This window comes from Cheilinus undulatus, linkage group 20 (assembly GCF_018320785.1).
Source record: "Cheilinus undulatus linkage group 20, ASM1832078v1, whole genome shotgun sequence".
Lineage (NCBI taxonomy): Eukaryota > Metazoa > Chordata > Actinopteri > Labriformes > Labridae > Cheilinus > Cheilinus undulatus.
The window spans coordinates 13,373,810-13,643,296 of NC_054884.1; the positions used below are offsets into that span (position 1 = coordinate 13,373,810).

Consider the following 269,487-nt stretch of genomic DNA (forward strand, 5'->3'; position numbering starts at 1 on the left):
TTGAAAAAGGAACCCAACAGCAAAATATGAGCTCCAAAGGAAAGACAGTGACAAGGCACAGAGCAGCTGGGACTGAACTGGCAAAGGAACAAAGGATCCAGTCAGTAGCTCATGTGGGCAGATGATCCAGGAATGAGGAAGTCTGAAGAGAAAGTTTAAGGGCACTTGGTGTGTGAAGGATGGCAGGTCAGGGAGTAGGACGAAAGTAAACAGCCTGGGAGAAGAGAGTAGGATACAGAGAGCAAAATCAAGAGGAGTGGGGATGAAAATGAAACACTGCAGGCAGGAAAACCTAAAGATGCAGGTGTGAAGAAGTCTATAAAATTGACTAAAGTCAAGTTGTTGTTGTGAGGAGATTCCATAAACGGGGATGCATAAAAAAGGCAGCCATTGTCTCTGTTTCCACTCATACCTCTCTCTTCTTTTCTTTCCCGATTTTGTGCAGATTGCATTACCCTTTTGACTAAACAGTTATGAAATCCCTTCATCAATCCTACTTTTGTTGCGTGGGTTTACAACCAGGTGCAGCTGCAGAAGTGATTTTGTTTAATTACACCCTCATCTTACATTTGTCATCCCTTTAGAGGAGGAAATTTGCCACTTGACAGATAAACTTATCATTAAACTAGACTGTCAATTTAGCAGAAAGGTGATTAAAATATCTAAATTGGTACCACATAGTTAGAGAAATACCAGAAAAGAAAAGGCAAGACTAAAGCACTGCAACAGAATTAGACATGTTTGACTTTATCCTGACCCCAAGACAAGAGAGAGATTACCTTTAGTAGTATAGATCAAGTTCTTGACCACCTTACCACAATAGACTGGATTGCCCCTGTTCGATCAAAACCCTTATGATTATTAATGACTTGGGAGATTCATCTGTGACTTCAAATTCACAAGGATATTAAGTGTAAAGCCAGAATGAGGCACAGAGACATTCACTGCAGCAGAAGGACTCCTTTTTTGATTTCACCGGTGCACAATAACCACAGAGGCACCACCAGCTGTCTCTGGCTTGACCCAGCTCTTCCTGTCTCTCCTCACCTGCTGGTGTTGCTTCACCCTTCGTTTTAAGCTGCCTCTAGCTTCTGTGCACACTGTTATCCCTACTCATTTTGCTCTGGGAGTCCAACATTGCAGTATTAAAATAATTTCCCTGCTTTCTGCTTCTTCAATGTGTGTCCTTACCCGCTGATCTCAGACAAAGATGTCCAGAGGCGTTTCTCTGTGGGTAGGCACAGAAAAAAATGCCAAAGTACAGGTTGTGCATCTCAAAATCTCCTGTGGTTTTCTGGTACATGAGCACGGAGCATCTCTTACAGTCCTTGTGAAGCAGAAGCGGAAATTTGTCTCTAAACACACTAGATATTTTGGAATAAAGCAGCTGTTAACATTAAAGACTGAAACTACACCTACACATCCAGGTGTAGCTGTCTTGAGCAGGGTTAAATATGGGCCACGGTGATGTACTTGGGCCACAAGTGCATTTTACTGCTAAAGCTATATCAGCCATAGATACTAGAGCTTTGTAGCTAACGAAACAACGTAGCTAACTTAACAAATGTAGCCAAAGATAAGCTCACAAAGCTGCTAAGTATCTACATGTAGCTAATTTAGCTTTAGCTATATTGCTTAAGCTAACTTAGCTATAGATTAAGTAGTTTCGTAGCTAACATAACTACATAGCTAAAGTAACTTACTTAGCCAAAGCTAAGCTCACAAATAGCTATGAACGATAAGATAGGTTATTGATGTAGCAACATTAGCTCTTACTATATGTAGCTGCCAGACTTTATTTTTGAATCAACTTGAATAAAATAATAATAATAATGGAAGTATGTTGTACTGTCAAATTACAGCACTTCCTTTCTGAGATACTACAGCGTCTCAGATGATCGGTCTGTGAGAGCGGCTTTTGCAGCCAGACCCCTCTTGGTTATTTTTCCTTATTTTGGTGTTGATTTGCCATTCATTTTGACATGATTTCATGATTTCACTGCTTCTGCCATGGGTAAGTACATTATGAGTTTTAAAGGTTTATGTTTGCTGCAAAGGTTGTGTGGTTTCACAGAAAATTTGAATGTTTTCCACCTCAAAAGTCAACTTTTCCTCGTCGCTGGCGCTGTCGTAGCACTGTGATCCGCTGATCTCCTGATTACAATTTACTGCTGGATGAGACATAACGCTGATATACTGATGATTTGTGATCAGGAGTCTGTGCATTGTGCTGTAAGACAGTCAGGCTGTGTAACATTCATCTCTGACGGCCACTCTCACAGACTGCCCATCTGAGACGCTTTATATCTCAGAATAGAAATACAGACCAAAACCCTCAAAATAAAATCAGGTAAAACTTCCATGTAGAGTTAGGGTCAGAGTCAAAGGTAACGTTAAGGCTACCAAAAGTTAAAAGCTAAATATGAGCTAAAACAAAAGCTAAAATATGATCTGCAAAAACCTAATTACAAAAAGTATAATAAGCCAAGCAAACAGTCTGCGTACAGAAAAGAAGCTCATCCTCCATGAAAGCACTCTAACTAGCCAGCATAGCTATGTAGATAACCTAGCTAAAGCTAAGCTCACAAAACTGCTATGTAAGCTACGTAGATTCGTTATCTACATAGCTATATTAGCTTTTGCCACATTTGCTAAAGTTCACATTGCTATGGCTAACTTAATGGCTTATGAAGTTAAGTTTATTAATACTACCTATTTTAGCTTGAGCTTAAGCTAACCAAGCAATGGCAAGCCCCCATTTGTGTAACTACTTCTAAAACAGGTCAATACATAATTCAATCCTGAATTATACCTCAGATCTTTTTCTCTATTTTATTTGAAATGTTGCTTAGTCCATAATGTTTGCAATGTGGGTTGATTTGCCGTCCATTACACATGATTCTATGATTTAATTGCTTCTGCCAGGGGTGAAAACATTATGAAGTTAAGAGGTTTATGTTTGATACAAAGGATGTTTGGTTTCATGTAAAATTAAGTGGTTTTTAACCTCAAAGGTGACCTTTTCCTCATCAGATTGGCAGCACATCTCCAACAAAGTTGAGCAGAGTGGCGCTCCTGGGGCACGCCGGACCAATGCATGGGTGAGTTATTTGCTCTGCAATGCGTTTTGCAGGCAGATCACTGCACAGCAGTTATATGTGGAAAATGGAGGTCAGTACTCAGCCCTTAAAGGGGCAACTCAGACTGTGACAAATATATAATATATAATTATTATTACCAGGTGTCTTTACACACTTAAATACCCCTTTAACAATTTATATATAATATTAGAATAGAGTGATTTACAGCTGGCTAAAAATAAATGGTCTTTTGAAGGCTCAGTCTGCTTCCATCCTTACACCACGCTTTCTAACGGCTCTTTTTCTAAAGTATTTTTCACCCATTCAAACCCGAGATGAGTGTTTCTTATTGTATAATATCAATGGTACCACTGTGTCCATAATTAAGTTGCAGAGTTAAAACTCTTAGTCTGCTCCTTCGGTGAACCAACCAGCTCTTGGTCAATGTCTGAAAAGCATGACTCACTGAAAGCCTTTTAGCAGTCACGAATTTAGAAAACTGTGAGCAGCGGTGTGTTCCAATGGATAAAAAGTTCTCCGGCGGCACTGGAGGATGACTTCTGCCGGCTCAACAAGTATAGCATTTCAGGTTGTCATGACCCTCGTTACTTGGGCACCTTGGCAGAATGTGAATAAAGATTACAGTGTTGGGGAAAATAGCAGAGTGGTGCTGCTGCATGTTCACAAATTGACATTATTACAGAACACCCCTGTTGCACTGATGATGTAGATGAGGAAGTGCAGCATTTTGGCACATAGTGCTGGGTCAAGCAGAACCAGTCAAGCAGCCTCGGTGAACTCTAGGATAATAAGACACGAAAAGTTAATTCTTTGTTTATGTTAAGTGGGAGCTGAAAGCAAAGAGACCTGTTTTTTCCAGGGTTGTAATTTGCATTTATTATCAGCGACAAAGCAAGAGAGCAGACATTAATGTCACGAAGTTGTGGTCAAACACAGCATGAAGAAAATTCTACTGAAGCAAATGTATGGCTTTTATAAGAGGCATGAACGAGGCTCGCTGCCCGTCACATCCACTTTAGCAAATCACAGTGACAGCAGATGCCAATAAAGAGGAGGAAGACTTGGCATTTGTGAGGAAAGATGAGAAAGGAACAAAGTCGGGGAGCTGACGGAGACGAGAGGGACAATAACAGGAAGTGAAGGAGTGAGACACAGAGAGAAAAGTAAACAAATTTTTCTTGCCTGTAATGTTTGGCGAAGCAGCACGACGGCGGGCTTTTGTCAAATGGGCATATTAGATGAATAATTCAAGGTGGCTGGCAGGCTGGGGGTTTGGGAGGATGGTGTCAGGAGGTGACAGGGGAGACACGTTGCGGGCTGGAGTGGATGTCAGTCGAGCATTTGTGTTTGTTTTTGTGTGACACTGGAGAAAAAAAAATCCAGAGCCAAGAAGGGAGAGAGCATTTGAGCAGGGAAATACCTACACTGCAGAGGGACTCACATACAGAGTTTTCAGGAGTTATTTGCATATCTCACTCTTCGAAACGAGCAATCTTCAGAGAACCACTTCTCTTTTCGTGTCCCCCCACCCACTGCAAATCATCGTAGCATCAAGGCTTCTGCTTCGTTTGATGTCGCGGACACACATTTCCTCCCTCCATAAACCAATAAACCCTAAATCCTGACAGATCCCAGGCCCATTATCGACTGGCAGACCCTCAAATCCACAATGCAGCACTTCCTGGACCAGTGCTAGAGAGGAGAGGAGGAACAAGAGTGGACCAAAGCAGAGAGGCAGAGATCAAGGCAGCTCAAAGGCCGATTTGATCTCTACCAGAGATGTCCTGGAGAGGAGAAACCCCCGCTCTCTCTGCAGGGGGAGAGGAGGAGGTGTGTGAGAGGTGTGGAGGTTGAGAGAGAACCTGTGCTGAATTTAAATCCTTGCTATAGGCGTTCATGTTTTCCCATTACCAGCATCTTGACACTGAGGGAATTGAAGGATACAATATTGAACTTCTTACCTGGAAGCAAGGAGCTGTAGTTCGACAAGTTTGAAGAAAAATACATTATTTACCTACAAATATTAACTTTAGATTAAGGGTGGAAATAAACTACCGTGAATATAATTTGTGTGATAAATGCTAAACAAAAAAAGCAATATGATGGCCTAGAAGCAAATATCTGTGCATCAAAAGAATCCCAAATGAGAAGGGAAATACAGATGCCCTTAGAGTACACACAACCTTACATTTATGTTACTCTTTTAATCTTTGATAACAAGTTTTTGTTTTCTCCAGATCTCTACTTATCCATATCTTGTTTTTGAGATAAAATTGTTGAGTTAGTGTCAGAAACCGGGGAATAAATACATTGGGGTTTTTTGGGAAGTACTGTTGGCTATTATTGACTGCCAATTTTATCTTTGTCAGTCACAGCTGTTGATTCAATTGTGAGCTGTTTTCAACTCCTGTTGTAGAAATAAAGCTGATGTGGAATTGCAAAACACTGCTCAAGAGTCCACTTCAAGCACCATTGGTCACTTACACACCCCATCTCAAAGGGGTATTTTTAAATTGGCTGTACAAAGTACTTAACAACGGTAGTGGCATTAGCCTCCAGTGATTTGAGTAATGTTGCCCCTTAAAATATTAGGTTGTTTCCACCAAGTAGTCCAGTTTAGTTTGGTATAGCACAGCATGTGCTTTTTTTTTTTTTTTTTTTTTTTTGCGTTCTACATAGCAAAAGCTGAAAAGAGTGCCAAAGACCGACCTGTACCATCCCAACTTTTTGGTACCCTTTTACCTATCCAGCCCAAAAAGGTGGAGCTACACACACATCAGCGTGCAACACAACTGCTCGGCTCTGTAGAGATGTGACGTTCATGAACGACCTGAATCTTTTGAACAGCTCTTTAACACGAATGACGCGAACTGAGTCACAGTTGTGAGACTTTTTAAAAAATTTTTATTATTTTATCCCTATGTTTCACACAGATGCACACACGTTCCACCTTTGCTACTCCACAGAGTGAGAAAACTATTGTGGTGTTTTAATTTGTATTCATTGTCTTATTTTGGTTGACTTCTGGGTTCCGGAGTCTCGTGCTGGCTGCTAACTGTACTCTGCTCTCCCTGAGGCATCCACCCCTCCCCCCCGGTGCTGTGGAGAGTCCACACCTGCAGCGTATCACTCATTTGACGGGCACTACTTAAGATCGGCTGCAGCTCTCTACAGCGCCTGAGTCTTGCAGACCTTACCTCACGGTAACTTCAGCTCCAGGCTAACTCTCAAGATCTTCAGAGAAGTTTCCAGTGCTCTTTGATGATTATTATCAGTGATTTCCAGTGCTTGAATATTTGTGAACTTACCTCTACCGTGCCTCTCCTCTTCTTCCAGTGCCTCCAGCCCAGATCACCGCAGCCAGCACCAGCGCACTCTCTCACTCACCTGGACTCTTGGAATCCCCCCTCCCTTGTTCACTTACCTGCACAATAAAACTGTTTAAACCTGCTCCTCCGTTTCTGCATTCTGGGTCCAACTACACTACCGAACATAACAACTATACACCCAAGGACAGTTCAGGAGTCCTCTGCAGGGTTTAACTTTTTTTTTTTTTACAAAGCAGCTATATGCAATCCAACAGGTCACCAGTCCACTGTAGTGTTAATACTAGTAGAATTAGTAGGCTATATGTACATCTTCTTTCATTTATTATATTTGTATCTATTGTTCTAATACTTGAAATATTTTTTTTTTTTATCAAAATAGTCTTGTGTGAAATGTTTTCTCTAAAGTTTGCATTAAAATCACTCATGTGTACTACATACATGTATGCAATACTACCAGTGCAGAACTACTGTAGTATGTGGTATCTGTATTTTTCTCTTGTATACTAAATTTTTTAAAGACACTTTCAGTGATTTTATCACCAATAGAATATATTTGTGGGATGTCTGTTTGAATGATTCTGACCCAAATTGTCCCCTATCATTCCTTCCGGTGATTGTTTCCCAGATAAAATGAGTTACCCCTTGGCTAGTCTCTTAAAAAATAAAATATGAAATGAGCCAATTTTTTTTAACGGCTCTTTGAAAGGAATGGATCCACAAGATCTGGCTCCCTTCAAAGAGCCATAAATCCCATCTCAACGGCTCTGGGCTACAAAACGAAACATGGAAGTCTGCTCTATGAGAAGCAGACGAAAAAGGGAGAAAAGCAGACTAATATCTGTTAAACTCTAGGATATTAGGACTCAACCGAGATCCATACTGTTTCCTAGTCTGTGGATATTTATATGTGGGCACAAATTGAGTTTCCTGAAGCTTATCTGGACCTTATTTTAAATACGTGAAGCAGAGCCTGAAGGCTTACACCAGCCTGGTTTATCTGCAATGGATGTGAAACTGCACTCAGGCACTCAAACAGGACGACCTGATGGAAACCAGGCTTATGATACACTCGGAAAAGCTAGGCTGTACAGCTCCACAGATAGGTATCCCCTCGTATCCACTGTAAATGGCACGACATCGTCACTCAAGTCAAAATCGCTCATCTAGTGTTGATTTAGCTTCGACACTTGTGTTTTCTTCTGACAAAGCCTGCAGACCTGCTCAGAGACACTGACCTAAAGACTGGTTCTCACTCACCACTTGTAGCATCCACCATTTTTGCCCTGTTAGATCAAGCCAGCGAGTGGCATGAAAAGGATGATGGGTATGCAAGGGCCGATGTAGTAGTTCCATAGTAGATCCAATTTCCCTTCACTCTGCTCCAATAAAAAACTGCCCTGAAGACCTATCATTTGAAACCATCACATGTCCGAGACAATACCAAGATGCTTCTGTCAACGTGGTTCCACGGTATTAACAATACTGTTACACAAACATTTTTGTCATAGCATACAAGTGAGGCAACATTATTTTTTGGCTCATTTTTAACTTAAACTTGCTAAATTAAGCAAAGCAACTGCACCCTTCTATAGCACTGTAAAGTTACATATTTCCTGTTTAATTTTGAAGTTACTTACCTTTGTCTCTGTCTTCCAGATCCCGCTCCTCATGTTTCCCGCCTCGTGTCTGCTCCTCCCCTGATTACCTACACCTGTGTCTCATCAGCCCCTGAATGTCTGTGTATTTAATCCCAGTGTGTGCTCCCTCATGTCACCGGTTGTAGCAGTTTCCCCCATGTGACCTTGTTCCAGCCTTTATTTTTAGGGATTGTTTCCCAGTGTATGACCTGCTGGTGTTTTTTGACTCTGTCTTTAGCCTGCTCCTCTGAATTTGTTTGCCTTGATTACTCTGCCTTTTAGTGTTCCGAACTTGGACTCCATTAAACGACCTGCCTTTTTGAACACCCCCCTGAAGCGTGCGCTTGAATCCTTTTCTTGTGCCAATCATTGTGTCATTGTCCGTTTTTTTAGGGTCTACTTTGCAATCACAGCCCTGAGTCTGTGTGGACAGGTCCCAGTCAGGCTTGCAGATCTGGACACTGCAATTTACTCCATTCTTCTTTGCAAAACTACTCAAGCTCTGTCAGGTTGCACAGGTATCAGGCATGAACAGCCATTTTCAAATCCAGCCAAAAATTCTCTATTGGTTTCAGGTCTGGGCTTTGTCTCGGCCAGAACATTCACCTTGTTGTGATTAAAACATTTCTGTGTAGCTTTTGCTATATGTGTCAGTCATTGTCTTGCTGGAAAATGAATCCTAGCCATAGTTCTCTTGCAGACTGAAAAAGATTGCCCTCCCTTCATTTTACCCTCTACCTTTAAGAGCTTTCCAGAGCTACCAGATAAGAAGCATCCCTAAGGCATGATGCTGCGACCACCGTGCTTCACAGTGGAGATGACGTGTTTGTGGTGATGTCCAGTGTTTGGTGTCTGTCAAATATAACGTCTTATTTGATGGCCAAAATGCACAGTTTTGGTCTCCTCAGACCAAAGAACTTTCTTCCACTTGACTATGGAGTCTCCCACATGCCTTTTGGTGAACTCTAGTTGAGATTTAATCAAGTTTTCTTCAACAGTGCTTTCTCTTTGCCATTCTCTCATAAAGCTTTGACTGGTGAAGAACCCGGCAACAGTTGTTGTATGCAGAGTCTCTCCTATCTCAGCTGCTGAAGCCTGTAACTCCTTCAGAGTAGTAGTCTTGGTGGCCTCTCTCTCTAGTCTCCTTCTTGCATGGCCACTCAGTTTTTAAGGACGGCCTGGCCTAAGCAGATTTACACATGTGCCATATTCTTTCCATTCCTTGATGATGGATCTAACTGAATGCTGGAGGATTTTCAGTGCCCTGGAAGTTCTTTTTTATCCATCCCCTGACTTATACTTTTATAAAAACCTTTTCTCTCAGTTGCTTGGAGTGTTCTTTTGTCTTGATGGTGTAATGGTAGCCAGGAATACTGATCAACCAGTGACTGGACCTTCCAGACACAGGTGTCTTTATACTTCAGTCACTTGAGACACATTCACTGCACTCAGGTGATCCCCATTTCACTAATTTTGAGAATACTAGCACCAAATGGCTGGACCTCTGTTGAATCAGGTCAGTCATTTTAAAGGGGGTAGATTTTTATGCAGTCACTTATTTCACATATATATTTTCATTTAATTGGCAACACTTTGTAGAAATCTTTTTTTTCCACTTTGACATTACAGAGGTTTTTTTATTTTTTATTTTTGTCAAAAAAGCCAAAAATATTTTGACATGAAATCATGTTTGATTAATAAATTGCTAAAAGGGTGAACATCCAAGGAGGTGAATACTTTTTATGGGCGCTGTAGCTGGAAATGTAATTGTCTTTTTAAATGAAAAAGAGTGATACCCAACGTATTAGTTTCAAAGCTAATTTACTGAATAATGTGCAACCCTTGTCCCTATTCAACATGGTAGATTCTCTGTACAAGAAAAGTTCAATTTTATCGCCCACACAAACATAGAGCACCTTTCAATAAGATAAAGTTAGTATCTAATAGACGTAAAGATCAAAAGTTTATTTATGTAGGGAACTAATTATTTAGTGACATGAACCCATAGTTTTATGCAGTTCCTGTTTTTGTAGGAGTAAGGGGACTTTATTCCAAAGCTCATTTAAGCCTCCATCTTAAGGAAGTGGCTTTATTCTGGTGCTGGTGTGACTGTGAGTGATGAAATGTGAGTAAGGAGAGATCGGTTTGAGTGAGGCCCAGAGATTTTACAGCTTTTGCCAGATCTTTCTAACTTTAACCTTTGATTAAATCACTTTACCTTTGATTCAGTACGGTATTTTTCTCATAAAACACCACGGCACATTACAGCTCTAAGGCCAGGGCAGAATAGCCAGGGCTTAGGTGTTTGTCTGTGCAGTATGGCTGCTTTGTGTCCCCTGTGTTCGGCATCTGCTGTGAAAATCATCCACAACAGATGTGAATATTATGTGTGTGCAAGGCTGCCCACAGAATTGGCTGGCCCCCTGAAAAACCCAGGGAAAGGGCCTTCCCCATATTTGATTCACCGACAACAATGCATGTTTGTTGAATGCAGTCAGCATTGGTTCTAGCGTCCTGGCTACCTCAGTTTGGACCTGAAAAGTGTGTCAAACTATTATTGGGTTTCAGTATTTGAAATGATTTATTTGTGCAACTTTTTAACCCCTTTTTAACACAACTCTGACTGTTTGAGCTATGGTACTTATCTTTGCCACTTTTAACCAAATTTTGACACTCTTTTAACCAGTTTTTACTGTTTTTTGTCCTTTTTGCTACATTTAGCACATTTTGGTTGTTTCATGCCCACACTTTTTTCTACTTTTCACCCATCGTTGCTACTGTTTTGCCACCTTATGGTCATTTATTAACAAATAATCCACTTAATGAGAGGCTGAATGAGGTCCCTGTATTCTGGTGTTTTTACAGATCTGGTCTGGGATCAGTTTCAAGATATTCTGTGCAAACTAACAAATAATCCACTGAATGACAGGGTGAATGAGGTCTCTCTTTTCTTGTGTTTTTACAGATCTGATCTAGGATCAAATTTTTTCACTAACTTTCCTATTATTGCCACTCTTATGCAATTTTAACCCTGTCTTTGCTGCCTTTTCCCCCCATTTTGCCCCTTTTTCACTTCTTAAGCAATTTTTGCTTTCCCCCTACTTCTAGCCTCTTTTCACAATTATATAATTATTCTCTTCTTAAGTTGTTGCAATTTTCCTGCTTTATATCCTGGCATCCTGACATTTCTGCACATCATGGCTTTGCTATGAAGTCTGACATTACTTTCTAAAAGGTTTAGTTCACAATGGAAAGGTTAGTTCGCACATTTATTTCTCAGGACAGGTGCGTCGGAGAGCAGAGTATCTAGCGAACATTTAAAAGACAAACACCCGCACACTGTCCAACTTGCAAAGAAAAGGAGTATTTATTTGCAACGTTTCGGTACTAGACCTTCATCAAGCAAACAGTTAGTTCAAAAGGCCGGGAGATGCTAAATAGGAGGTGGCCTCACACCTGCAGCCACCTTCTCATCATGACAGGCTGAAAATAAATACTCCTTTTCTTTGCAAGTTGGACAGTGTGCGGGTGTTTGTCTTTTAAAAGGTTTAGTTCAGAATGGCCATCGATATTGTTATGGCAACCAGTTAAAAGGTACTTCTTTTTTGCTTTGATTAGAGTGTTTATTATCCAGGTTAAATATAAAATATGGTTATTGCAGCTTAACTTTAAGGTTGACTATGATTTTACTGACTTCCGTGGGCCCATCAGTTTGGCTGGGCCACAGAAAGTGCTCCCCTTATGGGCGGCCTTTATAATAACATTGACATTATTCATTGTTATATTAATTCTGGTTTCAGAATTCACATCTTAGTGACCTTCTTGATTGTTGCCATTTCTATAGTTTAAACCCCACACATCAGAGTGTTGAATATGGGCTGGACAATATGATAGTTTTTTGCAATATAGACAAGTAAGCAATCAGTTAAATTAGTGACTGTGTACACAGATGCAAGGCTAAGCTGCAGGCACACCTCCTTCCAAGAAGCCCAAATAATGACTGCGATCAAGCTTTAAAAAAGTCATTACATGCAACAGATTTAAGTTGACCTTTTTGGTTACATAGACATTTCCCTGTGATGACTTTTACAGTTCCTTAAAAATGTATGTCAGCATTAGAGGCACGGTTTCTGTTCCATGCTGGCTCTTATGTTTCACTGCCAGACCAGAATAGCATGAAGCCATCATTAATGTCATCAGCTACACTCTTGCTTGCTTTAACATGTCAAAATGTCTGCCATGAAAAAGATCTACTCCAGGACGACTTATTCTTAATATTACATGGAGATTGGTGACTTCACATAATACCCAGAATAACTGAACAAATCATCCAAAGGAACTGAAAAGACCTGTGTGGGAGTGTACCTGGTTGATTTTCCTCTCCATCTATGTGTACAGTAATCAACACTGTAGAGCCTGCAGCAGCCAAATACAGGGACCAGCAGAATAATGAGGGAGAATTTAATGAGCTGATTTGACAAAGGATTTTTCATCCATGTATCAACATGTAATCTGAAGAGTTTGTCATTTATATTATTATCACTGCTGTCACATATTCAAATTTTAAAATCACAATCAAACTCTCATCTTTGTTAGGTAATCTGAATTAGTCACAGTTTTGTTTGCATGTTTAAAATTAAATTATTTTGCATTTCATAACAGTTTTCTCAAGTCTGTTTCGATAATTCTAATCAGTTCTAAACAGCTTCTTGATTTTGGAAACAAATTAAAACACATTTTAACTCAACTTTTACATTTATTAATGAAATGAGTACTGCACTGATACCCAGTGTGGTCTGTGACTTAGAGCAGGGGTTTCCAAACATTTTCACTGGAAGCCACATGCAGAAAAATATGGAAGTTAGCTTAGTTATGCTTAAAGAATGAAACAGCCTACAACAGCTTTCCATTAGTGACTATCAAGGCAAGCAGCCAATCATTAGCAGGGATTTTGGGGTGGTCAATCAGATTTCAGGGAGACCCTGGTCTGCCCTGGCTGCTGCTGCACTGTAAAACTGAACAAGTTAAACATACTTAAAATATTTGTGAAAAGTAGTCATGTCAAAGTTTTATAAGTAACAGTTTTTGAGTAGACTTAAGTTAAAACGTGTAATTAACACTGCATCCCCAATGAGTTAATAGAACTCAAAACATTAGAGGTTACTGATTACATTTATAGTTTAAGTAACTGAAAAGCTGTATATTCCTTAGTAGCAGGTACTTAGCCATTTTAAGTTAAATCAACTCAGTTTTACTCGTGCATTTATGTTGGGTTAACGTAACTTTATAATTTTTTTTGTTTTGTTGAAAGATTTATTTTTGGGCCTTTTCATGCCCCCATTTGATAGAGCAAGGACAGTGGATAGACCCGGAAACAGGGAGGAGAGTGGAGAGAGACATGCTGTAAAGGGCCACAGGCCGGACTTGAACCCAGGCCGCCCGCGTACATGGGTGGCGCCCCAAACCACCCGACCACCTGCGCTCCACCTTAACTTCAAATATTAAACTACACCATGGTAACTTTCTTCCTAGCTTTGGTCTCAAAGGACGGAGAGACTCAAAGGTCTCGCTTTGACCCATCTAAGATCCACAGTGAGAAAGGCAAGGCATCTAGCAATAGGGCAAGGTCTTTACAATGCTAATGATTTTATTAAGATTCAGTGCTAGCTTGTAGCTAAGTTTAGCAAACACGTATGTACAATATAAACACTAGCTCAAACACACAAAGAAATACACACAAGGCAGGATAGCTGTCAAGCGTCTTGATGCACTAAGTCAAAGGCAAAGGAGGATTTCAAACATTAGCATTCCTCCATAATTCCTCTTAATCCAAACACTAACATAACAGTAGGAAGTTCAATCTAATTTAGGAGGGGATGAAAGCCAAGGATATCCAGTGTGGGAAAGATATCTGGATTAATTAGCATTGTCGAGGCAGCATGTGTGATTGGATGTATAGCTGTTTCACGTGTGTACCAAAATGTGCCTATGTATGTGTATTTGACAGTATGTGATGTGGTTATTGTTACTGTATAATATCTTACAAGTGAAGCCGCAACCTCATCATTGGATGTTCGCCGTCATAAGAAGCATGTTTGATTGGATTTTCCTGTTTTAATCACCCTGCCTCTATTTTTGCTTATAGTGCCAGGGCTTGGTTAATTACAAGGGCGGATTAAAATTGAATGTCAACATGTTAAAGGCATGCAATCACGGCCATAAACACTCATGGGAGAATCCAAAGGCATCATTTAAAATGAATCAACCTCATGGTGAGTGTTTGTGTTGACTTGCTTGAAGCCTTGTGAGAACCATGTTCTTGTGTGCTCATACGTAGAAACATAAAAACATGTGCTTTAGTATGCTCTGTGTGAAATTTAAACATAGAAACGGTCTCTAAAGTGACATAACTTTGTTACAAGATTACATAAGTTTGCTAAACTGGTTGAATTCAACATAATATGGTTAAAATCTATTACAATGTGCTGCAATGACTTAATTTAATAACTGATTACAGAACTACATATTATGCAGCTTTGGATGAAGTTAGATACTAACTTAAGAAAAGTAGTGATACTACACTGAAGGATAATTTTGTCACAGATTCACATTTAAATATGTAGAGGGGTGGGCCTTGATCAAACATGTGAAATTTAAAGCTAATATGATGTTTTGAATTAAATTTAGACCAACTTCCTGTCTCACTTTAACCTGACACGCCAGATGGATTTGTTTCACACATCCATCTGGGAAAGCTTCAACAGGAGACGTTTGAGAAAAGGCAGAGGCTTTAAAAAAAACTCGAAGTATGATTGGGTGAACGTTCTGTCTGTCACATCTCTATGGGTCAATCAGAGCAACAAAACACGTGACGTAGCTGCGCGTGCACAACTACTGACAATTAACGCGAAACATGGCGACTACAGACATGTAAGTACTCAACTTTTGTCGTTTTTGAAAAGAAAACAACTCACTGCTGTTCTTTGTTCTTCTTTTAACGAAGAAATGTCGTCAAGTTCTGATAAAACTGGCGCTTTAGCAGCATCCACGCTAATCTCTTCCTCCATAACTGCACCAGCTCTTGCTGCTGCTTGTTAACGTCACGACTCTGCTGCGCCTGAAATTACTGCCCCTCGTCGCAGATTGGTCCTGTCACTTTCTAACCGGGCCCAAACGGTTCAGATGGGAGCTTTGCAAGATGGATTTGCCAGTGAAAAACAAGGAAACGGGCGTATCCATCTGCTTTGCAAGGTTAGTCTCACTTGACGAGATATCAAAAAGTTTGTCAGTGGCAGTCAGACATGTCAGTGTTGTGGACAAATATTGAGGCCTTTCAAGTAAAGTCTGAGCATGAAAGGTTCAGCTCAGTAATAAAGAAATAGCACAATTGCTTCAATTCTTGTTGCCAGTTGAGGAAGCTACAGCAAAATCCTAAAATCAACCTTTGAATTTGTAGAGCTGATTGTTTTTGGGGCAAAAAAAAAAAAAAAAAATCAGTGAAGAAAATATTCAACTAGCAGAAGGAGGTGCTGTGACAAAGTAATGATATTGATGTATGAATTTATTCAGGATGACTCCATGATTCATTGAACTGGTGATGATTGACATAAGAACTAAGAAATTATATAGCAATATCGGTGTATTTTTACTGCAAAATGTACAAAAATTTAAGTTTGGGCTACGGTCACAGCCCCACCCTATGGTAAAAACTCACAGTTTGCAAAACTTAAGATCTCCAGGTTGTCTAGTATGAGCAAAAAAAAAAAAAAAAAAAAAAAAAGAAATCCAGAGTCAATCAGATGAAATCTGTGGGACTAGTTCGTTTAAATTTGACACTTGTGAATCGCCCGAAAACGCCAAAATTTGACACTTAGCTGTTGGTACATTTTTGAGGATGGTCCCAAGAGACTTTTTTGTTCGTCTAATCATAAAACATATATGTACCGATTTTCATGCACGTAGGTGTTACCCAGTCCCCTACCTCTTGTTTGGGGCCCTTGTGGAGCATCTGCTTGATGGACTTTCACAATTCCACCAAAATACCCAATTTCCCCCGGGGGACAATTTTCATTGAAGTTTATTGAGTTTTTGAGCATGTTAAATCACCAAACTAGCGATTATTCAGACAGAAAAATAACACCTTCATATACAATAGGGCTGAGGTCGATGCTCAGGCCCTAATTAGATTGTCTTTGCAGTTCAAAAAGTGACCGCACAAAGAGGTAACTTTCAGTTAAAAGTAGCCGTGGCAGTTTGTGTTACATTAGTTTTTTGTTAAATACAAACCTACTGTAACTTGGCACGCCAGATTTGTTTCACACATCCTTCTGGAAAACCTCCCATAGACGGTGTTTGGGAAAGGGCAGAGCTTTTGAAAAAAGACTCGTAGGGCGATTGGATGGGCGTTCTGTCTGGCCAATCAGAGCAACAAAACGTGACGATTAGACTTTTGCTGAATCCAGTCAGGAGAAGGGTAGAATCATTGTATACGTGAAGAAAAGAACTTCATGCTGTTCTTTGTTCTTCTTTTAACAAAGAAATGTTGTCAAGTTCTGACAAAACTGATGCTATAGCAGCATTCATGCTAATCTCTTCCGCCACAATTTGCACCGGTCTCTTGTCGCTGCTTGTTTATGTCACTGAAGTAAGGCCTCTTACTCCTGACTGGTCCTGTCACAGATGGAAGCTTTGGAAGATGGATTCGCCAGTGAGAAACACAGAAACAGGTGAATCCGTCTGCTTTGCAAGGTTAAAACCTACTGAGTATATTGTGACATTATAATAAAAAACTTAGAAAGGGTTACTGTGTTGGTTGTAATGATCACATCTACAAATGCAGTCAGCTGAAAGTCGCCCATTAACATGGTCACTTATTAAACTGAATCACCGGGAGCATTTTGATCGCGTCAGAAAATGTTGGCAAAAAAAGTGCAGGAGGTAACCTTGCCTGATCTGATGGTACTATTTACTACTGATGTGACTATAAAGTTAGTTCTGGTCTTGTCTAGTTCTGGGGCACAGGCCAGGTCAAGCTGGGCTTAGGCAGCTGACCCCAGCAGGTTTGGGTACAGTATAATGTTATCAATGTGAAAGCAGACCAGTGACGGAGAGGGAGGAAGAGCTGTTGTGCTCAGGTGGAAGGATGCTATAATAAGTGTCCACCTGATCATCATTACTAACATTCACTGACTGATTCCACAGCTTTCAAGAGCTACTTGTGGTCAACTGTCTTGAGTAATAACACTTCGGCATGTAGGCTGCAGAATCTGGGATTGAAACCCACTGTCCACCAAGGTTATAATAGTTTTGGATTTTTCATTAGTCTTTATTCTATTTCATTTTCACTGTGTGTGTTCAATTTCAGTTTAGTTTTTATTAGTTTTGACTGCTGGTTTGTTAGTTCAGTTTAGTTTTTATTGTGCAAAAATGCTTCATTTTTGTTTAGTTTTATCAGTTTTAGTGTCAGTTTTAGTTTTATACAGATAGATGTCGGGGCTGAGTGAACATCATACATTTTTAATAACATACTAAAACAGGCGACTCTTCTCTTATCATTTTATTTATTTAAAGATGATGTTTGAATACAACTCCAACCATTAAACTACCACTCTGTGAAGTCTTAACCAATCAGATCAGGCAATTTTACACTCCCCAGACTTGGGTTTAGCTGCCAGTCAGTATGGCTGTGTCAAAGACTTAAACTAAGGATAGTTTGTCTCCATTTTTATTTTATTTTAGTTAGTTTTGTAAGCGCACTATACAGTTTTAGTTAGTTTTCTTTTTTTGGTAAAGCTTAGTTTTTATTTAGTTTCAGTTAACTAAAATGATTTTTAGTTTTAGTTATTTAGTTAGTTTCAGTAACTATAATAACCTTGCTGCCTACTTTACCACTGATCCACATCTACTCCTATTATTGAGCCTTGCAAGAAGCTCAAAGCTAGTCGGAGAAGTCTTTTGATGGTAAAGTACAATATTTGCTTCCTATATGAACAATTGATTTGATTTATACTACATTTTTTCACCTTTAAAGCAGATTTAACAAGTATTTGCTTGCTCTTCATAAATTATTAAACATGTGTGAGTGCATGCCTGTATATGCACATGTGTCTGTTTTATCTTGTGTTCTTCTCCTGTTTTTTTTCCCTCTATAGTTCCTGTTGAGTGAGGCTTCTCTCCACTACAAGGGATGAGCATGATCAACTGTGTTATACTGTACATTAAGCCTTGGCTTTCTTTTTTATTCTTTGCATCCCTCTCTGAGAAACGAAAGAATATTAATATTTAGAGTGATTGTTGCCTCGCCTCACATTGCCTCGCCCCGGAGGCGCTTTCAGCGAGGCGCAGCACGCCGGCACCCGTCAGTTTAGAGTGTTGTTAGCCTGCATCTCAGGCTCTAATGTTCCCCACATCTTATTGCTTCGTGAAATGGCTCCATTAGTGTCGAAACCCACAGTAATGGTATGCAGATGGGCCTTCATGTGTAGAGACTTGTGAGAGGAATTTTGACTGACAGGCAGGAGGGATGATGAATGTCCACCTGCATAAATATACATATAGGCAGATGTATTCTGATTGAAGAAAATAGACAAACAGCATGCACTTTTTACCTATGTGTGAGTAATTTGTCTTTGTGCCGTCAGAGTTGTGTTTTAATATGCTCGCTCTGAGTGTGTTTTAGAGAGAAAATCAGTGTGTTGATAAGTGTTGTCTCCTCTCAGGGGATAGCAGACGGTTTAGAGACGTGCTCGCTCCTATTCAGCCGTTACACTCTGCTGCTCCTCGGGGGTCTTATTGAAGCGACGCAGCAGAGAGTGTTGTGATGACAGAAGAAAATGGCTGCTGCACCTCACTACAAATTGCTCTGCTGCCTCAAAGAAACTTTGAGTTAGTTAGAGTGGCCCGAAGGAACTGTGAACTTTAAGACTTGGTGGGTATCTTCCAACTAACATGATGTGAAATACACCTTATACCACTGTGCAAACTCTGCTTTCACAAAGTGGCAAACACCCACACTATAAACAGCAGAAGTGGACAGAAAGGAAAGTTTTACCATCAAGAAGAAGTAAACAAATCCAGGCTGCTGTTCTTAAGGCCTGCAGAGAAAAGCAGGACATGTACAGGGCTTTCTACAGATGTATGGAGTTGTCAGTGGGGTAAAGTAACCAGCTAGGGGATCAGACAGCTCCCTGGAATATAACAAAACCTCAATATAACAAAAAATCAGCTACTCAATGCATGAAGCTCATATTATTGTAAGATTTCCAAGGCGATTTGAAGACATTGCCAGCTCTCTCCTGTGCTCTCTGTCTGTCTGCACTGATCGATGGAGACGGACACGAGAAAGGAGGGAGCAGCGGCATTGGCAGGAAGTCAATCCAATGTACACACAAGGCCACACATGAGGGGGGAACAAGGGGGGAGCTTTCTGGGGCCCAGCCAAACCGGGGTCTCATGGAGGTCAGCTAAATTAAGGTCCACTGTAAAGTTAAGATGTGATTACCAAATTCTGTTTTTAACTTGAACAATAATCACTCTTATCAAAGCATTAAAAAAACTGATAATGAATTTGATTTATGTACACCCCTTTTCTTCAAAGAAAAATATCTTTTCAATGGTAATGTTGACTATGTGGATGGGCTGATATAAATGATAAGGAAAGTAATGTCAGTGCTCAGAACTAAGCCATGATGTGCACAAATGTCAGCAGGTTAGAAATTAAAGAAGAAACACAGGCAACTTCAATGGAAAAGAATTGAATAATCGTGAAAAGAGACAAAGTGGTTCAAAGTGGCAAAAGTGGTTTAAAAGGGTAGATAAAATAAGCAAGAAGTAGTAAAAAAAGGTTAAAAGTGCCATACAATTCCAAAAAGCATAACATTTTTGTTAAACGTTGCAAAAAATGTGGTAAAGATGGGCAAAAAGTGGTTAAAGTGGCCAAAATGGCTAAAAAGCAGCAAAACAGGTTGAAGTAGCATAAGAAAGTGGCAGAAATGGGCAAAAAATGGGAAGAAAATGGGGGAAAAGTGGCAAAAAAGCAGCAAAAAGTGGCAAAATGTGTGAAAACCAGCAAATATAGGTTAAAGGAAGTGGCAGAAATGAGCAAAAAGTGGCTAAATTAGGTTAATTGGGAAAAAGAAGCAGAAATAAGTTAAAGTAGCAAAACAAAGTGGCAGAAATAGGCAGAAAAGTAGCAAAAAAGGGTGAAAGTGAAAAAAAAGGGTGAAAAGCTGCACGAATAGATTAACATTGGCAAAAAGTCATGGTAATAGTGACAGAAATGGGATTTAAGTGGCAAAAATGGGGTTAAAATAGTAAAAGGAAGTGGTAAAAAATGGACAAAAAGGCAGAAAAATGTGGCAAAAATTGGCTGAAAGTGGCAAAAATGGGTGAAAAGCAGCAAAAATGCGTTAAAACTTCCAAAAGGAAATGGCAAATGTGACAAAACCTGGCAAAAATGGGCAAAAAGCAACAACAATTGGTTAGAGATGGTAAACATATGTAAAAAAAAGTGTTTAAATGCGTTATAAAGTAGCATGAATAAATAATTTTAACACCAGAACCCAATAATAGCGTCACATAGCACTAATGCTATCGGTCCAACACACATCTGTTTCTCTCTCCTCCTCTTGGCTGTTTTTGAGCTGTAAATATAACCGTCTCAATGTTTTTCTTTTCAGCACATTTTAACAACACTGTAACAACACTTATAACCCCAGTTACAAAAATTGTGATTTGAAGTTTTAATTTGATGCATCACTGGTAAAAACATGCTCAGCTTTGAGTCAAATATCCCACAGCCACAGGTGTGTATTTATGCGTGCCTCCTGGCCCGGTTTAATAAAGATGGGAAGTTCTAAAAAAAAGTCAGACTCTCATGGTTCTTACATGAAGAAATGAGCTGTTTTGTTGATGTGATGGAGAGTCCTTTGCTTTTGAAGCCTGCCTTTGAAACACTCCAGAACCTGCCCTTTTTTACATTTCTGCATGTCTTCCTTTTTTCAACCCTGAAGGCCCATAATAAGCTAATTATTGGCATTTACTCTTTTAAAGATTAAACTGAGCAGATTTTGCCACAGCCCTCATCATTATTCATCCTGCTGCTGTCAAACTTTCATGTGTTTTCCTCTCTGCTTCTGTCAGTTTGTCATTTCAGTGTAGATGGTTGCATCCCCTCTCCACCCAGTCACCTCCACTCCGTCTCATCAGTGTCTGGGTTGAGTTTTTATGTCCACCCCTCATCACATAATGCAGCCTTTTTTTGGCTACCACCATCACCAGTGTCTGGACTCCAACAGAGGGGGTCTTGTCCTGCTGTTGGCCTCAAAACCCCTTTAAAGTCATAAATACCAAAGGCTTGACACATTTATGACTCTTTTTCTAAACTTGTAAAATCAGTATTTTTCACTCAAAAAGGAAGTCTCTCCTGTGGAAGTATGTCTGTTCATTCAGATTCAAATTCTTCTGGCTTTGATTTCAACTTTTCTTTTTCACTTTTCTTTTTCAAATTTTTGCTGCATTCAGATGCCAAAATACAAGGTGCAAAATTAAGATTAAACATAAGAAAATTGAAGAAATATCAATCAAATATCAATCAAGTTAAACCGGCTGTACGCTGCAGTTGTCAACAGAAAATTATATACATTGAATACAAAAAAGGGATTTTTTTTCCCATAGCTTAACTGAATTACCTGGTGTGGAGGTGATCAGTCCTGTAGCCCCTCTGGTGTCTAGTATCATCTAGCTAGATGAAGGGAGACGTGAGTCATGAGCAGGCTTGGACCGAATATAAAAACATGTCAGATGTTGGTACATCTTACATTTTATATTTCATGAAAATACTACCTAAGTTTGAATTTGATGGCATCTTAAAGGTCACATATTTTAGCCTTTGAAGACAAGTTTATATTGGTCTCAGAGGTCCTCTAAACATGCCTGTGAAGTCTGTTGCTGAACACTCCAGTACTGGATTTTTGCATGTCTAAAAAAACGCTCTGTTTCCGCCCTGCTCAGAATGGGCTGTTTCTGTGTCTGCGGCTTTAAATGTTACTGAGCTGTCTGACTCCGCCCCTCTCAGGAAATGGATGTGGCTCTCCTGATCCTCCTCTCCACTGAGAGGAGGATCAGGAGAGAAGGGTGGAACTTTCTTTCAAGCGGGGAGGGCCAACCGAACCTGGGAGCAGTGCTAACTCCACACATGACATCATGAGGGGAAACTCTGAGAACAGCTTGTTTCAGCACATATTTTCTGAAAGGTGGAGAGAGAGCGGGGGGAAGGAATGGATTTTTTCTGATTCTTGAGGAAATTGTGGGCAGGCCAGGGGCACATATTTTTGCAAGAAAAGCCTGAAAAAGTGTATTTTGCATATTTTTTTTTACCTGTAATCCACATTTTAAAAAGCCAAACTGGGACTAAATGTAGCACTGTTTTGGAGCCAAACAACAAGCTCTACTGAGCTGAGCCAAATGATTTGGATCTTTTAAAAAAGATGGATTTCCTGTCACGAGTGAGACTGGATGAGGAAATAAATACAGGTAAGACAAGAGTTAAATGTGCCAAACCCTAACAAAACTGTACTGAACTAAACCAGACCACTTTGTGGGAATGGTCCTTACATTGTGTTGTGACACCACTTGTCCAGATTTTACATGAAGTCTTTTTACATTTCTTCCCTTTTTGCCTGAATTTTTCTCTACTTTTGAGACACAAAAGTAACTTAAGAATTAAGAATGTTTTTATTGTCGCTCTTGAACACTTTGTATAGTCATACACAGTTCAAAACATGGCTTATTTTGGTATTGTTTCTCTATGCAGAAATCACTCTTGCCCTCCACTGGGAGTTCCCTGTAGAAGAACCTATAAGATAAAGCAATTTTTGGTTATGAAAACAAAAGTTCAGACACATCGAATGACAATGCTTTGAACAAGGTATGGCTCCTACAGTACAAGGTCACTCAGGCTCATAGTAAGTAAGGCATGACCATTGACCCTCCTAACTCTAATCACTTGCTGCTTAAGTCAATGCATTCTTGAAATGTTGTGCACGCAAGGTATGAGTTCACACTGATCTTGAACTTTGACCTCTGAAATGTCTGCTCATCTTAAGTCAGAATGAACATTTGTGCAAAGTTTGAAGAAAATCTCTCAAGTGCTCTTGAGGTATATTCAGAAGAGACAAAAAAAATGGGCTAGTGACTTTGACCTTGTAGAAGTAATCTGTTCATCCCTGAGTAGGAGTGGACATTTGTGCAAAGTTTGAAGAAAATCCCTTGAGTGTACTTGAGGTATCATGTTGACAAGAATGGCCCAGACTGACATACGAAAAACCTGAAAACCTAATGCTTCCAGCATTTGCTAGCAGCTGTGATGAATCATAGTAATACTGTTAAAATACAGTCATTATAAATTATTAATTGGCTGAACACATTTTCGTGAGGGTAAGTCAATCACTTATGATATTATTTGGCTGGGGCTGGTTACTAAAGTACTTCTATCTCTCTCTCTAACAATGCAGGTTAGCTGAGTGTGTGCAAGAAACACAATATGAAAAAATATGAAAGATGATCAAGATGAAACCTGAAACAGGATGACATTAAAACAAGGCAGAAACACAAACAGATATTATTTTCATGATATCTTCAAAATAACCTCTCGCCTACCTACACCTGCTATCCTGGGACACAGCTGTGGCTTATACAGAAATGCAAATGAATGTCTGTACCAAATTTTGTGGTAATCCATCCAATATTTGCAACACATTCTCTCATTAACCAAAGTGTCAACTTCATGGTGGAAAAGCTAGGAGCCATATCCATAGTCAGTCAGCTTTGAAAAAGTAATGCGTCACATGGCATGGTATAAATATCCTCCATACCAAAGTGATGCACCAAACACCAGGCCTCCTTTGGCAGCTCTAAGGCTGTGCACCCAGTGTGGCTGAAATCAGGGGATAAGCAGAAATACAATTTGTTAATGAAGTGTTTCTGGGTGAAGATCATTCATCTTAATCATTTTGTAATTAGGTCCTAATATACTAATAATGGAGCCATGCAATTAGCTGTGTAAAATGTGCAAAAAGGCAGGCCTGGTTGTGCTTTTCTGTGATACAAACTGTTGTTTTATAATTTATTTTATGCAGAATGGAAATCAGAGTGAGTCCCCCCTCTATATGGTGGTCACCATATAGGAAAATATCCCAACTTCATCTGACACCCTGGTCATGAGTAAACAAGACACTGTCCTGAATTATTGTTGATCAGTTCTAGTTATCACTTCAGCCCCCTCAATATTATAAATTTGTTTATTTTCTTTTATTTAGATGGGCTGTGTCTAAACTGGAGAAATCCCCCTGCTCAAGCCTGAAGTACCTGCAGGCTAGTAACGCTCAGTAGCTGTATGTAGTTAATGTGTTAGTTACCACAAGCTACCACCTCCGTGGTTGAAAAACCTCGCCACTGCAGAAGTGCAAAAAAGCTGCAGGTCTTTAAGTGTCCAGATGAGGCAGAAGCACTGGAAGTCATATACATCCCATCAAATGTCCACATTACAGGCTGGTTTAAAGAACTAAAGGCTGTTTTTGCCTTATTATTATGCTCACCTCTGTTTTAGTGAGCCTATGCCCTAATGCCAACACAGTTAATGTGGAGTTGGTGCTGAATTGAGAAGAAAGGGCTCTCACCAACACTATCCAGTACCTATTGCTTCACATAGAGGCCCTGCTGAGGTGCAGCGCTGGATGTTGTTGTCAGACAATGGGATTACATTCAGCTTCTCCCATCATTACAGAGCACATATCTTTAGCAGCAGGGTGGAGTAAAATGGGATTTTTCCTGTCTTCCTATGCGTAATGGTACTCGATATGAGCATTGGTGGCCTTCTTACAGAGCTGAGTGTTTCAAGTGCTCCTTCATCTGTCTGTCAAAATACTCCCGTGATTTGGCCACAAAACTTGTGTTCTGTCTTAAGTATGACCTGAAGTTTACACTCATTATTGAGCAGCTCATCTAAAAATTATGGCACAATTGTGCCTCAACAGAAAATTGAGAAGACTTTGAATATCCCACCATCTACATAGAATTAAAGGATCTGCCTATGATCTTCAGTACCCTAAGGTGGCACTGCATTAAAAGCAGGCATGATTCTGTCCTGGAAATTACTGTATGAGCTCAGGAACTCTTTGAGAAATCATTGTCTGTCCACTCAGTTCACTGGGCCATCCACAAATGCAGGTTAGAGCTGTATCATGCAAAGAAGAAGCCATACAGAAACATGCCACTTTCTCTGGGCCAAAGCTCATTTAAAATGGACTGAGGCAAAATGGAAAACTGTTCTGTGTGTTCTTGTCCTGCTGACTAAAGAGTAGAGGGGCTATCCAGCTTATTATCAAACAGTTAAAAAGCCTGCATCTCTGATGGTATGGGGTTACATTAGTATGTATGGCGTGGGTAGTTTACATGCCTGTAAAGACACTGTTAATGCGGAAAAGTATATATAGAGGTTTTAGTGCAACATATCCTCCCCTCCAGACATTTACTTCAGGGAAGGGTTTTTATATTTCAGCAAGATAATGCAAACAACATACATCCATCATAACAACATGGCTTTGTAGTAGAAGAGTCTAGGTCAGAGGTCATCAACTACATTTGTACAAAGGCCAGGTTTTTCCCTGATAAATGCTTTGGGAGCTGGACTTTAAACTAAACTTAAATTAAGAGACATTTTGGTGTCATTAACAAACTTTAAAAAATATTTGGTTTTATTTCAACTTTTTGTCATTTTTAGCCTCGAAACATAAGATCAGTCCCTATACTATAGCCTGCCACAAGGGGGCGGTTGAGGTATTTTAGCTGGATATCTCCAGGACTGTGATGTCCTCCATCACTGAGTTTGATGCTATAAAGGTGTGCCCTGACTGAAGAAAAATCTGTGTTAGAAAAAGTATATTGAGTGTTGATTCTCAAGTAGGAAAACATTTGAGGTCAAAAGAACACCATACAGTAGTTATAATCCAGAATGAACGATAAATATGACCTTATTATGGGTCATATTTGCTAATGGGTGACAGGTGGATTTCTGTGAAATGAATCATTTTAACCAATCTGGACATTTTTTTTTTTATCAATCTTAATTGTTAGGGATTTTTTTATAATAGCTGTATGAGATTTACCTTATATAATTCAAACATTTTCAAATTTTATTTATTTATTACAAGGGACAATACACATTAATGAACATGGACTTGTAAATGTGCCAGGTTGTAGCCATAGGCTAATTTCCATCTGTAGTCCCCGGCAGGTTGATGGTATATAAAAATCAGACAACACCAAGAGACCAGACAACATAGACGTACAATAACACACAAAGACCCAAATATAATGATACAGTAGGTTGCTGCATGACCTTAGCTTAAGACAGACCAGGAATAAAGTGACTATTGCAATTACAGTGCATAAAGCAGATGGTAAAGTGCTGTAGTGCTAAAGTGCAAGTGTGCTGATATATTGCACAAGATCATGGGTGTGCTTAAGTGATTGCCATTCACCCTTGGCCTGGTTAGTCAAAGAGCTAATATTATAGCACATATAGCCTCTGCATAGTTCTGAATTTAATAATGTTCTGGGGGCCGGATGTGGCCCTCGAGCCGCCAGTTGATGATCACAGGTCTAGGTGCTACAGCGGCCTGCCTGCAGTCCACACCTTTTACCAACGGAAAACATTTGGCGCATCATAAAACGGAAAATCCGGCAAAGAAGACCCAGGACTGTTGAGCGACAAAAATTCTACATCAGACAAGAATGGGACAACATCCCTCTCCCAAAACTCCAGCAACCGGTCCCCTCACTTCCCAGATGTCTACAGACTGTTGTTATAAGCAGAGGGGATGCTACACAAGGGTAAACATTGTCCCATCCAAACTTTATTCTTTATTTATTGAGGCCATTGAATTCAAAATAAGCTAATAAATTTGAATGAAATAGTAAAATGTGTCAGTTTCAACATCTAGCTTGTTTTTTATGTTCTATTGTGAATAATAATAGATTTCCTATGCAGAAATCACGTCTTGCACCCCAAAGGGAGTTCTCCATTGCTGTGTAATGTCAGCTGCAAACAACCTGTTGACATGATCACATTATGCAATTGTTGCATAATCTCCTACTCCACTAAATCCCAAAGGTGCTCTAAGGTGTTTAGATCTATTGACTGTGGAGGCTAATAATCATCTGAGTCGTAATGAGTGGTTAGTAGCATTATTGTTGTTATTGCTGATCACCTCTGACCTCTGGCATCAACAGTGAAATGCCACTCGCTCGATAATATCTCTTTTTCAGACCATTCCCTGTAAAACCCAGAGACGGTTGGGCATGAAAATCCAAGTAAACCAGACCAGCTTGTGTGGCACCAATAACCAAATTTAAATCATCATTCTTCTCTATTCTGATCCTTGGTTTGAACTTTGGTTGCTGTCATGTGGTTGAACATTTGCAGGTGTACCTAATAAAGTGGTCATGAGTAGATATAACACCTATAGGTCTTTGCCGTTTATATTAATCCAAATTCATCCCTGTGTGAAAACACTGGAGCCTTCTGTGGCACTTTGGTGAGAAATGAGGTAACTTTAAAATCTAACTGTGCTTCTGTGATCACAGGAATTGCAGGGGACCATGTCAGGTTTACACATCAGATGGACGCAAATTACACAAAACTGTTGTATACTGGCACATTGTTCGTTTTACAGAGCCATAATATTTCTGGTTCTAATCCTTCATCAAACTTATCATTGCACACTGCAGCCCTTAATATGAGGCAGGTATGGTCTCAGTTTAACACTTTCCATCGTAGGCACACTTTCTGGTTCCTCACAAACTTTGTTTCCACACACACACACAGTGATACACAGACTCACGCTGTGTTGTGTAGCCAGGTGGGCGCAGGTGCTCCTTGTTGTTCTGATGAACCACTCCTGTCTCTCTCCGCCTCTCAGCCACTACATCCACATCCTGTGTGAGGATTAAAAAACAGCATTTGGCCATTTTTAGTCAGCAGGTGGCTCGTTGTTGAGGAGGGTTGTGTTCGACGTCCAAACGAACTGTTGAAACAATCTTCCCTGTGAGAGAGTGGGTGTCCAGTTGGTGGTGGTGGTGTGAAGAACAGTATTGTGGGTAAATGTCACATGGAGCCTTCTGTTCCATATCTGACTAAGTGAGCGGGGGGTAGGGGGACCTCAGGCACATCCAACAGTTTGTCTGCTCCGATGACAGACAACAACACTCAAAAACAGAGGCAGAATTCTGCAGTAATGACTGAGGACTATCATCATGCAGATAATGGCAACTTCTCCAACATTTGTCAAAATTTTCATAAATAAACATAAACAGAAAATTAACTTTGGATCATTGCCTTAAAGCTTCTGTGAGGAGTTTTTAATTGGTTATGAAACAGACTGAATGTTATACTGATGAGTCTATAACATCTACAAAAGCAAACTTGATCATAATTAAAAGACAGATTATGTATCTAATATTAAAGGCCACATATAATGCAAAATATACTTTTTTAGGCTTTCTAACAAAAATATCCAAATATCCAGAGCCACATCCATTAAGCCACATCCATTTTCTGAGAAGGGTGGACTCAGAGGCGGAGTCAGACAGCTCATTAACATTTAACATTTACATTAATTTGGGAGTGATCCGGATCACCGTCTGGATCCAGGAATTTTTTAAAGGATTCTGTATTATTGGGAGATAGGGCTAATGGCGGAGGTCTGCGCTGTTACCACTTTACACCAGGAGATGGCGGACATGAGTAACTTCAATCCCAGCAGCAGTTTTTGGGTGTGTTTCTATTCAAAGTTTTGGAGCTGATAGAGTTTGAAAGATGCACGTCCGGTCGAGGAGTCAGAACGTAACAGAGAGAGACAGTGAATTGTAAAGAGAATATAATGCTGGGAGGAACAGAGGAATATTCACCCTCTGCCATGACTTCCAGTCGTCCGATGAGACCATGGGTGTATCTGATGGCACACGTAGCAAAGCCAATGCTTTGCCTCGCCATGTTTCCACCCCACCAGGGAGGGAGTAATCGACGAATTCTGTGGTAGGGGGCACATGGGGACAGATCCAAGAATTTTTTAAAGGATTCTTCACTATTGGGAGATAGGGCTAATAGCGGAGGTCTGAGCCTTCTGAGTACTTTTCTAGTTCTAACAGCAATTTAGATCAAACCATGTATTTTAATAGTGTATCACATCCTCAATATTCTTCACTTTATACACATTGCAACAATTCCAGCAATCTAAAACGAACACTTTTATTTACAAAGAAAATTCAACAATTAGAGTACAAATCACTAAAATATATAAAATTGCATCATTTCATAAGTGTTTCTCACACTTTATCAGGTATGTCAACATAAGCACTCAAACAGCTCTTTCAACCAACAATCTCTGGAGTCTACAAAACCTTTATCTTTTTTCTAAAATCATTTTGTGATTTTTTTTTAACACTTATGGACAAAAGTATTTGGCCACTCCTGCCAATTATTGAATTCTGGTGTTTCAATTAGACCCAGTTGCCACCAGTGTAATAAAATCAAGCACCTAAACTGACATTCTCCTTTTGCAAACATTTGTGGTACAAGATGGGTCATTCTGAAGAGCTCAGTGACTTCAAGCATGACACTGTGATGGATGCCACCTTTGCAATAAGACAGTTTGTGAAATTTCATCCCTGTTGGATATTATTTGAAAGTGGAAGAGTTTAGGAAAAAACAGCAACTCATCTCAGCTCTGCTGATCCATAGTTGAAGAGTACTGAACTACCAATGGCATTACAAAAACTGCAGCAGGAGTCTTATGGAATGGCTTACCATGACTGAGCTGCTGCCCATAAGCCTAACATCACCAAGCCCAATGCCAAGCGTCAGATGGAGTGGTGTAGAGCACACCAACACCAGACTGTGGAGCAGTGGAAACAGGTTCTGAGGAGTGATGAATCACACTTCTATGTTTGGTGGTAAAATTGGAGACTCTAGATTTGGTGGATGCTGGGAGAATTTTACCTTCCTGACTGCATTGTGCCAACTGTGAAGTTTAGTGGAGGTTATGGGTATGGGGCTGTATATCAGGGTTTGGGCTTAGCCACTTATTGGTGAAGGGCAATCTTAATGCTTCAGCATACCGAGACTTTTTTGACAATGCTTTGCTTCAAACGTTGTGGCAACAGTTTGGGGAAGTCTCTTTTCAATTCCAACATGACTTGACTAAGTGCAGAAAGCGAGGACTATAAAGACGTGGTTTGATGAGGTTGGTGTGGAAGAACGTTAAAGTACACTATATTGCCAAAAGTATTCGCTCACCTGCCTTGACTCGCATATGAACTTAAGTGACATCCCATTCTTAATCCATAGGGTTTCATATGATGTCAGTCCTCCCTTTGCAGCTATAACTGTTTCAACTCTTCTGGGAAGGCTTTCCACAAGGTTTAGGAGTGTGTTTATGGGAATTTTTGACCATTTTTCCAGAAGCAAATTTGTGAGGTCAAACACTGATGTTGGAGGAGAAGGCCTGGCTCTCAGTCTCCGCTCTAATTCATCCCAAAGGTGTTCTATCGGGTTGAGGTCAGGACTCTGTGCAGGCCAGTCAAGTTCATCCACACTAAACTCTCTCATCCATGTCTTTATGGACCTTGCTTTGTGCACTGGTGCACAGTCATGTTGGAACAGGAAGGGGCCATCCCCAAACTGTTCCCTCAAAGTTGGGAGCATGGAATTGTCTAAAATCCCTTGGTATGCTGAAGCATTCAGAGTTCCTTTCACTGGAACCAAGGGGTCAAGCCCAGCTCCTGAAAAACAAGCCCACACCATAATCCCCCCTCCACCAAACTTTACACTTAGCATAATGCAGCCAGACGAGTAGCGTTCTCCTGGCAACCGCCAAACCCAGACTCGTCCATCAGATTGCCAGATGGAGAAGCGCGATTCGTCACTCCTACAAACCCATCTACACTGCTCTAGAGTCCAGTGGCGGCATGCTTTACACCACCGCATCCCACGCTTTGCATTGCACTCGGTGATGTATGGCTTGGATGCAGCTGCTCGGCCATGGAAACCCATTCCATGCAGCTCTCTATGCACTGTTCTTGAGCTAATCTGAAGGCCAGATGAAGTTTGGAGCGATTAGCAATCAACTCTGCAGAAAGTTGGCGACCTCTGTGCCTCAGCATCCGCTGACCCCGCTCCGTCATTTTACATGGCCTTCCACTTCGTGGCTGAGTTGCTGTCATTTCCAATCGCTTCCACTTTGTTATGATACCACTGACAGTTGACTGTGGAATATTTAGGAGTGAGGAAATTTCACGACTGGACTTGTTGTACAGGTGGCATCCTATCACAGTACATGCTGGAGTTCACTGAGCTCCTGAGAGTGACCCATTCTTTCACAAATGTTTGTAGAAACAGTCTGCATGCCTAGGTGCTTGATTTTATACACGTGTGACCACGGAAGTGATTGGAACATGTGATTTCAATTATTTGGATGGATGAGTGAATACTTTTGACAACATATTGTAAGTAAAAAGTTCTGCTCACTCTCATTGGTTGTTGTAGGGATTCTGCCAACGGCAGTAAGACAAAGAATTGTTAAAATCAATATGTTTGTTATTTATAGTTTAAGGTCGGGAGTCTAGGTTTTGGATTTGGAGAAGTAAAATAATCATTTCGACATGCCCCATGTTCGTTGGAGGAGAAAAATCTGGCCTAAAATCAGGCTTAAAATCATGCAGTATGTGGCCAGCGTAGACATAGTTTTCTTCTGAAGTGAGACTCTGCACAGGTGTTTAGTGTGCACCAGGGGTCATCAGACCGGGTTGATCAGCTGTGCTCTGTTTCTCCACCAGCTCACAAGCGAATGGTTTGGTAGTCATGGTGTCTGCTGCCCTGCGTCTATGTAGCTTATTGATCACATGAGGAATGTTGTGATGTTTCAATCTCATTGACAAGATCTCGTCACCCCTACTTCCTACCTCAGCCGCTGCACTGAAAGTAAGGAATGCATTACTCACTTGAGAGTCTTCCAGCATTTTTAAATTGGCACAAAATGAATCTCAGGATAAGTTTAGCCTCAAGGGATGTCCCGGATGGATTCTGGCTGCAGCCCTTGAAATGGGGCATGAAAAACTAGCACTGACATGAGTTGGACAGGTGAAACAGTTTAAAGGTCAGTGACTACATCTCTGATTTTGTAGCACACTTTTTCTAGTTAATATTGCGTCAGTCTTCTCTTCCCCTTGAAGCCAGCGTTGTGCCAAAGATCAGCACCTTTGTATGTAGAACATGTCAGCATGCTGCTCAAAGACACAGCGGGGCTGATGTCATGAATGCTTAAACACATCTGCTCTCTGGGCTGCTTCAAGTGTGACAACCTGGCTAAAAACTTTCCTCTGAAATTCAAATGTAGGAAAAAAGAGAAGCTTTTAGTTCAAGCAGGAAGACAATTACCATTTTAATTTTCTCATCACACCCGGTCTCCACCTCCCAATTATTATCCAGTGAACTCAATAAGTTATGTGCACATACTTTCTGTCAGCCATGGTTATTCTAGCTGAAAGATATTTAAAGTCTCTCACATATTGTGTGCCTTTGCAGCTATTGATGTCTTATCTCTCCACCAGCAGTGTCTCTCATTTTGGTGCTGAGGCTGTGAATTTGGGGCATAACTGCATTAAACCTCTAACACACAACAAACCTTTTATGCAGAACATGAGGGAAAAATACCTGCTTCATTTTCAAGATTATTCAATAAATAGGTGAGATTTCTTTGAATTAGACTTGAAAGTAGGAGAAACTTTTCTGAAGGTATGTGCACAACAAATCGCTATGATATGAAAACACAGACATACAGCAGATGGCCCATAATGCACAGGATCCATACAAAACCAAACACCACCAAGACCATGACACCATCCACGGCCTACATTGCAACAGTTGGGATAAATCTGTTACCAGTTAGACTACATGTGTGAAACTGACCCTTTGCATTAAATCATGTTAATCATTTACATCTATAACTCCACTGAATGCTTGAATCATCTAAACATGCTCCAGGTTGGCGTGTGAGTGTTGCTGATCCCTGCCAGCTCTCCCAGCCTGTGTCGCTGGCTGAGGGCCCAGAGGGCAGGGCACAGGGATGGATGGGCATGTCATCAGGCTCTTTGCCGCCCAGATGGCTTGCTCTTGTCAGCGGGCTCGCTACCAGAAGGGGAGGCACCCTGACGTCAGGCCATGACTGGAAAGGCCAAGTTTTATTTGCAACACCTGTGGACTGTGTGGAAAAATGACGGGGTGGTGGTGCCAGAGCTGGCCGAGTGTCAACGCATGTTCTTGGCTTTCTTAGTGAGTCAATCTAGACCGAAGACTTGCTAACTGTGGTTATTTATGGGAAGTTCTGGTTTCTCTTGACTGATTGAACCTTTGTCAAGGTGAAAAAGAACAACCCTATTTTCAAAAACATTAGAACGTTGAGTAAAATGTGAATAAAACTAACCTGGTTTGAATGGTAAAATATTCAAAGACATTGTCTAAAATACACCTGCCCATTCTTCAATTATTTCCCCCCTGCTGCAACTCAAAATCCACTTTCAAATAAAACAATCCAGACAACTTGTTTCAAATTAAGAGGCACTCACTCATCGAAACCTCCTGTAGTTAGGTGAAATCACTGAGTAGGGCATGTTGTAAAAATTGCAGTTGTCCCCCAGTATTTCCCAAATGCTGTTTAACAGAATAAGGATTTTTTTTAACACAGCTTTTCCAATTATCGTAGGTTTATTTTGGATACTTAGATAACCTTACTTTCAATAAAGAGTTACAAATTTTTAACAAAAACCCAAAACTAACAGGGTCAAAATCATTAGCCCCCTGAAGAACTGACCTATGCACCATAGCACAAACCACTGTTGTGCAATGATGTGGTTTAAGTTTGTAATGCTTAAATCTTGTAAAATCAGGTTAAACTGAGGGCTATCTTCCAGTTTACACACAGTATAAAAACTTAAGTAGCAACCCTCCTCTACCCCAGCCACCTCCATTCAGTTCATCAGCATCTGTTCCAGATCGTTACTGGTCTTCTGCTCATCTCATCGTGCATACCTCAGGTTCCTCCACCTAGCCACATCATTGGTTCCTGGTCCAGCTTCTCAGGAGTCTACTTCTTATCTAATCTTTCATCCCTCATCACCACCACCACCAATGTCTAGACTACATAGGGGGGTATCCTATTCCTGCTGGTTGCCTCACTATCCCTTCATGTACACAAAGTCATCATGATGGAGTCTAGTTGCAAAAGATTTTGCACATCTCTCTTTCATTATAATGTCTAATGCTCCAAAAGCAGAAGGGTATACAAAGTTATCACAGCATTTCAAGTACCATCAAGAAATTCAAAGCGAGCCACCAAGCAGAACAAGCCTGGCAGAAGTAGGACGTGAAAGATTCCAAAGAATCTGGAAAGAAAACTAGTGAGAGATGTGTCTAAAGACCCCATTAAAACTGCCAAAGCACAAGTGACTGACTTAGCCAACTCAGGAAAGAAGACTATCACTAGAGCCCTGCATTCGAATGGACTGCAAGGTTGCAGGCCAAGAAAAAGGAAAAACATTTCTGCAGAAGAGACACCTTCAAGCCAGACTAAAGTATGCTAAGGACAACCTGGAGAGAGATTATGTCACGAGAAGCATGTCCTTTGGCACACCCTTATTACAGTAATAAGGGGAAAATTATAACAATTTTACAAGTAAATAAATCCACTGAAGATGTTAGCCTCTTCTTTGTTATTTTCTCTCTTTTTTTCAGTATTATCTCATAGTTTTGATAGTTTTATTTTGAGAATCATCTTAGGGTTTTGTCTGTTTGGGGAACTGGACATCATATATCTGAAGCTCTGTTTGTTTTTCCAAAACTGTAAATCTGGAGCATCCGACCAGGTTGAATGTAGGTTCTCAGATGGCACTGAGTAACAGGCTGAGATCCCGGTTAGCTGCCTGGTCTCGAGTTGGCTAACTAAGCACCATAGCAGGTCAAACCTTTCTCCATTGAAACGTTATCTAAGATTAATTGTTGCTTATCGGTTCTTGTGAAGAAAATATAGTCCCTCTGTAGAATCCAGACTAAAAGTGTACATGCCGCCAAAGCCTTATGCTACAATTTGATGTTGTTGCGATTTTAAATATTTTGCAATACACAGAGTTCTGCGATACCATACATTGCGATATATTGCCATCGACACCATGTTTTCAGCTGTTTAGATGATTTAGCATTAGCCTTGCCTTCATTTTTATCCTGTCACCACAGTATTTTATTTTCATGCAGCAATCTTTGCAAACCCCATGTGTCATGTCCATGTAGTTCGTGCCATGCTTGCATTCCTCATGTCCTTTCCCTGGTGCTGCCATACTAGCTGTACTAACTTTCTCCTGCTGTATGACCATAACCTCTGCCAACCTCACCGGATAAAGGGTGCAACTGCATCATCAAGTGGACAGAAAAGCAGCTGGTGCTATTTATCCAGTATCATAGACTTCAGTTTATATTAGCAATTAATTTGAAAAAAATCAATACTTGTCGGAAGATACGATACGATACATTGCTGTGGAAAATGTCACAATACCATGCTGTATTAATTTTTTTTTGTTTTCTTCACCCCTACTTGCTAACCTTGCAAAGCAGATAGAAATGCCTGTTTTCCTTGTTCCTCACTGGCGAATCCCTCTTGCAAAGCTCCAGTTTTGCCCCGAATAGAAAGTGACAGGACCAATCAGTGACGAGGGTCAGTACTTTCAGGCGTGACGGAGTCGTGACGTAAGCAAGCAGCAACAAGAGGCCTGCACAATTAAGGCGGAAGAGATTAGCGTGGATACTGCTAAAGCGCCAGTTTTATCAGAACTTGACAACATTACTTTGTTAAAAAAAGAACAAAGAACAGCAGTGAGTGGTTTTCATTTCAAAAAAGTCGTGAACTGACATGTCTATAGTCGCCATGGTTCGTGTTATTCCTCGGTAGCTGTGCACGCGCACCTTGGTCGCGGCTACGTCACGTGTTTTGTTGTTCTGATTGGCCCATAAAGATGTGACAGACAGAATTTTCATCCAATCACACTCTGATTATTTTTTAAATCCTCTGCCCTATCCCAAACAGTGGAGTGTCAGGTTACCTACTTGCTAGGTATGTGTAAAAATGAAACTGTCTGCCAATGATGTGGATAGTGGAAACACATTTGAATTTAGTGAAATTAATTGTATCAGAAGCATAAATATAGTAATTGGCCTCAATTCACCCCCTCACCGTGTGTAGCCAATCTCCGTCTGCCTCCAAAACATTTGTACGCATGGGTCAGGGTTGGCTTGTAGGCGTGCGCATTTTACCATCATGTCTGTTTTTTATAGATCACGTGCTTTGCATGTGCACGCCGACTTCAGGCCTGCATTTTGTTTATAGGCACGTTAATGAATGAGATCTCTGGGTGCAAGAACAGGTGGACAAGATGGAATCTTCCATTAGATGTGAATGGTGGGGGAGATACCACATAGACAAATATAGGTAATTAATTGTATTTGCCTTTGCAAAAAGACTAATTGCATAAACCAGAAACTAACATTAATTTTCTTCAAACTAGGGTGTGGCATAAAAATAAGTGAGCTATAACTTAAAACCTAGGCAAATTCTCGAGGCCCTGCTCATGGACTAGACCCCAGGCAAGTGCCTACGTGCCCTTAATTCCAGTTAAATTTGAAGTAAAACAAAAATGTATCTGTTCACATTCACACATGCAGGTCACCCTCAAATTTCTGGAGTTTGTGTCCGTGTGAAAATCTCCATCTGGAGGGAGCTGGCATAAAAAAGTCAGAGCTGACATAGTTCATATTTTACATTCACATGTGCATCCTTTCAGGACAGTATCAGGGACATTTGGGCATTTTCAGGAGTGCAGTTCACATTTGTAAAATGTACAGTCAAAAGACAGCTACACTTCTTCAGAACTGTTGCTAGAGTCCTTGACTGAAAGCTGTTTCATATCATCTCATCCTTTGGGATATGTCTGCTTTCTGTCCCCTGAGTCTAAAAAGAGAAAAATACACAGACAAACAGCACTCACTTTTCATGCTCCACATGTCTCAAATATACTCCCAGGAATGAAATTTTCTGTTTGCCACAGTGTTTTGTGGAGTTGGATTTAATTTGTCCCAATTCTTTTATCCAGCTGTTGTCTCTGTGTCATTTTCTTTTATTTTAACTTCTTGTTGTGCATTTGGATCGCCACATTACCATAGGGAATCAACCAAAACTTGCTTTGGTGCCCATCCAGCATGGTGTTATTTCAAAGAGTACAAAAGTGGATTTAAATCCTCGGGCATTTTACCAAAGAAGATTTAGACTTTCTTTTCCCACTACCAGGAATGAGACTCCCACTTTATGAAGCATGTAATTTCACTGCCATGTCTATCTTTACTTTGAAAACTTTGATGAGCCTTGGATGAAAATGTGTGTGTTCATAGCGTAAGACACTTCTCTTTGCAAGTTTCTTGCTCACCCAGCCAACAGCACAAGGCCAAAAATATCTGAGGGCCAAATTGATCTTGCCACCGTGTAATGATCACTTCTTGGATTCCATTAGGAACCAAAACATTGCGGCAAACATCAAATAATCTCCTTGTTGTGTCTCTGGTGATTTAGCAGGCTTTCTTGTGAAATGTTAACATCCTCCTCCTGCTAGCTGGCTGTATATTGGCCTCTCATGTACATTGAAAGCAAGTGATCTTTTGACCTCAGTCCTCTTCAGCTGCACTTGAAGTGCACAGTGGTATGATAAAAACATCAGCTCTGTTGATTTTACACCATGGCAGCTGATGAAAGTGTTTCACAGAGATCCATTTGTGTGGGTTGTGTACATTTGTCTGCATATATGTCTGCATTTTTACACATGAAAGCACCAGAAAACAGCGGCAGTGCTTTGGATCAATGAACATGAACTAGCTTTCATCTGTCACAGTAGAATAAATCTTCTACAGGAATGAAACAGAGGCAAAGGTTAAGCCACTGACCTCAAGACTGCCTAGATAGCTGCCATATCGCAAGGATTGTTTTTTCTCCATTTCTTTCTTTTGTCCTCTGAAAACAACCAAGGATGTGTGTAATTACCTGACTAAATGATCAAACACTCTTGCAAACCAGAATCCTGGCTCAGTAGTTTGTTAAATCTACCATTAATATTTTTTTTGTTCACGTAAGCCCACAATGGCAGTAAAATGTTGTGTCTAGGCTGTAATATAGCAACCTACCACTAGATGGGGCTGTAGCTGTGGTTAACTTGCTCTACAAGTACTACAGCCCAGATGTAAACTAGCCCAGTGGATGGGTGGGTGAGCCTGCCTGCTTTGCCATAGTAGTGGCAAAAGCCTCCAGATTTCATTGTGCGTTGCCTTTTTCAAGAAGGACCCACTGGGGGCGCGGGCAAGGAAGCTAGACTATACAGCACTACAGGTGGGTACAATTGCTCTGTGAATTTTAGCGAGTTTTATGTAAAAATTGGCCATAAAACAACACTGGCTTGCCCAGAAAGCCTCTGTGTTAGGCACTATTTTGCGATGCATCCTTTTGCTAAGTGTTCTTCCGCCTCAGCATATCACTCTCTCCGGATCAGTTGCTTGTGTTTGCCTTATCAGATAAAACAACAAACTAAACAAAAAATTAGCGATTTTGACTTGAGTGACGACGCAGCCTTTTTAAAATTAAAATAATTTTAAAAAACTTAAGCAACAGCTTCCCCAGATGGAGACTCAGTGGGAAGAGAGAGAAGAGAAACTTCAATGGAAACTGGTGAGCAGGAGAGGTCCCATGTGAGTCCATGCCCACAAACTTGGAAGACTACTATTTTATATGAGTGGGACTTCACAATCTACTCCTGCAGCCTGCATCACTCCCCATCCAGAGTTCCCTACCTTACTGAATGCTGGTGTTTTATGGACCTTCTTCAACTTTCTTAAGATACAATGGAAAAAATGACCCCTACCAGACAAGCTGAATGGAAGTTTTCAGCTGTTACTTCTAATGGCTTATAATTAGACAAGCTACAGTTGGCACAGTATGTTTAAATTATGAAACCACTGTATCATCCTGGCAAACCTGAGGAAGCTACAGGTGAAATGCATTGTTTTTCACAGTAAAGTCATTGTCAGTAGGTGGTGGATTAGTTCTCATTTGCTCCTGCAACCTACTGGTACCTGAGAACTTAGGCTGTGCAAGGGGATCTCAGTGTAATAATGTGCCTGTTTTTTAACTAAGCTGAAATCACTAATTTAATTTAGTTTGTGGCCGAAGGTTGCCTCCCTTTCAGGGTGAAAAATAAAATGCCTAATTATTTTTCATCTTAGCATACATTGAGGCTAACATTGTTCTTTTTTTCCCATTTTAACCTTAAACTCTGTTTGGAATGAATGGGAATGGAGGAAAATTGGTACTTAAACACTCTAAATGGACCTGTTTGCTGCAAAAATCACCTGAAAATTTCTACATTACAACACTTTACAAAAAAGGAAATTTTTCCACAGATTTACCTGGCAGGGAGGATATCAATATCACAAATTACTCAGTCCTGCAGGCCTCCAAGCGTCTAGCATCGTCTAGACAGATGAACAGAGTCAAGAGTCTTGAGGAGCCTTGTACTGAACTAAGAGGGTAGCCGATCTCCTTTAATATAAAAAACTCCTCATTTTGTCACAAAAATACTTTGATGTGCTATTAACCAAGTAAACCTTGTGAGGTAGGAGACCAGGTAAAGATGTGTCATTCATGAACGAGCCTGTTGTACGAAACAGCACTTATAGAACTTAGTTTCCTTTCTTCCGTCCTTTGTTGTTATCTAACCTCCTAAGACCCTGCATGTACACATAAGGACATTACACTTTGGCTTTCCTACAACATAGTAATAATTTCTACCATTAGAATTTTTGAGATAGTTGCCCAGAATGTCCATCAAAGTTTAAGTAATTTCTTTAAAATGTTGTGAGAATTTTGCTGTTTGGATATTTCAAGGAATATGCTTGGAATTTCTTGGGCATTTCAGGAATTTTTTTAAGATGTTTGGGGAAATGTTGAGCCTTTCATGGAAATTCTGAATATTTATTTGTTAATTTGGGGTATTTAATTGTGACTTTGAGGGTGGGATATAGTAATCTTGAATTTTCCAGAATTTACAAGGACATTTCAGCATTTTTTTTTTTTTTTTTTTTGATGTTTCTGTCTTTGCTAAGGAATTTGGGGGAATGTATTTGTACCTTTTTGAAAATTTGCTGGTGAATTTTTAGGGATTTTTTTTGCAAAAACATTTTAGGAATTTACCTGGAATTTTGGGAGTCCATCCATCCATCCATCCATCTTCTTCCGCTTATCCGAGATCAGGTCGCAGGGGCAGCAGCCTAAGCAGGGAAGCCCAGACTTCCCTCTCCCCGGCCACTTCATCCAGCTCTTCCCAGGGGATCCCAAGGCGTTCCCAGGCCAGCCGAGCGACATAGTCTCTCCAGCGTGTCCTGGGTCTTCCCGTCTTCCCTGGGGCCTCCTCCCAGTGGGACTTGCCCGGAACACCTCACCAGGGAGGCGTCCAGGAGGCATCTGGACTAGATGCCTGAGCCACCTCATCTGGCTCCTCTCAATGTGGAGGAGCAGCGGCTCTACTCCGAGTCTCTCCCGGATGACTGAGCTTCTCACCCTATCTCTAAGGGAGAGCCCAGACACCCTGCGGAGGAAACTCATTTCAGCTGCCTGTATCCGTGATCTTGTTCTTTCGGTCACTACCCACCGCTCGTGACCATAGGTGAGGGTGGGAACATAGATCGACCGGTAAATCGAGAGCTTCGCCTTTCGACTCAGCTCTTTCTTCACCATGACAGACCGATGCAGAGACCGCATCGCTGCTGACGCTGCACCGATCCGCCTGTTGATCTCCCGCTCCATTCTTCCCTCACTCGGGAATTTTTTAGTTTGCCCAACCAGTCTACATGTGTTTTGTGGATCTGGAGAAGGCATTCGACCGTGTCCCACGGGGAATCCTGTGGAGGGTGCTCTGGGAGTATGGGGTGCCGGACCCCCTGATAAGGGCAGTTCAGTCCCTGTACGGCCGGTGCCAGAGTTTGGTCCGCATTGCCGGAAGTAAGTCGGACTCGTTCCCAGTGCGTGTTGGACTCCGCCAGGGCTGCCCTTTGTCACCGGTTCTGTTCATAACTTTTATGGACAGAATTTCTAGGCGCAGCCAAGGTGTTGAGGGCGTCTGGTTTGGTGGCCTCAGGATTAGGTCTCTGCTTTTTGCGGATGATGTGGTTCTGTTGGCTTCATCAGGCCGTGACCTTCAGCTCTCACTGGAACGGTTCGCAACAGAGTTTGAAGCGGCTGGGATGAGAATCAGCACCTCCAAATCTGAGACCATGGTCCTCAGTCGGATAAGGGTGGAATGCCCTCTCCAGGTTGGGAATGAGATCCTGCCCCAAGTGGAGGAGTTCAAGTATCTCGGAATTTTGGGAGTCCATTTTTTATTGGAATGCTTCACCTTTGTAATAGAGTTTCACTGAAACATTTGGAGACTTTTTACAGAAATTTTGGGGTACTTTTTGAGTAATACTTCAAATTTATCATTAATAACTTTCATTGAATTTGTAGGTAATTTCTTTAACATTTTAACAAATTTGTGTGGATTTTTTAAAGAAAAGTTTCCCAGATAATCCTGCTCAAAGACAATGGGGATGTTTTTACTTAAGCATTAGGAATGATTTTTTTTTGCACTTCGAAATCTTGGCATAGTCATAAACAGCTCAAAACAAGGCCTTTTGGTAGCGTTTTTCAATCAGCACTAGCCACAGGTCACAACACCATGGATTAAAAGAAGGGGATTTTGGAGGTAAAAAACCCACAAGATTTATCTGACACCACATATCCTTCTAGAAAACATGCGCCTTTTAATTTCCTGTCGTATTCACCCGTGGTACAACACAAGTTGTACCACAGTCACAACATTCACGGAAAATAATTAAAGTCAGCGTCAGATTGACATAATCTGTTGTACGCTATTCTTACTTTGGACTTGGTTGTTACTGTGGGATTCTGCAATTTCATTGTGAACTCGCATTCTCCTGATCTTTTGGTCTTGTCAAGCTGCTCAGGGCTGTGCTGCACTCTACTCCGCATGACCCAGTGGGCAAAGGCACGTAATGTCAGTAAAAGCAAAACCACACTGAACACTGCAAACATGGACTAAGTGGAATTGAAACAAGTTGTCTACAAACAGCAATGTCTTACTCAACATCCAAATCTGAAAACCTCCAGACCATGCGTAGAATTGCATACAAAATGAGCTCAAAGTACAGACAGGAATGCTCTGTCACTATCAGTATTTGTATCCAAAGCAGAGCACACAAAAGCCTTAAATTTCAATACCAGAGCAGAAGAGCTCAAACTGTGTTTTTATCCTGATGTGAGAAGCTTTGTGGATGAATTTGTCCTCCTAAGCAGCCGGTCCCACATTCATGCTGGCTTGTTGTGTCCAATCACAGTTATTTGTTATTGGCAGTCTTGGAATAAGCAGTCCCCACCTGCTCACTGCCCTGCAGCTCCAGTGGAGTCAGCTAATCTCCAATTTCAAACTGGAGGAAGAAAAAATATTAGTGCGATGGGTTGGATTTAGTCCAGGATCAAGGTAATATTTGTATGTGGAGATATCAAATCTAATCAGAAGCCTCGCTGGTTTGGTTTCTCTGTTTTTATCTGTTTGTTTGCAAAGTCAGTGACATATCTCCTCCAGACTGGTGCCTGTTTAATACGCAGAATGTTTAGAGTGACTAAATTTAAAGTGATGGAGAAATGTCAGAGTGATCATCATCCATTTAGCAAACAGAATTGAGTGGGCGTTTTTTGGAGTCAGACATGTTTCTGCTGTCTGATGAGGCCACACACAAACTGTGTCACATGAATACTTAAACAAACAGAGACAGACAGGAAACAGACACTCTCTAGTTAAAATTTGATGACTGCATATCCAAAACAACACGCACTAATTGACTCATCCTGGAGGGTGTTTTCTTAATGTGGCTCAGCAAACCAGGGCACAAATATTCATCCAGATAAAAGTAAACTAGATTCGTTAGTCCACTTTATTTTTCTAACAAGGATCACATATTCCAGATTGTTTTAATCCCAGTTGTTGGGATATGATCCTGTATCAACTAAATCATAAGTCATAAATCAACTAAACAAAATGGAGGCTAGTGAGAGAGGCCACCAAGACTATGACTACTCTGAAGGAGTTACAAGCTTCAGCAGCTGAGATGGGAGAGACTCTGCATACAACAACTGTTACCTCTGTTCTTCACCAGTCAAAGCTTTATGGGAGAGTGGCAAAGAGAAAGCCAGTGTTAAGGAAGAGTCATATTAAACATGGACTAGAGTTTGCCAAAAGGTATGTGAGAGACTCCATGGTCAAGTGGAAGAAAGTTCTTTGGTCTGATGAGACCAAAATGGTGCTTTTTAGCCATTAGGCATGATACCAAACACTACACATTCCCACAAACAAACCATCCCCACTTTGAAGCACAGTGGTAGCAGCATCATGCTGTGGGGATGCTTCTCTCACCCCGCGAGGCCTGTAAAGGTAGAAAAATAAAATAAATGTGGCAAACAGTAGGAAAATCCCCAGAGGGCAATCTTATTCAGTCTGCAAGAGAACCACGGCTTCAGAGAAGATTTATTTTCCAGCAAAACAATGACTTGAAGAATACAGTGAAAGCTACACAGAAATGGTTTAAAGACAAGAATTTAAATGTTCTGGAGTGGCCGAGTCAAAGCCCAGACCTGAATCCAATAGAGAATTAGTGGCTGGACTTTAAAAGGGCTGTTCACACCAAATTCCAATATTTATGCAATCACTTATTTTACATGACTTATTTTTATTTAGTTGGCATTACTTTATCGAAATCTTTGTTCACCTTGACATTAAAGAGTTTTTATTCATGTACGTTTTTTTGTACTAAAGCCAAAATGTATTGACCATGATTGACTTATAAAAATTAATAAAAGGGTAAAACATTCAAGGGGGTGGAAACTTTTTATTGGCACAGTATCTCTCACTTATCATGCCTCTTATCAGAAGATGGAGATTTGTATTTTCAATATTTATGGAGCTCTTTTGCTAAAACCTGCCTCCTTATTTCCCCTCTGCTTCCACAGTACACATAATTTCAGGTTACAGGGCTCTTTAACAACAGCCGTACCCCTTATTCACACCATTCACAATAATAGAACAATGGAAACACAATAGAGAGAATGAGAGAGGCGGTTTCAAACACAAAAAGCCTAGCTTGAGCTGGATGATGAAATCATTAAGATAAAAGCCAAAAAACGGATGTGTCATAAAATAGTATTTAGTGAACTGAATGCATCTTATGATTTTGAAATTTGTTGGAAGGGATGAAAACATGCTGTAAGGATCTGATATAAAACATTTTAAAATATCTCAGTAATTAGATCCTGTTGTTGCAGTCACAGACCATGTCTTCTGAAAAGTTTTTCTTTTGGTGTTCTTAAATGTCAGTGTCAATACTAAAACATCAGAGATCAGGGGAAATAAATCATTATCTCTCCCTGGATCCTTCTAAGGGCGTTTTCACTTCAGGCAAGATTGTATTGTATTGTACCCAAGCATGGTTGCTCCTTCCTCCCCCAGTTATCTACTCTAATATTAATGACACTGTTCTGTGCCCAAGCATGGTTGCTTCTTCCTCCCCCACTTATCTAGTCTTACATTAATGACAATGTTCTGTGCCGGGGCATGGTTGTTCCTCCCTCCCCCACTTATCTACTCTAACATTAATGACACTGTTCTGTGCCGTAGCATGGTTGCTCCTTCCTTCCCCACTTTTCTACTCTAACAATAATGTCACCATTCTGCGCCTGAGCATGATTGGTCCGTTCTTCCCCCCTTATATACTTCAACATTAATGACACTGTTCTGTGCCGGAGCATGGTTGTTCCTCCCTCCCCCACTAATCTACTCTAACATTAATGACACTGTTCTGTGCCTGAGCTTCATTTCTCCTTCCTCCCCGACTTATCTAGTCTTACATTAATGACACTGTTCTATGCCTGAGCATCATTTCTCCTTCCTCCCCCAATTATCTAGTCTTACAATAATGACACTGTTCTATGCCCAAGCATGATTGCTCCTTCCTTCCCCACTTTTCTACTCTAACAATAATGTCACCGTTCTGCGCCTGAGCATGATTGGTCTGTTCTTCCCCCCTTATATACTTCAACATTAATGACACTGTTCTGTGCCCGAGCATGGGTGCTCCTTCCTCCCCCACTTTTCTACTTTAGTATTAATGACACTGTTCTGTGCCTGAGCATCGTTGCTCCTACCTCCCCCACTTTTCTACTTTTACATTAATGACACTGTTCTGTGCCCGAGCATAGTTGCTCCTTCCTCCCCCACTTATCTATTCTTACATAAATGACACCGTTCTGTGCCTGAGCATGATTGCTCCCTTCTTCCCCACTTACATACTTCAACATTAATGACACTGTTCTGTGCCCGGGCATGGGTGCTCCTTCCTCCTCCACTTTTCTACTTTAGTTTTAGTGACACTGTTCTGTGCCTGAGCATGGTTGCTCCTTCCTCCCCCACTCATCTACTGTTACATTAATGACACTGTTCTGTGCCTGAGTATCGTTGCTCCTTCCTCCCCCACTTTTATACTTTTACATTAATGACACTGTTCTGTGCCTGAGCATGGTTGCTCCTTCCTCCCCCACTCATCTGCTTTTACATTAATGACACTGTTCTATGCCCAAGCATGATTGCTCCCTCCTCCCCCACTTTTCTACTCTGACATTAATGAAACTGTTCTGTGCGCGAGCATTGTTACATATGTGCACAGTCTGATACAGTGTGTGGTAATGTGCATTGAGTTGTTTTGCAAATCTGCCAAGAAGAAAATGAAGCAGCAATGGTACAATATTACCAGGATGGCATTAGCTTATGCTCCATGTAGAAATCTGAGTCAATCCTGCAGGCTACTATAGATATTTTTTATTATTTTTGAGATACCAACATTGACCTTCGTCCTTGTTCCACTTGTACTGTGAAACTTAGTCGATGAAATGGGTCCTTGCTGTGCAGTAACAAGAGTTTTGAAGAGATGAGAGACATTGAGAATGCCTTGTCACAGCACTGTCTCATTTCATCTGCTGAGCTGTATGGTAAATGTGGAAGTAAGAACAGGGTCATTGTTGGTGTTATTTTTTGTGCTGCCTAATGTGGGCGACTGGTTTTCAAAGTCATTCAATGGTCATACAAGTGTGACGCAAATCTTTCTTTTGAATTGTACTCTTGATTGCTGGATAGGTCAGCTACATATTTTTTAGTTTTACATGCCTTACTGTGTCCTCCTTAGCTTAGAGGTTGATGAGGCGTTCTGTCTGCATGGTGCAGACCAGCCAAATCAGGGTGCCAGGCACTTACTAGTCCTCCCACATACTTAGGGAAATGATTTATTCTCAGGCCTCAGCAGGGGTGTCCCAGACTGGAATACTACATGCAGAATTACTGCCTGAAAAAAACACTGGGAGCACAATCATGAGTAGGGAGAGACTGACATACACCTGATTTTTCAATGATTGTGCATTAACAGAAAGTAATAATTGCCCTTGTCTCAAATAATCCATCAACAGAGACTGACAACCCCTGAAGGCTTGTAGTTGTGTTGTCATGTCAGATGAGTACAGATTCTTAATGGGATGTCAGATTCTGTGATGTAAGGGCCAGATTTTATAGTACAGGCCCCAGCATTATAGATTTCTCGGTAATGTATTGAAAACACATTTAATCCTAAAAAAACAACGCCAATTCCAAAGAAACTGGGATGCAGAATGACATGTACATGAAACAGAGTGCAGTGATTTTCAAATGTCATAAGCACATTTTATTCACAATAGAACATAACATGTCAGATGTTGAAATTGACATTTTACCATGCCGTGAAAATATGTGCTCATTTTGAGTTTGATGCTAGCAACACGTCAAAAAAGCTGGGACAGGGCCATGTTTACCGTTGTGTAGCATCCCTTCTTCTTTTAACAATGGTCTGTAAATGTCTGAGAGGTAAGGAGACTAGTTGCTGGAGTTTTGAGACAGGAATGTTGTCTTATTCTTGTCTGATGTACAATTCTAGCAGCTCAACACTCCTGGGTTTTCTTTGCTGGATTCTTTCGTTTTGAGATAGGGGAAAAGCTTTCTATTGGTGAAAGGTTTGGACTGCAGGCAGGCCAGTTCAGCAGCTGGACTCCTTTACTGCAAAGCCATTCTAGTGTGATGCTGTGTTATGTGGTTTTTGCATTGTCTTGCTAAAAATATGCAAGACCTTCCTTGAAAGAGATGGATAGATGGAAGCATGCCTGTATGTTGCTCTAAAATCTCTATTCTGCATTGATAGGTTTTGGACTGTGGCTTCTGTCGTCTTTGCAATCCGAAGTGCGAATAGGCAGTAGTGACCTGCAGTGTAAAAGTACTTTGAGTATTCAGATGAAGCGCTATACAGGCTCAAGTCCATTTACCATGGTGCCTTTCCAGATGTGTAAGCTGCCCACACCATAGGCATCAATGCAAGCCTGTACCACAGGCTTTTGATAGCAAGCTGGATGGCCCCTTTCCTCTTTAGTCTACAGGACACAGCATCCATGGTTTCCACAAAGAATTTCAAGTTATGATTCATCTGACCACAGAACAGTTTTCCATTGTGTCTCTTCCATTTTAAATGAGCTATGGCCCTGAGAAGACGGCAACATTTCTGGACCCTGTTCACATATGGCTTCTTCTTTGCATGATACAGCATTTGTGGATGGCACAGCATATTGTGTTGACAGACAATGATTTCTGGAAATGTTTCTGAGCCCATGCGATGATTTCCAGTACAGAACTGTGTCTGTTATCAATGCAATGCTGTCTGAGGGCTCAAAGATTATGGGCATCCAATACTGACCTTTGGGCCCCCTTGTGTGCAGAGATCTCTCCAGAAATGGCCTAATATTACGTACTGTACGACAGTAGCTCCCAAAGTGGGGGTTGGGACACTGAAGGGGTTGCAAGATACCGTTCCAAGAAACAGAGTATTTTTAAACGGTCAAAAATTGTATATTTCACCAATTTTTTTTAAAGATATATGGCATGAAATTGGTCCAATAAAAAAAACGGTCATTTGGGAGATTTATACTGAGGAATTACTAAGGAATTGTTTAAAAAAATCGACTTTTCTTGAATGTGCACGGCTGTGTTCAACCATGCCACGACCATCCTTAGTGCAAGTGGGGGTCCCTGGCCTCCATCACCATTGTTTTGTGGCTGAAAAGTTTGGGAACCACAGCTGCAGGTGGCGGGATAATCAGAGAGCTCACATTTTCACAGTGAGGACCATATTTCTGAAAATTTTCTGCAATTTTTACATTTTCCCCAGACTGGCGACCCTCTGCACACCTTTACTTCTGGAAGACTGTGCCCCTCTAAAATCCTCCTTTTATACCAGGTCATGTTATTGATCTGTTGTCAGTTGATGAAATTAGTTTTAAATGCTCTTCTGGCTGTTTTCATTCATAGTAACACTTACTTTTCCAGCCTTTTGTTGCCCCATCCTTATTTTTTTGAGATGTGTTGTTGCCATCAAATTTAAAATGAGCTAGTATTTTTTCTGAAATGATAAAATCTTTCTGTTGTAACATCTGACATGTTCTGCATGTTTCTATGTGAATAGAATATGGCTTTATGAGATTTGCAAAGCACTGCATTCTGTTTTTTATTGACATCTTACAGCATCCCAACTTTTTTTTGAATGGGTGTTTAAGTTTCTTTTAAACGATCACAGTATTAGAAACACAATAACATGCCACAAACATTAGATGAAATCACTGTTTATTAAAAAAAAATCCACCCATTCATGTCACAGTCATAGTGTTCAGTACGGTCATTCATTAGAATTCAACACAGCAACAAGTCCAAGTGTGTGATGTTCCCCAATTCATCGAGCAAATGTGCTCTAAAACACAAAAAAGAGATAAGCAACAATGTGAGTGAGCTCAGCTACCATGAGGATATAAAAATAGATAAGGACATAAGGTTCCTTCTCAAACAGGAAATGAAGGAGATGGACTGAGACGTCTTTCACACATCACACTCATTACCCATTCCTCTCAGACGCCCCCTCCTCCTCCCGCCATCACATGCTGAATTTTGGGAAAGAGTCTGAATCTGGCAGTGTGAAATGAGGTCAGCGATGGCGTCGCCCTGCTGAAATCACCTACAGAGCCCTCTAGACCACCGACACGCACACATTCACACACAAGGAGTGGGTTCACTCTCTCTCCCGACACTCAGTCTCTCTCTGAGACACAAATGTGTTGCTAACGGGTTGCCATGACGACTTTCTTAAATTCAGACGGTGCTCGTGTGTGTGTGGAAAGTGTAATCGAGTAGAGTCATTTAGGGCTCACAGGAAAAGTCATTTTCTTGCAGTAATGTCCATTTTAAAGACAATTTCAGGACTGGGAGCTTCCAAATCAGCCTGCAGCTAGTCGAAGCTACGCTAACATAGTGAAGATGTCTCAGTGATGACTAAACACTCAGGAAATACTGTTCACCTCCCGCCATTAATCACACACAGATCACTGTGTTTTACCAGCCTGACAACAGTCCTTTAGCTCCTCATTTAACAACAGATCACACTTTATTCGTCTTCCTCACTGCAGGCAGCTCTGAGCAGAGTTCACGCTGAGGATCCCGAGCAGATTAAAGCCATTACATGTGATTGATATAGCGAGTGTTGCATCATAAATTTAGACCTAAAACTCAGATCAGATGATGAAATATTTCGATCACATAATCGTCACAGTGAAGGAACACCAGTCAGTTTGATCTACACTTTCGTAAACAAGTAGCATGAAAAAGAAGCCTTTCAACACCATAATTTATTTGAATTATAGTGATGTTGCTGGAACTGATTTGGACATACTGTAAATAAGCAACACAGTGGAGCATATAAAAAGTTAAAATCCTTGAGATCTCCCCTGTTTTTGAGGTAATTTAAGGTCCCGTCATTCTTTAGCGTACATTCTATGTTTCTTTTTTCTCTAATTAACTGTTTTTGTAAAAGTTAAACTTTATAAAGGCCCTACCTTCTGTGCTTTAATTCACATACACAGGGAATTTGACAAAAAAACTGTTTTCGTTCAGGAATGCTCCCGTCATACATTTAACCATTTTATTTCAAAATGGCTACACAGTTTTACTTGGCAGAGAAGGCTCTGCTCAAAAGTCATGCTTCAACAATCCAGGCAGCGCCTGGCTAGAGACCCCCATTTGGATGAATACATCTATGACAATGCAAATTGAACACAACAGAATTAGTTCAAAAGCAATTAATCCATAGCAGCATGAATCTGAAAATGAGGGTGCAACAAGCTTTATACTATAAAGGAGGAGGCTGGGGTGGAGGAGGTTAAGCTTTGTAGCAGCATGGAGCTGCGAGGTTCATCAGCATTAATGCAAGCTGGGGTTAGTGAGAAGTGCGTCACATTTAAATACACCGCTGTGTTGAGAGGAAGAGCTGTGATTGGCTGTGGGAGCTGGGATTAGCTGGCCGTCAGCTGATCATGGCTGGGCGTATGACTACCGTGTCTTGCATAAACTAACAATGAGCTTCATTTGGCTGAAAATGGTAACATTTAGTGTTTTGTTTTGGCCAAAGACTGTATATAAACATGGACAACGTCTCAAGGATGTTTCCCACTATTCAGTCTGTACCAGGCCTAAGGACACTTGAGCCCCAAAGTCCAGTTTTCTTTGACAAGTTTGAGTCCTCCACACAGCACTGAAGCGTAGCACAGTTCCTTGGTCCTGGTGGATAGAAGTGGTAGGCTTTGACATGGTACGATTGCTCATACATGAGCTTGCAGTGCGTAAAATGACATATAATTGATACTAGAGATGTAACAGTATTGATAAGATTGCGGTATGGCGGTGGCAGAAGCATCTCAATACCATTGTGGTGTGATCGTTTCAAAAGTTAAGTCTTCAGGGCAAAAAGTAAATTTTTTAAGTGGAGCTGCGTGAAGGGAAGTGAGAATTACAGTTACCATCGGCCCTCGCAAACCCATCATCCTTTGTGCTCTACTTGCTGGCTTGACCTTACAGCACGAAAATGGTGGATGCTAAGAGTGGCGATAAAAACCAAGCAACAAACTTTTTGAGATCATGGAGGCTCCAGCAACTTCTAAATGTCATGCAGAAGCATTTTGGTTTCTCAGTGTCAAGATAGGAGAAAGGAGAAAAGGTGACGAATAAAAAAAACAAAGAAAAAAAAAAAACCATGCAGACACTGTCAGGCTGTGGTGACACATCTGGTGGGGAATGCAAATAAAATAAGGTGCCACTTCATCATCACCCTGAAAAGATTTGCAGAGATGTGAGGAGCAGAATCCATCCAGGCTTTAGTGAGTTAATGTTGTCCATGTATATGTCCAATATACTGTCGAATACAGCAGTCTTGCAAAGGTCATGTCATATTATGATGTGATGATGTATCCATGCCCTGCTTAGGCTTGGAGCATTATGAATGCAACCCAGACAGGCCTGGTGAAGAGGATAAGCATGCTACAGCAAGAGCAAATGGGCTTAGTGAGGGATGCACGATAGAGGATTTTTGCTGACATCTGAAATGCTGATATTTACAAAATAATTTCAGCCGATACAGATATTTAAATGTAGCTCAGACCTAAAACATCAGTCCTTAAATTAAAAGTTTGAAGATGAACAAATAATTAAAATTCAGTCCATAAAACTGAGTTTTAAGTGTAAGGAATGATGATGAAAAAGGAAAAAGACTTTGGCTGACGGTCCAGCCTAAAACTCTACAAGCTTATTTGTTTGTACGGCCAATATTAAAGGCAGATTTTGATAGCCAAAATATCAGTTGTGAAATTCTTATATCTGCTGATGCCAGTTATTCACTGTTGAAGCAAAAACATGCGGATACCAACATCATATCGTGCATTCCTTAGCTTAGTGTGAATGTGCCATCAGTGATGTACTCCATTTGGTCACTGGAGAAGATTTTAGAAGCCTGTGCATTGACATCTCATATTGGATATGCTGTCTCAACTTCGACTTTTTTTTAAACCTACCACCAAATAAAGAGTTGGATCTGTGGCAGGTGTTAAACCTCCCATGACAGCTAAACTGTGCTGTGTATAAAATCCAAATTGTTGATTTATTAGTTGGAGAAAAAAAAAAAAATCAAGTATTCACCTGTGTATGCCGTTAAAGACACAAGCTATTCAGGCAAAAGTTATTTTTCTGAACCAGGCAGTAAAGGCTGATTTCTTTTATGCCATTTTTGAATTGATGTGAATGTGATCTCTCTTAAATCCTTGCATATGATGTTGGATCGCTGTGATCTCTGTGCATGTCACGAAACTACTTCATTATGTTCTGTGCTTTCCAGTTTGATGTTTTCTGCTCATTTATTAATACTGTAAATATGCTGGAATACACAATGACCTGAAACAAAGGCAAAAACAATCATCATGACGTCGCTTCATCCACAATTTCTATGTCCTTTATACATAATGCTTTACACCCTGATATCTGAACTTTCTGCACGACAATAAAAGATTTCAGCTATGAGGTACATGTGGAAAGAAAGCTTCTCAGAAAGATTTGGGGGGGAAGCCTGAAATTTTCCTGAATTTTTCAGGAGTGTTTATGTGAAAACAGCTTTAACCCTCTGAGCCCTAAGCTATTTTTAACCATTTTGTCTCACATGGAGTTTTTGTCTTGAAGCTTACAAAACATCAACCCTGTGGAGCAGTCAAGCTCTACACATCCTTTTCATCAGGACATCCTGGGCTTTAAGAATATGTGTGCTACAGCAATATCACTTGAATTAAAAAAAAAAAAAAATGGGACTATAAAGACAAAAGAAATGAACTGAACATTAAAGTTAAACGATTTTCTTGCATTAAACACAGTGAATATTAATGAAAAAGGTTTTTCTTTTTGCACTAATCTACAATCTAGGACTAAAAAGGTTAAAAAATATATCATTCTATGACAAAAAGTCTTCACTTTCTTACGAAAAAAGTCCTTGTGCTTTTGTGAATTTTAGTCATTATTTCAAGCAGTTCCTGTCTGCAGTGACACAGAGGCCCACATCACAGCCTCTCTGTGTCTCTTTCTCTCCATTATGAGTCATTCAGGCTCTCTCCTCCAGTTTCTAAGTCTGTGCACATGCGCTGTTTGGCAAAGCTTGATGTGACGACAGAACAGCCTGCCATTAGTTGTCACAGCCCAGTCAAGATGCATTCTGGGATACAAACAGACAGATACAAAGTGTCAACAGTATTAGCCGCTTGCTGCAGGAATGATTTGAAAACTGATTATGAATGAATGATATCGGAGTTACTGGTGTAGATTTAATCTTTAAAGACCCCGAAACATCACCAAAGTTTCAGGCTCACTAGAAAATGTTCTGGAAGAGCTACGAAGGCGTGGATGGTGCCATTAGAATGGCAAAACAAAGGGCTTTCAGAGGAAAAAAGCAAGTGGCCATGATTTAAAGTTCAATAAAAATAACGTGTCTCTTCTTGTCGAATATGAAAGAAATGCCAGTCTCAGAGGGCTAAAGATTGTAGAGAGGTTTTCTTTGGCCACAAAAATCATGTAAGTTGTAATTAAAGGTGTTTACTGAAACATTCTGACACCCAAATCAGTGTCTCTTTGCACATTGTCTTTTTATTCATATGAATGTTTTATTTGTGTCCTTTTAAGCTGATTTTCCCCTCTTCTTGAAATCCTATTTGTTTTTCTTCTTATCTTCTCATTCAAAAACTCTTGAGGAGAAACTGATAGATGATTGACATCACTGTTGGTTTTACTAAATTGTCGATATAACTGCCAGTAAGTCTGTGTTACCAAAGTCAACAGAAACAAAATTCATTGTTTTACCTCATGAAGATTAACAATCTCTCACGTCAACATAGTAAACCAAAAAACTTTTAACACTGCAAAAAATGAAAATAAGCTGTTCCTTTAAACATTCATGTTTTGCCTGCATGGCAGTGTGAGGTGTTTTAAGTCGGCTCAACATCTTCAGGGCAGTAAAACAATTCACCACACTCAACATAACAAAATCACGATTACAATACATGGAATAGTTTGCATAGGATGGCTACCAAGGCATCACTGTGGACTGCGGCAACAGAAAATATAGTACAAGTAGCTGTGACAGCGGGATGCTAGGATGATTAGAGGATCTGTAAATATACCAACAAGATTAGACAACAATGGAGAATGAGGATGACATTTTTTACATTTTGCATATTTTGTTTCTTCAGAAGAGCCTTAAAAGGAACATTACAGTAGAATATTTTGTCCAGAAATGTCTAAACTAATAAAAAAATAACTACTCCTATGTTATGTATTTGTCTGAGTCTTGTCATGGCAGCTGTTAAGACAATACCTGACATGTTTATTGTTGGATGTTATGTCAAACACAGCTAAGGAAGCGGAAGTGCTACAGGAAGCTACATCTCAGCCATGTTTTGTGCTGCTTACTTGTGATGGACCACGATTATTCTTTTTCATCAGCTGCACGTTCTGTTGGCCAAGATTATTGTCATTATTATTGCCAAATCAAATACAGAGGGCTACCCAAGGCAATGATGGTAAGGTGATACCTAGATAGTCACATATTTGAACCAAGCTGCATATCAGAAGATTTTTTTATATGTGAAAACATGAGAAATTTTGAAGATTAAACCAGATTCCAAATAACTGATGAGACTCTGTTGCTGGTAAACTTTTGCTTCTGAAGTTTGTATCTTCTGCTACAGGTTTCCAAGAATTCTTTAACCATTTTGTTACTTCTAAGAGCAGGGGATTGAGACTTTATGACAAAACAAAGCAGTAAACACAAACCGACATAAAGCAAAGTGTTCCTGATGTTCCCTGGTTCCGCCTTCAGGCCTGCAGGAGTTTCCTGAGGTCTTCGTCCATGCCTCGCTCCTTCAGCTGCTCCAGGCTGTGGTATCGATGGATGACTTTGTCCGCGGTCACCACCACCACCCTGACTCCATGTGCGTCCTCTCCCAGCTGGCAGCCAATGGCCGAGCTCACCACCATGTCCAGGCCACCGTAGCAACCTCCAGCGTTTCGGTGATAATGGCCGGAGAAGACCGCCTTCACCCCTGCAGAAGTGTTCGAGGTGTTAGTGCGGAGATTACATCAATGTAGCGACTACACAATACCATAGTGGAAGAAAAAGAAATGATCTTAACAAGGAAGGTACGAAAGGTATCATGCTTTTTTTCCACTGTCATGTTAATTTACACCAAACGTGACTGCTCAGCTCCTCATTTATCCTGAATTAAAATGCATTGGCTATGATTATTAACACATCCTTTAACCTTGTCTATGCTGATTTTGTCAAATTTAGATGTAAATACATTTTAAAAAAAAAAAAAAAAACATGATAACAAGCATGATGCATGAAAAGGTATTAGGGTCACTGTAACAGACAAAGAAATAAAGAGTATCCATTAATTCTTTGAGCAAGAAAGTGTGTGTGTGTGTGTGTGTGATTATTAAGTCCATATTTACAACAAAAAAACTTAGAATTATAGAGTTGAGAAAATGTACATTTACATGAAAAAAATTAAAATATCAGAGTTAAAAATTGCTCAAATTTGGACATTAAAATCTCAAAAGCCATTTTTTAAAAATTCACAACATCTTAAAGTAAAAAATTATAAGAAACAAACTGAAAACAGTCGATTAGATTTTTTACTTTTTAATCACAAAAATTCAAAGTTTTGGCTTACATACTTTTCTGACTTTTAAAGTAAAACAAAACATTCATTTTTGTGTAAATTACTGACTTTTTGAGCTTTGGAATTTTGAGTTTTTCCTTGAAAATTAAACAATCTTCTTTGTTTCTAATTTTTTTGGGAGTAGCCCTAACACACTGTCATAATTATAATAATTAGGGATGCACGATATTGGATTTTTGCCAATATCTGATATGCTGATATTTATGGATTCATTTTAGCCGATGCCGATATCGATACTGATATCTAAATATATGTGAAATAACTAAAAATTCAGTCCTTTGAACACAATTTTAGGTTTGAGGATGAAAAAAGAAACAAACGTTTTGTTCTTAAAACACACTTTAAAGTTTAAAGAATAAGAATGAATAGAGACAAAGATCTCAACTTACATAGGTCTGTTCAGCCTAAAACTCCACTAATTTATTACTATATTTGGCCAAATATTACAGTTGATATATGCTGATATGCACGGCCAAAATATCAGATGTAAAAATCAGCAAAAATTTTGATATCTGCTGATACCGATATCTGGCCGATAATATCGGTGATCCCTAATAATAATAATGGATAGTTTATACATAGATCTTTGTCAATAACAAGTGTAAGCAGGACTACTTTTGTCAGCTTAAATTCCACTTGATGTGTACTCATTCGAAGTGGGTCCTGGGGCTTTGCTTTTTCTGAAATGTGACTGGAGGGACTTGGGAAAAAAGGCTGGGAACCACTGGTCTAAAGAAATTTGAGAACAGATAAGAAACAAAGTCACTGACATCTACCAGTTACAAAAGGTTTACAAAGCCATTTCTAAGGCTTTGGAACTCAAACAAACCATGCTGAGAGCCATTATCCACAAAGAGGGAAACCTTGGAACAGTGGTGAACCTCACCAGACTACTAAAATTACTCCAAGAGTGCATCAGAGACTCATCCAGGAGGTCACAAAAGAACCGAGAACAACATCTAAAGCCCTGCAGGCCTCACTTGACTCAGTTAAGGTCAGTGTTCATGATTCAACAATAAGAAAGACAAAATGGCATCCATGCTAGAGTACCAAAGCAGAACCACTGCTGATCAAAAAGAACACAAAGACTTGTCTCACACTTGCCAAAAACATCTCTATGATTCCCAAAACTTTTGGGAAAACATTCTGTGGACTTACGAGACAAAAGTTGAACTTTTTGGAAGGTGTGCATCCCTTAACAACTGGTGTAAAACTAACACAGCATTTCACAGAAAGAACATCATGCCAACAGTCAAACATGGTGGTGCTAGTGTGATGGTCTGGGGCTGCTTTGCTGCCTCAGGACCTGGATGATTCGCCATAATTAATGGAACATGAATTCTCCTCTCTACCAGAAAATCCAGTTCATGACCTCAAGCTGAAGAGCACTTGGAGGACAAACATCTTGTGTTTACTTCAAATACACTCCTAATTGAGAGGTATCTTTACATCCCTTTTGTCTACACCTTAATACAGAAACAAATAATCGTTAATACCCTGCGTGTGTTTTCTGTGTTGTCTTCCCTCCCTGCTGACAGACACAAGTGTTTTTATTCTTCCTGTGAGGGTTTACACAGCTCGTCTACAATTACTCAGACTGAAAATGAAAAAACAAAGCCAAGCAGCAGCAGAAGTGTGAAGCAGGGAAAATGTTTGATGGGATCACCTGATGACTCATTTAGCTACGCTGATTGTGGAAACATTGGATTTGTTACATTATCCACATGAGGGCTGTGACTCCTCCGTCACCTCAGAGAAATGAGGCAGTGGGAGGGAGACACAGAGACAGTAATAGTAAGGAGGTGATAGACAGGAATTAATACTGTAATAGTAATGACAAACAAGTCAGCAGGAAAACAGACAACCTTCTGTGAGCTCAAATCTTTTTCCAAACCGCCTCTTTAACTCCAAAGCTGCCCTGATTAATCATGCTGCCAAATAAAGCATGTGGGAGTGTAACTGTGCATGTGAATATATACGTCTCAATGGGTCTGAGTTCATCGCCATGTGTCTCATGAACCACATCCCACATACACACCACATGACACCATCATGCACCAGCAGAGAGCTGCCCCATATGTATGTGGCATATATGTGATGCAGAGGAGCCTGGTACTGGTTGTTTGTTGGTCATGGCTTTAAATAGACAAAAAACAATGTCCCAAACGGTACAGTAGGAGTAGACTCAATAAGAAGTGCTGTGGCTGCTGGGATGTAACCCACTGGGTTTTGTACAATTAACCTGAAATATGAAGTCTGGCATTTGGGATGTTGCCATTCTGGCTTTTTAACATGGCTCTTAGGCATGAATGTACCCATTTGTTCCTGAAGCAGTTTTTCAGCCCATGCATGGCGGTCACCCTGTTAGAAATGCTGTCTGAAACTCACTTTCATCACTCACTTTTTAAGCTGAGACTGGCTTAAACACACCCGGCATATGGCCACAATCCTGTGTCTGCCAGATCTGGTCTAAATGATGTGGCTGCACATAGGTTCAATCCTTATTTCAGTTTAACATGACAGCCAAAATAAGGAGGGAAAGAGAGAGGCAAAGAGGGGAAATAAGAGGGGAATAGGGGAATAATTCAAAGAGAATCAGAGGTAAATAAGTTGGGAGTAAGAGGCGAATGAGCAGGTGATAAGAGGTAAAATAGTAATAATAATCATTCTAATAATAATAGCGATTTTCAGAGAAAATAGAGAAATTAGTAGGAAATAAGATGGAAATGTAATATAAAGGGGAATGAGGAGATTCTACAAAGGGAAAAAGAGGAAAATGGGGGGAATAGATGGGTTATAAGTAGGGATGTACTCGTTAAATGTTTAAATTCGTTTATCAAATTAGCCGGAGCAAGATTTAAGCATCAGTTAAACTAATTTCCCTGTCATTTTTTATAAAGACAGTCTTGAAATCCCGGTCAATAATGCTACATCTGCCACTAGAAGCAGATGTAGCTTCAGTTAATGGCCGCACCTTCCTGTCAGAGCTTTGCCCAATGTAAACATGAAAAGCTTAGCAGCTAGCGGGTAGTAGGAACAGTGCGGTATGAATATTTTTTTAAAATTAGAAAAAGGAAATGAAGAGGCTGAGGGTGGTGCTCATGTACAACTACTCAACCGAAGTTAAAAGAAGCCGCATATCAAAGCACAATATTAATCTGCAAAGACTTACTAGTCTATTTTAACCACAGCTAACAAAATGACCATTCTGTATTCAAAACAACTTGACACTTGGGTTTGAGACTATTAACAAATAAATCATAAATAACGCAGAAAAAGATCAGGGTTATTTTGTTAGACTTCTACTCAAGTGGGCTACTTTTCCTGTAGGTAAAGGAGCTGATTCTCTCAAAACAAGTAAAAAGGTAAAAAACAAGACATCCTGGGTAAATTTGAGACCTTCAGAAGTGTTTGTAGGCTTATAGACCTGTCACCAACATGACCATACAGTAGTATCAATCTCTTTCTCAGCACAAAAGCGAGTAAGAATTTCCCAATTTTTTTCTCTTTACTACATATTGCCAAAAGTATTTACTCACCTGCCTTGACTCGCATATGAACTTAAGTGACATCCCATTCTTAATCCATAGGGTTTGATATGACGCTGGTCCACCCTTTGCAGCTATAACAGCTTCAACTCTTTGAGAAGGACGAGAGGACGAGAAGGCCTGGCTCTCAGTCTCCGCTCTAATTCATCCCAAAGGTGTTCTACCGGGTTGAGGTCAGGACTCTGTACAGGCCAATCAAGTTCATCCATATCGAACTCTCTCATCCATGTCTTTATGGACCTTGCTTTGTGCAATGGTGCACAGTCATGTTGGAACAGGAAGGGGCCATCCCCAAACTGTTCCCACAAAGCTGGGATGGAATTGTCCAAAATCTCTTGGTATGCTGAAGCATTCAGAGTTCCTCTCACTGGAACTAAGGGGCCAAACCCAATTCCTGAAAAACAACCCCACACCATAATCCCCCCTCCACCAAACTTTACACTTGGCACAATGCAGTCAGACAAGTACTGTTCTCCGGCAACCGCCAAACCCAGACTCGTCCATCAGATTGCCAGATGGAGAAGTGCGATTCGTCACTCCAGAGAATGTGTCTCCAATGCTCTAGAGTCCAGTGGTGGCGTGCTTTACACCACTGCATCCCACGCTTTGCATTGCACTCGGTGATGTATGGCTTGGATGCAGCTGCTCGGCCATGGAAACCCATTCCATGAAGCTCTCTACGCACTGCTCTTGAGCTAATCTGAAGGCCACATGGAGTGTGGAGTGTTAGCGATTGACTCTGCAGAAAGTTGGCGACCTCTGTGCCTCAACATCCGCTGACCCCGCTCCGTCATTTTACGTGGCCTACCACTTCATGGCTGAATCACTGTCGTTCCCAATCACTTCCACTCTGTTATAATACCACTGACAGTTGACTGTGGAATATTTAGGAGCGAGGAAATTTCACGACTGGACTTGTTGCACAGCTGGTATCCTATCACAGTACCACGCTGGAATTCACTGAGCTCCTGAGAGCGACCCATTCTTTCACAAATGTTTGTAGAAACAGTCTGCATGCCTAGGTGCTTGATTTTATACACCTGTGGCCACGGAAGTGATTGGAACACCTGATTTCAATTATGTGGATGGGTGAGTGAATACTTTTGGCAGTAGAGTGTACACTTAAAAAGTAATAAGAAATACTTGTCATCTAAAACATGCATAAACGACTACTGAATACCCTGGGAGACATTTTTTTGAAAGTGATGAGATTTGGATATTTCAGTGTGCTCAAATCTGTGCTTGATTAGTATATTATGCCTGTGAAAATCACTCAGCTCACTGGAATTATTTTTTTTTAATGCCACTATTTAAATACCCTAAGAACTGTTTCTTTTCTGTGCCTAATTTCCTTCTGCAAGGCTCAGGGTCCCAGGGAGAGTTGCGCTTGGCTAACCTGTCTAATGTCTATCAGGCTAAATTGGATCTTCTTCACAACACTAAATGCTTTCTTTCAAAGTCTTTAGTATGGCTGAGATTTGAAGTGGACTGAACCAATGAACATTTTTTCTGTGATGAAAATGAATCTGCTTGCTCTGCTGGCCTGTCCCAATGGCTCTTTATGAAGCAAAAAACTATTTCTTAGAAACAATTTAGTCAAGGCCCAGAGATAACACCCTGACATGAATTCATTTGAGCATGTCCCTTTCAGAGTGGCGTCAATACTCCGGCTTTAGAAGTGAAACCTCCTCACTGGGTCTTTCTGCAAAGAAATACTGAAACAACGGGCTGTCTCAGAAAGAAAAGCATTTACCATCTCCAAAACTGCCTGCATGAATAACAGAATAACACCTAATAAAAAATATATGAGAAAATAAAAAGAAAGTTGTCCTCTTTGCGATGTGGTCAGTAAATAAAGCTGACCTCTGAAATTGTCTGTCAGAAAACTGAATGCGGGGAAGCACTTTTTCAGAGTGAGTTGTGGAGACTGAGATTGCCTGCATGGGAATAAAAAGATACACAACATCAAAAAACAACACACACACAAAGAATCCAAACCCCTTAATACCTGAGCATTGTCTTAAAGCCCGTGGACTATACTGAAAGTATCGATTTACCTGGGTAAAACATCAGCCAAGCCCTACTGAGGTAGAAGGAATACCTTTTTAAATCCCTTAAGCTGATATGCACATCAAAGCAGGTGACTAAGACTGCCAAGATTCTTGCAATGGTTAGACATAACCAGTGAAAGAAGGGAGATCAGCAACCCTATGGGTAACGGCCAAAAACTGGAAGCAGTGATTTCTGTGACATACTAATGCCACTATGGTCAATTTTACATGCTGTATTTGGCATACACAAGCAGCACCCTCTAAGGTTGAGAAATGAAGCCAGTGCAAAAGAACAAAATGCTGCAATTCCTTGAGTGTCCACTTAAGGCTGGCTACAGAAGTAAGGTATGGCTGATATGATTGCAAGCCAACTGGTTTTAGCTGTTTGTTAGGAGGCGAAACACCTGTCTGTCTCCACCTGTTTGCCTGTTTTTAGATTACTAAGTCGGTTTGAGGCAGAGTGTTCGATATGGTGGCCACCAAGGAATGGCTTCAGTAACAAAATGGGTAATGTATCTCAGATTTTGTCCAATACTTTCTACTGTCTTTACCCAGACATCCTGGGTAAATTTGAGACCTTCAGAAGTGTTTGTAGGCTTATAGACCTGTCACCAACATGACCATACAGTAGTATCAATCTCTTTCTCAGCACAAAAGCGAGTAAGAATTTCCCAATTTTTTTCTCTTTACTACATATTGCCAAAAGTATTTACTCACCTGCCTTGACTCGCATATGAACTTAAGTGACATCCCATTCTTAATCCATAGGGTTTGATATGACGCTGGTCCACCCTTTGCAGCTATAACAGCTTCAACTCTTTGAGAAGGACGAGAGGACGAGAAGGCCTGGCTCTCAGTCTCCGCTCTAATTCATCCCAAAGGTGTTCTATCGGGTTGAGGTCAGGACTCTGTACAGGCCAATCAAGTTCATCCATATCGAACTCTCTCATCCATGTCTTTATGGACCTTGCTTTGTGCAATGGTGCACAGTCATGTTGGAACAGGAAGGGGCCATCCCCAAACTGTTCCCACAAAGCTGGGATGGAATTGTCCAAAATCTCTTGGTATGCTGAAGCATTCAGAGTTCCTCTCACTGGAACTAAGGGGCCAAACCCAATTCCTGAAAAACAACCCCACACCATAATCCCCCCTCCACCAAACTTTACACTTGGCACAATGCAGTCAGACAAGTACTGTTCTCCGGCAACCGCCAAACCCAGACTCGTCCATCAGATTGCCAGATGGAGAAGTGCGATTCGTCACTCCAGAGAATGTGTCTCCAATGCTCTAGAGTCCAGTGGTGGCGTGCTTTACACCACTGCATCCCACGCTTTGCATTGCACTCGGTGATGTATGGCTTGGATGCAGCTGCTCGGCCATGGAAACCCATTCCATGAAGCTCTCTACGCACTGCTCTTGAGCTAATCTGAAGGCCACATGGAGTGTGGAGTGGGGTAGAAGGGCTGGGTATTTCCCACAGCCTCACGATACAAGACATATCACAATACAGAGGCCTAGGTATGATATGAATCAGGATACATGTTGATTTGGCCCAATAAAAGTGATAATAAACATATCTTACACAGAATTCTTCAAAGTAGCTGATCTTTACTTCAAGGGACAACTGAAAAGGTATAGTTTTAAGGTTCCTACACTGTAAAACATGACAATTCAGATCCTCAGCAATCCAAGTTCATTAAAACAGTCTATTCTTAGCCATTAATACATGCAATTCAAGTAATATTTAACTTTTTAACTTAAAATGCTGTCTCCCTTGGTGCTGTTTTCATAGTTTTCATTCATTATCAGCGCTGCTGTTCAGCTTGTCTTCACAAATAAAGAATAAAGGGCAGCTCATGATCTTCAGATCCCATTTAGAAGTTCAGGGAAATATTGACTTTACATAGGTAATCAATGCTGGCTAGGACAACAGGCTTGCCCAGAGAGCCTTGCTGTGGGGAAATTTTATTTAAACTCCATTATTCAACCAGAGGGTAACGCTACAGCACAAGCTAATGAACCACAAAAGACAGAATGTTTAATCTTCTTGAAATCAGGATTGTTTATAATAATTTTCTATGCAAATCATCCTGAAGCTGAGTATTTATTTCAGTCCACATCATAAATGGTGGACCAACTGTTGGCCTAATTTGACATCCACTTAGCTGTGCCACTTATTCTGCCTGAAAAGCAACTTTACAAAGTGCTTGAAACTAGGGCTGAAATGATTCCTCAAATTATTCGGGTGATTCGATTAAAAGAATTCCTCGAGGCAAATCATCTGCCTCGAGGCTTCGCTTAAATCAGTCTTATATCCATTTACGCCCATGCTGTAAGCTTAGACATTGCCATGTGTCGCACGGTGAGCTGTGTTTTGCACAGACAGTTATTTATGGGGCACAATGCACTTGTTTTTGCTGTTACTATAACGTAACATGCATTATTTTAGGTGTGAAAGCCACAAGAGAAGAGAAGTTGATGCAGTGATGTTTACAGGCACGCGTTCTGTGTTACGCATCCACTGCCTGTGGCTTCATGGAAAATATGGCACTACGCCCGCACCAGTGAACCTACGCTGATCTCCGAGTTTACGCGCTGCCGACATGACTCGCTGGTGTGAGACAGTGCTTAGTTTGTGTCTGCAGACTTCAAGGCATCTCATAAACTTCTCTGATCGACCTAATTTACAGTTTTACCGAAACCCTCTCTTCCACGTGCACACGTTATACATGTAATTATAAATTATTTAAATTCAACTCATTGACGTCTTGATTCCAGCACATTTTTTCAAAAAGTTTCAGCATCCCGGATAATTTGATAAGACATATTGATAATGAACTGACACCAATCAAATAGAAAAACGCTATTGCCACAGACAGACTGAGACTAAATAGGTCAAAGTTCATCATCTTAGAGTCAGGATTCAACAGGTCACAGAAGCAGCTTTATCCCTTAAAATGTGTTCTCCATGTCAGTGGATGGTCTTAAAGATCAGATTATTATGATGGATGAACTCACAAACAAGAATGTGCAAATATTAACAGTGAACACCCTTTAAAAATAGGCCATATTTCTGTAATCTAAAGGTTCACCTTTCACCCATCATCAGACCACTGTGTGAATGATGGAGCTTTATTGTTGCTTTAATGTGAAATATTACATTCATACATAAAGTAGAGGATGTTAAAATGACTAAATGTCCCTTTACTTTAATGACAAATTGGACAATAGAAAGAAACTACAATAGAAGAAATAAAGTGTTAGCAGCAAAAGTTTCCTGGGAAAAGATCCCGAAAACTCCAAATATGGCATAATCTAATGTAATTATTTCACTTCCTTTCCTTGTAACTTTAAGAAATGTAAATTGCCATCAGAACTTCATTGCACTTTGTAAAATATATTTTCTTTAGAGAATCTGTTAATACCATTTTCTAATATAGAAGTAGTAGAAGTAGTTTGTTTTAGGGGCCCAGCTTCTTTTCTCATTCGTCTAGTGCTGCTTCTCTTAAAAAGCAAAAGTGATTGGTAAAAAAAAAAAAGAAGCAATATTTCTCATTTGAGTACCCGATTAATCGCCAGAAGAATCGATAGAATTCTTGATTACAAAATGAATCGAGCCTTACTTACTGCAGCCCTACTTGAAACCTACTTGTGTCCATTTGACCTAGGTTGGAAACCTCATATTGACTTGATTATGTACTGGCAAGTTTTGCTGAAGACAGAATGTTCACATGCATAGTTTATATGAGCTACAGTTACAGTTTGATTAAGCCATAAAACTGGACAACTGGCTTTATCAAGCAGAAAACAAGTCTAGCTGGAAAAGGCAGACTAAAAAAAAAAAGCTGAAATGTCGCTGTGACACTTTAGGATTGTGGGTAATGTAGTGCTGGATCCTGAGCTTGTAATTACACTTATAACTACACTTTTCTTCAAAAATAAGGTAGATAATAACTGAGCTTATGCCCTCTACATGACTATTCATCATTGTTATACTCTCAGGTAACTCATGGTAAGTTTATCTGGGATGGTAACAACATTATGGCTAATAACTAAATCAAAAAATCAGCACAGAAGAAGTGAGTGGACATGTGTTATTCCTGTTCTCTCCCAGCGCCTGTGAACTGGAATCAGAATTAATTTGTCAGATACTGAAAGGTACCTACATAAAGGTACTAACTGAAATCTTACTGCAAATTCTTAAAATGCTATTGAGATGTGAAACAGAGGATCCTTTTCCTTTTTCTTACTGAGGCATTGTCTGATTTTAGCAGGAAGCTTTTTGCTCCTTTAAAGGTCTGCATCACTTCAGGGACAAGAATCCACAAATACAGCCGCTGATTTAACCTCATGTGCCTTCCTTCAACCAGAAAAGAAAGCTGCAGTACTTTTTAAAAAAGAAACTTGTGGGCTTAGATGATCTGCACTAGGCTACCACTGCCTCAAAGATGATGATGGCTGGCACCCTTCAGAGAAAATAGCCTTGATTTGACAATGAAGAAATACGATAAGTAGCCCATTTTCAACGTTTCACTCCAATCAAAGCACCCTGCTTCTCTGCATTGTTCTCCAGTGTGCTTCTCAGAACAATCAGAGCTGTTTGCCTGCTGGGACTTAAAAGCAAAACTTTTGCAATGTGTCTGAGCTCTAGCCTTCGGAAAGTATGAAGCATAAAATTCATCCTATAGGAATGCCATGCTAAAACCATCAGACCCATCAGGGGATTTAAGTGACTTTGAACGTGGCATGGTTGAGTTGAGTTCATTGTACTCCAATGGCCTCCACAGTCACCAGATCTCAGTCCAATAGAGCCCCTACTGGATGTGGTGGAACGGGAGATTTGCATCCCTGATGTGCAGTTGACAATTCTGCAGGAACTATGTGATGCTATTAGGTCAGCGTGGACCAAAACCTCTGAGGAATGCTTACAACACCTTGTTGAGAGTATTCCACTGAGATTCAAGGTAGTTCTGAAGTCAAAAGGTGATCTAACCTGGTGCAAGCAAGGTGTACCTAATAAAGTGGCCAGTGAGTGTATGTGTAAGTGCGGGGGACAGTGCACTTTCAGAAGGAGTTTGTAAGCAGTGTCACATTCTGCAAAAGGTTATTTAGTCCAATTTCCTCTCCTTTTTGTCTTTTTTTGCCACGCTTTAGTTCATCCTCCTGTTTCCCTTTTCTTGCTGAGTGTGTGCTCTCGCTGAAACTCTCTCTCTCTCTCTCTCTCTCTCTCTCTCGCTGAGCTGATAATTCCACGTCTTGTCTCAGAGGAAATCCCATTTACCTGTCAGCCTTGAAACAGTGCTGGTTCTTTTGTGCTTTTCTTTGTGATAAAGACTCCCTTCTGGGAAACTGGCCTTTGCTTTGACAGACAGAGGTAAGAGGGGGATGGGGAGGAGGTGGGGATTGTGGGAAAGAGTGCTCAGGAAATACACAGAGTAAGCAGTCAGAGTGATGAAAACATACTGAATGCTAGCGGAGGGAAATTACCCACAGTCAAATTGAATTTGGAATGGAAATGAAGAAATGTGGAGAAAGGAAAGGGGGGGGGTCCCTGACAATATGCAACTGTATTTTCTTTGTAGTGTAAAATTTATACACTGTGGTTGCCATATTTGTCTTTTGGTGACTGCTTTTGAATTTTCTACAATATCTTTATGATTTTCAGGCTGCAAAATAAAGGATTAAAGAGAGTAAAGAAACCTCCGGCAACATCTAAGCTTTTCGTCAGTCTGCCCTCTCCTTCTTTACCTTCCCACCCTCCGTCATCTTCCTTTCATCTTTTGGTCACTGATTGGATTTGCTAATTGTCAGCTAAGTTCCTATCTAGCTAAACCTCCTATCACTGATCCCCTCTAGAAAAAACAGTCATTTCCATTCTGATCATTCCTCTTTCTTCCTCTCTCATTCACTGACCAGAAGTCTTTATTTCAGAACAAAGCTGTCATCTACACATCTGTGAAATGGGGCTGCGTAGGAGTGAACACGCAACGTGTGTGCTTGTATTGAAGGGCGGTTGTCATTAAAGTGCAGGTCTGGGTAATAATTTATCATGAAAGGACGGCTGTTGATAATTTGCATGACAGAGGGATACAAAATGATGCGGCGTGGTGAGGCATCGTACAGCCACGGCTACCCATAAATCACTCTCAGCCATCAGTCCCAGCGCAGCATCCCCTTTCTGTGTCCTCCAGTCACACACATCAAACACACGTACAGTTTATGCACACACTCACAAAGGAGCTGGGAATGAAAGTAGTCGGCGTGTCATCTATTCCTCAGAGAGCATACATGCCTTTTGGGTGTTGGGACCATACATGGTCCCTAATCTCTGTGCGTTCACCAAGCTGTGATCTCTTCAAAGTAAAACTGGCCTTGAAACTGTGAGAATCAAACAGACATACAGGAGTTTACTAGTGAGGGGTGAAACACAGTACCCCAACCTGAGAGACACTAAGAAAGCTTCGTGCACAAATATGCCTTTATTTTTCATTTTTTTAAATATATAATTTGAGATTTCAAAGATAGAAAAGGTTTGAGGATGATATCCTGTAATGTTATGAAATGCAGGTGTTGCCGAGGACAAACAGTGCAAAGCCTCTGTAACTTCAATAAAAGAAATATGCAGCAAAAAAGAGAATGCAAATATGAATGAAGGACAAGTAAAATACAAAAATGAAGATGTGCTACAAACAAAAAAAGGCCTGTGTCTACAAAATTTGGGTGCTTTTCATTTGTGCTTGCTTGGGTTGGGGACAAGTACTCTAGTTCTCAAAAGTGGAGCATGATATAGGATTTACTTTCATCCGATACCTATATCGATTCTGATATCTAAGTGTAGTTCAGAACTGTGGCTGAACGATTTACAAAAATAATCTAATTGCAATTTTTTTCACCAATATTGCAATTGCAATTAAAAATGCAATTATTCTTAGGTTTTGTCTTATGTATTTTTCAAGAAATTCAAGCAATAAATCATTCCATATTATGGCCTACATTCAGCCAGGACACTCATCATACATTTAACCATTTTATTGCAAAATGGATCTACTACAGTTTTACTTGCCAGAAAAGGTTCTGCTCGAAAGAAGCTCCCTGGGTCACTCAAGCAGCTGCTTTGACTTTGCAGAGAAGACGTGGCAAGAAATCCCCATATAGATACACATACTTATGTACTGAAAAACAATGAAATTATTCAGAAACAATGAATCCATAGTAGCATGAATCTGAATATAAGGAGGCAACAAGCTTTATGCTATAACAGTGGCAGCTGGGGTGGAGGTGAAGCTGGCTATCAGCTGATTGCAACTTGGAGTACAACTTTGTGAACTAACACTAAGCTTTCCCAAATTTAGATAGAATGAACTAATTATTTTTGCTCATATTGCAAATTTAATGTCATTTGCTTTATCGAATGGCATTTTTATGTCCCTCATTTTGATTAAGGAAAACATACATAAAACACAAAAAGAGGATTTTTGTAAACCTTTATAAAAAATTTGACACTTGAATGTTTGCATAATGTGCATAAAATCTCTGCCGCTGCAAAAATTTGATTTATTAAACTGGTATTTTGACACATTTCAAGTAAAAGAAATATTGCAACTTGTAAATTGCAGCAGGCCATATTGCGATTTAATCTGATTTGTGATTAATTGCCCAGCCCTATTTGGAACTAAAACTTCATCCCAGGAGAAAAATGTGTACATTTGAAGTTAGATACATCAAAATAGTGCATTTTGAGAGCAAAAATAAGATGCCAAATCTTAAAAAAAATATTTTTAAACAATGGTATTTCCTTGGAGCTACTTAAACCAGAGATACACTGATTTAGTTCAATTGACCAATTCTAATTTCTACTGTTTCATGGTCTGTAATATTTGATTAAGATTTTGGATGATACCAGTTTTTGTCCTTTAAAAGACTTTAATAAAAGGAGAAAGCTTTTTTACTCTTTGGGTGTTCAGTTTTTGGTTCAAAATAAATGACCTTGATAATAAAACACTGAAACCAATCAATTTAGAGAAAATCATTACTTTAAAAAAATTATTCACATTAACTCTATCTTCACTTTTTTCTTGGTTTGCTTCTTTATCATGACTTTGAAATTAATCTAACATATATCATGGTGAGCGATTACACACTCCATTATTCCTCATCCAGTGTTCAACAGTTTCCAAGCAGGAGTTGCAGCGTGAGCAGCATGTAACTGAGCAGCAGCTGCTTCGGTCCTTTGACACAGTCTACACAGTTGGTTTTAAGGCACAGGTCTAAGTGTAGGTCACCCTTGTTTTGGGGATGCTGACAGCCCATAACACAAGCACTGTAGAGTAGATACAGTATATAGAAGTAAAACAGCTCTAAGCGCTGCTTCAACTGCAGCAGGGGGAGAGAGAACAAGGTGAGTGGAGGTGAGCTGTGGAATGAACAACAGCACTGTAAACAACAGTGAGGTCTTTGGAAGGAGCCTGGGAACTTAAATCAGCTCAGGAGTCAAAACTCAAAGTAACTTCTGACCACAGTTGGACAGACTGATGCATTACAATGTCAAAACAATTTGCAGCTGAAGGAATGTTTTAATCATATTTCAATTGTTTTAAGTCCTGGATGATTAACAAAGTGGCTGTGGCTTTGTCTCTCTCAAAGCAGTAACATTTTAATGCCTCCAGTCTGTTAGCATCTCAATGCCTAAGTTCAGTATCCAATGATAGACAATAAAAGCCTCCAATGCTGATCCTCAGTGAAGACTTTAATTTTGAAGAGCAACATGAGGAATTTTTTTTTTTTTTTTTTTTTTTTAGCAGCAACTTAACAAAGGCTTCTCATATACGGAAGACAGAGACAGCTTAATGAGAACATAGAGACTTTCAGCACATTCAGCTGACATGCCCACACTATCCTAAAGCAGATATTACTGCCTCATTTTTTATGATTTTAAGCTTAATTTTGAAAACTTAAGAGATGTTTTTCATGACTGAAATTTGACCTGGTGGTTCATAACACTGTGTCCTGTCATATAACAAACTTAAAATAAAGATTATTTTATCACTTTACACGTAGTTCAAGTGAATTACTCTTGTTCTTTTACTTGTGTAGTTTTGGAGACCAGTAATTTTACCTGCACTTAATTAAATTCTAATCACAATTACTTTATTCCTTAATTGGATTTTCCTTCCTCTTTTAACCTTGACTGACTGTAGTGATGGAGGAAAAGTTTTTTTTCTTTTTTAACTGATACTGATAACTGATAATTTCCTACTCCTGATGGTTGATAACCGATAAGAATCGATAAATTTTTTTCTTTTTGAAATCTGACATTTCAATCAGCTAAACAAGAATTCAGTTGAATCATGTCAAATCAGACATAAAACTAAATGATAACAGGCTGCCATGCAACAAACATCTACGTGATATGTCTATGAAAGTAGCGGTGGTTCAGGAAACTGTCAGACTGACTTTGTCATTTTAGTGTTGCCTTTTGGCTCTGGCAAACTTTCTGCAGTTTCCAATGCCTGCTGAATCCACACTCTGCCTGGTATTAGCCTTTGGCTTGGTCCTAATGCCCGCAGCTGAGGCTAACGGCAACTGCCGCTTCATTTTAACGTCGTTAGGATGAAGACTTTTAAACCGCTTATAAGATCTGTTGTGTTAAAACTCAAGGACTTTTCTCCGCTCGTCGGGATCTTTGCAGGGCAAATTTCACAAACACTGTTGTGTTATCCTCCCTGTAAATATATTTCCACCAGTACCATTGTGTTATTAGCCCTTAGTAGTATGCTTCCTCTTCTTCTCTGGTGCTTAACAGCGGGTCACGTACCATGTCGCCACCTACTGTTTCAGAATGTGTAGTCTTGTGAAAGAGAAAACAAATGCCTTTACTATTGATGGATTTTATCAGTTAATATTTCATTTATTATTGGGAAAATAAAATATGTAAAATATATGCAATATATGCCACTATGTCTTTGAAAAAAAAGATCAATATCACTCAATCCAGCCATGCAATACAGTTCAAATAATAATAAAGGCATAACACTGACTAATGAAGTACCTCAAATACACATTACTAGTAAACAGTTTGGTTAGGTTACTTTAACCAGGTAGTTCTACCTGGTGATTACTGAAGCAGTGAATATGATACTGTCACAGTGATAACCTTCCAGAGTTTAGAAATCCATCCTTATAATACATTATAAAGCGCTGTGCACAAACGCCTGATAAGCCTTGAAACTCATGAATCTATTACTGAAACCAGTCTATGGTATCGTATCATCTCATCCATACCTGAAATCCTACATCCTAATCATCCTGGCTCCTGTTTTATTCCTAAATGCTCGGTAACCCTCACCTTTCACTAGAGCCGAGAGAAACAAAGAAAAAGAGGGAAGAGTGAAAGAATTATTCAGCTTCATCATTTAAACAATGGGGTGAAAGGCTTAACCGTGGCCTCTTATCAAATCCCCAGTGGGTGATAAATGTGTCTTCCCATCTGAACAGAGAAGGACCCTTGCTGATAAAGACAACCAGCGGCAGAAAGAGAGACAGAGGAGGAAAGACAGGGCAGCTATGCAGAGCTTATCTTTGCCTCTAATTAGCTACTGTATGTACAACTCTACAGCCGCTAGTGATGTTGGGAATTCCAATAAATTTCTCAGCTGCACTTGCTGTTTTGTTTTTTCTGATACATAAACAGGGGTTGGAGGCAGCTCTGAAGTATGTGTCTGTCTATATCTGGGTGTGCTTTCATTTGTCCTTGTTTGTACGTGAAGGTAAGCTGAATGCAAGATATAAACCTGGGTGGAAGAGGAGGAAGAGGAGACTGAAGAAATCTAATTACCTAACATCCATGTATGAGCACAAGAGAGGCAGAGATCACTGCTGGGATTTCTGCCACTCCTCCTGCTTCTGGGAAAGGAGACACTGGTTCCCAGTGAAGGGATTCAGTGTGCTCTAAAGAGATTCTGGATGTGCGTGGAACCTGTTCCCTCTGAATTCAACATCCTCATCGAGCATTCAGCGGACTATTCCTGCATGTTTGTTCTTCTTACTCCGTAAATGTGGCTTGAACTGCATGCATACATTCAGTGAAAAATTGGTATATAAGAGCAACAGAGAGCATTATTTAGTTTGATTACAGATATGACAGTGACGAGGTAGCACAAAGGTTCTCATAATAAGAGGAAAGTACTTCCTCTGGGGCCTTTAGGGCTGAGTGTTTGCTTCAAACAAAGCAACTGTAAAAAGTGAAAAGGCTCTACAAAGAAATATATTGGCTTTGTTTGCTGATTTTCATAAAATGTTGAAAAGCAATAGATCCTTTATGCATTCAAATACTATAAAATATAGGATATACAGGCATACAGAACATTCCTGCAGTAAAATCTGTAATATACAGAACGCATCTTACATACCAATTTGTTTTGCTGTGATTTCATTTAAAGTGAAACTTTCAGGGGCGAACAGCTCATAAAAAAAATCTGATGAGTTAATTTATGCACTCAGTATTTGGTCAGGGATCCTCTTAGTTACGGCATCATTTTGACATGGCATGGAGCCAATCAGTCCGTGGCACTGCTGGGGTGTTTTGATGCCCAGGTTGCTCTTATAGCAGCCTTATGAGTCTGGTGTCTCTCATCTTCCTCTTCAAATTTCCCCAGAGATTCTCCATGGGGTTCAGACCAGTTGGCTGGCCAATCAAGCACAGTAATGCCATGGTCAGCAAACCAGTCTCTGGTAGTTCTGGCTTCACTGTGGGCAGGTGCCAAGTCCTGCTGGAAAAGGAAACCTCCATAAAGCTTCTCAGCAGAGGAAAGTGTGAAGTGTACTAAAATCTCCTGGTAGATGCTGACGGCACTGACTCCAGACTTGATTAAGAACAGTGGACCAACACCAGCAGGTGACATGGCATCGCCTACCTTCACTGACTGTGGACAATGATACGCTGGATTCCAAGCCCCATGGATTCTGCGCCTCTCTGATCTTCTTCCAGACTCTGGGACCTTGGTTTTCAAATGAAATTCAAATTTACTTTCATCTGAAAACAGGACTTTGTACCACTGAGCAACAGTGCGGTTCTTTTTCTTCTTAGCCCTGGGTGAGACGCTAATGACATCTTTGATTCAGCATTGGTTTGGCACAAGGAACACAGCACTAGCCCATTGTTACGGCTTCTTGGATAATTAATAAACAAACAAAATAAGGCTCAAACAGAAAGAGACCAGTAACGTATAAAAACGGACAAATAAATGAATTGAGTGTCAAAATAAATTCCCTTCCGGTAAATTAATAAAGGCAATCAGTTTAAATTAAATCACTGAAACAAAAAGGGCTGTAGGTGCCGGCCAAAAAGAACAGAAGAGGGATGGCAGATGTGGCTGATCTGCAATGGGCCACTGGACCAGCCACCACTCCAACTAAAACTGCCTAACCAAAAGTAAACTAAGATTGAGAAGAAAACAAGAAAACAGGACTACCAGGAACTTCAGCCCAAACCAAAACAACAAAACCCAGCAATCTAAACATGCATGGGGGATCAATAAACTGAAGCAAAGGAAAACACTCAGAAGTAATAACAAATTGATCAACTAAAAAATGAAGGAACGGTAACTTAAACAAGCCTCCTTGTGTGTTGTCCAGGAGTGTGTGCCAGGCTCTCTCTCTGCATGCTCCTCTCCCCTGCCTCTCTAAATGATGACATCACTCAGGTGTACTGCAGCCCACAGGTAGAGGGAGAAGGGAGACCAGACAGTCAGGGAGAGAGAGAGTATGCAGCACTCCAGGCTGCACGTAGCACCCATCTTTTGGACAAGATCGTTTGTCGTTGCTCTTGATCCACTGACTCCAGTCTCTGTCCACTCCTTGTGAAACTCCCCTGAGCTCTTGATTCTGCTTTGTTTGACAATCCTCTGGAGGCTGAGCTCATCCCTGTTGCTTGTGCTTTTCTCACTTCTTTTTTTTTCCTTTCCAGTCAACTTTCCATGACTGTGCTTTGATACAGCCACTGAGAACAGACATGACCTTCTGTGGCGTACCCTCCTTGTGGAGGGTGTCAATGATTGTCTACTAGACAACAAGTCTACAGTCTGGTAAATAAGATTGGGGGTCTCCCAGGGGATGAAAAAAATATAACTGTATAAAAGAAAACAGCATAGTTCTGCAGATGTAGGGGCAGAAGCTGAAGAGCAAGGATGGAAGGTAAAGGTCTGTCTGTTGGAAGTGGAATGTAGGGGGTTAATAGCAAGGTCAGCTGTTTCATTATAGAAAGCTAGGAGTGCAGGGACACAGTTTGTAGAAGACAGTTATGGAGATATCAGAAGATACTGTTAGAAAAATCAGTTGGTTTAGAGGAGGATGAATAATGCAAGTTAGGGACCAAAATATAGGTGGACAAAAAAATAACTCAACTCCTCTGTTTATCTCTTTTCTTTTCCTTTGCCCCACAAAGAAAACATGGGCGTAAGGGGAGGTAGAGCACTGTCTCTGCTCCCCCTGTCTCTTCTTTAAATAGAAATCCACCTGTCAGCTATTATAACTAAATATGTTGCATGATAAACATGTATTTATTAGTCTAGTCCTGATTAAATCTGCTAGCTTGTGTTCTAACTTTTCACTTCCGGCTCTTGGGGAATGTTCCCTGCCTGAGAATCAAAACAAAAGACCTGTTTCCTCCTTCCTCCAGCATATTAGCATCAAGTCTAGTGATGGACAACATGACAGTCCTAGAAATCTGTAGCTAAAGTATTCTGATTGCCCATGGGCCATGGGGACTAATCTCACTGTTAATGCCTAAAACTTTTTTAAAGATATTTTTGGGGCTTTTTATTCCATTTTTGGAGAGGAGGACTGTAGAAAGAGTCAAATTATAATCACTACATCTCTGAATTAATTACTACAAGAGCACAAAATTGTTTAAAGAGAATAACATTTTCATGTTAAGCCCCTTATTTGCTCTCAAAGATCGCAAAAGATTGTTGCATTTAACTTAAAAATATTTAAAATGTTCTCCCAATAGATTGGATGCCCCTAGACAGTTCAGAGTCCCCCCACTAAAGTCTCCTGACATCCTGTGAGGAACACTGGGAAATGTACAGAGCCGTAAAGTTGGTCCGTTTTCATCTCTCTACATGAGACTAAGGCCCCGTCCACATGGAGACGAATTCAGGAGTATATGCAAAAGATTTTTGTCGTGTCGGAGTATCATCCATACAGAAACGGCGTTTTGAGTGGCTGTAAACGATACTTTTTGAAAACGGGTACCAGAGTGCACAAATCCATGAACGACTATCGTTTCGTCTCCGTGTGGACGGCTATCCGCATCTTTCTTGAAACGATTATGTCACAAATAGCATAGCTCTCTGAAGACGCCGCGCGGGTCCGACCAAAACATCAATGGTGGAATACAGGGTTGTGTCCGTGCTGCAGAAGCTACTGAGCTTGTTATGGCTTTTACAGCAAAATCTGATGCTCCTTTACCACCACTGTGTAACACATACACCAGATGTTCTTAAATCCAATGCGGAGAACAACCAGAAGGGCATCTAGAAGAAAGTTTGTGTCAATTTTCTGTGATCTTATCTCTCTTTTGGGGCATTTCCATGGCAGCAATACAGCACTACGTACAGGCTTGGCGGATATTTCCTGAAACGATCCCATCTTTACAGAAAACTTTTTAAAAACGAAACAGCAATATCGTTTTCGTCTCCGTGTGGATGGGGCCTAATTCACTGATTCCTACCTTGTTAGGGATGTGAGCAGCAGGAAGGTCATTTCAGTTGTTGAACGACCAACTCCCCTAACAGATCCACAAAAAAATCAGTTCTGCTGCTGTACATGTAAACTGTTCAAGAAGGGTAGTCAGGTTAAACTGCCTCATTAAGCTATAAATGTTGCTGAGGAATTAAAGAATAAATGTGCAAATACCAGGGGCCCATTTGTAACATGTTTATAACACAGGGTGTTTTCCTTAGCATGGTGGGGATCAAGAGTACACCCTCTTCTCCAGGCATCACTACACCAACTGGGTTTAGTGACAAATGTTGCTCAACACAGAGAGCAAGTGCACAATTAACGTTGAACCTTCAAATCAAATCAAATCAATGTCAAATTAAAAAACTGTTCTAATTGCTTTTGCAATTAAAAAGGGATTGCCTGATAGTTTTCTGGACCTAAAGGGGGTCATCATACAAGAACAGAGGATCAGTAATATGAGCTGGAAAGCAGTCAACAGTTCCCAGAAGGTGGAGCTGCACGCTCTGATGAGCCACAGGAAGACTAATTGGTGTCACACCTTCTCCATGTGCAGCTGTGCGCCTGAGATAACATATAGATATTTACTGTAGAATATATCAAGCGTAGAGAAATGCACTACTGCAAAGTGATTTATATGCAAAGGCAAAAAAAACACACAGGCACAGAAAAACACGTACAAAATAAACAGTCACGCACACACAATTACTCAAACATCTCCATACTCTATGAGAAGAAGGAGAAGGAGGGGGAGAAATGAAAAATACCTCAGTGAGGAAAAATCAATTACATGTATTTCTTTGTCTGCAGGGGCTATATTTTCTATTTCCATCATACATCCCTGGAGGAGGGGGGGCTTTACAAACCAAGCAGCTGCAGTTGTAACACTCACAAATGTTGAGCTAAACCCCAGGCTGCTGTAAGTCAACTGACACCACACAAAGACACCTTTAGAGTGGACGGAGAACTCGGCAGCATGTTACAAGGTTTGATGTGAGGCCAAAGACACGTTTGTGAAACATCCAGCGAGTCCATTTCAAGGCAGCTTTCTGTAGAATAAGAATTATGAGACAGAGAATGAGGAAAGCCATCCAATTTTACCTCTTTGTTCCTGCCAGACTGCAGCTTCGCTTTGCTGAAAGACCAACATACAAGAACTCTGAGGCAGCTTACTAAGAAGAATATCCTTGAAAAGTATTTTGAATAATGTCTGTGTGCTATTGATAACAAGAAATACTGTTAGAGAGCTGAATTAAGTGCTCCAATAAGGAATCCTGAAGCTACATTCCTTTTTTACTATAAATCATGTAATTTTCCAGCTCTGGGTAAAGCTGCATTTGTCTCCAGGAGAAATTACAGACTATCTGGCCGCACAGACAGAGATAGAGACTTATCCTTGTCAACTGTGGACTTTAATGAAAATCTCACTAGAAAAATGGCATGAATGCTCCATCCGTTCCAGCGCTTTACTATTCCTCTGCTGAGAATGTGTGTGTGTGAGGCTAATGATGCTGCCCTTTACTGTAATGACAGTAATGATCACTAGAGTACAAGAGCACATCTGGAGGCTTCGGATCACAGGGTGCAGCGGTGAGCACAGACCAACATGGGAGGCACATGATGCATGAATAACTCAACGCAAAGAAGAGGAAAATATGTATCACAGCCAATCTAGTCAATGTCCAGAGGAGACATAATTTAATACGCATGAGAGGAAGCGCAGACGCTCAATGCACAGACACAGCAACCAGTGTTTTTTGGTCTTTTTTTCCTTCAATATGCTGTAAAAACAACATTTTAGCTGCAATTCCTCACTAGTTTCTATTAGTTTTCTCTAAAAAAGCCTGCAGTGTCTCTGTTTTAATGTTTTTTGTCTACCTGGCAGGAAATTTCTACATCTAGAGATGCGCCAGCTGTGAAAATTGGGCTCAACACTGATACCAGTGTTAAAAATGGCAATGTATCCGATTGCCAGAACAGATCCGAGTTTGTCCAACAGGTGGCTTCAGCCAAGGAGAAAATCTCTTATTTGATTCAAAAGTTAGGTATCCCAGACGCCAGTGTTAAATTCATTTGACACAACAGATAAACACTGGCTGCTAATACCTGCTCATGCCATATTATTTGCCAATGGCTGCTGTTTGTCAACATGACTGATAAAGATTTTTAACCAATGCATCAGGTATCTCTACCTTCATCATGCAAACTCTTGTTAGATCTAAGATATTTTTGATAAAATGTTAATGCAGAGTTAAACACACAAGCCTGAGAAATTTGCAGATCAGTGATGGTATCCGACACGTGTCCAAACCTCCGACCCCATTATTCTCTATATACAAACCCACATTGGCGGCAGCCAGACGTGCTTGGATATGACACGCCACAGCAATTTAAGCCATTGCTCTATTTCAGTGCAGCTGATGGCAGCCAGCAAAGTTTTCTTCCTCATAGAACAGCTGTTTTACACATCCAGGCTGCTGTAGTAGCAGCTCTGTTTGAGAGCAGAGAAGATATTTAGTGTCATTTTCCAGTCACATCTTTCTGTTTCCATAAAAATGGATGAGGAAGATCAACTGTCAAGATAGAAAATATCCAGATCTTGCCTCTCCATCTTTCTCTGTTCTGGTTGGGGACTAGTGAGGGTGCCATCACCTTGCAGACTGTTTTGGGAAAGAAAATCCCAGGTTCATGCGCTGCTGCCAATATGTCTTGGGTTGGCACTTCATGCAACGCATCAAGTCATGAGGTTCTTTTTATCAAATGCTGTTATTTTTACGCCACATGTAACGGGCCGCACACCTTCCAAAATAGCCCATTTTTTTCTCGTCAGGCCCTGGAATATTTCACCAAAAGTCTTAGGGATCATCAAGATGTTTCTTGGTAAATGTGAAACGAGCGTTTGTGTTCCTTTTTGTCAGCAGTGGTTTTGGCCTTTGAACTCTCCCATGATGCCATTTTTGCCCAGTGTCTTTCTTATGGTTGAGTCATGAACTCTGACCTTAACTGATGCCAGTGAAGCCTGCAGTTTTTTTAGCTGTCATTCTGGGTTCTTTCGTGACCTCCTGGATGAGTCGTTGTTGCACTCTTGGAGTTACTTTGGTTGGCCGACCACTAATGGGAAGGTTTACCACTGTTCTCAGTTTTCTCCATTTGTGGATAATGGCTCTGACTGTGGTTCGCTGAAGTCCCAAAGGCTTCCCAAAGAATTTCTTTGGATCATGGCATGATGCATTTCTTTTTGAGATCTTGTGGCCTACTTCACTTTGTCTGACAGCTTCTATTTAAGTGATTTCTTGAAAAAAATCTGGTCGTAGTCAGGCCTGGGTGTGGCCAATGAAACTGAACTCCGCTTTCCAAGAACTGTGGATAGTCACAGTTAACTCATGATTTAACAAGGGGGGGGCAATTACTTTTCACATAGGGCCAGATAGGTTTGGATTTTTTCCCCTAATAAATAAAATTATTATTTAGAAACTGCATTTTGTATTTACTTGGGTTGTCTTTGTAAGATATTGAAATTGGTTTGATGATCCGAAACATTTAAATATGATAAATATGCAAAACATCAGGAATCAGAAAGGGGGCAAATACTTTTTCACGGCACAGTAGTTTCTCCTTTATTTTAAAGAATTACTAGGCCTATATATTGTAGAAAAAAATAAATGGATCACAATGTCAGTGATATCCAATATGCTTGAAAGTCAGCCTAAACTATGAGTAGGTGGAGTGTGGGACACAAAGATGTTTATGTAAGTCCTCAACACGTAAACTTTCATCCAAGTAATGCCTTTCCATCACTTGCAATAATTTTTTACAAAGTTTAGAGCAGTGGCTCTCAACTAGTGGGTCAGAACCCAAAATGAGTTGTGAATGTGTGCCTAGAAAAAAAAAAATAATACGGAGGCCCTAAGCTGACTTCCTCCATATATTATATTTTACTCAGTTTTTCTGTGATAACAAAATCATTTTAGTTGTTTTCTCAAGGCACATCATATTCATATCTATGCAAAAAACAACCTCTTTTACACATATTACACTTCCTTTCTTGATTTATAGTTGTTTTATTAACGTGTGGTTGTACAAACTCTCACAGCACACCAAGCCTTGTGTCAAGGCACACCGGTTTGCTGCACCACACCATTTAGAAACAACTGGCCTCTGGACAGGAAGTTACCTTGAGCTGCATCAGATATCTAAAGCTGAGAATCATAGTTTTTGGATAATCATAGTTTTGGGATAGTTTTTGTTTTTCTAATGTAGGCTTCCATAAGGTGCTTGTCAATAGAAAGTGGATTATCCACAGGAGATGCTGGTCAGCTTGGCCCTTTATCAACCATTTCTGAATTTTACAGTGATGCTGCATTTTGCCTGTGCAGCCAAACTGGTGGTAGAAATATAGCTAACAGTAACTTGTGGTTATTTCACATCAGAAAGTTATGAGCCATCTGGATGTATACTCCAATTTTTGTATGGCAGCAGAGGACAAGTTTTCCTAACCCTTTCTGCAACAATTCTTTGTCGGTAAAAGCAAGACTGCAGTCAGGTCATTGTAATTAAGACCATCTCTTCCATCTCCCATTAAAAGATCAACTCTGCTAACACTGCTAAAATCAAATCAAAATTTAAACATCTGGTATAGATTTACAGTAGCATCTCTTTCATAAACACAGAGCACAGTGCTAATCACAGCTCTTTATTCAACAATCATGCCTCAAGGACAAGCTGTAGTAGACTGAGGGTACAGACGTTACAGCATCAGTCACCAAGAAACTGCTGAAGGAGATGAAGAGCATGAAAGAGCAGCCTGAGGATCAGAGGAGTGCAGAAAGAAATGAGAGACAAAGGCTGGATTATTCAACAATAACTGGAAGGATTCCTTTTGTGCAAGTACTGCCTTTCTGTCACATCATGGGATTGTAGTTTTAGGTTTTATACACTGAGCTGACTTTTCAAGAACTGCTAACAATGACAAAGCTGTTTTGATTTTTTTTTTTCCACTTCTGTAACTTTTATATAGAATTCACACTTTTCTCAACTTCTTCTAGGTTTTTCACAGTCGATCTGAATCACTTTAAATTGTATAAAGATACCAAAGTGACAAAAATAAGTTCTTGTTACATTGACATTCTCCATCGGGGCTGCAGGGAGACAGACATGTGCCAATAACTTCGACAGACAGAGCTTGACATTTTCCCGGTGCCCATTGTTATGTATGGGACAGAGCTGGACAGAGAGGCTGCATGAGTAAAATATGACTGCTTGTAGATAAATCACAGCGCAAAATCTCAGCTCCTCTCTAGCAGGAATCTAAAGTGACATTTAGTGTACATCCCTACATGACTGTATGTGCAAACCGACATGAGAAAGCCATGTGAACACAGCTCTACATGAGTAAGAGTGTTCCCATCATCAGATATTAATAACTGTATGCATATAGTCATACTGGGCATACACTGTATGTGGTCTGAATTTATAATTGCAGACAGAAGAAGTGTGAACAAGAGTGTGGATGAAAAAAGAGCATGTTCTACATACACTGTTCCTGCATATAAAAGCTTGTACGGGTCGCCCTTTAAATCTTTAACCAGCATTCCCTTAGAGGAGCATTCAATTATGAGAGAGGAGGGCCATCAGACCAAAACAGGCCACCATGGTTAAATACACGTCAGATAATCACTTGATAATGAAATTAAAACCACGCCCTGGCAGTCACCTTGATGCATGATAGAAAGGATGCGTGTCTGTTTGAGCTGTCCTGTCAATCAGCCGTGCAGAACTGTCTGGATGGAGCGATGTGCACAGGATTTTCATGCAGACTAACGCCCTTATGAGAGACTCCCTATCCAATACCCTTGTATCGGACTCCTATAAGCAGACAACAATGGATTCTGATTATGTAATTGTTCTTCTTATAGGGAGTGAAAGCATTAATTAATTCAATTACGCCTGTGTTGTCTGCCAGTGCCAGCAGTTCCTCTCGTGGTCCAGGCTAATGGCATATTAATCCCCTTGGCTGGGATCTAAACTGTGCTTTAGAAAGAAATGCTACAAGTGAACAGGTTTAAAAAGAATAATGGCTAAGAAGAATTAAGATAAGAAATTTAACACCATGTTAGAGTGGAATAAATCCATCCATAGAACAAAAACTGCTGATGTCAGGGGTTTAAAGTGTCTGGCTTTAAAACTATAAAACTAACATCTTTGGTAGCGTCTTGATAAAGTTTTATCCAAACAAATATATAAAATATTTTACAGAAATTTAAATTTTGATGAGATACAGGTCAAATTTAATTGATACTGAAACATGAAATGACCTCACAAGGCACCCAAAACAGGTTCATTTTGTTATGTTGATTTCCATCCAGAGCAGTAGCAAGGGTCACTGATCACACAGTATAAAAAATAAGGCATACTGTCATGCAAGGCAGAATAAATACGATTTTCTTACAACAGCCTGTATTTCTCTTTTTTCATTCAGGGCCTTTTGTGAGCATCAGTGTTTGTGAAGTGTTTTGAAATTCTCAACAGGTCAGGACTGAAACATTAGGACGAAAGGTGATGTTGCTGTCTGTCTTTCTGGTCTCTATTTACAACAGACACTGATGTACAGCTGTGTTCAAAATAAGAGCCAACATCACTAATCACTATTTTTGGAAGAAATTATTTTTCTAAATGGTAAATAATTCACTAGTAGGTGTAGTAGAATAATAGAAAACCAACAAACCCAACAGTCATGGCATGCATGTTGCTGATTCTCTGTAATTAAATCATTAATTGTTCAAAATAATAGCAGTGTGGAATTCTATTAGAGAGGTCATTCATTCTGTGAAAAAACAGGTGTCAAACAGGTGTCCCATATTTAAGGATGAAGGCAGCAAATGTTGTACATGCTGGTTCTAGTGCAGTTCTCTATGAAAATTAGAGAAAATGGGTCCTTCCAGACATTGTTCAGTAGATCAGCATACTTTGATTAAAAAGATGATTGGAGAGAGGAAAACACATAAAGAAGTGCAAAAAATGACATGCTGCTTGGCTAAAATAATCTCAAATGCTTTAAAATGGCAACCAAAACCAGAAAGATGGGGAAGAAGGGCAAAACTACCATTTGAATAGATCGAAGAACTGCCAAAAAGGGAAAGACTGAGACAATGATCAGCCCCAGGATGATCAAAGAAGGTCTAAAGTTACCTGTGAGTACTGTAACAATTAGAAGACGCCTACGCGAGGCCAAGCTATCAGCAAAAAGACCCCACAAAGTCCCAAAAACATACTTGCTGAAGGGTTTACAATTTTCCAAAGAACAGTGACTGGCCTACAAACATTTTGTGCACATTATAAAAATTAATATCCTGGCAGTCCCAATGTGGGTCTGTTGTTGAAATGATGTATTTCTTAAATCTTGCAAAGATTAATCTGGACTTCAAGGATTTAATCATTTAGAGATGTTCTATCTTCTGTAGTGCTGAAGTGCCTTTAAGAAAAATACCAACCAAAAACTTGCTAACAAAAATCCCTTGAGGGGAAAGTAATTAAAAGATGTTGATTTTTCTCCTACCTGCCTTCTTGAACCTGTCCAGCAGGTTTTGTCTGACTTCCCTCTGCAGGTTGAAGTAGTCGTCTTCCTCATCTGGTCTCTTCAGGTACAGAGGAATATGCTGGAACACCAGGACGTGTTTGGGTTTGGGTTCCTAAACAGAGACAGATGTGAGGCGCCTTAACCAGAAAACAAAATTCAATTTTTTTGTTGAATGGCGGCGGAAAGAATCCAAAGGTCCAGACACAGCAAAGAAAGACATTATCTAGCTGAATGTCTTCATAAATCAGAGGAGAATAAAATTAAGTCATTGATGCAATTTACCGTTGAGGAGGAGGCTTTGCTCAGCTGCTCCTCCAGCCACGTCTCCTGGGCCTCCTTCAGCTGAGGGCAGCCTGAAGCGTCGTAGAAGAGCTGGGAATTCAGAACAAGACAGAGGACTCCTCCCACCTGAGACAAGAGAAGAAAGAAGAGACAGCCATGTAACAGTATTTGTATACATTCCTGTTTAAGCTTCAAGCAAGAGAGGAACAGAGAGACAGGGAGACATGTGGTAGGCAATCAAAGTTGAGTTTAAGATGATTGAGGGAGCTTTCGTGAGTGACCACTGGTGGAGTTAGAGGGGGTGATTGCCCCCCTTGGTTCCCCAATCTTTGAAAAGTTGCTGCTGTATTGCCTTGTATGCAACAGTTGTAGATAAGCACAATAAAGTGCTCAATTTGGTGTGAACAAAATTTGCCAAAGTGCCCAAATCGGTGTCTTCTAAGTGAAGAAAATTTGGATTCGTGCTCTCTAAGAGAACAAAATGTGGCTAAGTACTCTCTAAGTGGCCAAAAATTGACTGATTGTCCTCTTTGGTGCCCTCTAAGTGGTCAAAAATTTTGATATTTGCTCTCTAAGTGGTCACAGTTTGTCCTATTTTGTCCTCTCTTATTTGCTTTAAGTGTACATAATGTGACAAATTTCCCTCTTTGGTGCCCTCAAAGTGGACATTATTTGACAAATTGACATTTTTGGTGCCCTTAAGTCAACAAAACCTTGGCTTAGTGCTCTCTAAGTGGACAAAAATTGACTAATTGCCCGCTTTGGTGCCCTCTAAGTGGTCAAAATTTGGATATTTGCTCTGTAAGTGGTCAAAATTGGTCTAATTTTGTCCTCTTTGACACCCTTAAAGTGGACAAAATGTGATGAATTTTCCTCTTTGGTGCCCTCAAAGTGGACATTATTTGTCAAGTACCATCTTTTCTGCATTTAAGTCACTCAAAACTTGGCTTTGTGCTCTCTAAGTCAGAAGTGGACAAAAATTGGACAATCTGTCCTCTTTGATGTCCTTAAATAGGACATTATTTGACTAACTGCCATCTTTTGTGCCTTTAAGTCAACAAAAACTTGGCTTGGTGCTCTCTTAGACAGAAGTGGACAAAAATTGGACAATCTGTCCTCTCTGATGCCATTACAATGGACATAACTTGACAAATTGTACTCTTTGGTGCCCTTGAAGTGGACAAAATTTGGATTTGTGCTCTCTAAATGGACATAAATGTTTAAAAAAGTATAATAATAATTGATTACCATGCATTTCTTTAGCCCATATGCATGCTGCTGAACGCATCTCCTCTCTTCTTCATTGTGAGCAGCAAACAAGTACGAGTGTGGCATGTTGCATACTTTACAACTCCATGAATTAACATTTTCCCAATGCTTTTATAAACAAAAATCAAAATTACATTCGAATAAAACACGGTTGGTAGGCTACTCAACTGCATAACCACATATTTCAGAAATTAATTATAGTCCGGGTTATGTTGACATTTATTTATTTTGTAGACTGTACACAAGGGTGAAATAACTGTCATGAAAATGCATATGAGCAGTCTACTTATGCAAAGCTATACCTGTAGGAATTCTGTTTATTGTCGACATGCTTTAAAAACAAAAATCACAGCTTTAAAGTTTACCTAATGTACAATTAAATAGATTTTAAAACATACAAGAAGAGTTCTGGTATCACAACAACCCTTCTTCTGATAAAGCTTACAACACTACTGCTACTAAATGTCTAGTGTGTCAGCTTACCCAGAAACTAAAATAATCATCTCCCCATGCACTGCAGTACTGCTCCACTGTCCTGGGGGTGGGGGCGTTTCCTAGGTCATGGTTCCCACTGACAAACACCAGTGGGATGGAAGGATCCGTCCCCTTCAAGGCCGCCTTCAGGTCCCGTTCCTGACCTTCTCTGAACGGGGTGTCTGGGGAGGAAAAAAGGGGAACTCATGGTCACATGAAAAGCTGAGTATCAGTGATAAATGAGATTGTAGCTAGAGCCATCCAAAATAGATCAGAAAATCCTTGCTTTATTATTAGTATTGATAATAACATCTGAATAAAATAAGCGAGAGAGTGAAATTTATACCAATGTTGATGAAAAGTGTCAGAGTGTGAAGGGTACTACAGGCGAGAGTCGCCTAAGGGAAGGGGAATTATTTGGACGATAATGATGACAGCTCAGGGAATGATCAATGCTCTGTACAGCTCGACTTTATATCACCATGGTTACGGGCATGATGAGTAGCGATCTGGTGGAAGCTTCCTCTGTCCACATGGCGAACTCCACAAGCTCCTCATCTTTATCAGATTCAGTAGTCCAAGAAACATGAGGCTATTGGTTTTACACGCTCTTTACACTGTATGCTGCGTTAAAACAGGAGTGTTATGATACTGAACCTGGAGTTCACTGAGAGGAGACGTGTGCTGAGAGGAGGGAAATGTTTTAAGTAAAATTAATTCAGTCTCAGCGTAGGTAAAGGGGCTGAGAATGGCTGAGACTCAGATCTATTCATAATTTAGAATGTATATCAAACAAAGCTAGCAGCCCCTGTTCTTAAATTATTCCTTCCTTTCCCTCCTCGCTTATTTCTTTTCCCTTTTTATTCATCTGAGTAATTATTTTACTGGCCCACTTTTGGAGCAAACGTTTCCTTGGATGTTTGGATTTGGCTCATTACATAAGAGTCTTTACCGACAGAACATCTCGTTCATGACAGAGCGAGTGAGTGAAGGGCTTAAAACGTAGCCAGATAAAAGGTGAAGCGCTGTTCTCACCTGTCACTCATCTATAATTAAGCCAACCTGTCAGAATTCAAGGTGACAATACAACACACAGACAGACAGTTAAATTACAAAGAGAAACATGAAGGCCAGTTTGTTATCTAATATACAAGTAGACTTCTAATTCTACCCCCGTTCAGGTTTAAAGACTAGAGAAGAGCTAGCTAGGCGCATCTTTTTACCATTTAAAGTAATGCTCTGTCATGAAACACAGATGTGGGTGTAGAAATCATCTTACCACAAGGTCCACATATAATTTAAAAAACCATGTGTATCTTGCAAGTTACAGCGTACCACAGAGCAGGTGTTGTGAAATACAGCATGTGAAAACAACCATCATTTAAACCAGTGTTTCTCAACTGGTGGGTCGGGAGCCAAAAGGAGGTCGCGGAGCTGTTTTCAGTGGGTCACGAAGGTGTTTGTGGAGAAAAACTGCATCTAAAAGTTCATGACCTATGGAAGGCCAAAGCCAAAATACATTCATGCATTTTATTTTTCTCTGTTTTTCCATGATAACGAATATGTTTTAATCATTTTCTTGAGATGTAACCCTGCTTAACTCCTTTTCTGGGGGACATAACACTCGCTTTCTTGCTTAAATGTTTCAGTCTGGAAAGCATCCAAAATTTACACCTTATAATAGAAAATGGAATAAAAACAATCTGTGCATGCATATCAGTAAAGAGTTTCTATAAGGACGTTCTTATCCTGTCTCTTTCTCTTACAGTATATTCCAAATGAGATACAAACGCCTACACTCATTGCTAAATAACATTGATTTGTTGAAAATTTTAGGATATTCGGGTCGTGTTTGATGGATCAGGAGTTGGTGGTGGGTCCTGAGTCCAGATCAGTTGAGAACCACTGATTTAAACCAGTGTTAATTTTGTCAACTAAAACTATGACTCAAAATGTTTGTCGACAGCCTTGCTTTCCATGACAAAAACTAGACTAACAAAAATAGATCTGTGATGACTAAAACTGACAAAAAGTCAGTTAAGTTTTTATCAAGATGACCAAAACTAGACTAAAATGTAATGTAGTCTTCGTTGAACCATTCAAAATCTCTTCTATTTCTCCACTGTGGGCAAATCTGTCAAAAAACAATTCATCTCTATCTTTTCTGCCTCTGAGCTGTAGAAAGCAAGGACCCCAGGTTTGGCAGAGTGCATGTAGCACACTACCATGACTTGGTACAAAATTTAGGCAAGAAAATAAGTGCCAAGACTAAAAGTAAAGACTAAAATGTAAGGACTTTCTATGGACTAAAACTAGTCTAAAATATTTGGAGTTTTTGTCGACTAAAACTAAACTAAAACTAAAAAGGATAGAAATGACTAAAATGTGACTAAAACTAAAATGCATTTTATTTAAAGACTTAAACTAAGACTAAAATTAAAAATTGCTGCCAAAATTTATACTGATTTGAACAACCCACCTCTGTATATTCACGATTCAGCCGGCTTCACTCCCAGAGTTTACAATGTGAAAATACATAATACAGCAAAAATACCTGCTTCATTTTTAAGCCTAAAAAGTAGCATGAAAAAGAATCAGAAACGCTGCATGTGGAAGGAAATCACTGCTGTGGTTAACAGTGTTGTTGCAGTCAATCGAACTCCAGCTGATATTAGAATATTTAATTTATAGAGCCATGATTTCTGACTTATATATGATATTACCATAATTCTTTATATTCAGAATACAATAAATATTCTTTACATCTGTGTTTTACAAATGTGGTCGGCTCTTAAGATGGGGGTATAAAGGTGTGTTTTGATTCTTAAAGAAGCAGCAAGAAAGCACTGCAGACTGAGAGGAGAGTGCCTGCAATACCTCATTTTCAGGTGTTATTGTTAATGCAGGCTGATTTGAAGTGCTAGACAGTGATATGCCTGTTTACAGCAAGGATTAACTGCTTTTCTTTGACTGTTCTGACTTAAAAGAGATTAAAGAAAGCCTGAGATTCCCAGAAGCCTGTAAAACAAATGAAATGTTTTTTATAATTTCTTTTTCTTATCTGAATAGATTTCTCGTCAACATATAGGTCGTGATTCTGACATTTTAGATCTCTGGATGAGATCCTGTCTACATCAACTAGCATTACCTGCTAATTATGTGAGGCAAAGTTATAATGCTAACTTGAAATTCAATGAGGAAAGAGAAACATTTCTGTTCTGTGGACAATTGACCACAACTACAAATTCAGAGTATCTTTACTGTGATTTTTAGTTCTGATTCAGGGCTGACAGCTTCCATTCTGTTGGTCGATTTCTTGGTCAAAAAGCTCTTTCCGATCAAGATCACCCTGTTTGGAGCCAGAAACGGCGCAAGCGTGCAGCGGACTGATAAAGAGAGGCACTGCAGGAGACAGAGAGGAGTAATGCTGCTCTGGGGAATACAGGTAGAGAGAAGCATGCAAAGTGTGGCAGAATGAGTTATATCTGGATTATTTTACAGCAGTTATGCTCAGAATAACTTAGAAACAAAACAACAAATCTTCAACTCAACACAAAGATGCAGGCTGTTTTTATTGAAATGCAGCTAAATGTCTCTGCTCTGCCATCCCTCACAGCATCAACTCCTGCCCCCAGTTTAATTCAGCCATGCGGCATCATCTCCCTTTCTCATTTCACTGAAGTGTTCAAGTTAGTGTTAGTGTCTCTTACAGACAGATGGAAAGCAGAGAAGATAAAAGACCAAACTTCCTGGTCATTAAGTCCCGACCTGAAACCTTTTTTTCCCTTCACCTCAGTAAAGAAACAGTGCATGCTTAGTTATCATTACTAATTAATACAAAAACAATCATCTGAGGTTATTCTAAAGACTACATGAGTTTAAAGAGTTATCGTTCCGAGATCATGGAGATCATATGATCAAAAGCAGGGGCACACTGCTGGTCCTTGAAGTAAATTTCTTTTAGTACAATGTGATGAGGCTAAAGAAAAATAAAATGCTTCAAAAAGCTTGTTATTTCAATCTTTTAGACTACCAAAAGGGTGCAGGAAGGAAACAACCAATCAATTAGTTGGTGTTTGGGTGTAAATCCTGTCCACCAAGTTTTCTTTGGTAGACTACACGCTTTCAATCATTATTAAGGTTTTACAAATAATCCAATCAATGTTTGAGTGGATGATGTCTGATGCAGTTTGTCAAAAGACTGCAAGAGGTCACAGAGAAGCTCAAAGTCTGAAGTAAAGTCTTGATGAAAAATCAAAACAGCTGAGCTCACAGCAATGTGGACTCATTTCTGCACTATCACAATATTTGACCACAGCCATTATAGAAGACAAACAAAGGCAGCTGCTCTGACTAAGAAGACTGGAGGGCACAAAAGTTTGAATTTGGTTGGAATGGCACAGCAGCGACTAAAGCCTGAAAGATTTTAGAAATCTGAACAGGTGAGGAAAATATGAGAAAACTCACACGCAAGGACAAATAATACAAGATTTTTCTCTAGTGTGAAGAGAGCAATGACTTGACCAAAACAACACACTGCACATGAACCAATACTGTTCACCAACAGAGTTCTGACTCGAAAACTTGAAATCTCGCATAAGTCAAATGGGAATTTAGAGTAAGGAAATGAAGCAGAAAGTTGTGAGTTGTTAAATAGTGGCTGATTTGGTCAATGTGGCAAATGAGTGTTGGAAAGAAAAAAATTGCAAAAATGGGTGAAAAGTGGATAAAAATGTGCTAAAAGTGGTAAAAAATAGATGGTAAAAAGGGTGAAAAGCAGTTGAAAAGTGGTAAAAATGGTTTATAAATGGCAAAATGGGCAGCTAAAGAAGTGAGAAGGGTTAAAAGTAGCAAAATTAGCTAAAAATGGCAAAAATTGGTCTATGTGGAAACTAAAGTGGCAAAATGGGTAGAGACAGTGATGAAGGGGGGGGGGGTGGTATGAATAAATTATTTGAACATCAAAGCCCAATATTAGATTGCTCCAAATAGTAATTTTTAGCTGCGACATTAACACCATTGCTACTGATCCCACACACCTGTATTGATATCCAGGAGCGTAGCTAGGGTTGCCTAGCCGAGCAACAAATGTTGCGTCAATTTTTACAAATATCTATGCATTTAAATGTATTTCTGAACCATAATTTCCCAATGTATGAGCAATATTTTTACTATAGTTAAATTATATTTAGTTGCATTATTTTGCAGTGCTGGACTATACCATTTGGACATTTTTAAGGGCGGAGCAGGTAGTTTATTCCACTCTATTTGATACAGATTTCAGTTTGTTGACCAACTTTTGATTCACTTTTGCTTCAGTAATGACACTAATTACTAAGAAAAAATAAATAAAAATGCACTTTTCATTGCAGGCTTCCCAAGGGCCACTCTCTACTGTGGGCCTGGGTAGTCAGTACCCTTTTCCCCCCTGTGCTATGCCCATGTTGATATTATCAACAAATCACAACTGGGAAGGGCCCATTCACAAGGTTTTTTTGGAGGGGCCCAGCCAATCACGTGGGCAGGCCTGGTTGTATGAACAAGTTGGACATTCTTCTTTGTCTTCATGTAGACAAAAACACGGGCACATTCTTAGCTACAAGGCGATTCTTGGTCTTCTTCCTTCCTACCTTCTGACCTACCTCCGTCAAAAGAACTCTGGAACTCAAAATCCCTGATATCAGGATCTTTTCTTGCTGTCTGTCCCCAGGTCTGATCTAAACTAGAAAAAAAAGGTGCTCCCTCTGCCTGGAATGATTTGCAGTGCCAATGGTCTCACTGGAAGCTTTAAAGAGGAGGTTGGTTGGCTTGGAAGCAGATTCATCTGGCAGCAGATGTTTTGAATGATATATTTAGATTGTAGCTGATCTTAACAAAAACTTGCTATTTCTCTTACAATGTATTAAGATGTTCGACATTTTATCCATATAATTTGTCACTGTTTGTCTGTAAATTTGTAATTTGACTGCTGCTGCCTGTCTTGGCCAGGAAACTCTTAAAAAGATAGCAACAATAGTATCTCATAGGAACAGCCCATTAAGTACTTTTTCCACAGGCAATTTAGCAAGATAATCTTCTGAACCATCAAAAGATCAGTTGCTCATTCTTTTTGGGATAGGGGACTTGGAGTACAAAATCACTCATGCTGTTAAAATTTTACTTAAATCATTAATTCACAAGTGGAGATCTGTTCCTGATTTATTTCTTTAAGGTCATCCAAGGAGTTTTCCAAAGTATTTACCTATATAATCAAAACTATCAGGGGAAGTGAACGAGAAAGGCGTTGCCCTCGCTTAAACACATCAGCGTGCCCTTTACTAAGAATCCTGACCTTGTCAGCTGCTCCACTGGAGCCGGTCGGGATCTGAAAACAGAAAAAAATGGCTTAGGTTTGACACTGCTAGAGTGTGAATTTGTGTAATGGAGTGAGTGTGAAGCAGGGTGGGGCACTCTGTGGATAAATGGATGTGAAAAAATAGCACTTGTAGCCAGACACAGTGGGGCAGGGACACTGTGATGCCTTCTGCTTCCTCACACCTCCAGCTGCCTTCCCACAACCATAGCCATCCACCATCACGGCAATACCCATGAATTATCCAACTGTGTCACAAAGTGCAAACCAATCCTAAACCATACAGCACCCCATCAATCTACATTTGACCCCCCTTGCTTAAGATGAATAGGGAGTGGTAATGGCCATGACACCATTACAGCAGCAGTAGTTTAACATTTGTAGGTTGTTTATGTATGTTATTACCCCTTCAATACAGGAAAAAGCACCAATATGCAAAGTGAGAAGAGGACGTGCGATAAGAAGCCATTAATGTAAAGTATAAGGCTTTGAAAAAAAATAAATAGAAGTACGCAAGACGGAGGAATAAAATGCTGGCAATAATTTAATTTCTTTAATAAGCAGGATTCCATATGCAGAGTATATAATGGAGCCTCATTAAACATTTTATAACCGATGAATTTTTATGCATACATTTAGCACCGAGGCTTTGCTCTCCTCTGAATAAGCAATATACTGTATGCACAGAGTGGTATATATGGAAATAAAAACACAATGCAGCCCTCGTCTCTCTCTGGAGCTCTGACTGAAAGGCCTTGTTCGTTTAATGAGATTGCCACACTGTGATTCTCAAACCCTGACAGGAGACTTTGGCAGGTTCTCGTTGAGCCTGTCCAACACTGTAAGCACTCCTCTCAATTTTGCTCTAAAGACTGTGGAGACTGCACACAGGCCTCAGTGTGCGGGGTCCCCGCTGTCGCATACATTTTCCACACTTTAACAATTTCCGCTGTGTGGGGACCTTTATATTTGTGACTAACTGCAGTTTGTACTGGCACTGACAGGTTGTGCTGATGTGGAAGTGGACTGCAGTTTGTGACGAGGTGCTGGCTAGGATGAAGTTGTTATAAATGCATAAGTACCATTCACAAAAACTCACAACTTAGTTTCATTACAGTACACAGTAAAATCCTTCCAATTTTTCTACATTTTCACAGTGTTTAGGTAAATGACCTTTGGTGTGGCTTGGCTCAGACATAAAGGTATAGTTAGGTACTTTTCAAGAGAAGTTAACCGGCTGCCTGACAATTACACCAACAGCTGTAATGACACTGTATTTAAATACATGTATTTTAACATGGAACTTCCCCCATATTGCAGCTGTAACAGCTTCCACACATCTTGAAAGGCTTTCCACAAGATTTTGGACTGTTTCTGTGGGAATTTGCGCCCATTGATTCTCCAAAGCATTTATGGGCCCTGGCACTGATGCTGAATCTCTGTTCCAGTTCATCCCAAAGGTGCTGGATGGGGTTTAAGTCAGGGCTAGTAAAGTTCTTCCATACCCAACTCATCAAACCTTGCCCTTATAGTCCTTGCTTTGTGCACTGAGCCATAGTCATGTAAAAAATTTAAAAGGGCCTTGCCCAAACTGTTGTCACAAAGTTGGAAGCATGGCATTGTCCAAAATGTCTTGGTATGCTGATGCATTAATACTGCCCTTCAGTGGGGATAAGGGGCCTAGCCAAATCCTGAAAAAACCAGCCCCATACAATTATCTCCCTCCAACTAAGGTAACATTCTCAGAGCATCTACAAAAACCAGACTTGCAAATCTGACCGCCAAACAAAGAAGCACATTGTGTCACTCCACAGAACACGTGTGGCCTGCTCCATAGTCCAATGCTGTGCACAGTCAGGTACTAATGCAGCTGAAAGGGGTTTGGTGTCCCTTGCCTCCAGAGCCTCGGGGCACGGGGTACAAACTCCGGACTACACGCACAAACACCTACAAAGAAAAAGATCCATGCAGGGGTAGACTCCTGACGCTACAGCCATTAGACGAGCTGCGGGAAATCCCTGCATGACAAGTGTCAGTTAGGAAGGTCAAGCGTTGCTGGTGGTGCTGAGGTGTCGTAGACCAGTTCTCACCAGTTTCAGCTCAGTTTGGGACAGTCTTTCCAAGTTGGCACCTGGAACGTCACTTGCATACTTGCAATCTCAAGGGAGCTGGCTAGGATTGGGATTGCTGTTGCTGCCTTGTCTGGGGTGGAGCATCCTGGCACTGGCAAGATTAGTGTGAGTGGATACACCTACGATTGAACCAGCCATGCTGGATGGGCGCCACACTTAGGGGATGGTGCTGGTGGTTGCAACCAGCTGGCCCCTTTGATATCAGAGGATGGGCAAGTCCTGTATCAGGAGATCCTGGGGGAACATTACCTGCCTGACTGCACTGTGCCAACTGTGAAGTTTGGTGGTGAAGCAATAATGGTATAGGACTTATTTTCAGGGTTAGGGCAAGTCCCCTTATCGCCAGTGAAGGGTAGTATTAATGCTTCAGACATTCAAGACATTTTGGACAATGCTATACTTCAAACTTTTGGCAACAGTTTGGGGAAGGCCCTTTTACATTCCAAAATGACTGTGCCTCAGTGCACAAAGCAAGGACTATAAAGACATGGTTTAATGAGTTTGTTGTGGAAGAATTTGACTGGCCTGCACAGAGCCCTGACCTTAACCCCATCCAGGTCTTTTGGAATGAACTGGAACAGAGCTTGCAATCCAACATCAGTGCCTTTTCCATAAACGCTCTATTGAATGAATGAGCCCAAATTCTCACAAAATAGCAAAATAATGCCATTACACACAAAACCAACCATCACCGCAGACATTTTTACATTTAGTCAACTAGGGATTTACAGCTGTAAGGAGAACAGTTAACCCAAAAAAACTGCTTCAACTTTACACACTTGCCCAACACAATAAATGCCCTATGAATGCACGATATGTGTTTCAGGAGCTTACAAAACTAGTAAGGATGTAATCCTCCACTTCCAGTGCTGGAAAGCTTGGGAATCTTTCAATCATTCAACCACATGTCAAGAATTCTGATGGAGTATATTGGCACCTAAGAATTCCACTTGTATGTCTTCCTATAGAGGTTTTCTAGGCATGTATCTCACCAAGCAGACCCTAGGGCAAAGCCAGAGCATAGTTGATGAAAATAGTATGGAAATATGGTGAAATATGGTGGGGAAGAGTTAATACAGAAATATTTCCAAACTTCTGCACTCCTGAAAGACCTATTTCTGCCCACATACCAGTGGGGAATCTCATTAGATAAACACACACCATCCTCAAACTAACCCCTTCCAAAAAAAAAAAAAAAAACAAGAAAAAAAAATTTAAATACTTCCATGTGTCCCAAAAACTCCTCCACAGGCAGTATTCATACTCCTCTCTTTTATACCAACAGCCCCACATTATCTGCCGTCAACCTACAATTAAACAGGTTTCCACAGTTCCAGAGAAGGACAGGGACTTCTCAAGGCAACCTTTACTTCACCTTTGTGAATTTTACACACATGAAGATGCACACACATACTGAAGACCCTCTCTGTATCATGAATAACATCCCTCATGAAGCCCCAGAGACTCGGCTTGAATCCTTTGTAGTGCTCATTAGGAGAGCGTTAAGTCCAGCATGTTTCTCTAATCTAATCAGCTCTGTATCTTGCTCCCCCCCCCCCCTCTGCTGCCGCCCCTCTTTCCGCTGCTCTTTATCCTCTTCATTTGTCAGCTTTGGAAAATAAGTAAGAGAAAGATGGAGTGAGTGAGTGAGAAGCTGCGATAGGGAAAGGAAGAGAGATTGAAGGAAGTCCTTGAGATGAGAAAGTGTCTCTTGAGGGCTGGCTTAGATTGGAGTGGAGACAGGGGAATTGGGATCAAGAAACATCGTATCAGGAAAGGTCTGGATGACAAAAACAAAGGCAAACATCTCCACAGTAAGCAGGACATAGACTTTGCTGTTTTTGGAACATGATTGTACTCTGTAGATGGCTGCAATGGGACGCAAAGGAAAGCCAGGTTCTCTCTTTATCTTGCATGAATGAGGTCCTCTAATTAGCACTTCAACAGAGGCAGCCATGGCTCAGAGGTAGAGCTGGTTGGCTTTTAATCAGCAGACTGGCAGTTCAATCTCAGACTCCTGCAGTCAACATGTTAAAGGGTCCTCAGGCAAGACATTGAGCCACAAGTTGCTCCCGAGTGACCACCATTCCTTTGGAGCTTAAAAAATAAATTAAGGCAATGCAGAAGAAGAAAAAGGTGCAGTTCCCCCAGAGGCCACTGTGGGCTGGCAGCAAAAGTCCCTTTAATTCCACCAACGTTCATTTAGAAATGCCTATTTAGGCAGCAAATATAAATATGGTTACAGCCTTGTTCAAAATCAGTTGGGTGTGAATAGCCACAGTCTTTATTGGTCCACACTGAATGGGGGTTGTATTTATTAAAACTGAACTATTAATAAGACAATGAGTTGTAATAATTAGAGGTGTGGCTAAGGTGATCACCAAGCTGGCATGTGCTCGGAAACTAGAGGCCCCTCTCAGCTCCAAATCTACGTTGACCTAAAGACAGCCTTTCCAATATGGCAACCACCACTACTGGGCTTCAAAACACTGCATTAGGAACCAACCAGCACCTTCACTAAGACCATACCCATGCTTTATACAGTCTTCAGATGATTTTCAGGTATAGCCATGTGGGACAATGTATGTGAATGAAGTTAGATGGGACCAGATATAAGTACAGACCACTGACCTTGACAATGATCAGGAAATAAATTTTTGTTTTTTACTTGAACATCTGCTTTGAATTTTTTTTTGGCATCAGTAGATGTATTAATGTATTATAAGCTCACATTAGAAAACAGGCCAGAATTATATTTGTAATATTTACTTTACAGTCCTAAGGAAATAAAAATCAAATTTTCCTTGAAGATTGGAACCAACCTAAAAATCAATATTTCCTCTGAATCACGATGAATTATCCAGAGGAAGTGCATACAGTAATTCTTCTCTCTGTAATTTCTATTTTATTCCCTATTTAGATCATTTTATACACCCCCAAAATATGTACCCCCATAGATGTTTCACCCTTTAATTGATTTTAAATATCAATCATGGTCAATATAATTTGGCTTTTTTGACAAAAAAAATTACAATTCTTACACAGTCAAAGTTAAAACAGATTTCTACAAATGAATAATAATAATAATAATAAAAATAACAATAATAATAATATATATGAAACATATAAAATAAGTGACAGCATAAATATAGATATTCACCCAGTCAGCATTTAGTAGATGTACCTTTGGCTGCAATCACAGCACTGAGTCCGTGTGAATAGTTCTCAGTCAGGCTTGCACATCCTGACACTGCAATTTTACTCCATCCTTCTTTGTAAAACTGCTCAAGCTCTGTCAGGCTGCATGGGCATGGGGTGTGATTAGCCCTTTTCAAATTGAGCCACAAATTTTCTGCTGGATTGAGGTCTGCGCTTTGACTCGAACATTCACCTTAATGTCTTTTAACCTTTTCTGTGTAGCTTTCTCTGTATGCTTAGTTATTGTCATACTGGAAAATAAATATTATCTCAAGCTGCAGTTCTCTTGCAGACTGAATAAGATTGTCCTCCAGGATTTTCCATATTTTGTTGCATTTACACTCTGCCTTCACAAGCCTTCTAAGGCCAGCTGCTGAGAAGCATCCCTGCAGCACGGTGCTGCCACCACTGTGCTTCATAGTCAGGATGGTGTGTTTATGGTGATGTGCAGTGTTTGGCGTCTGCCAAAACTAATTGCTTGTCCTTTAAGGAAAACAAAAAATATTCCTCCATGTCTGTGCAGGGGTACTGGTGTGTTTTTAATTTCTTTTGAGTGTAGCGGCATTGAAAAATCAGCGAACAGCATCTCTCTATCCCCGCTCTGTTTTCACAACAGTACACCAGCACTTGCTCTCATTTGACAACACAATCTGTCTCTCTCTCCACTTACAGCATCTTTGGCTTAAAATATGAATGATTATTTGCTTATTCTTCGAAATATCAATATTTTCAGTACTATCAGATATAAAAATGGATATTGTATTGTTTAAAGTATGTGGTATCAAAAAATATCAAAGCATTAAAAGTTTTGACAATCTCAGTGTATTCGTTTCTCACCAGTCTATGCTATCTTTTTCTTGATAACAAACAATGTTATACGATAGCACTTAAGGCTCAAGAGGCAGTGCCTACATTCAAACACATTTAATTTATCAGATTTAGAAAAGTTGACTGATCTTCATCCCTTAGACACATATTTTGCCACTGGTATCAAATAATAATGAGAGTACCAGAATCAGATTGGAAGTTTCAATGGCAAAAATGGAATCAGGACATCTCTACTGACAAGGAAGCATTAACTGGAACTACCCCAGCAAGTAAGCCGTCAATTTCCGACTTCATATCAAGGTCCAAAGCACAAACCAATCCCAACAAACGTGACAGCCCCGTTGTTTTTCTATTATTGTAACAGAACAATTACAAGATCAAACAGAACTTCCCATTCTTCAGCAGATTTATTTCAAATGGATGCTTCAAATACATTCATCAGAGGCAGGAATAAATCAGCATGTTTGTGTACTGTCACACTTGCAAATGAAGGTTGTCAAAATAAGGTATGAGGCATGAGACCACAGCTGTTTACTAAAGGGAACAGACAGATGAGAACGAAAGAGACAGACAGGGATAGAGAATGTGAGAGCGAGCAAGAGGAGGGGAGATGAAGAGAGAAATCCATGGGAGCAGAAAATACAGTTGCCAATTTCCTGTCGCCGGCAGCCAGCAGTGTTGACAATGGCGCTTGACAGCCAGCTTCCTCTGGCCGCCACCCATTCATTCTGTATTGTAAATAAACAGTTTAAGGGGAAATGTCAGACGAGAGATGGAGGGAGCAGTTTCGGCTAAAATATCTCCTCCCTGCATCCTACCGACGCTCCACCCTGGTTGCCAGGCAAGTGACGGACATGGAGAGTAATGAGGATGGCACACACAACCTGCTCTGTTGGGGCTGACAGTAACGAGAGCTGACGCTACGGCGTTTAAAGGTCCCCGAGGCCTCGCGGTTTAAACCCCATGCTAACACAATCTACTATCCTACTGTGCATCTGAAATAGATCTTGCTGTGACCTATAAATGCGACTGATTGGAGGGAGATGAGGGGGAGATGTGGGATATGGACGACGGCCATGTTTCGGTATAAATGCTGCAGTCATGGAGATGATAGGGATACTTGGACGCCAACAGCAAGAATCAAAGATGATAGGGGGAGACAGCTTCAGTCGTGCTCATGTGCAGCTAAAATTGGTGACCATAATGACCCAGAAAAAGAGAAGAGGAGGGCAAGAGTTGTTCTGTGACTAAGCCAAGCAAAATCTGTGCTGCATATAAATAGTTTGCCTTGAGTCAAACTCTAAAAACAGGGGCCAAGGACGTTTCACAGTTGACATACTGCACCACATACAACAAAACATCCTCCTCCTGCTCAGTACCTTATGTAATATTTAAGTAGGTATCAAGGCCACACTTTCACCATTATGCAACAGGGATGTAGTGATACCTCACTGAAGAATATTAGACTTATTTGTTTGATTGGAATACCATCCACTAATTTCTGAAGTAAACACTGAAAGTAGAGTAAACAAAGCAAAACTCTGTGAATGCTACTAACTCTTTCAGGCCAAAATGGGAATGGTGAGGGATCCACATAAAAGGTCCAGCCAATCGGTGCTTGTAGTCCCACAATTAGTGAAATGGAATGCAGTGAATGTGGCTCAAGTGATTACAGTATAAAAACACCTGTGTCTGGAAGGTCCAGTCACTGGGGAATCACTACTCTTGGCTACCATTACACCATGAAGACAAAAAGAACACTCCAAGCAACTCAGAGAAAAGTTTATTGAAAAGTATAAGTCAGGGGATAGATACAAAAACCTCTTCAAGGCACTGAACATCCCATCAAGAAATGAAAGGCATATGGCATATGTGTAAATCTGCCTAGATCAGGCTGTCCTCACAAACTGAGACACTGTGCAAGAAGGTGACCAGCGAGGCCACCAAGACACCTTTGACTACTCTGAAGGAGTTACAAGCTTCAACAACTATTGCCTGGATTCTTCACCCGTCAAAGCTCTATAGGACAGTAGCAAGATAAAGAAAACTCAGATTAAATCATGACTTGAGTTCAGCAAAGGCATGTGGGAAACTCCATGGTCAAGTGGGAAAAAGACCGTTGGTCTGATGAGACTAAAAATGTGCTTTTTGGCCATCAGAAACAAGACACCATCCCTACTATGAAGCTTGGTGGTGGCAGCATCATGCTGTGGGGATGCTTCTTGGCAGCTGAAAGGCTTGTATAGGCAGAGGGTAAAATGAAAATACATATAAGAAAATCCTGGAGGAGAATGTTATTCAGTGTAAAACTGAACTATGGCTTGGAAGAAGATTTTTTTTTCCAGCATGGCAATGACCTGAAGCATACAGCTCAAGCTACACAGAAAAGGTTTAAACCCACCAACAAGGTGAATGACATATTTTTAATTGATCAACATTACTTTGTAGAAATCTGGTTTCACTTTCACATTAAAGAATCAAAAAAGCCAAGTAATATTGATGTATAAAGTCAATAAAAGGGTAAATTATCCAAGAGGGTGAATACTTTTTATAAGCACAGTACATCCAGGGCCATCTCTGAGAATCTTCGACTTTTCTTGTGACTTTCAAATATTAATTTTCTTTGAAATGTACATCAATAACAGCTATGTGCAGCGATCTATCAGTAAACATAAGAAATGATTAGATCTGCTGATACAAATACTTGAGTTTTTAAGCTACTATCTGTTGTTACTAAGGATTTTCCTAAGCATCTTTGTCCCTATTCCACTAAACACTCATTTAAATTGTGTTTAATTTACTAGTCTAAAGAGGAGAAAATACATAGAAAACAGTCAAATTCCTCACAGGGTCACTGAGTCAGCAGGTGTGAAGTTAGCCTGATACTTTCTCCAGCGTGGCTAACATTAAAAGCTAGCACCGATAGGCCTTCGTTCCTCTTTGCAGATTAATACTGTGCTTTGATATTTCGCCTCTTTTCACTTGGGGTGAGTAGTTATAAGTGATTTCAAACACAGACATCCTAAAAAACACTTTATTTTCATTTACTATGTTAAAAAGCTGTCATACCACACTGTTCCTACTATATGCTAACCGCTAAGTCTCAATTGTATTCTTTCTACAACCGATGAAGTGCCAGACAGGAAGGCAGCAGCCATTAACTGAATATACATTGACCTCTAGTGGCGGGAGGTCCATTACAGTTTAAAAGGGCATAACAGACCGGTGTTTCAAGCCCGTGTTTATAAAAAATGATACGTAATTAGTTTAACCTACTCATAAATGCAGCGCCAGCTAATTTGAACAGAAAATTGACATATATTAGTAACATTTATCCATACGGTGACTTGAATTTTATCTTTATAGAAATTATTACTTTCTAAAAAATGAACCAAGTTGTGTGATATATATCCCACCAAGAGTGAATGTATTGTTACATCCATACCATGAACCCAAACGTGATTTCAGACTGACAGAGAGAGGAAATGCAGAAGAGAAGGGGATGCTGATTTCAATTTAATGCCCATTTCTGCAGGCAGTTCATGCTAATTGTTATACAAAGGTAGTTAGCATTTGTTGGGTTCTTGTGGCTCTTTTTGCTGAACATTAACTCTGCGGTGGGTTTGTGCCAGCTTGCTCATCTTTCCCTGTTAACAAACAGCCAGTTGGACATTGAGAAATACACAACCCTCCTGATGGCAACTCATTTCATAACAGTCACTTCAAGGTTTCCATTTGCTGCTCCTCTTCTGAGACACAAGAGTCTACAGCTTTAACAAGTGTTCCATTATGAGTGGGATTGTTTGGTTTCTGTTTACAAGTCAGGATTATTCATCATAAATCTGCCACTATTTTACAGAGATACAGACGAACACAGCGTGAGTCAAACCCAACGTGACAGTTCCATACAAGGTGAGAAATGAGCTCAAAAATGATTATTTTGTTCTAGTCCAGACATTTCTGGAGGTAACTGAAATGTTTTCTAAGCCAGTCCTTTTCTAAAAAATCTATTTGTCTGGCTCGACAGCGGGAGCATCTGGTGAATTGGGGAAACCAGCTGCCACTGAGGCGAATTAAGTCGGCTCGCTGTCCTGGTTCCAAGACATCTAACACATCTAACTCCCAGGATAAGACCGATGGAGAGAAACCAATGCACAGCTCTGTTCAACATTATTTACTTAGTAAATGATCTGCAACCAGTTCTCACCTGCTGATCCATTACATGGAAGCAAGCTCTTGTATCATATAAAAAAGATTAAAAAGACTAGATAAGCTCTACAGATAGATAAAGGATGCTCTCGTTAGAGATCTTTTGTGAGCAAACAAACTTCTTTACCTCCCAGCTAAGCTCCGCAGCACCTGAAACAACCTCTACCAAAAGCTTACAGGGATTTCAAGAAGTGAAAATGAATTTAAAATGAGTCTTGTTTATTCAACAGCTGAAATATTCATCTGCACAGAAGCAAAACTTGTATTGGAGCAGCCAGAAGGCCAGTACTATTTCATAGATAAATATCAGCTGCTGTCATAGGGGAGAGTGTTGTTTACAGACTCTAATGGGAAACAGAGAAGGCTAATGCTGGAACATAACTCAAACAAGAATATTCTGTAGAGAAGCATCCAAATGCTGATGTTTTCCACAGAATGCATTCATTTGATTTGGACTATCTCCAAGGGCATCTGAAAATACATCAATCAATAAACATATTGTATAAATGAGACATGATCCAGTCTCTGTTTAGAAAGCTTCATCAGTAAACAAGACCATCAGCAACAAAACTGATCATTTCTTTATGGTTATTTTCAATGCCTAAAACCCCGCTGTGAGCCAAGTGTCACATCAGGTAAAGGACAGTATGCTGCCTAAAAACCTTTGTTTGAATTTTGATTCCAAAGATCCACAGTGAGTGACACAACTGATAGCTAGGCTGAGGGAAAAAAAATGTACAGGACAAGATCAGCAAAGAAATAAGAGGAACTACTTTCTCGCAGGGCGGCACACAGTGGCTTCAAATTCAACTGAGTACGAAAACTCTGATGCGATCCGAGAATCTGCATAGAGTCTCAGTGAAAAGAAGGCAGAAGTCTGCTGCATGAAAAATTGAAGCACAAAACAATTCAGACTTTAAAAGTTCATTTCGACATGTTTTCATAAACCTTGAAACAGAAAAAGGCCTTTAAGTTTAAATACTTCATTGTGCTCTGTCACTTGTCTCAAAAACCACTTTGACCTTCCTCTACTTCATTTCCTCTCATGCAGAGTGGTCCGAATAACATGAATCAGAAAATTAATGTTAGTAATGCTGTACTTGGTCCCAACATTGAAGATACCATCCCCATCCATGTGACTGACACAGCAGGTATAGCCAGTGAAAAAGATACACAAAAGACACTAGTCAAATCAGTGACTTCACCTATGAATCATGAGTTTTATAATCAGTAAGAGAGTTTTTATTTGATTTGATTTTATCTGCCTTCTCATACTTCTGGAGCTGCATAAAGGTACTGGAATGGTGGCAGCAGGCGAAGGTTTTGAGGTGGATGATGCATCACTAGTGTTTCCCACACACAGACGGTACCTGGGTGGCCCACTACAGTAAATTTGCCAACCATCCTACTGTTTTTTCATTTTCATCCATGCAGCATTACTCTTTTCTATCACAAACTAGTTCATGCTCTCTCTCTCTCTGTTTGGACTTCATGTATATACTGTATGTTAGTAGCAGAGTGGCTACACCTGCTCTGCAGTTAACAGAGAATGTGAGATATAACAGGTTGTTGTTACGACAAGGAATACCTTAAACATTTTTACTGGCAGTATTCTGTTGGTTGGCTTCATTTGCTACTCTAAAAACAGGGGTGCAAAGAAACTAATTACATTCACTCAGATTACTGTAACTGAGTATTTTTTGGGTACTTGTACTTTTTTGAGAACGTTTTGAAATCAGTACTTGTACCTCTACCTAAGTAACCAGAGTAACTGTACTTTTACTTGAGTACTATATTCTTTCACGTTTTCTACCTCTGTTGACTTTACAGCAGCAAGAGAATGATTCCTGCTGAGTTGTTGTTTTTGTTGTTGGACACATTTGCATCATAAGTGAAGTTATCCACTGAGTTAGCACCAGTCTTTAGGGCCAATCCCATGTCTTCCCCTCAGCCTATCCCTTCCGTCTACCCCCTCCCCTTGAAACAGAGTGGTAAGGGGAGGGTTGAAAACATTCCCCTAAGCAACAAGACCGCGTGACTGTTGTTCTGTCATCACACATTTCCAATAAACAGCTGCGTCATCAGAGAGTTCACATAAACAAGATGCTCCTCATCAAATATGGTACAACCAATAAAGTTTGGACCATCTTGTTCATACTACAGATCTCTGTGCTAAACTTCTCCATGTATTTATACAGTTAATAGCCCTTGTTTAATGTGTACATACAGATAACACTTTTAACTTCAATCCCTTGTAGTGAAAGATTGAATATATGAGAAAATGCAACCATAGTATTTTCTATAATCCACTTGATGGCCAATCCATCTTGCAATGCTCCCGTCTGAACCGTTTGGGCCCTGTTAGAAAGTGACAGGACCAATCAGTGACGAGGGGCAGTACTTTCAGGTGCGGCGGAGTTGTGATGTAAGCAAGCAGCAACAAGAGGCCGGTGCAATCATGGCGGAAGAGATTAGCGTGGATGCTGCTAAAGCGCCAGTTTTATCAGAACTTGACAACATTTCTTCGTTAAAAGAAGAACAAAGAACAGCAGTGAGTTGTTTTCTTTTCTAAAACGACAAAAGTTGTGTACTTACATGTCTATAGTCGCCATGGCTTGCGTTATTCCTCGGTAGCACGCGCACCTCGGTCGTGGCTACGTCACGTGTTTTGTTGCACTGATTGGCCCGTAATGATGTGACAGACAGAACGTTCATCCAATCAAATCCTCTGCCCTTTCCCCAACGCTTAGTATTGAAGGTTTTCTAGATGGTTGTGTGAAACAATTCCATCTGGCGTGTCAGGTTACTTATTACTGCCAATAAGGAAAGATCATATTTTACTGTACAGCTCCTCTGTAGCTACTCAGTACTTAAAGTAAACTTTGATTTGAAAAATGTTTACTTTTACTTTGGTAGTTTTTTAGACCAGAATTTCTACTTTTACTTAAGTCCATTTTAATCAGAGTAAGTGTGCTTTTGCTTGTGTACAAAAGTTGTGTACCTTTTCCCTCTCTGACTTGAAGTACATTTTGTGGCCCTTCTAAGTGAAAACTCGTTATCAAAAGGACATTAAGAAATAAAGGTTATAAGGCAAGAAGCAGTGAACGGTGGTGAGCTTTAGAAACATAGCTGATGAGCTCTATTCTGTATGCACACTGTTTAGTCTGCTTTATTAAACATTTAGTAAATGGATTTTGGCAGTCAGGTTGATCACTTTTGATATAATATAAAATAAACTTGGATTTTGTAATAAAACTGTTATGTTTTGGGGACCAGTTTAACTCTGTTAATGCAGGACCGTGAATCAATCGGACCATGAGGAATTGCTTGGTCTTGGCAATGTCTGGGGCATGTCTTCCCCCATTCTCTCTCCACATATTGCCGGTCTCCCTTCAGCTGCCCTATCAGAATAAAACCAAAAAGGCCAAAAAAACAAAACAAAAAAATCTTTTAAAATATGTTAAGTTCTACTGTTGTTCATGCTGTTACCAACCCACCCTACTGTAACCCTAACTGGGAGTGTAATCATATTTTATTATCAAAAGAAATTTCCAAAAAATTGTTTGCATTTTCATCCTGTCAGTGGTGGTGTCTAACAGCGGTGGTCTGCAGCTAGACTGTGTTGGAAAAAAAGAATAAATAAAAGCATAAACTAACCGTTTCATGAGGTAACCTTTCAAAGCTTGAGCAGGAAGTGGTTTACTTGCAACCTACAAAAACCATATCATGAAACCAGCATCACGAAAGATATTGGATTACAAGTCACCTTTACATTCCAAGCAGCTCGGCATACTCAGGTCAGTGTTCAATGAACTGGTTGAAAATGTGTTCTAATGTTTGGTATTATTTAATAAAGTAAAACAGAAGCCTTTCTGCAAAGTCAATCCACAAAGAGAAGGCTTTTTTCCCTCATTCTAGCTCAATACTTACTGACTGGGCACATTATTAATAAGTTTTCCCAGTAAAATCCTTATTAGTTTCAAAGCTATATCAGTGGGGTCTAGCCATTTGAGATTATGATACATACTCTGGTTGAAGCTATTTGGTATTGCCATGCATGTATTGATTTACAGGTCAACACATACCCTCCTGCCTGCTGCAATGGGGTCAAAGTACACAGCTCTGCCTGTGGCACAATTATGACAACCCCCTTTCACGATGAGACTCCAGTTCCTTTAGAAAAATACATGACAGAAATAGCATGAAATTTTTAATGATTCCAGTCACAGACTTTCTTGTCACATTGTACAATGATGACAAATATATTTGACATCAGTATAATAGCTCCTTTCAGAGGAGCTCTCCTGCCTAATCAGAAATCGATCTCCAGCTGGGCAGGGCAAAAAATGAAACTCACAGTGGAAAAGGAGTGAAGGGAGCAGCTGCTTTTGTTGCTCTACAACCTGCATATTAAACTAATACTGCACATGGTGTGAAATGTCAATTTGTGTATGTATATTTAATTTAGATTTTATTGTATTCATTCTTCTAGAGCAACTTTTACCCTTTCATGTATTTAAATACTAATCATATTTTTTCTATTTTATTTAACCCTTACATACTGTTCATATCCTGTACCTTCACAGTATATTCTGGGTCAATTTTGACCCGGAACAAGAATTCCCTTGTAGCAAGCATTTCCACTAATTTTTTAAATACAGACCTATTCAGAATGTTTAAATAGCCTATGCCACTTAAAAAAATGAATGATTAATCCTTCATAAATGTTTCAAAGAGCAGGGAAAGTGTATTTTTTAAGTTTTACACCACTCGTTTTTGGTGAAAAATACATATTACACAGTGTAATGTCATGTAATATATGTAAGAAATACAAAATATAAAAGCCATAATGATTTGAATATATATTATTGACCTTGAAAATTAAATTAACATGCTGGAACTTTTGGACTTCATAATACAACCACTGAACACTGTCCTCACTGTTATATCATACGATATAAAGTGCTCATTGTGAACTAGTCTCTGCATTCAAAGTAGAGGTGGGACATTTTCTGTGTGTGGATCTTGCATGTTTCCCACATTTGCAGCAGGTTGTCCCTGTTTTACAGTCTTTTTTGCAGGGCAGAAGCTGCGTCTCCTTCTCTTCTGTTCCCTCATGTTTGCTTTTTGATCAGGGCCAGACTCAGATTGCTGCGCTGCCCTTACCAATGCCTGTTGGACATCCAGTCTTGCTGCCATGATGTCTGTCACTGAAATGGCAGCTCATAAATACCTTTATAATGTTGTGACCCCACCACCTCCCTCCCAACCCAAACAGATTCCAATTTGTTACTTTGCACATTATTTTATTACATTGCAGGTGCAGGTGCTTGCAGGTGTACATCTTGTGTCTATGAAGGCACCGTCTGACCTCTGGATGACTTCTGTTCCCTTTATGCACCCTATATGATCACTCCTATGTTGTTACTATTCTATTACTATTACTATTCTTTACTGTTTCAATATTTGGGATTCCATAAAACTACAATTTTCCTTTATTTGACCCATACTGATAGATTTAAAATCCATCTGAATAGATACGGGTCAAATTTGACCTGTAACAGCCTCAGTGTGCAAAAATGTGTAGCACCTAAACAAAAATATGAATTAATAAAATATTTTTATTTGTATGTATTTTGGGTCACTTCAGGGAAAGTCATCAAATTTCAGGCTAAAAGAATGGCATTTAGGGTATTTTTACTGCTGTCAAATGTCAAAACGGGTCAAATTTGACCCGAACAGTATGTAAGGGTTAAATTCAAATATTACCATTACTGTAGAAGTCTATTTCTCTTTTATTCCTGTGTGGCATAATGGGCATAATGATAAACTTTGAAATTCTCAATTTTGAATAAACAAAAGGTGAAAGAGTTACTGGCAGCATGCAGAGAGGTTTTAGGTGCGCGCAAAGATGTTTACCAGATCTGCACAGAAAAATCCAATTAAAGGCACCCAAACATGCAGGAAGTCAATTGGGCAACAGAGGCTTCATTGGTCTTTTAACTAGTCTCTACTTGATACATCCATCATGCACTGTGGTGGGGCTTAATTGTGAAAAATGCACAACAGCACTTTAATTCAAACAGCGGCAACCTTGCAACTGGTTCACGTAAAAACCAGGGCTAGAGGATATGTTGTTTGTTGCAATTAATGTGCAATTAATGAGCAAACTTGTATTAAAATGATCTTAATGTGATACCATTACAAAAACACAGATTTTGCCATTATTAAACGACAGACAGAAGATAATATTTAACAGAATAAATTCAAAACAACCAGTTATTTTGCAAGAGGGGTGGAATCAACATGGTCCACAGCACCGTGTGTGTGTATATCCATCAAAGTGTTTCTGTCACAGCAGGTCAGCAAGTGCAGAGTGTTAGTTTATTAATTGATTACATCTGATATTTATTCAAATGCAAACCAATAAATGTATAAACAAGGTAAAGTTTATGTGTTGGAAATGATTGATGTCCATTACCTTTGTAATAGTAGGTGAGTGTTTTCCTATCAACAGCACTTAGGCCTGTTTGTTAATACTGTTGCCAGCATTAATGGAACAGACATGCTGCAGTGTGTGAAAATCACAACAGCTCAGCTTTTAGTTAAACACTGGGGCCGATCATGTTGACTTAATGTAACTTTTAACATTGTTAGAAGTGACTGATGACATTTAAGAAACACATAATAAGCAAGAAAATTGTTTTATGTTTGCAAAGAAATGTGTAGCTCCACTGTGAGAGAGAGAGAGGTGCACCTTTACTCTCTCTCTACAACATCTCTTCCTCTGAATGTGTGTCAGGGGGTTGTGTGCGATCATAGGAGGAGAGGATCAAGATCGTAATCTGAAAATGGTTTGAAGACGCCCAAAAAGACCAAAAAAATATTGTTCAATTCAAAATGTGATCAATATACTTAAAAAGGACTGCATATATAAGGAAAAATCTTTGTATTTATTTAAAAAAACTGCAATACATAATACAAAAAACTGTCATTGTCAGTTTTTCTCCAATATTGTTCAGTCCTAGCATAAAGCATGCTTCAACATCAGCAAAAGCACTGAGATGTAGGAAGCTAGTGGTTAAATCCATCATTAGATAAGTAAGTGAGGTGACTGATATGCTTAGGCCATCTAATGCTCAGTTAATCTTTCTAGCATTGACAACTCATTGTTTCTAGCTGTTTTTAGGCTGTTATTGCCTGATCTGAACTGTAAGTTTAACATATATTAATTCTAACTCAGATCTGAAATTTTAAAGAAAATGAATAAGATGCCAGTCATACAAAGCTGTGATGTAAGTAGGAAAGCAATACAGAGCCTCATGACTCAAGAAGAAATTTTTCATGCTCACTACAAACGCCAAAGTTAAGTAGATTTTCTTTTCCTAAGAATACAAAGATATGGTTTGATTTGACTCCTGATAAAATGATCAAACATTAAACTGTGTTACATTGCATGGGCGGTGATTTGTTAATCATTTCCAACTTCACCCACAACCTTCGTTTGATCTCTCTGATGTGAAAACCAGCTCACAGATTTTGGGTGAGGAAAAAAAAAACTGCCACGCTGCATATAAAATAGCCCCTCCCCAAACTACAGCTCATCAGTAAAACGGTGAGAAGTACTGAAAACCGAGCATGTGTTCCTAAATAGTTCGATGTTATCTTTAATTTGGGTGCACTTTCAGACACTTTAAAGTGAGAGGAGCATTAGCATGTCATGTACCAGATGCTATGAGATGATGCTCATGGAGCAAACTGCTGTGATGTTTCGGTCTGACGAGGAGAGTTAGAGCAGAGTTAGAGCTCATGAATCTGACATCTGTGCGTTCACATTATGTCTTCAAACAGGAGGAGGATAATTGGCAGCTACAGTTGAGGCCAGTATCTTGGTTTCATTTTTTAGTCTTTGCATATTTAAGCCACTGTGTTGTCATTCAAATACATTGGATGTTGAAGTTTCTTGGCGGTCTTGGAGCTCGGCATGGTTGAGGAAAACAACTTTTAAATTGCATAGTTTTTGAATGGGATTTTGTTTGATCCTTTCTGATGTGTTTCATGCTGTTATCTAACCACTGATTGACTTTACACACAATGTCTAACAGATTTCTGGCTCAAGTTTAGGATCTTCTTACAGAACGCTTTATCTGTATATTATATCTTTATTATGTGTGATTGGTTAATACTGCTCAGACAACAAATGTACTACCAACAGAAGGGCTCAACATGGTAAAAGTTTAAGCCCCCTGTGTGCAAATTGGGTGGTGAAATTTGAACTCAGTCCAAAATTCACACCACCCACCTCCACTGGTCCCTTGTTGTCTTAATCAAAACTCTTCTTAATCAAACCAGTGCTCCACATGGTTTACAGTATTTACTTCACAGTATTCCACAGTTTTCTTTAAATGCAGGTTTTTAGGGAGAAAAGCTGTTTAAAAGTAGAGCTGTGTTATGTAGCACAGCAAAATTAAGCAAAAAGATGGGCGCTTATAATACACAAAAAATAGAGATACATTTTCAATGGTAGGGCTGGGTATTGCCACTGATTGCCTGAATCAGTTCAGTTCTGATTCAAAGGTTCAAAAGTTTCCTTCATCCAGCTCGCCTCTGTCTCTATAGTTTTAAATCCAAAATGCCACCTGATATCCTCTTTTAAATTTGGAGGTTGCTCAGTGGAGCAGGCTCCATCATGTTTATTTAAAGGTAAATATAAGTCAATTATAGCATGTCCATAGTGTTTAATTACACTGAAGCTTATAGCTAATGTTTACAGTGTGATAGTAATAGTAATTGTCACACTAGGCATTTTCAGATATAGTTTATGCAGTATGGTGCTTGAATGAGTACCTGTTGTAAACTGTGACAGTTTCTACTTGATTTCCCCCTCCATCATAAACTCCTGCCTGTCAGTTTGCTGTCTGGAATGCGTGTGCTATAGGCAGACACCTTTGCTCATTAATTAAAAGACAGAACCCACAGAAAAAAATGTGCATCATGTTATGTACATTGTATGTGGTTGTGAATGTCATATTATGCTAACTTTATATAAAAAGCGAGTTTATTACTCATCTCTTTGTAAATAAGAAGAGTTCCTCTTCTTTCTGAGCGCTCTGTTATTCCCCCACTGTAAACAGCGACAGTCCATGTGTAATAAGTGCGGCTGTGAAACAGAGGAATACGGGTAGTAAAATAAAGCACACTTTACAGAGCGTTGTACACAGGGTTTGAGGCCGCACAACTCTGGTACGCAGCACCCTAGATGATCATCTGTATTATGTGTGTGAGTCAGCCCAGTCTGTAGTAGCAGCAGCTTAAGCTCACTCCATCCAGTCACCTGTAGAAGCTCGTGCTGCACAGGCTGAGCTCTACATGTGAGGAAGAGCTATGCAGCTTGTATCGATAACGTGACAAGATATTCAAAATAAAATGACTGGAAAAACCATGAATTAGAGCCTAAAAGCTTTTGGAGGCGTGTGTAGGTGAAGTTTCAAGCTGCATGAGTGGAGCAAGTCTGAGACTTACAGGAGCCACCAGGACAAGGAGAAGGCCAATGTTTAAATATCGATCTCTTCATAATTTGAATTGATGCTGTAATTTTTAAAAATCTGAATTGGAGAATGTTTTTTTTTTTAACCTAGTCCTATTTAACGGGGTCAGATTGTATGCATTATGTTATGGTGGTGGCTGCACTTGCAATAAAGAAAACATATGCCTCTGCATTTTATACTGGTAGGTCACACCAGTACACAGGAGGAAGCCAACCATTTAGATGGAAAAAAGATAATACAATTGCATCTTATACACCAGATCTTAGGGTAGGTAGTGCAGTGACAAATCTAGCTACTGACTGTTACATGGATGGACATTCAGTTGGGTGCTTTACTCTTTAAGACAGCATAGTTGTTGTAGACTTCTGATATGTTAGTTTTACCTGACAAACACTACACCTCTTTTTTAAGAGTTCCACACAAAAATAAGTTGAAACAAAATTATCTAATGGCTGCAGAAGTCTGTGATTGTTTCCATTTTAGAATCTTTTAGAACCATGTTTCACCAGGACTCTGAACTGGCCATAGGTGTAACTGTGAGCCTGGTTGTTTGTCTCTGTGTGACAGCCCTGCAATTGACAGGCAAGCAGTCCAGGGTGTACCCTGCCTCCCCCAGTGACTGCTGGGACAGGCTCCAGCCCCCCACTGTGACCCCGAATGGAAAAGCAGTGTGGAAAATGGATAGGTGGATGGATGTTTCACCAGCACTTGGCAATGGTTTCTTCTTCTTTTGTTATTTCATGTTGGTTAACAGCTTTCAGATACACTTTGGTAGTATTAGGGATGCATTGATACCAATACCAGTATCAGGTATTGGTGCCGATACCTAGCCTACATACTCGCACTCTTATAGCAGATACAGTACTTGGTATAATTTTAAAGCATGATGTTAGCCTCTCATTATGTAAGTAAGCAGTCAAAGTTGGAGCCATGTCTCCAGTTTTGTGATATTTTAGCATAAATGAAGATGACAATAGTAGAAGAGAGTGAAAACTAGGCTCTGAAAAATAGCCAGTAAGGGGGATTAAGAACATCTGATGAAAATAAACCTTTCAAAAGCACTTAAAGAACAGTTATGGTATTATTAAGTACTCATGTTTGTACTCTGTACCAGTGAGTACTCAAATATAAGTACTTGTACTCCTACAACCTCTGGACAATATTTTTAGGAAGCTATCCTGATAACATGATCCAGTTGTTGTGAACGACCCATCTCAAATTCTTACCTGGCATGGCATGGACCAGGTCTCCACACAGCACCATGAACTTTGGCCTGGGTATGAGTTTGTTCATGGCCTCTACTGCCTCCTTGGTAAGCTCCACCTCTTCCTGCCACTCATCTCCTCCACCGTCACAGTCGCCCATCCTCCAGGCTTTCATCAGGCCGAGCTGGGGGTCTGCAGCCTGGATGAAGTAAAATGGTCCGGTCCACTCACGCTCTGCATCTGGAACAAGATGAGACCAGAATAAACTTTGTTAACAAGAATGAAAAGATGACATGACAGGCTATCATGGATGTTGGGAGAAACAACAGCACAGATCAGGCTGGTTGCACCACTTTTGCCAGCTGTGCTCCTTCGTTGAGCTGTAATCATATTTAAAGAAAACTGTATTGTACTGTTAAGTAAATTAAATCTAAGGAAAGCTGGTTTGAAGTGACTCCTTAATAAAATAAAAATGACCAATGGAGGTGAAATCTAAACAAACTTCTCATAGTCTCTGTGTATGTACTTCACTATTATCGAGATTGTGGGCAGAAAGTTAAACAGTCTGGCTGTAGACTGGAGGGTAAAGGGTAAGAGTTAAGGTAAAGTTTAGGATACCAAAATTTAAAACCCTGACCTGCAAAACCTGATTACAAAATGTTTAATAAAGCAGAGTAAGCAGTCTGCTTACAAGAAAAAAGCTTGTCCTCAATGAAAACATCCAAATTCAGCAAACATACAACTTATGGAGCTAACAGATGATGAATGATGAAAACAGAGCTACATAGCCAATGTAGCTAAAACTAAGCTCACAAAGCAGCTACATAAGCTACATATCTACACTATCTGCATAGCTAAGGTAGCTTAAGCTATGTTTGCTAAAGCTCACGTTGTTAAAGCTAAGAGCTAAAGATAGCGGAGCTACATAGCTAAAGATAGGTTCACAAAGCATCTATATATATGCTACATAGGTATCTAATCTACGTAGCTAAGCTAGTTTAAGCTTGGTTGCTAAAGCTCATATTTCTAAGCTAAGTTAGCTATATTGACTTATGTAGTAACATCAATTGTGTCGCTAGCATAGCTAAGTAATCTTTAGCTTAAGCTAAAAAAGCTAAAGCAAGCCACCATTTGTGTTACAACTTCTGAAACACATCTACTAGTATACATAATATAATTCTAGATTATACCTTCTGTTTATCTGAGGATCTTTTTCTGTTTATTTATGACATGTTTCTTAGCCTTCTATGTTTGCAATGTAGTTGATTGATGACTGTAACTACCAGACTTTGATTATGAATAAAGTTGAATTAAAAAAAAAAATTGACATATGTTGTACAGGCAAACTGCAGCACTTCCTTTCTGAGATGTACGGTGTCCCAGATGACCACGAGTGGCAATCAGAAACAAATGGTCTGCAGCCAGACCCCTCTTATGGCGAAAACAAATACTAGTACAAGAGCTGCACAGCTGCACAGAACCTGCACATTGTGGACGTAGCTGAGCCCAGTAAAGGCTGTCACACAGAGAAGACAAAAATGAGTGTTTCAGCTTTTTTACGGTAATTAATAATAATCTAATTTGGCTTGATTTTAAACTTGCTGTATACATTTGTTTTAAGAAACACAGCCTATATTGGCAGCTGACCTTTCTTTTTATCTTCCGGGTATTACTGTCACATTCAGGCAGCATCTGAACATTTTCATTACAATATGTTAAGGTCACACAGGATGCTTGCACAAAACATAGCAAAGAGCAGTACACAGAAATATAAAAGCTCTAGGGATTACGCGTCATTACAGCCTTACTCATTCAGGTAGTGTGAGGCCTGCTGTGAAAGCTTCATGTAGAAGTCTTGCATTCATTCTTGGAATAACACTCGATACGTAGAAAAGGCTCAGGATTCAGGACTGGTAACTGAAGTTCCCGGAAATGCAGTGCACATCCTTTTGTTAAAGTTGTACATGCTCACTTTTTAAGTAACCAATGCCAAATAATTAACAAACAACCACATGTTGAGGCAAAGAACAAGTGTTTTGCATAATCCTGACATTACATAACACGACGGCCCTGCAATCTAATCACTCTCAATATTCATTAACAAGGCAAAAGGACGGAAGCAGGCACTCAGCACAGCCTGGCTGATGGTAATGACAAGGTTTGATATGAAGGGCACAAGAGGAAGTGTTCCCGCAAAGTAAATGGAAATTCTGTCCCCTTGTTGCCTGCAAATGAACATATGCTAAGTGCAGGCGTAAACATCAGCTTTCTACTCCACATTTTTAATTTACCAGTGGATAAAAACCTTGTTTCTGTCTTTTTGCATTGCTATGGCTGTGAAAACTGAATTGATATTCTGCACCAGTCTCCTCCCTCACACAAAGCAGAGGCTACTGGCTGTTCAGAGTTCTCTGTGTTTAACATGCTATCCATTTTATCTCACTCCCAAATGAATTCACAATAATTCTTTCCTCCAGAGAAGCCTATGCAGAGATGAGGAGAAAAAAAAGAGCAACAAAGAGACTCAGCCCTCCTGGGAACCATATGAGTCAAAGCTCAACAATCATCTCATTGCTTTAATTGACATTTATGAAACCATGCAAGGAAAGACAATTTACTTTAATGATTATCATCATCATTTCTCCAATCGAATTACTTAAGAACGCCTGTAGTCCAAGCTAGGCTTGCTGGGATCTTAATTTACAACTGCAGAGTTGGAACTGTTGATAATTTTTTCAACTGAAACAGCTGCTCTGACCACTGCACTCAGAAGTTACATTTCTTAATGGGGCATACATGTGTCTAAGTCAGGGGTTCTCAACCTTTTCACCCCACAACCCCCAAAAGAAAGGTGACAGTGACCAGGGACCCCCACTGCACCTGACGGTGGTTGAACACAGCCATGCACATTCAAGAATAGTCATGTGCAGACAAGGCCGCCCATTGGGGGCCATCTGTGTAGTAAGTAGCACTCTTAAAAATGTAAATCCTTTTGTTATATATAGAATTAGAATATGTTAAAAAATAGCTAAAATGGGTTAATAATGGCAAAAAATGGTGGGAAAGGTGTTGAAAGTGGATTTTAAAAGTAGCAGAAATGGGTTAGAAATGCCAAACATTAGATAAAAGTGGCAAAATAACCAAAAAGAAAAAAAAAATGGCAAAAATGGGTTAATGTGACAAAAATGGGCATATGAAGTGGTAAAAGGAGATTCAAAGTGGCTGAAATGGCGCTTAAGTGGCAAAAATAGGTGGAAATTTGGCGAAATGGGATGAAAATTGATATAAACTTGCTAAAAAAGGTTAGCTGAGGCAGAAATAGTGAGAAACTGGCAAAAATTGGCATATCAAATGGTGAAATGTGGCTTAAAAAAATGGTAAAAGGAGTTAATAGTGGCAATAATGTGTCAACAGAGCCAACAGTTGGCAGAGAGTGGCAAGATTTGGTTTAGAATGGGCAAAAACAGACAGAAAGAAAGTAATGAAAAGGGTTTAAAATTGACAAAAAATGGGTTTTAAGTTGCAAAAATGTGTTAAAATGGGCAAAATAGGTGGGAAAAGGTGATAAAAATGGGTTAAAATTAGGTAAAATTTGTGTAAAGAGGCAACAGTGTAATTCAAAATGTTGTTAGTTTTTTTAAGGCATCTGGAGACCCTCTCTCAGTGTCTCGCGCCCCCCCAATGGGGGAATTATAAATGTTGTAAAATTGTATTAATTTTTTTAGAGGTTGAGGGCTGCAAAGCCAGTTAGGACATATTCAAACTAGTCAATCTTTACTGTGCCCCAGCAGAGGTCCAGTTTGTGAGACTATAGTAATTGCTCAAAACTGCACTCTGGCATGTTAAACTTACCTGGCAATGGCATGGATGGAGGGGGTGGGCTGCAGCACAGTGCATTGGTTCATGTACACATACAAGCAGGGACACACAATATGGACATGACAAATAAGAAAGGCACTATCAATAATAATTGCAAACAATGGTGGAATGTTAGAGGTCCATATCTGATAACGATTCAAATAATCATAAAGCAAGTAAAGTTTTAGTCATGTTACAAGAGCCAACCGTGCTTGGGCCTGGAGCAACGTGAGAGCAAACCAGCCTAGGACTGGGGAGGTTGGGCCGTCCTGTTTCGGCATGATACAGAGCAACCTGGCCTGGTGTAAGAGGGCCCTATAAGTCTGCCAGTCACTAGCAATTGCTATAGCTCCGGTCATTGGCTACAGCCATAACAAGATAATGCTCTAAAACCCAGATGTGAAGCAAGCTGCATCAGCTAAAGCTAACATGTAGGGTAAATTTCTAACAGCGAGGTGCACCAAAGGCTGGTGGTGCAGCAGCATGGCACTGTTTAAAGATATTAGCTGCATAAAATTGTGCTTATCTTACAGCATTGCCTTTCTCTTACTTTAGGACAAGTCTGGAATTCAAATTTCCATCCAATCAGCATTTAAAACAGTTGCTCGGGAACATTTCTACTGATGCTGTTTCATGGTAAAAAAGAACCGTTTTAAGTCAGCTCTCCTGTGACAATAGCAAGCAAAAAAGAGCAAAGCCAGCAGATTGCTATGTTCCTCAAAACTAACAAATTGGCAGAAAAAGGAAGTTCCTAACACTTTTTAAAGGCTGTTATTATAAAAGACAAAGTCAGTTTATCAAAACTAATAAAACAGATAATAGTTTCACCAAGTGTTTTACAATCGTCTCTTGCAGACAAAGATTACCTTCTCAAGTCAACCGGGCCAACTGACGGGCAGCAAGAAGCCGACACTTCACCAGGGTTGCCAAGTGGGAACCCCCCTTCATCTGTGTACCATTCAGTTAGTCCCATCGCACCTCCAGAGGGCTGAACAGTGATCTCGAGCATCTCAGAGCCACCCCCTCCATGCTAGCTCTCACTGCCCATCATGCATACAGGGAGACATTCTTTCTCTTGCCTACCCTACAACATGACCAACAGTAATGCCACCTTTAAAGACCCAAGCTTAGCAAGAGGGTTTGGGAGGCAGAGCTAGGGTGAGGTGCCCTGACTGGGGCTAGCGCTCACCCCCTCCAGACTAGGCTGACGCTCTACCCCCCCCCCCAGCCTACCACAACTCCAACTACAACAAGATGACAATTCCTATCACCAACATGACATATGAAACTGCAAAAGACAAGAAGAGAGAGAGAGAGGTTAGCAAGAAGGTGGGGGAGGCAGAGCTAGGGTGACGGGCCCTGGCTGGGGCCAGTACTCAGCCCTGCCGAACTAGGCTGAAACTCTACCTCCCCCTTCTACCTACCCTAGCATGACTTAGGCCCCGTCCACATGGAGATGAATTCAGGTGTATACACAAAACTTTTTTTGTGGTATCTGCGTTTCAACTAACCTAACATGTCAGATGGATGTGTGGGAAAGCTTCAATAGAAAACGTTTGAGAAAAGGCAGAGGCTTTGAAAAATCCTCGGAGTATGATTGGGTGAACGTTCTGTCTGTCACATCTCTACGGGCCAATCAGAGCAACAAAGCATGAGATGTAGCCGCTAGCAAGCTGCGCGTGCGCGGCTGCTGAGGAATAACGTGAAACATGGGCGACTATAGACATGTAAGTACTCAACTTTTGTCGTTTTTGAAAAGAAAACAACTCACTGCTGTTCTTTGTCCTTCTCTTAACGAAGACGTGTCATCAAGCTCTGATAAATCTGGCACTTTAGCAGCATCCACGCTAATCTCTTCCTCCATAACTGCACCAGCTCTTGCTGCTGCTTGTTTACGTCACGACTCTGCTGCGGCTGAAAGTACTGCCCCTCGTAACTGATTGGTCCTGTCACTTTCTAACCAGGCCCAAACGGTTCAGATGGGAGCTTTGCAAGATGGATTCACCAGTGAAAAACAAGGAAACGGGCGAATCCGTCTGCTTTGCAAGGTTAGTCCCAGAGTGTACAGATCCATAAACGACCACCGTTTTATCTCCGTGTGGATGGCGAACCACATCTTTCTTGAAACAATTACGTCACACATAGCGTAGCTCTCTTAAGATGTCTGCACGGGTCCGGCCAAATCAACAATGGCAGGTTACAGGGTTGTTTTCATGTTGTAGAAGCTACTGAGCTTGTTATGGCTTTTACAGCAAAATCTGATGCTCCTATACCACCACTGCAAAAAGCATACACCATATGTTCTTAAAGCCTACGCAGAGAACAACCAGAAGGGCAACTAGAGGAAAGTTCGTGTCAGTTCTCCATGATCTTCTTCTCTCTTTTGTTGCATTTTCGTGGCAGCATTACAGCACCACATACAGGCTTAGTATATGCACTACAGCATTTTCAGTGGTTCCATGCTTACACGGATATTTCCTGAAATGATCCCGTCTTTACGAAAAACTTTTTCTAAACGAAACGCAAATAAAATGTTTTCGTCTCTGCGTGGACGGGGCCTTATACTTACACCTTCTACAGATCCAGGTATAGCAAGAGGGTGGAGGAGGCAGAGCTGGGGTTAGGTGTCCTGACTGGGGCTAGTGCTCAGCCCCGATGGGCTAGGCTGACGCTCTACCTCCCCCTTCTACCAACCCCTAACACGACTCCAAATTGCAGTCGTCACCAGGTTGGTAACATACAGCTGCTTTTCTTTTTGGTGCCAGAATCAGTATCAGAAAAGCCCAAAATGCACCAAAGGATCTTTAAAACTACAATCCGTAGCTTTAACTGAGATACTGTGAACTTGTGCAGCATTTGCATTTGCATAAAAATGATCTTTTAGTAAGCAGGTAATGTCTGTTAGAGGTGTGCAGACCTCCTCTTGTTGGCATAGGTGTGTTTTCTGATTGCAAGGCATACGTGTGTAACATAGAATGTGCCCCCATGTATGTCGTTCCTATATACCTGCGTTAATAACCATTGCCATTGTGAGCACCCCTGACAAAAGACACAATCAGCAAAGATTTCATAAATCTTCAAGATGCATTTGAATAAGTTCTACATTTCTTTTGTTACACTGAACATACGTTATGGCAGAATGTCTCTCTGTGGAGCCAGATGTGTGAACTATTTTTCTAACGAATGAAAAAGAGATTTTAAAAAAAACACAAGGGCTTGCAGCGCTCCCCAGACAGGAGATAAGAAGCAGCAGCTTTGTGTGGCTGCTGAGGTCCAAACCAACTTCAAACATTCCTCCTTGCAGAGATTTCTCAGGTGGCGTATTGTGAGCTCTAAATAAAACTAATCATCGTCTGAGATGAAAGCACGAGGGGGATAGCTTCTGCTGCAAATAATAAAATACAGCACACTTAAATTCCTTCCCTTAGGTGTTCTCAAAAGTTGTTTCTTTCCTAGAGAAAGGCTGAACAGACATGAAAACTGGAAAACTGAAGGCAAAACTGAGCATTTTGGTATGATTACTGCATGTTGAGTATCTCGTGTTGGAGCTTAACTACTGCTTTAGTAAACAGTAGAATGTAAACTGAGTTAATCAAGGCCTACAAAACGTGACAAAGGGAATACTTAAAGTTGTGCTTACACATGCAGATGTGCATAAATGTCCCGCCAAGCTTGCTCCAGCCTCTAGTTTAAGATTGGGAACAAGAAACAATTTCATATTTAAAGTGAACTTTTATTAGTCTATGGCTGTCACTTACCATGAACTGTACTCTCATAGTTTTAGGTTAAAACGCTTCTACACTGCAACACTAACAGACAACGGGAGCCTTGTTTACAGCACTAATTTGATTAATTAGCCTGGTAAACACGGTGTTATGGTTTAAAGAGTTACCATGTTAACTGGAGCCTTTCAGCCGAACGTATCAGTGGTTGTTGGAGTTACAGCCGGTGTAATGTAATTTCATTAACGATTTATCTAACATTACAGTAAAAAATAAACAAAGTTACATTCATGTGGACACGTTCGGTCCTCAACATCTGCTGTAACTAGGACAACAGCAGACGCTTTCGGCTGAAAGTCACCAGATAGCACGGTCACTCTTTGAACCGTAACAAGGGCATAACATTAACATAATATTTACTTCGCAAACACACGCCCCAGCAAGCTATGCAACGGTTGACAGTAGCGACATGACTATCAAACAAAACTACGTCATAGCTGTCAATGAACTGTGCTGTCAGACTGTTAACCTGTAGCAGGCTACAACTTGAGTAAGGCTGAGTTACAGACACAGTTAGCTAACAAGCTAGCATGTGAGCAAGCTAACGGGCGGGTCTAAAAAAACCGCCGTCAGTCTGCTACCTTCAGTCAGTCCGCTGAATGTCCGATGTTTAGCTCTGAGAAAGATATCCTCACTCTCAGCCATAAGCTCCAACGGTGAGCGCGTGTCCAAGGGGAAACCGTTTCGTGACTTGTGAGCCTGTCAGGAAACCTCGGGGCAGGTTTGTTGTGGAGCTGTGAGGTGGGTGTCCCCAGCTGTCCCTCTGACGCTGGTCACTATCGGCTGTCGACTGCACCGCCCGTCTGTGACTGTGTGGGACTTTCTCTGCAGCGGCTCTCAGCGTGGCTACAGAAGACAGGCTGTCCCAAAATGATGTATTAACTCTGACAATGCAGGGTATAAAAGGAATATAAACCCTCAAGAATTCTCCCTTGTGAGAAGATTTTAGCTGAAATAGAGTGAAATCAATACTGACGACTATGTCCAGGGGCGTTGCCAAGATTTCTGGGGCCTATGAAAAGGTATTAAACTGGGCCCTTCCACCAGAGCTTCAGTCGACCCAGTAAAGCAGTGTAGGCTTTTTGGAGTCATGTCACCCACAGGCAGGAAGTGATTTCTGCATAGAAGCACGCCTAGAGCTGTGCCAACTGGTCAAACTGGAATAAAGCTCACAAAGAAACAGAGAAATGATGACAGACATTGATAAAGACTTCTGTCTAGTCTGCAGTAGTAGAGTCAGACAGACCTTGTGCAGGCTGTGACTACTTCATGAAAAGTAAGGCTACAATCAGCTACCTAACATATTGCTGTAACCCCCCAAAAAAAGATATACACATGTATATATATATATATATATATATATATATATATATATTTTTTTTTTTTTTTTTTTTTTATTCACAATAGAACATCTAAGTTTGAACTTGATGGCATTAACTTACCTTAAAGGTCACATATTTTAGCCATTTAAGACAAGTTTATTTTGGTCCTGGAGGTCCCCAAAACATGCCTGTGAAGTTTGTTGCTGGTAAAACACACCAGTATTGGGTTTTTGCATGTCTAAAAAACCCTCTGTTTTAGCCCTGCTCAGAAAAAGCTGTTTCTGTGTCTGTACCTTTAAATGTTAATGAGCTGTATGACTCCACCCCTGGCTCCGCCCCTCTCAGGAAATGGATGTGGCTTAATGAATGTGGCTCTCCTGATCCAGAGATCCAGAGAGAAGGATCAGGAGAGCACGGAAGAATCTTCGTCCAGGCAGGGAGGGCCAACCAAACCTGGGGGCGGGGCTAATTCCCCACATGACATCATGAGGGGAAAATCTGAGAACAGCTTGTTTCAGCACACATTTTCTGAAAGGTTGGGGGGGGGGGCTCTGATTCTTGGGGGGATTGTGGACAGGCCAGGGGCACATATTTTTGATAGAAAAGCCTGAAAAAGAGAATTTTGCATAAAATGTGACCTTTAAAAAAGTAGGGACGGGGCAACAAAAGTCAGGAAATTAATTTAAGTGTTAATAATTTTAAACAGCTAGAGGAGCATTTTGCTATTAATCAGGTTAATTGGCAACAGGTCAGTAACATGAATGGGTACAAAAGGATTATTTTAGAGAAGCAGAGTCTCTCAGAAGTAAAGATGGTTTGAGGTTCACTAATTTGAACAAAAAAAACTGCATCTAAAAATTTAGAAATTTCAGAAAAAAGTTCCTCAACATATAATTGTGAAGACTTTGAATACCCACCATCGACAGGACAAGGCTGAAGGTCAATACCGGATGCTTGTGAGCCCTCAGGTGGCACATTGCACTTGGTGCTGTCTTCTCTGGGCCAGAGCTCATTTATCATTGACTGAGGCAAAATGGAAACTGTTAAGAAAACTATTAAGATTTGAAATTCTTCTCTGAAACCACAAATGTTGTGTCTTACAGACTACAGAGGAAAGAGATGGTCCAGCTTGTTATCAGCGCACGGTTCAAAGCCTGCTTTTCTTATCGTATGGGTATCGTAGGGTAAATTTGTACCTATGGGCAGCTTACATGGCAGGAAAGGTACTATCAATGCTGAAAAGTATATACAGTTGAAACCAGAAGTTTACATACACTATATAAAAAGGCACATAAACTTTTTTTTCTCACCGTCTAACATTAAATCAGATTAAACTTTTCCTGTTTTTGGTCAATTAGGATTACCAAAATTATTTCTATTTGCTAAATGCCAGAATAATGAGAAAATGATTTTTTTAGACAATTTTTTATTACTTTCTTGAGAGTCAGAAGTTTACATACACTAAGATTACTATGCCTTTAAACAATTTGGGAAAGCCCAGATGATGATGTCGTATCATTGGAAGCCTCTGATAGGTTTATTGACAACATTTGAGTTAATTAGAGGCACACCTGTGGATGTATTTTAAGGCACACCTGAAACACACTGCTTCTTTGTGTAACATCATGGGAAAATCAAAACAAATCAGCCAAGATATCAGGAAGAGAATTGTGGACTTGCACAAGTCTGGTTCATCCTTGGGTGCAATTTCCAGATGCCTGAAGGTGCCACGTTCATCTGTTCAAACAATTATACGCAAATATAAACACCATTGGAATGTCCAGCCATCATACCGCTCAGGAAGGAGACGGGTTCTGTGTCCCAGAGATGAACGTGCTTTGGTCCGATAAGTGATCTCAACCCAAGAACAAAAGCAAAAGACCTTGTGAAGATGCTGGCTGAAGCTGGTAAGAGTGTTTTGGAGACATGTTCTGTGGTCTGACGAATCTAAAATTGAACTTTTTGGCCATAATGACCATCGTTACATTTGGAGAAAAAAGGGGGAAGCTTGCAAGCCTGAGAACACCATCCCAACTGTGAAACATGGGGATGGCAGCATCATGTTGTGGGGTTGTTTTGCTGCAGGAGGGACTGGTGCACTTCACACAATAGATGGCATCATGAGGAAAGAACATTATGTGGAAATACTGAAGCAACATCTCAAGACATCAGCCAGGAAGTTAAAGCTTGGGCGCAAATTGGTTTTCCAAATGGGCAATGACCCTAAGCATACTGCCAAACTGGTTACAAAGTGGCTTAAGGATAACAAAGTCAATGTTTTGGAGTGGCCATCACAAAGCCGTGATCTCAATCCCATTTAAAATTTATGGGCAGAGCTGAAAAGGCATGTGCGAGCAAGGCGGCCTACAAACTTGGCTCAGTTACACCAGTTCTGCCAGGAGGAATGGGCCAAAATTCCTGCAAACTATTGTGAGAAGCTTGTGGAAGCATATCTAAGACGTTTGACCCAAGTCGTACAGTTTAAAGGCAATGCTACCAAATACTAATGAAATGTATGTAGACTTCTGACTCTCAGGAAAATAATAAAAAATTGTCTAAAAAATTATCTCTCTCATTATTCTGGCATTTAGCAAATAGAAATAATTTTGGTAATCCTAATTGACCAAAAACAGGAAAAGTTTAATTTGATTTAATGATAGACGGTGAGAAAAAAACGTTTATGTGCCTTTTTATGTAGTGTATGTAAACTTCTGGTTTCAACTGTAGCGGTTTTAGATCCACTTTTACTCTCATCTAGAACATCTCTTTCAGGGAAGGCCTTGCATATTTTAGCAAGACAATGCCAAATCAGATAGCACATCCATTGCAACAGCATGGCTTCACAGTAAAGGAGTCTGGAAGCTGAAATGGCCTACGGTCCAGAGCTTTCACTGATAGAAAACATTTTTAGTTCTGGGACTTTTTAGAAAAAGAAACAGGTAATGATCATGATCATTTGAAATGTGATTTCCATTTCAAAAGTTACTGCAAATGACCTTTTACCAGCCCAAACTTTAGGAAGCACCGATCAAACCAAATTTGTGTCTAAGGTTCGTACTTAAAAAAAGGGAGGTTTCTAGCTATGCACTCCCTGGAAGGTAAAGCATGTTGCCTGACGAACCCAGGGAGCATCTTTTCAGCAGACTCTTCTAAATGTACATCCATTTTCCTGTAAAATGGTTAAGTGTATGACCAGAGCGTTCCTGAGTTAAATCAAGTTGATTTTATTTCTTTGTTATAAAGAATACAGTTTGTTGTGACATTAAAACAGAGAAATTACAATCACAGATCAACCAAATCCTGAGTCACAGAGCAGAAATCCATCAGTCAATCATCTACAACCATTAAGAATCATTAAGAACTGATTTGTTTTACTTGATTTTCCTCAGACCACTTGGAAATTGGGTCATTCCTCAAGGAATTTCTTCATTTCCTTGGGGAAACATTTTTTATCATGGGTGTAAAGAATATTATGCTGGTGTCAGGCCAAAAACAGATCTCTAAAATAAGGGAATTAAAAAAAAACAAATACTTTTTTCAATGAATTTAACATTGAATGGTCATAGTAGACATCTTTTTACACTTTTTATTGCTTTAAAGTTGGTTAAAACCCACTGACAGACGTAAAGGATGACCAGTAGCACTGATTTATGAAAAAAAGAAAAAAACAAACACAAAAATGGAGATACAAGGTTTTGGCCCGATTCCATAGATAAATTTACTTGTTATCACTGAAAAAAAGGATGTACCACACACTTTTAAAGACTTTGCCACATTTTTTTCCTGTCAGCCATTTATAACCCACTGGAAAGAGCTTCACGATCCACTTTTGGGTCCTGACCCACCATTTGAGAACCACTGGTTCAGCCAGGTCTCACCACCACCTCTTTGTTGACCAATTGTGACCCAGATTTGTGAAATTATTCAATCATAACCAAATGTTTCTGATAAAGATTGTTGCAGTTTGGACCCAAAATTGTAGAAATCCTAGAGAAAGGACAAAACAAACATGATTGAAAGGTGCATCATTATAGGCACACTTTTTATTTTACTGGATTTTCCTTAGTCAGCATGGAAATTTGGTCATTTGTCAGGGAATTTCTTCATTATCTTGTTGAAATCAGTTACATTGTGGAGGGAAAGCATATTACACTGGCATTGGGCCAAAACCTTGTATCTCCAAACCCATCCCTTTTAAGTGCTTGAAAAAAACAGTATTTTTTTAATTAATTTATCACTGAATGATCATAGCCAGCATCTTTTTGACACATTTTATTGCTTTAAAATTGGTTAAAACCATAGACTGTAGAAAGAACTGGACAAACCCTGTGTGACGTCAGTCGTCTGCCAGACTAACCCAGACTCAAACAGCTCTTGAAGCCAATCTGCGGGGGCTTCCATATTGAAATTGTGGTCTCAACCGAACTTTGGATCAACCTAATGGCCCGCCCACCAAGCGTGACTTCCTGTCAGCTAGCTAGCATTCTGGTTGACAGAAATGGAGCCTCTGTCTGCCGAGCTATCTGTCAATCAAATGAGAAGCACCAATCACCGTGAAGTGAGGTTTGTCCTAAATATAATCCAAACGGGCGGCACGGCGGCGCAGGGGTTAGCTGTTGCCTCACAGCGAGAAGGTTGCTGGTTCGCTTCCCGGTCAGGGTCAGGGCCTTTCTGTGCAGGGTTTGCATGTTCTCCCCGTGCACGCATGGGTTCCCTCCGGGTACTCCAGCTTCCTCCCACCACCAAAAACATGCTCGTTAGGTTAACTGGTGACTCTAAATTGCCCGTAGGTGTGAATGTGAGTGTGCCTGGTTGTCTGTCTCTATATGTCAGCCCTGTGATTGACTGGTGGCCAGTCCAGGGTGTACCCCGCCTCTTGCCCGATGATAGGCGGGTGGAACAAAGAAAAACCCCGTACAGTGAAAGCACAATAAGACACTAGCTAATGAGACACGTTTGGTTTTTTTGGACAGGGCTGTAAACCAGTTTATTTCTAGTGTAAAAACCAGTTGTTTAACATGTGTCCAGACGGGACTTCCGGTGTTCCTGCAGCCAGCCTCAAGTGAACACTCGTGGTATTACAATTTTTTGCACTTCCGCATTGGCTTCATTTTTCAGGACTGAAGGTTGCCGCTTGGTTAAAACTCACAGATGTAAAGAGAGACCAACAAGACAGATTAAAAAGAAAAATCATGAAAAATGGAGATACAAGGTTTTGGCCCGACACCAGCACAGTTCGTTGGATCGTTTAGAAAAAATACCTAAATCTTCTTGTCATCACTGGAAAAGCTAATAAAAATTTAAGGATGTACTCTGCCACATTTTTCTCTGACACACATTCACGACCCAATGGAAACAGCTTTGGGACCCACTTTTGGGTCCTAACCCACCAGTTAAGAACCACTGGTTTAGACCAGTTGGAGACTGTATTATGGTGGAAAAGGCGTATGATATGTCACCTTTAAACATTTGGACCACAGAATAAGATCAGCAAAGAGAAAAGAGCTTTCACGTGCCCACAGGTGGTGACAAAATCAACTCAAACCAACAAACCCACAGAGGAGCTTTACAACACCTTAGAGCAGAAAAATCTCTCAAACATTGTAAAGGTTGTCCTTCGGATTAAAAAGTCAGTTTAGCTCTTGGGATGTAGCGGTCATTGTGTCACAAAGCCATGTATTTAGTGATTTGGCCCCCTTTTAGAAAAACATTCCCCTCTAGAAGCTCTGCCAGCGTCTGTCAATTGCAGCACATTAAGCTGCTTGTGATTTTTTTCTAAAACAATGTCAACCCACGACTGGAAAAATATAAACTGAAAAAAAATAGGGGAAAAGGGCTCCCACGCCTTTCCTCGACGGCATAACAAGTAGTGATGTGCGTATTCTGGTGCTTTTATCGTAATATTTCACAACAAAGGCTCCCCCTATTCCTCCTTCTCTTCTCTCGCTCTCTTCAGCCCTCACAGTCTCTCTCCCTCCCCATGTTTTCCTCCTCCTCCTCCTCCTCCTCTCCCTTTTGCGCACCAGGCTCTCCCACCCTCGGCTCTTCTATTCGCTCACTGCGCTCTCATCCTCTGTGCGGCATGTGTCTCTGCCTACTCCTGTGCGTAAGAGCGCACCGGTGGATAAGTGATGCACTCCTGAAAACGCGAAATCCGAGCCTTTCTGAGGAGACGTGTGCGCAGCACAGAGCGCGCTAGGGACCAGTCAGTGACATTAAGTAAATAAACCACGGATGTTTTAATTTCTGCGCGGGAATTTTTGGATGATGACATGTCCATAAAGATGTTCATCTGCGCGGATGAAGGTGCGCCGCAATTTGGACGCGTGTTTGTGGACTTTTCAGCATACCATGACCGCGCGCCTTTCCCTCTCTTTTCAAGTCGTTTCTTGTCTGCGTGAAGTTAAACGGAGGAGGAAGCACCATGAGAGGAAAATACTTTCTCCTCGGCTTCTTGTTGCTCAAACTTATGGCTCTCGTCTGCAAGGCTGACGGGGAGCCAGGGCTGCTCGGTGGATTCGTAATGATCGCCACCTCCAACGGCTCCAGGGAGGAGGAGAGCGTGTCCGAGGAGACCCCGCACACGGAAGACAAATGTCGGGGTTACTTCGACGTGATGGGCCAGTGGGACCCGCCGTTCACCTGCAAAACGGGGAATTATCTGTACTGCTGCGGCACCTGTGGCTTCCGCTTCTGCTGCTCCTACAAGCACTCGCGTCTGGACCAGAGCACCTGCAAGAATTATGACACCCCTTTATGGATGAAGACTGGACAGACTCCCTACAAAAAGATGAACAAGATGCACGACAGCACCAAAGACAAGACGAACTTAATTGTTTACATCATTTGTGGAGTAGTGGCCATTGTGGCTCTCGTGGGAATTTTCACCAAACTGGGGCTGGAAAAGGCGCACCGGCCCCAGAGAGAGAACATGTCCAGGTGGGTGTCTGTCTCTCTCTCTCTCTCCTGCTCTTCTTCCTCTCTCACTCTCCTCCTCTCTCTCTCTCTCCCTGCTTCACTCAGTGCGCTTGTTTACAAAGAGACTTGCAGTAGTAGCCTACGCACACAGTGATCTAGAGCGCGCAATGTGTGCTTCTGTTCCTCATCTGCTTCGCTAAAATCAAAAATGCACGTTTAAAAAAAATGCAGATTTGCTTTTAAACTTGCTTGGCACATCCTATATGGCAGAGATACTGGTGTTTCTTGGCAACCAGATCAAATTATGTCATCGAGACTTAAGGAAAAAGTGCATGCATGCTCCCTGCACCTCTGTCTATCTTTCCATTGAGGTGTAGTGCTTCTCTTTATACATGGGGGCGGTTTCTTTCACCTCAGTAAGGTGGCATTGCATTGTGCATTTGTAAAAATGCTTCTTTGTGTGAGATAATAAAGTGTTTGTACACTGATTGCTGCAAAAGCAGCAGAAATGCAAACAAACATTCCCCATTCTTCAGGGAATCTCATTTCTTCCACTTAGCTGCACCTCAGTGTTTCATGCTGTACAGCGGTGCAGCCCGACTGAATAATTAAATTAACCATGTTATGCACAGTTCCTCTTGTCTGCACCCCCTAATCCTTCACCGCCTCCTTGTCTCTCTCTTCATCTCCTTCTTTTTGTCTAACAGGGCCGTAGCCAGCGTGCTGCAGGGCGGGTGTCCAGGTGAGCAGTTTCGGGGGGAAGAGGCCCTTGGGATGCATTCGCAGCACTTTGTTTCCAGGGCCACAAACCTCCGTAAGTTTTTATTCTTTTGGCGGCTTCATTACTGGCTGTTGTGAGGGTTGTGTCGAACTTTTTGGAGGTGTGGGTGAGGCTTGCGTAAGCAAGAAAAGATGCTTATTTACAGGAATATGAACGTTGGTGTCAGAGGGCCCTCAGGAGTCATTCAGAGTGATGTAAGGAGGAGAAAGTCGCTCGTCTCAGCTGGACTTCTCGTGGTGCACGTAGTGAGAAAATCCAGCAGAGGCAGAAGCAGAGAGAGAGCACACAAAGCCCTGCAGGCAGTTTGGTTTCAAATGACAGCATTGGTTTTTTGTTTCATCCTCCACCGGCCAGATATCCATCCATTTCATAACACGCTGGATGGAGAAGATCTGCCTGCTCTCGCTGCAGCTTTTCAAATCCGACCATTATTCACCGATTTATTTTGGTTCATGCCTACATGATATAATGAGAGAGAGCGAGAGGAGAGAGAAAAAGAAAAGTGGGAGTGTGTGAGTCGGTGAGGAAGTCGTGGTAGCGGTGGTGCTGATGGTGTCGGTGTAGGGTGTGGGGGAATTGGGGGGGAGAGGGGGGGTTTGAAGGGTAGTGGCGGTAGAATACGGCGAGTATGTATGCCGTCTATTTCTGTAGCGTCCCGTGGGCTGCTACAGTAGCGGGCTTCTTTGTGTTTTTTAACACCAAAGATCAAACAGATGCACGCTCAGACCAGAGCTTACAGTCCGCACACATGGAGACAGACAGATTTAGATTCCCCTCAAAGAAGTGCCAAAGCAAAAAAGCAGATCAAGGCTGAATTTCACAATAAAAGACACATTTAGTCCAGTAAATGTCTGTCTTTCCTCATCTCTTATGTTACTGTGAAGCTTTAAGTAAATGACACCCGGTTAAATTTCATCTGACGGCATATGAAAGGAAAATAAAGGCTCAATCTTCACAGACATAAGAGGAGGAATAAATCCGTTTCTCTGAGTTGTTTAAAGCTCCTGAGTGGAACTTTCTGCTTGTGTGAATTTGGGGACCCCTGTGGTTGTCACTGAGTTTGTCCTCTGCATGCTGTAACAGTTTTAGTCCTTGTTTCTTGGTGTTTTTAAGAGGGTTGTCGGCACTGAAGGTGCACAATCACATGTGTCTAGGGTTTCTAAAATGCCCATCTTTTGTTGCAAACTTCACATCAGCCTTACAAAGCCTGGCAGTGCTGCTGAGTTCAGAGGCAAGAAGGAAAACAGGAGTTTAGTCACAGGCATGCATCTATAAGAGTGCTGCTCAAACTGACTTCAAGGAGAACCAAAGCGCCCCCTAGTGAAATGTGCCCACACAATATCACAGTATTTCTTGTAGGTACCTTACACAATTTCAGCTGTTACAACGCGTAATGCTGAGGTCAGACTGCACGACCTTTTGTCTGTTATGATTGTCACTTTGTCACATAAGAGCTATGAGTCATGCCATGGCTCAACCCGCAAACATGACAGACCACGAAATCATACTTGGCCAATCATCACAACCACTGTGAGGAGAAACAGGGGCGGGGCTTAAGGGTATGTTGTTGCCAAAGCTCGACAAACTTTTGCTCTGCCATTTGGTTTCTTTAAGCTTGTAACTTCTGCATGTGCAGAGTTCTCTGTGCTCCTATTGGTCAATACCACTGACATGAAAAAACATGACCATGATAGATTGATACTTTATGAATCCAGAGGGAAATTCAATTGGCAGAAATGACAGGCAAAAAGTAATCACCCCCTCGGATGCTTGAAAATCTCTTTTGGATTGAGGTCTGCATTTTGACTTGGCCACTTCGGGTCATTGTCCTAGTTCTCTTGCAGACTGAGTAAGATGGTCCTCCAGGATTTTCCTGTATTTTGCTGCATTCATCTCACCTTTACAAGCCTTCCAGTGCCAGCTGTCGGGAAGCATACCCACAGCATGATGCTGCCGCCATCATGCTTCACATTGGGGATGGTGTGTTTGTGGTGATGTGCAGTGCTTGGCGTCTTGTCTGATAGCCAAAGAATTTTCCTCCACTTAACCATGGAGTTTGGCTTTCACTTTCCTTTGACTGGTGATGAACCTGTGCATCAATTGTTGTAAACAGAGTCTCTCCAATCTCAGCTGCTGAAACTTGTAACTCCTTTAGAGTAGTCATAGCTGTCTTGGTGGCCTCTCTCACTAGATAAAAAAAAAGCAGCCATTATAAACACCGGTTTACTGTACAACTAGATCCATCTGGAACTATCACAATCTTATGCCGAGGCACGTTGGGAGTAGAGTGATCATTTTTTCTGTCATGAAAAGCTTTCGGTGTGGCTCTATGCTCTTAAGGTTGGGTATTGTTTGGATTTTTTTTTGACACCGTTGCTAAATCAATACTTTCTATACAGTGCCGGTGCCTAAATGGGGCCTGAATTAATACATTGGAGGGGGAAAAATATATGTTGAAAGTAAGTGGTTCGGTAGGTAATGGATGTTTTGGTTTTTGATACTTATCTCTAGTGCTCTTGTTTTAATAAAGAGTGTGGTCCAGTTCTGATTAAACTGCCATTATACTATAGCTACATCCAAGCTAATCACTACACCATTGAATATAGTAAAACAAAGTACAACAACCACCCTTGTGACTCATGCAAACTCATGCTGAAGCACGCTAGGAGAAAAGCTTTCAGTGCTGTCTTTTGCTTTTTATTTAATAAAGAAAATAAAGAAATATGGGCCAGTTCTGATGAAACTACCGCTACTTGATAGCTACATTTTAGCTAGCTTAATGCTACACTGGTGGAAGACTTTGCGCACGGCTTCCAGTACAATTAAACCCCACCTGTAGATAACTGTAGCTCTCCTCAAATGATGCTGAATAGTTAGAACAGGTTTCCATTTGGCATGAATGATGTAGATTGGAGTTTTTAAAATGCATACAGTGAGTGCGAACCGCCGGCGAATCATACTGCGGAGCGCATTGCTCCCTCTCTAGTCTATCAGAGCATTTCCACAGTCAGCTTTCCAGACAGGCGGTGGCGCGAGCCTTGACTGACAATTTGCTCCGCTTCGTTCGAGATATGCTGCAGGTCTATTTTCAGCACCGTCGATCGGAAAGCTCCAGAAGAGGAAGTCACAAGCATAGAATATCCGGTTCTTTCAAAATACAACACAATGCACGGACTCCCGATCGTAAGTCATCACTGCATCAACATTGCGTCTCATCCTGCAGTGAGAGTAAAGGGTTACGAGAGGTCAGTGTGTCAGACTGATGAGGAAAGGTTAACTTTTGGAGATATTTAGCCAAATAATTTTGCATAAATCCACAGATCCTTTAGCAAAAATTAACCTTTTAACTTCCTAATGTACTAACTCAATGGTGGAGGCAATAATATCATGGACTTATACCGGAAAGGATGATAAATTGAGCCCTAAAGGTAAAATAGTCCACTGTTGACATACTGTTCCTGCGTGAACTCACAGTTCTCCGGTGATCTCTTCCTGCTAATCAGGGCTTTGTGCCGCAGCGCTCTGGACTCACTTCTAGTGGGTGTGGTCACTCATCTTTGGTCGGACCAAACCCACGGCATTTCGGTGCGCAGCGCAGTTACATTGCTGGTTGCTGGTCTGGTCCCATTCTCTGCCAGTATGTATGGGGGAAACCATGGCAAACTAAAATGTGTTATGTTAAAGCTGATAAATTGAGCAGCTATTTGCTTAGAAGAGAGGAGACGTTGAGAGGAGGCGATGCAGACAGAGGATGGGGGAAGTTTTGCACTTGTTTAGTCACTGAAAGACATGAATGACGAAATGCATCAGCCATATTTTTAGACATTGACATGTAGGCTTTAAGAATTTGTAGCTCTCTGCAGCTATGTGACTGGCAGTCACCTCTGCTACCCTGCCGACTGGACTTGCAGTTTGAGTCATTTTGAGGCTTAGTTACATTTTTCAGGCTGCATGTGTAGACCTCTGCATAGGCTAAGGGCTATGTAAATTTAGAGCGTATATGCTCAGGCAAGTGTTGGATGCAACAGGCTTAATGAGGCATTGAATAATCTGCTTTGTGCATAAGAAGATTTTTTTGAATTAAAGAGAAAAACACAACTGCAAATAAACTCATTGTTCTTTGCCATAGGAAATGCATAAAAAGCTGTTTTTGCATTATGTTGTTTACCTGACACCTACTCATGGAGGAAGTTTCAGCTTTAAAATGGTCTTGTTAGCTTTTTTAGGAGTCACTTGGAATTCTGTTTCAGAATCAGTTAAAAACTTCTCAAGATGAGCTTTAATATCCTAGTTTTAGGTGAAGTGAACCGTTCTTATCAGTTGGATGACAGTAATCTGCACATTTCAGATGCAAAATGAGTTGTATGATTTTTTTCACATTGGCAGCTTGCTTTGGCTCCAATTCAGAAAAGAACAATCAATATCATCCTGAAACATGCAATTTTTCATTGCAGCTTCCAGATTATATTTGGAACGAGTGTGCAGAGTTCACTGTCGAGTTTGAACTATCAACAGTGAGCTGGCAGGAAGTGTTTGCACATGACAGAGAGGAAGTGTACATGTAAGGAAGTGGTGGTAGTGTTGGAAGTGCTGCTGTGTGGGGTGGGGGGAGTTGTGAGTAACTACTTCTATTTGTGAGAATAAAATAAGTATATAATCCTACAACTCCCCTGGCTAACGACAAGGTGACATAACCCTACTCAGCGTGAAGCATGACGCCCACAGACGCCATCAACATCATGTTGAGAGCACATCTCGTGGAAAGGGGGACAGAAAGGTTACATTCATTAAAATGGTTTGCTTTCAGAAGGGAGGTGGGGGGGCTCAGTCTCAAAAAAAGTGCTTCCATTACATGGTGGAAAGAGATAATTGACACTTTCAGTCAGTGATGGGGTCCGCTCCAGTCCTTTTTTTCCTTCCTCGTAGTGGAAGAGATGAGATGGTGAGGTGGTCTATCACCTGAGCGGTCACTGTGAAATAGCGTTTATCATTTGCAATGTGTAACCTGCTCCCCTGAACCTCCTAATCCCTCTGGCTTGTGGGTGATGATGTGCAATGTTATTAACCTCTGTGATCTGGCGGGATTCGCCAAGAGCCACCTGATTACAGGTCCCTCCGCCAGCGCGGGACACGATTCATCACAGGGAGAGGAGGAGGGGTAGTAGGGGGGAGGAATTAGATACGGATTCTCTGGGAATGGACGTGTTATTCTTGTTTTAAGTGAAGATAAACAGACTGAAAAGGGCAAGACGATTTCTCATTTAGTGCATTAGTAAAAGCTAAGAGCAGACAAGGAGAGCAAAGAGAGCACAAGTGCAATGTAAAGATAAGTGCTTGGGTTGAAAGGCCTAATGCACAATGGCATGAGTGGAAATTTGTTGACATTTCTGGGAGGATTGTTGTGGGAAATCTATTTTTAGTGCAAGCCACATATTGATTATAGCTTATGGCAAGATTGCCCAATTGCTGGCATCAGTGAATGTCGTCTGGCAGGCCTAATAGGAGGAGAAAAGTCCTTTGGGTGTTGTGCAACCGTCCATCAAAGACTGCTCCTTGTTTATAAAGAAATTACCAATGACCATAAGGGTCTGTATAATCTCCCAGAATGCATTTCAAATAAGTTATTGTTGAAACACACAGGTGAGAAACACACAGCATTAATCAGTAATACAAAAGCCTGAGGTTCATGTTTGTTGTGTCTCGGGCCCCTCAACACATCCAGCCAGGGCCCCTTTAGCGAACCTCCTGCATATTAAAAATGGACGCCTTGGTTGCTTTGTGAACCAGAAACCAGTCGGCCCACTGATCCCCAGGTGGGCTGCCAGGCAGACTTTCATGTCATCTCCAAACCCGGAGACTTTGTTTGAATCCTTAAAAGGCAGAAAATCCCGCGTTGCTTCACTCTCGGCTTCAAAGAGCTGAAGAGACAAAGAAGAGAGGGATGAAGGGAGAGAGGAGGACGGAGGAAGAACGGGGAGGAAACAGTCGGGAGATGTGAGTGGCAGCAGTCTGACTGATGGCAGCATTTAGTTTGAGGCTTGGAAGACAACGTCTGGATTGAATCAACCAATCAACTTTTGACTGTATGGCCCCAAATAATTACATCATGATACCTTGATAAGGGCTGTACAATTGTAATATGACGCAGAGATGCAGCATAAAGGGCCTCTGTCCACTGTGAGCATTTCTTGTTTTGGCAGTGTCCACAACACCAATTTCAGAGCACTTCTCATTGGTGCTCTCTGTTGCTAGGTTCAGAAAGTTATCTCACTGCACTTTCACTTCCCTTGGTGGTGAACCATGCTCTATGTATTTGCAAGGATTGTTTTCTTGTTATGTGGTATTAGAAGCAGCTCCAGACATGGAAATGTGACCCTGTTAAAAAAAATAAATAAATAAATGAAAATAAACGTAAACAGTAATAGAAAAGGATTACCGTAATATCTGCGATAGAAGTTGCATTGGTAGATAAAGACACTGTTTTGGGGTCTCCCAGAGAGAATTAAAGGTTCAAAGCGTCTTACTGCAAGAGATTTTCCATGGCATTCAGCAAAGCCCATGAGTTTACAATCCTGCTGGCTTGTGTTACGATAGTTGAGCTCCAAGCCAACTGTAACATAGAAATTATATACATTGATGCTACATTGACTGTGTTTGCCTGCAACTGCAATATGTCATTGTGTCTACCATATTGGTAGTGGCAGGTCCACTGTAGGTAACACACAAGTGGAGGTGGAAAACAATTTTTTTTTCTCCTATCACTGGCATCCGCTTGATTTGGCAGATTATTCAAACGGTAGGATTTCCAGATCTCCGCCTCCCTTGCCCTTGCTGCCTTTGCCAGTGCTGCTCTTATAAATCCCCCTCCACCCCAGCCACCTCCTGAATTATATGTTAATATCATGACATCTTTAGATTCTGCACTTTAATATGCCAGGAGTGATTAAGCTGGAGCCTAGATGCCAAACTTATATTGTTTTGCATTTAAGAAAATAAATTTGGTCAGGAACACTCTCATTATACATTTAACCATTTTATTGCAAAGTATATACATAGTTTAACTTGGTGGAGAAGGCTCTGCTCAAAAGATGCTCCCTTGGGTTAGTCAAGCACCATGATTTGACTTTCCAGGAAGTGCATGACTAGAAACCCCCATATGGTTAGATACATTTGAAAATTTGTATTGATTACAGTAAATTAGTTAAAAAGCAATGAATCCATAGTAGCATGAATCTCAATATAAGGGTGCAATAAGCTTTATGCTGAAAAGGAGGAGGCTGGGGTGGAGGAGGTGAAGCTTTGCCAGCAGCATCAGAGTGGTGCATCAGCATTAATGCAAGCAGGGATTAGTGAGAAGCACGTCATATTTAAATACATTGCTGGGATGAGAGAGAGAGAGAGAGCTGTTATTGGATGTGGGAGCTGGGAGGCGATAATTCGGATCAGCTGGTTGTCAGCTGATCACAGCTAGGTGTATGACTACTGTGTCCTGCAAGAACTAACGCTAGGCTTTATTTTAAAATATCATATATCAACATGAGTTGTCTGACTGAAAAATCACTGGAAACACTGCAACTGGCATATTGCAGAACTCAACAATATTGTAGTGCCATTGATGCACAACCCAGCAAGTCAGTGCAACATCTACATATGCAATGTCTATGAGAGTAAGGGTAATAGTTATAAAGTATGGACCAATAACTTGTGACCAATTGCCTTGGTCATGTGTTATCTTCAATCAAACCAGTGCTCCACAAGCTGTACTCTTGTAACAGAATACCACTGTTTTCCTTAAATGCAGATGAGTGATCTAACAAGAGAGAAAAGCTTTTAAAAAGTACCAGTCTGTCCATGTTACTACATATCCCAGCAGAAGGAAACTGCTTGCAATACACAGAAAATGAGACCAAATGTTTAATTGCATTAGGACATTCAAAATTGATGATGCACTTGTAATCATGGCAGCATACTTCCCAGCCTCTTTTACTGGTGTACTGGGCACACTAGTACTATAATGTGATTCTGTACATTAAAAAAAAAGTTTTCAAGTGTGTATTTGACCACATTTTACATTAGTTTTTTGACATTGTGGTAGACAAAATCTGTATTAAAAGTATCAATAGATGACACCAAGAGTGCTGAAAATACTGAAACATGTTGGTTTTGTAAAGAAAAAAGAGCCCTACCAATGCAGTGGACACAGACCTAATCAATCATCAATAACTTTGAATCAAAACGACAGTAAGTGCTGATCTATATTTAGTGCAGTTATTCAGTAAAGACAAGGATGTGTGCTGTAAGTACACTACTTGAACAAAAGTATTTGGTCACTCCTGCTAATGACTGAATTCAGCAATCAGACCCGTTGCTGTAGGTGTACATAATCAAGCACCTAGCCATGCAGTCTCCGTGAGTTCAAGCGTGGTGCTGTGATGGATGCCATCTTTGCAAAAACACGATTCGTGCAATTTTATCCCTGCTTGATATCCCACAGTAGGTGATAGTATTAGAAAGTGGAAGCGTTTAGGAGCAACAGCATCTTAGCCACGAAGCAGAAGACCATGTAAAATCACAGGTCGGGGTCAACGACTGCTTACACATGATGTGTAAACTTCATGGAAAGATTTTCCAAGGCTGAGCAGCAGCAAGAAGCCTCAAGCCACCAAGTTCAATACCAAGCGTGCAATGAAGTGGTGTAAAGCACACCGACACTGAACTGTGGAGCAGTGGAATTGTGTTCTATGGAACATTTCTCTGTTTGGCAGTCAGATGGGTGAGTCTGGGTTTGGCAGATGCTGGGAGAACATTACCTACCTGACTGTAATGTGTCAATTGTGAAGTTTTATGGAGGAGGGATATGATATGGGGCTTTTTTCAGGATTAGGGCTAGTCCCCTTATCTCCAGTGAGAGCAGTCTTCATACTTCAGCATACCAGAACATTTTGGATAATGCTACACTTCCAACTGTGTGGCAACAGTTTGGGGTAGGCTCTTTTCTTGTCCAACATGACCGTGCCCCAGTGCACAAAGAAAGGACTATAAAGACATGGTTTGAGTGGTTGGAGTGGAAGAACTTGACTGGCCCGCATGGAGCCCTGACTCCAACCCCATTGCGCACTTTTGGGATGACCTGGAATGGAGATTAGGAGTCTGGTCTTCTTGTGCAACATCAGAGCCTGACCTCAGAAATGCTCTACAGAATGAATGCACACAAATACTTCAAAACCTTGTGGAAATCCTTCCAAGAAGAGTGAATACTTTTGTCCATATAGTGAATTTAGTTACAGTAACAATGCCAATATTAATAGAAGATACAACTATAAGCAATAAAATATGCAATAATGATGATAGAAATGTGACTTTGAATACTGGTTGTAGCTGGAATTAAATCAAAGTAGGACCAAAGCTACAATCCTGTTAAGATTAGTAGAAAAAGTGTAAAACATTGTGAGTTTAATCTAGCTGACGTTCCCTCGGTATTTGCTCTAAAACTACAAATTCAGTTTCACAAGTGTAACCGACAAGCAGTAGCAGCTAATCTCATTGTCACTACACTTACTGTATAATCTAATGAAGGCATAAGTCATGAGAATAAATAGGAAAATAGCCTTTATCCTTGAGAACTATTAGACTGAACACTTCTCTCTGACGACTACTGTGCTTCTTAATTCAGTAATTGTCATTTGGGGTATCACACTGAGGAGCTTTAGGTGGGCAGTGCTATTAGTTTTATTAAGACAAAAACACACACAGAATAATGCACATTCACACACATAAGCAGCACTCTGTATTCACAACTCAGTTCACCATTTGCAGGCTTAATTACCTCCTCAGCAGTTATAATCTTTTCCTAAACATTCTGAGATGGGAAGGATGAAATTTAATAGGTAATTGCTTCGGAGATTGCACAGGCACGAGAAAAGGCCCTGTCTGCAAAACACTCCTGCTCCGCCTTGTGACTGCATAGGTGCGTGTGTGCGAAGATGTGTGCGGCGCGCAGGCCTGTCAAAAGGAGCGGTGCATATCCTCCGTTAGAAGTAGGTGACTGTGTGACCTTGTCTTTCCAGCTGTCATCCGAGCCTTCAGTGTGTCACATCTGATTGCGGAGTGTCAGAGCGGAAAGTGGAGCTCCATGCGAGTGAACCTACACACCGCCGAGCGGGCCATAGAAACAAGCAAAGAGACGCTGTGAAAGAGAAAATGACAGAGCTGGAGGTAGTTATCTGTGAGGCGTCACTCCAGCTCCAGCTCCGTTTGAAGCTCAGCTTCTGTCCTCGTGTTCAAACAGGCAAGAAAAGCAGGTGAAGTTGTGGTGTCATCCCTGAGTTTGTCTTTCAGGCTCACAGCTCCACGCTGTGACAGTCAGGCTTCTGCTATGTATACAGACAGGTTTTGTGTGAGAAAAATTCTTTATATGCTTCCATTTTTTTTTTACTTATTTTATCATCCTAGATATTTATAAGAAAAAAGTTTGTTCAAAGTCACGCAGACACTCCACAAAAAAAGTATTTTGCTTTCATAACTACACTCAAAGGAAATGTTTGGAATTTGGAAACTATTCACTTAGTGTTTTAACACAAGATCCATATCTCTAGGCTTAGTAAGATGGTTAGCTTAGCTTAGCAGAGAGCCAGAAGAACACAGAAACAGCAGGGCTGGATTTGTATGAGGTGACATAAGTGTCAAACATATTTATGGATCAACAAATAACACCTCATTTGCTAAATCCGTTAATCCGTTAATTATGTTTTTTGTCCGAGACTCTTGTCAGTCAGAACAAATATGCCCCAAAAGATGTTTTGCTTTAAGTGTCATATGTTTTAATATTATTATATTTAACATTGCTTAACGCATAGGAAAAGATCAAAGTTGTGGTGAAATCCCTAAGGGTATTATTTAAGCTGAATGTTGATTTTACTCCAAATATTGTAGTTTTAGCTAGAAGAAACACACTTTTGTGCCCTCATCAGACAGATTAACATGTTCTGCAAGCTGTTAAACATCAATGTCTGTCTTATACAGACACTTTATATTAAAGACTTTCAGAGCAGATTTTAAGACCAAAACAAAAGCTCTGTTCAGACGCATCTGTCTCCACATATACTCACCAGCAAGTTTCTGTGAGACTTACAGTGGCAGATGAGTGTTGCTGATTATCTGCAATTTGTTCAGATAAATTTACTTTTGCTACTACTTTTGCTCTTACACACTGGTGGGGCAGTCTATCTTTAAACTCTGGGTGGTGGTGACAACAAACCTAGATAGAGTTTTATGTAATTAATATATTCCATCATACTTTATAAGGGTCATGAAGCGCAAGGGCCATCTTTCAACTTGAAAGATGCTGTAGGGGTGAGACTTCATATAAACTGCAATGTAATGCCCTATCTCTTTCTATGGACCTCAAGAAGAATCGTTGTTACTGTGGTAACAACTAGTGGGGATCAAATATAAATAAAATAAATAAACACATTAATATACTTTGGTGCCTAATTAACATTTTAAAACCAGACAATAAAACAACCAGGCACACTCAAACCTACGGGCAATTTAGAGCAGTGGGTCTCAAATGGTCAAGCATCAGGACCCACCCTGTAAAAATAAAAAATACCAATAAAAAAATCAATTGCTTCAATTTATTTATGAAAAATGTTGCATTTTAGACCTTAAATGGAACAAAACATGACTAAACGAGAAAAGCAGACCTCTGCCATTAGCCCTAACTCCCAACTGTACAGAATCCTTAAAAAACATTCCTGGATCCAGATGGTGATCCGGATCACTCCCAAAATCTAATCAGTTCTTCCATATGCCATTACTGACATTTCCCAAAAATTCATCAAAATCCGTCCACAACTTTTTTGAGTTATTTTGCTACCAAACAAACAAACTAACAAAAAAACTAACAAACGAACAAACCCACCCGATCACATAACTTCCTTGGCGGAGGTAACAAAGACACAGGACAACTTAAACAGAAGAAAGAAAAAGAAAAGTAGAAAAGTGCATAGATACAACAAGTCTGCGTGCATGTATTTTATTTTTACTCCCCTTTTCCTGGACAGCATGCAGTTTTTGTAAATTACTGAGGAATTGTCTTGTTATCTTTGGAAAACCAGCTTTGTTATCCCATGAAAATTATATAACTAAGGCCACGTCCACACCGAAACAAATTCAGGTATATATGCAAAGGTTTTTTGTCGTATCGGCGTTTCATCCACACGGAAACGACGTTTCAACAATACTTTTTGAAAACAGGTCCCAGAGTGCATAAATCCATAAACGACTACTGTTTTGTTTTTGTTATAACTGGCCCACTAGTATGAGGTCTGCACATCTCTTCCAGTATAAAAATGTAAACTTAGCCTTGATGATTAAAAATTTCCTTTTTAAGTCATATGATTAGTAAGCATAAAAGATTTAAAATAATTTGATAAGCAGTCAGGAATGTGGGAAAAGAAATTTGTATTATGACATTTTCAAATCATAAATTTGACTTTTTATCTCATATTTTCTACCATTTGATTTCTAAACCATATTTTGACATTTTCAACTCCTAACTCCGACTTTAAATCACAAATATTGACCTTTTTGATTCAAAATCTAAAGTTTCATCTCATCTCTTGACCTTTAAAACTCATAATTTTAAATTGTATCTCATAATTTGACATTTAAATTTCACAATTTAGAGTTTTGTCTTATATTTTAACCTTTAAAAATGTTGAACTCTATCTCATATTTTCACCTTTTAAACTCAAAATTCAAAATTCTACATTTTTATCTTATCTTTTGACTTTTTAAACTCATGATTTTGAATATTATCTCATATTTTGACATTTAGAGCTCATGACTTTTGAATTTTATCCAGCATTTTCACTGTTAAAAGTCACAATCTTTTTTTTTTTTTTTTTTTTTTTCCTTTTTTAGTCTCAAAATCATTTATCATCAATGTTTATTTTTTTCCCTATAATTTGTTAGAGGTGAAAATGAGGTTGACAGTTTATGGGAAATTTTGACCCTGTTAGGCCCTCAGGTCAGACCCAAATTCAGAATCCAACCCCTGATGTGATTGAGTCTGACATCCCTGCATTATCACAATAAAACCGAGTAAAAAAAATGGTGTGGTTGCATGTTCTTCATGGACTTTTGCCACCATTTTTTCCAGACACACATCAGCGACCATCTGAAAACTGCTCGACCCACTTTTGGGTCCCGACCCACCAGTTGAGAACCACTGACATAGAGCAAACAACCTTTTTGTGAGAGCATAACCGATGACCAGTTGCTCCCAGACAGCAACCTCTGCGTTAGAAAAACATGAAGCCAATGTGGAAGTGAAAAAAACTGCAGTTTCTGAAGTGTCCACTTGAGGCTGACTCCAAAAGCATCAGAAGTCACAACACAAGCCATGTTAAAATCCTGATTTAGACAGCACAAGTTAACATGATAACAGTAATAGAAGGGATTTTCATAACTCTTGTTTTAGTTTTAAGACAGATATTACATTGTGCATAATAAAGGGTGTGGCTGATGTGACTGCAAGTCAGTGTAGCCTTTATCAGGAGGCTAAAGGCCTCTTTTTCTTGTTTGAGACCATTTTTCAGTGATAAATTGGCTTCAAAAGCCTCCTTCTGTAACCAAATTTCTGATGTAGCTCAGATTTTTTCCACTCCTTTATATAAGGTCCAAACTGACCAGCATCTTCTGCTGCTTATATACTCATAAATACTAACAAGTGCCTCCTACAGCCACACTTTAAAACAACTGTCATTTCTGTTGCCAGTCGTTCTGGTGGGAAAATACAGAATATTGCATGCCACAGACGCTCTTACACTTTCCCTACTAGGGCCTAAAAGCGGCTAAATTCAAAGGCTCAAATTCTCAGAAAGTGCAAAAGTGTCTCCTCCTCTTCCTCCCCAGGGTCTCATTCCTGCACCCTCTCTTCACCTAATTATCTTAATGTAAGGCCCCTCAGCAGCCTGGGGACGCCATTAGACTCCTGTTTTATCAGAGCTGTGGGGCAGCGCAGCCTGCAAGCATCGACCAGTGGCTGACATCCTCTCACTTTACACAGAGGGAGGTCGACTAGGGACGTGACGACACAAAACTTAGAAGAGAAGACACAAAAAAAATAAACAAGAAGAGGAACTCAAAATTAAAGTCTGTTTTTTCCTCTTAAGTAGCAGGTGACCCCTATCTGCGTCACTCTCCTGCTACTGAGCATTAGCTCCTTAATTTAAGCTACTATAAACTGGAACAAGCACGCACGTTCTTTGGGTATTTTAAGAAATCAAATAGTATTCTGACGTGCGAAGAGAGTGGTCTAATCCATTCAGCCTGTCCTTTGCTGCCCTTAATATTTGCATCACCTGGTGTGTAATTTCCCATCTTGTCAAAGTGGTGTGGTAATAAAAGAAGCGATAGGGACAGTGAATATCTTAACTTCTAATCAGCTGACTCCCCCTACCCTCCTGACGAATATTAATCAGTTCATTTACTCCCAGGAAGTCACATCTTGCATTTGACAGGTAATTATGTGTGTGACTGTGTGCATGCTTTAATACATGTGTGTTACAGTCCATGCTCACGAACCTGCAGCTGTGCACGTGTGTGCATGTGTATGTCAAGCACATAACCTGTACCATTCTTCAATCAAACCCCAAGAAGCAATATTTGATCCATCCATCTTCATCCATTTCAGCCACATTTACATTCTGCTATCTGTAATGATACAGCCCTCGCAGGCAGTCATGGGATAAGCAGACAGACTTTCCATCTGTATGTTTGAACAGGTGGTTATCACCACTGCTTTCTAATTAACTGCTACAATGGCGCTCCTTAATCGACTATTGAAATTAATGAGTCAAGCCCCCTGCAAATATTAGGATTATTTTCCATCATAGGAATTTATTCAAAACTGTAATTATTAAAGCAGATGAATGTAAACAGGGTTTTGAAGTCAAGGGTTTTGTTTGCAATTTAGGCCGTGTTTGTCATGAGAGGCACTTGTCTCAATGCATAAATCCTCGTACTTGTTACCACAGAAGAGAAGCTACTGAGAAAGCAGCGAGTTAGACATACAGCCAGTTCCTATAGTGGAATTATAAGTCTATTCAGACCCCCAACATAGCTGTGTTACAGCTGTGAAATCCTATGTAATCTGCAGCTTCTCACAGTTTTTCCTTTTTATACAGTTTGGGAAAATAGGGCTTTAATCTGCTGTATGAATGACAATAACAGTATGCATTTTCCTGCCACTTCCCAACAGTGTTCAAGTGTTGTACTACTGTAAGCATTCAACGTGGAAGCTCTCCACTTGAGGTGTACATCAGGGATTTCCAACGCTAAGTATGGGAATCTCTGGGGATGCTTATGCAGTTTAAAGGGGAGTATGTGGAAAGACTGTGGTACAAGGACAAAGCAAAAAGAGGGCCTTTGATACTGTGGATCATAGTATCTTGTTTTGGACCGTCTTGAAGCTACTGGGTTTTCAGAGCATGCTGTCAGTTGGTTTGCTAACTTTCTGACTGGTAAGACCTGGACTGTTCAATTATAGGGCGTTATCTCTAAGGTACTAAAAATTTAGAAGGGGGTTCCACAAGGTTCAGTACTGGGCCTGCTTACCATCTATATAAGTTGCCATAGACAAAATATCCTCATCATGCTGATGACATGGTTATGTACTGCAGTGGACCTACACCATAAGCTTCTGCAAATCTTTAGCATGCTTTGATTAAGTCCAACATCAGGTTTCTCAGCTTCAACTTGTACTAAATGCAGATAAAACTAAATTTACTTTCTTTACAGTGTCAAGATAAGTGAAAGGGGCACTGTCTAGATAATATTATAAAGGACAGTCAGAAGTTTGAATTGTTTTTGGTACAGAAAATAGCAAAAAAATGAAGGCGTTTGACACCACTGTTCATACTATCTTTTTGGACTTTCTTGAAGCTACTGGGATTTCAGAGCATGCTGTCAGTTGGTTTCTTAACTTTCTGCCTGGTAGAACCCATGCTGTTCAATTATAGGATGTTACCTCTGAGGTCTTTGTTCTCAACTGGTGGGTTGGTAACCCAAAAGTGGGTTGCGAGACCTTTTTCAGTGGGTCACAGATGTGTGCCTGAAAAAACATGAAGCATTAAGTGTATGATGCGCTTTTATTTTGAAGGATGCATCACCATCTCTTGTTACGTCACATCTTTTGTTTCTTCTCAAGTTCAAATTGTCCAATTTTTCATTAAAATGTCTGGTTATTATTATTATTATTGAAATTTTTCATAAATTTAGGTCACAATTGGTCCTGACACAAGGCCAGTTGCTCTTGGGCACTATGAATGGAAAAGGGGGTGCCACAAGATTCGGTACTGGGCCCGCTGTTATTAACAATCCATATAAATTGCCTTGGACAGAATATTCCCAACTCCTCATCTCATATTTATGCTGATGATATGGTTATTTACAGTGGTGCATCTACACCTTTACTTGCCAAGAACAGCAATAATGAACACAAACAATTAAGTTGATGAAATAGCTGAATTTAAACATAATTAACCAAAGTAACAGTCAAACTCTCAGCATAAAGTAATGACTCCAAAGTGAGCTCAAAGTATCAGATCAACTTTTAAATAGCAAGATAAAAAAATGAATATATGATTAAATTTTCAAACAGTATGAATATTTAGTGTATAAATAATTGATAGGCTAAGAGTTTAAATATTTAGCGAAGAAGGTCCATTAAATAAGTGGTTTAAATGTTCAGCTTATCTAAGTGAATGCAACCTTGACAAAGTAAATACTTTAACATTGTTAAATGAAAAAATACAGTTTAGAACAACTCCACCTGATCTTGTGACAGGTTGTGTTGATGATACATCACCCTACGTTTACCGGGGCTAACAGAAGAAAAGCCATTCATTTTACACATAAAGCATTCTGATCTGAGCCTGGTGTTGGTCAGTCACTTCTCTCTGTGTGCATTTTGAAAGTCTTGGCTTTGAAAGAGAACAGTCTGTTTTGGATGAACTAGCCAAAGAAACATATCAGTTCCCATGTCCCCAAGGTGCAAAAGGCTCTTTTTTTTTCGTCTCTCATTCTCACACACATATACATATGGACACCGAATAACTCCCACACATGTACAGCCATCCACATACACTCATATCCTCTCCCAGGCCTGCTTTTCCCTTGGCCTTGGGGCAGGCAGCAGATTTGCTTGGCTGGCTGACGGATGCCACCAGCGATGTTAAGTCACAGGCAGCTCATGCTGGTGGCACATTTATGAACACAATCCATCCTCATGCACCACCCTTGTAACCCCTCACGCACACACCCATCACCAAACTTCGGGTGGCGTTCTGGCTGCAAGCTCCCCCTGGTGCTCTCTTTTGCCTAGGGGTGTCAGTATGGCCTGGCGCTCTCCCCACCCCTGCCCCAAGGAGGGACGGATACATTGGCAGGCTTCCTGTTGCTCACCCTGCCATCCTCGTTCTTACATATGGACATGCACAAACACTGACACACAAACTCATGGATAGGCTCACAGCCCCCGCCCCCACCGCCCCCCATCCTGCTGGGCGCTGGCCCATGGATAGGGGACATGTGGCTGGGAGAAATGCGTCACGAAGCTGGGCTTTCGCTCCGACAGATCTTGTGCCTGACTGCCTGCCTGCAAAATTACCGGCCTGGAACAACTCACAAAAACAGAGAAGGAGTTTTGTTTTCTGCCCTTCTGATTGCAGCAATCGCCCCACTCTCAGCTCTCTTCAGCTTCTGGCAACTGTTGCCTTTTCTCTTGGCATTTCATATTTCTGTCTTTAATGGCTGTAGTTGGTTACAGAATTTGTTTCTTCTTCCTACTCTTGGTGTTGCTCTTGTAGTAGTTCCTCTACAACATTCCCACGGTTTTCCCCAGAGAGAAGCCAAAGTGATTCTGTCTGTTGCAATTTATATTATGTTTGCAACAAGCTAAGAGGATGCAGATAAACATGTTGTAAGCGTAACATTGCTTAATAGTTTGTGCTGTGAGATGGTAAATGAGCAAAGTCTGCAACTGAGCAACAAATCTCATTCCTTATGGGTTTTGAAAGAGAGATACATCAGTGTTGTTTTGTTTGTGATCAGGAGATTTTCCTTTGGTAAAGGTCAAATGTCAACTTCATTTCTTTTGCCTGCATAAACCTGACTCCTGCAGGGGAGGAGACTACACCAGCTGAATGCATAATATAATCCATGATCTCTGCAGTTGTTCTTGCTTTGACATCTTATACAGGTCTGACTGAATACAAGTCTTTTGTTGAGCATTCTCCCCCGGCCATTTTTGCCTTTAATTGATAGTGAATGCACAGATAGGGGCAATGCATGGAAGAGAGAGGAGGAAAGGAAAGGGCCAAAGGGCAGATATGAGCAGGGGGCACATGATGAACATATGCATTTTGAGTCATTACGCAATTCATGACAATAGGTTGTTTACAATCACATGATCCTGAATGTCCATCAGGAGTCAGGAAGTGGGTGCCAATAAATTTGATTAAAAACAGCCAATCAGAAATGAATTAGAAGGAGGAAAGTTAGTACTTTACAGCTCTAAATGGACCTGTATGCTTCAGTTTTCATCAGAAAACAAAATGCACTTCATAAAAAACTAGAGTCGTATGCAGGAATCTTCTTAATCTTCTTAATTGACGCTCGTCCACGTACCGCATGCCATCCATTCCCTCCTGCACTCCCAAGAAGTATTTCAATCCCACCCAGCACCCTGCATGGATTCTTACTATCCATGTTAAAGATTCAGAATAACAGACAATGCATTGAATTTAAGGCAATATTGGTATGTTCACTTGAGCACCATCTTGACAAAGCGTTCTCTCTGAATGAAGGAAACCCGAAGAAAACAACCACATCTTTGTCTTTTGTAACTGTGCCTCACATGGATTAAAAAAAGCAGCTGGGAGTCTCAGGCTGATTTAACTCAGGGTTATGGCCTCATAATAGTAATGTTACATATCATTTATTTCTGGGTCATACAGAGAAGAAACTGTTTCCTGATCTCTGGAAAATTTGTGCATCATTAAAACTGCAGCGAACCTCCATCAGCTCTCACAGACAGTAGGCCAATCTTTATAAATGCAATGATATTGCCATTTTAATCATTAGGTGCTCAATTCAATAAGGCCAATTTATATGGAAAGGGGTGTTTTTTTTCCCCAAATAGCTGCATAATGGTTCAGCATCTCTGCGTGCTAGGCATAGGTCAACAACACTAAAAGGGGAGCATTAAGGCTGTGCCATGTGACTTATTTACAAAGTTTTAGTGGCTCTTTAACAAGGCATCACACAAACCACCTGCTGGCAAAACCATATTCACTGGCAACTACAGCTGACAAAACAGCAATTTCTCAGTGAATGATTGTGACAGCATCTCCTGTGTTATGATATTGTGCACGGAGAAGTGCTTTAAAGCATTTGACCCCAACCTGGGGTCTGGGACCCCCCGAGGGGGGGTGCAAAAGGTCTTAAGGGGGCACATGGCTTTGTCTGCTCTGAGGTTACAAAATTAGTTTGCAAATATTGACTAAAACCATGATAGTTATTAAGTAGTTTATACAAAGGTCTTTTGATTAGAAAAGCATACATAGACCTTTTTCAGGGTTTTATCAGTGAAACAGTTTAAATCTATGTTGACTTTTGGTGGCAGTTTGCCACTTTTTCTTCTCCCTTGGGTCCTGGGGGGGCTTTGCTTCTCTTAAGTACATATAGGGTGGCTCAGAGGAAAATGGTTAGGAAACATTCCTTTAAAGGATGCCTACTTTACTCAGGGATTGTGGAGCAGGTGCATCATCTCACCCAATTATGTTTCCTTGTGGGCATGTTTCAACAAAGTCCAATTGTTTTCCGGCTCTGCCACTTACTTTCACGAGTTCGTAGCAAATGGAACTCTTTTAACTTGGGTGTGACGTCATTCCCAGTTCGGACATCCCACTTCTGAGGTAAATGGGATGCTGCAGGATTCCCCACATGATGACTTCAGGGAATTCACTAGAAAGTGAGTTGGTTGACTCCTTTGATGTGCCTGAAAGTGTCAAAATGAAATCAAAATATGTGGAGTTCCTAATTGCCTATTTACTGCTGTGGTATAAAAAGAAGAACTGTGCCTTCCAGTGTAAAATCATTTTCATGTAAGAGAACACACATCCCATGCAGCAAAAAATTCCACTGAGGCCTTGGCTGCTATGGGTATTGAAGGGGAAAAATCATGGTGGTGGCCACCATCATCCCCTGGCCTCAACCCTATTGGGAACCTGTGGAGAATCCACAGCTCTTTGAGGGTGGACGGCAGTTTATCTAAAAACGGCAGTTCTGGGAGGCAATTCTGGGCTCCTCAAAGGAAACACAGGCACAAGATATACATGGAATTACAAGTTCAATGGGTGTGAGAGATGTTATGGTGATATCAAAGAAGGGCTCCTGTATCAATATGACACTTAACCTGTGAAGATGTTTTGATTCAAATAGCTTTAATTTGAGAAAAATCACCTACTAATGCAAAAAATTACAACAGATTTCTGTTTTCAATCCTTTAGAAATTATTGAAGTTTTGAAACTCTGTTTTGCATAATAATTAAGAACACTGTATTTTAAGTTATTTTGAAAAAAAAAAAGCCATTGTCATCATCGGTAATTTTGTGGAATGAAATCCAGATTACTTTATAAATGTTGAGGAATGAAATATCCTATCGACTGCCAATTTTACAGACTATTTAGAAAAAAACAAAAATGTAGAATCATTTGGAACACAATGTTCTCTGCCAAATGCAAAATATTGACCTTGATCCTGACCCATGCTGATAGTCAGCTGACTCCTAAGTTTTTTATTGAAAAAGTACACAACATGACTGCAAGAGCAGTGTGAAAGTCTGAAAAACAGTTTTTATATCAAAGTGTAAAAAGTCTGTGAGCGGAGGGTGAATGTGGAAAGCCTTCGCTTATCAATAATTCTGATTGATGTGTGCTCAAACAAGATTATAAATACATAGCACATTCAGCAGTTCCAGGTCTGGCAAGGGCTCAATAGTCTGTTTCCAAGCACAAGGTTGTTAGCGAATGCGAGACACATCAGTCCTGTCTAAACAAAGATGCATGTGCAATTGCAATTTGCAAAAAAGTGGATGCCTTTCCTGCCTAAAGCTTACCCTCTATGCTTTGGTGAACCTGTTGTCTCAGTATTGAGATTCATTTGTTTTCCATTGGCCACTGACGCTTGTATGCAAATGCACCATTTGAGTATCTCCTTATCAGATTACAGGCAGCTGCATGACGCCATGTATGCACAAAGGAACTTAATGAGCTTCATAATCCAGACAGGTCCTACTTTATTGGAAAATCAGAGAGCATGATAACTTAGATGGCTGCCTTGTGATATATGATACACAGTGCAATGCTTTTGATGAGGCATTCAAATTCTATTTAACTCAGTTATTATGTATAAGGCTACTGCATTCAGAATTCATACCTCCCTTAAGTGTCTATGCAGTCTATAATCATACACCACAGTAGACATCTCTGCACATATGATAACAATCTCCAATCACACCAAAAAAGAGAGTTTTTCACTACAGAGAGATGGAAATTGCACCTTGTCCTGCAGTGAGCAGAGAGTAGGAATTCTGGAGAATCATACGAGACAGACATCCAGAGGGAGCGCTACCTTCAGATGTCACTGTCAACCTCAACCAGCAGGCAGCGATTGAATCAGTCCCTCTCAGGAATCTGGGGAAATGGAAGCAGAGGGGATCTGAAAGCGCCTCTTTTTTTTTTCCTCACTACTATTCTGATATTCGGAGTCTGGCGGAGAGTAGTGGTACACGCCAAGTCTGAAAGATGGAGACAGCAGGAGAAATAAAGTGAGGGAAGAAAAAAAATGAGATGAGAGCGAGTGAAGGAGGAGAGATGAGAAAAGAAAGAATGGAGCCCACAGAGGGGAGGCCAAGAGTGTTTGCAGAAAGATGGAGTGAGGAAATCTATACCGAGACCATCGATCTTTCAGGCCTCTCCTGATATGAAAGTGGGAAACTGAGCAGATAGGATTCAGACAAAGCTCCCACTAGGGTTTCGTCTTCAAGCACACAATGGCGAAATTCTACCGTTGTGACAATGTGGCGTCTGAGCTTTGACATTCATTTAGTGCTGAATTGGTCTTAAGCTCCTCTGTGTACAAAGCCCCCGTTTGTTGGAGCATCAGCGAGTCTGTTACATGTCAGATGTGAACAAACAGTATTGATGTGAAGGTGGCAGGTGCATCAGTCTTGCATAGTTCAGGTGGAAGATGAGAGATATTGATTTGTTTTTGTCGGTAGGCAATTAAGTGAGAGTGGACTGAAGGGGCAGAAGGGAGTGAAGTTTGGAGAACGTATAATTTGTGTTTGCTGGAATGTGAATGAACAAAACTGAATGAACTGACAACTGGTAAAAACATACGTGTCTCTGCTTGTTTCAATGGCAGCTGTGGGAAGGGAAACAAAAAGGAAAACTTGGACTGCCACCTGGGAAATATTCTTCTGTGAGCTGTCCATGTGGGCCCCATATGGGTCACACGTGGGCTGCAAATATGGGAACCAAGAGGGTTTGTCTGGGGTTCCATAGTGGGTCCACATGAGCAATCAAGGGCGGGGCCACCATGGAACCAACAGTCAAACCCACTAGGCCTCATAAGCATATAACCTATATAGGGCCCACATGGACATGCTGGCAGGGATCCCTGAGTCAGAGTGGTCATTTAACCAAACCGCAACCTTTGCCATTGCCATTATCTCTGTTTGGTGGTGTGCCTGTTCTGGGATTCTCCTGTCCTTCCACAAGCCTATGTAGAAAGCATCAAGCAGGAACAGCACATGTTCATGCCCCTCCTGTGCCGATAAGGAAAGCCTGAGGCAGGGAAAGAAGCAGCAAAAAGCCCGGAGCAGAGCAAGCATCAACGGCAACTGAATGACATTGATTAAGTCATATGTAGCATAAAGGAAGAGCTGGGGTGGAGGAAGGTTGCAAAACACAGCAGAAGGAGAAGCAAAGCATGGCCATTCTAGAGCAGTTTAAATATGGCAGCAAGGGTGCAATTAGCCACACTGTCAAGAAAGACGTTTTTTCAGTTACAAATATTTCTCATTATTAGCAGTTATTTATTTTTTCTTATTGCTGTCATTAGTATTTGGCAGAGTGGCTGTTCTTGGATTACGCTGACCTTGCTGCTTGCTGCTTGATGCTTACCACGAGCTTATGTGGTAAGCATCAAGCAGAAACAGCACACATTCCTGCTCTCCCAGAGCAGAGCAGGCATCAATAACAACAGAGTGATATTGATTAAGTCATATTTAGCATAAAGGAGGAGCTGGGGTGGAGGAAGATTGCAAAAGGCATCTTGCAGAAGGAGCAGCATTAAGTAGCCAGGCTAGTGCAGTTTAACCCCCTGAGACCAGCGTTGTCGTATACGACTAGAAGAGACACGGGTTAAGGCCGGCTCAGACTGCACGATTTTTTTGGTTGTTCACGATTGCATCTTTGGGCTACCGAAATACAAACAAACCTAAATTTACTACATTAAGTTTAAAGAAAGCTACTAGCAGCTGGTTATATGTCAGTCTTAATGGTTGGTTCTGACACAAGTCCTGCTTCTGACTACACAAATACCCAGTCATAGCATAAATAGAATATGGGGTGACCCTTTAGATTCCTAGAAAGGGGCCATACCACCCTAGAACGTCCCACTAAACACACCCCGTGACATTAACTTGATTGTTGACCCAATAAATGAGACCCACTTACATTTTAATCAGCTAAGTTTTTTACGTTCAGTAATTAAAAGACAGATTTTGGTGTCCAGTGAATCTGGTTCTACGTAGCTTTTTTGCACAACAGACTTTGAAGTGATAATGTGTCTTTTGATCTCAGCATTTCCTCCAATATGTGCAATAATTTTACTAGTAAGTCTTAACAATTTACTTTTACAGCTGTAACATGTCTTCATTTAAGATTTTCTAGAGGAGTCTTAGTCCTTCTAATACACAGGCCCAATAATGAAATATTTAAGATTGATGGCTGTGCATGGACTGCCTGATTCAACTTATTAATATTTTATCTCTCAGGGATTTTTAAAGGTCAGAACTTCAAGATAACTTTTCAGGCACCCTCTTCTTTTTGTGCTTGGTTCAAATTAATCTCACTTCCCATCATGCCCATGCTTGTCTGTGAGGCTTTGCTAATGTGCTGTGTACAGTGAAGGTCTTAATGTGACATACATGGCCTTGAGTACAAACATGCCACTTAACTGCCTGTCTGCTCCCCATGTTTTTTAGCACCATATTCAATTTCATCCCTCTGTACTTGACTCATTTCGCCTGGCTGCATGTTTGTATTGATTTTAATCTGCACCCTTAATACATCCCCCGTCATACCTCCTCTCTTCAGCTGTCCCCTGGCGTTTTCCCTCTTTCTCATCATCTCCTCCGCTCTGATTGTGTACATTGCTCCACCAGGCTCTGCGTCACCCAAAGATCAACAGTTAAAGCCATAAATGATGTATTACTCATTCCACGCAGCACTGCCCACGCAACAGATTAGATTTATGTATGAGTGCCTGCCCCTCGACCCACAATATCCATTTCTAAGAACGCTTCTAAATAATAATGCATCTCACATTAATTCAGATTTGGTTATTGTTGAAATCATGCTTCTTTTCTCTGAAAGTTCTGAAACCGTTTAGAAACTCAGAGCGATTTACTTGATTGTCTGAATAAACTGAAGACAACCCTTTTCCAAAAATGTTGGGACATTGTGTGACAGTGCTTTTAAGAGAAATATCCACCCCCTTCAGTGTTTATCCTTTTAACTGATTTCATAACTCAATCATGGTCAGTGTAATTTGGCGTTTTTTTTTTTTTTCTTTACAACAAAATTGCAAAAACTCAGGCTTGCACATTCTTTTTTCTATATTTTGCAACATTCATTTTACCCTCTACCTTTATGAGCCTTCCGGGGTCAGCTGCTGAGAGGCATCCCAACAGCATGATGCTGCCACCACCGTGCTTCACAGCAGGGATGGTGTCTTTGTGTCGGTGTGGTGTTTGGTGTCCACCAAACATAGTGTCTTGTCTGATGGCCAAAAAAGCACCATTTTGGTCTCATCAGACCAAAGAACTGTCACTTGACCATGGAGTCCCCACATGCCTTCTGGTGAACTCTCTTTGCCACTCCCCCATGAAACTTTGATGGGTGGAGACCCCCCCCAAAAATTGTATCCATCCCCTGACTTACTCTTTTCAAAATCCTTTTCTCTGAGTTGCTTGAACTGTTCTCATGTATTCATGATGTAATAGTAGCCAGGAATACTGATTAACCCGTGACTGGACCTTCCAGACACAGGTGTCTTTATTCCATAATCATTTGAGACACATTCACTGCTTTCAGTTGGCTGGACTTCTGTTAAATTAGGTCAGTCACTTTAAAGGGGGTGATATTTATGCAGTCACTTATTTTACCTCAGATATTTGTGTTTCATTGACATTTCTACATTGAAATCTGTTTTCACTTTGACATCAGAGAGGTTTTTTGCTTTTTTTTTTTAAAAGCCAAATTATATTGACCATGATTGATTTATAAAATAAATCAAAAGGTAAAACATCCAAGGCGGTGAATACTTTTTATAGGCACTGTCAATGTAAATGAAACAGAATGTGATGGTCGTAAATGAGCAAAAACTCGTATTTATACATTGGTGTCTCATCTAAAGCCATAGGAAGCCAGGTTTTACATTTTTCAAACCAATGCTTGTCCTCATTTCTCTTTTTACAATAGTGAAACCCTTCCCCTCTATGTGTATCATGGTAGATATGAGCTGAAACTGTGGTTGTGTTGGACTTATTCCCTTCTTTCACTTAACAAGGGAAGCCAGCTGAAGTTGGCATTCATTGGTAAATAAATTTGATTAAAGTGATCAGATGGAGCTATGATGCTGCCAAACTATAATTAGTTAGAACTCTGCCAAAGCAAGGGAAGCTACATGCCCTTTGGCTTTACACCAACCAAATCATAGCATTGTATCAATGTGGCTGAAATCAAATTAACAGGAGAATACCCTCAGTCCACCAATAACAACATTAGCAAGTTTAGCTGTGGTGGAAATGGAAGTAAAAGTAAGTGAAAGTGAGAAACAAAAACTTTAACAAACTACGTGACAGCAGCACGCACTTCAAATTCAGTCTGATGGCTGACAAACTCCAAAACTAGCAAAAAAAAGTTTGCTTCTTGCATGTCAATCAATCATTCAATCTTTGTTGGTATAGCACCAATTTAAAATCAATGTTATCTTGAGCCACTTTTCAAAGAGGACAGGTTTGCACCGTGCTCTTTGTTGTAGCATTTTATAATAGACCAGCACCAATCATTGATATTGTATTATACAGTAGACTATACTCTGTTATAATAAAGGCCATGAGCTCAGCACTAACAGCATTTAGCCCCGTTACAGTGGTGACAAAAACCTTCCCTATTAAAGGGCAGACCAGACTCATGTTGATAACTCTCTGTTGAAGCTCTGGTAGGGTTAGGAAGAGGAGAGGGACCAGAGAAACAACAAAACAACAGATGAAAGACAAATTTATATCCACTTGAGACTGGCTGCAGAAGCGTGGATTGCCACATATCCGCCTGGACAGCAGCCTAGGCTTGGCTTACTCGCCAAATCCATCCCTTACTTAAAAGGTGTGGACTGTTATTTTTTCAACTGATTATTTTCCCTTGCCCCTGTTAATATGCAAGGACATCCAGAGCATGGCTTGTTTGAGTCCTCCCCCATGCCCGATGGTGCCCTCAGGAGGACGTACTCTTCATTACATGCCTTACTTCGGCCTCAAGTTTTGGCCCGAACATGCTTAAATGTACTGTACTATATATCTTTAATAAAAAGAAAAAAGCTGTTTAAAAAGCAGCTTTGGTCAGAATAGTTTGTACCTCTATGGGCACACACTGTACTGGGGTGATCATTCTATAACTCATCCTTTTTAAATCTCGGCATGGATTTTGATGTATGCATTTCTAGGGGCATAGATGATAAAACTGCATGTTGTTGCTGCTTGACAGGATGCTTAAGACTTGCCTCAACTCCACCTATTTGTCTTGTTACTCAGCTGTCCTGGTTTGAGCAGCATTTCCAATATGGCGGCTGTTGCGGGTGTTATAAATTGCCTCCTTATGTCCCCCTATGTTTACCCACAAGGCAAAGGAAGACAACTGCAGGGGGCTTCGTACTCCAAGGAGCCTCAAGATATAGTCGTTTTAGGTGTGCATCAAATATGATGTACATGCCTGAAATTTATTTCAGTGATTACAATGTGTACTTTGAACTTAAAGAATGGGTCAAGAAATGGCATCAAAATAGATTTAGATTGTAAAAAAAAAAAAAAAGTCCCCTAGAAGGAGCCTTGGTCCCAACAGCAAGCTCCAAGCCCCTTAAAAAACCCTGAAATGCCTTTATAACACGCAACGTATTGTTGGGTATATTCCTCGAGACCAGGGGACGTCAACTCCATTTTCACAAAGGCCGGCTTTTTCTTTTTTCCTTCTAAAATTAATGGAACTTTAAGCCTTTATAAGTGAGGTCAGTCCCTATCACCTTTACTGCGGACAGCCACAAGGGGGCGATTGAGATATCTTAGCTGCATATTTCTGGAGCCCTCTTGACGTCTATCACTGAGTTTGATGCTAATATGCTGTGCTGTGATTAGCCAAAAATACATGCAGGAAGCAGTTCGGTGAATCTCAGAGGAGGGAAATTGCACTCTCAAATGGCCTTAAGTGGAAAATATTGTAAAAACTACAAAAAATTAATCAATCACAATACTAAGAAGGTGTTTACTATGCTTAATTACAGAAAGACTAGTGCTTCTTGTCTGATAAGCTGCTAGTTTGAAGGTTTTCTTAAGACTTCAAGAAAAAAAAGTTAAACGATAGCATGCCATATTTTTGCCTCCTCAAATTTTCTGAATTTAATAATCCTCTGGGGGCCAGATGTGCAACTGTGGGGGGCCTGATGTGGCCCCTGGGCCTCCAGTTGATTATCCCTGCTCTAGACATTTCTTGCTGTATGGCAAAATGGCATGCAATTTTCAAAAAGTCATGACATGAAACACATATTTCACCAATAGTGGGCACGTTATCATTAATTTTTATAAATTGCAAGTTGTCTGGAACAATCTCCTGGAAGGATCCCAACGGCAAGGTCCAACCCCCTCAAAAAGCCCCAAAATTGTCTTCATATCAAGCAAATTATAGTTAGATGAATCTGTGAATTACTGTGTGCAAAATTTTTTAAGCCTAGAGATGAGCTAACACAATTAAATTTAGTGAGTTTGCACCCCAATGCGCTCCTTCCAGTGGTGTAGTGGTGTCTGGAATGGCCCATTCAGAAAAGGATAACCAGTCTGTTCTAAACATAAACATCTAAAGCCATTCTTTCATGATTTTAAATAAAGAGATTTAACAATCAATGCTGGCCAACAGACTAAAGGCTGAGACAACTACATGTAGCACTCTGAGTCAACTAATCAGGATTCCTTGGCAGTGCAGGGTGGTAAAGCAAAGTAATTCTGTAATCACATTGCTATTTGTTGCATTTCCCATCCCAACAGAGGGGATTTGCAGTTGTAATACTCTAAATAAGCGAGTATACTCCTAATACCTCTTCCTATGGAGAAAACTTCACGCTGTGATGGACTGGTGTGATCAAGCAATGTAAGATTTCAGAGGCAATCTGCCTGAAATCTTCTTGAAATTTTCAGGAGTGCATATGCAAAAATGTCTCAAGTTTCACTCTCTTCTGCTACTTTTAAAGAATCTGAAATCTTCTCTTCAGGGATCTTTTTCCTGTTAGATTTCTACTCTCTCAATGTTAGAAATGCTTTTATTGTGTAGCAATCTCTCCGTGCCATAAATTACTAAAGAATAGTTTTAGCAAAAAGTGCAGAGCACAGTATGAGTCAACAGAAGCTGCCAATTTTCAGTGATAAGCCTTTTTTGTCTTGTTTGTGCGATTGGTTTATTGATTCCAAAGCTTTTGCATCTCTAGTTGTTCTTCATTTTAGCTGCAATTTCAGCAGCAAACGGAGAAAAGATCAACATCATGTGTTGACAGCATAAACCTGCCAGACATGCCATATCAAATCCGACAAAGACAATGCAACACATGCAGAAGCATCTTTCGTTGGCTCAAGCTCTCATCATTGAGGTGCTATACCAAATTATGAATGCTGATTAAATCTGCAGCATATACCTTAAAATTTCATAGAATACTATTAGTTTGAATATCAAAATACAGTCATGAAATTGCTGCACAAGCCAAACACGTCTAAGCCAGCCAGAAGCACCTGAACCCTCCCAGCATTCTTAAATTATTGATTGTTTTCTGATGGCTGACTGACGTCTCGGGTTTCTCCATCACCATGTGCAAACTCCTACACCGTCTACCCATCTGTGACGGACGGAATTCCAAGATTGCCGTAATCATGAGTACAGCCGTTCCTGCAACGTTTGTTTATAACCGTCTTTATTTATTTTCTGGGATGATTTGAGAACAGCAGGCACGGGGCACACAGGTTGATAAGCAGGGGAGAGAGAGAAAAAGAAGCTGGAAAGAAGAGATGAGAGGGAGAGAGTAAGCTAGCTAAAGCATGTTTTTATGGAGGATAATTTTCCTCCCCAGAAGGCAGTGATTGACATTAATTACCCAACAGGTGCTAACAGCCATGAATCTCATAATTAAGCAGTTTGGATGTAGTTCATTTGGGGAGACGTGAGTGCGAGGAAAGTGTGCAGACGTGTGTTAAGTGAGCATGTGTTTGGTGAGCGTGCATGCATGCAAAGGAGGAAACATTAGAGAAAAAACCTAATGGACCAGGAGCAAATATCTAGATCGAGCTTTTGTTGGGATCTTAAAGTTTGAGCTAAATTTTCATTGGTTGAAGCTCAAGCACTGATAGTTTTTAGTTAAAACTTAGATGTCTTTCTTTTGTCCTCACACAGTTGTGTGTTTAAAATAAATGGTCAGATGCAAAGCTGATGTATTCTTATCCTGAAGGTGCAGAACACCTTAGACCATCTAAAACCTGGTCTAAAGTAAATACCAGCACAAAAACCAGAGAAGAAAGCTTGCACTCTGATCGGAATGATTCATGTCAATCCCAAATTATATCTATGTAAAATTAAGCTGCTAAAGCCTTCCAGGGCTGGCTGTAGAGAAGCATCCCCACAGCATGATGCTGCCACAGGGGGGATGGTGTGTTTGTGGTGATGTGCAGTGTTTGGTTTCCACCAAACATAGCGTTGTATCGATTGCCAAAAAGCACCGTTTGGTCTCATCAGACCAAAAGAACTTTCTTCCATTTGACCATGAAGTCTTCCACATGCCTTTTGGTGAACTCTAGTCCAGATTTAACATGGCTTTTCTTTACTATAAAGCTTCGACTGGTGAAGAACTTGCACAGCAGTTGTATGCAGAGTTTCTCCCATCTTCCTGAAGCTCGTAACTCCTTCAGAGTAGTCACAGCTGTCTTGGTGGTCTCTCTCACTTGTCTCCTTCTTGCACGCTCGCTCGGTTTGTGAGGACGGCCTGATCCAGGCAGATTTACACATGTGCCATATACCTTCCATTTCTTGATGATGGATTTAATGGGACTCCAGGGGATGTTCAGTGCCTTATAAAAACAATTGTATCCATCCCCTGACTTTTAATTTTCAGTAACCTTTTCTCTGAGTTGCTTGGGGTATTCTTTTGTCTTCATGGTGTAATGGTAGCCAGGAATAATGATTCACTAGTGACTGGACATTCCAGACACAGGTGTCATTATTATGCCATAATTAGCTGGACCTCTGTTGAATTAAGTCTGTCATGTTAGAAGGGGTAAATATTTATGCAGTCATTTAGTGTACCTTACATATTTTTATTTAATTGACATTATAGATTACAGATTATATTGATAAAAAATTTCCATGGCTGGAATTATACTGGTGACGGCATTACTGCCGGTTCACCACCCACCACTACCACATGTTTTATGCCACCAAAATAGGACCCCAAGTCTATGTTAAGAGTCTGTATTCCAGCAACAAATTCCACTGTTCTCTGCAGACAACGTTGGTACCAAGTGTTAGCAGCCTTAAGTGCACACTTTAAACCTTTGCACAGGCTTTAAATTTCTCTGTGATTGTCATTCTGCTGCTTGAAAGGTATTTTTATGCAACTTTTTGCAAGTTCAACATGTTTAAGTTTGAGCTGAGTGCAGCCATTTGTAGAATCTTTCAGAGTTTCTTTGGTTGCCATCTATTTGTTTTTAGACCAGAGAAAATCTTTTCCTACATTTTGAAAAGGCTGCTGTTTCTCCTTCAGTTGACAATCCATCATCATGCAACAAGAAACAGCATCCCTGAGAGGACAGGGCTCTCTTCCCCCAAGTGATGGCAGGGCTAAAAACATGTATGAAGCTTGTGTGAGACTTCAAGTGACACATGAACAAGCTACATAAGAGCAAGACGTTAGTCAGGGGGGTTGTTAACACAGAGCTAAGAACAACAAATCAGAGGGAGTGGGATTGATTTTACTCACTTTTAAGGAAGTAATTTCTTCACACTGTCTTAATTCTACATTAATTTGTTTTATTTACTTGCATTTATAATAACTGATGCAAGAATTGTTTAAATCTAGAGACAAGTGAAGTAAGAAGAATGCAAATCTGTGTCAAGGCAATGATTGGCTCTTCCTGAACATGCAGCCAAGAATTAGCCCCCCATGGTGCTTCTCCCTCTGGACTCCTAGTTGGTTTCGGAGGGCTTCTGGCTGTGCGACAGTGCCCAGCAGGGGTAAGGCATTGGGGTTGGGGTGGTTGCCCATATGGGGATTTCCTTCTGACCCACTTCTTACCCCATGCTGGTGCACTGAAACCATTTCTCGCCTGCCTGCATGCCTCCTCGCACAGCCACATTCGTCAAGCAGAAGGAGGTGTCTTTGTCTGCTCGCACTGCTCGCGCTCCCCTGTTGCCAAGACACGGATTGGTGCAGAAGAGGCGACGGTTACAGCGGCTTTCTGCAGGGGCACTGTCTCGCAAGGACTCTCACATGAATGTTATCACATAACATGCAGTTGTTCTTGCACTGAAGGCATGAAGCATCACAGGAAGCATCTCTAAACTGTTGCACAAACGAACAATCGCTCCATGTGGGAATGTGCATTCGCTCATTAGTGGAAAGCAATCTGCAACAGCATGTGCACTCATACAGTACACCTACACTTATGCATCAATGTTTGCCACCGTTTCTGTTGTTCTCCGGCCAATGCTTGCAGCCAGCATCGTGCCTTTCTCAGCAAGGCACGACGACACACTGGCACATTAACACGCTCCGAACACAATGACACACTCACACTGTACACTTACACCCTGTCTGTGCTCGTGGACTCGTGCTTACAAATGAAGCGAGGCAGCCGGTCTTTCTTTGGTAACCTACTTTTTCTCCCCCTTCTCCTTTTTCTGTTTGAGTCTTCAACTCTCTCAGGGAATACGGATGTCTTCCTCAATATCAATAAGCGCCACTTTTAGTTTATTCTGCACTAATAATAGCAAGTCACTGAGGCATCTTTGTGGATGGATAGACATGTCCTGCGGTGTAGTGAGAGCGGCTCCAGTCGGTGGCTAATCTATCTCATTTTTGTGGCAATCTCTCCCCAAACTTTACATCTTTGTGAGCCATGGGGAAAAGAAGTGAAAAAGGTTGCAAATACCCATGTGGATATGTGTTCAAGAGTACAATGGTGCTCTAAACATGAAGGCAGAGAGAAAGGCAGATAAATACTCAGGATGCTTTTGACAACAGATGGACTGAAGGAGCAGGAGATTTAGAGAGAGCGCAGGGAGAAGGAGAAGTGAGATAAACAGGTACACAAATAAACAGGCACGAGGATAAGAGTGTGGTGCCTACCATGTGCTGATATCAAGACGGGCATATGGCAGCAACGCAGAGGCAGAGATTGAGGGAGTGGAGATCACTCAAAACACCAAGCCCCTCAATCTGGTCCTGTGGATAACTATCTCCCTCTTAGTAAAGCAATATCACATCTTCAATAAAGTACCTTATCACTTTAATTAAAAGAAGTTAAACTTCCAGCACAGTCAGGAGCACACATGCACATCTCATACCTGCAAAAACTCCTTTTTCCTGGGTTGCTCCTGTATTTAAAGGCCACTTCCAGGTCTCCAGAGGGAGTTTTACCAACTGTAGGCTATTGCCTTGTGCTCCAAGGTAGGGTTTCTCAACCTTTTCAGACCACAGCCCCTAAAATAAAGATGCCAGAGGCCAGGGACCGCCACTATACCTGAAGGTGGTTGAACACAGCCATGCACATTCAAGAATAGTCATATTCAGACAAGGCCGCCAATAAGGAGGGATAAAGGAGAGAGCTTTCTCGGGCCCAGCCCAACTGGGGGCCTGTGGAGGTCAGCAAAATCATGGTCCATTGTGAGGTTAAGCTGTGGTATCAACACTTTATATTTGACCTGAATAACAACCAGTCTTATCATAACAAAAAATGTATTTTTATGAATTTGAGTAGTAAATAGCCTAAATGGATTTATGAATGATAAAATAGGTTATTGGCAAAAGAATAGTGGAAAAGGTGGTGAAATTGGATTTCAAAAGTAACAGAAATGGGTTAAAAGTGGCAAATAAAGCTGTGAGCTATGAGTACAGGACAAATAATGGGCAGAGGGGAGAGTTATCTGTCACCACAAAAGTTATGTCTGAGCTAGGGAAGTGTGTGGTTAAATGGTTAAATTTGTGTATCAAATTAACCGGCATGAGATTTACAAGCCAGTTAAACTTATTACCTACATTTTTTTCAAAAACACAGGTTTGAAATCCCGGCCTTTAATGGTCTTTAAACTGTGATGAACCTCCCACCACTAAAGGCCGCTGTAGCTTCAGTGAATGGCCGCTGCATTCCTGTCTGCGCTTTCCCTTTCCTGTATAATGCTTTCCCCCCACTTCACCAGATGTAAATATCAGAAGCTTAGCGGTTAGCATGTAGTAGGAACAGCACAGTCTGACAGTTTTTAAGTAGTAAATAGAAATAAAGTGTTATGTAGGTTTAGGGTTGAGCTCATGTATAACTGCCCAACTGGCGGAGCTAGCTTTTAATGTTAGCCACGCTGTAGAGAGTATATCAGGCTCACATCTCATCTGCTCACACAGTGACCCTGTGATGAATTTGACTGTTTTCTAAGAATTTTCTCCTCTTTAGACTAGCCGGTTTGATGGAATGTAAATGACAGTTTATCCAAATGGAGAGATAGACACTTAGGAACATCCTTAGTCCTTAGAAAGTACTGTGGTGTTGTGAACACAGAGCTGAGAACAACAAAACCAGAGGGGTTCACTCTCTCTAGAAATTAATTTCTCGTTGGCATATTTGATCAGTAACTCTATCTGCTAAATTCATATTTTGTCATATTGTAGCTTTGAGTCATTTTCTCGCAACTTTTGACTAATTTCAGAATAATTTTCACTTAAAATGATCCTCTCAAGACATAGCGGCCGTAAAAGTTTAACATCATTGTCCTTTATATCTATAAAGTACAAAGAAACACACTTGATTTCTACATTTTGCAGGAAAAATCGATCAAATATATTTACATGTATAGGCGGCCATTTATGTCTAATGCACTTAGGATGTAACATCATATAGCTGCATTGTTTTTCTTCCTCCATCTTCTCTGCACTAAAACTGCACTCTGGGTTTAGACATGAATGGTTTTAAGGGGGACAACAAGCAATACAGTAAGGTCACATCACTACCCAGAATGCATTGCACAAAACAACAGCCTACATCTGAATCAATTATTTTATTGTCTTTAAAATGTCATAATCTAGTGTGTTTCTTTTTACCACATGCATATGCAGCATTTCATCTAAATATTTTATTCATAACTGACATATTTAAATCAATACATTGTACCAGTTGTTGTTCTAATAAAAATCACCCATTACAATTTCCCAGAACACAGTTTTCCATTTAATGTTTGTTTGTTTGTTTCAGTGAAAAATCAATGTTAGTTATTATTAGGTAAATTAAAATCGAATTCACTGTATTTATTGACGTGTTTGATTCAAATGCAACCTTTCACACCACTTTCACCCCCACCCTTCACACTCTTCTATGTTGAAATCTAAACGCTGGCATTTATGCCACAGTTTTCCAGAACAAACAAAGAGACACTGGTGGATACTGATGGAAGGAGCACAAAAAGGATCTTATCACTGCCCAAAGTAGGCAGGCAGACTTAAAAATCTGAGGGAGATTATTCTCTTCACAGATGGAGTGATGTGAAGGTTGCAAGGCTATTGTTCTGCATCACTTTCACTCACTTTGTCAATGAAGTATTGTCCTGTGGCTTTTTGCAAGACGGCGCCGGAGAGACAGACAAAAGCGGAATAGATTTCAGTTACAGTGTTGTTATTGAGGAAACTTCGAAATGTCAAGAAATTATGAGTCTGAGAGCAAAACAAATTACGTCTGTGGATGATAAAGCATCATGTTATCAAGCTGCATGCTTCCAGCCATTTCCAGAAAGCGTGAAACAAGAGGTTATTTGTACTGCAGCTTTCTAGACACACACCTAGAAGCTGTTTCTTTGTTCCCCGAACAAAGAAAGCCTGGTAATTGCAGTCTGGGATTGATTAGATTGTTCTGATGCCATGTGAAGTGCATGCAGTGTACGCTGCCACGTTTAACTCCCAGGTTTGCCTGAATTCACCAATTATTGTCATGCATTTCTCATGCTGGCTGGCTGGCTGGCTCGGGAAATCTGCCTGTTGCCCTGTCTTGTTGGAAGGCCAAGAAAAGTCCCTCACAGCTGTGCTCTGACACTTAAACCTGCCAGGGATTCAGCCAAGGGGCCAGGTGCAGCAGACTAAAGCTTTTAAACATAAAGCTTCTCTTTAGCCGAGCCAGAGGAGCAGGCTGTGGGTGAAAGGCTGCAATGGGAACACGATCTGAGGTAGCACCCCATTAAACATATCAGCAAAGACAACCCTGCCTTTATAAGGCGTACTTTGAAAGAAGAATATAAGTTCAGCTTTAACTGAATATGTGATAAAAACCAAATGGTCTTTTCCTTTCTGCTGTATTTTCCAAGTAACCTGTAAGACTTGTATTTCTGTAAACATCCTTAATTTAGCAGGACTAGATCAGCTTTTCATGGCTTTGGCAGTTTTGACTTGCCTCATCTTGTACATTTAAAAATTCTGCATCATTTCACTGTGTAGTATCACTCCACTCCAGTGAGCTTACTTGAAACTGCTATTTTGTGGTGGTTTTCTTTGGCAATATTCATGGTACTTCTTGCAGTAGCAGTTTTGCCAAGGTTTGAAACAAGCTGAGTCAATGGTGGCCCAGTGGTGGAGTTATATAACGACAGATAACTGTTTCATCAACAAGATTACTTACATGGCAGAGTGATAGCAACACATAGACTGTATTTAAACTTAATCAAAAAAGTAAGAAGATTTGTGTGATAGCTTATTTCCTTGTTGTAACAATGCTTCTTGGAAATGTAATTATTTTAAACCACTAAATGAGTATATGATCAAATACAGTGCATCTAATTCTAGCTAAAATTGCAGTAATTGCTAGAAATCCTACAATTCACCTTTATAATGTGTGAGATTCATCGATTTACTATGGTTAGTTGTGATGTTAGGGCCATTTGGGTGGGAATAAAAGATGTAAAACAGCATTTTGCAGGTTCTGGAGGAAACAGGAAGTTTGAGACACTCTTGGCAACTGCTGATTGGTCAGATGTGTGATGACACACTTTGCCTTGATGAAATGAAAGCTATAACCCCCCCCCCCCCCCGACACATTTACTATCACAGAAATTAACTAATTTTTTGTACAAGACTACAAACATATTTTTATTCTGCAGTAGAAACAGGCATTTTAGTACAGGATATAATGGAAATGTATCTGGCTCCTGAGGCCAACCTCAGTTGGACACTCTAGGATAGGGGTCATCAACTCCATTTTCACAAGGGCCAGCTTTTTCCTGACTGATGCCTTGGGGTCCAGACATTCAAATAAACTGAAATAACATCAATATTTACTTAACATTTTTTCCTTCAGAAAATAATGGGCGATTGAGAAATTTTAGCTCATATTTCTGAAGCTCTCCTGAAGACTATCACTGAGTTTGATGCAGATATGCTGTTTTGTGATTGGCCAGAAGCACATGCAGGAAACAGAGCTGTGAAGAATCTCAGAGGTGGAAACTGCACTCTCAAAGAGTCTTATGTGAAATATTATTGTGAAAAGCTGTCACTTTAATAAAGATAACAATACAAAGTAGGTGTTTACTGTGCCAAATTGCAGAACTACTAGTGTGCTTCTGATAAGTCACTAGGTTTAAGGTTTTTTTAAACCTCCAGAAAAAAGTTAAACAATTGCATGCCATATTTAGCCCTCTTAAACTTTCTGAATTTAATAATACTCTGGGGGCCAGATAGGAAGCTGTGGGCGGCCTAATGTGGCCCCCGGGCCACATTAGTTGATGATCACTGCTGTAGGAAGTGAAGTTTAGTGTTAGTTCATGCAGGACATGGAAGTCACAATCCCAGCTGCAATCAGCTGACCGCCAGCTGATTGAATTATCATCTCCACCACCCTAAACCAATCACATCTGTTTCTCTCAACAAAGCAGTCCATTTAAATATGATGTCCTTCTCAGTGATCCCTGCTACACCAATACTCATGCAGCACTGCTGCTGGCAAGGCTTCACCTCCACCATCCTAACCTCCTTCTTTCTAGCCTAAAGCTTTACTGCACCCTCATATTCACCTTTATGCTGCTAAGGAGTGGATTGCTGCCAAACTTAATCTGATTGTATCTGACATCCCCTGAATTTGATACAACTTTCTATTCTCTCTAAAGTTAATGCTTGCTCTTTGGTTAACACAAGAAGCATCTGCTGAGCAGAGCCTTCAATGCTGGGCAAAACTGTCAATGCATTTTATAATAAAGCGGTAAAACTATGACTTAGGTTCTGACTGAACTGCAGTTTTTAAACTTCTGCACTGGCTTCATTTTTCAACACCATAGTTTTTTTTTTGTAGCAACCCAGCTGAGGGAATGCCTTTAGTTTAAAATCAATAAGTCCTATCTCAGTGAAAAAAACAGGGTAATTTTTCCTAAAGGTGACAAGATGAGTCACTGGAAGACAGAACTTTTATGGTTGCACCAAAGGAAAAGTAAGATGTCCTTCAGCCAAAGAGAACCATAAATGTCCTTAGGTATTACAATCCATCCAGTGTGTGAATATATGACAGGTCACTGGGGCTGTAAAAGATCCCAATATTTTAAATACTACCGTTTTTTTGGCATATTTTGTCTGTTATATTTATTAACATGTGCATAGAGTAGCAGTAGGGGAAATTACGGTTGTAATTTAATCCAGGTCACTAAAGGGATTGAGCCTCTGCATATTGATCTTGACCAGTCCACATCCCAGTGACACCAATTAGATTTTAAGCTTATTCAGCTCAGCTCAGTGGCAGCAGGTCAATAGAGGGCACCAGTGTTGCCCCACTACTTTCAACTAGGAAAAACAGACAGACCTTTAGCTCACCAAATAAAATTTAAATATTTATATCAAATAAACTATTACATAACAAAATAAATATGATATGGTTATGGTGTAAAATGTTTAATGTGCTACAAAAAAGTAAATTAAAAATGCTCAGTGTTTTTATTTACTTCCTTGTCCTATATTTCCAGCTCGGGCATAAAGACATGCACTCTAGGCATTTCATTGACTCTTATTGCAGATTGCATATGCTTCTAATAAACACATTTCCCACAGGATTCTTGGGTGGTCCACCCAGGTATATTTATAGCCATCCAGGTGTATATATACCTATATAAAAAACACATCCATGCACTTAAAGATACAATATGTGGAATTCTTCTACAGAAATGCACTATTTGCAGAGCAACATTTATAGGATGACTGTGGCTCAGTTGGTAAGGTCTGTTAAAAATTAAGCTTTTTACAATGTAGTTTTAACATTTTTTATGCAGCTAAAGATTGTGGTTGCAATACTCAAGACAACAAGTTTTCATACACGTAACTAATTTCAACGGGTGATGATATTTGAACATCTTTATGCAACCTACTGCTGATGAATACTGTCAAAAGAGAAGTCAGGTGGGTGGGATGACCCAGATAGTGCCATTCTGTTGGAAACACTGACATAACCTTGTTAAAGTATCAAAATTCCATTAGGCAGATGCTTTTGTCCAAAATGGCTTACATTTGAGAGCATACAACACAGTCAAAGATCTAGATAGGAGGGAACAACAGTTATGAATGCCCAAAACTGCTTCAAGTGAAATCAGACACAGGTGCAGCTATGTAGCGCTAGAGGCAATGCACAGGATGCACCTTTTTTAAATTTGTATTTATATCACAATCCCCAAAGCAACAAAACATCAAATACAAGTGTGGAGATATCCACAAAGAGCTGAGTAACTGCATTTCAAACCCCCTGCCATCGAGTAGTAGTAGAGAGATGTGTCCTATATGAACTGAGACAAGAAGAGCAAGCCATGATCATGATTGGAGTATAGACTTTATATGAAGATGACTCAGAGCTGCAAACCTGACAAGCATAACAGGTCAGCAGTTTTAAAGTTAGCCTCCACAGACACTATACTGTATTGTTTGTCAGGTATGAAAAAGCAATTTTTTCCTCAGTCAAAATTACTGTGCTAATTCGGTTAGCCTGTTAATGGCATTTTCCGTTATGTGTTAGCATTAAGCTATCAAACGATGGCCCCATAGAGATTTATGCCCCCCATTCAGCAAATTGAATCTGTTTTGCTCTACTTCTGTTTCCTAAATACCCTCACCTGTCAGGCTCTCCCAAGCATCCACTGGAAAGCGATGTCCTCTCTGCCTCTCCATGGTGAAATCTGGGTCGGCTCATCTGACATGTTGTCAGAGGTGTCAGCCCCCCCATGGAGACACACATCATTATCATCACCATCTCCCACCGTTTCCCTCCCCGGCTGTCTGTCTCACTTTGTCTCTTGCTTCATGTTACCCTCGATTGATGGAGCGGCAGTCCCACTGCTGACTCACAACAGTGGACGAGGGGTTGAAGGGGGGCAGTAGAGTCCAGCAAGTCAAGGTGTCACTATGAGGTTAGCATCCGTTTTGGAAAGCACTAAAGAAAAAGCATGGATTAGCAATGTAAAGTGAAAAAGTTAACTTTTTAAATTGCCCCCTTATTTCCTGGCAGATATCATGAGCAATCAGGACATGACCTAAAAAAGTTCAGGACATTTCTGTGAGAGAAACCAGGGATTGTTGAGGAAACAATAGGCCCAGATGTTATTGTGAATGCTCTGTGTTCTTGAGTGGTGCTCCATCATCATGATGAATGGGGGATCCTCTTTGTCAATCATGTGCTTTAGTGGAGCAGGTATTTATTTCTGTGTTTGCACTGTCTGCCTCTTTCTCTTTCTCTCTCTCTTTCTCTCTCTCTGTCTCTGGCTCGCTCTGTGACTGATGAGGCCTGTCACACGGAGGAACACCCAGTCTGTAGCCACCAGAGACGACCGCCCAGGGCTCTTATGGGATAAAATCATGTCACAGAAGCCTCAAATCTGATTTTTTGAAATGCCAGGAAAGTCAATTTTCTTGAGATGTTTCGGGGTCAGATGTCTGTTTGAAGAAATGCATGCACAACAGCTGCAGGGTTGTGGGAGAGACTTACAGGCTTGAGCCCACCCATTTACATATTGCATGACTCAGGTCCAACTCCTGACTTTCTGGTGTTAAAAGAAACCCTGAATAATGTAGCATGATGGATTGGCTTTCTTTGTTAAGCACACTGTGGGTGGTGAGTGTTTCATAAGTGGTATCACAGCATTTGCAAATCCTGTTGATTTGAGATTCCAAATTTACACAGATGCTCCAATCAGCAGCAAGTATGGAATTCCAGTATTTACAGCAGTTTCTTTGACCATGATCAGAGCCACAGCCTAGACTTAAGACAAGCAAGTCATGAATGGTACACATTTTTAGCATTCACAGAGCAGTCTTCAATTCAAATCTCTGAGTAGACATGGGTGGAGCTTAGCATATTCTACTCGAATTGGAAATGTCTAGTGGTGCCACACCATTAAGAGGGATCTGGCAGCAGACTGCTCAGACTTGCAGACGACTACTGTGAGACGCCGCTTCTGACAGGATGGAAGTGACGTAGTTTGCCAGACTTCTTTTTTGGTTCAAGTTTATTCATAATCAAAGTCTGGCAGCTGCATTGATGAATTTCCACATTGCAAATATTACAGACTGGGCAACGTTTCATAAATAAAACAGAAAAAACAGTTAGAGGTCTAATCCAGCTTAAGATTATGTATTGACCTGTTTAAAAGTAGTTACGCGAAAGGTGGCTCACTTAAGCTTTGTTATCCTTGGCTAAAGCTAATGTAGCTCTGCTATCTACATGGTGGAAGTTACTACATAAGCCAATGTAGACATGTCAGCTGTAGCAACATTAGAATTAGCAAAAGGTAGCTAAAGCTTGTTTATCTATCTTTGTTAACTTAAGCCTTAGCTACGTCAGATAGGTAAGATTGCTTTCACAGAGGAAACGCTATTGCTCTTGTTTTGTAATTAGGTTTTACAGGTCAGGTTTTGACGTTTTGTATCCTAACCCTAAACCAAAGTACATCAGATTTGATTTTGAAAGTTTTAGCATGTATTTCCATCCTGACAGAGTCTCAACAGTAGTCGTCTGCAAGAGTCTGAGAGCTGCAAATATAGTCATGCAGAAACATAGTTAGCATTACTATGTAAGCCAATGTAGCTTTGTCACCTTTAGCTTTAGTGATGTTAGAATAAACAAAGGTAGCTAAAACTATGTTAGCTTCCTCTGCTATGTTATGTACATTAGCTAATGTAGAAAAGTAATATCAGATCTCATAGCGAAGCCATTATGTGCACACACATCAGGATGCCAGAAAATATAACAGAAGAATTTTTGACAACTTTAAAGGAAAATAATTACCTAAATAATTATTTTTTAAAAAAGGCAAAAATAAAGCTGGGGTAATAGTGACAAAAATTAGCAGAAAGTGGAAACAATTGGGGTTTAAAGACAAAAAATGAGAAAAATGGATGAAAAACACCAAAAACAGGCTCTGAGTAAAAAGGTTAAAAGTGGCAAAAAAATGGGCAGAAAAGCAGCAAAAATGAGTAAAGAGTGGCCAAAAGTGGCAATAATGGGCAAAAGCAACAAAAAATGGGTTAATAGTGTCAATAAAGGGGCAAATATTGAGTGAATGTGTGGTCAAAAGTGGCAAAACTTGTTTTATGACAATAGTTTGTCAGATAATGTGAAAATGGGCAAAAAATGGTTAAAAGTTATACAAAGTAGCAAAAATGGGCAAAATAAAGCAAAAATGGGATTAAAGTGCCAAAGGAGTGGTGAAATGGGTTAAAAAATGGTAAAAAAGTAGCTAAAACATCTGAAAAACATGGTGAAAATGGGTAAAAAAGTAGCACAATTAAATCATTTGAGCATCAGAGCCAAACAAAAATTTGATACACTTTGCAGCTCCACAATGAAGTAGCTTTTAGCCAGGATGCTTGCAACAATGCAACTGATGCATTTATATTAATTAACCATAACTGGGGAGGGTCCACTCTCTGGGTTTGTCAATGGCTCAGACAATTCTGTGGGCAGAAACTGTTAACTTGCAAATAATCCTGACACCTGGCACCCAACCACTTACTCCTGCAAAATCGGCAAAACAGTAATCTCAGACCATCACCACCATCACAATCGTTTCTCACCATGCACCAACTAATTCAATTGTTGCACTTGACAAAACAAGCTACGGCCATTGAAGGGTTTATTGTTGACTAAGTGTTGATATAAAATAAGTGTTTGCAGAAAATATTCAGCAGCTATCCTTTCTAAACATCTTTTTGCACAGTCTGTCTCCCACCCGGTGTTCTCCCACACATCTGTCAGTACCCAGCAACACACAAGACTCACTGTCTTGAGCATCTGATAAACAGGTCCGTCTATCCAGAGGTGTTATTTTGAGTCTTATTTGCTTGAACGACCTTCATGAGTGAGCTGTTTCCAATCAGTCATGCAGGGCAGATGCCACAAGGTAGGGTTCCTTCTCGGCTAAATGAGAGTGTGAAGTCAGTTGTAATGACACATTATAATGCCGTTACAAATGGCTGCCTCCATCTGCTGTGATTTAGGATTTTGTTACAGATAAGTATCTATGACAACTGTCCTACTTGGTGACAGAAGCAGTCAGAAGGGAAAATGATGGAGAATTTTTAAAGGAAAAATCTGATGGGACAGTGATAGTCATTATCAGAGTGGTTTTCTCTGTTTACTTTGTAGAAAACTCCCACTGATCTCACACACTGATTCATCAGTGCTCCAAAGGACTGACTACTATTGGCTCACTTCACACAAACACATAAACGTCATGGATAAGCCCTCTTTGCTTCAGTCATTCAGCTGTCCTTTAATGGGAGACTCCATAAGCAAAGATGTTGGCATACTGCAACTTTTTGTCTTGTATTACGATAACTGCTAGTGTTGGAAAAGTTAAATTAATACAAAGTGTAAAAAGTGCAGTTCCTCTAGTGTCCACTTGAGGCTGAATGCAAAACCCCCAAATGCCCTAATAACACCTGTATCAAAATGGCATCTTTAACAGCATTAATAAACATGTTTTCATCCTGGTTAAATATCAAATCTGGTATCAATAGTTGATTTCTTATTGGTATGCAAGAGATGTTGAAAATTGGGGTTAAGTGTCTTGCTGTGTTGACTGGTATTTAGCTTGACAGCGCTATGTTTCCAATTTTCCAGCACACAAAACAAGGACTATAAGACATGGTGTAATGGTCAGGTGGCTGAATACTTCTGTCCATATTGTGTTTTTATTGTGGACAACAAACAAACAAAAAATGTAACAATCATTTGTTGTGTCTGATGCGCAGAACTGGTGTAACAGTTTAACTGGTGTTGTTGGTGCCTTCTGAGACACTAATGAAGGAAAGGTTTTGTGGAGTAAAGAACATTAGATGGATATTTGAAAATATAGAGGATTTTGCAGATGCCTAATCCAAATCTAGGGTGGCGGTTCTTTAATACGGACTCTGCTGAAGCTTTTAACATGAATGACTCTGCAGACATTCACGTTGGATTTCTTTGCTCATGAATATAAAATATAGAGCTAAATACTGTGAGTCTTGTGTTATGGTTGCATGATGTTTTTGGTGGGCCCCAGAAGATTTTCAGGTTTCAAATTAGGCCATGGCATACTTAAATTTGGGAAAAGGCTGGGCTTCAGAATACATAACAACAGGCTTAGAACTACCTCATGTGAAAACTGGCTGTAAGTGCTTCAGTGCTGGACTTCTTCTCCACAGGAGAACGGATGCTTTAGCTTTGACTTTCTCTCCTGGAGCTTTTTATAGACTTTCCTTGTGAACTCTCCTAAATGTTAAGCAAAACTTACTCTCCACATGACATAACCGTGAAGCTGCATGTAAACAGTAATGTGACCCATCAGTGAGTTTCTGATGCAAATCAGTAAATCTGATAGTAAAAGTTGTCAAAGAAAGTATGAGAATAAGTCTGACTCCAGTGAGTAAAAGGAGGCAGTCAGTCATTGTCAAAATAAAAGTGTGGCTTTTTTGATGATATGGAATGGAAAAATAAAGTACAATTTATTAAGAATATTTTGTGACTCAAATAGGTCAACAGTAATCTTATTTATGTCCCGCATATGCAGGGATGAATGCAGACACAATTTTATTATTTCATGCAACACAAAACCCAGACACATCACATCTGTGGCTTTGTGTTTCTGAGCATCCTAAAAAGTTAACCACAGACTGCAGCTGAATGAGCATTTCAGCAGTGCTAGTTATATTCAAGTATTAAGTGAAAATCACAAATTAATCTTTAATTATGTTCTTGTCCACAATGTAGTGGCTTAGAATGACAAATTCACTTGCCGGTCCCTGCCATAGCTCATGAATCTGTGGAGTTTTTCCCGGAGAAATGCTGCAGCTGCTGTAAAAGAGACAAGCTGACGATGGTCTCGGAAACCCAGACTGCACTGACTGGACTCGTGCCCTATGCATGATCTTTTTTGTGTCTTCTTATTTCCAGTCCTCCTGCTCACCAAGTGCTTTTGTCTACACTAGTGCTGCATGATTAATATAATCAAAATCATAAATCTCATGCTGTGCAGATACATAACCACAGTAAAGGCTGTAATTATTTTTTATTAAGTAGTACACAACTTACAAAGGTGCCTGCAGAAAGGTCCTTAAGTTTACAATAGAAAATTGACTTTTATTTTCAAAAAAGGAAAAACTTCTGTAAAAATGTAGTTGTTTTAAAGTGGTACTGTAAAAATGTAAGGTTTTATATGTTTTTATGTCACTTAATATTTGTATTTTGAATTGAGAAATAGACACTTCAAAACTATCAATATTTTCTGCAAGTACACTCATGATACCATTTATACTGTATCATATAGCAAATAGCAATATTGTCCAGTATAATCAAAGTGGCACATCATTACCATATCATGCAGCACCAGCCTGAGCAAACAGTCTGTTTCAGAGCATTTCTTACCGGACTTTACTGTTGCTAGATTACAAAAGTTGGCTTTTAGTACTTCTGCTTCCCTTGGTACTGACTTTTAAGCCTATTTTAAATTGGTCTGCATGTATTTAATTTGCTTGTAGTTAAGAAATAAGAAAACATAAAAACAACTTTAAGGAATCCTATCTCAGCATCAGCAGCAGCCAGTCTGAAATGGCTCTTATTGTCAGAGCATTTCCTGTTCTGAAACAGAGATCAGTTTCTTACAGTTAAAGATTTCTCAGTAATTGAATGCCGTTTCTAGCAGATTAGACCGGTGGGACAGCTCTGTGCATTTAAAAATGATTCTGATGATAAATGCTTGATGCATACTGGTGCACTCAGAGTTGTGCAGTGCATGATCAGCCTCCTCTGATGCCCTAAAAACAACATGGTAATACAAACATGAAAGTGCTCTCAAGGACGCCTTTCAAGTGAGACAATTATTTAAAAGATTATTTAAAAGGGGTGGCAAAATTTGACAAACTGCACTCTTTTGTGCCCTTTTAGTGGGCAACATTTCACAAACAACCTTTTTGGTGCTATCTTAGACAATGTTTGTCAAAGTGCCATCAAGAGTGCCATAAGCATGCAAAAGAGTACAATTTAAGATGGTAAAATTAGACAAAGTGCCCTCTAGAGTGTGCTAAAAGCAGACACAGTTTGACAAAGTGACCTTTAGGGTGCCTTATAAGTGGGTAAAATTTGTGCCCACAAAAGGGGCCCTTTAAGGGAGACATATTTTACCCTTTAAAGACAAATTTATATTGGTCTCAGAGGTCCCCAAAACATGCTTGTGAAGTTTGTTGCTGAAAAAACACTCCAGTATTGGATTTTTGACTGTAACAACCCCTCTGTTTCAGCCATGCTCAGAACGAGCTGTTTCTGTGTCTGTGGCTTTAAATGTTATTGAGCTGTCTAACTCCACCCCTGACCACACCCCTCTCAGGAAATGGATGTGGCTTAATGGATGTGGCTCTCCTGAGCTGTTTATCAATATGCATACTTCAGCGTACTTCTGGACTTACGGACTTGTGATACGTCATCAATCAAAGCCAAAGTTCTGTTCCAATTCAAAGTCCACATCGAAACAAGTTCGGTCGAAGTACCCGGATGTGGACTCGCCCCGCCCCTTTTACCAGGTCTGCTGCTGGACATAACTTGAGCGGACTTTTCACATTTACAATCCCACAATGCAATTTGCGCAGTCCAGCGGGAAACTCAAACAATGGCGGAGCTGAAGTCACACAATTGTAAGTAACCCTTGCTGCTGCGTTGCAATATGAAAAAAATTACTTGTTTGTGATAGAATTGTGTTTGAAACCCAGAAACATTGGATGAGTTGGATAAAATTCATCCTTGATAAATTCTAAATGGACAATGTCGGTGTTTTTGGAAACGCTAGCAACGGGACAACCGGATGTGACATGTAGGTACGTAGAAGGGGACGCTAGCAAAGTCCTGTGCTGTTCCAATAGTAGTAGGATTGTTCAGCGGACTCCTGTACTCCTGAAGTCCGAACTCTGGAACGAACTTGCCAAGTCTGAACTTCCAGAGAATGCAAGTTCGAACTTGTGAACTTTGAATTGAGAAACAGCTCTGATCCTCAGGAGAGGAGGGCGGAACTTTCTTCCAAGCAGGGAGAGCCAACTGAACCTGGGGGTGTTGCTAACTCCCCACATGACATCATGAGGGGAAAATCTGAGGACGGCTTGTTTCAGCACACATTTCTGAAAGGTGGAGAAAGAGAGAGTGGGTGGGGAATGGATTTTTTTGGTACTTGAGGGGATTGTGGACAGGCCAGGGGCACATAATTTTGTTAGAAAAGCCTGAAAAAGTGATTTTTTTGCGTAATATGTCCCCTGTAAGTGGAAAAAATTTGACAAAGTGCCCCATTTGATAGTACATGTGAAAGTACTATCTAAAGGCCACATGTAAAATAATAGAAAAAAATCCACTGGCATCCTCACTTTTGTACCTTTTTAAAATAAAATGAGTATTTTATAATCCTGGTCTGTTCAAGGATGTTGTACAATGCTGAAAATGCTAAAAAAAAAAAAAAAATCTGTACAGAAATGGGTGATGCCACTGAAAAAAAAAAAAAAAAAAGGTGTGAGGCCCTTAATTGCGTTGTTTTCATTTTAACTGAACTGAAGAGAAAATCATTCAAAATTTGACAAAACAAAAATCTAAAGTGCTTTTTGTGGCCTGAAAGAATAAATGAACTGATTTTTAAACTTCATTTAAAGAACACATCTCTAAAGTAGTTTTACCCTTTTGAAAACACATTCAGGCTGAAATTGCTCTGGTTGTGTTGTTTTGTTGCTTATTAAGTGTTGCTGTTTATTGGGTTCCAAATAAGTTTTGCTCTTTCAGACTTTTGTATAATTGACTTTTATGTACTATTGACTTACAAAGCGTGACTTTAGGATTTGGCACACCTGTACATGGTCAGCCTTTGATCCACAATTCCCACAAACCAAGATATTACAAGTTTAAGCATCTATGGGGTCTTTTAGATATCAGATCCTTGTATTGATTCAGCCGCTACTCTTAACAATGTCCTGTGAGACTCAAAGCAATGCATTATACGGTGGCAGGACAACACAAGAGGAAGATAGATGCTGAACCCCACTTCAAACGCTCCATTGTGAATCGGAGACAAAAAAAAGGAACAATAGGAATCGATAGCACTTCAAAATGAGGAAAGTATGACGGAAGGCTCTAATCATAAAAGGGTGCAGCGGAAGTCATTGTGCTTTCAAAGGCTCTGGGAGGAACAATTAAGGCTAGATAAGCTATTCTGTCTTCTATCGCTCCCAGACGCCATTTTCCATGACAGACTTTTCAATAATACGGTTTCACTGCATTGCACTCCTATCAGCTCAATGGTCAGCCCTCATGGGAATAACTCCAAGAGAAGAGATCGCTTTTGGAGCAGAGTTGGCTGCACACATTTCTCCGTCTCTCTTGAGTATTCCAAGACACCCTCTCTATTGTTTTCCTCTCTCTCTTGCACTATCTCTTGCTGAATGGGAGTGTACTGGTGCCTTAATGAGCGACGACAAAGCTAAGCAGCATATGGTGATGATAATGAGATGAACAATGTTTGGGAAACAAGGCCATATATAAGGCTGAGGATGTGGCACATTGCTTTGGAGCAGACAGTGTTGTGCATGGAACGCCACACTGCGGCCTTAAGGCAAAGCTATATGAGATATATTATTCATGGACAAGTGCACCCAAGTCCTTAAGGCGATGTTTCCAGGCAAATAAATGAATGCTGAAGCCAGTGACATGCCTTTAATACAGTAAGATCCTTTTATCATATCGCACATGCTGCTGCAGCCCCAGAGTGTTTATGCAAGTTCTCATTATGAGCCTCTAAAAAGCCACTTAACAGCAAAGTCATGCAATCCAAAGCTGTGGTTCCCAACCTTTTTGAGATGCAAATCCACAGCTGTCAGGTGAACTTTAAACCACTTCAGTGACACCATTCATTATTTGCAAGTAACCCTAGCATAACTAGTACAAGTTAAAGTGTTTTTGCCACTCCTTTCCTTCTTAAAGCTGCTTATTTAAACTGGTTATAAAAAACAATATACTTTACACTCTAAGTAACCTAAGAGTAGAAATGGTCACCTCAGTACAGTGCTTAACAAATTTATTAGACCACCCTAACCCGAACCAAAGTAAGGTTAATGCCACAGATGCCCTAAATTAACAGCACTGGAAATAACCAAAATCATTTTCATAATGTTTCTGCAATGGTTAATACACCAATATGTGGAAGCTCTTTAACCCAAATGATATTTTTAATGCTAAAATAGAATTATTATTGTTATCCATGAATTTTCAAATATACTGATTTACAAAGAAACGGAGAAAATAGTAAAGCACATTATTTTTTCTTGATAAATATGTCAAATTATAGTTATTTACTTGCATTCCTGAACAGAAAAAGGAGTTTTTTTAGTGGTTGAATGTTATGCTTGATTAATTTCTGACTTCTCAGAGAAGCCCAGTGAACCGGCTCAAATTTGGGTGAATTCAGTTTGAAATTCCTCATTCCTGTTCAAATTGGTAAAACATGGAGAGCTCACTGAAAATGAAAGAGTCCGCATTAAAGCACTTCATGATGCTGGATGGTCTTTGAGACAAATATGACAGGTGGCCTAATAAATTTGTTAAGCACTGTATATGTAAACAGGAAACATTGATTTCTAAATCAAGGCTCTTAAAGCAATGCTGGTGTGACTCATGCAGGATGTGACTTGGCATTGTCTTGCTGAAACCAGCAGGGACTTTCCTGAAAAACCCTGTATGGTGCCTCCACAGATATGCAAGGGGCCCATGCCTTGAGCACCAACACACCCCACACCATCAAAGATACTGGATTTTGGACTTGCCATTGATAATGATCTGGATGGTCCTTTCCCTCTTCATCCAGATGACTCAACAGCATTACTTCCAAAAGCAATTAAAAATTGTGGACTTCAAGCAAAGCTGAATGATTTGCAAAAATATTTTCTCCCCAAGATTGCGATTGCGATTAATATGCAGTTATTATTAGGTAGCTGGAAACCCCTAAATGGCTAGATACATTAATGACAATGTGTACTAAAAATGATGAATTAAGCAGTTAATCCATAGAAGCATGAATCTGAATATATAGCTTTAAGCTATAAAGGAGGCTGCTGGGGTGGGGGAGGTAAAGCTTTACCAGCAGAAGCAGTGTTGTGCATCAGTATTAATGCAAGCAGTGATTAGTGAGAAGTATGTCATACTTAAATGGACTGCTGTGTTGAGAGAAAGAGCTGTGATTGTGGCTGGGCATATGACTTCTGTGAATTAACACCAAGCTTCATTGTCATTACAGAATGAACTAGGGCAGAGCAATTAAAAAACATCTAACTGCAATTATTTTGAGCTCATATTGTACATTTGTTATCAATTGCTACACTGGATAGGATTATAATTTTATGTCACTCGATTGATTAAGAAAAACATAAAAAAAAAACCCAAAAAGGAAGATTTTTGCAAACCATTATAAAAAAAGACAGTTGTATATCTGCATAATGTGCATAAAATCTCTGCTGCTGCAAAAATGAATGTATTAAACTGGTATTTAGACACATTTCAAGTTGAAAAAAAATATTGCAGCCTCTGTGATCTATAAAACACAGCAGGCCATATTGTGATTTAATCTATTTGCAATTAATTGCCCCACCCTTCTCCAAGCCTGGGCAATTAATTGAAATGTGTGTCAAAACATCAGTTTAATACATTTTTTGCATCATGGAAAACATAAAGTATCATTTTTTTATAGAATATTTTCCAGACTTTTTTGTAGATTTTTTTTATTCAAAATTGAAATGGCATTTAAATCAGGGATGCCTGGTTAAACGGTTACATTTCTTTATCAAATTAGCTGTCAATTTACAAGTCTGTTAGATTAATTATCTATGTTTTTATAAACACAGGCTTAAAATCCCGGGCTGTAATGCTTTTTTAAATTGTGATTAACCTCCTGCCACTAGAGGTTGCTGTAGCTTCAGTTAATGGCCACTGCCTTCCTGTCTTAGCTCTCCCCAGCACTTCACCGTATGAAATATGAGAAGCTTAGCAGTTAGCGTGTTGTAGGAACAGCGAGGTATGACAGCTTTTAAGTAATAAATGGAAATAAAGTGGTATGGTGGCTTTCGAGGGTTGAACTCACGTATAACTACTCACCTGAAGTAAAAAGTCCACATATCAAGGCACCATGTTGATCTGCAAAGAGGAATGAAGGCTTGTGAAGCTAGCTGCTAATGTTAGCAAACTCGCTAACATTAGCAGCAAACTCTGGTGGCTGACACATTGACCCTAAGATGAATTTGATTGTTTTCTAAGCATTTTATTCTCTATTAGCCCTTCTACACTTAATCCACAATCTCTCTTCTTCAAAAATTACTCATTGACTTCCTAAATTGAGCCTGGGATTTCAATAAGATCGCTCAGCAATTATTTTACTGTGCAGCTCCACTGTACAATCTTTCCATGTACTCTCTCTGCTCAAGTACCCCGTGGGGTACAGTACCTCTTGTTGAGACTCAACTTTCCAAAGCAGGCTACTTCATGACTTTTGAAGCACCTCTAAAAGCTGTGTGCAGTTTGCTCGGCTGTCATAGAGTTGGCCCTCTTTCAGACGGTTAGCATTCGTGTCAGATAGTTTCTGTCTGTGGGCTGTTGGCCCTAGGACTTCAAACTTACCTCCGACTGCTGACAGTGCCAGCAGGTAGCAAGACCCATGCAGCCTCGGACATCTGTTCTTCCTTCATAGTTTGTCTCTCTTGCTCTCTGGCAAACTTTGTTTCTACATATAAGGATTCAATTAATTTTCACCCCCTGTGCTAGAAAAATTATAAAGTCCTGACCTGGTCACTCAAGGCCTGAAAAGTTCCTCCTAACCCAAGCCATTTCATGAACTCGATCACCTTACCTCCCGCCACACAAAGTGGATTTAACACCCAGCTCCCGGCTAAGATTCCTGTGAGCTCAGCAGTCTCATAGCGAGGCATGTGGTCGCTCTGTGATCCTCGCCGTCCGCCGTGCTGCAGCGGAGAGATACGGGCTGAAGGGATGAGGTCAAGATAGAAGCAGTGCTTCTTATGTTCTGTAAACAGACGGCAGGGCAAATAAATAGGAAGCTCTCTCCACTCCCGCCTCACGCAGGCTCACACATAACCTGCTTACCATTTTCAGTGTGACTAAATATGCATATGCAGAGAAACAGAGAGAGGACCAGACTCCTACACAAACACAAGGATGTGTGTGCACTGTCACACACCGAAGAATCATTGGGATGAGTCTAGAGCTTTCAGGCTACAGAATAAATACAGAAGACTCACACGAGAGCTGCCAGTTAACACAGATCTTTGACTGTTATAGTAGTGGTAAGTTTAAGCCATTAGCAGACTAATCCTTACTGGTTTATGATATTAAATCAGTAATCAGTCAGTGTTGTAGAAGTACAAGCTTAAGAATAATGTCTGATGTAAAATTGTGAACATAACCAGGAAATACAAAACTGTAATAGTGAACTTGTTTTACATTAAGCGACATAAGGTAGCCACCCTTTAGCTAAAGTACTAACAGGGAAACATACTATTGATTCTGAATGTTCTTTCACTTGCAAGAAGGCTAAAGCATCCTCTCTAAACTGTTGTTTTCAAGACCTCCCTTTTTATAAATGACTAAAATTTGTCTTTAGCCCAGCTTGTTGCTGCTAGCTAGCTAGCTGCATAGAAAGGCTATAAAACATTTTACGCAGTAAACAGTAGGTATAGTCAGGCAATTAGCCAAACAGAAACAATGGAGTACCTTTACTGCAACAACAACAATTTAACATTAGCTTATCAGGAACTTTCTGCAAACTACAGCAACTAAACAACCCACTGAGAGCATTAGCTTAGCTGCATACAGCATCCCCAGTGCTATGTGGCTTATCATAACAAATCAACTACATTACAGTTACATTCATGAAAGGGAAAGGCTCCCCCATACACTTCAGATAGGTGCGACAGAAGCTAAAATAACCACTGACAATTCTGGACATTAGCTTGATGCTAACACACAATTGATATTGCCTTTAGTTAGGTAACAGAATGATAGATTTTTTTTCTAAAGAAATGATCTACTTTATTTGATAACGTACAGCTAATCTGAAGATGCTAAGCTAATCATTGGCAAAGTTGATGGCCTTTGGACTGAATTGATTCAGCTCTACTGATAAGCAAATCAAGGGTTGTACTATGACACCAGTGCCTCATTTACAGTATGGAGGTCAATGGAATAGTGAATAGTTTTGTTTTTATTTTTAAAAAAATGCTTCTTTGAGTTAAATTTTATTTTTGTTTGAGTGCAAGTTTTTATGAGAGATAGTTCTATATATGAAATCACCACAATGCAAAATTTAAAGACAAAGCAACATTACATAAATAAACAACAACAACAAAAAAAAGATCAGAGGTCTAATCTGGGATTAAATTATGGGTAGACCTGTTTTACAAGTAGTTACACAAACTAGCTTTGTTAGCTTATACTAAAGCTGGCATAACTAGGCTACCTATGAGATTAACACTGCCATATAAGCCAATGTAGCTAAGTTAGCTTTAGCAATGTGAGATTTTGCAATCAAAGCTAAAGCCAACTTAGCTAGATAGAGAACAAAGCTATGTAGACTTCATAGCTGCTTTATGAGCTTAGCTTTAGCTATATTAGCTACATTAGCTTGTATAGCCAAAGCTACATAGCACCATTATTTATATAGTTTATGCAGCTTACAGAGTTAAGTAAGCTATTCTGGATTAGTTAGAATGATTTCACGGAGTACCAGCTTTTTCCTGTAAGCAGACTGTTTACTCTGCTATGTTTTGTATTCAGGGTTTGCAGGTCAGGGTTTTGTGTGTTTGTGTGTGTACCTGTAAGAGCTGGGTGTGCAGATTCTAGTTGGAATGGAGAGGTAGGATGACGTACTAGCTAGGGGTACAAACTGAGATTTTCCAGAGGCTAACTAATATGAGAAATCTCCCAAGATGCCTTGAGAACCATTAGCAAGATTTAAAAGTTATGACAATGATACAAAATCATAATTTAATGTTGTATCAATGCATTAGGGTCCATTTAATTTCAAACAAGCATTTTTAAAACAATTGTAGAAAATGTCTGGTATGCTGTCTATGATTATTGATGATGAATCAGGAACTTGAAAGCTCATTCTATTTCATGGGGAAAGATTTCATAACTGCATATTAGCACAACAATGCTTTGCTAGCTGAGTCTTGTTATCACTAAGATATCTCAGAAAACATTTTTACAAGGACAAATTTAGCTACTGCAGCCTTGAATTTCTTATGTGTTAGCTCATATAGTGCCACAAACCCTGCTTACATGCACAGCTGATGGAGTGGACAGACATGTTTATTACCTGGCTGTTGTAAATCATTTAATCATTTCCAAAATTCACAGCTTGTTTTTTTCTAATGAAACATTCTGGGTTGAACAAATATTTATGAGCATTTCGCCTTTTAAAGCAAGATTTACATCTCACATTTGTCTCCTTGCAATATCCAAAAAGCAGCTGTTTATTTGACAAGCCAAACTGCATATGCAATACCATCATCTGACCTGAATCAAGCTGCAATACCTCAGTTCACTCACCTGTGATGTCCGAAACATGTCTGGTTGTGTTGCAAATCTTTGATCTCAACCGGACTGAAGACTATTAGTAGGCAGGTCTACTTCAGATGTTTGCCGTCTCTCCCAATTTCACAAAACAACGGAGCAGCAGCTTTGGACAGTTGTGCACATCTCATCTTTCAGGTTCAGCCTCTGTTTACACAGGTTTTCATTTGTCAGCAAAGACTTTTGTGTCAACATCTATTCAATGTTAAAATGCCCTGCTCAGTTTTAACCAAAGATGACTCATAAAATTGCCTTTTTACCAAACTACATCAACTCTTTCAATAAAACATGTATGCTTTTTTGACAATGCCTGACAAAGCTGTTAGGATGTGACCTAGAACAAGCTCGGCGAAGTGAAAGCAGACACGTGAAGACTAAGTGGAGAGAGATGAACAGACAGACTGACGGAGCAGCAGGCAGCATAACATAGGTTGCATAACAATGACTTTTTCAGTACAGTACAGCCGGCCTGCCTGTTGATATGTGGGCGCGAGTGACTGCGGGACAATGCGAACTCGCCGTGTGCTGCAGAGCAAATACTACACGAGAGAATACTGTTGCCATGACAAGAGAGGAGAGCAAGAGAGAGGGAGAGGGATAGAGAGGGGTTGAGTAATGACAGAGGCAGCTTTGCAGCCGATGGAAAAAAAAGAGGGTTTATGCATTTGCAGAGTGAGGAGAAAGAGGGAATAATAGATTAGTCAGCTGCTTACAAATTTTCTATGCTGAATCAAACAAGCAGTGAAATTACACTAAAGCCAGTGGCAATGGAGTCACGCCAAGCATGAGACAGAAGCACTCCTACATACATGTGCTCAGGCTCTCCCTTCATCCTTTCCATGACTTTTTTCTGCACAAACACATGGCTACACAGTACGCATCAAGCTGAATGCACTGCCTACTTTGTTCCAGCTGAGTATATTCTTGTCTGGGACATGAGGAAAGCACAGATACAGTTCCTCTGCCCCTGGGAGGATTGCCTCTCAGCTCTGTGCAAGGTTGTCTGGCTTCCCACCAGGGAGCCCGCGTGGCTTTTGAAATCATTCTCTGCCTCGGTGCTGTACAGCTCTGCCTCTGCAGGGTTATATGCATTGTTGAATGCACTGTCAGTCACCTGGCGGTCATAAGCTCATCATCCATGCAGTGTCTCGTCTGTGCGGTCACACTTACTGTAATCCTGGCTGTTCTGCACCTTTGCCCTGCAGGAGGAAACACCATAATCCTACAGCAGCCATATTTGTGTGACATCACATTTACCTGCATATTCCACATACTCTGTGTCTGTAGCATTGTGTTGTTGCTGTGGTTTTGCCATGGCCAGTAGTACATGCCCTTACCATGTGGATGCATTTCTGAAATGCTGATCACAGGATCATGGAAGAAGTATGAGTTCATGCAGGAATTGCAAGATAGCATGACAATGATTCCAACGTGAGAGTAGCATGTAGGCAACAGATTACAACATGTTCCAAATGGCATATTTCAGCTTGTATACTTTCCTGCAGTTGTGTTAAAGTCATTGATTAAAAACTATGACAAAAAATGTTCATTGACTACCTTTTTTCACATTAGGAGACAAAATTAAGACTAGCCAGTCTGGCTTAAGACTGCAGATCTTAGTTGCCCCCTCTCTACTGTGAGATGCCACCTCTGTCAGGACAGAAATACATGCTAAGACTTTCAAAATAATATCAGATTAAACATCAGGTTAGGGCAAGGCACGATGATCTAAACCACTTGAAAAAGTAGTGTTGGACTTCACAGCTAAGCCATGATGTGCAACAATATAAAGATGCCAGAAAACAAAGTAGAAGGGACTGGGACAATGACAATGAAATGACTGCAAAAATGGCCTAAAAGTTGCCTAAATGGGTTGGAAGGGGCAAATATTGGCAGGAAAAGTGGTAAAAGGGGGTTAAAGAGTCACAATATATTGGTTGAAAGAGGCAAAAAGGACCAAAAAGTATTGAAAATGGGTTAAAGGGGCATAACAGGGCAAAATGTTGCAAAAATGGGTTAAGAGTGGCAAAAATGTTGCAAAAAGGCACTAATAAAGAAATGAATGTGGGTTAAAGATGATAAAAGGGGGCAAGCAGTGGCATTTATGAGCTAAAAGTGACCTATAGCTAACCTAGCTATGTTAGCTTGAGGTACTTTTACTAAAACTCACATTGCTAAAGCTAACATAGCTACACGGATGTAGCAATGTTAGCTATGTAACTAATGTAGATACATAAGTGTTACCTAAGGCTAAACTGGTTAAAGTGAATTCCTATTTGCATAACTATTTAAAAAAATGTCCATACATAATTTAATAAACAATTAGATCTCTGGACTTTATTCAGTTTTATTTATGAAATGTTTCTCAGTCTGTAATGTTTGCAATGTGGTTATTGCATTTATGTAACTGCCAGACTTTTTAAGAATTAAAAATGTGGAATTAAAAAGAAAATATCTAAAATGTTGTACCAGCAAATTTTCCCACTTCTGCTCTGACAGAGGAGACCTCTCACAGAAGGGGTCTGCAAGAGGGTGCATCTGAGATCTGCATTCTGCTGCAACATTTGCACAATGTTGATCTTCACCCAGCAGATACGGAAGCTTCTGTTCAAAGTTCATCCTGAAAAGCGGAAAGAACTTGTCTCTGATACCACCTGCCCGTTGTACTACCTGTTTCAACCCCCTGTTGGCTGCAGTGGATGCACAGTCTTTCCTCTTTTGGGATGCAGCTTTATCTATGGTGTCCTTTCTAGATGGTGAGGTTGTGTTCACTGACTCTGTGCTTGGTCCAACATTTGCTCAGCTGTGACACAGTACTTAAGTAGTTTCCACCTGTATATTTCCTATTAAGTATAGCCTAGCTTCCTTGCCGGTACAACCAGCGAGTCCTTCTTAAAGGGGCAATACTCACTGAAATCACTGGAGGCTAATACCATTACTACTATGAGGTACCTCATACAACTCGACTTCAAAAATACTGAAATATCCCTTTAACAGTACGTATAGGACACATCAGATTTTTAATGCCAACACACTGCACCCTTTGGATGACTTTATTTGACCTTTTAGAGATGTTGATCCAGCTGATGCTTTTATTACAGGAGCATTGTGGTGCTATCAGGGAGGACTATTCAAAGGGTCCATGACTGGCAGGGGCCCTGAAAATATTATAGTATTTGTAATATCATTTTTATCTTCCATACAAGTTAACTTAAGGAGATGACTTTCGTCACTCATTACTGATAAAAATACAGTTTCTTTTTTTGTTTTTGCTCAAAAAAGATAATGTGTAAGTAATAAAATAAGACGGCATTATGGCCTGTATGGTTTAAATCTCACAAGGACTGATTAAATCTTTAAAAAAATAGTTCCATGTGGTCTGGTTCCCTTGCATTGTGGAGGCATGGTTGGAGCAATTGTGCAGGGTTGTTTTGAGCTCTGGTGACTGGACCTGATGTGATGTCTTTATAATGGGCCCATAATTCCAGGCAGTGCCTCTGTTGTTCGCTATCAAGCCTGAGTAGAATAAGAAAAGTGAGCCACCAACCTTAACTAAATCCTTTAAGCTCTAGAGAATAGGTGCATCAGCCTTCCCAAACCATTTTATCAACCGTGAAAAGGAAGACAGCTGTTGTTTTCTATGGAGAACATGCTATTTGTGCTCAACAACTGTGAGCAAAAGAGGCTTTGATATCCCATCTGGCGTTGCTTCCATATTCAACAGTGGCCCTTGCATACATTGGACTCTCACTGGACTCTCATGTGGTTTGTAGTCCTCTCGTTGTCAACTTGACTGGCTACCATTACACCATGAAGACAAAAGAACACTCCAAGAAGCTCAGGGAAAAGATCATTGAAGTATAAGTCAGGGGAAGGATACAATTAGTTTTTTCCAAGACACTGAACTTACCCCCGTGTTCAGCTTAATCAATCATCAAGAAATGGTAGAAATACGGTATATGTGTAAATCTGCCTAGATTAGGCCGTCCTCACAAACTGAGTGACCGTGCAAGAAGGAGACTAGTGAGAGAGGCTGCCAAGACACGTTCAGCAGCTGAGATGGGAGAGACTCTGCATACATCAACTCTTTCTTCACCAGTCAAACTTTATGGGAGAGTGGGAAAGAGAAAGTTACTGCATTAAAACTTAAGCTCACCAAAAGGCATGAGAAAGATTCACAAGGTCAAGTAGAAAAAAAGTCTGAAACTGAGCTTTTTGGCCAATAGACAAGATACTATGAGACACCAAACTGCACATCACCACAAACAAACCACCCCCACTGTGAAGCACATTGGTGGCAGCATCATGCTGTGGGGATGCTTCTCGGCAGCCAGCCCCTGGAAGGCTTGTAACAGTGGAGGGTAAAATGAATGCGGCAAAATGTAGGAAAATTCTGGAGGACGAGAGAACTACAGCTTGGGACGTTTATTTTCAAGCAAAAGCAAAAGCATATGGCAAAAGCTACACAGAAATGGTTTAAGGACAACAAGGTGAATGTTCTGGAGTGGCTAAGTCAAAGCCCAGACCTCAATCCGAAAGATAATTAGTGGCTTGACTTGAAAAGGGCTGTTCATGCCTAATCCCTGTGGAACCTGACCGAGCTTAAGCATAAAATTGTAGTGTCCAGATGTGCAAGCCTGATTAAGACCTATCAACACAGAATCAGTGCTGTGATTGCGGCCAAAGGTGCATCTGCTAATTATTGACTTGAAGGGGCTAAATATTAATCCTATCTTTTATTTTACCATACATATTTTATTTAATTGACATCACTTTGTAGAAATCTGTTTTCACCTTGAAATTAAAGATGTTTTTTTGTGATTTTTTATTTTTATTACACTGACCATGATTGATTTATAAGCTCAGTCAAAGGGTAAAACATCCAAAGGGGGGTGAGGTCCACCTTTTGGAGTGCCTAATGGTAAAAGCCTTCAAGATGTCATGACTACATCACACACAGCAGAAGGTTCCATAGAATTGGCCTCCTACTTTAAAGATGCTCAGACATCCATGGCCAGTCTTTTATTTCAAAGTCATCAAGACTTGATTACACCTATTGAATCTTCTATCTGAAACCTTCAAAAATGAAAGATTGACTGAAGGGTTTCAATGCAGAGGATTTTCTTCACATATTTTAATTTTCTGTACCTACAGAATTCTGTTTTTTTTTTCTTCCTGTTCATGCACTAAATGGCAGACAGCATCATGGTCACATATCAGTTTTGAGTTCTGCTGCTGTGATGAAAAATGTTTCAGTAGCCCAAGTCAATAGCTGAGGCTTTCAGTGTCCCCCGCAACCATGCTGAATCTCTTTAAATGACATTTAAGGAGCCCAGGCATCCATAGCCAGTGTTTTATTTTAAAGCCACCAGGATTTCAGAATTGAAAGGCATATTTAACCTTTAACCTGAGAAGTCTATTAAAAATTGGAGATGAAATGGAGGAATGCATCAAGGATTTTTGACAGGAGTCTGAATATTCTGTACACCCAGCACGATCACCTCTGTGGCTATCTTGCTTTTCAAATGAATATTTTTCTAGCTGTCTTCATCAATACCACATTTTCAGAACAATGCAGCTTCTCAAAGATCGAAACGTATTGATTTTGTTGACCTCATAACCTTTCAACCAATGCCGTCATCTTTCATAGACAGACTGCTCTGATTTCCCTCAGGTTCTTTTAATTTCTCTCATTTCTTTCAGTGCTTTAGATTTTTTTTTTATCCCTTCTGGTTTAGCCATTTTGATTGCGTTTTTATCTAAACTGTGTTATTGTGTCCTCTTGGATGTACCTGTTTCATTGTTCAAACTTTGTCAAAATCCATTGTTGTAGTTTGGCTTGTCAGTCTGAGTCCCAAATGACTTTTTCATTGTTTCTTTTTAAATATTGCAATAACTGAAACGAAAGCTTGCTAACACAGGTAGACTGGAGACTGGTGTTGGTCTTAAAGAGTGCAGATGCAAAACTGTATTGGTTGGGCTTATGTGAATAAAAAAACCCCATCATACTCTGTATTTGAATATAATAAGGAAGCCAGAAGACGTGGTCTTGGCTTGCCTCCAATTGAAACTTTGACCGGTTTTGTTTGCAGTGAGAATGCAGTCGACCAGGCAAAGAGCTGGTTAATTCTCCAGTGATACCACATCCCCAATTCCAAAAAGTTGGGGCACTGTGTACAATAATAGTAAATACAGAATGCAATGATTTTTAAGTTGAGTAAACCCATATTTTATTCACAACAGAACATAAACAACATATCAGATGTCGAAAGTAAGGCATTTACCATTTCATGAATATGTTAGCTCATTTTAAGTTTTGATGGCAGCAACACATCTCAAAAAGAAGGGACATGGTCATGTTTACCATTGTGTAGCATCCCCTCTTCTTTTAGTAAATATCTGGCAAGTGAGAGGACCAGTGTCTAGAGTTGCAGGAGAAGAATGTTGCCCTGTTCTGGTCTGATGTAGGATACTAGCTGCTAACCAGTCCTGGGTCTTCTTTGTTGGAGTTTTTTGTTTAATGATGGAACCAGCTCTTCTTTTGCTAAGCCATGCTGTTGTAATGGATGTGCTATGTGGTTTAGCATTGTCTTGCTAAAATATGCAAGGCCTTCCCTAAAAGAGACAACTGGATGGGAGCATATGTTGCTCTCAAACCTCTACCTCGACAGTGACAGTGTTTCAAATCTGATTCATTTGACCACAGAACAGTTATCCATTTTGGTTCAGTCCATTTTAAACGAGCTTTCACCAGGAGATGATGGCAGCGTTTCTTTGTTTTTGTTTGTTTTTTAAAGATTTGTTTTGGGCTTTTTGTGCTTTTTATTGATAGAGGAGGACAGTGGATAGGGTTGGAAACAGGGAAGAGACATGCAGGAAAGGGCCAGATTTGAACCTGGGTCGCCCACCTTTAACCACCAGGCCATCTGTGCCCTTCGGCGACGTTTCTTAATCGTGTTCACATATGACTTTTCCTTTGCATGATAGAGATTTAACTTGCATTTTCGGATGGCACGCCAAGCTGTGCTGAAAGACAATGATGTCCCAAAGAGCAAACACTGACTAGTTCAACAGCTCATTTAGTTCAGAGAATTCTGTCCAACTCAAACTAGGTAATTTGTCCTTCTCACCACAAAATCTTCTATTTTTGCCCAGCTGCCAACAGGTGTCATGACTCAAGGAGTGACCGTGTTAACTTGTGACCTTCAGCTGTCTGTGTCTGTGATTATGGTAGTTACAGCAGATGTTGGAACCAGCAGGAGCCTCTTCATCTATATCTTTATTATAATATCAAAACTAGCTCCTCAGATTTATCTTCAATGAACCCTAAACAAAGAAGCGATCCTTTTAACACCAGTTAACTTCATCGTGAGTTAATCCAGGCATGGACAACTGACTGCCCCAGGGTCATGTGCGGCCCCCCTTCCTTCTCACTGCTGCCCATGAGTCAATTCTGAACATCAATAAATGCTAAACATAAAAAAAGCATGACAAAATCGGCCATGAGGGATTTTAACCTAAGAAGCTAAAACAACAGGATACCCCCACCACATGAAAACAACATGCATCTTATCATGTGTTGAAAATTTTCTAGAAAAACCTTTAAGTGATGGAATTAATTTTGTTCTCTGCAAAAAGCAGAAAAATAGTGTATATCTAAATATATAAATTGATTCTATTATATCATATGCAAGCATACTGAATGCATTTCTGCAAAAATATAAATTTAGGTAGAGAAATACTTTTTTATCCAGTACACACTTTGTTTGTTACATTCAAAACTCATCATTATTCAATTTTCCCATAACGATAAGACTATTTATTTATGCTTTTTCTCAAATCATAGTTCTGGGTGCTCTATAAGTTGGTTAACCGTGCACAGAAGATGGATTGGCCAGATTCCATGTGGCAAATCCATTTCGCAAAGCTCCAATCTACAATGTTTGTGCCAGGTCTGAGAACGGATCTGGCCAATCAGTGTCATTTGAGGAGAACAAGCGGTAGCTCTGGGCGGGGTTTAATCATGCTGGAAGCTGATAGCAATGGCTGCTGCTAGTGTAGCGATTAGCTCAGATGTTCTTCACAATCTTATCGTATTAAAAATTTAAATGGTGTGTTAAAAGGACTAAAGTTTTAGGTCTGAACTACATTTAAAGTCACCATAAAGTGAAATTCAACATTTGTGTCAAAGCACATGTATTTTGAAAATGCATCACAAAATTTTGGATTTTGACTGTTAAAAAGTTTTTCACCTCTCTTATAACTTGGTTTTATTTGAGCAGGTAAAAAAAAAGCACCCCATTTGTCACCGGGCACCATAGGAATAGCCCTGCCCCTCTAATGCAACAACGATATTAAGTCACTGAGCAACTAACTTAACACAGTCCGTTGTAAGTTGATGTCAGTGCCTTCATTGGAAAATAACAATGAGTTAAATGCTTTGTTTTTGTTCATTGTGAGGTACATTTGCCAAAATTATCAGCCAGGCTGCCTACAGATCATGAAAAACATCATAAAAGAGGGATTTGTGACAGAAAACAGACTTTGGCACATAGCTAGGCAGCTGCACTCTGGTCATAGTTCACCATAAGGTCAAGGGGCAGGCTAAGTGCTGGAATGGTTGCCTCGTTTTTAGCAGACAGCAGAGCAGGAATATGCATCGTACCTGCTGAAGGTGTATTTTAATCCATATTTCACTTATCTTCAGTCCTGGATGATTAAAAGAAGCAGACTGTGGCTTTGTCTCTCTCAAAGCAGCTCAGTTCAATCCCTCATGTCTGTTAGCGCTGTGATGCTAAAGTTTAGTCAAGTATGTGATGATAAAAATTTATTTTCCTGCCAAGTCAGTCACAATAAAAGTCTCCAATGCTAATCATCTTTGAAGAATTTTATTTTGAAGAGAAACATCAGGAAATTTAGTGTTTTCACTCTTTCATAGCCAATGTTAATTTGTAAATAATGGCATCATGGATATTGACAAAAATCCAATATCATGCATCCATAATTACTTAATTGATGCAAGAATGAAGACCAGTGCTGAAACCTTTCATGAAGGAAAAGATGTTGTTTGAGTGGGGTCAGTATTTGATAAATAAGCTGATCCTCCTGAATGTTGATGAGGTATTTGACCTCATTGCTGCTCCAAGTCAGCCCACGATTCATCTCGATGTTGGATTGTATCTAACTAGTGTCTTGGGGCTGTTCCACAGTGCAAAGTGCAACAAGCATGACATTGCATTTGCTTACCCACACAATGGGAGTGACAAAAAAGACAGCCTTGTTTCATACTGTTGCAGTGTGAGGGAAAAAAAATGCAGTGATGTTTCATTTTAACATCTGAATTGGAGCAAAGCAACCTGAGTGTTTTTATATGCAGCTTAGTCGCCACAGTGACCGCACTGAGAGGCTCCCACTGCATCCTTTTCCTCCTCCTGATGTACTTCCTGTGACAGCCGTCAGTCATCCTGGTGAATGGGTCCACGGTGTAATGATGTCATCAGGGGGTGTCTGTTTGTTTTCACTCACTGTTTCTGCTCTTCTCATTAAGATAAGCTAGTAGGAAATAGAAGACTGTAGCAGGAAAAAGTAGGATTATACCACAGTGTGATGGAAGCATCAGAAAACACGGATTTGTTTCTTGTCCCTTTTGATTGCATAAGAAGAGTTGAGCAATTATGTGTGTTTTGGCTCAAATTCCCATCATCTTGTCACTTGTCAACTGCATGTGCGAAGAGAGTCAGCGCTCTACGAACCTGAAATAATTACAGCACTCTGTAAGCAAACAGAAGCTGAGGAAAAGAGATTTTTTTTTTAATCTGAGGAGAGGTGTATTAGTGTAAACAGAGGAAATAGTGTGATTCAGTTACAGAAGCAAGGAACAGCATTAGTTATAAGACTGTATAGGTGAGCAGCAGACCTGGCTAAGAAAGCCTCAATTTGTGTCATAACGTGGATTGCGAAAATTTGGTGTTATAATCTTAAAAACCTGCACAGAATGTACCACTCAAAATAACTTGAGTCCAATAAATCCACTTGCACACCTTTTGTAAGTCCTAACCCTAACAGCTCTGCCACTTCTAGTATGAATCACAGGTCTTTAAGCCTCTGAGGTGCTTTAGAGTTTTCTGTTCTTACTTGGTTTGCTATTAAAAAGGGTGACGTAAATCCAGTATTTTTAACAGGTGCTGGTTAAGCTGTGGGCATAAAATCTGGACAGGCTGCTCCTGGTCTTGCAATGTATTTAAAGAGGAAGTAAACCTCAGAGTTTCAGCTAAGGTGCAACTTGACAAACTGGAAAAACTGCTTCACAAATCCATACTTAAGATCCATGTGGGCAACACCCCACAGACGGAGTTTGGGAACCTTTCAAACAAAAGAAAATGATTGATTTGACAAATGTTGAATGTCTGTAGTAAAAGCAACATACAGTGAGTGCGCTTACTTTGCAAAGCTTCTCTATTGTTTGATTTGTTTTGAGCCCAGTGCTGTAGAGATTTCTTTAAGGCTTAACCCTCTGAGACCATCCTTGTTTAAGCAAAGAAGAAGTAGAGGTTATTAAAAGTTTAATAACTTTTGAACCATAAATTCTAAAAGCCAATGCCCTGTGTTTTTTTCTGCTCTAATGACGCTATCCATGCCTTCGTAGCTCTTATAGAGGCTTCTCTAGCAAGACGGGAACTTGGTTGGCTTTCCATATTCATTTCTGCTGCTAGTGGCTAATGCTATCCGCCATATTGTTTGTTTTGTATCCCACAATGAATTGGCAACCAATAGCAGACTGTTCAGTCTTCACATCATGCTTTGTCAAACTGTGCATGCCATCCTAGAGGAGAAGGCCAAAAAAGCTCATAATGGAGAGAAAGAAACACAGAGAGCATGAGATGTGGCCCTCTGTGTCAGTGCAGACAGGAACTGCTTTGAATAATGGTTCTTTTTTCTTCATAGACTCATAACTTTTTTTAATTCAAGTCACATTACTGTAGCACATATAATTAAAAAGCTGAGTTTGTCCTGAAAAAATGGCTGTCTAGAGCTTGACTGTGCACCACAGGGTTGATGTTTTACAAACGTTGTAAGATGGTAAGTCCAGGTGAGACATAATGGTTAAGCTTAGAGCTCAGAGGCTTAAACAGCTGTTTGAAGGAGTGTTTTAACTCATGATTCTCTTGTTCAAGTTCATGATGAGTCAAAGATCCAGGTAGAGGTCAGAGAAGCAACTGTGAACCCCTGTAGCCTGTACACCCAACGGAAGTGCTTCTAAAGCTGAGTTTATGATGAACATGTTATTTCTATCAGGTTCTTCACAATAAAAGTCTGTTAATATTTTTCACAAATGCTTTCATTGTGGACACCCCCATAAGGAAATGTGCTTTAGTCAGTTGCAGCTTATCAAACCTCATAAAGGTAGAGATGTCTATTTAAATATGTTATTGTTTAACATTTTGCAATACTGTGATATAATGCCATTACCACAAAGAGCAGGAAATACACCGTGATGTGATATTTAGGTCATATTGCCCTGGCCTATTAGCCATAATGTCCTAACCATCCAAGGTACACTTATCATGTGCTACCTGAGTCTGCTTTAATAGTGTCCCTGTAGAGGAGTGGGTGGGCTTCCTTAAAGTGGGTTGCAAAGAAAAATAGGTTATGATTCACAAGGTACTGTTTTTTTTTTTCAGTTTCATTAACGGTTGTGCACTTTACTCTTTTCTTCATAAAAGCAATCTAAGGACTTATTGGGTGATCTCTGACTATGATAAATGCCACAGGGAGCCACAGCCAACTCTAAGGAGCTTCTGGTGTAGCCAGTGGTTAGTAATAAAGGACTAAGTGTGTTTTAATTGCACTGCCATACAGTCAGACTGGCAGCTTGAGAAGTGAGAATGGAGTTGGAGTTATCTATTTATAGACATGTATCACTGTTAATAGATTCTAGGAATATGTCACAATGGATTGTGTTTTGTCCCTTCTGCTTTCTGATGGGTTTTCTGTGTAAAGCCGGTAGCAGACACAATGTCCATGATTGAAACTATGACTACCAATGGAAACCAGAGCCCTTCTGATAACAAAATCTGGCCATGAACCTTTAGATGTTTGAATGCTTTTGAAATCTACATTCAATTATGTTTTGTAAAAGTTTCTTGTTGTTTTGCTTTCGTGTTGCTGACAGCTAAATAGAACCTAGAAATGTAGCAAGAAAGTGCCGTTTGATGCGCCAAATACCTCCAGGATTGGGAGTCAGTCTAGCGACCTTGATGACAATCAGTGCGTTTTCATGCACAACACCTACTCTGAATTAGCATTCTGTTTCAGCAACAGGACAGTGTTTGTGCAGGGCCACGAGGCTATCATTGGGCTACAGGTTGGGATGTAAAGGAAAACTTTTAGGGACCAGGAGACATCGCTGTCTCTCTCCTCTGCTCTGCTCTCTGTTTTATCTTCAAAATTCTGTACTTTTGTTCGACTGAACATAAAAAAAACAGATGATGTATTGTTTAAACATGTGGTTTTTAAAAAGTAATGAAAAAATGCTTAAATATTTAAAAAGCTTTTAGTAAATACACGTTCTGGGGTGCAGCTTTTTACTGATCAGTCCTCAGTTCAAAACAAGAAGTAAGGTTCAGAGGTGGACTGAGTTAACCAAAGCCTTTCTAATCATTATGTTTAGTTATTGTTTCAAATGAGAGCCACTTAGTGGCAGAATTTACATCTTGTGTGCTCCAACCCACCAGATTTTTACATATTAACCACCTAAATTTGCATACAGCTTCATTTGAGTCCACAGGGAAAATTTGAGGTTGTCTCTCTGCATTTGTTCAATATTGAACATCCATACCTGATCACAGAGTGACACGACCGCAAACCATTTCATGGCAGAGCGCCTGAAATGAAGGGGGTGCACCTGTGCTTTGATAGGATATTGAATTCCATAATTGTGGCCCACAACCAGACAAAATCCATTATGAAATGAGAAAATTGGCGACCTTGTGTTGGCCATTCTGGTCCGCTGTGAAAAATAAAACGGTGGACTGGCTTTTATCGTCACTGGACTGAATGTTGTTTTCCCAGAAATTCTATTAAATGGATGATAGAATGAAGGCTTCAGCTCTGTCTTTTCTCCTTTTGCCCAAATCCCTCTAACACAGCCTACAATTTAGCTGAATTCATGTAGCCTTAAGTGAACCAGTCGTCTACATGCACTTATGTGCCTGTTCCTTTTCATCAAGCACCAAGGGACATTTCATCACATTGGGGAGTCTCTTCGTCTTTCTTCTTCACGGCTTCACACTGTTTTTCTCTCTGATGTTCTTTTTAATTGTCTCTACTCTCTCTACCTTGTCAGTCAGTCTGTGTGTGCTTGGTTTGAGTCAGTGCTCGGGCTCGCTGATTAATTAGGAGCAACACAACTTGCTTTTCCTTGACAGTCGGACCCGGCAGGTTTGAAGCCTCGGAGCACATCCTCGTGGCTCAACAATGCACCGCTGAGATGAAACAGGGAGAAAACAGTGGAGGAAATCAATACTGTCAGGTTGTGACCAGACAATTTCCCCTTTTCTGTTTGCTGTGGAGTAACAAAAGGCCCAGTGGATGGGCACCTAGAGGGCCAAAAGAAGGGACAGATGGGAGGAAGAGTTGTCTTTATATGACAGTGGTGAGGCAGCCCTTTTGTCTACATCCCTCGTGTCCTTTTCCACTCTTCCCGTGTCTTATGTGTTCTTATCCCTATCCATTCATATCTCTAGGACTTGTTTCTTCCTCCTCAGTCGCCTTCTAACGTTTTCCTACACTTCAAATCATCAAGCAGCAGTTTTTTAAGGCTTTTAACAGAATATATTCACTTAGCAGGGATACTTTCGTCTTCAGTTACAGGAATTTCCAATTATCCGTCAGGCTCAGCGCAGCGAGAGAACAATGCTGGAGAGAGTCGTCTGCGAATATTTCAACATTCAGTTGTGCTTTAAAGTAAGGCTAAGCGTCTGCCACAATTCCCCGCCGCTCTCTTACAACTCTGCCGAGCTGCTGCCCATCATATCCACACGTGCAGCGTCTTCCAGTGGCGAAGCAGCTTGAGGCACAGTTATAGGAAAGCTGATTAAGTCAGTCATCAATTATAGCCATAGAACAAGCACAACTGCTTTTAAAATGTGCTAGCATGGGAGAGACTGATTGCCTGCTTATCACAACCAAAACATGGAGTATTGGATTTCTTGTAAATAATCGACGCACGTTTACTGATGATTTACTGCGGTTAAGAGGCAGCAATTTACAGCCAATTATTTCTGGCTGTATGTGGAATGATGTTGGAGGGAGGCTTTTACATTCAAGGCACGTTTTTTTACAATGCAATTATCACTTATTGAATTAGGGGATGACAAATTTAGCAACAAGGATATTGCTATTAATATAAAACAGCTTTAGCTTCCTGGAATGTATAAGTTGGTGGCAGAAGATTTATTCTAAACCTGTTGAATCAAGATATCCCTTGCCTGTCTGGGTAGGCTTAAAGATCTCAAAAAGCAACACATCATGCCGCCATCCAATGAAACTCAAGAACAGATGAGAAACAAAGTCACTGACATCTGTCAGTCTGAAATGGGTTACAAGACCAATTCTCAGGCTTTGGAAGTCCAGAGAACAATGGAGAGAGCCATTATCCACAAAAGGGGAAAACTTGGAATAGTGAGAAACCTTCCCAGAAGTGGCTAGCCTTCTAAAATTACTCAAAGAGCACATCAATGACTCAACCATGAGGTCACAAAAAGGTATTTTTTACTAAACAGTTCATTCCATTTTTGTTTTGTGGATGAATTCTACACAGTTGGAGAAAAGATGACAAAAAGGATCATAATGGAAACTGTTTCCAGGATTGCTCACAGTGCATACCACAAAGGCCACTTCTTTCCATTTTTGCTTGATGTGTTAGATTCCCCAACAATGTGGGCTTTTCACTGGAGTAAAGCTCACGGTATCTAATGTGGACAAAAGTCAGAGGGGCAGCTCCTCAAAGATTTTTTGGGGCGTGCTAATAGTGAAGACTTTAGCATGACAATTGCACCCACAAATAGCTCCTCTTTTGTAACTAATCCACTAAAGAATTAGTGCTGATGAGATGCAGATGAAAAAGCACCCTCCAATTTGCCCAGTACACTTGGCACGTTTTTAGCCACAGGCCTAGTGGCACATCAGTGGCTTTGGGCTTAGATCACCAACACCACAGTGACAGAGTAACACAGAAGAAAAGGAATAATACAATTTTCAGACTGAAACCTCGTTCCTGCAGTATGGTGGCCCTGAAGGCCAACAGGAATAAATATTTAAAAAGTTTAAAATACTTTTCACAAAACACAAATACATCTCAAAAAACACAACAAGACTTCACAGAGCATGAAATACATTTCAGGAAACCAGGTTCTCCTCTCTGATTGGACGGAACCCACGTCATTTCTTGTTTCCAGTGGATACCACAATAGCCAATCTAGCGTGAAATTTAAAGTGTTTACCAGGAGGGGAGAGGAGATTGAGCTGATAAGGCAATACTTTAGGAAGGGACATACATATTGTGTGATTCTTGAAATGCTCTCCACATATCATGAAATACATGTATCAGTTAGAACGAAATATGATTAAAGAAATCATGTTAATGATGCGGGCCGACAGCTGCGCCTCCACAGGTACCTGGTGCACTATCCTGGGCCTGATCCAGCAGACCTTGGGGGTGGTCATGTCCGTTGTGCAAGGGCCAGCTGGGGAGAAGCGTGGAGAGATGGGTCATGGGCCTGTCACAGGTCTGGATGAAGGCCATCAAGAGGAAAGAGCAGTACAGGGCCACAGGGCTGTGCCAAACTGGCTCCTATACCTGACCTGAAGTGACCTATTGTTATTACATAATATGCTGTTAGGCCTCTTTTTCTAGATTAAGATTTTCTGCACATTTAGTAAATTCAGTTCAAAACTCTCTTGATTTGGTGCTCGCTGGCTCAATTTAAAGATGTCCGCTTTGTCCGAGGCCCCTGAAAGGGGAGCGGGTATTGTTGCTGTTCAACCTCATGCAGATAACATGAGTACATAAAAAGCACATAAAATGTCAGCCTAGTTTACTGAAATGTGTATTCAGGCTGAATTTTTAAGCTCCAGTGACATAAATGTACTGACATGTATGGTAATAGCCAGCAGATGCAGCTTATCTAAGCACATACAGACTCTGGATTCAGTCCAAATGTGTAATAGGCAGCATGACATACAAATAGCCGCAGCTGTGGATTGATGGCAGGAGTCCATCAGCTGATGCTTGTGACATGATTGGCTGTGAACGCATGGATGTCATTTCAAACGGCTTAAACAGACGCAGTTTAAAAAGCGCAGGTGTTATGTAAGTGTCCTGTCAAGATGCCTGAGATGCTTCTGGTCTAAAATCTTTTCTCTAACCTTGCTTTGTCTTTTGTCCTTGCCCAACAGAGGGAGGTCAAATCAACAACAACGTGGCACCGGGCTCAAACATGGCCCAGCAGCACCCTTACCCTGCCCTCAGCCAGCTGGCTCATGTCTACGAACAGCAGCAACAACAGCAGCAACAGCAGCAGCAGCAGCAGCAAAACAAGGACATCAACAAGTACGCCTCCCTGAAGGCTGTGGGTGAGTGACTGTCAACTTGTTATCTTAACATATTTCAATCTTCAGATGTAGAAGAAAAGAGGAATCTCTAAGAGTTTTTGATGAGCAGTGTGATTGATGTGAGGTTTTTGGTTCTGATAATGAATGTTGATTTTATGGAGTTTGGACAGGACACATCATCATCAATCTTTGGGCTTTCCTCATTTTTCTTCACTGAGTCACCTTCTTATGTATTCATAGCTAGGAGTGAATATCCTAACATTTGGTTTTACTGAACATTTTGTGATCCAAACACAAAGGCCAACGTTGATTTGAGGTTTCCAGGAGCGATCTGACTTAAGTACAGCAGTCCTGCAGGCACATCTGACAGGTGTTATTGAACGCCGGCCGCGCTGTGAAACAGAAACAGCCTCCTTACCGAGCTGTTTGACAGCTTAATGCACGCCACCAGATTCAATGAGCTCAGTTGCCAGTGCAGCTGATTTGAATGTGGCTCACCATGCCCGTATGTTATTGGCAGTGGCATTACTATTTCATAACCTGAATTCATTTCAGATTGACTTGTGAATATTTCAGTATGTGACCGTCAGCGTATCCTTCCCAGTGATGATTTACAATTCAGCCCACTCACGCATGGAGTTAACTAGAGCCAGACCAATACGAGACTCTTCAGATGGATACTGTTATCAATGTTAAATATATTAATTATCTATACTTTTAGAAGAAGAAGCTTAATTATCATTGCACTGGTAAGACAATACAACGAAATCTCGTTGGCAGCAGTCATTCAAGAAGCAGATAAAATAACAATAAATAACAGAATAGAAAAGAATATTCTTAAAAATGAGCACAGTCATAGTTAAAGCTTTAAAACATGTCAGTAGTTAAAGGTAGAGGTTAAAAGGTATGTGTTACAGTAAATTTGTTGCAGAGATGAATGTTAACTGCAAGATGAAGACATGTGCACCCACTCTGAAAGGTTTCTGCTGCTGGACAGTCAGAGTACAGTAGTGGGTCAGGAAGGAGGGCTATGGATATTTTGATTGGTTATTATATCGGTAGAATCATACGTCTTAAATAGCACAGGTTCATTTTTTTGATAAACATTGGATTTCAGAGCTAGCTGAGTATATATGGGTTTAGCAGTTGAGTCATAGCAGGAGTAGTTGCACAAGCCTCCAGTGATTTTAGTAAGCATTGCTCCTTTAAGAAGGACTCACTGGTTGTACTGGCCAGGAAGCTAGGCTGTACACCGTAATAGAGGGGTACAGTTTGGAAATCCTTCAAAGCATTCTTGAGATGTGAAGTAAACAAGCAAGGGATGAACATGAGACTGAATTAGTTTAACCCAAAAGCTCATCAGTTTGTCTCTGAGTCATGGTGAACATTTATGCAAAGTTAAAAGAAAATCTTTTAACACTCTCTGGTGAATTCACAAGGAAGGGAAGAACCTGTAAGGATGTATAGTATTTTTTTTTTTTTAAATACAGCCATACACTAATGAAAAACTTACAGTAATGTCTTGGGTTACGTGTGCATTACATGCTACATGTATTTTTAACAGTACAGCCAAAGTCATCTGCATCTTTGAGGGCAATAAGCAGCAAAAAAATAACCTGCTGACACTGAGCTCCACAATGCAAAAAAGAAATAGCTTATAAATTTGGATCGATTACTCAGCCAGTTTGCAGGATGGCTCCCTGAGATACTCCTGACTAAGTGCTTTAAATAGCAACAACAACAAAAAGACAGATTCTTCAATGCAAAAAAATCTAGCTATAGTTCAGAGCATAAATATGATTTTAAATTTTTGAGACTCAGGATGAACCAAAGAAATAAAAACTTCAACTGATTCCTGATTCTGCTTTAAACAGCACACACTAACTAAGCAACCAAGTTTAATGGGCATTTCACTGTAAACAGCTCTGTAACAACACAGTGACACCCACATCTCAAATGCTGGAGACAGAGTGCTATCCACGGGAGACTTGGCACACAGAAGTCCATCATTGCTTTTGCCATGTTTTGTCCACTGTCATGTGGCCTGACATGCACGTTCTTTATCCCTATTTTCCGTATCCGAGACATGTTATCAGAAGTAAGCACCGAAGCACTCCTGTGAGTGTAGGACAGGCTTTTTAAGAGTGAAGTCCTCATATTCACTGAGGCAGTGAGGCTCAACGTGCTAACAGGATGGACACTTGATGTCCATATATCTGCGGTGAAGCTATGTTTAGCTTTAACCAGGAGATTCTCTACGTGACTGGAAACGAAGTTTTGCAGTTCAGGTAAGGCTATAAGAGCCTGCTAGGTATAACGTAGCAGGGCTTTAAATGCATTATTAGCCCGCGAAGGCCATATATTCCACCACGTTAAAAGATTATCAAGAGTTATAAATTTTAGGATTTTCCTGTTCAGCTCCTTACCTTTGGGTGGTCGCTGCTGTGTTTTTTAGCTTTGTTGAATGACTTAAGTAGAGGCTGTTGACGAGTTTTCCCTGGCACAAAGTTTTGTTATTCTTGTAGTCATCGGGGTGACAGTCTTTTAGATGCAAAATTAAAGTGGAGGTGTTAAAGACGTGCTGTCGAGTCCTCCTTGCATCACATGTACTGTACAAGCGATGCAAACAGCTACTTTGCTGTCTTGTTCCCACACCTCAAACTTCTCCCAAACAGCCGACATGTTGAGTTTGTTGTTGCTGCACGTCCGGCATCATTGCGCGTGCTTAATTATGACGACACATTATCGGCCGTACAGTATGGCGTAAATTTTCTGATCAACCGATACCAATAATTAACTTTTTAAGCTATTATCAGCTGATACCGATATACTGCCGATAATATCGTGCATTCCTAGTTAAGACATATGTTCGAATAAGGTTGCTGTAAACGTAAAAACACTGGGATCTACATGTGACTGAATTTTGGACAGTTTTCACCTCTTTTTTGGATTTGATTAATTTGGGCAGGGCCCTTAAGCTATAATGATAAATCACAGAGTCATTCATCTTAATACGGTCTGTTATTAGCTCATGACACTGCCTTCATTGAAAATTACCAGCCAGCTACATGCTGTGTTTGTTCATTGTGAGGTGAAGTTCCCAAATCTATCAGCCACGGTGGACTACAGATCATTTGAAGCATCTAAACAGAGAGATTTTTGACAGAAAATCATAGGCTGTACAAAGAATTGGACAAACCCTGTGTGACATCAGCTGTCTGCTTACAATAGGTGGACTCATACTGCTATTGAAATCGCGGCCTCAACTGAACTTTGGATCAACCCAACTAAGCTTGACCTTCTGTCAGCTAGCTAGCTAGCATTCTGGTTGACAGAAATGTAACTTCTGCCTGTCTATCTGTCAATCAAACAAGACGTGCCAATCAGTGCGCAATGAGGTTTTTCCTAAATATAATCCAAACTGTTGTGGTACAAAAAAATTCACCCCCCGTACAGTGAGAGTACATGAAGACATTAGCTAATGAGACATGTTCGTTTTTTTGAACCAGGCTGTAAACCAGTTTATTTCTTGCGTAAAAAATGGCTTTTAAACAGATGCTCAGACCAGACTTTTGGTGTTCCTGCAGCCAGCCTCAAGCTGACACTTGCCGTATTGCAAATTTTTGCACTTCCGCATTGGTTTCATTTTTCAGGACCAGAGGTTGCCACCTGCAGAAAACAGACTTTGTCTCTGCTCTGGCACAGAGCCAGGCGGCTGCACCCAGGCCAGAGTTCACCAAAAGGTCAGGGGGAAGGCTAATTGCTGGAGTGCTTGTCTCGTTTTCACTTGAACTGGATGCGACAGGAACAAACATCGTACTTGCTGAAGGTGTGCTTCAATCCATATTTCACTTGTCTTTATTCGTAGATGATTATAAGACTGACTGTCTCCTCCAAGCAGCCACAGTTCAATCCCTCATGTCTGTTAGCATTGTGATGCTAAAGTTGAATAAAGTCTGATGATAGACACATTCTATTCCTACCAAGTCTATCACAATAAAAGCCTCCAGTCATCATTGAAAACTTATTTTGAAGAGCAACATCAGGAAATAGAACGTTTTTAGCAGCAACTTAATAAATGGAGAAAGTGAAAGTGAGATTTTTTAGCTTTTTCCCGTGAGTGGGCGTGGCTTCAGTTCATGAAATTGGCACGCCCACACCTTCCTAGAGCAGATGTTACTGCCGCATTTATCATGATTTTGAAGTTTAATTTCATAACTTAAAGATGGTTTTCATGACAGTGGACTGTCACACAACAAACTGAATTTGTTTTTACTTTGCAGGGGCTTAAAAAAAAAAAGCTAAAAGTTTAATTTGTGGCATCAAAATAATAATAAATAAATAAATACTGTAGTTCCCATCACCTGTGCCGTCTTATAGGTAATTTATCCTTGGTGAGTTTGACGGTAGATAGTGAGCTACAAAGTGCTATTTTTTCCCCTTTATTAGAAAACCATTACACATACCTTTTCTTTCTACACAGCCAAATTGAAATCTTTGACTCAGCCAACAAATGTAGGTCCAACTGTTCTCTGTGTTGTAAATCTAATTGGTATTTCCTCCACCACACCGCATGTGGCTGATTCTGACTCATCCTCAAACATGTTACACTAATAGATGATCAGGATTGTTTATGCAGTGTATCGCTTTGTGCTGGAAGCAAGGAGATGTGGATGCTGTTAATTTAATTGCCAGCAAGATAGAGAAACTGGAATAAGATACATTTTGTGGCTGTACTTTTTGTAATATCTTAGTAGCTTGCTAAAAATGCATACATGGCAATGGAAATTTTAAGCAAATCTACAACAGTGACTGTTAGAACTCAACCAACTAGAGGCATGTTGGGTCCCTGGGGATCTCAAAACAAAGGGAATCCATTTAGTTTGCCTCCAACCATGTAGTGCAGCCTTATGACATGATGCATTTTGGGTAAGGGAGCCACCTTTCAACCATGGCCCTGGCTGCAGCTCTCCCTCGATTTCACCCAACATTAAACCAACAGATGGATGTGACACATGCTTTGATGACTGAGAATTGCATTTGGGGAAATGTAGAACTTTTAATGCAGAGAAAATAATAGATCAGGTATGAGAACATGCAAATTCCAGCATAATTGCTAGAGCTTTGGTAATTACATTTAAAGACGTAGGCTTTCTCTGAAGCATTTTTACTTCTTTTGTTTGCTTCATGCATTTTTAATATTCTAAATTCCTCCCAGGCATTTTTAGTCACCTAAAATTCCTTGAAATTATGTTTCCAATATGCTTTTTTGACACACAAAATTGCCCCATTACCTGGTGAAAGAAATTACATATTATATCTAATACCCTAGCATTACTTGAAAATCCAGAATCTATGAATATATACATACAAATGCAGATATTCCTTTAAAAGAATAGAGCTCACTGAACAGTCTGTTCCCTGTGTGTTTGCTGGAAGCTAGAAGTTTCCACATCACAGTTTTTGCTTAATCCAAACTATGAAAGTCATCCTCATGGATGCACATGATCTTAACACACACACAGATCATGAGAGTAAAACATGTTAATCAGCAAATTTATCCTGCACAGTCAAGCTCAAACCTAAGAAAGTGAAAGAATCTTAATTGTACTCACAAATGACAGCTGATTTTAGTAAAGTTGTGCTGGCGGGGAGAATAATGGAAGTGAACCGTAAGAGCACAATGCAGGATGTGCACGCCTGTTTAATCTTGTTTGATATTCACAAAGCAGCCAAGCATATGGGTGCATTTGGAATAGCTAAATAATTTGCTTTGTGAGATGAGGAGGAAGTGTTTTGTCAACACTACATACCAAATAACCAGGAGACTTATGTCGGAAATCTGGTCAAGTAAAGGAAATGCCCCACTTTAACCTTTGTACCTCAGTACAAGCCACAGGCCAGACCTGAACCCAGGCCGCCTGCATACAGGGATGCAACCTAACCACTAGGTCACTGCAACTTCCTGTTTTGTAGCGTTCACTGCATGGCTATGGCAACATAGTTAGAGGCAGGCTCCAGAGCTTTGGATTACTGCATGGCCAAGGTATTAAACTCAAATTCTGTTGAAGTTCTGACCCACCATGTAGAAATGAGAAATTATGATCCAGAGAGAGTCACTTCCTGTTGCTATCACAAAATTATTTGATAGAAATACATTCAGACTGGGAGTCTTATCATGGCTGTGAAGTTTAGTGATGATTGGCATAAGCACTGTTGAGATAAAATGAAATATATTTTTGGCACACTGCCAAGAATCATCATGCAACTTTGGCGCCAGACTGTGGTCCAGTTTTAGTGAAAACTCAAGCTTTAAATAACTTAAGATCTCTTACATGTCTAGAATGAGGGGTAAAAATCCAGACTCAACCAGATGAAACACCTTTGAGGAGCTGCTTCATATTCAACAGCAGTGATTCAGCCTGACAACAGCAAACATTTTATCTTTACCTTTATCATCTGTATCTTAGCCTGTATATATTTTTTTAAAGACATTAAATTCATCTTTTGTTTGTCTGGACATGTTGTATATTTGTACCAATGTTCATGCATGTAGCTCAAACCATTGGGAGGGGCTATCCAAAAAGGCTTCTAGGGTGCACTGTGGAGCCATTTTTTCATGTAGATGTACAAAAACACCTGTTTACTCCCTTTTAAATCGTGCCACATTTGTAAGGAACATGCATTTGTAGGATGAGCAGCAGAGCTGAGTATGTGGGTTGCGCCCATGAATAATTTTGCCAGATCTTCTCTGCCAGTGCCAAACAGCTTATTCTGCCGTTGACTCTTGTTTGGTGGATTGCATGATTGAAGTCTGAAGAAACAAGACATATTGACAATTTAACAATGAAGCCATTTAACAAATAGGAGCCTCAGTAGTGTGTGGAAGAACCATACACATCTTCAACAGCCTGGTACTTCCTCTTCATGTTGGTCACCAGCCTGGTCACACAGTGCTGTGGGATGGCATCCCATTCTTCAACCAGTATTTGTCACAAGTCAGTCAGTGTGGTTGTGTTTGTCACTGGGATGAACAGCACGCCCAAGCGGATCCCACAAGTGTTCAGTGGGGTTGAGGTCAGGACTGCTGGCAGGCCATTCTGTCCTCTCAATTCCCAAATTCTGGAGGTAATATCTGATAAATCCAGCTGTGTGGGGGCAAGCTTTGTCATCTCAGAGGGCAGAGTTCAGTCTCAGACTGTGGAGATAGCGGACTGTCTCTGGTTGCAGAATCTCATCTTGATATCACTCTGCATTGTGATTACCTCCAATGGTGATCACCAGGTACCTGATTTTTTATGGGCTTGACCCACATACTCAGCTCTGCTGCTCATTCCACAAATGCACTTCCTTACAAATGTGGCTTCATCTTAAAGGGAAATAAACAGGTTTTCCAACAGTATAAGATTTATTGCCTAGAAGCATTTTTACAACAGAAAATAATCCACCAAAAAATTGTCCATACATTTTGTTCTAAATTAGTTGTGGTCATACTTTCTCTTTTTTCTGCTTAGTCCAGTAGTAACTTCGTCCACCAGTAATCTCAACTTGTTACGCCAGTTATTGCTTAAGTTAGTTAATCATCTGGATTATGTTTTGGAATAAAAAGGAGGCTTAATAACCTCAACCACTGACCCCAAAAAATCTAGTCAATTGGTCCTTCAGTTAGGGGGGAAACTTGTGCACAGTTTGAAGAAAATCTGTCTTAGTATTCTTAAGATATGTTGGCCATAATATTTGCCAGGATAGACTTGTGTGGGGGTGTATATGGAAGCTAACTGAAACACCAAGGCTCTGCCCTGGTTATTATTGCAATAATGTAGTAATTTCTCAAGAATAAAGTGGTAATTACCTTGTGATAAGTTAGCACTTTACCAGTTAATAACTTGGTGATATAAGGGAACTGTTTACCTAGGAATAGGGTATTAATTATCAATTAATTCCTCGTAATATTGTGGCAATTCTCCTGTAATAAGGTAGTGATTTACCCAAACCCTCCTGTAATTGGTTGGTATTTTACACCAACCCTAAGCCTCTTAGCCTAACCCTAACCCATGTAATATTGTGGCAACTGTCTTGTAATTAGGTGGTATTTTACCCTAACCCTAACCCTAACCCTAACTTTCATCCATGTAGCAATTCTCATGTTATACGTTGGTATTTTACCCATCTTAGCTTAGCCCTAACCCTTATAATATTGTGGCAATTCTCCTGTAATTAGGTAGTAATTTACCTTAAACCTCTTAGCCTAACCCTAACTCATGTAATATAGTGGCTATTGTCTTGTAATAAGGTAGTGATTTACCCAAACCCTCCTGTAACTAGGTGGTATTTTACACTAACCCTAAACCTCTTAGCCTAACCCTAACCCATGTAATATTGTGGTAATTGTCTTGTAATTAGGTGGTATTTTACCCTAACCCTAACCCTCTTAGCCTTGACCCTACCTCCATAAAATTATGGCAGTCATTTTGTAGTTAGGTGGTAATTTACCCTAACCCTCTTAGCCTAACCATAGCCCTTGTAATATTGTGGCAATTGTCCTGTAATTAGGTGGTATTTTACCCAGTAATGTAGGTATTTAGGTATAAGATTATAATCATTTTGAAATAAGTTGCTTGATACTTGAGGTAATTTCTTTGTTTTGGTACACCCAATCAAAGTGAGTCCTTCCTGAAAGTAATTGTGAGGGTTAGAGTTGGGGTTAGGGGGTTAGGGTTAGGGTAAAATACCACCTAATTACAAGAGAATTGTCACAATACAACAAGGAGTTATTTGATGATTAATGCATTTTTACTAGGCAAGTACTTCCTTAATATTACTGAGTTCTTATTTGGTAAATTGTCAAATCATAACAAGGTAAGAATTACCTTATTCTAGAGAAATTGCTCAATAATGACCACATTATTATAAAATTACTAGGTATTTAGGGCCCACTGAAAAAAACCTTTACCAAGTTTTTGTGTCCAGTAGGTCTTTAATTCTGGCTGATTGAATTCCATTGTCAGTGTTTTATGTTTCAAATTAAAAGGGAAACAAAAGCATCAATGCGTACCAAATCCCAGGATAACAGTCACAGAAATGTACCAGGCAAAATGTTCTCTGTGATTGTTATTCTGTGGCTCTGCAGGTTGATTTTTATAATGCACTGACATGTTGTGAAAGCCGTGACTGCCTGGAGGGAATAAAATCAATCTAAAAAGCTGTGGTTGGCTTGGAAAAATGGTTGGAAGGCTCGGCAGAGTGCACACTTTTTCAACTTAATGGGATAAAATGTGCAAAACTACCAGTGAGGTTGTGTTACAAAGAGGTGAATTTGGACATTTGGGCTTAAAGGAAGCTCTCCTTGCAGAGATTAAATTGGGGTCCAGGTAGAGAAAACAGTGAAACCTTTTATCACAGGCCGAACTCACCTCTTCTTGGCTTTTTTTATATGAAAAATGGTCCTCATCTTTGCTTAACTACCTCTCCAAGACCATTTCCTTTCCCTTTTGTTTGCTCTTCCAACATTTATTGTCTTGGCTCATTTTTTTCTCACTCTGATTTTCCCTCTTCATCTCCTTTCCTCCCACGTCTACCTGTTTCCCATCTTCTTCTTTCCTTCTCATATCGACACCTTTTATCATCTGCTTCCACCCTCTCCAATGCATTTCCCTCACCTTTTCTGTTTCACTTCCATTGTCTCCCCTCTTCCCACACAAACCACGTCATCCTACACCCTCCCACCCTTCAATCCATCTCGCTCCATATTGCTCCTTAAAGAATCATTGGACAGCTAATCTCCATCCTCCCTTATAGCAGGTCATATCTGATTCCATTTCTGTAATTGAAGGCAGCCCTCCCCTTCACCCCTCCACCCCTGGGCTAACACTTGACTGACAGATTCCCATTCCACAAGTGGTATTCAAAGAGGCTTCTATGAAGAGATTGGAAACCTGTCCGGAGATATATACAGCACAGGAAACCCGGGATATATGAAGGAATGTGCCATTACCGTGGATCAGATGATAGAAACGTCACACATAAACACACTGTGAGAAATGTTTGTGTACGGTGCACGAAAAGGAGAGGCAGAATGACAGCAAACAAATTCAAAACACCCTTTCTAACTCTCTATGGAATCACCTCTCTGTGCTCTGCTAATCTTCAGAAACATAAATTGACTTTACTTCTTCTATTCTTCACAATGTCTTGTGTTCTTTTGCTGCCTGTCGCCCTTCTGAGAAATAGAACCAAGACTTAGACCAGCACCCCCTTAATCGCCTTTCCTCCCCCATTTCTTTAATTGCTTCTGCCACTTTCCCAGTGGTCTAGCGTCCGGCTGATAAGCCACACTTCTGTCAATCAATAGCCATCTCCTCTGTCCCCCTGTGCATCTATATAAGGTTACTTTATCGAACTCTTACTGAAACCGAGGCAAAAAACAACTAATAAAGCTCCCTGGGTCCAAACCTGTAGCTCAACTCTGAGCTAAATCAGGCTCCGTCATGAACAATTATGGCCCATGTTGAATGCACACATGCTAATTAAACTAGCTTGTTAGTTTGTGTCCCACAGATAGTCCACACAGTTAATTATTTTTTTGACATCTTTTAGCTAACAAGTATCTAGAACTCAAGCACATACAAATGCAACAGATTTGAAGCAGATTAAACAAGCTAGTCTCCAAAAGTTGTCATTTATAGCTGGTGCTGCTGTTGCTGTTCCTACATCCAGGTCTGATTACTGCCAGATCACTTCAATAGAACCTGTCTGACAAAATGAAGGAGGCTAAAAGACTTCAAAAAGCAACGCATCATGCTGCGATCTTAAAGCTTGCACTGCTTGCACAACTAAAGGTAACAAACCCACTCCTAAGACTGCAGGGATTATGGCAATGGGTGAATTAGTATAGTAAAGTATACCTTTAAGGAATTCACAAATGAGAAACAAAGTTACTGACGTCAATCAGTTTGGAAAGGGTTACTAAGCCATTTTAAAGCTTGGTACTCCAGCAAACCACGTTGAGAGCCGTTATCCACAAATGAAGAAAACTTGTAGCAGAGGTGAACCTTCCCAAGAGAGGCCGGCCTAACAAAATAACTCCAAGAATGCATCAGTGACTCATCCAGGAGGTCATAAAAGAACCAAGAACAACATCTGAAGACCTGTAGAGTTCAAGAATCCCCACAACAACAAATGACTGGATAAAAAAAAAAGTTACTTAGGCATTTACTAAACAACACTTGGACTTTGACTAACAAAATATGAGCAAGGAAAGGCCATCAGTGTTTGCTTTTAAGTTTTTAGGTATTTTTTATGGAAAGTTGGGGAATTTATATGTACATATTTGCAAATATTGGAGTTTTTTGTGGGGGTGAAATTGACAACGAATTTTCCTGGAAATTTTAGGGAATTTGTTTGGCTGTTTAAAGAATTTCTGTCATTTTTCATGGAATTTTGGGGAATGTTTTTCTACAAATGTTCAGTGTTTTGAATGGAATTTTGTGGAACTTTTTTTGTAATGTACTACTACTACTACTTTTTTTACTACTTTTTACTGCCTGGATACCCCAAACAACTGAACAACTGGCCAAAACATGTGCTCAAAAACCTTTCCAGTGCAGAAACAGGACCTTTAATAAATTTGTGGGCATACATTTTGGTAAAAGCTAATTCCTCTTCAAAGACAAGGCTTTTCCCACTTCTCCCAAATAAGCGTCCAAAAATAAAAATGCATTACAAACAAAAAGCTCAGGTTTTAGGAGATCTTTTGGCCCCAAGACTTGTCCTGTTATATCTGGTGTAAAACTAACGCAGCATTTTATAAAGAGAACATCATACCAACAGTTAAACATGGTGGTGGCAGTGTGATAGTCTGGGGATGCTTTGCTGCTTCAGGGCCAGGATGACTTGCTGTAGCTGATGGAACCATGAATTCTGCTCTCTACAAGAAAATCCTGACGGAGAATGTCCAGCAATCGGTTTCTGACCTCAAGCTCAAGCACACTTGAATTAAGCAGCAGGACAATGATCCGAAACACTCCAGCAAGTCCACCTCTGAATGGCAAAAAAAGAAAAACGAAGGTTTTGGAGTGGCCAAGACAAAGTCTGGCCTAAAGGGCAGAAAGAGGATGTTGGTGCCTGCTCCTTTGCTGCACTTTCCATGGTTTTATGATTCCACACCTCCCTCACAGTAGCATTATTGCACTGTTTAGTATTCAAGACCAGAACTAAGCTTAAGTAAATGATCTTCATCTGTTTGAAGTTATTAAGAATGTAAAGTTTTTTGGGGACATGGAGATTATATTCGTAGGTCTATATCCCCACACCTCATCTGATAGTTCTTCTTCTTTAATCCTCTTTGCATACAAATGAGTTTCAAAAATTAAACAGGAGAAGGAATATTCAGTCTGTTTGGCTTATTAATGTGGATTTAACAAGGTAAACTGATTTATTAAGGGAACTTCACAAAAGCAGAGTCTAAAACTACAAGCACATCAGTTCTTAAGATGATGCTAGAGCTCAACAACATGCTTATTTTTAGAAGCTTAAATGTTTCCATGTTCATCACCTTATGTGTCATGTCATTCATACTGTAAATGGTTAAAGGTCAAAATTTGTGGCTTTGATTTAAAATTAAAACCCTTAGAAGACCAACAGTAATTGCATATTTACAATTAATTTTATGCTAATAATAATAATAATAATAATATCTTGAATTTATATAGCGCCTTTCAAGAAACCCAAGGACGCTTTACAGGAACACATATACATGGACAAACTATGTGAGGGGTAGGATGAGTGTAAGGGGTGGTTTAGTGATAATGATAATAGTGAATAATTCTTAAGATTATTTGGCATCCGCCAAATTATTGGACTGACCCCAGACAATGACGTTGCCATTCCCAACATGATGGCAAAAATGACCATAACATGTCACATACTCTGACGCTTTATAATGAGCATAAGCAGTTTGCATCCTTATCTCAAAATAGACCATTTTATATGCCACATTAAGCAATAGTTCAGCCCGTTTGCCTGATAATACTGTAGGCTATTTCTAGCAGAGATAGTGGTTGATTTACCACAGGGAGCAGCTTCAGATTTTATCGCAGGAGGTGCAGTATGTTTCTTTATTTTAGACCTTCCTTTCTAAGGATTACGACCATTCAACTGTATAGAATGTATGCTTTTTTTGTGTAAAAGCCCTCAGACAGCCTTAAGTCCACAGTTTAACTCCTGACTCCAAGCAGGGACTTTTGGATGTTCTTGGATGAGGTGGTGGGAAATGAGATCCAGCCTTTTACTGCGCTGATACACAAACATGGACCATGGAAATGGCTATGGAAAAGAAAAGCATCAACCATTATAATCGTCTAAGACTACAAATGTATCTTGACTAGGGCTGCCACTAACAATTATTTTAATAATCGATAAATCAGCCATATTTTTTTTTCCAAATTATCAATAAGGTTTTTGTTAGAGATTTTTTTTTGCCTTAGCCCACCCCTTTCCTTTAAGATCCTACTGATGACAATAGGATCTCTGCAGATGATGTCACGCAGCAGTGGAGAACTCCCACTGGGGGGCAAGTACTGATTTCTGCATAGAAATGTTTCCAAAGGCCATGTTTTGAGCTGCTTATGACTATGCCAAATACTCAAAGTGCAATATTAAAAATATTCCTAATTCTTCAACTACTTTTGTGTCCTGAAAGTAGTGAAATATTCTGGCACAAATAAAATGTTAAAAACAAAAAAGAAAGTCTGGATTAGTGGTGTCACACCCAGCTTGTGTATGGTCCATTTCCACAGAGTGATCCGGGTTGGTTCGGTCCAGTTTTGCCGTGTTTTGGCACATTAAACTCTGGTCTTACCCGTGCCTCTGCAGCTGATGTCCACCAGGCCTTTCTTGCTGTGACGGAAAATCCATCTCTTTTAATAGATCCAGATTATTTGGCTCAGCTCAGTAGAGCTAGCTGTTTGGCTCCCTGTGGATTAAATAACGATAAAGGATGGCAGAAAGAAAACTGGCACTCAGACAGGAGCTAGCTACCATGGTTCACATTAAAGAGCCGTTTCGTAGCATAGGCTTGTTCGGCAGTGGCACATGATTTCTCAGTCGCTTACCCCACAAGGTTTATTCAGTTGATAGTACATCACTGTTTCAATTAAAGCACATTTTCTGATGAAATGAGATTTTTTTTATTTGTTAAAGGGGCTCAGCTAGCCTCAGTACAAGACTCCTCAAGACTCTTGTCTCCGTTCATCTGGATATATGACGCTAGACGCCAGGAGTGTAGGACTGAGTAAAATGTTACATTGATCACCCACACGCCAGGTAAATTGGTCAAAGTGAAGAAAAGAATCCCTTTGCTTTTAAGACAATAAATCCAGGCAAGACAAAATGGTTAAAAATAGTTTAGGGCTTGAAGTGTTAAGTGGAGAAAATATGACAAAGTGCCCTCTAAAGCAAAATATCTCTGATATTGATATTCATATTTATTCATATTTATTTTGCAGGAAAGTTAATAAATTCTGATTGTTTTCTTGAGATCTCACTTATTTATCCTGTTATCTTGGATGGAAATATTTTATGGAAAGTTAGTTTTCATATGATAATATTTACATGTCTTGTCATCTTTCAAAAGAAAAACAAAAACAACCAAAATATGTTTTAACGGTAAAACATGGTGAAATGAAAAGTTTGCATGCATGTCTTCCCAAAGCCAGTCTATTTGTTCAGTCTTTTTTTTTTTTTTTTTTTTTTTATGTGGTCCTTCCAAGGAACTGGTATTTCAGACTATTATTAAAGAGATTAGTCTATCCTACATCCGGAACGATTGTGCAATTCTACTGCAAATACTAAGGCTCTGTTTGTCATTTGATTTAAATGTAGTAAATGTGATTATTGCGAGTCTTATGTATTATTTTATATCTATCAGAAGCCCCAAGCTAAAATGAATCAAAATTGCATTATGGTAAATTCTGTCTTTTGAACAGTTTTTTACTTTTGGCTCGTAAATTCTATAAACGATTGCAATGAAACTTGATTTTCAAGATCCTAACACAATGTTAAATGTTAAAATAGTAAATTATTTTAGGTTTAAAAGACTTAAAAACATGTATTTTTCTTTGTATTATATGATGACCTGACTGCCTAATAAAAAGCAGACTGACAGATATGAGGTCTTAATGTTATTTCCACTGGGAGACTTCAGAGACGCAATGCATGATTTGATTTCCTCATGCATAATATGTGTTAGTCTCAGCGGGATGCTGGCCTTTCTCTAGCACATGCATGCAAAGTCCCCAACACTGAGTAACAGTGCTGCTTTTCATTTCCACTCACGTACACCTCTGGATGCGCGCACAGTCGAGCTGACTGCCGCCGGATTGATTCACCTGTCGCCTGAGCAAGTTTGATCCCCAGGGGCGGTCTAGAGACGACTCAGCTGGTGAGGCGCTGCTCTGCCTCCGCACCCCTCCTCGCTTAAAAAAACACCCCCTCTGCCATCCTCTCGCTGGTTCGCTCGCTCGTTTCTCTTCCCCGTTCACAGAGCGATAAACTAGATTTATAGTTACAGCTGCTCAGCAAACTCACTGAGTGTGTTAACTTTATCTTCAAGGACGCTGAGGCAACAAGGGCTAAAGAGTAATGACTCGTCTGTGAATCAGGGCTTGACAGAGAAAAAGGTTGTGTATCGTGGTTATAAGAGAAACTGTAGCTTGGTGACAGTGATGGACAGGAAACACCTGACTGCTCTGAGGCTAAAGAAACATTCAGATAGAAGGAGGAGAAGAAGGGGCTAGACCCAGATATAACATGAGGCTGTCATTCTGTGCTGATTCATGATGACGATGGAAACGCACATGCTTTGGGGAAGACATTTTTATTTGGTCAGGCATGTCTACCTTCTTTTAATGTGTGTTTTGGAGTCAGAGATGATCACATTTGGATGAAAGGTGGAGCTGAATAGGAGCAATGATTGTCACATACTAAGGCCTGAGGACACTCTTCAATTTTGTGTGGCTAGAGACAAATCTCTATACTCCTCTGCCCTGGACTCTAAGAAATTCTTCTAAAAAGTACATTCCATCCACCTTGTAACCCAAAAATTAACAAGTGATCAAAATTACACAAAAGATCTTGGACAGACCAACCCATTCACCCTTGCTTTTAACCAAACTTCACAGTAGAAATCATAGTTAGCTGGCAACACAATGAAAAGGAATCACTTCCTGTTTAAGGCTGACACATTAGTAGACCCCAGGTAAACAGACACCTGCATAAAAAGTTGTAATGTAAATGACAGGGGTGTAGTAGCATTTGTATGTGTCCCAAAGCAGTTTTGATGGTATTGTTTGGTACATAGTCGTACAATGAAAACATCTAAATAGAAAAAAGGAAAAAAAAAACATACAAGAGAAAAAGTTATAAGCAGTAGCAGAAAGCAAGAAGATGCAGCGGAGCAATAAGACTTACTTGCTTCTTATCCCTCTCTTTACCTTTCCAATCCACTCTTAAAAATCCTCTTTGAATGATCATGAGACGGTTGAAGACATTGTCAGTGCTAAATCATTTTAAGGCAGCATGCTGATAAATGATAGCAGAGGAGCCCAGCTGTTATGTAGGGAAGGAGCTCAAGCCTTGCCACAACATGCCTTCCCATGGTCCATTACTGGCTTACACCAGTTTTAGTTTAGCACAAATAGCCAAGACAGTCTGGCTGCAGACTGTAGACGGCCCCTCTCACAGACCATTAATCTGAAGCGCCTTCTCTTCCAACACGGAAGAGCCATAATTTCAATTCAACTGCATTCATACAGAACGTCATGCACAAGCATTCATGAAAAACCTGCACTGCAAGCATACAGACTAAGCAACGTAACATAAATAAAACAGAAAAAAGTCAGAGGTCTAACCCAGGGGTAAGTTATGAAGTAGATATGCAAACAGTGGCTCACTTAAGCTACATTAGCTTTAGCTAAACCTAGCATAGCTACACTAGCTATGTCATTAACGTTTTTGCTTAAGCTATTGTAGCTAAGTTAGCTTTAGCAAACGTATCAACACATAATATAGCTACAGCTAATGTAGTTAAGTAAGCTACATAGCTACGTACATGACTATGTAGCTAACTTTAACTTAGTATCTTCATTGGTATAGATATCCATGAGCTTTTTGAGCTTCATGGATAGCTATGTACACAGCTATGTTATCTACATAGCCTATGCAGCTAACAGAGCAACATCAGTTGCATTTGCTACATTAGTATGTTTTTATGGAAGACAAGCTTTTCCTGTAAATGGGCTGTTTACTCAGCTTTATGAAATGTTTTGTAATCAGGTTTTTTGCCGATCAGGTTTTAACTTTTAACTTCTGGTATTCTTACCTTTACCATGATCCTGATCCTAACCTAACCAAAAGTTTAATCTGATTTTATTTAGTTTTAGCATGTGTGTCTGTTCTTACGGATGCAACATCTCAGATTAATGGTCTGCAAGAGAGCCGTCTGACAGCTGAGAGCCAGACCTCTCTCGGCTGCACAAATTTTATTAGCTGTATTTCCTTTTTTTTTTTTCTCATTTGACATCAGGGTTTATTGATTTCTGTGTTTCTCTTGCTTTTGCGTTGTTTGACTATTACCAGCTTAAAATAACAGTACCCAGTGGTGTAATTCAGGAAATATGCAGGTATACAGCATGTACCCACTTATTTTTTGTCTCCATAGAGAATACCCACTTCTTAATGCCCTTTGATACTCACTGATCAGTAGTAAGCAGCATTCTTTGGACAGCAAAGGCATGACCTGCCTTACTCTGCCTCTAATTGGCTAGGACTCATTGTAGACTTTGTAAGTTGGATGGGTAAAAACATCAGGGTCAGTTATTCAATGGCAGAATGAGAGGAATCATACTTTGCCATTGCAACGGGACATCTAATGGTGCAAAAAGAGCTGCTGGTGGGCTTCTTTCTTCAAAATTTAAAATTTCAAAATGATCCATACTACCAAGCAGCAGCAGTTAAGGGTCAATGTGAATGGTAGGCCCCACTACACCACTGTCTATGACATTTATTACTGTCCAGCCACCACAATCATGTGGGGACAAATAGGTCGCACTTGAACTAATATGTTGTGGCCTTGGATCGCCAATAGGGTCAAGCCAATTTTGTACTTCGCTTCAAGGAGGGCCCTAACCCATTTTCAAAGAATTGGATGAGTATTTCTTGTCCATTTATGTTTTTCTCCATGTGGTACACAACAAAGACCCTCTGAAAAGCTCACTATGAGCTGTTAAAGCCCAGTTAACCCAGTTATGACTCATGCTGGCTGCACTCTGATGTGTTGAATGGGGAAATGCACCTGCTAACCAAAAAGCGTCACTTCTGGATCTTTAGGAACTCAAGTCTTCAGCCCTACATTCAGTAATATTCAACAAACCTGATTCATATCAGTGGAAAATTTTGACATAGTCCTCTGGTTGTTGGTATATACTTTATATTTTAAACATAATTAATTCTGAAGACACTTTAAAACCAAACATATGTATCTGAAATCATACCTCTGGATTTCCATTTGCACTCACCAGTCTGTTTAAAGTCTTGTTTTCTTTCTACATTTCCTGGTGGAAAAGCATGTGATGTCAGATGCACGACAGTCAAATAGTCAAAGTGAATGTTTTCATGCTCTCACATCTTTCAGAAATGTGTCTTTTCTTGTCAAAGTATGCACCTTCCTTCCACACAAAAATGTGATATTTTTCAGGAGGAAAAGAGATGGAAGAGGCGAATTGGAGGAGACATTTTGGGCTTTCCTTTTGATTTGACTCCCCCATCTGCACAACAGGCCACTACATGCAGGCGTTTACAGTAGCCCTGACACTGTGTGGTCAGTTACAGCAGATGAGGATGCACTAATGTGACTAACAAAGTCAAAGTTTATGGGTTGGTTATTTGACCTTTGAGGATTGTGGGAGTAGATAAGGATAGGATGTATTTTATCCAAACTGCTGCCTGAGTGTAAGAGTGAGAGTATGCACTTGAGTTTTAGTATTTTATGAGTCATTCTTACAATAGTTTTTTGTTTCTGTTCCACAGCGGCAAAACAGATGAGCTGTGGGTATTGTTTTTCACAACTGATAGTCCAAAAAGAACAAACTCAATTAGATATCAAAACATTTATCCTAAGGTTTCAGCTGTGTGTCTTAGCAGCTCTTTTGGTTCCACTAAACATTTTCATTAGTGTTGTTTTTTTTTCTATCCCTTGCCAGCTGCCAAGTACAACGGTGAAATCTACAAGCGTCGGCTGATGGTGGAGCTGCCAACCAAGGGTGGACTTCCTCTCCAACCCATGGGCAACTCAAGACCCACCATGGGCACCATGGGCACCATTGGCACCATGGGCACCATATCATCGATGACTCCACAGATGACTACAAACCCCATGGCTTCCAATCCAATGACCTCAAACACTCTGAATCCAGCCATCACCGGGATGCCCTCCATGACACCAATGGCGTCCATGATACCCATGACTTCTATGACGCCCATGACCTCCATGACTCCCATGACCTCTATGACTCCCATGACCTCCATGACTCCTATGCCTTCCATGACTCCCATGACCTCAATGACTCCCATGACCTCTTTGACGCCTATGGCCTCCATGGCACCCATGACCTCCATGACGCCCATGACTTCCCATGCACCAATGGCCTCCATGACCCCCATGACCTCCCTGGGTCCACTGACTCCTGAGCCAGTGGCCACCTATGTCACCGAGATGCCCAGGGTCTCAACCCTCCCAACAGAACGTCACCTTGCTAGTGGAGGGGGAGGAGCAGGAGGACTCAAGTCGAATGGCCAGAAACACAAAGGCAGTCATGGCCACATTGCCCACAGCTCCCACAGCTCTCACACTCACACTCACAGCCACAGTAGCAAGCCGCCAGGACTCAGAGCTACCTCCCTGGCTCACATGGCGGGGACCATGCCAGGTGGCACATCCCTGGGTATCTCCAGGACGTCCAACGCCGCCATTGGTGCAAGTTCAGCTACAATGGGCCGCCAGTTGGCGTACAGCTCTAATACAATTGCGACGGGGCATGGGACGGGGCTTGGGCTAAAGGGTTGGGATGGGACTGAGACAGTGGGTCGAAGGAAGACTTACGGGCACAAGAGGCCTCAGTGTACCGTGCTGGAGCCCAACCAGCTCCATGGCACCAGAGTCCACAGCCACAGCCAACACTTCCTCCCCACACAGCCCTACTTTGTGACCAACAGCAAGACAGAAGTGACTGTGTGAGAGAGGAAGAAAGGGAGAAAAGTAGGGGGAATGAATGCATGAAGAAAGCTGGCACAAGTAATCTCTGAGTTGAGACACCGACTCATTGAGAGGTCAAAGGTGCAGATCTATGTATGTTTGTGTGGCTCATTGGCAAACTGGTGGGACAGTAACACAGTGTCTGAGTGGTTCTCGTTTCACAGAGTTCACCAATCAAATCACTGAAAGAACCTTTGTAATCAAGAGGAAGGCGTTCATGATGATGGCGCCTGGAACCATTACTTCAAGGAGCCTACAGAGCAGTATGTCTGTACCCATTTGGGGATATTAGTGTTCTTTCACAGCTAATATCAACCCAGTTATGGTGACAATACTTGAGCATAACAAGGCAACTACACAGAGGCAACTACACACAGGTGGACTTTACAAACCCAGCCGGAGAAGCAATATAAGGGATCAAGTGTAAAGTATCATAAGGAAGAAGAACAAGCAACAAAGCTTGCAACAGGAGTTGTGCTCATCTAACCAACAAAGCATTGGATTGTTTGGAAGATATTACATTCCCTTACGATTAAACCCCTTAATCTCCTGAGGGCTTTGAAACAGACACACATGATGAGGGCGCTGGGTGTTGGACTGCTGACCTGCGGGGGCTTTGTACTGCGGCTATTCAGAAGCGCCTTCATAAGCGCCGCAGCTGAAGCTGAAGGTCACCCTTTTCCACACGGCTCCAGCACAGAGAATGGAGGCTGTCACACTGGCATTGTTCTCTTCTGATCTCGTCTGTGTGGTGACAGCTGGCCCAGAGGAGGGATAAGGAGGCAGGGAGGCAGCATCTGGATGATGCTAGGCGGAGGATCCTCAGCGCATGATCCTCGTTCACACAAATCCGTTCATTCATGCACATGCAGTCACATGGAAAGACATAGTCTGAAACATATACTTTAGAAAAACACATGTCGGGGTTTGACTGTGTGTTTTATGAGAGGGGTGTCAATAATTTTACAGAATAGCTGATATAACTTTAAGAACTTGGCTCCGTACTTGCATAATTTATATAAGTCAAACTAGGACATCACAACATACTTTGAAACATTCAGATAAGGCTCCCTGTAAAAAATAGCTTTTATGAAAGGCAGCTAAGACAGAATCCCTACATTTCCAGTCACTGACAGGGTATGAAAAAGAAATTGTTTCAATTAGAAATCTACCAAATGGCAGAAAAGTTTAATGATCTGGGAAATAGTGTATAGCTTTTTTTGTCTGCAGATACGTTAGGATGAGGGAATTGCTCATTGAATGTTAAAGGTATAAAATGCGACTTACAAAGTAGAGGTACTGCAAAGGTGTCCCATTTTAGCACCAGTCTTTTCAGACCAAACCCCCAAAACAAAGGCAACCGATGGAGGCATAAAAATTCCAAGCAAAAATTGATATAATTTATGCTCCATTCCAAGCAAAATCTGTTTTCATACCAGGCTGTGAACATGTTTATTTCTTTTCTTAATGGGCATTTAACATGGGATGTGTATGGGACCTCTATGGAAAGTGTAGTCCACATTGCCTTCATTTTTCAACACAGGAGGCAGGCGCAACCTCCTTGAGTGGGCGAGGTCGTCTTGTGTCCCCCACATGGTAGTTGGACAGGGAAAAATATGTATAAATCATTTCTGTACATCTGAGCAAAAGAGCTGAAGAAAATGCTCTCCTGTGAATGTGAACACAGTGCTGAGAACAACAAACCTATTACACTGTAAAACCGACAAATGAAAGGTACTCAAAATATTAGTTGAAACTGATTACGTCAAAGTTTTTAAGGAGTGGACATACATTTTGAGAAGCCTCAACTTGAAATATATAATTAACACAACAATCCCCGCTGTACGGTGGCCCTGAAGGCTAACAGGATTAATATTTGAAAAGTGCAAAATATATTTCACAAAAACAAAAATACATTTTACAAAATACAAAAATATTTTACAAAACACAAATACATTTCACAAAATATTTTGTGAAATGTATTTGTGTTTTGTGAAATTTATGTTGCACTTTTGAAATATTAATCCTGTTGGCCTTCAGGGCTACTGTACAGATGACTGAGAAGAACTCAAAACATCAGAGCCAACTGATTACATAAAAATTTTAAGTGAGTTTGTTTAGTAGCAGGTATTTGGCCAATTTAAGTTATATCAACCTTATTGTACTCGTACATTATTGTTGGGTTATATCCAACTCAAAACAACATTTTTAAGTATTTTTCATAAAGCTACATGTTCTTTATCGACTGCAATTTTGTTGTTATTTCTATTACATACTTCAATCTTGAACATTTATCAGAATCAGCTTCATTGGCAAAGTATGCTTACGCAATTCTAGTTAGCTTTGCTCTCAGTGTACAGGAATAAACATTAGATGTCACTCAGGATAGGCCAACTTAAGTGGCAACAAGTGACAACACTGAACCAGGACGTCCTCGTTCCTCATGTTCATTATACCATCCACAGTAGTCTGTGGTTGGTCCCCACAGGTGGAATTGCTCTCAGTCAGTAACTTCACTCATGGTGCAAAAGTGTCTATTGCTCCAAGGCATTCTGGGAAAACTCTTAACTTGTAAAATAACTTGAGTGCAGTTACAAAAAATGATTAAAGTAATTGAGTGCCCTTTATTTAAAACTAAAAAAATGTGTCCTATCAATTCATAAAAATAGAACGGAATTAATTGTTTTTGATTTTAATATAACCACAACTCATTTTCTAAACAACCTCCAACTGTTCGGTCTTACAGTGAAAGACTGAAGGGTGCACTGCTTATCTGTGTCATGTTGACGATGGTTCAGTCAGGACTTACCTAACTGAGTCGATAACTTCACTCATGCTGCAATAGGGTCTAATGCCCAAAGGCATTCTAGGAAAATTATGCAGCTTAAGGTATGATTGTCAAATAATTTGAGTACAATGACAAAAAAAATACTTTAAATGACTGAGTAATGTTTTCCTAAAACCTTAAAAATGTTCAGTCAACTCAGAAATATAGAGATGAAATAGCTTTTTCTACTCTTAAATTAACATAGCCACTGTTTGGGCTTACAGTGCAGCTTTTAGACATGTTTAGTTCTTTTGTTAATGGACATTTTAACATTGAATGGGGACTGTCAATGTTTCAGCAGGCAGCCTCAGGTGTACTGGAGGCACCGCAGTCTTTTCCACATTGCCTTTCATTTATTTACACAAGAGGTTGCTGCAACCTCCTTGAGTTCATAAGTGTTTCTCTCTCAACATTTATGAAACATGCTCGAGCATCTGAGCAAAAGAAACCAAGGAAAATGTTTTTTTTTTCTGTGAATGTGGACATGGTGCTGAGAACAACAAACCCAGTAGGTCCTACCTTGAACTTTTTAGGAGGTCATTATTCCATAGCACAAGTGCTTGGATGTATCTGAAATCTGCTGTATTCACATTAAAAAGTTGCATATTATACTTTTAACCTTGAGCCAGAAATCATTTAGCTTAGCTTAGCAAGTAAACTGGAAATTAAGAAGTGAATATCTAGTCTGGTTTTGTCAAATAGTTTGTCAGATATGCCAAGCAAAAAAAAAACCTTGAACCATTCCTTTGACAGAATACATACAGTGAGCAAAAAATAGAACATGAAATGTAACTGTCGTTAGGAAATGGCCTTGATTATATCCGAGATGGATAATGGCTTATTTAATGAAAAATATGTCTTATATAACTGTTAGTTTAAGGTTAAGTTAGACAGCACAGACTCTGTAAAGTAAGTGTAAATTTAGCAAATATATTCCTAACTTATTTCATAAGATGGACCAAATGTAAGCTCTGGCTACTCAACATTTTATGTATGCACAGTTTATTGCATAAGATGTTATACTTCACTAGTTCTAGACAAAAGCAAGAAACTACTGTGAAAGTGGGTGTAACAGGATTAAAAAATACCACGTTTTATGCAGATGTAGAGTACGCTGCCACAAGAAACTAGGCTTGATTAGATCACTCACTGTACTCAAGCTGAAAAAACACATCACAACCAGCAGAAAAAAAAATAAAAACTATCTGGGTTACATGACTCAAACGTAAAAATAAATCCTTAAGTCTGACAAATAGGCCACATCTTCTAAGGGCTGCTCAGAGCCTGCTTGCTTATTGTGTAATGTGAGACTTATTAGCAGCTGCAGCCACAGTTTCGACCTTGTTATCTAAAGTGCTGCTTCCACCTCTAAGACTCGCCGCAAACTTGCTATTAGGATTCATTCTTATGTAATCAGACTGTGATCAGACAATGCTTATGAGTATGTGAGTGCAGCCAAGATACAGTGAGGACAGAGTATGATTGGGTTGTGGTGGTAATCAGAGAGGAATTTTGCATTAGTGTAACACCAATTATGTGTGGCGAAATTGTGTGCAGCAGAGGCAGAAATGGAATACTTATAAATGCAGATTTGCATTTGCAGATCAAGCAACATAAGAGCAAGCAGGCATGTAAATATGAGCGGAAGAGGTGCACACGACAATCTGTGTAGAAAGAAAAGATTTCATGCGCTCCATGCAGATCAGGAAGCTGCAGCATCTAAATGAAAACCCGGATGAGCATGAGACAACAGGGTCAGTGGAAGCAGATTCTTCCACCTCACGCTGTGGAACCCCCCCCCCCCCCACTGCTGTTAGGGTCACACAACTGGAAGACCAAAGTAAAGGCACGGAACAGGATTTAAGAAGTCATCAGAGCAGTAAAATGTGTCACCTATACACCTGCAGCTAACACAAGCACACACAACAACACACAACACACTACAGGGTGGACTCCCTCTGCTCCCACAGTGCCAAGCGGCAGGCGTCATCACAGCAGGGAGACAAAGAGTCAGTACTGTTACTTTGCCTGTTGTACATGAAAGACTGTGAAACTCCAGACCTTGGCCCTTTGTAGCGAACACGGACATTATGCTTTTTATATATAAAGATATAAATAGCCTTTCTCTTTCTTTTCATTGTTTCTTCACTTCTTTTCCGCTCCCTCCATGCCTGAATGGAAGACCTTCAGAGCAGAAATATCTGCAGGAAACAAAAGTGGGACTGTGATGGATCTGTTCTTTGATGGTGGAGTGCAGTCATGATGAGACAGTGAATAATAATAATTCACCCCCACCTTGGAAAGGCGTGATTGGTTTCCCTCTTTGCATTGTTCTAGAAGAAAACTGAGGTTTGATTGATTCTGTGTGCCAAAAAATGTAATTCAGTTTGCAATTTTGTACCAATTTATGTCCTGTTGAACACTGCACACATTTCACTCTAACTTTTTCCACGTTTGTGTGCGTGTGAATCCAACTCCAAGCAAACAAAGCAAACAAAGTGATTATATATAAATGGAGTTAAAATCCCGTAAACCTCTTTGCATCCGATGGAATCCTTTTGCAAGTTTTCCTCCCTTCCTCTGTTTATCTTTTGACAGCTGCTGGTTTTGTTTGTATCAGAGTTGAGAAGCAGGTCATCGCTCCCTTAGGATGTGCATTATCAGAACCAATTGACTTAATCCTGCAAGGTGGATATGCAGTCATATAAACCCTCCTTGCCACCCCTGCATGGCTCCATCCTTAAAGTGCATCCAGTGCTGCAAAAGCAGCCACTGGAACAATTGGAAAGCAGGCAGCACGGCGGAGATAGCTGGTAAACAACAACATTAAAAAAAAAAAAACAGTCATCCCTAACAGCCTAAATAAACCTGGTGGAAAGCAGGGAAAAGGCAACGCTGGGCGGGTCACGGTTGACAGGGTCAAGGCCACAGATGAGTGGCTTCAGGAGGCATTCATGTCTGACATTTCTCATCACACGAGTCACTCAGACAAAAAATGCCACAGCAGAGACAAAAGGACACAGGTGGTCCGCGGGCTAAAACAGCCAGCTTAGTAACACAGCCAACGGGCGCTCTGAAACACAGTTCTCATCATTTCTTGACAAGGCATTCAGAAAGATTCATGTTTTTCTACATTTTGACAGCACTATTTGATGATAAAATGTTCTTTTTATTAGTACTGGCTGAACACAGAGTTACAAATAAGGCACTCAGTACACTGAGTGGCTGATAGGCGGCTGCGAATTCTGCCCGTTCCGATGAAAGAAGTAAATATGCATTAGCCTATATTAAATTTGTCTCACTTTGGAGTGCTTTTGTACTTTGAAGGACAAATTTATAGACTACAGGCAGTTGTTTTTGTCTTTCAGAACCCTCAATAAGCTTAAAGTTATTTGGGTTTTATTGATAAAGTTTCAGGTTCTGCAGCCCTTTCTTTTTTAAGGCTGTATCTTCTGTCAGGGAGGAACGCCTTTTACCAGATAAACAGCTTTTTCCTCCCTTTTAGATCAACTTTAATGTGCATAAACAGGGTATGGTATGAATCACCACAATATCATCGACACAAATATATATATGCATGTATTTAGCTCATAAAATGATATTACATTTGTTTCCTTGATGGGCAGCCGCAACCGTGTTTTTCAAATATGTTTGCATTGTTCAAGACCTAACCCCTTAAATCAAGAGGAGTTCCATGAGACTGAGGTCATTTGCCTTTTTTTTGTTAACCCATGGCAGCTTTTATGTCACCTTTTTGGCTCTCTTGCTATTGAAAATACTTTGGCTTCCTCTGCTCCTCACTTAAATCTAAGAGAGAGGTGTTTAGGTGGGAGGGCGGCACGGTTGCAAGACTGTTGTCCTTATTTGTTAACCAACATCTGGCATTCTGTCATCTTCTTTGGCTGTCTCGTTATTTAACTACTTGTAGCTTCCTCTGCTCCTCACTTAAATCTAAGTGAGAGCTGTTTTGGTGAGATGGCAGCATGTTTGCACATTGGTTACAATAAGAAAGTTCCTTGTTCAAATCCAAGCCCTAATTCTCCACAGCTGTCTTTCTGTCATCCTTTTTGGCTGTCTTGCTATTCAAATTAAGTACATTCCATGGCTTTCTCTGCTCCTCACCTAAATCCGAGTGAGAGCTGTCTTGGTGGGAGGGCATCATAGTTGCTTTGTGGTTACAGAAAGAACATTCCTGGTTCGAATCCCAGCCCTGATTCCTTTCAACCAGAGTGGTTCCATGGAACTCAGGTCATTTTGCCCTTTTTTGTTAACCGACAGCTGCCTTTCTGTTATCTTCTTTGGCTGCCTTGCTATTCAAGTACATGCCATGGCTCCCTCTGCTCCTCACTTAAATCTCATTAAGAGCTGTTTGGTGGGAGGGCAGCATGGTTGCTCGCTGGCTACAATAAGAAAGTGTTTGGTTCAGTTGCCAGCCTTTATTCCTTTAAACCAGAGTGGTTCCATGAGACTGAGGTCATTTACTCTTTTTTTGTTAACCGATAGCTGCCTTTCTGTCATCTTCTTTGGCTGCTTTGCTATTCAAATACATGCTGTGGCCTCCTCTGCTCCTCACTTAAATCCAAGTGTGAGCTATTTTGGTGAAAGGGCAGCTAGGTTACTCAGTGGTTTTATAAGACTGAGGTTGTTTCACCTATTTTGTTAACCAGTGGCTGCTCTTCTGTCTTTGGCTTTTCCAGCTATTCAAATAAAGTACTTGGAGTCAGCTCCTCACTTAAATCCAATTGAGAGCTGCTTTGGTGGGAGCACTGTTGGCTGGTGGTTGCAGTAAGTATACTCCTGGTTTTAATCCCAGCTAAACAGGGCCATATGTTCTCCATGCATAAGTGGGCTCTCTCCTGGTAGTGTTCGTCCAGGCATGCCAAGGAGTCAAGCTGCCAGATCAGCTGATCTCATGCAAGTCCTCAATAGCTGACGGCCAACTCTGTAAGGTCGCCATTGTTTAATCGCACTCATGCTGCCGTATTTAAACTGCTCTAGCCTAGCTACGCTTTGCTGCTTCCTCTGCAAACTGCTTTTTGCAACTCTCCTCCACCCCAGCTCCTCCTTTATTCTACAAATTACTTAATGTCATTCTGTTGTTACTGGAGCCTGCTCTGCTCTGGGTTTTTTGCTGCTTCTCTCCCTGCCTTAGGCTTCTCTTGTAGGCACAGGAAAGGCAGGAACATGTTGCTGTTGTTGGGCCAGAAATGTATGTCTCCAAAATCCCAATTTTTCAGGGAATGAAAGAAATATTGTATTTCTCAGTAAGTTTAATGCTGAATGGTCATAGTAATCATCTTTTTGACACTTTTTACTTCTTTGAAATTGGTTAAATCCCACTGACAGATGTAAAGGGTAACCATTAGGTGATGAAGGCCATGGGTCACTGGTCTAATAAAGTTCCCTGGATTACATGTGTAGCTGGAGTTTTCTAATTTATATAGGAGGTTTCCTGCCACAGCTGCCAAGTGCTTGCTCATCATGGATTAATATTGGGCCTCTTTTATTTCAGTCTACATATTCTGCATAAAAAGAAGCAGCAGTCTGGTTTTATTCATAGTACGACATGGTTCTCTTGTGCCTCAATGGGCATTGGCTGATTAGAAGAAGGCGCTCTGCATGGAGAGTTAATCAGGTGGAACGCAATCTGCCGTGATGCCACAAAAGCGAAACCTTTTGGCAATCATCAAACATCAGTTTTCGTTTAATTAATGTCTTTAAACAGATATCTGCATTCAAGTGCAGTCAAATATCCCCACTTAGACATTCTCATGTTGCTCCTGCAACAGCCAGTTTTGGCAGGAAGTTCTGTATCACTAATCCATGGCTAAACCAAGAGTTTCCCATCACTCAGAGAGAGCAGAGAATGGTTTAGTGACAGCCAATGGGATTTGATCTCTCTAAAGATTATTATGAAACAAAAACGACAGAAGAAGACAAAACATGATGAGTTAGACTGCAGATGACTGTGTCACTATGCAAAATAAATCTAAAGGACGAGTAGATTATTTTTCTGTTACTTGGTGGTGTAACTAGGTCTTTCACAACCACCAGGTCACTCTCATTACAGTAATCTTTCAGTGTAGTATTACTGACCAACAACCTATCACAGAACTGCCTATAAGTCGCACACAGTGTTCAACCATTCAGGTCCTGATTGCCCCATAGGTGCACTTCCTGTCATTAATCTGACAATTCTTTCTTTCCTTCTGTGTGAATAGAAGGTAAATGACAATTAGAGGTGCAATTGGCCTGACTATAAGAATCAGACCCAGGTCAGCGGTTCACTGGAATAATGATCAGCTATAGAGGCAGGAGTGGGAATCAAAGCCAGTCAGCCATGCAGCTTAGAGTAATGGGTTTTCTGCTGAATATGCTTTGGCCTTTTTCAATATTTTTTCCAAAGTTTACACATCTCGTCAATATGTCTTGTTGCTTAGTTCAAAAAAAATTTCCTCAGGACAAAATGCTAAATTGAGACATTTTACAAGCCTATGATCTTTTTGAATCACTCTGCCATGAAATTAAAGATTAACTACAATAACCAACCACAAAGAACTTTGAGTACATGCTGACCCAAACTGATGTCTTGGGGAATGTCTTATTTGGCCCCAGTATCCCCTTTCTAATATGAAATGATGACCAATCCCAGCCATCTTTGGCCATGTCAATGAGTCACCAGCATGCCATCAATGGTGGTCCATTTGCATTTGCAACATCCCTAATGCATTAACTTTTCCCTGAAACCAAACATTTTCCCTGTATTGCCTGAGCTGTCAAAATGCAAGAATCATAGCCTCATAACATCCATTGTGGGTTTTCTCAAAAGCTTAGGCTGTAGTTTTGAGTCTTGTCAAATAAGGGTGTAAAAAACTGAGATTTCAACTTGAATGAAATGTCTCGAAACAAGATAGGGAGGCAAGCACCTTGCAAACTTGACTCAACCACCTACCCGCTAACAGAAACGTATTGAAGAGTACAAGAAGTGTCAAACCTGAAGAGTAAAAAGTTGATACTGCCAGCCCACACAATCTTTTCTGAGAGACAGAAAGAGGCAGGTGACTGAGCGAGAGAGAGAAGTAGTAGTAGAAGTGTGACTGGGACAGGAATCAAGGGAATGTGGTGCAGCTTCTTCTCTCTGGATTTAGCTGAAAGAGAGAGAAAGAGAGCAAGCGAGTAACCCCATTTGACAAAAATCCAGCTCTCTTGTTCAGCAGAGCAGCCTGCCGTCAGGAGAGAACCACACAGAGGAATATCTTCAAGGAATATTCAATAAGAGACAGAAATGGAGCTGTACTGGGACCGGTGGCCTGGGGAGGTTTAGGACTTCTCACTGTGGTCTTTAATCACAGAATTAAAAAAAAAACATTGGCGCTGCGACAGGGAATCGGTCCACAGTGGCACACAAAGACAGAAAAGGGACTTTATGTCAACACTAGATAGCGAGGAAGCTTTGAATTATTGATACAGCAAAGTGTTAGCGTAGCTTGGCATGAGCGCTAACAACTCCATTTGGAAAAAAAAAAAAACTGTGAATCAGAGATGACTGTTGGCTCACACGCACACAAACACGCACAAACACTTCACTGTCCAGTGATTTCAATGTTGTTACAGTATTGTTACAGACTTGTATTGATCATTTATTAAGCAGCTTAGCAGATTCCCAAATCAATCATTGATTCCTCAAGACAGAGCAGCCATTACTAACACGCTGGTACATGTTACCTGTCAGCTCCTGTTAGGATGAGCTTTCTTGTGTCCAATTAGAGGGAAAATGTGATTTAAAGACTGTTCTAGATGTCTGTATGAGTCAGGACAATGCAGCAGTTTGTATATATTCATTTCATGGTGGGGGAGGATGTAAAGAAAGCTTTTTAATTTAACCACAACGGATGAAATGCAGTATATTTTACAGAGAGGAGTGTTGATCATGACAGGAAGTGGGGTTTGTACAGTTAATGGGGATGGCACTAAAGGGCTCAAACACAACTAACATTTTTACCAGACCGTTTTCGTTCCTTTTCTATCCTCCTCTGTTGCTACTTGCTGAGATTAAAAGCAGCAGGGTTCTTGTCAGCTATGTTTACGACTTTGTATAGCATCAGTCTTCAAGCGCAATGTTCCCGCCAACAAAGAGCTGTCTAAATATGCACACACAGACCGGGGAGATGCAGTATTTGTCGTCCAGTAATGCTCAACATCTGTTTTCAACAAGGGTTTGCTCTTTTGGTGTGCTTTCTATGTATGATTTTTATCATGAGCCTATATTAGATATATTACGGTTAGAGTGATATCAATCACAGAGGATGTGAAAAAGAAAAATAGATACTGACCTCTGCATTGATCCAGAGCTGAGGGATTTTCTGTTACCTATAAGAATCAATAAGCTATTTGCGATCAGACTACTATCCATTAGCGAGCATATCCTTTTATAGACTAACTCATTGATTAACTCATTTTGGTGTTAATCATGCATTACATATAAAATTACATGAAACCAGTTTTCTATTTTTGATGTGGAGACCAGTTTGTGGTATTTATGCATATGTGTATATGATACATATGGCCCCCACACTGCATTTATGCGTGACTAGTAAAGCATATTTTCTATGGTAGAGCCCATCTCCTGCTATTGTTTGCACAGTAGCTTATAATATGCACCGTGATGCCCCCATTGTCCTTATACTGTTTACTGACTCTATGATTTGTGACATTCAGTTATGAAGAAGCTGTATTTTGGTACTATTCAGATATTGTTAGAAAAAGAGATATAGCAGACGTTTTGTCCAGAAATATATTACCATAGTGTTGCTATGAATTTGTCTGTTTATTTTATTCCAGGGAGAGATGACAGAAAGGGGATTTTTTTTTTCTGTTCTTCCTTTGTTGTTGATTTGCCATCTGACAGTATATCACCATTGTTCTATATACGACTTTCTTACGTGGCAATAAAAGATGACTTCTGTAAGAACACCTGTCTCTTCACCTTATTTTCCTGTCTCTTTAGATTTTCTTTGTTTTTGTTTTTTTTTTTGTCCTTTTGTCCTCAGGAAGAGATACTGAACAGTCTTTCATCGCTTCTTGATCTAAAAGTCACATCTATTGAACATGATATGAAAAGTTATGTCCATTACCTGAGGACCACATGTTTCAACCACCCCTCTTGCAGAACACTAAAGTGCCTATGAAAAGTATTACCCCCTTTGGTGTTTGCCCTCTTATGGATTTTACAAATCAGTCCTGGTCGATATATAATTTGGCTTTTTGTACCCAAAAAATTACTAAAAAACCCTTCTTTGATGTTAAAGTGAAAACACATTTTCACAAAGTTATATCAATTAAACTAAAACAATGTAAAACAAATTGAGTGCCTGCAAAAATATTCACCCTCATTTAAATCTGTATTTAGAAGATGCACCTTTGGCTGCAATCACAGCACTGAGTCTGTGTGGATAGGTCTCCATCAGGCTTGCAGGTCTGGATACTGCAATCTTACTCCCTTCTTCTTTGCCAAACCGCTCAAGCTCTGTCAGGTTGCACAGGAATCAGGTGTGAACTACCCTTTTGAAGTCCAGTCAGAAATACTCTATTGAAATTGGGGTCATCTCTTGCAGACTGATTAAGATTGTCCTCCTGTATTTTTTTTATATTTTGCTGCTATTACTCCATCTAGGTTTTTCATTGCTAAGCCATTATTACAAGTTTGTTTAAAGCAGATGGGTACAGTTTCTCTGCACAATTTAGTGAGTTTAAGATAAAAATGGGCCAGAAAAACTGTTGACTCAGCCGTATGTTATGTCAAATGCTTTTGTCATGTTTTCTTTCACCCAGAAAGCCTCTGTGTTTGGCACTATTTTGCAATGTGAGCTTCGGTCACTGGCTGTGTGTTCTTCCACCTCAACACAGAGGCTCTCTGGGTGACAAACATAACACTTGAAAAATTTTCCTTGTGGCATACAATTGAGTTAACTTTGTCTTTTGGCCCATCTTTTACTTAAATTTTCTAAATTTCGAGGTGAAACTGTACCCATCTGCTACACCGTATAGCCTAGCTTCTCCAAGCTTGAAGGGGAAATGTTCATGGAAATCACTAGATATAATTCCACTACTATCACCAAGTAACCTTATACAACCTGACTTTGAAGATACCAGAATAAAAGCACTTGGGAAACACTTGGGAAAAACTGATAAATGTATAGGGGGGCTCATAATTTTGTCTTGATCTGTAGTTGAATCATTAATTTCAAAACAAAGTAAAAATCTAATAGCAGAGGTAGAGTTGGCTATCCTCTGTTTTTTATTTTGTACAATCCCTGACTCCCTGACCCAGATGCTGAGGGTTTTTTGGGCAAGATACAAGCCCAATAGGGGTGAATGGGGTTGGTTGTCACACTTTCACTCTTGTTTGATCATCACAACATCCATCACTTGTCATTCCTACGTTAAATTGAAGCTTAAGGTGTTGGCTTGAAATGTGTATCCCTCTCACTTTCCAACTTTCTGAAACAAAGAGGCAACTATCAAAGACACTCTGACACACTGTGACAACCAACCCTATCACAGGGATGGTTGTCACATACTATGGTATTGTTTTTCACACTCATACACTATCTGAGTTACAGTGAAGGAAAATGTAGAGTCTGCACACTTTAACTAAACAGAGCACATCCAACACTTCTCCCAAAACTCCCCAAAACGGCTGTGACAACCAACCCCAAAGAGTATGTGACGACCAACTCCAACTAGAATTTCTTGTGAGCATGAAGGCTAACAACCGTCTAACAACTAATGAACTAGCTAAAAACAATCGAAACAATAGCCTTCACTTCAATCTTTTTAAGGGTAGCGACTGTTTTGTTGTAAACCCATTGTGTAAAAGCCTTAAGGAGCTGAATATTCACAATTTGACATGAAAAAAAAAGTCCTCTCACCTCAAGTTCAGCTGTCCTCCTCCAGAGAAGACTATGTGAGTGAGCTTTGGTACCAATTTTGGAAATTTCCATACCAAATTTTCAGAGACAGCCTCCTCTGGTGGTGAGATATAATGAGTGTGACAAACAAACTGTGTGACTACCAACCGTTCTCACCTACTGCTCTTGAAAGCATAGCCATTAGTGTTTCAGTGTGATCTGACCGGTCCCTGATCATCAGCTTTTTACATGGCACAACAGCCTCAGCCATCAAGTGCATGTATCTGTGTGAGAGGAGAAATGCTGCAGTAGCATAAAATGATTAAGCCACAATGGAAGTCCAGTCCACTAACCTATCTTGAACACAACAGGTGATGAGAGACAAAAAAGAAGAAACAGACGCATGTCACTGTTTCCAAGCAACAGAATGCATTCAGAACCAGCCTAATCCAGCACTACCTTTCAGATTAAAAGCATTCAAGACGTTTAAAACTGACACACTGGTAATGCCTATAAGAAGAAAGATGTTAAGTCTCTGCGTTATCTGACAGTGGATCAGTTTTATATAAATATGGCATACAATAATGAAACAGGAAGGAGCAGCCACACTGGACCTGTTAGCACTCCTTTCACTGTTCTCTGTGTGAAATCAGATTGCAGTGCTAAAGGCACGGTGCAAAACCAGCATTAATTAAAATGAATCAAAACAGCCCGTGGTGTAATGAAATACAACAAAAGCTCTCCCTTTTTGTTTTTCTTGACAAAGTAGCCGCTCGGGGAGTGTTTTTACCCCAGAATAATGGGATGTGTTAAATTAAAACACACCTGTTTTCACTATCAGCAACTAGAGAAATCACTGAACCAACAAGGACAGGAAGGGTTCTGGATTTTGACTAAAGAATTTGTTTATATACTCTGTGTTTATGAATAGAAGTCACATAATGACAGCTATATTTGACACTGATTCACTCTGCCTTTGTGTCTTTTGTCATGTATTTCTGTCAACATCACATCTGAAAGATTATTTTGGGCATTATTCCTGTCAAAATAATAACTCCAGAGATAAAAGGTTCCACCTGAGATGAAGTGAGCCTCAGTCACTGTATTCAAATTGAGGTCTGTTCAATATAAAAATATTTCCTTTCCTCTTAGTTTTGTTTCCCTGCTGTTTCTCTGCGTGCTTTCAGAGCTGCAGTCAGGGAGTAAATGTGTCCTTGGGCTCCAAATAATCACTAATACAAATAAAATCAAAACCTACCACTTTGGGTATGTGTTTAAACCCCCAAATAATCCAAGGTAGGATAAAGTTAAAAGTCACCTTTTTAACTGCACATTAATGTTGACTTCACACCCTTTTGATGGGAAAAATACACACCACAGAGCAGTATTCGCACAATGTGAAATTTACACTAATTACTCAGGCTGCCAGAGCTATTGGCAGCGAGGAAACAGTCGAGAGAATTTAACTAAAAACAAAGCAAACCTGCTTTTCCTCCTGCTCCCCTGCCAATTCCCTCTCGAACGTCCCCAATCCTGCTCAGCAGAGCGGAGCGGCACAACAAGAGCTTTTTGTGTGTTTTTAAGCCATCTGGCACTGATCTCTGCTTGAGCCGTCCGGGGCATCATCACTATCACTGCAGTCGTCATCATCATCTTTTTAAGTTGCTGTAGCTCGTCTTTGTCATTGACGATCAAAGTCAAGAAGACATTACCAGTATTTCCATATTTTGTTTTCATCATCACCATTCTTCTATTGGCCTAACCATCATCATCCTAATCTTGTAGATATTATCATGATTAAAATAAATTGGCATGTTTATTTGCAAAACCAAATATGGTAAAGAAAACTTTAAAATGTATTGTGAAACTAAAAATGCATGCAGTGTAAAACAAAATTAGTTGAGCTTACTTAAAGAAAAAAAATATGGAAACTCGTTGCTCCAAAAATAACAAGTAAACTACATTTGACTTTTTTGAGTTGAAAAAAAATTGTTAATTTTTAGTGTCTAGTTACTAGACTCTAGTACTTGTTCTACATAAACTATTTAAGTATTTACTACTCATTTAAATCAATTCTTTTAAGTTCTCAAAACTGAGATTCAAATGTTAATTTAAGTTTGCAGGACTTAAGCTAAATCATCTGCTTTGATTGTGCAATACTTAATACTTTTAGTGCACTGTAAATACTGATAAGTTCATAGCACTCAAAATATCAGTCAACTGATTACCTTAAAACATCAGATAGTTCTCTCTGTACAAGTTTTTTTAAGTTCTCATTTTACCTAAGGTGGACTAACTTGTGCTACCATTTGCAACAATGGCTGTTAGTGACCCCCTGGACCAGTAGTTGATATTTACCCACGCCGATGAAATCAGCAGGGTTACGTAAAGGGTTCTGTATCTTTGTGCGTTTGTTTCTTTGTTTCTTTGTTTGTATGTGTACAAGATAACTCGAGAATGGAAAGTCGGATCTTCACCAAACTTTCAGGGAATATAAGGATAGTGACAGGGAAGAATCCTTAGATTTTGGTGATGATCTGCGCACCCGTTCAGTTTTTCACGGACTTCCAAATTTTGAACACCATAGTAATCAATGGGAGCGTTCCTTGGTGGCGCTGCTTAGGCGTGGGTCGAGAGGCATCTGGCTGCAGCCCTCGGGCAAACCTCTCCGCTGGGGCGAAACCTCTCTGCTGGGGCGTGACGTATATTGCCCGAGCCGGCGGACCTCTACGCTGGGGCGTGACGTATATTACCCGCGACGAAATTTCAGCTCTATCAGCTTGCCGACAGGCTGACCCTAAATCTAACCAGTCAGGTTTTAATGCCTGAATCTAACCAGTCGGATTTTAATGCCTAAACCTAACCAGTCAGATTTAAACGCCTAAACCGAACCAGTCGGATTTAAACACCTAAACCGAACCAGTCGGGGTTTAATAGCGTAGACCCTATGCTAATGTGTCATAAACACAGCAGTGTAGTCATGCTAACAACAGCTAGGTCATGCTAACAACAGCTAACACGCTGCACGCCCAAGCGTAGGCTTGGGCAATGACGTCATGCCCCAGCGAAGAGGTTTCGTCCCAGCGGAGAGGTCTCCAGCCAAACGCCCCAGCGTAGAGGTTTGCTCGAGGGCTGCAGCCAGACCCTCTAGTGTGGGTCTGCCACCTCAGATGGCCATTCTAGTTCATTAATGTCAGTATGCCATCCAACATTCAAAGACATTAAGAACATTAACATCGCCCCCTATGTAACTGAGACAGCAACCTCACTCTGTGGTGCATTTTATTTATTTATTTCATTTAACATTTATTCAACCTGGAGAAAAACCTCTTTGAGATTAAAAATCTCTTTTTAAAAACTGTCCGTGCAAAGACAACAGCATAAAGGTGCATAAAGGTTTAGTGCCCAAAGGCATTCTGGGAAAACTGCAGATTTGTCATAACTCAAATAATTTGAGTAAAAACAAAATACTTAAATTGTTTGAGTACTGTTCACTTAAACCTAAAATGAGTGCTATCAGCTCATAATAACAGAGTTGAAATCGTTGTTTTGGACATTTAAGTAAACACAACTCCATTTTACCCCCTTTTTACTTAATTTGTTTAAACTGAGTAAACTAAAATAAATTGAGCCCTTCAGCTCTTATGGCCAAGAAGTACAAGTAACTTGTTTATAATAAGTATTTAGAACAGGTTACAAAAAAAACTGAGTTAATTCAACTCAATGTTTCTGAGTAAAATTAATGTTGCTGTTTACAGTGTACGTATACTCTCTTCACAAGATGCAAAAGCTGTTTGCATTCATGTGTTAATCAAGGTGTAACTATGTTCTGACATTAATGCATTCAATTTTCTGAATCACATTCCCTTCCTGCTACTTGGTCATGTTAGATGCAATGTAGTTAAGGAAAATACTCTAACCAAGCTAACTTAGCTATGGCTAAAGCTAATGAAGCTATGTTAGATATGCAAAATATGTAGTTAATGTAGCTACATAGCTAAACCTAAAGCTGCGTTAGCTGCATAAGCTACATAGGTTATGTAGCTACTTGCTAAATCTTAAGCTAATGAAGCTAAATTAGCTACATAGGTAAGATAGCTACAAATCTAATGTAGGTCAAGCTGAACCAAACAAAGCTATGCTAGATTATGCTTCATTTGCTAAAGCTAGACATGTTTTAGAAGTACTTAGGCCATTGATGGCTAGCTTCAGCTCTGTTAGCTTTAGCTAAAACTAATGTAGCTAAATTGGTTTATGTAATAACGTTTATCAGGTAGCTATTGAAGTTATGTTAGCTTTAGTTGAAGCCAATTTGTGCCTGTACCTCTGTCTACACATTATTTATTCCCAGATTATACATCAGACCTTTTTCCTGTTAAAGGTGCAATGTGTAGAATTTGGAATTTTAGCAACATCTAGCGTTCAGATTTTAGAATGAGCCCATTTGTCACCAAAACATCACATCACTAAGCGACGAGAGCCTGTGAAGACCAAAAAGGATCGTGAGCCGGACATCATTTACAGCAGTGACGAGGTGAGGGTTTATTCATTCATTTTTGTAACCATTATTTTTATAGATTATATGTCAGTCTTCTTCTCCACCTGCCTTTCAGGTAGCTTTCAGGACAAGTGGGCAGGTTCGTATTTAAAAATTGCGTTTCGCTCTTTCTGTCCACAAAACGTTGCCGTAGACAACATGGCGGTTCGTTATGTCAGCCTCCATGAGGGCAACCTGCGGTAATGTAAATTTAAAACGTTTTTTTCTAATTTTGTAAAAACAAAACGAAAGTTTGAAGGGGATGATTGTGCACTTATTTTAACATACTTTACGTAAATATATAAACATTATACCCTATTTACACCGTTTCTGTTCGGCGAAATGCAGCCATATTCTACACACTGTACCCTTTACCGTCAGACTTTGCTGTGTTTCATGGTAGTTGTCTGCAAAAGGGATCGTCTAAGAGCTTTAGTCTCTAGCCAGACCCCTCACTCTGGAGCTTTTTTATGTAATCTAAAAAAAAATTTTGGATGACTTTGGTTGTCTCTTAATTCTGTTCAGATAAGAACTGTTGATGTTTTTATGTAAATGAATGTGTCATTGAGGTCAGTGGTAGTTTTCAGTACTTCCAGATCAAGATACATCAGTTTCAATGCTATAGGTCTGTAACCACATAAGGGAAGAAAAATCTTCAAACATAAAGGGTTTTGTGGAAGAATTCAGCCAAAGCATTACATCCACAACACAGCACATCAATTATGGAGCGAAAACGGTACTCAGCTTTTCAGAAATTGCATATGTTATTCTTATGGCCCAGGGCTGAAAAATCAGCATCTGTGAAAATGAGCCATTCGCCTCCAAAGCTTCAGACCAGGAGGAGTCAGACTCTAATCTGTGAAGAGAAAGCAATGTTCAGCCTGGAGGGATACCACTGACGGAGAGGCTGGGACTCACTTTGTCATCTCTTACTCTGTTTGTTTGAACTGTGAGATCCAACAGAGCTCGCCTCATAATATAGTAATGTTCCCCGTTTGAAATTAGAAACGTGCCCTGATAGTCGGAATATCACATCCTCTTCTCTTGTGAGCTTTTTTCTTCACACTTTCTCTTCAGCTTCTTTTATAATAATTTAATTTCATCGGTCCATCCTTCAGCCTGTGGGTTGAGGCCTCTAAGAGAAGTGTGAATGGATTAAAAAGAATACATTTCATGGCAAAAAAGATTATTATCAAATGCAGAATTTGTGACTCTAGCTCCTCAAGATTGCACGGGTAGAAATTAGTTTTTAAAGAAAAGGTTTTGGACGCAATGTGACAAAGACAGAAAGAAAAATAAAGAAAACTCCTGTGAAAGAATCAATGTTATGCTGCGTAGTAAGTCTTGCAGCTGAGGAAGCTCTTGGGCAAATTATTAGAAAACAAGAGTGATAAAGAGAAACTGAGCAAAAAAAATCAGAAAACCTCAGAAATGTTAAATGTTAAATGTTAAAGAGAATGCTATTAAAAGAATCCAGAAGGAAAAATGAGATAAAAGATAAACAGAGAAAGAAGGAAATACGTTTCAGTGGTAAACACAGGCATTGCTTGTCAACAGGGAAGGAAGACAACAGCTTGGAGCCCGAGGCCAATAGGGGCCCCCTGAGGGCTGACAAACTTTAAACCGCAGCAGCAGCTAAAACTGTGCAAAGTTTGCAAGGAAAATCTCCCCCAGGGGGCTAAAGGTCACATGTATTATTCTTGTGAAAACCTTAGTATGTCGAAGAATGAAGGAAAAAGGGGAACATTATCCACTGAGGAAGCTGACTTGTTAGCTCAGCTAGCCGGCTAAAAGCTATCACCAATTTGATAGGTCGTTGGCAATGGAGGTGAAATGATCATGGTTTCTGCCAGTGCCACCTTATGCTGTAAGTATTGAAGACACCAGTAATGGAGGGGACAGAGATATACTCAAACTATGGCTTTTCACATAAAGCAGCATATGTTTTGCAGGAAATTGTGCTAATTTGGGGCCTGAATGCTCCCTTCAGATCAAAATCGTCAAATTCTAATAATCCTAAAGACTATCTTCCCAGATTTCTTCTTAACTTTAACATCCATCTTACATTACTCTGTGATGTTGACTCAAATCTGTGGACGAGGAAACAGGAATGACCAAGCAGTCCAAATCAAGACATCTTTTGAGCCTTGGAGATGTACACTCTCCTTTGTATTTGTTGCACAAAATGATAAGAAAGTGACATTAAAGTGTGAACTGTGCCCAGGCCTGAAACAACTCCCTACTGCTGTGAACTGGACATCAAATCTTCCCAAGCACCTGTAAAGACAATACATACAAACAAAAAGATAGTAGCTAGATCCCCGGACTTTGAGTGAGAATTAAGATAAGAGTGCCAAGCTGACACCAACCAAGGAGCTGAGGCTTGATTTTCAACAACAGGTTTTGACAAAAGCAGAGATAGAAAAAAAGTCTTGCCGCAGTACACAGCATGGCAGAATTTTCTGTGGAGTTTCTGGGGCTTATTTTTCCACTTTTGTTGCTGCCTTTTATGCCTTTATGCAAAAAAAGATCTGTGTGTCCTCCTCCAGAAAAGGATTTGAGCTGATGTAGACATAAATAAGATTTAACTACAATTCTAATTGGCAATTAAGTGACAGCATTCTCAGGTAACATTACAGGATACTGCAAAGGGTGTGTAACGTATTATTTTCTGTGGTAATTCACTACTTTTTAAAATAAAAACAGGAATATGACCAAAGCGCAAGACACTTGAACAACAATTATGCTCTTATTATGATGGCAATTTCCAGACTGATAGGCAACAAAAAGGCATCACTTCACCAGGGCTGTCAAGTAGGAACCTTTCTTCCCTTTTAGTCCCAGAACACCTCAGGAAGGCTACTGGTACACTCCAGCACCCCAGAGCCACCCACCTCCTTGTTCACTCTAAAAGTCGTTGCACACTGAGTCCATTATTTCTGGGTGCACCACGTACTTGAACCTTGCATACTGAGTCTGAAAATTCGTAGAATGTGGCGAATTGTTTCGTACTGCAACGAATCATCACACTGAAACACCTCACATCTCTGCTCTTTTAAAGGAGCTCTGGTTTAAGGTCATGGTCTGTCATTTCTCTCAGTCATGTTAAACCCACAGAGTTCATGTCTGAGACAACAGAGGGTCAAAAACACACCGAACACTGCCCACCAGACCATCCTGATCCTCTAAACCTGCAGGATTTCACTGTCTGATTAGTCCATGTCTCTGCAGAGTACTCATGATTGTATTTTTCATGATTGTACCAAAGTTTTTAGGATATTTTTGAGCTTTAACACCTGAAATTCAGGTAATTTTCCAGGAAAAGCTGTGTAAACATACATGAAGCTCAGCAACATTCAGTTTTTGAGATGCATGGGCAGATTTACATGCAAGATAAAGGGTAAGAACAATATTTGGAACTCCAAAACTCTGTTTCATATGCTAATAAAGATTCCTTCCAGCTTGTGCATCATTTATATCAACAAATAAATCACTGAGTTAGAGCAGTACAATGAGCAGCTGGGATTAGCCTGTGGCTCTGTCAGTCCTCTAAAAATCACTCTGGATCCATCCAACCTGACAGAGAGCTTCATACTGCACCAACTTGAATATCACAGCTGGGCCAAGTTGGAGAAACAGAGAGCAACTTTTAATTCAATTTCCATTAGGTGGCTGTGAGATCAACCTTCTGCCTTTATCTGTAGCATTATTAATCATTCATTAAATGACTAAGACTAATGTGAAAACTTGCATGAAATTGAACCTGTTCTAAAAAAATGAATGTCTGTAGAAAATTTTGGCATCAGTGTGCAAACATGAGTTTGATTTTAATTTTAATGTACGAAAATTTTGGATGAATAAAACAGTATGTAAAGGTCGTAGACACGGATGTCTTTATTTTACCCTTTCTACCACTAGTGTTTGGGCAATTACTCAATAATAGTAATGCATTACACATTACTAGTTACTTAAAAAAAAAAGGTAAAGTGTTATATTACTTTGTTACTCACTCTTTGAAGTAACTAGTTACACTTCTACCTTTGTTATTCTTGCATTACTCCTCGTCACCTGAGATATTCTGTAACTTAATTGCAAATTAAAATTACCCTACAATACCTGACATATTCACAAATAAGCATAAACCCTTATTCTAATAAGGGAATACACAAGATTTTTCTTTTCTGTTCTTTATACAAAAGAGGTGATAGAAAAGTTGTTAAAATCACACCAAAACAGCACCTAACAAAAAAATAAAAGGCCAGAACTTGGCCACAGTACATAACATTTTAACATTTGCTCCACCATATATGCTGCCAGAAGTGTATTTATCCCAGCTTTTTTGGTTACCTGTTGCTGTTTTTAAAAAACAAACTTTAGCTACTCATGTAGTTCTCTTGAGCTTCAATTGGCTTTGGGTGTCTTTACCTTCTAGCTTTGTATGAGGGTGTGCTCACACTAGGCCATCCGTACTGTGCCGTATTCTAACCGTGCTGAAGCCCATTTGACCCCCTCCCCTGTTACCCTTTTGGCCCGCACTCACACTGCTCAACACATCCAGGCCTGGGTAGGGATATGTCACGCATCATTGTCATTACACGAAGCATCCAACGCTGATGACTCAGTATGCATAAGTGTTGTTTTTTAGGCCGTAAAATAGTTACAGATTTATACAATATCTGATTTGACACCAGTACTTTTTCCCCTGACCTGGAATTTAGCTACATTAACTATACAGAGCCCAGGGAGGAGAGAGAGAGAAAAAGCTGTTCATAGCGGAGAGTTAGCACTCAAAGCATATAATCTGGAGTCGTCTCAGAGTTCCAAGCACTTCTGCTGAATGAAACCCGGACTTTTAACTCGTATGAGCCCCTACAGTCATTCCTCTGCGTGTCCTTATACTATCTGAATCCCCTTGGCATTCCTTTATGCGCCACGAACTGTGCCTTTTTCACAGCGTAATCCTGGATGCCTGATGCACCAAACAAGCTCTCATGTGTCCAGAGCAGGATTAAATGTTCAGTTCAAAGTTTTTTTTACCGTGACGAGAGCAACTTTAACCATCTGATGAGAGCTAGAGGTCAAAACGCCTCAAGATTAATAAACGATGCTCCATTCAAACATCAGCGATCAAGATCCCAATTTCACTTCTTGGTGACATGAAATAGAATTAGAGGTAAGTTAATTCAGTGGATGATAGTTTGGCATTATAATTTTTTTAATAAAAGAGATTAAATCAGCCATGTGATTAACCCCGGCACACACTTGTCCGCGTATTTGGCACTCTCTTTAACGCACGGAGGATGAAAGGTGTTTGTTATCCTGTGAGCTGCTGTTTGTGACTAAAACAAGGGAAGAAGCTTTATTTTACAAACCAAAAATCCTCTTACAGTCATTAAAGCCTGACTTTACCAGAAACTGGTCAGAACTGTGGACTGGACTGGGATCCTGCTGTCTCCAGCATGTAGCTGCTGCCTGGTGGGCTCTCTGAGGTGGGTCCTCTTGTTATTACTTCACGCTACGTCAACATTTCCACACGTGCATTTGCATCCGTAACGTGCCTAGGGCCACCTCGTCCATCCGTGTCGGGGCCGCAAAGCATGCCACGGCGAAGCACGGAACGATTGCACTCACACTGGCCAAACGTACGATTAGGCTGAAATGGGCCCATGCACAGTACGGATGGCCTAGCACACCCTTAGATGCTGCCTCTGCAGGTGTTTGGAAAGATTTGATGCAGAGACCAACAGTACAGTGGATAGTTGTCTCGGGTCTGGGCACAGATTACATTTTCTCTCACTCTTGCCCTTTTGTGCAACAAATTCAAAGTAGCATTCATATCCACATGCATCTAAAGATGTCCTTATTTGTCCAGTCATGACATTTATGTGTATTGATTTTCATGCGCGGAGCTCTTACCCAGTCCCCCAACTCATGTTTAGGGCCCCTCGCAGACCTTATGCTGGTGCTCAAGCCGTATTAAAACAATGTGAAAAGTCTAAGTCTATTGCTTTGAGCCCTCTACATCCCACTTCTACCGGACAAACCCTAACTTTTTCCTGGACCGTTTCTGATTTTTCTCCTCCTCTCATCTTTCCTTTTAAGGAATTTTTCACATCAGATTGGTGAGACAAGAACAAAGCTGTTGCATTAAGACCCCTACCACATTTTTCTATTGACTGCCTATAATTTTCCTTATATATAAAGACATCCCTGTCATACCTTTTTAGTGAAAGTGTTAAGCTGAAGATGAGCAGTGTAGCAAAAGTCAGAGCTGGGACTGACATCAAAGTGTTTCTTCTTTGTGACCCTGCCAAAGCCAGTGATCTCACACAGGAGGAACTGTATTATAGGAATACCCTCTAAAAAAAAAAAGTTCAATGAGTCATCTTGTCAAAAGGATTGACCGGCCAATCACCCATGAGTTTTTTTTTGTCCTCTTTTTATACACTCCTCTCTCTCTTTCTCTCTCTCTCTCTGTCTAAATAACACACAGAGTGGACTGTGGACTCCTAGGGATATAATGCACTATGCTAAGCTCTCCATGCTCTTTTAAAGGACATATAATGTGGACTAGTTGCATAAATAGGTTTCTCTTTCATACCCGTCTTAGTCAGACGCTCTGCTCATTCAGTGAAATGTCTTTAATGAGAGTGAGCATGCATTGTGTGCATGAGTGGTCTTTTGTTGAGTATATGCATTCTTTTGAGGGCCATTTTGAATTGATGTTTGGAGTAATGTTTTTTTCTCTTTTAGTGCTAGAGTGAGATATGCTGCAGGAACAAAATGTACAGAGCACCATTTAAAAAGAGACTAGATAACATAATAATGACGAGAGGGTATAAGAGAAGGTATAATTTCATTGATTTACTGGCTGATGTTAACAGAAAGATGACCCGTTATCTTGAATAGGAAATGGGAGTTAAATTAGCCCTGTTTGGTTAAGGATTATTCAGGGCCTCCTCCATCACCACCTAATACTGGGAAAACTGTTATGTGTTGCTAATATCAAAAGGGGGAAAGGCCAATATGTAAGACAAATTAAAAACAACCAGAAAATCCATTACCAATAGGTCTTGAAAACAGGAGAGATTGTACTTACTGGTTGAACTTATTTTTCTACACTGTATGGATAAACATATTCAGGCTGCCTGACCATTAAACCAAGAGGGACTGTATATCAGTGTATTCAAATACATGTACTTAACATGGAGGTGGCCCACTTGTTGCAGCTATAACAGCCTCCACTTCTTGGAAAGCTTTCCACAAGATGTTGGAATGCTTCTGTATGAGGTCAGGCACTGATGTCCTGGCTCCCAATCTGTGTTCCAGTTCATATCAAAGATATTTGATGGGGTTGAGGTCAGGGCTCTGTGCAGGCCAGTCAAGTTCTTCCACACCAGACTCATCAAACCATGTCTTTATAGTCCTTGCTTTGCGTACTGGCATGAAGTGGTCATGTTGGAATAGAAAAGGGCCTTCCCCAAACTGTTCCCACAAAGTTGGAAGCATAACACGGTCCAAAATCTCTTGGTATGCTGAAGCATTAGGACTGCCCTTCACTGGAGATAAGGGACCTAGTCTAAACCTGAAAAACAGCCCCATACCATGATCCTCCTCTGCCAAACTTCACAGTTGGCACAATGCAGTCAGGAGGGTAATGTTCTCCCAGTGTCTGCTAAACCCAAACTTGCTTATCTGACTGCCAAGCAGAGAAGCGTGATTGCCACTTTTAAAACCATTTTTGCCATTTTAACATGTATTTGCCACTTTTTGTAACTTAAAACACAATCCTCACCATGCACTTATAGCCACTTTTAACCATTTTCTCTACTTTCATGACAACTTTAATCCATTTTGGCGATCTTTTGATACTTTTAGACTATTTTTGCCACTTTTAACATTTTTTTTTGTGAAATTGTTGCCACTTTTAACTCATTGTTGCTATTTATTGCCACTTTCAAGCCATTTAGCCACTTTCATGCCCCCTTAAACTCAGTTAAGCCACTTTTTTGCAACCCTAAACCCACTTTTGCCACTTATTGTCACTTTTAACTCACTTCTTGACACTTACAGTCACTTTCATTGATCTGATTGTTCCAAATATCAGTGAGTAATTTGGGGAAAGTTCATTAATGATGTAAGTTTTATTTCTTTGTAGAAATCTGTTTTCACTTTGAAGCGTTTTTCTATTTTATTTTTTTGTCGAAAAAAGCCAATTACATTGACCATGACTGATTGCTAAAACTAATGAAAGGGTTAAACATCCAAGGGGGTGAATATATATTATAGGTACTGTAACTGGTATTTAGTATAAGTCCAGGTTTTCTACCTCAAAGAAACAGCACTGAAAGACACTTTGTATCTGGAGCCAGAAATGAATAATTAATTTTAAGAATTAATGCTGCATATAACCAAGATTAAAATCCTAAATTTATTAGATTAATTCACAAGCTTAAAGTCCTTTATAAAACTGATCAAAGTAAGAATTTAGCTGTAATGACAGTTCAATTATAATCCAAACATTAATTTTCGTTGTTGAAAGCTGAGGGATTCCATCCATCTTTAAAAATATTTTCAAAAGGCAATATCATCTTATTGGCAATTAGACAATCCCAGTCATAAAGATGATTTATGAACGCCTAAGCATTCCTAATTTCAAAATAGGAGAGTCGGTGCTTACCATATATTACATTTCAAAATAAGAAATTTAAGCAAAGACAGAAATTAAAACATCATTCTTATATGACTTGTAACTTTAATCTAGGAGAATTTAAACTTTGAACTCAAAAATCATCATCTTTGAACCACTGAAATTATGGCTTTATTCTTGAATATTGTTGATCCTTTATTCTTTAGCATTGCCCTATTTCTCATTTTATTATGTCTCATTGTCATACGCTATATCGTCAAAAGTATTCGCTCACCTGCCTTGACTCTCATATGAACTCAAGTGACATCCCATTCTTAATCCATAGGGTTTAATATGACGTCCGCCCTTTGCAGTTATAACACCTTCAACTCCTCTGGGAAGGCTTTCCACAAGGTTTAGGAGTGTGTTTATGGGAATTTCTGACCATTCTTCCAGAAGCACACTTGAGAGGTCACACACTGATGTTGGACAAGAAGGCCTGGCTCTCAGTCTCCACTGTAATTCATCCCAAACATGTTCTATCGGGTTGAGGTCAGGACTCTGTGCAGGCCAGTCAAGTTCATCCACATCAAACTCTCTCATCCATGTCTTTATGGACCTTGCTTTGTGCACTGGTGCACAGTCATGTTGGAACAGGAAGGGGCCATCCCCAAACTGTTCCCACAAAGTTGGGAGCATGGAATTGTCTAAAATCTCTTGGTATGCTGAAGCATTCAGAGTTCCTTTCACTGGAACTAAGGGGCCAAGCCCAGCTCCTGAAAAACAACCCTACACCATTATCCCCTCTCTACCAAATTTTACACTTGGCACAATGCAGTCAGACAAGTACCGTTCTCCTGGCAACCGCCAAACCCAGACTCGTCTATCAGATTGCCAGATGGAGAAGCGCGATTCGTCACTCCAGAGAACGTGTCTCCAACAGCTCCAGAGTCCGGTGGCGGCGTGCTTTACACCATTGCATCTGACACTTTGCATTGCACTCGCTGATGTATGGCTTGGATGCAGCTGCTCGGCCATGGAAACCCATTCCATGAAGCTCTCTACGCACTGTTCTTGAGCTTATCTGAAGGCCACATTAAGTTTGGAGGTCTGTAGAGATTGGCTCTGCAGAAAGTTGGCGACCTCTGCGCACTATACGCCTCATCATCCGCTGACCCCGCTCCGTCATTTTGTGTGGCCTACTACTTCATGGCTGAGTTGCTGTCGTTCCCAATCGCTTCCACTTTGTTATAATACCACTGACAGTTGACTGCGGAATATTTAGGAATATTTCACGACTGGATTTGTTGCACAGGTGGCATCCTATCACAATACCACGCTGGAATTCACCGAGCTCCTGAGAGCGATCCATTCTTTCACAAATGTTTGTAGAAACAGTCTGCATGTCTAGATGCTTGATTTTATACACCTGTGGCCATGGAAGTGATTGGAACACCCGATTTCAGTTATTGGATTGGTGAGTGAATACTTTTGGCAATATAGTGTATGTATTAATACATGTAAAAGTAAATATATTAAAGCATTGTTACTTAGCCAACAAACAACGTCAAACTGTGTCTCTGATTTTAGCATTAGGTGCAGCTGAAACCAAAATCTATAGAGAATTAATAGCACAGAATGCTTTAGCTTATTTCATTAAATATATATGGAATATGCTTTAAAAAATCACATGCTGAAATCCTCACATGTAACCGGGAATGACTCCCAGCAGACCTCTGACCATATACCAGCGACTGAATTGATTTTCTGTGGAAATGTTGCTGCTGAGCACAGCATCACTCGGAGAGAGTGCAGTGCATACAAAGTGCAACCACATGTTGCCTAGTCATAGTGCTGAGATCCACAGGAACATCCTTGTGCAGAAAGACTTTAATCTATTGGTTGGTATGTGGATTTGATTCATCAACAGTCATCAGCAGAGGCATCACATTCACTCTTAAAGATAAAGTATTACTAAAAACTCTATTAACAACCCCCTCTATTAACAAGCTAGCCTGTATGTTCTGCCTATTTAAACCAGATGAAGTACTCCATCCGCAGCTACAAAGACAAATGATGCTGTCCAGAATAAAATGGACGACAACAGCAGCCACACTTTAATCATTCCTGTGATTGGATCGATTTGATGCAGGAGAGCAGAACGAACCACCGCTGGGGGTCAAGCAGCTTCCCTGGAGGGTACGAGTGAGCAAGCGGGACTGACGGATGTCCGGCTGAAAGAAAAGAGAGATAGAGGGAAAGAAAAAGAGAGTGAGAAAGAGAGCCGGTGATACACCTGGGCACCAGATGGTCCATCAGCGGGTCTCTCTTTGTCCTCACTGACAGGAAATGGATCGCTGAGGGCCAAACTGTCACCTAAATACTGCAGGACCACACACATAAATGCAAACAAATGCATGCATACAGTACTACATATACATTTGCATGCAAATATGATCTACTGCACGTGTACAACAACCCACAGACAGAAAAATTGCATGTATACTTAATGCACGCTCCTCCAGTCAAACACAAACACTCAAAAACCACAGGCAGAGCACCGGCTGTCAAATAGGCCACACTCCTGCTTTCCTCTTTTCTTTACCCAGGGTGCACTTCAGCGCCAAGCTGTCAGATGGGTCTTTATTTTTTAACCGTCCCCTGCTCTCCTGGCCTGGCCATGGCACACCTGACAGCAGAATTTAAACACACACCAAACCAGCTGTATACAGTACAGACGCCTGCACTGTCATAGGCACAAACAGATTCTAACTTACCTGATAAACACTTTTAAATATTTCTGATTAGAGCTCAGTGACTGCCCACTTCTTCAGCTGCTCAGGTTTTGGAAGTAAAATTCTCTCATTTAGAGCCTCCACTGACATTTCAGAAAATCCTTCCATCAATATTTTTAGTCTTTGAACCAAGCCTGCCAAGTCACAAATACTCTTGACTATATTTGAATATGTGCAAAAAGTGGATTGGATAATGGGGAGAAGAGGCAATGGGTTAAGAATGAGTACACTTTTTCCTAGAATGAGGGAATTATGAATCCCACAGTCCTTTGCAGTTCCCTAAATTCATAGCAAATAATACATTTTCCAATGGTACTACCATGCTAATTCTGTAAACATCTTGACAAGAAGAACTATTTTTTTGTCACTAAATTGCAACAACACTATACATGGTAAACATATTGGCAATCAAAATAATAATATCTTGTTTTCTAACTGCCTAATGGATTATGGAAGCATATAGCAGTGCAGATAACATTGGGGGGGGGGGGCTTTCTTCTGCCCCCTCTGTTTGAGCTTATATATGGCTCCGCCCCTTGTGGCATAGATCTAACAAGGTGTTGGAAACATTCCACAGAGATTTTGGACCATTTTGACATTGCACAGTTGCTGCAGATATTTCAACTGCACATCCATGATCCATTCTGATGCTGGGTTTGAACTTCAGCAAGTCGTCTTGACCTCGTCTACATGCCTAAATACACTGAGTTGCTGGCATACGATTGGCTGATTTAGCTGTCTGTGTTAACAAGCAACCGAACAGGTGTACCTAATAAAGTGGCCAGTGAGTGTATAAGACACTTTTTAGTGAGTCGTGTGATTCTGGACACAGACCCAAATATTTATACGTAAATATACTATCACAAAATTCTGTAATCAGATACATTATTATGCCTGTAAATGCAATAATCTTTGATCAACTTCCATCACCACTGTGCCTCACACTCTTCTCCAATGTTTCTCTCAAATACATGAAATCAGCCACACTAAATCCCTCACATGGGTCTCTAGCTGTCACACTGTTGCGTGCAGTCCCACTGACCTCTCCATCATCTCTATTATTAGAAGATTAGATACCTGCTGCTATGCAAATTGACTAATCACAGCAGAAAGGTCAGATAATGGAGAGGAGAGGGTCCACTAAGCAATTTTAGGTTGTGTCATTTGGTGGTCTTAAACTTTTATTTCCAAAGCTATCATTAATGATAGCTAAAAAACTGAATACAAATATTTGCCAAAAACTATCATTTCTACACTCTGCTTACAGGGAAAGAAGCTAGTAGATTCACAACAGTGACTGGTCATCAAGGGTTTTATTTTCTATCAAACAACAGGTACTCTGTGAATGCTGATACAGAGAAGTAAACAAGTAACCAAATATTGTTGCAGATGTTATGTTTACACTTTATGTGACCAGTCAGTGGAAAGCATTTATTGATGCAGTTCTGATTTAAAGTTACTTTATTGTTGTACTTTGGAAATAATCTCCACTTATGGAAAACAAAAGTGTTATTGATCACAGATTGCACACTGCAGACACCAAATAGCTTGTAAAATGCTCTGCTCCTCGTCATCCTAAACCTTTTGAAACTATCATCAAGACCCAGAAGACTTTTTCTGAGGACTGCACACCTACAAGGATGTAGGTGTTAGATTTAAATCATATCTTAAAGCCACATTGAAACTATTTTAGCTGCCAGTGTACAAGCTGAATGTGGGAACTTATTTGTATAAACAGCTGCAAAGCTCAAGGAATGGTGTTCTTTGCGACGGAAGGAGGAAAATTCCCTTTTAGGGAATGAGCTAGATCATCAGGAATTTCGGAAGAATAAATACAGCTCATTCATATTTAAAATAAGGATGTCAACAAAGCACTTCCTAGGCTGTTAGACATGGCTTGGGCTGAAAGACAGGAACCAAGAGGAAGGTCTAATAATTCCTAATTTTTACACTGCTAAGTCCCAATGTCCTTATATGAGTACTTCCTCTTTAGCAGTGTTGTAGCTTCGTACTGTTGTTAAAATGATCAAATCTGCATGCCATGTCAAACTGCAAAAGTTACCAAGCATAAGAAAACAAGGTCAATCATAAAAATTGTTGAGAGTGGCTGTACAATATTTTTGTTAGACTGGCAGCCTTCCTGAATGGACTAATTATTCTAATGTGCTTTTGAGATCACAACATGGCAGATAAAGTATCCACAAATGAAGGAAAGAGATGTCAGTTTAGTAACAATCGAGTGTATAGCATTGGTTCAGGCAGGCCATGTAGTCGAGTGATGCCATTTAACTGAGATTAGCTGTGCACATGCAGGCCCTCATCAGCTGATGGCCAGCTGATTGCTCTAAGCACACTATGGGCTCTATTTTTGCAGACCCCCCGTGCGCCATGCCAACAGGGGGTGTCCAGGGCATTTTGCAATTTTCATTCATGGCGCAGTCCAGTGCAGCGCGGCGCACCCACGCCTCCGTCCCTCCCACCGGTGCAAGTGGCAAAGAGGGAGGAGAGAAGGCGTGAGTGGGTTTAACACAGCCGAGTGTAATCTTCACCAATCAAATGAACGCCTCTCCTTGCCTTTAAATGCGCTGCGGGCAAGGCGCAGTGCCAATTTCACCTCGCGACCACCATGGACGAAGACAGCAGCAGCAGCTCCAGGCGGCCAAACTTCTCCCAGGAGGAAACTGATGTGTTGGTCCGGGAGGTCCAAGCTCGCAGTACCAGAATATATGGTAATGCTAACAGACCTCCACGGGCTGATGATGCAAAAACTGCCTGGGAGGAAGTTACTAATATTGTCAATCAAGTTTGCCCAGATATTCTGAGAACCACTGCCCATTGTAAAAAACGGTTCAATGATGTAAGGAGAAGGACCAACAGAAAGCTGTCAGAGCAAAGAAGGCACACAGTGGCAAGCGGGCTGCGCATCAGAGGCCACGATGCGCGTTACTGTGTGGACCACCTCGCGGGACAGATGTAATCTGTTCCTGTGTCATGAATAGGAGTACAAATTGAAGTGACAATTACATTAAACACAGCAGCAGGCTAATCCAGGCATCATGCTTGTGATCCACCTGCATTCCTGCTCTGTCATCGCCAAATAGGAGAACCTTTGGTGATATATTCTCTCCTGGTATCTCCTCCTCATCCTCCTTGCAATAATGTACTCCATCTTTTTAGATCACGTTAAGAATAAAGATTAAAACAGAGAAATATGGGCAATCACAGGTAAATCCTTAAGACACCGACTGACTTACATTTATTCAGCGAGCGTCTCTCTCTCTCTCTTTTCTTTTCTTTTGAATTTTATGAGATGAGAGAAGCCGAATACATACTCCGTATCGGATGCCATGTCTGTTTGTGGTTGGCTGAGAGATGTGAACTCGTTAGTTTTTAATCACTCCCAGCTGCCATCAGGTTGAGTTTCAATTACGTGTGACAAACATCTTTGATCTGACATCAGATGTGATGGGACAATTTATATAGATGTATATGCTGGTTCAGATGGTTACATTAAATAGTGGTTGCTGTGATTGTTTATTGCATTGAAATGTGCCTGACACTCTGGAAACCTGCCTGTGAGGTTTTGGTGACGTGTGCGCACTGCGCGCCTATCAGCCAAATTACCACTACACCGGGCGTGCTTCGCCTGTGCCGAGAATAGACCAGGTTGGAGAGGGCGGGCTTTCAGCGCACCTTCCGCGCAGTGTTTTGGCACGAAATTGTCATTGCGCCAAGCTGAATCTGTCGACACCTCCCCCTGGTGCGCCGCTACACCCATCTTGGCGCAGCCCGGTCAACCAAATTGCCAAATTGGCTGCGCACGGTGGTGCACCGGACGGAATTACCACTGCGCGGGCTGTGCCACGCTCCGCCACCCTGCGCCACCCACGAAATTAGAGCCCTTTGAGTGGCTAACTGCACTCATGCTTCCATATTTAAACTGCTCTGCTTTGCTGCTCACTCTGCAAGCTGCTTTTTTGCAACCCTCCTCCACCCAAGCTCCTCCTTTATGCTATAGCTGACTTAATCAATGTCATTCTGTTGTCACTGCTGCTCTGGGTTTATTGCTGCTTCTTTCCCTGCCTCAGGCTTTCCTTGTGGGCACAGGAACGGCAGGAAAACGTGCTGTCCCTGCTTGAGCAGGGGGATCCTAGAATAGCCAAACTGTCAAATATAAATAATAGCATAAGAGAAAATTAAAAACTGCTAATAAAAAGCAAAATGTTAAACTGCAAATTACATTTGTTTCTTGACAAAATAGTAATGGTATAAGGAACCCAAAATGCAATGTTCTCATATGAGGATGCTGGGATGTAGGAGATTAAACAAGGGTTTTCTTGTCAGCCAAAGGTAACCGATAAATTTTTGCATATACTGTATGTTGATAACATACTGCTAGTATGAGTCTTCACTACAAATATCAAGCTGCCTTTGAAAGGAGACTAATGGGAATGAAAAAAGCACATGGAATAATGATGTTTTGTTAAGTTGAAGATGCTGGGAGCAAATCACTCAAACTTGATTTCTGGAGAAGTCACAGAATCAATGGTCAGTGTGGTATGCCAGAATGGGTTAGGATGCAATATTGATTCTATTGTTTCTTTGGTTAGACAAACAAAATATGACCGAAGAAAGATGTAAGCAACTCAAACTAAACAATAAATACATGTAGCTGGTGTAACAAGTTGAAAATTAGCAGAGCAAAAAATGTCATTAGATAGCACTTACTTTCAAACTAGGCTATGATTGCACTTCTGCTTAGTTGCAACCCTTAGCTGTTGTGCAAAACAGGTTTTCAGATATAATCTCACCACTCCTCAAACTCTGCATGTAAAATAAATCTGCAAGGAGAGATGAGGTTGGAGACCAGACCTCTGCTGCTGTATAAAACTAAAACAAACAAGAGTTGTCTGACTGAAATGCACATAAGTAACTTCTGTTTGGTAGCCATGGACACAAAGAAGCATGAACTAGTAAATGAGACCTTAAAAAACCTGAAGAATGTTTGGGTTGCTAGGCAACAGATCAGTTTTAGTAAAAAAAGTGAAAATAGTTGAACTGGTAAAGCAAAACATTTCAATCTGCTTTTACCCTGCTCTGCTATGTACTTGTAAAAGGACTATTGTGAATAAAAAAATCCACCCTTGAGGCTGAGTTTCTGTGATTGCCTTATCCAGTGGGCTCGTTCCTGCAACCAAATCACTGCAGCTCTATATCAGTACATCTCCCTCTCTATTGTGTCGCAGTGTAGAGTTGCTTTATCATATCATATATGAAACAATCTATTAAATATTGCTTCTCGAGTTGAAATTTTTGCAACCATGGTGCTAATAGCTGTTAATAAGATGTGTTGGCACAATGCTAAAACCTGCAAAGCATGTGCTACGCGATTTCAAGCCCACTGTAAAATGTATGCCGAGGCAAATCAGGGGAAGAGGGAAAATTTGTTCTACACAGTGATACGTATACAGTGGCTCTTGGCTCTGATTAAACTGCCACTTTTCTGCAGCTACAGCTAAGCTAATCAATACAATACAAGCCCCCCTTCCTCCATACTGATCGCAAACTAATACCAAAGCAGCTTGGCAGAAGAGCGAAAACATTTTTTCTGTCATGATTAGCTTTCAGTGCTGTTCTTGGCTCTTTTTATTTAGAGAAATGCAGTCCAGTTCTGATAAAACTGCTACTGAAGCTACATCCAAGGTTAAAGCTATACTAAGTGGAAGCAATTGTTGTCGAAAGCCACTGGCTTTGCAAGGTTACCAGGCTTACAGGGAAGACCCACTAAGATTTTTGCACCACGCTGATAGCAGAGACTTTAGCGGGAGAATTGCTCCCTCCCTTTTGTATCTAATCGACTAAAGAGTTTGCTCTGATGAGATGCAGACATCCACAAATTTTGCCAGCCCAGCGCACTTAGCGTAAATTTTGCCACAGGCCAAGGGGTACATCAGTGGCTGTAAGATCAAAACAGAGAAATGACACCAAAAAAGCAAACAAAAATTACAATTTTCAGACTGAGAACTCGTTCCTGCAGAGACATGCAGCAAAACCCACACCTGTTGGCACATTAGATGATTTTTAGATGAATATGTGTGATTCAGAGACTGGCAAAATTTGAAAAATACAGCACACACACAGCTGTAGTTTTGTTGTTGTTACTTAATTACATAAAACATGTTATTATCAGACAAACTATGAGTTTTGAAATCAGTCATTGTACAGTTAGAGCTGAGAAAAGCCATTCTTTCTGGCAATGAATTTCCTGCTACGTGAATCAATATTTTATCAGTGAATTAATTGGAATGTTTAGGAATGCTTTTTTTTATTTATTTTTTTTTTATGAACCTCAGCAGGATTAAGTTATCCTCATTTACATATAAGTAACCTGAGCTGGGTGCTTTTTGCACAGCTAAGCAGTTTGTGTGCATTTTGTTTGCAATCCACAAGAACTCAAAAACATTGAAGTCCAGTTTTAGTTAATGCATGATTAAATACTGACCTATCTTATATGCACCAGTGTTAATTTCGTCGACTAAAACTGTGACTAAGACTATTTGTCGATAGCCTTTTTTTAAATGACAAAAACTAAACTAAAACTAACAAAAAATAGACTAAAACTGACAAAAAATACATTTAGTTTTTGTCAAACTGACTAAAACTAGACTAAAATGTAATTTAATTTTTGTCAGACATTCAAAATCTGTGATATTTCTCCACTGTGGGTAAATCTGTCAAAATGCAATGTGTCTGTAGCTATTCTGCCTCTCAGCTGTAGAGAGCATGGACCCCAGGTTTAGCAGAGTGCAGAGAACACACTACCATGATTTGGTACCAAATTTAGGCAAGAAAATAAATGCTGAACTAAAAGTTCAGACTAAAATGTGTGGACTTTTTATGGACTTAAACTAGACTAAATTGTTTTGAGTTTTTGTTGACTAAAACTAGACTAAAATTAAAAAGGGCAGAAATGACTAAAATGGGACTAAAACTAAAATGTATTTCATTTAAAGACTAAGACTAAAATTAAAAATAGCTGCCAAAATTCACACTGATATGCACAGTACAAACATATTCTATCAAATTATATTTGTTGAGTTTTTACCATCAAAGATTTATTTCAAGTCTTGTCTCACTAATGGAAATCCCACCCAGCATGTCCCATGTGGGCTTGTCCGTGGGTTCCATAGTGACCCCACAGCTGCCCATGTGAACGTCAAGTGGGATCAGCTCATATGAGATCCATATAGGCTCCATCTAATGACTCCTGTGATTGTCCATGTTGACTACAAGTAGGATCTGTCTTGGATCTCTATAGATGGGGCCTATATGGGTGTCATATGGGCTGATCCCACTTGCAGTTCTCATGGAAAAGCACAGGTGCGGCCACCATGGAACCCAAGGACAAGCCCACATGGGGCCAGTATTGCAGACCGCATATAACCCATATGGCGCCCACATGGACACGCTGGCTGGGATGTAGTCAAACATTAATGAGACAAAATAAACACTGATGACAAGATCATCTTGTTGATTGTCATCTTCTTTGCATTAACTGGTCCTATAAAGGCATCACTGTGAATTTTACTTAGCTTCAGCTAAAACTCCTCAGGAGCTACTGTTACTTATTTTAGTCTGTTTGGCGAGAAATACTGCCACCGAGACAGGAGGCATATCCAACTTTATTTGCAAAGCATGTAATACATCACCTCTGCTTCTAAGAGTCTGCGTTAGGAGTTGAGACGTCTCTAAAGCAGTTTGTATTTTTGTCCGGGTTTTTTAAGGTTCATGTCATGGCTCACGTAACTCGGTCACCTCGTGTATTTCCATTATCACCTGTCAGCCGCTCACTGAAGAAAACAGTGAGGGCAGCTGATTTAGCAACACTTTCACCAACAGGGAAAAAAACAGCTTTGGAATTTATTTTTGAATCGACACATGAGAGACATATAGGTCCTAACCTCATAATAAAATGCAGGAAGCAGCTGATGTAGGAACTATTGATTTTAGGCTATATATAAATGTGCTCTTGAAGTTAGTACAAGGCATTCTGTCAATTTTAAAACTAGAAATGTCTGGAGAGTGGAGCGTCAAAGAAAAAGAAGAGAAAGAAGAGACTGTAAAGGAAAAGAGAAGAGATCTCTTTGTTGAAGTTTACATTTCAAGTCTGGATTGAAAAGAAGAAAAGTAAATGGCATCAGATTGTCATGTGTTACCAGGAATTTGGATAATCCTTCTTGCTAGCGATGCACTTGAATGCCCTCTAATGAAAATTTGATATCTGTTAGCTCAGGTGAGGCTGGAATGCCTTGACCTGAACTGGTTTAGTGTAGCTGCTACACATTGGCATACATTAAAGACGGACCTGTCAACTGACATGATCTGCAGTACTTCACCATCAAGCAGAAAGCATGGCTAATTTACATCAATATTTCAACCAGGAAAGACTTCATAATCACAGTTTATTTTATAAATTTGAATGAAAGAGAAATGTGCCAAGTCTTTGGCAATTAGACTCCATTTTGATGCCTTCATGTACCTGAAGAGGTAGTGAGGCAAACAGCAGGAGTAGGATACCCCCTATGGAGTATAGACACTGGTGGTGTTGATGAGGGATGCCGGATCAGACGAGTAGACTTCTGAGAAGCTGGACCAGGAACCAATGCAGTGGATTGGAGGAGGAGACTGAGGTATGCAGGATGGGATGAGCAGATCTGTGAGGATCTGGACTACGTGCTGCTTAACTGAATGGAGGTGGCTGGGGTGGAGGAAGGTTTTAGCATTCACACTGAAATGACAGGCTGACTTCAAAAAGAGGATGACAGATTTAAAATATGACAGGTGCATTATGATTGGTCAAACAAGGTTGTGGCAGAATCTGATCAACTGAAAAGTGAAGAAAGTGAACAACCATCAGCTGATCACTGAGTGGGAAGAGAGAAAGAATGAGTAGAAACAGTCAACAGTCTTCCTTCTTGAACTTTTAAAAACTGGAAAGAACTGCCTGGCTCAGCAACAACTTGCTTGCTTGTATTGAAGTGAGTTGTAATTTCAATCTAACCTGCAACCTACAAACTTTTTTGCAAACCATTGCTATTTTGTTCAAAACAGAGATTCTCAGCTCCCAAAACTTCACTTCCAGCCCTCAAAAGATGATTTGATTCAGAAAATATGAGAAGGAAAAAGATGCTGTGGTATTCAAGGTATTTTTTGAAGCCTTAGCTATTAAAGCAACCCCCCAAAACAATTGAGATCTCAATACTTTAATCAGGAATGACTTGTTGTTTGATGAGTTTTACAGAAATCTGTCAGCCATTATTAGTCAATATTTAGCCAAGGTAACAATCTCCCCTAATTTTCACTGATTATAACACAGCACATTAGCATCAACAGACAACACGATGGCTCAAGAAATACAGTACTGTGCAGAACTTTAGGCATATTTGATTGAGGCTGGAGTAAAGTGTAGATGTGGCAAGAAAGTTGTCTGAGGGCAGGAAAGGATTTACACAACGTTGGTCTTGCTATAGTTGTCCTTTCATATCACCCAGGGCATTGGAGAATAATCTGTGGAAAAATTAACTAAATCCACACCTCTAGGGAAGAGTAAGAGGTGAATGTGACGAGTAAGCACGGCCTAGGGTATCATCCAGGGAAGGTAGTAGGGTTACCACAAGCTCCTGGTCATGCTGAGGATGTCCCAGGGCCTAAAATTGCCAGCAGTCTTTTTAAGGTGTTTAAGGTGTAAGCAGGGGTGAAAAAAGAGATGCCTTCAAGCTTGACTGTGGATGGGATGCAATATGTGTGTTCAGCCCCAGACTGTCACCTATCAGGTGCCTTGAGGAATCCTTAGTGGCCTATGCCTAAACTGTATGCACATGACTGTATGTCACTAAAATTTCTCAATTGCCCCCTAGTGGCTGGCTGCAGTAAAGACCGTTCATGCTGGCTATTAAGGGCTATTAAATATGTACACTTTGGAAGAAAAAAACTGTTATTTAGACCAAACATTTATTTAACTGTAGTTTGATTGAAAGTCTGGGCCTTGTACAAATGTTTGATGACCCCTTCTTTCAAAACATGTCTACAACTGGGCGTGTTGGTGGTTGAGTGGTTAAGGCGCACGCCATATACGCAAGGCAACCCGGGCTCGAATCCGGCCCTTGGCACTATTTCCTGCATGTCTCTCCCTGCCCTCTTCCCTGTTTCCAACTCTATCCACTGTCCTATCAAAAAAAGGCCAAAAATAAATCTTTAAAAAAGAAAACATGTCTATGACAAAATAAGGGAAATTAAGCTGTTAAGGAAGTAAAACTAGTCTCTTAGCTTGTGGCTAATCCACCCCTACTCATTTGTTTTTCCAGAGCCTTGACTGCACATAAAATACCATGCAGGGATACCTAGCAACTAACAAATTAGATAGGACAAAATATAAGCCTGGGAAGGACAGAAGTGATATATGGCCTAATTGCATCAGAGTTCTGATTTAAGACTGTCACTGAATAAATATTGTTACAGCCTGTTGTAGATGCATGCTCAAATTAACCCAAACGGGACACTATTGCAGTTATGATATCGTCGGTCTTTATATCTTTAGTTCTGTGATTAAATGAAGTCTTTTCTCTGTTTTACCTCTCAAAAACGAAAGAAAACAGAACAAAGAGGTCATAAAATTGAGAAAACCACATACTGATAGTATTAATTCAACAGTTGGACTGGTGATTGTGCTGATCACTGCTGTAAACAGAGCGACTTTAAACCCATTTATCTGTGAGGTTGGAGGCTCAGTGACTCTGCAGCCTCCAGCTGAGTGTTTTCACTCTGTCACGGTTTGCCCCGTCAGCAGTCCTTGATCTGTGACAGCAGCACAGGAGCATTTCTCTGCTTAAAGCCTGGATTACATGGTGATGCAGCCACATTATATTGTGTAAATGTATACTGTCAGCGAGGTGCAGGAGAGGAGTCCCATCTCACCCTCTGACTGTTAAACAAAGATGAGTTTGGGCTCAATGTCTCCGCTGAAGAGAGAGTCAACAGGCTGAAGGTGGAGTCTCAGCAGCTTAACACTGACCTTGACAGATTCTCTGCTGGATCAAAATAGAGGAGAGAAAATGTTAAGAGTTATGTCTTACCAAGTTTTATGGTTAAAGTATAAAATCCTTCACATAAAGGTATGAGAATCAAATTTATGATTAATCATAAATAACGCCATACAACAGTTAGTTCCAACCATGCAATCTGATCTGGCTCTTTTTTAGTGAGGTGGGCGAGTACAGGTGAGTGAGGGGCAGTAACAAAGGGTTCTAGGCGCTTCTGACCTAAGGGAAGTGAGGAAGAGGAGTAAAAGACGAAGGTGACCATGCTGACCAGGACGACAATCCCTTCTCAGTGCCCAAAATATGCTAAGTAGAGGAACGTGCTGAAGCTTACCTTGTGCATGTGAGCTCCTGTTGATTGTCCGGCATCTGTGATTTATACCTTAGAGCCCCTCTTTTCTCCCTGCACAGTGGCACGTTGGATAAGGGACAAGCATCTGAGTGAGAGGGGGTCTGGCTGCAGACTCCATATCTCAGACACCCTCTCCTGAAGACCACTCCTTTTCATTTCATTCAACTTTATTCATAAACACAGCCTGGCACATACATTCATGAAAACAACCACAATGAGAACATTACATTCGCTTTAGCTCCATTAGCTTTAGCTAAGGCTATCAGAGCTAAACTTGCTATGTAGTGAACATTGCTACCTAAGCCATTCCATCTACAACAGTTTTAGTTTAAGCTAACAAAGGTAAAGCGAGCCACCATTTGAATAACTACTTCTAAAATACATCTAGTTTTAACAAAAGGTAGCATGATCTAACACATCTATAGTAGCTTTAGTTTTAGCAGCTTCAGTTATGTAGCTATGTTACATATGTAACCAACATATCTTCATTAGCTTTAGATTTAGGTATGTAACTATGTTACCCACAAATCTAATGTAGCTTCTTTAGCTTAAGATGGGGCTACATTAGCTACAAAGCTACATTATCTATGTAGCTAACATAGCTTCATTAGCTCTAGCATTTTAGCAACTTACCAACATAGCTTACATAGCTAACTTACTTCGTTAGCTTTAGATTTAGCTACTTAGGTATGTTACCTATGTAGCTTACATAGATAACTAACTCTGATAGCTTAAGTTTTAGCTATGTTAGCTATGTAATTAATTATCTACGTAGCTGCAAAGCTTTGTTAGCTTTAGTCTAGTTAGCAAGCTATGATAGCTTACATCAAGGACAAGATTTATTTTATTTTTTTTACCAGTATGCAGACTGTTTCCTTAGCTTTTTAAGACGTTTTGTAAGTAGGATTTGAAGGTCAAGTTTTTGACTTTTGACTTTTGGTAGCTTAACCCTTACTTCAACCCTTACCCTAATCTTAACGTGAATTTTAAACTTTTTTTTTTTTTTTATGTTCCAAGTTTTTGTATTTCCGTTCTGACTGATGCCTCACCTTAGTGGTCTGCAAGGGGGAGTGTCTGAGATCTACAGTCTGCAGCCAGACTATCCTGAGTTGAGTTGCAGCACCTGGTGAGGAGACACCTAGTAATGGGATGCCGGCTGCTGCACTGACAGAGCCCAACTCTGATTTTTTTTTGCATACTCATTTAGGCAGGGAACTTTTTCTGCCTGTTTTTGATCATCATTCTTATTCCTTTTTTAATTGAAAATGTCCATCTTTGTTGTGTTATTTTTAGTGCTGTTACTTGATTTTTAAAAAAATCAAGTTAATTCCATCACTATGCTGTAATTAATCATGATTAATCACATTTTTTAATAGTTTAAGTATATATTTATGTTTCATGATTTTTAAAGTTGTTATTGTCAAGTGTTTTATTTGTACTCTTTTAATTCTATGAACAGCACATTAAAGTGCTGATCTGAGTCCTTATCAATACCACTATAGTTTGTTGGAAAGACAAAATAAGGGCAAATATTTAAACTACAAGTGGTCTTAGCTGAGTAGTGCTTGAGTTAAAAAGCCATTATTCAGTCTGTCACATCTGTCACCATTATTATGTTACATTTGAACACATCATAATACAGAATATAGTTGTCTAATTTACTGAGGATACCTGAACACATCATATTTTCCATCTTCAGCCGGTAAAGTTCACTAATTAACTTCAATTTTGCCAATTCCAGATTTCTACACTGGATTAATATGTTGCTCTTTTGGAGCACTTTTCAGCATTTATCTGAGCATCTGAAGAAGAAAACTGTCCTGAAGCAGCTGAACAGAGTAGTATGACCATTGCCTGATCCCGTGTTGTTGTTAGCTTCTTTGCTAACATTAGCATTTTGGTTTTATCTTCACCAGCTTTTTGAAAAGAAAATTGCCCTTAAGCAGACCTTGGTCTGTCTTCTCACTCATCACTTCAGGCTGTGTCTGACCCAGCTCTCACCTCTTCACCCCCAGGCACATAAACATCAGCGCTGGAGGACTACAGGAGCAAGCTGTGGTCAAACTTAGTCATGTGATTAAATTGCGTTTTTTTTGTTTTTTTTTTACGCGTTAAGGTTTCAAGATTAATCACAAGCGTTAACGCGTTAATGTTAACAGCCCTAGTTATTTTACATAGTAGGCATGATCCAGTGCCAAGGAGTACGTAAATGACAAAACATAAGCCGGCTATTGAACCAGCCAGTTCCAGTTGGGTCTTGTAAGTCTTAGTGCCAAAAGCTTCCTGCAGAACAACAGAAATCTTCATACTGTTTTGAAAGGCTAAATAGCTCTTGTTAGTTAACTGATCTTAAAATTGTGAAGCGCCCCTTTATTGTTTCATAATAGCTTGGATACATAACTTCTCTTTTGTTTTGATTTGCTGCCTGAATTGAATTGATTTTGTTGTCATTGTGTTCTGCCAGTCACAGTGACAAAGAGGGTGAGGAGGAGACTAATCTGCTGAGGCGATACCAGGAGAAGTCTTTTCAACAAGCCTTGATGTGAAGCAGAAACAAAGTCGTGCCGTATGTTAAAAAAGCAATGACAAGCAAACAAAAGGCTCTGAACAACAACAAAAAAACTGACACTCTTACACAAGTGTAATCAGTTGCCGCAGCGCTGAAGCCAGATTTTGGGCTGGTAAACGTAGAAATTCCCCATCCGAGCCAAAGCCAGCCTGCCAACACACAAACCCATAACTGTGACATCTCAAAAGTGCATTTTACTCAGTAGCACAATTCATTCAAAATGTCAAGTCTCCTGTTGCTGTTGTAATAAGCCTCTCAGTTGCCAACTGGCTGCTGCGCCTCACGAGTGGTGCACAGTTTCAGCACCAGCTGTGCAGCATTAACGTTTGTGCAGAAATATCTGTGTTGCACCAGCAGGAGAGAGAAGAGCAATTACTGCCCAGTGTTGAGGACGCTGAGTGGCACTTTTTCTCTTCTAAACTTTGCATCAAAGAGATTTATCCACATTCTTAACAGAATTATTTTACCATTCATTTATCTCACAAATATAAGCACTTTAACAACCACCCAGGAAATTGGTTAAGTGTGGCATTTTTTTAGTCCACATAGTTAAAGTGCTCAGTTGTTGGAAATCACAGACTGTTCACTCCCTTTTCACTGCCCTTATCTACATGACTTTCACAGAGGCCTGGAGGGCAAACGGAGAGTTGGTGACTGCTAACTATTATGGAGCAGCACCAGCATTTTAATCTTCATTTAAATAAAAAGAATTCTTGTTTACATTCAATGAAAAGCACAGAAAAACAGATACAGGAAGATTAACCAAAGTTTGTGTTCAAGTTCTTACTAGCTTCAGTAGTTAATGTTAGCTGACTATGGTATGTCAGCTGTCACCTTCAGTCAGTGTTCTGGAGCAGTGATGTTGGTTAAAGGTTGTTATATTTCGATCATGTTGACAAAATATCTGATGTCAGGACTAGGAAACGTCTATTAGGAGTTTCTATTGTAAACTTGAGAGTCAGTGGAGGATCTAACAGCATTAAGTCTTCTCTTTTATTGCATCTTCCCCTTCTCTCTTTCTGCCTCTCACTCCACTCCCTTTATGCAGCCCCTTCTCTTTTCTCCAGACATCGCTTTTTTTCTGTCTGCATCTCCCTCTTCTTTCTTTCCACAAGTACCTCTTCCCTTTCTCCATCTCCCCCACCTGAATCTCTTTTTGCATCTCTCTTCTTTCTGTTTTTTCCCCCCAAGACAGTTTAGCTGCAGATGGCTCATCTCTGACGGCCACTCTAACAGACCGTTCACCTGAGACATGGTATGTCTTAGAATGAAAACACAGAAATTCTTCAAACCAGACCCCTCTCTAAGATATGTAATTCAATTTCCATTCAGGACACCAACAGTTAAAAGTCAAAAACGTAAACTTGTCACAGTTTGCAAAAACTCAAAAGGAGGACCCAAATGCAGAAAACTCAAAAACGGGTTTAATAAGACAAACAAAAGAAGACAAAAACACAAAAATGTCCAATGATCAAACACAAGGAAAAAATAAACTAAAGAACCACAAGGGAAAAATCTACTTGACAAAACTTTCTTAAAACAAAGTCCATCAAAGGCAAAATGTATGGGAGGCACAAGGAGAAACATGAGGAGTCACATGAAGAAGACATATGACCACCTGACAAAGGACAGGGAGAAACAGAGAACCTAAATACTCAGGGAGTGATTGCACAGAGACAGGTGTGACTAACGAGACCCAGGTGAAACCAGTGAGGGTCATCACAGTGGAGGGAAACTGAGGCAGGAAGAAAAACTGGAATCACACACAAGTGAAGGCAACTACAAAATAAAACGAAAAACACTTCACAAGACAGTACCAAGAAACACACAATGACTGAAAGACAACAAAACAGTAGGCTACACTAGAAACTGAAACTGAGGAAACACTGCAAACACAGGAGGATACAAAGGCAACAAACTAACAACCAAAGGCAATACAAAATACACAACACAAGGAGGGAAACTCAAACACGGGGATGGACAAGGATTAACAAAAACACACTAGAACTATACAAGAAATAATGAAGAACAAAAGATAACCAACTAAACAACACTAGGAACATGACAGAGAGCACAAAACACTCAGAAACACAAGGGCTACAGAAAAACTAAGAAAGTAAACTAAAGAAAATCAGGGTCATGACAAAACCACAAAACCTGGTAAAACTTTCAATTAAGCTGAGTAAACAGTCTACAGGAAACAAGCTTGACCTCCATGAAAACATTAACGCACCCAGTGTAGCCTATGTAGCTCTTTTAGCTGTGTAGTCATATAGATAACAATGCTATGTAGCTAATGTAGCTAGAGCTAAGCCCACAAAGAAGACACGTTGCCTACATTGTTATCTGCGTAGCTAAGTAAGCTATAGCTAGTTCACATTGCTAAGGCTAACTTAGCTAGCTCAAGATAAGCTCACAGAGCAGCGATGTAAGCTAATTACATCCATGTAACTATCGTTCAAATTCGGAAAGATAACTTTGCTATAGATAAGGGAGCAATGTAGCTAAGCGAGTTAAAGCTAACCTCACAAAGCAGCTACATAAGCTGAATAGGTATGTTTTCTATGTAGCTAAGTTAGCTTTGGCTACATTAGCTAAAGTTCACTTTGTTAAAGCTAACTTAGCTAAAGATAAGGGAGCTACATAGCTAATCTTGCAAAAGCTACGGTCTAAAAGCAGTTATGCAGGATCCCAAACATAGCATTGTTACTATGGTAACAATGCACTGTAACTCGCTAAATTACTATATCAATGTTACTATGGCTAGTGTAGCTATGTTATCTGTAGCTAAAACTACTGTAACACAGCTACAGCAAGCCACCGTTTGCCTAACTACTTCTAAAAGAGGTCTATACCAAATTAAACTCTAGCGCTAAGCTCACAGAGCAGATACGTAAGCTACATTGATATCTGTGTAGCTAAGTAAGCTTTAGCTAGTACACATTGCTAAGGCTTACTTAGGCTTTGCTAAGGCTTACTTGCAAAAGCTCAGCTAACAGAGCAGCTATTTAAGCTAAATGAGTATGTCATCTATGTAGCTAAGTTAGCTATAGCTATGTTGCTAAAGCTCACATTTGGATTTGGAAAACTTCATTGTCACTGAGGGGCAATTTGGTTTGCAGCAGAAGTCAAACATACATTCCACTCATACAGCACAGTAAATAAAGTCTCCTGCAAAATAAAACCACAAATAAAAATAAAAGCACTGATAAGCAATAAAACGACAAATACCTGCAATAAATAGAAACCTAGCAGAGTAAATACAAACATGGAGTCATCACAATTTTGTCAGTGTATTAATCCCATCAAGCACACCTACAGCTTATTAAAGAAACCAATGGCAGATGGGTCAAAAGATTTAAGGTACCTATTTGATTTTGTCTTGCAGGGATACGTATACCTGCTCTTGGAAGGGAGAAGCTGAAACTCTACATGAAGAGGATGGAGAGGGTTTGCCAGATTGGCCCTTGCCCTCAGGGTGGCTCTAACCTTGTAGACAGAGTCAAGATCATTTATGCTAGTGCCAGCTGTTTTTTGGCAGAGTTTGACCACATTCCTCAGCTTTTTTTTCTCGCTCACTTCTGCTGTGTATCGCTATGACCAGCACCACCTGTGTATGATACATTGCTAAAGCTAGCTTAGTTATACACGAGGGCACAACGTAGCTAACCTAGCTAAAGCTAAGCTCACAAAGCAGCTATGTAAGCTGAATGGGTGTGTCATCTATGTAGCTAAGAT

At 40.3% G+C, this 269,487-nt stretch overlaps 2 protein-coding genes across 2 annotated transcripts; one reads left to right on the forward strand and one right to left on the reverse strand.

Moving 5' to 3' along the window:
• Positions 1-53,915: 53,915 nt before the first annotated feature.
• cpped1 (calcineurin-like phosphoesterase domain containing 1) lies at positions 53,916-121,888 on the reverse strand. The gene is made up of 6 exons (XM_041815739.1): positions 121,663-121,888; positions 113,463-113,681; positions 85,979-86,151; positions 84,227-84,352; positions 83,924-84,056; positions 53,916-55,385 (listed from the first exon to the last, which is right to left on the reverse strand). The coding sequence occupies exons 1-6, from the start codon at positions 121,724-121,726 to the stop codon at positions 55,159-55,161; spliced, it is 942 nt and encodes a 313-aa protein (XP_041671673.1). The 5' UTR covers positions 121,727-121,888; the 3' UTR covers positions 53,916-55,158.
• Positions 121,889-128,762: 6,874 nt separating this feature from the next.
• Positions 128,763-222,016, forward strand: shisa9a (shisa family member 9a). Its single transcript, XM_041816425.1, has 5 exons — positions 128,763-129,342; positions 130,029-130,135; positions 201,571-201,747; positions 220,983-221,289; positions 221,416-222,016. The coding sequence occupies exons 1-5, from the start codon at positions 128,828-128,830 to the stop codon at positions 222,014-222,016; spliced, it is 1,707 nt and encodes a 568-aa protein (XP_041672359.1). The 5' UTR covers positions 128,763-128,827.
• The last annotated feature ends 47,471 nt before the right edge of the window (positions 222,017-269,487 follow it).

What these genes read in the sequence shown, in the direction of transcription:
- cpped1 (XM_041815739.1), bottom strand. Translation starts at nt 121,726, where the DNA reads ATGGCTGAGAGTGAGGATATCTTTCTCAGAGCTAAACATCGGACATTC. An exon ending in ATGATTATTTTAGTTTCTGG is followed by an intron (nt 84,353 to 85,978) that starts GTAAGCTGACAC and finishes CTCTTGTCTCAG; the next exon opens with GTGGGAGGAGTCCTCTGTCT. An exon ending in GCAAAGCCTCCTCCTCAACG is followed by an intron (nt 84,057 to 84,226) that starts GTAAATTGCATC and finishes GTCTCTGTTTAG; the next exon opens with GAACCCAAACCCAAACACGT.
- shisa9a (XM_041816425.1), top strand. Translation starts at nt 128,828, where the DNA reads ATGAGAGGAAAATACTTTCTCCTCGGCTTCTTGTTGCTCAAACTTATG. An exon ending in CAGAGAGAGAACATGTCCAG is followed by an intron (nt 129,343 to 130,028) that starts GTGGGTGTCTGT and finishes TTTGTCTAACAG; the next exon opens with GGCCGTAGCCAGCGTGCTGC. An exon ending in TTCCAGGGCCACAAACCTCC is followed by an intron (nt 130,136 to 201,570) that starts GTAAGTTTTTAT and finishes CTTGCCCAACAG; the next exon opens with AGGGAGGTCAAATCAACAAC.